A 288,358-nucleotide genomic window follows, 5' to 3' on the forward strand; every position below is an offset into this window, starting at 1 on the left:
ATTTTACATAATTTAAATGACCTAACATGTAAAAGAGCTAATGCACTCTCATTATAAACCCCACTAACATTTTATCCATTTAAATTAATTTGCCAGTCATTCCTCTTGTTTTTTAGTCGTCTCACTCCTAATTTCTCACATTCAACTGCCAAGACTTTATTTCTAATAAAATGAAATGTACTTGGTTACTTTGATCACTGTCATGATTAGTGTCAGCCTGTATTATTTATCTTATAGAGTCTGCTAAGAATTGCAATTATCAGGTCATTTAAATATAAGAAAGTGCTGGATATGGTTAGCAATCTATCAACCAACTTTTGCGTTTCTATCTTAACCGCTATGTTCAATAAATATATTTTGTTCTCACATTACGATTGTCCTATGAACTCAATTTATTCTACCCTATGTAGCTTCTTAGAGGACATGAGAACATATGTACTTTTGCTCTGTAATTCAGAACTAACATAGGCATTCATTAAATTACCTTTTAAGGCTCAATTAAATAATAACTTTTCTTGAAACTTCCATGGTCTTCACAAGGGGGGAAAAAAGCACACCATAAATTAACTAATAAGACCTGAAAAATATGTAATACCTTTTCTCTTATTGAGGAAATAGTTTTTGAGAAGTACAGTTACTTGTCCAAGGAAAAATAGCCACTCCATGCCAAAGCTAGGACTGGAGTCCAAGTTCGTTATTCCCAGCATGGTCTAGCAGTCTTCAGTCACTTCACTGCAAATAATATAGCTATTTTATTTCTATATATTTTGCTATGTAACATGTACATTTACTTTATTTAGAATATAGAATTTGATGTTGTAAACAAGAAATACTCCAAATAATGATTTAAATAACACAGTAATTTCTTTTGCTATAATTTCACAAATCAGAGATGAGTTATCTGGGGCTTAAAGGAGATGGTTTTAATCTTCTTCATATATGGTTTTTATTATGAGGTCCAAGATACCTGTTCTGCCATTGCCATCTCCCAGAGTTTGAAAGGGGACTTTGGTGAATTGGAAGGCAAGTAATTTCCTCCAAGGTAATCAAGCAGAAGTTATAAAACCCACTTGATCTCACATTCTATAGGCTGCACAGTTGCAGTTAGGTGCATCGCCAGCTGGATGGTTGATCTTGATAACATCAGAAGTTATATTAGGGCGAAAAAAAAAGAAAGAAAGAAAAAAGAAGTGAAGAATGTAAAATGGCAGACAGTTAGTACTGTCTGTTACAGAAAGTTTTATATTAGGGATCCTAAATAATTTCGTGTCAAATCTCAAAATGAGAACGGGCAACAAAAATGTACCTTATTCACATTTCTACATTTACATGGAAAATTACACCATAAATTTGCTGAAGAGAGACTGCTCAGTAAACTGTAGAGGATAAGAAAGTTAATGTCTTCAAGATCCTCTGTTTTTTCGGGATATCACATTCAATTTCCACAATTTATTTTTTCTGTTGTGACTCAGTGTTAAAAAGAACACCACTAAAACTACATTTGACTTGTTTCCTGCGATTCAAGTCGAAAAGAGACTTGATAGTGTTTATCAGTCACCATTTCTTCTGTTTTGTCTGAAAAAAAAATTAAGGAATCATTTTGAGTGGTATATTTCAAACTCCTCAAGAACTAAAAATATATATATGTATGAATCTATTGATGTTTGGGGGTCAGTGTTACTCTCTCCCTTTCTCTCAAATTATATAGATCTAATTTGAGAATATATATCTATATTCTGTCTCACACAGACACACACACACACACTAAAAATTTCACTAGCAAATAACCAGCGTCTGAGTTGCCCCATGGCCACACTTCAAGGCTAGACACCAAACCCTTGATACATGAGATAAGAGTGTATTGCTCAGGAGACCCTAGTAATCTATCAAGCCCCCAGTACCTTATCTTTGCTTTATCCATTAGTTATCTTGTAACATATGTTCTTTTAATGAAAAGTAAATATCACTTGTTTAACTGACAAATATGCCGGCCTATAGGAGATAGAAGGTAAGGGAGTGAGTAAACCATAAAAGTGTAACTCTAGAAAGCAGTAACAATATCTGTATGTCAAATAATCCCCCGAGATGTGGCAATCTCACCCCCTCCATGCTGCATCCCCATCACCAGCCCTCGCTGGGCAGCTACCTGAGCCTCCAGAGAGCCCGGCCAGTCGTACCAGACACCACTGCCGCTGTCGTGCTAGAAGCAGGCATGCCGCCAGTAGTGATGGAGAACATATTTCTCAAACTATAAATACCAGAAAGGTATGTAACATCCAAAGAATTCAAATCAATAAGAAAAAAATGTAACCTCATTAAAAAGTGCACAAAAGATATAAACAGTGGTGGTTTTATAAAAAGATATGCAAGCAGCCAACAGATGTGGCAAAATACTCAACATCACTCATCATCAGGAAAATTAAAATTCCAATGAGATACCTCCCGACCCCTATCAGCATAACCACCATTAAAAAATTATAATACAATAATATTGGTGTGGACGCAATGGAGAAAAGAACATTTACGCACTGTTGGTAGGACTGTAAATGTGTAAAACCTCTGTGAAAAAATGTATGGCGATTCCTCAAAGAACACAGAGTAGACCTATCATTCAATTCAGCAATCCCACTACCAAGTATCTATCCAAAGGGAAAGAAGTCATTTTATTAAAAAAACCCAAAAACCCTGTTCCTGAATGCTTATTACATTTAAAAATTGTAAATGTGTGTAATTAACCTAAGTGCCCATTAATTTAGCTATAGAAAGAAAATATGGCATATGTGCATGTATACCACACACTATGGAATATTACTCACCCCTGAAAAGGAATGAAATGATGTCATTCGTAGCAACTTGGTTGGAATGGAAGAACATTATGCATTAAAGTATCTCAGGAATGGTAATACTAACATGAAATGTTCTCACTAATAATTGGAGTCTAAATGATTGTTCCACTTGGCCATAAAGTGGATATAGTTACTGGAAAGTAAGAAGGAGGTGTGGAAGTGATGTGAGGGTTGAAACTAAACTTCAGGGTACAATGTGAACTATTCTGTTGATGGCACACTGAAAGCTCTGACTCCAGCATTATACAACTCATGGATGCAACCACATTTGTACCCCATCACATTTTGAGATATTTAAAAAATAAATGATGTCACTATGTTCTTTGGACATCTTCTGAATTACATACCAAAAAAAAAAAAAATTGAATCATGACACATTCAGGAAATTATTTTGAATAATCTTTCAACTAAAAAATGTATCAGGTGCTCTTTCAATTATTATGAAATCAAAGAATCTGGCAAATACATGACACATAAAAGTACTCATTACCATTCATTAATGTCATTCATTTTTGGAGACCAAAGCAAAATTTTGAAGCATTTCTTTTTATTAGTACCCTGGGTGACAATATAGCAATGCATAATTTGATACTGAGAATGGAGGAAAGGTTAATCTTTCTTTTGAAAAGTGGCTGACGGAGAAGGGAATGGAGAAAGACTGCTTTGTTCTTACAAAGATTAATTTTCGGAAAGCATACTTATGGAAATTGATGGTCTAGCTAGCAGTAATCATTTTAAATACCATCTATTCCTATGTTCCCTCAGAAAGTCTTCATGTAACCGGGTTGCACATACCCAATTTTGAAGGTTATTGCTTTATAGCAAGCATATTATAGGTGTATTTTATTATTTCAAACCCTCTGTTTCAATAGTTTTCACACACATACACTCACAAATTCCAAATTTGCTAGTATAATTCCATACACTCGCAAATTACCATTTGCCATCTCATATCCTTGGTAGAATGTGTCCAAGTAGGATTTCAACTAACAAGTGACTCCTACCTAAGGCAAGAAAAAAGGCTCTTCAGGTCATCCTAAAGATGCTGAAGAGAGACTGCTCAGTAAACTGTAGAGGATAAGAAAGTTAATGTCTTCAAGATCCTCTGTTTTTTCGGGATATCACATTCAATTTCCACAATTTATTTTTTCTGTTGTGACTCAGTGTTAAAAAGAACACCACTAAAACTACATTTGACTTGTTTCCTGCGATTCAAGTCGAAAAGAGACTTGATAGTGTTTATCAGTCACCATTTCTTCTGTTTTGTCTGAAAAAAAAATTAAGGAATCATTTTGAGTGGTATATTTCAAACTCCTCAAGAACTAAAAAATATATATATGTATGAATCTATTGATGTTTGGGGGTCAGTGTTACTCTCTCTCTTTCTCTCAAATTATATAGATCTAATTTGAGAATATATATCTATATTCTGTCTCACACAGACACACACACACACACTAAAAATTTCACTAGCAAATAACCAGCGTCTGAGTTGCCCCATGGCCACACTTCAAGGCTAGACACCAAACCCTTGATACATGAGATAAGAGTGTATTGCTCAGGAGACCCTAGTAATCTATCAAGCCCCCAGTACCTTATCTTTGCTTTATCCATTAGTTATCTTGTAACATATGTTCTTTTAATGAAAAGTAAATATCACTTGTTTAACTGACAAATATGCCGGCCTATAGGAGATAGAAGGTAAGGGAGTGAGTAAACCATAAAAGTGTAACTCTAGAAAGCAGTAACAATATCTGTATGTCAAATAATCCCCCGAGATGTGGCAATCTCACCCCCTCCATGCTGCATCCCCATCACCAGCCCTCGCTGGGCAGCTACCTGAGCCTCCAGAGAGCCCGGCCAGTCGTACCAGACACCACTGCCGCTGTCGTGCTAGAAGCAGGCATGCCGCCAGTAGTGATGGTTCAAGTTGGAAGCTGGGTGGAAGGAGAGGGGAAGGGGCAGGCAGTGGTACCTCCTTCTCTCCCAAGAGTCATGAGGCTTCTCCTTGTGGAGAAGTAGGAAGGAATAGGTGGCAGGTGAGAAGGACTCAGATGACCTGGGTGCCCAGCTTCCACAACTGTCCTCTCCTGGTGTCCCTTGCTTCCATGTCCTCTTATTTCCTATTCTCACCCATGTCCTTCACTGGGAACAGGCCAGGTCCACTTCACTGAGAACCCCAGTTGGCTTATTTTCTGGGAAGCTGATATGAGGGACCAGGATTGAATCTGCCTGCCCTAGGCTCCTGACCGTAGATCCCTGGCCCTTCTGGGCCACCCAGTTCTTGCACAGCAGGCCCCTTTCTGAGGCCCCAGGACCACCATACTGGGAAGAACGATTCCTGTGCTGGGGTCTGGGTAACCTGCATTCTGAGACCCGGTTCTACTGGTAGCTTGCTGCTGTGACCTTGGACCTCAGTACCCAGGAAATTTCTGTCCTTGAGGGTACCTGGCCATGAAGCATGAAAGTCCAGTAGTACCTGAGCTCACAGATTATAATTTTGAGCTTATGACTTGTCTGAACCCTCACAGTGTTCAGTTGGTATAAGGTCCCAAACTTGCCATCTAGGAGACTTGTTAATAGAATACATATTTTGGTCTCTTCCTGGAAGGTTGACCAAGTGTATCTGGGTACAGTTCAGGAGTCTCCTTTTAGTCACATGGGTGATTTGTAGTATTTACAAGTTTGGGAAAGGCTGATGTTGTTCATTCTGACATTATGGAGTGCCCAAGGTCTGGATGGCTCAAAGAAGTCAAGCTCTAGATAATAAACAAATATAAATGCAGAATACTCACTGGAGTGTCATCAGGGAAGGCTTCCTTCTCACTGCAGTGCCCTGGGGGACCTCAGAATGGTGCCAGCTGCACCAGGGAGGAGGCAACCCAGAAAGGGCAGGGATCCACCATCAGCGGCCCAAACCAGGAGGGCCAGTCCTGGCCCCACACACCAGGTTCCTGGAAGATAAGCCCACCAGGGTTCTCAGTGGAGTGACTGTAACCACATCCTCATCAACGGACACGGGTGGGAATAGGAAATGAGAGAATGTGGGATGGGGAGGGTCTGGAGAGGACAGTTTGGGGCAGTTTCCCCTAACTGCATGGTTCCCTCCCAGCTTCTCCGCAGAGGCTGACTTTGTGCCTGGTGCCTCTCCTGAGACAAAGAATTACCACTTACTGGTCAGTTACGTGCTCCTTCAAAAAATTAAAATGAAAGATTTTTTTTTTCCTGAAAGTTTGAACCCAGCATGGGTATACACTCTATATGGGAGGATAATGTACATGGAAAAGCATGTCTTTTTCATTGGCCAACTAATCATTCTATCAATAGAACAAAATAGATGAATGGCCAACTAGTGTAAAAAGTGTATACACACATTATATAACCTCAGGTAATATTGCTTGTGGATATTTTATTTTATTTTATTTTATTTTTATTAAATCATAACTGTATACATTGATATGATCCTGGGGCATCATACACTCGCTTCATAGACCATTTGAAACATTTTCATCACAATGGTTAACATAGCCTTTCCGGTGTTATCTCAGTTACTGTACCAAAACATTTACATTCTACATTTACCAAGTTTCGCAAATACCCCTGTAAGATGCACCACAGGTGTGATCCCACCGATCTCCCTACCTCTACCCACCCCACCTCCCCTTTCCCACTTCCCCCTACGTTAGGTTGTAACTGGGTTATAGCTTTCATGTGAGAGCCCCAAATTAGTTTCATAGTAGGGCTGAGTACATTGGGTACTTTTTCTTCCATTCTTGAGATACTTTACTAAGAAGAATAGGTTCCAGCTCCATCCATGTAAACATGAAAGAGGTAAAGTCTCCATCTTTCTTTAAGGCTGCATAGTATTCCATGGTGTACAAATACCACAATTTATTAATCCATTCATTGATCGAGGGCACTTGGGCTTTTTCCATGACTTAGCAATTATGAATTGGGCTGCAATAAACATTCTGGTACAAATATCTTTGTTATGTTGTGATTTTTGGTCTTCTGGGTATATGCCCAGCAGAGGGATTACAGGATTGAATGGCAGATCTATTTTTAGATCTCTGAGTGTTCTCCATATATCTTTCCAAAAGGAATGTATTAATTTGCATTCCCAACAGCAGTGCAGAAGTGTTCCCTTTTCTCCGCATCCACGCCAACATCTCTGGTCTTGAGATTTTGTGATATAGGCTAGTCTCAGTGGAGTTAGATGATATCTCAAAGTAGTTTTGATTTGCATTTCTTTGATGATTAAAGATGATGAGCATTTTTTCATATGTCTGAAGGCCGTGCGCCTGTCTTCTTCAGAGAAGTTTCTCTTCAAATCCCTTGCCCAGCCTGCGATGGGATCCCTTGTTTTTTTCTTGCTGATGCGTTTGAGTTCTTTGTGGATTCTGGTTACTAAACCTTTGTCAGAGATATATCCTGCAAATATCTTCTCCCATTCTGAGGGCTGTTTGCTTGCTTTACTTACAGTGTTCTTAGCTGTGCAGAAGCTTTTTAGTTTGATCAAGTCCCAGTAGTGTATTTTTGAAGCTGCTTCAATTGCCCGGGGGGTTCTCCTCATGAAATACTCACCCAGACCAATTTCTTCAAGGGTTTTCCCTGCATTCTCCTCTAGTATTTTTATAGTTTCATGTCTTAAGTTTAAATCTTTAATCCAATGAGAGTCTATCTTAGTTAATGGTGAAAGGTGCGGGTCCAATTTCAGTCTTCTGCAGGTTGCCAGCCAGTTCACCCAGCACCATTTGTTAAATAGGGAATCTTTTCCCCACTGAATGTTTTTAATTGGCTTGTCAAAAATCAAATAGTGGTAAGTAGCTAGATTCATCTCTTGGTTCTCTATCCTGTTCCAGATATCTACTTCTCTGTTTTTGTGCCAATACCATGCTGTTTTGATCACTATCGATTTGTAGTAAAGTCTGAGGTCTGGTAGTGTGATTCCTCCTGTTTTGTTTTTATTTCTGAGTAATGTCTTGGCTATTCGAGGTTTTTTCTGATTCCATATAAAACGAAGTATTGTTTTTTCAAGATCTTTAAAATATGACAGTGGAGCGCGTTGAAATTATATATTGCTTTGGGTAGTATGGACATTTTGACAATGTTGATTCTTCCCAGCCATGAGCATGGTATGTTTTTCCATTTGTTAACATTTTCAGCTATTTCTTTTCTTAGAGTTTCATAGTTCTCTTTATAGAGATCTTTCACGTCTTTTGTTAGGTAAATTCCCAAATATTTCATCTTCTTTGGCATTACTGTGAATGGGATAGAGTCCTTAACTGCTTTTTCAACTTGACTGTTGTTGGTGTATATAAAGGCTACCGATTTATGAATGTTGATTTTGTAACCTGAGATGCTGCTGTATTCCTTGATCACTTCTAGGAGTTTTGTAGTAGAGTCCCTAGTGTTTTCCAGATACACAATCATATCATCTGCGAAGAGCGAAAGTTTGATCTCTTCTGACCCTATATGGATACCCTTGATTGCCTTTTCTTCCCTAATTGTGGTGGCTAAAACTTCCATTACAATGTTGAAAAGCAATGGAGACAATGGGCAGCCTTGTCTGGTTCCTGATCTGAGTGGAAATGATTCCAATTTAACTCCATTCAATATGATATTGGCTGTGGGTTTGCTGTAGATGGCCTCTATCAGTTTAAGAAAAGTCCCTTCTAGACCAATTTTCTTGAGTATTCTGATCATGAAGGGATGCTGGATATTATCAAAAGCTTTTTCTGCATCAATTGAGAGAATCATATGGTCTTTGTATTTTAATTTGTTTATGTGCTTAATTACATTTATAGATTTACGTATATTGAGCCAGCCTTGACACCCTGGGATAAAACCAACTTGGTCATGATGTATAATTTGTTTGATGTGTTGCTGGATTCTGTTTGTTAGGATCTTGTTGAATATTTTTGCATCTATATTCATTAGTGATATCGGTCTATAATTTTCTTTTCTTGTTGGGTCTTTTCCTGGTTTGAGGATCAGTGTGATGTTTGCTTCATAGAACGTGTTGGGTAGTCTTCCTTCTTTTTGTACATTTTGGAACAGGTTGAGTAATATAGGTACTAATTCCTCTTTAAAGGTTTGGTAGAATTCTGATGTGAAACCATCTGGTCCCAGGCTTTTCTTTTTAGGGAGGTTTTGTATAGTTGATGCTATTTCTGAACTTGATATGGGTCTGTTCAACATTTCCACTTGATTCTGGTTAAGTCTTGGAAGGTGGCGTGCTTCCAAGTATCGGTCAATTTCATTCAGATTTTCATATTTCTGAGAATAATGTTTCTTGTAATATTCATTAAGGATTTTTTGGATTTCTTATGAGTCTGTTGTTATTTCATCTTTGTTATTTCTGATTGATGATATTAGAGATTTTACTCTTTTTTTCCTGATTAGGTTGGCCAGAGGATTATCTATTTTATTGACCTTTTCAAAAAATCAGCTTTTTGATTTATTGATCTGCTGTATTATTCTTTTGTTTTCAATTTCATTTAATTCTGCTCTAATTTTGGTTATTTCTTTTCTTCTACTGGGTTTGGGGTTGGAATGTTCTTCCTTTTCCAGTTGCGTGAGATGTCCCATTAAGTTGTTAACTTCCTCTCTTTCCGTTCTCTTGAGGAAGGCTTGCAGTGCTATAAATTTCCCTCTTAGAACTGCCTTTGCGGTGTCCCAGAGGTTCTGATAGTTTGTGTCTTCATTGTCATTTTGTTCCAAAAAATTGGTGATTTCTTTCTTAATCTCATCTCTGACCCAGCTATCATTCAGCATAAGGTTATTTAACTTCCATGTTTTTGTATGAGTATGCAGATTCCTGTTGTTACTCAATTCAAGTTTTATTCCATGATAGTCCGAGAAGATGCATGGAATAATTTCTATTCCTTTAAATTTACTGAGGTTAGACTTGTGACCTAAAAATGTGGTCAATTTTGGAGTAAGTTCCGTAGGCTGATGAGAAGCATGTGTATTCAGTTTTGTTGGGATGAAATGTTCTGTAGATGTCTGCTAAATCTAAATATTGGATGGTTAGGTTAACATCTAAGATTTCTTTGCTCAGCTTCTTGCTGGAGGATCGATCCAACACTGCCAAAGGAGTGTTGAAATCTCCGACAATTATGGAGCTGGAGGAAATCAAGTTAGTCATGTCTGTTAGAGTTTCTCTTCTAAATTGAGGTGCATTCTGGTTGGGTGCATAGATATTAATAATTGAGATCTCATCATGTTGAGTATTACCCTTAACAAATATGAAGTGACCATTCTTGTCCTTCCTTACTTTTGATGGTTTAAAGCCTACTGTATCTGCAAATAAAATTGCTACACCTGCTTTTTTCTGATTACAATTTGCCTGAAATATGGATGACCATCCTTTCACCCTGAGTCTGATTTTGTCTTTTAAGTTAAGATGTGACTCTTGTATGCAACAAATATCTGGCTTGAGTTTTTGTATCCAGTCAGCTAACCTATGCCTCTTTAGAGGACAGTTTAAGCCATTCACATTGATGGAGAGTATTGATAAGTCTGGTGGAATTTTGGATATCGAGTTTTTCAAAGGTCCAGTGGACATTTTTAATCCTTTCACCAGTGTGGATGTTGGAGTTTGATCCGAAGTTTCTGAGTGAGTTTACTTTCGTGGTATAGGATTGGATTGGTCATTGTGGAGGATAGGTCTGAGAATATCCTGAAGAGCTGGTTTACTTATGCCAATTTTTTTCAACATATGAATGTCATTAAATTATTTAATTTCTCCATCATAGATGAAACTCAGTTTAGCTGGATACAAGATCCTGGGTTGAAAGTTATTTTGCTTTAGGAGATTAGAAGTTGATGACCACTCTCTTCTGGCTTGAAAAGTTTCAGCAGAGAGATCTGCAGTTATTCCAATATTCTTACCTTTGTACGTAATAGTTTTCTTTCGCCGGGCTGCTTTGAGAATCTTCTCTTTCATGTTAACTTTAGTGAAGCTAATTATGATATGTCTGGGGGATGACTTATTGGGGTTGAATTGTGCTGGGGTCCTGAAGCTGTCTGCTATCTGAATTTCAGATTCTCTAGGCATGTCTGGAAAATTTTCTTTCATAATTTCATGCAGAAGGGCCTCTGTGCCCTTCGAGGCCACTTCATCATTCTCAGAAATCCCAATAATTCGTAAATTGCTTTTTTTCAAATTATCTGAGAGCTCTCTGAGTGAGTGATCCATTTTTGCTATCCATTTCTCTTCCTCTTTGAGAGATTGGGAGCGTTCAAAGACTTTATCTTCAATGTCAGAAATCCTTTCTTCTGCTTGCTCCATTCTGTTGCTGAGGGATTCTACTGTATTTTTCATATCTTTGAGGGCTGTAAATTCTTGCTTCAGTGTGTCTAAGTCTTTGGTGGTTTTGTCTTTAAATTCGTTAAATTCTTGAGACAACTTTTGAATTTCTCCTTGAATTCCTAATTCCATTTTATTAATCTTGTCTGCAATCCAAATTCTGAATTCGATTGCTGACATCTCAGCCAGTTATTTATGAATGGGATCTTCAATCACATCTGCCGTATCTTTTCTTGGGGGGGTTGATCTATTCTTGTTATTCATGTTACCAGAGTTTTTCTGCTGATTCCGCCCCATGGTTATTTTACTCCCTTTTATTTTTCCCCTGGGGCTTTATCAAGGGCCCGTACATGTTGTGGCCTGAGAAACTGGGGCCCTGTCTTGTGTGGAGTTAAGTGGTTCTGTCTTGTTTTCAGCTGGTTTCTGTTCGATCCTATTGCAACTTCTACTCTGGCTTTAAGTCTCAGCTGTGTGGAAAAATCAGCAATTAAGTCACCCCGCCTGCCCACCTCAGGCCCCAGTTAGAAAAGGAGAATCAAACCTTCCTACAACCGCACACCCAGGGCACTGCCTGAAAAGTCCTCAGTCTATTAGCCCAGTTCAAAAGGTCCAAATCAACTGTCTCAATCGGCACCTGTCTCAGGTGGGAGAGTTCAAGAGGTCTCTGGGAACTGGATTACAGGGGCCTGGTGACTCCTCTGACATGGCTCATCCCAGTGCAGCGTGGAGTCAGGAGGAGCCACCCAGCAAGCAGAGCAGTCTGGGAAGGTTGACGTCTCCTTCCCCACTTTGCCCCTCCATCAGACCCAGTCACTGGTATCTCTGCAGATGGCTAACCCAGTTGCCTGCAGTGAACAGACACTCCAGGGGTTTGCACCTGCCTGAATCGCAAGGAAGTTTGCCAGGCCCCCACAGACTGCCGCTATTTAGCAGGAGGAGATAGGGCCTGACATCTTTGAGTGCTTGATGCAGGTGATGGGAAGGAGGTGTTCACTCAGGCTTAGCCCCATCCCTGATGGGTGCTGTTAACAGAACAGAACAGACAACTTTGCGGGGTTCTGTCTCTGTTCCTGCCAAAATCGCCTACAGAAGACGGGCTGTTCTGAGTTCAAACGTCTTTGCTGCTGGAGGTTTGTGTCCTCTTTGCTGCTGAAGGCTTGCGTCCGATCACCTCTCTGGGTCGGCCCTGCCCTGGAAGCTTCCCGGGTTTGTGAGCAGTGTCAGGAAATCCCCCGCTCACCGGTGGCCTCCTCTGGTTGCCCAGGGAGACAGGGGGTGTGGCCTCAGAATATCCAGGAGTGAGCCATTCTGCCGTTAAAGAAAAAATGGCTGTTGCTCTGCCTCCAGGGAACTGTGGCTCTGGTGTGGGCACTCAGCCGAGTCAGCACTGAGCAGCCGCAGTTTATGCTGAGTCCACACCCCTCGAGAGATCCCCCAAGAATCCGAACTCTTGGGGGACAGGCCCCCAGACCCCGGGTGGGAGTGGGGGGGAAGCTAGAGTTTCATTCAGTTTTATGCCTGGCTGTACTGTTGCCCGCCCGGGGAGGGCTGCTGCACCGCACTTCAGGGAAGTGCCACCAAGGCTTGATTTCCCCTCAGCAGAGTGCCCTCTCCTCGCTCACGTGTCTCAGAGTCAGCGCTGACCTGACGCAGCTCAGGCACTGTGCATTTCCCTCAAGAAATCACCCAAGGATCCAAACTCCTGGGGGATAGGCCTCCAGACCCCGAGTGAGAGTAGGGGCGCTCAGCGGGGAAGCTAGAGTTTTATTCAGTTTTGTGTAGTAATGTTGTCCGGGGAGGGCTGCTGCACCACACCGCAGGGAAGTGCCGCCGAGGCGTGACTCCCCCTCAGCCTGGTGCCCTCTCCTCTCTCGCGTGTCTCAGAGTCTGCGCTGACCAGTCGCAGCTCGGGCACTGTGTGCTCCCCTCGAGAAATCACCCAAGGATCCAAACTCCTGGGGGTCAGGCCCCCAGACCCCAAGTGAGAGTGGGGGGGAAGCTAGAGTTTCATTCAGTTTTATGCCTGGCCGTATTGATGCACCGCACCACAGGGAAGTGCCCCCGAGGCGTGACTCCCCCTCAGCCCGGTGCCCTCTCCTCACTCGGGTGCCTCAGAGTCAATGCTGACCAGTCGCAACTCGGGGACTGTCCACTCCCCTTGAGAAATCACTCAAGAATCTGAACTCCTGGGGGACAGGCCTCCAGACCTCAGTGGGTGGGAGGGGAGTGTTGGGGATTCAGGGTTGCCGGCAAAGGATTTTTAAAGTTTTATTCAGTTTTATGCCCAGCAGGAGAACGCCACGGCACCCCAGTAGGGGAGGTAGGTCCCGTTTTTAGAAGGTCTCTCCCGTGGAGTGTAGTGGGAGGGCCTTTAATTTCTGCCCATTTGTTTAATTGTGGGGCTCTTGAGCTGGTCTCATGGGGGAGGGGGACTCCCGTCCGCTTGGTGGTGGATTTTGTACCTTTTGTTTGGGTCCTTGTGATCACAGCTTGCCTCAGCGGTGTTGATGTGCGTTCTTCAACCTTCTCTCTTGGTGTGGCTCAAGTCCACCAGGATACTTACTAAATTCCTGTCCCTTAACTCTCCTTCTGGACGGGAGCCTCTGTTGAAAGCTGGCTTCAGTCCGCCATCTTGTATCCCTCTGCTTGTGGATATTTTAAATCATTATCTTTCAATCTTTCAGATTTTCTACATATTTTCTAAATCATTCTTACTATCATAATGATTTCAGTAAAAAAATAAAAGTTGTTTCAAACAGATCTGTGCATGTGTCTATATTTTGTACTTAAAGCCTTGAGTAGACCTAGTCATTTGACTTGATGCGCTATTGGGAACAAGAAAATATGATTTTTGATCATAAAAGTCTTCTTAAAAATTCTTATAACAGTGAAAAGTAAAGCTAAATTCTGTTTGGGATAGACCAAGGCTATATGTGAGACTATAGTTGAATCGATTGCTCAGTGTTATAACAAGAAACTGTAGCAATAATCTCTCATTCAAATTAAACTAATATTTGCTGAGTATCTGTTATGCATTCAGCCTTAAGATGTATGTAAACAATAAAACCCATAGATTATGTCCTCAAGGATCATACATGGTATTTGGAAAGATAATTTGAACCAATAAAGAACAACCATTCTATATATAAAGAATGTATATGTATATAGATGTACAGTAGTTCCCTTTTATTAATACATTGTCGACCAGTGATTATACAAAGAAGCTCTCCCATGGCATTGGCATTAATTCTGAGACAGGATCAAGTAAGCTTTTATAAGGTCCTACATTATCTTGTGTTTTAAATATTGCAAGAGCTAATGCAGGTGCAAACACGAGTTACTTGTGAATGGTCAATAACATTTGGGCATGAAAACACAAATTCCCTGGTGGCCAATCAACAAAGTGTTAAGAGTTTCACTTTCGGTGGTTTCAGTTAATCTGTGGTCAATCATTACAAAAAATAAAATAAAAGGTGTATTCCAGAGAAAAATATTCCCTAAGTTTTAAATTGTCCCCTGCTCTGAGTGGCATGCTGAAATCCCCTTCTAACTTGCCACTGACCCAACAGTCACTTAGTAGTTGTTTCAGGTATTACATCGTCTTGATTATCTCAAGAGGAGCCTAAGTCAGTGCAATAAGATATTTGAAAGAGAGAGACTCACATTAACATAAGTTTTATTACAGTATATTGTTATCATTGTTTTATGTATAACTAGTTATTGTTGTTAATCTCTTATTGTGCCTAATTGATACATTAAACTTTATTACATATAGTATGTATAGGTAAAGCATAATATATACAGGATTTGACAATGTTCTTGGGTTCAGGCATCTATGGGCGTCTTGGAACATACACGTATCTTCTTGTGTTGAGGGGATAGCATATATATGCATATATACACACACATATATTCATTATTATACACATTACATAGATTGCAGGAGATAATGCAATACGTGCTATGTAATACAACCATTACCTTAACACATTCCGTATATAAACATTTCATATCATGACATATGAACACATATGTGTGCTTTCAACTCTGCAGCAATCTTGCTCCATATTAATAAATTATGGAGTGGATTGCTATGTAAAAGAAACAAAGGAAATGAAAGATAGAACAAAGCAAAACAAAAAAACTTGTAATATAGTTTAATGAATACTCATATACTTGGAAATGAAATTAAGACGCAAATTATATAATTAAGTTGGTACATGAGATGTGTCATCACTTTTATGTCGATCACTAAATAAAAAAAAATAAATGAGCTCAAGTGCTATCTGGAATAATAAAAGGGCATTGTGTCATTTGTGTAGTCATATTTTCCGAGGAAGAAAGGCCAAGAAGATTGTAGAAAAAAATCACTAAGCTGTGGGTAAATGAAGGCCTCCCTCTGACTCCATCTATGCTGCTTTACATTCATTATATAGTGTTTATAATTATTAGTGTATATACATATATGTATTTATTATTCCCAGCCAGGTGTTGTCCAGTAGTAAAGACTACATTTCATAGATATTTGCAATAGCACACTGCATAATACCTTTTTTAGAAATAATATATTTTCATCATTTATTTTTAGCAATGAAGTAAATAAACTGGCTACATTTTAGGATTTAAAACTGCACAATATTTTAGCTATTGAAATTCAGGAAGTTCAATTTTTAACTATAAAATATTAATTTAATGGTAATGATTATTTGACTATATAATAAATTGAATATAAATGGGTACCCTAAAAACCAAGCATTTTATAGCATGTCATCATGCTTTTCTTTTATGAATGGCTTGCTATCATAGAAGATTTTTCTTTGTATTTCGAATTTTGGGGTCAAAGGAATGAATATGTGAATATCAACAATCTCTTGGACGATATTAAAATTACATATTAGCTTTATAGAAAAAGGTTTAAAATCATTCTTAAATAGCATTGTGTGGTCTTTGAAATTATCTAGTCTTCAGAAAGAACTCCTCAAGACCTGAGGTTTTTTTCTAAAGTAATTCAGTGAAGTGACCAAATACCTCTCATTTTAATGGACTGTATCAGCCTCCCAGGAATTTTCATTGGAACATTAACTCGTCCCTTTATAGCTCTATTCTCAAATAACAGTGCTTGTCCTCTTTCAAAAAGTCAGCAATTGTGAAGGCATTTCTTATTAAAAGTTTTTGTGGTTTAGTGGAGACATTTTTTAAAGCCATATTCATTCTTTTTGAATATTTAGTTTGTTAAAATAGAACAGAAATAGTTCTTAGAATAATTGCACGTAAGACTCAAATTTGTAGATATTTTACAATTTTCTGAGTGTTTGCTTCCCTTATAATTAATAATCACCCAATATTGACTGAATGTCTACTACATCTCAGAGTGCTGGCCTTGCAGACATATATTAAAATAAATGTCCTTAAAATACATGAAATAAAAATAGGACATCCTGACCATAAATAAAGTAACATAAAACGTTTGCTGCTGAGTTGCAATAAAAGGAGTGGGTAAAACTACACAGGGGTATAAAGAGAGATATCTGGAATGCATCTTACAAAACTAGCAGGAGTCATGAAGTATATGAAGAGAAAAATAACCAGGGCTGGGGTTAATATGCGATTCATCAAAGACGACTAAAGCAAAGACCATCGAGAAACCCTGCTGTTCAAGAAGATAGCCGGTGGGAAAAGGGAAACCAGGACATCCAGTTGAATCAGATTTTGTTTACTGAGAGAATGTACTGAAATACACTTGGCTTTATAAAATAGAAACCCCCAATTCAAAGTTGAGTTCAAAATAGTAAATTTATGTGTTACACAGAAGGATTTCAGTTTCAGTAGTGAGAGTTGTACATGCCTTCAGCCTCAGGGTCATTCTCAGGCAGTTTTGGGTATCACTTCCAGACACAGCATATGGATTTTTATGTTAAGTATTTAAATGTCAAAAAATACACCTAGAATTATAAGAAAATTAAAAATTATTGCATATATATACATATGTACTCGTATATAGGTATTTTGAACACACATGTACAAAATCCCTTTATGTAATACTATATGTAAAGAAGTAGAAATGAAAACACAATCATTATATCCAGAAATAGAAGAGATTTTTCTCTGCCTTAGTATCTTTCTTAGCATTAGAGAATCTTGATAAAGGATTTCCTAAAAGCCTTCCCAATCCTTTGGTCAGAATTGAGTCACAGGGCTTTGGTAAACTCAGTACTGCGGGGAAAAATGGAACCTCACTGACTAAGACCCATCAGAGGAGACACGTGGAATCTTGGTGACAGTCACCTTCCCCAGAGGGCCAGGAAGGAATAGCTGAACAAAATCATTGGGGTTTTTGGTTTGTTTGTTTTTGATTTTAGGGGGAAAAAAGTAAGCAGAGGATTGGATAGGAAAAGGACTAATTTCTTTACCAAGAACGAAGGAAAACATCTACCCACGTGTTAAATTAGTGAGACTGTCTTAGATTTACAGCATCAAATAGCATAAAAAGCACCAGAAATAGGTTCCAGAGTAACGTCTTAGGTCAAGGTGTTATGGTTTACAAAAGACTAGATGAGACCCTTCATGCTTTTTTGTTCTTTGACAAACTATGGGTTTGAATTTGACAAATGAGAAGCCAGGAGAGGCTTAATGCAAATAGTATTGTAATGGATTTAAAAAAAAAAAAAACTCTAACTGATACATATAAAACAGCCTAGGCTAACATTAAGAACACCATGTTTAAAAAAAAACCAGCTAATGATGTGGTACCAGTATTGCAGAAGAGCAGAGGTTTTTAGGGAATCCTAATGGTAGGACTTACGGAAAATGAAACATTGAAATGGAAAAGTGTTAAGAATGATATAATGATACCCAGATTACACTAGGACAGCATTAGTTAATACCAATAAGAGTGAATTAAGTAAGATATTCAGAGGAAGAATGTTTCTGATGTACATGTTTGAGGGTATTAATGAGATATCCTCAAGGTCACCTTTAATAAACAGAAATATTCATCTGAAGCACAGGAAATGTGAGATCAAGAGCTGTTGCCAAAACAGTCATGACCGAAGATGTGGAAGAACATCTGGAGAAAATATATGGCATGGATGGAAAAAACCCATTGGGCAGATTATTACAGCCATATCTTTTTTTTTTTTTTCAATCTTCCCTCCTGTCACTAGACACGGAAGACTAACCATAGTCAGTGTGCTGGATTCTAAAAATTGTGTCTTTTCCAGGCCTCTTGATTTTTGTAGACAAAAACAAAGTATATGGCAACGTTACTAAAACTAATCCATGCCATCTTTAAAAGAAGAGATAGTATGTCTACGAGTTCAAGTACCATGTGACATCTATTTTATGTGCTTGAATGTTGCTTATCCCTTGTTCTCCTGTTATAAAGAGTTGTTCAGTAAATGGCTTTTCTTCAAGTGATATGAGTTTAATCCTTATGCGATAATTATTCCATTGCATGATAATGTTCCATAAATATTTTTAAAACACACTTTTTCTCAAATACTGTTTTAGTCATCACAGGATATTCTGTGGTTAAAAAAAAAGTTAAAATGCCAAATATTTAACTCACTATGTTTTCTGGACCATTTTCAAATATATCGGCTACAAAATGTTATAGTTTTCCTCTAAGACAGATGACATGTAGGGAACAAAATTTCATAGTAGTTGATTTATAAGATAAAAGTTATAGCTAGAAATACATGAAACGAAAATACACCCCAGGAGTTCGCCTTAAGAGTGAATAAATGTATAAAAGTGACATCAATGAAATCTTGTATGTGTAAATGTTTATATAATTTGTAAATCAGATGGAGTGAAAGTGCAATCTATCCTCATAATTGGTAATTTGTAAACAAAAATGTTTAATACAAGCTTAATTTAATTATTAGTATCTGAAATTTATTCAAATGACTGGAAGCAGAAGGAATCATCACTTCATAAACACTACTTGTCAAGTCACATGTTATTATTTTCAGATTGAATGGAGACCTAAAGGGAACAGGAGATCAGCTAAGAAGTGGGGGTGTTCATATGCTCCAGAGATGACTCCAAAAAAAGACCTTATGAATGGCATGGAATGGTGAGTTTATGAGGCTAAAGAAAGTATGGTTGAAATTAAGAGAATGGAAAAACAGAGAATAAGAAGGGAAGAAAAGTAGGGACCAGACCATGTAAGCCTTTGTCATGTTAATTGACTTTAGTCTTTATTTGAAGTGTTAAGATGCTATTAAAATACTTTATGTCAGAGAATAGTATGGTGAGACTTGCACTCAGAAGACATCATTTATTACTTCTAGAGAAGTAATCCACCAGGGATTTTATAAGGGAAGCAGACAGAATGACTTTGCTGTCACTACATGAGTGATAGACATGGAGAGAGAGTATTGGTTTGAGAATTATTTCGATCAAACAACCCATATGTTAGCAATGAATCTTCTATGAGAAGTGTTAGACAGCCAGGTGATGTGATGACAACTAAGTCTCTGGTTTCTGGAAAAGAGCAAATAGTGCCTTTTCTATTTTTAAAAAATAAAACTAGTCAAGTACTGTGTTTGCAAGGAAAGATTACAAATTTGCACTGCCCAGGTTCTAAAATTGAGCAGCTGGGTTCAAGACAAAGAGGCCACTGAAGAAAATTACAGGTTTCTTTTCCTCCTCTCAGCCACTCAATTTTGGAGTTCTTCATTTCTTAGTTCTTAGGATTCTTTCCATCTCATCCTGTAATTTCTGTGCAATTTCATATACACATAGCTGCAATTACCACAAACATGCAGATGACTCACAAATTTATAGTTCAAGTTAATAGTTTTCTCATTTTACTCTGCATTACCTCCTTAGGCAATCTTACACAGACATGGCCTCAGTTACCACAGACATGCAAATGACTCACAGGGTATAGTTAATTTTGAGATTGCTATCTCTATAAGACCCAGATATGTCCAATTGTCTCTTTACAATTCTGTCTCAAAGTCACTTATAACTTTAGAAACAAAAGACAAGATGTTTTCAGAAAAGAACAAGCAACTATTGACAGGAAATTAAGAGAACTAAAAATTACCCTCAACACTGATGCAAGCCTTATTAGTGAGGTTTAGGAACAATTTTAGAGCCTGATGAGAATGGAGACAGACTTTATTTTGGTGAATAATTAATAGGTGATGAAAAACCGGAGACGTAAGTATTAAAGTCTGCTTGTTACAGAGAGTACTTGTACTTTCTTAATAAAAGAAAAGAGAAAATGTCCAAAAGCCAATAGCAAATATGCAATTGCAGTGGAAAGACTGACTAATAGAGAAAAATATATTTAAGAGTATTCTTCAGAGAAGACAAGGATGAACATGAAAGCAAACAAGAAAGGATTAAAATACAGTTTGTTGGGCTCAAGACCCAGAATTTGTGATTTAGTATGTCTGGGTGAGGCCAGTCATGTGAATTTAACACGTTCCACGTTTCAAGTTGGTGAAATCATTGCTGGTCCATGCAACACTCACTTTGTAAAGCAGTGCTATGCAGACTAGGAGACTAAACTGAGTAAATAATGTAGCAGTATCACTGGTCACTGTTGAGTAATAATTTGAAAATGTGATCATAAATTTACCAACTATTCTAATATTTAAATATGTCTCTATTTGTCCCTGACTGCTAAGGGATTACACGTCTAAAGCATATATGAGGGCTTTCCAGAAATTGTCCAGCCATCATTAATATTATCTTTCATATTACATGGCTGGAAGCTTTCTGAAAGGCCCCCTACATCTTGGGGTTAGTCAAGGTTAGGGTGTCATTGAAATGGAAAAGCAAATATGTTCATGCATGTGTGAAAATATTATTAAAATAATAGACTTAAAATCTTAACTGAAACATTTTGAACAATCTTTTGATAATATGATGGTCAATTTATTTCTCGTAACATTTTTACATTATCTAATCTATTTTGGATGTAATGTCTTAAATTAAAGACACCGGGTATCAGGCCACAAGGAGAATGAATTTTGGAAAAAGCAGATATTGTATTATGTTATTTAAACATGGGTTTACAATCTTTTTTTAGCTATGTTCTTAAGACATTTTTGTCCATCCTCTCTTCAGAAGATTCTGTTTGTATCTTTTGCCTACTTTTCAAAAGGACTGTTTATTTTTTTTTCTTGCTAATTTGCTTGAGTTCCTTGTAAATTCTGTTTATTAGCCTTTTGTCAAATGTGTAGACTTGTGTGTGTGAATATTGTGTGTGAATATTCTCTCCCATTCTATAGGTTGTCCACTTGCTCTTTTGACTGTTTCCTGAGCTGCATGGAATCTCTTTGGTTTAATCTAATCCCATTTATTAATTTTGTTTGTTGCCATAATTGCAGCTGTTGTCATTTTCATAAATTCTTTGCCTACGCCAATATCTATGTTTTCATCTAGAATTCTTATGGCTTCATTTTTTAGATGTAAGTTTTTTATTGATCTTGAATTAAATTTTTGAGTGGTGAGATATAAAGTTCCTGCTTCATTCTTATGCTTGTGACTGTCCAGTTTCCCCAGCACCATTTTTTGACTAGGGCTTCTTTTCCATTACTGTCTGCATCCTCTTTTCAGTTCCATGAATGTATATTTCTATCTTTGTACCAATAAGCTGTTTGGGTTATGACAGCCTTGTAGTATAGTTTGAAGGCTGGCAATGTGATGCCTCCAGATTTGCTCTTTTTATTTAAGATTGCTTTAACTATTTGGGCTATTTTCTGGTTCCTAACAAAGTGTAGAATTATTATTTCTAGAAGTTTAAATCATGATGTTGGTAATTTGGTAGGATTTGCATGGATTTGTAAATCACATGGGGTGACATGGACATTTTAACAATGTTCTTTTTTACCTATCCTTGAGAATACTATATTTTTCTATTTGTTTATGTTCTCTATAATTTCTTCCCTCAAAGTTTTACAGTTTTCCTTGCAGAAATCTTTTACCTGTCTGGTTAAGTATATTCTTAGATATTTTATTTTATTTTAAGCTACTATGAATGGTAGTGAGTCTTTGATTTGGCTTGACTGTTACTGTTATACAGAAATGCTACTGATTTATGTACCTTTATTCTTAGCGCAATCTTTGGTGTTTTCTAGGTACAAGATCATATCATCATCAAAGAGCTAAACTTTGACCTCCTCTTTCCCAATTTAGATACCTTTTATTTCTTTCCCTTGCCTATTTTGTCTAGGACTTTCAGAACTATGTTGAACAAAAGTGGTGACAATAGGCATCTGTATCTTCTTCCAGTTCATAGGAGGAGTGCTTTCAATTATCCCCCATTCAGGATCATGTTGACTGTGAGTTTCTCATGTATGGCTTTTATTATTTGAGATATGTTACTTCTATGCCTAGTTTTTTGAGGGCTTTTATTATGAAAGGTATTTAGATTTTGTGTCATGCTTTTCCTGCAACTGTTGAGAGGATCATATGGTTGTTGCTGTTGCTTTTGTTTATGTGGTGAATCATACTTACTGATTTACATATATTGAAACATTCTTGCAGGAAAAGAGCCCACTTGGTCTTGGTGGATTATATGTTTAATGTGTTGTTGAATTCAGTTTTCTGGTATTTGTTGAGGATTTGTGCATCTGTATTTGTAAGGAATAGTGGTATGTAGTTGTCCCCCTTTCCTCCCCTCCCCTCCCCTCCCCTCCCCTTCCCTTCCTTTCCCTTCTTCCCTTCCCCTTTCCTTCTTTCTGTTTTGTTCTTTCTGGCTTTGGTGTCAAGGTGATATTTGCTTTGTAGAATGACTTGGGAAGGATTCCCTATTTATCAGTATTAAAGAATAATTTCTATATTATGAGTACCAGGTCTTCTTTGTAGGTCTGATAAGATTCATCAGTGAAACTTTCTGTTATACGGTATTTTCTCATTGGAGATTCTTTTATTACTATTTCAATTTCACTGTTTATTATTGGTCTGTTCAGTAGTTGTATTCTTCTTTCTTCTGTTGAGTCTTGAGAAGTTGTGTATATCCAGGAACTTGTACATTTCCTCTAAGTTTATACACATAAATATTTACATAGTATTTTTGAATCATGGTTTGTCTTTCTGCTGCATTAGTTGTAATGTCACCATTTTCTTTCTGATTGAACTTACTTTGGTCTTGTCTGTTCTTGGTTAGTCTACCAAAAGATATGTCAATTTTGTTTATCTTCAAAGAACAGACTTTTAATTTTTATTTTTATTAATCTTTTGTATAATTTCTTATTTGTTTGCTTGTTTAATTTTACAGTTCATTTGTTTCTTCTTTGACATTTATTGTTTCTTTTCTTCTGCTCTCTTTGGGTTTGGTCCATTCTTCTTTCTTACTTCTTAAGGTATGACAGTAAGTTGTTAATTTCTGATAATTTGTTTTTCTTATGTAGGTGTTTAAGACAATACATTTTTCCCTCAAAATCGTTTTGCCATGTCCCCCAAATTTTGATAACTTGTGTCCCTTTCACCATTTAGTTCAAATATTTTTTTTTATTTCATCTAAATTCTATTTTTGACTTAGTAATCATTCAACAGCAGACTTCTCCCCCATGATCTTGTGTAGAGTTGGGTGTGTCTCTTATAATTGATTCCGAGTTTATTCCACTATAATTTGAGAAGGTAAATGGTATGATTTAATTTTTATTAATTTGTTGAAATTTTGAGGCCACCTGTTTTGTGGCCTCATAAAATGTCCCATGTTCTGCTAAGAAGTGTATATATACTGTAGTTTTTTGCATGGAAGGTTGTGCAAATTTCTATTGGGTCCATTTGATATAGTGGTTGGTTTATGTACATTATTTCTTTATTATATTTTGATTTGAAGATTTGTTAATCTCTGATAGTGTGGTGTTGAGGTCCCAGAAATTATGATGGTACCATTTATTTCTTTGCTTAGTTCTAGTGAAAATGTTTTAATGTCACTGGGAGCTCCTGTTTAGGGCACATATATCTTCTTGTTTTATCTTCTTGTTGGATACCTCCTTTACCATTGTATACTGACCCTCTTTGTCTTTCTTTACCTTTACTGGCTTAAAGTCAATTCTAGCTGATATAAGAGTAGCTCTTCCAGCTCTCTTTTGATTTCCATTTGTGTGAAATATTTTTTTCTATCCTTTCACGTCAAGACTGTTTGCATTCTTGTGAGTTAGATGTGCTTCCTGAAGACCACAGATATTTGGGTTGTGTTTTTCATCCATTCAGCCAACCCATGTTTTTTGAGAGGTGCACTGATTATATTAACATTGATAGCACTAATGTATGGTATGTTGGTCTGTTCATCCTATGTGTGGTACCCTATTGCTTTCTCTCCTTCTTCTTCATCTTGTTCTTGTTCTATTGTTTTATAGGAGTTGTCAGTTTGGTTTTCTTTATTTTTTTAAGTGAATGTATACTGGTGGGCATCTGTTTTGCTGATTGATATACCATGCTTTTCTGAATAATTTTTACAAGGCAAGTCTGGTCATGGCAAATTTCCTCAGTGTTTCCTTGTCTGAAAAAGACTTAATTATCCTTTGATTGTGAAACTTAGTTTTGCAAGGACACAGAATTCTAGGTTTGCAATTGTTCTGTGTAAGTCAATTGAAGATGAGGCCCCAATGGCTTGTCGCTTATAACATTTCCAAAGAGAAATCTGCAGTTACTCTAATGAGTTTTCCTTTGTAGATTATTTTATCCTTTTATCTTGTCACTAACTGAATTTTCTCCTTCATTTTAACTTTGGACAATTTGATCACCATGTGTCTTGGAGAAGAGTTATTTTCTGTGAATATTCCTGGTTGGTATTTGATATACATCTTCTATCTGTATGTCTGAAAATTTCTGGTGATACCAGGGAAGTTTTCCTCAATAATTTCCTTCAATAGGTTTTCTGTGCTTTTAGCTCTTTTTCTCCCTCAGTGATACATATAGTTCTAATGTTAGTTCACTTCACATAGTCCCACAGGTCTATTACTGATTGCTCTCATTTTTTACACATTTATCTGCCTCCTTGAATGACTATGTTATCTTCTTAGCCTTGTCTTCAAGGCTTGTATTCTTTTTTTTTCTTTGGTTCAAACTATAGTTAAAGCTTTCTGCTGTGTTTTGAAATTCTATAAATGACGCCTTAATTTCTTTAAGTTCTATTGTATTGTTATGTTGTCTAGCTTTCGGAAGACTTTTCCGTTTTTCATCATTGCATTTCATTGATTTCCTGAAATATTTGTTGGCATCTTTTTGCTGATTTTTGTCTTTCTCCTCCATTCCATTTATCTTATTTTCCAGCCTTATTCTGTAATTTCAGCCATTTCTTTGTGGGTGGAGCAAACTAGTGTAACTCTATTTTTTTTCTCTTGGGGTTGTCAAACTATTTTGTTTCTTCATGTTGCCAAGTTTATTTTCCCAGTATATTCTCATCTGGCTCTCTTCTCTAAGCTCTGGGTACCTGTTCAGAATTTCAGGGTACCTGTTCTCTTTTGTCAGAGACTCTGTTAAAATAAAGGAGTTATAACTTCCCAAGAATGGGGAGTCCTGAGTGAAGTGCTGAACCACTAGATGTTTCTGCTGGCCCAGTGATAGTTGTTGGTATTCAGTAGTGGAGTCTTGGAAGATAGGTACTATTCTGGAGTCTCAAGGGTGGAGTTGCAAGCCCAGTGAGGGCCCTAAAGCTACTGAGTTATAGAGCTTTGGACTCAGACATAGTGAAATGTGGCAGAGACATTAGTGAAATTCCCACATCTGGTTCTGGGAATTTCAGGGACATATATAGCCATCCTTATTTGGGGCTGTTCCACCAACATGGGTGTCATCTGATGCCCTGTCAAAAAATCTCAATGGCCTTGGGTCCACCTAGGTAAGCCTGTACTATCTCAGTCTTGCATTAATAGAATTGCCAAGGCCCAATGCCTGGAGCCCATTCATGCAGTCTCCCAAGACTTCCTAAGTGGTGCCTGTGAAGTATGAGATTCCTATTGTGTTTGGCTCCTGTGCTGGGGAAGAGAAATGCTTGCTCTTCCATCACAGGGCACAGCCCAGGGTATGTATCTTCCCCACCTGGCTGGGGTGGGGGGGTGATGCACAGGCTACTGCTGGAAAGCTGGGTTCCAAGCACACCTGGCTTCATGCACCAGAATAATCAAGACGGTGTCAATTGCCAAAACTTAGGATTGTCAGGCTTTCAGCTGCACCTTCTCTCTAGTAGAATGCTTCTGCACAAATATGGGGCAGCTCCTTCATCATTCCAGAGGTGTGTAGTGGAGGACTGAGATCCCTCATAGATTGAGCTGCTTATGACTTCTTCTTCTGTGTTGAAAAGCAGTGTCCCATCAGGTGGCATTCATAATAGTGTTTTCCCTCTTTAAAGCAGCGTGAATTGTATCAGTATCCTCAGGTTAATCTCTGAGATGGTGGATGATGCTTATAAGTAAGAATCAGTAAAAATCAACCCTATTTGATTAAGTTAGCAGATGCAGTAATGAGCTACAGAGGGTTCTCCCTATCAGTGGTTAATGCTTACAGAAGAGAGCCAACTGCAGAGTTATGGGAGAGCCTAGACTAGACACTGTTAGGTTGTGTGAGTCTGAAAGGATTCACAAAGCTTCTGCATGGCTCAGAGGTCACCTTCCCAGTCCCTAGAAGGAATCCTTGAAAAGAGAGTCGAGTCTGGCTTTCCAAGTTGAAAAGAGACTGTCTCAGACAGGCTATAAGAGTGAGTTCTGCTCCTCTTGCATTGCCCCTAACCATGGACCCTGAACATGCTGCGTTTGGTTGCCATAATGCCACAGGCTGGGATCTTCCCCCAACATGGGACCTGCCCTAACCCAACAGGTGGCTTTCCTGTGGGGCAGATGGGTGCTTCCTCAGTTTGCCAGAGATAGTACCCTCCAATTTTCTCCAGTGAATTGTACCTACTTGAGGTCCCTTACCTCCTAAGTCAAGCTTCTAAAACACCTCCCCAACAACAACCACCTTAGTCTCTGCTAAGCTTTCACTCATTCCCAATAACTTCAATTCCAGGGCAACCTGTGCCTAGGAGCAGGGAAATTGCCAGAGTCCACATGACCTGAGAAGTTTTGTTTATATATTTTAACAAAAGAACACATTTTAAAGGAATTTTTGAGCTGGTAAAGCTATTTTGTAATATTTTTATTTTACATTAGTCAAAATAAAAACAGCAAAGGGAATGTATTTAAAATAAATCATTTCTGTTATATTTATTACTTTCAAAACTAAATCCCAACAAAATGGTAAGAATATCAGGTTACACTCATTGTCAAAGCATTAATCACACTAATATGTATATATGTATAATATACATGTATTTCACATGTTTTCTGTTGACTTTATATTCATTCTTGGAGAGTCACATACCTCTATATTGAACATAGAAAGACGGCCAGAAGTCAGTCTGGGGATTTTCACTAGGATGTTGTAATAAAAATACACTTCTATGGCCATATAATTAAAATTACTTTTCAATACTTATATCCCTAATATATAATATGTAAAATCATTTATTCATTTATTTGTAAAGATAATCAAGTTTGAGATGCTTTACTAAGAATAACGTCTTCCACAGAAAGAGGGAAGGAGGAAGGTGGGTGGGCCTTGGTGTGTGTCACACTTTATGGGGGCAAGACATGATTGCAAGAGGGACTTTACCTAACAATTGCAATCAGTGTAACCTGGCTTATTGTACCCTCAATGAATCCCCAACAATAAAAAAAAAAAAAAAGAAATAGATACTATCCTACATTTTTGGATGGTCTATAAAAAAAAAAAAAAAAAAAGATAATCAAGTTTGAGTCTCAATTGGTTGTATCCTGATAAACAATGCCAACTTTTAGGTGGAATAATGTCTTCAAGATTAGATGATTGAAATTGCGTTCAAAGATAAATTTTATAAATATATGAATAATTTATCAACATTGTGAAGATTATGCAACATCCATCTAAGTATAGCACGTTCTACTATTATTGAATCTATAGGGAAATATGAAAGATAATTTTAAAGATATTTGAGTTAACAATTTAGAAAACTCATATTGTAGGGCAGTTTTACTAAACCCTAGGCTGTAGTTCTTAAATCTGAAGATCTTTTGTTTATTTAACCCAAAATGTATGCAGAAATAATCATTAACAAAAGATAATTTGGAGTAACCAAACTCACAAGAGATAGACTTATATGCCAAAAGCCTTATTATTATTTTTTTGATAACTAAAAGTAGAACTGACAGTTAGCAAGCATACTTACGCATGACCTGCCTAGTAGAAAAGATAAATGAAAAGCCAAATGTGAATAGAGGGCCTCAAGTGTATGTGGGGTTTTCTGTTTTTGTTTTGTTTTTAAAGCTAGATTTAATAATAATAAGAATATAATAAATAACATTGGTGACAGAAAATGATAGTGACCATCATTTATCTATGGGTTTATTAACAGCAGCTACCTTTGTAATTAGTTTGGCTCCATGTTACTTATTCATTTCAACAAAATGTGAGCCAAAGTGTCATATATACAATTAAGTCAGGAAGATCTAAATATGTATTCTCTATATTTCTCTTTATTCTTGGAAGCAAGGTGAAGCCTGCAAGGTGAAATGGTATAGTCACATGTGAGAATAGCCTGGATCCTTGATTATTATGCTGGAGAGTTAGAGGTTTTGTGAATGGGAACACCAAAAGCTCTGAGTTAAGCATTATGCAAGGTATCCATGTAACAAAACATTTTTACCCTGTTAATATTCCGAAATAATAAATAAATACAGAAACTCTGGAACTAAAGAATTCATTGAAGAAAATGTAAAATGTTGCACATTCAAATCCTTCAATGATAGACATGACTTAGCACAAAACAAAAGGAGTTGTAGAACTTGAAGATAAGTCTTTTGAAATTTTCCAGTTAGACAAAATACAGAAAAAATAATTTAAAAGAAGAGCAAAACCTTTGAGACATTTAGGACTACATAAACTAACTAAATTTATGAATTATTGGTATTCCCAAGAGTGAACCAAGGACAAAAGGTTTAGGTAAGCTATTTAACAAAATAATAGATGAAAACTTCTCTAATATGTAAATATCCAGATACAGAAGACTCAGCAAGTCACAAGCAAATACAACCCAAAATTATTTTGCCAGGACACATTAAAATCAGACTGTCTAAAGCCAAAGTAAAAACTTGGATTTTAATGATATCTAGAGAAATGAATCTAGACAAATATAAAGGAAATCTTATCATACTAACAGGGATTTCTCACCAGAAACCTTACAGGCTACATAACAATGTAATAATATATTTAAAGAACAGCAAGAAATTAAATAATCTGTCAGGATATAATCTGTCTATATCCAGCGATATTAACCTTCATAAATACAGGAGAAATAAAGACATTCACATTCAAGAAAATATTTAAGGTATTTTTCACTACCTGCCTATCTTTATAAGAAATGTTCAATAAAATCTTAAACTTGGAAGCAGAAGATTAAATTTACTTTCATAAAAATCACAGGATACATAAAAATCATGGTATATCAGTCACACAGAGATGGAAGAGAGAGGAATAAAATGGCATCATTACAGAATTCCTCCAAATCATAATGACAAAATGATTTTTAAAGAAAAGAGTAAAGAAAAATGAAAATAGAAAACAGCAATATGTCAGGAACAAAACTTCCTCTATTTATAATAACCTTGAAATAAATGGATTAAATTTTTCATTTAAAAGATATAAATTTGATGAATGAATAAATAAAACACGATCCAACTTACGTTGCACAAAAACCTCTCCTTTATCCATAAAGATACATATAGACTGAAATAAAAGGGTTAAAAAATTATATATGGAAGACAAGTTTAAGAACAAGTGGCAAGACTTAGATAAAACAAACTTTTAGTCAAAAACAGAAAAAAATTAAGAAAAGATAAAGGAAGTGATTACATAACAATAAAGGGATAATTTCAGCAAAGGGATATCACACTTCTATTATATGCACCAAAGACTGGAGCACCAAGGTTCATAAAACAAATATTAGACTCATAAAACAAATATTAGAGAAAGACAGCAATGAAAAAAGGGTGGGGATTTCAGCATTCTACTCACGGCATTAGATAAAGTATCTGGGCAGGAAATCAACAAATAAATATTGGACTTAGTCTGGACTTTAGACCAAATGGACCTACAATTGTCACAATTGTAGATTTTTCTACCAAACGACTTCAAAATGTACTTTTTTAAAAATCAGCACATAAAATTTTGGATAAACCATATAATAGATCACAAAATAAGTCTCAAGAATTCTTTTCTAATTGAAATCACATAAAGCATCTTTTGACACCAACAGCAGAATAAAACTAGAAATCAACACCAAGAAGAACTTTTGAAAACTAAACAAAACATGAAACTAAAGCAACATGCTTCTAAGTGAACACTGGTTCAATGAAGAGATTCAGATGAAACAAACAAACTTTGGGATATGACAAACTCTGTGCCAAGAAGAAATTTTACAGAATTAAATGCCTATATCCCAAAGTAGAAAAATTATAAATTAACAGTCCAATGACACACATCAAGAAGTTAGAAAATAAAAAACAAACTAAACTCAAAATTAGCATAAGAATAGAAATAACTAAGATCAGAGGAGAATTAAATTTTAAAAGACCAAAAATGTGTGAAAGGTCAATACATCAAAAAGTTGGTTCTTCAAAATGACAAGCAACATAGACTAACCATGAAAAGAAAACCCAAATAAATAAAATCAGAAATGCAAAAGGAGATATGGTAACCGATTTCACAGAAATATAAATAATTATCAGAGATTATTATAAATAATATGCTAAGATACTAAAAGAGGTAAAGGAAATTGATAAATTGGGGGGGAAAAAGAATGTCCTGAGGTAAATCTGGGAGGAAAGAGAACACATAAATAAGGGAATAATGAATAGCTCGATTACACAATAAAGAATAAATATTTATCGAGAAAGAAGGGCCTAGGAGCATATAGTTTGACCACCAAAATCTACCAAACATATGAAGAAATAATACCAATCTTCCTAAAACTATTCCAGAAAAAATCAATGAGGCAATCCTTCCCAAGTCATTCCACAAGGCCAGTATCACCCTCATCCACAAAGACAGAACAAGAAAAAGAAAACTACAGATCAATCACCCTGATGCACATAGACAGAAAATACTCAAAAAAGTATGAGCAAACTGAAATCAACAGCACATCCAAAAGACAATACGCAACAATTAGTGGGTTTTATTGTAGAATACAAGGGTGATTCAACATATGCAAATCAATAAGTGTGATACCTCATGGGAACAGCATCAATTTAAAAAAACCCTATGTGGTTACAGCAACATACATAGAAAAGACATTTGATAAAAATCAACATCCATTCATGGTAAAAGTCCTCAAAAAATTAGTCATAGAAGAGCAACCTCAAAATTATGAAGGCTATATTGGAAAAACCCACAGCTAACATTACATTGCATGGGGAAAAGTAGAAAACATTTCCTTTAATGACTGGAACAAGACCAGGATGCTCATTTTCACCATTCCTATGCATTGTAATGTGGTAAGTCTTGACCAGAGCAATTAGGCAAGGGAAGGAAATAAGAGATTCAAACTTGGAAAATCAGAAGTTAAATTATTCCCATTTGCTCATAACACAATCTTACCAAAAACCTTAGATTTGAAAACTGACTTCAGTAAAGTTTTAGCATACAAAATCAAGGTATAAAATTCAATAGTATTTCTACATACCGATAACAGCCATGCTGAGTGCCAAATTAAGAAAGAAATCTCATTTACAACAGCTATAATACAAATAAATGGAAAAACATTGCATGCTTATGGAGCCTAAATAGCCAAAACAATCTTGATAAAAAAGAGCAAAGCTGGAGGCATCACATTATCTAGCTTTATAGCATATTAGAAGAACATACGTAGTAACCATATTGGTAAAAATAGAGTCATAGATCAATGGAACAGAATAAAGATCCTAGGAATAAAGCCAAATATTTACAATAACCTTAACTTTGATAAAACTAACAAGACAAGAATATATATATCAAATTAATATATATAGGAAAGGACATTCTCTTCAATGAATGGTGATAGAAAACTTGATATTCACCTAAAGAAGAATGAAATTTGAACCCTAGCTCTAAATTAATTAAAGATTGATTAATGGCATAAAAGTAAGATCTCAAACAAAGAAACATCTCTTCTGAATATTAGTCTAGGCAAATAATTTATGGCTATAACTCAAAAATATATATATATATATGAGGATCTCTTGTATTTCCCTTTGTTAGTAACACCCATCTCTCTTCTCCCTACACTCATCCATAACTCCTAGGAACCATTAATCTATCTTCCCCTTCTATCTATAATTTTTTCCTTCCAAGAATAACATTATACAGTATGCAATATTTTGAGATCAGCTTATCTTCATTTCTGAAGGCCTAGATATGAAATTCTAGGATGATAGCTACTTGTATATGAGTGCACACATATGTACGTGAACATGCATGCTCTCCTGTGTTCTTTGAGTACTTTAAAGAAATATTTCCATATAATTGTGATGGATGTGTTACTTCGTTCAATGTAAACATTTCACATTGTATATCGAAGCAGTACCCTGAACCTCATAAATGTATCAATGTACAAAGTATATATATAGGCAAATAGGACTTAATCTTCCGCACCACAAAAGAAATTACTAGCAAATTAAAAAGACAACTTTTGGAATAGCAGAACATTTTTGCAATCCACTCATCTGACAGGGGATTAACAGCCAGAATATACAAATAAGTCAAAAAATTCAACAACAGCATATTCCCATTAAAAAGTGGGCAATGGACCAGAATACACATTTCTCAAAAGAAGGCATTCAAATGGTCAGCAAGTATATGAAAAAAGGTCAGCATCATTAATTATTAGAGAAAAATAAAAACCACAATGCGGTATCATCTCACCCAAGTCAGAATGTCTACTATTTTTTTTTTTTTTTTATTGTTGGGGATTCATTGAGGGTACAATAAGCCAGTTACACTGATTACAATTGTTAGGTAAAGTCCCTCTTGCAATCATGTCTTGACTATTAAATAGAAAAAAAAATCAATAAGTTTTGGCAAGGGTGTGGATAAAGGGTAACCTTTACACACTTTGCATGGGAATGTAAATTAGCTTCCACTTTTTATTTATTTATTTATTTATTGGAGACAAACTCTCACTTTGTTGCCCTCTGTAGAATGTTGTGGCATCACAGCTCACAGCAACCTCCAATGCCTGGGCTTAGGCGATTCTCTTGCCTCATCCTCCTGAGTAGCTGGGACCACAGGCATCTACCACGATGCCCAGCTATTTTTTGTTGCAGTTTGGCCGGGGCCAAGTTGGAACCCAACACCCTCGGTATATGGGGCTGGCGCCCTACTCATGGAGTCACAGGCACTGCCCCATGGACATTGATTTTATACCTTGAGACATTAATGTATTTTTTGATCACTTCCAGGAGTTTTATGGTTGAGTCTCTGGGGGGTTAAGTATAAGATAGCATCAGCAAAGAGGAAGAGTTTGACCACATCTGCCCTGATTTTGATGCCCTTTATATCATTGTCTTGCCTGATTGCATTGGCTAGAACTTGCAGCACTATGTTGAATAGTAGTGGGGATAGATAAAGAACATCCTTGTCTGGTTCCAATTCTAAGTGGAAAAGCTTTCAGCTTTACCCCATTTTTTATGCTTTAGCTGTGGGTTTGTCATAGATGCCTTTGATCAGTTTAAGAAACATGACACTTATGCCTATAGTCTTAAGTGTTCTTGTTAGAAAAAGATGTTGAATTTTATCCAGTGCTTTTTCTGCATCTATTGAGAATATCATATGGTCTTTCTTTTTGCTTCTAATGATATGGTGAATTACATTTATGGATCATCATATATTAAACTAGCCTTGCATTTCTGGGATGATCATAATGTATAATTTTTTTAATATGCAGCTGTAATCTATTGGCTAAGATTTTATTGAGTATTTTACATCAATATTCACTAGAGAAACTGTTCTGTAGTTCTTTTTTTTTAGTTGAGTACTTTCCTAGTTTTGGTATCAGGGTGATGTTTGCTTCATAGAACGTGTTGGAGAAGGTTCCTTCCTTCTCAGTGTTTTGGAATAGGTTCTGCAGTATAGGTACATGCTCATCTTTGAAGGTTTGATAGAATTCTAGTATGAACTCATCAGGTCCAAGGCTTTTTTTGTTATTGGTGGAAGAATTTTTATTACAAGTCCACAGTGATCACAACAGCATGGCACTGGCACAAAAATAGACGTATAGAAATATGGAACCAAATAGAAAACTAAGAAATGAAACTAGTCTATAGCCATCCGATTGTTGCTATAACAAAAAAAAAAAAAAAAGAAGAAGCATACAATGGGGAAAAAAGAATCCCTATTCAACAAATGGTCCTGGGAGAACTGGATAAGGACATGTAAAAGACTGAAACTGAATCCGCCTTTTACCACTTACAAAAATTGACTCAAGAGGGATAAAAGATTTAAATCTAAGACATGAAACAAGAAAAATCCTAGAAGAAAGAGTTGGAAAAACTCTTGAGGATGTCAGCCTGGGGAAAGATTTTATAGAGAAGTCTTCAGTGGCAATTGCAACAAGAAAAATTATATATGGAACGTAAATTAAGCTGAAAAGCTCTACACAGCTAAGGACACAACCATTAAAGCAAACAGACAACCTTCAGAATGGGAAAAGATATTTTCATGTTACAAATCTGACAAAGGCTTAACAACTAGGATCTATAGAGAACTCAAATTAATCAACAACAACAAAACAAAACAAAACAAAAAAAAAAAACGAGTAAACAATCCCATCTATTAATGAGCAAGAGACATGAACAGAACCTCCTTTGAGGAAGACAAAGGAATGGCTATCAAACATTTGAAAAAATGCTCATCATCCCTAATCATCAGAGAAATGCAAATAAATACCACCCTGAGACATCACCTAACTTCAGTGAGAAGAGCACACATCGCAAAGACCCAAAGTTACAGATGCTGGCCTAGATGAGGAGGGAGGTGATCGCTTTTACACTGTTGGTGAGACTTCAAACTACTACAACCTTTTTGGAAAGAAGTATGGAGAATCCTCAAAAAATTCAAGTCAGACCTCCCATTTAATCCTGCAATCCCAATCCCGCATCTAGCCAGTTAAGGACATTTGCACTAGATTTTTTTATCACAGCTCAAATTTACAATCACCAAGATGTGGAAACAACCTAAATGCCCATCAACCCAGGAATGGATTAACAAACTGTGGTATGTTTGTGCCATAGAATACTATTTAGCCATAAAAAGGAGATTTTACATCTTTTGTTTTAACCTGGATGTAGTTAAAACACATTCTTCTTAGTAAAGTATCACATGAATGGAAAATCAAATACTCAATATATTTAATACAAATATGAAGCCAGTACATGATATAATACATGCCTACATAAGAGAAAAACTCAGTTCTATTCTAGTTGGTGAGAGGAGGAACAAGGGACAGGGAAGGGAGGAAGGTGGGAAGAGGATCAGTGTGCTCCCACTTCAGGGACACAGAATAAATGTATATGTCACACCTTTGGGGGGACAGGATACAACTGCAAGAGGGACTCTACCTAACAAATGCAAATATTGTACCTAATTGTTTATACCCTCACATTAACCTGAAAAAAAAAAATACCATGCTAAATAAAATAAGTGCCATGATTAAATAAATAAATGAATAAAATCCCAGCATAAATCTCTCTTCTTTCAATGAAAAAAAAAAAAACTCCAAAATTAAGATTGTAATGTGGAAACAACCTAAATGCCTTTCAACCCAGGGAAAGATCAACAAGCTGTGGTATATGTACACCATGGAATGCTATTCAGCCATAAAAAGATGGGGACTTTACATCTTCTGTATTAACCTGGATGGAGTTGGAATGCATTCTTCTTAGAAAAGTAACACAAGAATGGAGAAGCAAGAATGCAATTCACTCAATTCTAGTATGAAGTCAGTAGACGATGTAATATATGCCCACATAACAGGAAAACTCAAATCAATTCAAGGTGGGGGTAGGGGAACAAGGGAACGGGGAGAGGACAGGAGGGAGGGGGATAGGGAGCCCCCACTTCATGGGCACAATGTTAGGGTGTATAGCCCACCTCTTGGGAATGGGACACAATTATAAGAGGGACTCTACCTAATAAATGCAAACAGTGTAATTTAATTTTATATCCTCAATTAACCTGAAACAATAAAAAATATATAAATAAAAAACCAAAATTAAGATTGTAAAGTGTGTGTCAGGATTAAGCTTTGAAATTAAAGATTTAAATAAACATAACAGAAAGCTGCATACTTCAATAAATTTTATACATAATAAAGATAATTTGCTTGTCTTTATTTTTTACTTTATTTTTAATATGCAAGAGTAAGTCAGTTCAATATCTGAACTTTTCATAACTTTTATTTTTATAGGAAAGTAAGTAATTGTTTATGAAACTATTTAAGTAGACAATTTCCCGATTCCATGAACTGTGTAATCATTGGAAGGCGTGGGCTGACTGATCTGGCGACTTACTGCCTAGCCACATTAGCCAGGAATAGATGTCTTATTTTGAACCAGAAGACAATATCTGTCAGGAAACATAGGAGAATACCTATGGAGCTGCAAAGCAAAGGTAAATCCATGTAGAAAAAATGCATCAAGTCCAAAAATACAGATCTATGTTCCAGGAACATAGAACAATTCAAAGTCGAAGGTTACATAAATAGCAATAGGAACCAAGTGATTTAAATACAAAATGCAGTTTAAAATAAAAAGTATATTGCTGTGGTGACTCAACAATTTCAAATATTCAAAATAGTTTTGCTATGAGAGTTTACAATTCTATGTAGCAGTAGGAAGTTGAATAAAATGATCTCTTGTGGATATTTCCATTAGTATAACTCAGCCTGAGTATTCCCACAAACAAGAAGCAATCTATTCAGTCTCAATGATCTGTGAAAAGGACATGTAAAGCTGGAAAAAAGGACTTGAACCAGATGGACTAGTTAACAATACAACACTTTTACAAATTGCCCAGAAAATAAAACTGAGAAGTAGCAAACCACAACCTTGACATGAATATTTTGTTTGATAAGTAATCATGTTGACAAAAGGAACCAATTGTTCTTATCCATGTAGAACCAAAATTAATTTTTAAATTATGAACCAACAGATTGCAATAAGCCTCCCTAACAATTAGGAATAGAAAGAGACTAGGTAATTGAGTTTATTGTTACAGAGTCAAGGGGAATTGTTTAAAGAATAAAAATGCTATATATTTATAATTGGAGATAAGATTCATTCGTGATTTTTCAAGATTAAAGAAAAACACAAAAAGAACTTAAAACAGAAAATTTTATTAAATTTAACCAATATTCTAGGCAAAAATTGGGAAAAAACATAAATTATTTGTATTTGCTTTTATCTTCTCCACATCTCCAATTACCATTGGCTTCAACTATGAATTATAAAAAAGTGTAGCTGAGGGAATTTATCTATCTTTTCAATACATTATTAAATCTTTTTTTTTTTTTGCAGTTTTTGGCTAGGGCTGGGCTTGAACCCACCACCTCCAGCACATGGGGCCGGCGTCCCACCCCTTTGAGCCACAGGCACCACCCACATTATTAAATCTTAATGGCAAAAGTTGATAAAGGAATTATTGTACACTGTATATATTATAAAGTTTTATAATATGTGGTTATCATTAACAGAGACTTATTCATTTCAGCAGACTAGAATTAGAAAACCCTGCCAACATTGAGAGATAAGTTTAAGATTAAAAAATAAAGAGTGTTGATGAAACAACTCATGCTTCCATGCAAGATAGCATCCCAAGTGAAAATCTGGTATAGAAATATTTCCCTGCCTGTGAAGTGAATGTCAGTAAATATGGGTATTTGAGAAATTTTTCTCTCTCTTAAAAGAGTTATCAAAAAGAAAAACTATATATAATAACGACACACTGATTTGCAGAAAATGTCAATCTCCTAAATTGGTGGGCTAGGGCATTTTCGTAAAGTCACGTTTATTTTGTTCATATCCAGGGCAAGATTGCTGCAAATTTCTTATATTGTCACATGCACACATCATGACATAATTCGGAACATATTTATACATAATCTTAGGACTAAAATCAAAAGAACTTTCAAAACTAAGCTAGTTAGCCATTGAAATGATAACCCTGCTGAGTATCAGCCCACCCCAGGTAAAAGAAACACAGGAGATGAATTGGATTATACAAATCTCCAGTCCAGAGGAGAGGTCTTGCTGGAGATAGATAAGAGAGGAGAATTGTGGGCCATACCTTGAGCTTGTAAATGGTCACAGATTTGGAAGGTGATTTTAATATAGAAGAGCACATGAGCTAGAAAGATAAATAAGATGGAAAAAATTAGTAAAACTCTCCTGGGACAAAAGTGAAGAAAATATTTCAAAGAAATGAAAAGTTACACAGCTGGGGCTGGGTGTGATGGCTCATGCCTATAATCCTAGCACTCTGAGAGCCTGAGGCAGGTGGATTCCTTGAGCTTTGGGGGTCAAATCCAGCCTGAGCAAGAATAAGACCCTGTCTCTACTAAAAACAGAAAAGCTAGCCAGATGTATGGTCCGTGCATATAGTCGCAGGTACTCAGGAGGCTGAGGCAAGAAGATTGCTCACTCCTAACAGTTTGAGGTTGCTGTGACTATGCATAATGCCACTGCACTCTACTTAAGGCGACAGGGTGAGACTGTTTAAAAACAAAAAAATTTACTAAGCTGGTATTAAGAAAAATATGAGGAAATCTAAGCATTGACTATTAGATTTAGCAACAAGGATATTTAAAAATATGTGTTTTAAATGGTTAAAGCATGTTCATCTTTAATTAATAGCATTTCTCTTTAACTGTGGTGATATTTAGTGTAAACAGATTCACCTGAAAATTACAGATCAGAGGACTTCTATATGTATGTCTATGAGGAAGAGCATTACATTACAATAAAGAGAACAAATGGAAAGTCCATATAAATGAAATTTTTTACATAAAGAAAATAACCAAGACGAAGAGGACTCAAGTGGCCAAGGTAGATCTTTGAGAGGAAGGAAACTGCCGAGAGGTGAACAACATTCTGCAAGTCAAGAGAGACAAATAATTAGAATGAAGTTTATTTTGACTTCCTAAAGCGTGGCTGGAAATTTGTGAGAAAGGTGGTATCTCAGTCCATTTGAGTTGCATCCCAAAAGCTACAGATTGAATGGCTTATAAACAATAGGAATTTATTTCTCTGAAGGGTCTGGGAGGTCCAAGATCAAGGCACGTACAAATTTGGTGTTAGGTGAAGACCCCTTTCCTGGCTCACTGATGGTAACTTCTAGCTGTGCACTCACATAGTGGAGAGGGACATGGGCAGCTGTGGGTGACCTCGTTAGTACGGGCAATAGTCCATTCATGGGCAGAGCCAAAACGCTGTCTCCTAATATTGTCACCTTACTGATATATATGTGTATATATATACACACATATATATACACTTTTTTTTTTTTTGGCTGGGTTTGAACCCGCCACCTCCGGCATATGGGGCCCAGCGCACTACTCCTTTGAGCCACAGGCGCCACCCTTCAGTTGGTTTAAAATATTAATTTGGGGGAGACTCTGAAAGTCAGATTATAGAGGAGGTTAAAAATTCAGTTGCAAAATTCTGCTAGTTTTCTACTTGAAACTTTGGTAAATTTGTGAACCATATTTAAAAATAGAACAAAAAACAGAAAGATACCAAACAACGAATAGCAAGAAATACTCTGAGGTAAGGCATGCAATTTCTTCATTACCAGAGTGCGGAGAAGAAAAATGTACCTACACCTTAAGACCCAGAACAAATTAAAACTAGATTGAATTTTGCAAACACTGCTGCAGAGAATACTTAAATTAACAGTTTCCTTTATATTAACGTGAATTTGTACTAGTCTCTCTTTATAAGAGGTAAAATGCAGGGACAATGGACACTGTCCTGGTGACAGGCACACCGAAAGCCCTTACTACAGCATTATCCAATGTATTCATGTAAGAAAAACATTTGCACCTCACATCATTAACATTTTTAAATTAAAAGGTGAATAAGAAAGATCAAATATTTTAAAAGTCTTTCTCCAAAAACAACAGTGTTTTGGGGGGGGACTGATTGCAGTGTTGCAGATTTCTGTGGTATAAATATTCCCATAATGGCTGATTTCAAGCTACCAACATGATGTAATTGAAAAGCTTTAGGAAGAAATTGAAACAATTAGTTTCAATGAACTGATTCCAGCAAAGTGGATAAAATCTAACTTCTCCGTCAGAAAACAAAAGTTAAAAATCCATAATATATCTAAATTCTAATACAAATTATTAAAAATGCATAAAAAACTGTACTAAGATAAAAGTTAAAAAAAAATAGAAACATGCAAACAGATGACCTGACTACTAGAATAATAGGAGATAAAAATTAAAATAGGTTAATTTCATCTGTTCAATAAAGTTAATTTCATGTTGAATATTTGCTACTTGAAATTAAGATTTAAAAAAAGTATTTTAAATAATAATTTAGAATTCAAAAATGTAATTAGTCACCATATACAAAAATTAACTCAAAACAGATACATTTGTAACATGCTTTGACCTACACAATGTTTTTATTAAAAGTCCCCAAAGATAAAAAGCTGTGTATTGTCTATATCCAGTTTGAAATCCTCATAAATATATAAACATATAAACAAATGATCATGATTACTATTTTTATATACTTTGCTGGTCAGTATTCTTTTGTCCATTACTAGTTATTATTATTTTTTATTTTTGCAGTTTGGGCCAGGGCTGGGTTTGAACCCACCACCTCCAGCATATGGGGCCAGTGCCCTACTCCTCTTTGAGCCACAGGTGCTGCCCTACTATTTATTATTTTTAACTTAAAATTAACGAACAAGAATATATTTTTAAATAGTAGCAACAATTTTCCACCTCAATTTCTGCATATAAATTCACATAAATTACATAAAAAGCACATGCTCACGATTATTAGTCATTATTGTGTTTTGTATTCATAATTTATTAATTATTCTCTTTATGTGTACTCAAATCACTTGCATGAAATGTGAAGAGTCATTTATACATATTCTATTTCATTGCTGTTACTTTCAGAATACAACTTTTTGGGGGTAAAATAATTCCTTTCATTTGTAGCTTTAACTTTTTTAATAAAATCATTCTATGATGTGGTCATATTAATGATAAAGCTAAATAAATATAATATTCATTTTGAAGTTATCAAGGAATAAGAAGTTGTCTACAAGTTCATCATTTATAGTTTGCCTCATTTTGGCCCCACAATGTACGTTATTTATTAATTTAAAAACCTTTATTATATTCATTTCCTGAATTATATAATAGATAATCACATATAAGAAGCTATTGCCAATTTTCAGCATCCTCAGGCATTTTTCGTCCCCATAAATAACCAGAAGGTAAATGTCTTTAATTGAGTATTAGTGTTTAATATGGATTCTTTTTCTGTGTGGAATTACTTTCGATTCTATTTTCCCTGCCCCTGATGAAAACAAGAACTCCGAAAGGAAGAGTCAACTAAACCTAGAGGAAGAAAATAGGTCTTTTTTAAAATTTTTTAATTCAGCTTCATTGAGGGTACAAAGAATTGGGTTACACTGTTTGCATTTGTTAGGTAAAGTCCCTTTAATAATTGTGTTCTGCTCCCAAGAGGTGTGCCGTACACCATAATCCCCCATCGCTTTCCTTCCTCCCCTCTCCCTGGCTCCCTCATTCCCCCACCCCCACCTTGAATGCTTTGACTTTTTCTCTTATGTGGGTATGTATTAGATGGTCTACTGGCCTCATATTAGAATTGAGCACTTTTTATAAACTTTTTTCCTAGAAGGAATTGCACCTAACAAAAGAGTTCACTTGGGAAATTTGGCCTATAATTTTGGATGCAAAAATAAAAAATAAAACTTAGGAAGTAAATAAGAATCTGCCCTTCAAAATGTCAGAAATATAATTTTGTTCCCTAAATCCACTGAAATAAAATAATAATAATAAATCTTACAAAGAAAAAAACCATTTAAATAAAAGCAGCTAAATTTTGCAAAACACTGTGGTAAAACCTTCATAGATGTAATGTTATTTCATTTTTAAAACACACTATACTATGGATATTTGTTAATAGGCCGATAAAAGATATTTAGGTAGAGAAATTCCAAGAAATTCAATTGAGAACACGGATACCAGCATTGCATACCTTAACTTTTATCATGGTAATGATTAGTGTTAATGATAAGAAAGATATTGTTTAAATTTGTTAAAATAAATATTTTAAAAGTAATGTAAATATGTTATTTGAGAATTTGATTCCAATATTTTATGGATCACAGATCATAATATGTGTTTTACTTAAAAATGAAAATTCAAAGATTATGTTTGCAATAACTGATGTATACTTATTCAGAAAGATATTTCCCAAGATCTTCATAGTCTTATTTCTAAATTAAATGTTTTTTAAGACTTACTAAGATATTTTGGTTTCAGATATTAGGGGATCATTTTTATGCTTGTTTAGAAAAACCTGTCTTGCAAATACATGTAAATGGACCTGGGGAATTGTATCAGGAAGATCAGTGGAAACTATATAGAGAGATTCAAGTCATCACATATGACAGAATTATTTATAAGAATCTCATTGTCCTAAGAAAATGGGCTTAACATGAAAGGACTGCAGGGTTTTTTTCAAATTTATAGGACTGTAGAATTAGACACAAAAGTTCAAAACTATAAATAAATTCAAAATCATATTAAGTATTAAAGAAAGTATTAAAGAAAACATAACTATTATTGCAGATTTCACTCGGTTAATGAAGAATTGGGTAAGTTATAACTTAAGACTTAGAGCTGCAGGGCAGCACCTGTGGCTCAAGGAGTAGGGCGCCGGTCCCATATGCCGGAGGTGGTGGGTTCAAACCCACCCCTGGCCAAAACACACACACACACACACAAAAAAAAAAAAAGACTTAGAGCTGCAGAACCATCTCCTTTGGGTTATGAAATCATTGATAATGAATAAAATATCAAAACACCCAGGATCCAGGTAGAGGCATAGAGTTTTAGATACTTTTTTTTTTATTATTAAATCATAGCTGTGTACATCAATATGATCATGGGGCACCATACACTTGGTTCATAGACCATTTGACACATTTTCATCGCATTAGTTGACATAGCCCTCCTGGCATTTTCTTACTTACTTTGCTAAGACATTTACATTCCACATTTACCAAGCCTCACATATACCCTTGTAAGATGCACCACAGGTGTGATCCTTTCAATGCCCCTCCCTCTACCCACATCCCCCCTCCCTCCCCACCCTTTCCCCCTTCCCCCTATTCTTAGGTTGTAACTGGGTTATAGCTTTCATGTGAAGGCCCTAAATTAGTTTCATAGTAGGGGTGAGTACATTGGATACTTTTTCTTCCATTCTCGAGACACTTTACTGAGAAGAATATGTTCCAGCTCCATCCATGTAAACATGAAAGAGGTAAGGTCTCCATCTTTCTTCATGGCTCCATAGTATTCCATGGTGTACATATACCACAATTTATTAATCCATTCGTGGATTGATGGGCACTTGGGTTTTTTCCATGACTTAGCAATTATGAATAGGGCTGCAATAAACATTCTGGTACAAATATCTTTGTTATGATGTGATTTTTGGTCTTCTGGGTATACGCCCAATGGAGGGATTACAGGATTGAATGGCAGATCTATTTTTAGATCTCTAAGTGTTATCCATATATCTTTCCAAAAGGAATGTATTTATTTGCATTCCCACCAGCAGTGCAAAAGTGTTCCCTTTTCTCCACATCCACGCCAACATCTCTGGTCTTGAGATTTTGTGATATAGGCTAGTCTCACTGGAGTTAGGTGATATCTCAAAGTAGTTTTGACAATGCAATTAAAAACATGATGATTCTCTGATGATTAAAGATGATGAGCATTTTTTCATATGTCTGTAGGCTGTGCGCCTGTCTTCTTCAGAGAAGTTTCTCTTCAAATCCTTTGCCCAGCCTGTGATGGTATCCCTTGTTTTTTTCTTGCTAATGCGTTTGAGTTCTCTGTGGATTCTGGTTATTAAACCTTTGTTGGAGACATAACCTGCAAATATCTTCTCCCATTCTGTGGGCTATTTGCCTGCTTTACTTACTGTGTTCTTGGCTGTGCAGAAGCTGTTTAGTTTGATCAAGTCCCAGTAGTGCATTTTTGAAGCTACTTCAATTGCCCGGGGGGGTCTTTCTCGTAAAAAACTCACCCAACCCAATTTCTTCAAGGGTTTTCCCTGCACTCTCTTCTAGTATTTTTATAGTTTCATGTCTTAAATTTAAATCTTTAATCCAGTAAGAGTCTATCTTGGTTAATGGTGAAAGGTGTAGGTCCAGTTTCAGTCTTCTACAGGTTGCCAGACAGTTCACCCAGCAGCATTTGTTAAATAGGGAATCTTTTCCCCACTGAATGTTTTTAATTGCATTGTCAAAGATTAAATAATGGTAAGTAGCTGGATTCATCTCTTGGTTCTCTATTCTGTTCCAAACATCTACTTCTCTGTTTTTGTGCCAATACCATGCTGTTTTATCACTATCAATTTGTAGTATAGTCTGAGGTCTGGTAGAGTAATTCCTCCTGCTTTTTTTTTTATTTTTGAGTAATGTCTTGGCTATTTGAGGTTTTTTCTGATTCCATATAAAACAAAGTATTTTTTTTTTCAAGATCTTTAAAGTATGACAGTGGAACTTTAATAGGGATTGCGTTGAAGTTATATATTGCTTTGGGTAGTATGGACATTTTAACAACGTTGATTCTTCCCAGCCATGAGCATGGTATGTTTTTCCATTTATTAACATTCTCGGCTATCTCTTTTCTGAGAGTTTCATAATTCTTTTTATAGAGAACTTTCACGTCCTTTGTTAGATAAACTCCCAAATGTTTCATCTTCTTTGGCATTACTGTGAATGGGATAGAGTCCTTAATTGTTTCTTCATCTTGACTATTGTTGGTATATATAAAGGCTACTGATTTATGAATGTTGATTTTGTAATCTGAGACGTTGCCGTATTCCTTGATCACTTCTAAGAGTTTTGTAGTAGAGTCCCTAGTGTTTTCTAGATATACAATCATATCATCTGCGAAGAGCGAAAGTTTGATCTCTTCTGACCCTATATGGATACCCTTGATCGCCTTTTCTTCCCTAATTGCGGTGGCTAAAACTTCCATTACAATGTTAAAAAGCAATGGAGACAATGGGCAGCCTTGTCTGGTTCCTGATCTAAGTGGAAATGATTCCAATTTAACTCCATTCAATATGATATTGGCTGTGGGTTTGCTGTAGATGGTCTCTATCAGTTTAAGAAATGTCCCTTCTATACCAATTTTCTTAAGTGTTCTGATCATGAGGGGATGTTGGATGTTATCAAAAGCTTTTTCTGCATCGATTGAGAGAATCATATGGTCTTTGTTTTTTACTTTCTTTATGTGCTGAATTACATTTATAGATTTACGTATATTGAACCAGCCTTGAGACCCTGGGATAAAACCGACTTGGTTATGATGTATAATTTGTTTGATGTGTTGCTGGATTCTGTTTGTTAGGATCTTGTTGAATATTTTTGCATATATATTCATTAGTGATATTGGTCTATAATTTTCTTTTCTTGTTGGGTCTTTTCCTGGTTTGGGGATCAGGGTGCTGTTTGCTTCATAGAATGTGTTGGGTAGTCTTCCTTCTTTTTCTACCTTTTGGAACTGGTTGAGTAGTATAGGTACTAATTCCTCTTTAAAGGTTTGGTAGAATTCAGATGTGAAACCATCTGGTCCGGGCTTTTCTTTTTGGGGAGGTTTTGTATGGTTGATGTTATTTCTGAACTTGATATGGGCCAGTTCAACATTTCCACTTGATTCTGGTTAAGTCTTGGAAGGTGATGAGCTTCCAAATATTGGTCCATTTCCTTCAGATTTTCATATTTCTGAGAATAAAGTTTCTTGTAATTTCATTAAGGATTTCTTGGATTTCTGAGGAGTCTGTTGTTATTTTGTCTTTGTCATTTCTGATTTATGAGATTAGACGTTTTACCTTTTTTTCCTGATTAGGTTGGCCAATGGTTTATCTATTTTGTTGACTTTTTCAAAAAACCAGCTTTTTGATTTATTGATCTGTTGTATTATTCTTTTGTTTTCAATTTCACTTAGTTCTGCTCGGATTTTGGTTATTTCTTTTCTTCTGGGTTTGGGGTTGGAGTGTTCTTCCTTTTCCAGTTGCTTGAGATGTCCCATTAAGTTGCTAACTTCCTCTCTTTCTGTTCTCCTGAGTAAGGCTTGCAGTGCTATAAATTTCCCTCTTAGAACTGCCTTTGCGGTGTCCCAGAGGTTCAGCTAATTTGTGTCTTCATTGTCATTTTGTTCCAAAAATTTGGCAATTTCCTTCTTCATCTCATCTCTGACCCAGCTATCATTCAGCATGAGGTTATTTAACTTCCATGTTTTTGTATGAGTATGCAGATTCCTGTTGTTACTCAGCTCAAGTTTTATTCCATGATGGTCCCAGAAGATGCATGGAATAACTTCTATTCCTTTAAATTTACTGAGGTTAGACTTGTGACCTAAGATGTGATCGATTTTGGAGTAAGTTCCATGGGCTGATGAGAAGTATGTGTATTCAGTTTTGTTAGGATGAAATGTTCTGTAGATGTCTGCTAAATCTAAATGCTGGATGGTTAGATTTAAATCTAAAATTTCTTTACTCAGCTTTTTGTTGGAGGATCGATCCATCACTGCCAAAGGAGTGTTAAAATCTCCGACTATTATGGAGCTGGAGGAAATCAAGTTGCTCATGTCTGTTAGAGTTTCTCTTATAAATTGAGGTGCATTCTGGTTGGGTGCGTAGGTATTAATAATTGAAATCTCATCATATTGAGTATTACCCTTAGCAAATATGAAGTGACCATTCCTGTCCTTTCTTACTTTTGTTGGTTTAAAGCCTATTGTGTCTACAAATAAAATTGCAACACCTGCTTTTTTCTGGTTACCATTTGCCTGAAATATGGATGACCATCCTTTCACCCTGAGTCTGTATTTGTCTTTTAAGTTAAGATATGACTCTTATATGCAACAAATATCTGGTCTGAGTTTTTGTATCCAGTCAGCTAACCTATGTCTCTTTAGAGGGCTGTTTAAGCCATTCACATTAATGGAGACTATTGATAAATTTGGTGAAATTTGGCGTATCGAGTTTTTCAAAAGTCCAGTGGACATTTTTAATCTTTTCACCATTGTAGAAGTTGGAGTTTGATCAGAAGTTTCTGAGTGAGTTTACATTTGTAGTAGAGGATTGAGTTGGTCATTACAGAGAATAGGTCTGAGAATATCCTGAAGAGCTGGTTTGGTTGTGGCAAATTTCTTCAACATATGAATGTCATTAAAGTATTTAATTTCTCCATCATAGATGAAACTCAGTTTAGCTGGGTACAAGTTCCGGGGTTGAAATTTATTTTGCTTTAGGAGATTAAAAGTCGATGACCACCCTCTTCTGGCTTGAAAAGTTTCAGCAGAGAGATCTGCAGTCATTCTAATGTTCTTACCTTTGTAGGTAATGGCTTTCTTTCACCTGATAACCTTGAGAATTTTCTCCTTCATGTTAACTTTAGTGAAGCTAATTATATGTCTGGGGGATGACTTATTGGGGTTGAATCATGCTGGAGTTCTGAAACTGTCTGCTATCTGAATTTCAGAATCTTTAGGCATGTCTGGAAAATTCTCTTTCATAATTTCATGCAGAAGGGCCTCTGTGCCCATCAATGCCACGTCATTATTTTCCGGAACTCCAATTATTCGTATATTGACCTTCTTCGAATTATCCCAGAACTCTCTAAAAGAATGATCCGTTTTTGTTCTCCATTTCTCTTCCTCTTTGAGAGTTTGGGAGCATTCAAAGGCTTTATCTTCCATGTCAGAAATCCTTTCTTCTGCTTGCTCCATTCTGTTGCTGAGGGATTCTACTGTATTTTTCATATCTTTAAGGGCTGCAAATTCTTGCTTCAGTGTGTCTAAGTCTTTGGTGGTTTTGTCTTCAAATTCGTTAAATTCTTGAGACAACTTTTGAATTTCTCCTTGGATTCCTAATTCCATTTTATCAATCTTGTCTGCAATCCAAATTCTGAATTCGATTTCTGACATGTCTGCCAGTTGTTTATGAATGGGATCTTCAATTACATCTGCCATATCTTTCCTGGGGGGGGGGTTGATCTATTCTGGTTATTCATGTTACCAGAGTTCTTCCGCTGATTAAGCCCCATGGTTGTTTTACTCCCTTTGATTTTTCCCCTGGGGTTTAGTTGAGGGCCTATTTAGTGTTGTGGCCTGAGAGACTAGGGCCCTGTCTGGTGTGGTGGGGCTAAGTGGTTCTGACTTATTTTCAGCTGGCTTCTGTTTGACCCCAGTGAAGCACTTGCTCTGAGTTGGAGTCTCAGTTCTCAGAGTCGGCCCTGCCCTGTAAGTTTCCCTGGTCTGTGAGTCACCTCAGGCAAATCCTATACTCAGGGATGGCCTTCTCTGGTTGCCCAGGGAGGCAGGGGGTGTGGCTTGAGCAAACTCAGGGAACTGCTGCTCTGATGTGGGTCTCCCCCAGCCTCACTCCTGTGTCCCAGAGTCAGGACCAACCAGCCGCAGATCGGGCACTGTCCATGCCCTGACAAACCCCCCAAGAATCTGGACTCCCAGGGGACAGATCCCAGAGTGAGGGTGGGGTGGGGTGCCAGGAGCCCAGAGCCACCGGCAGCGAGCACATTCAGTTCCTCCCAATCTTTAGCTCAGCCGCACCGTGGCTGTCAAGCCTCCAGGTTTCAGAGTGAGGGCAGGGTTGGGGGAGTGGTGGGAGCCCAGTGCCGTCAGCAGCGAACACACTCAGTTCCACTTAGTTCCTTGCCTGGCCACCCAGCAGGTGCTCAGGTCTCCAGATCACAGAGTGAGGGTGGAGGTGTGCTGGGAGCCAAGAGCCACCGGGAGCCCAGAGCTGCAGGGACCCCAGAGCCACTGGCAGCAAGCACACTCAGTTCCTCCCAGTCTCTCACCTGGCTGCGCGGCTGCAGCTCAGCCTTCAGGCTTCAGAGTGAGGGCGGGGTAGGGGGAGCAGCTGGAGCCCAGAGCCGCCAGCAGTGAACAGACTCAGTTCCACCCAGATCCTTGCCCAGCCACATGGCAGGCACTGAGGTCTCCAGAGTGAGGATGGGTGGGGGGGAGCGCCGGGAGCCCAGAGCTGCAGGGAGCCCAGCATCGCCGGTAGCGAGGTCACACAGTTCCACTCAGTTTTATGCCTGGTTGTATTGTTGCCCAAGGAGGGCTGCTGCACCACGCCTCAGGGAAGCGCAGCCCTGTGAGGGTTGCCCTGTGCTGACTGTCCTCACCTCTCTCCCGTGCCCCAGAATCAGCGCTGACCAGCCGCAGTTCGGGGACTGTCCTCTCCCCTCTAGAAGTCACCCAAGAATCTGAACTCCTGGGGGACAGGCTTTCAGACTTCAGAGAGAGTGGAGGGAAGTGCTGGGAGCTCAGAGTTGCCGGCAAAGGATATTTACAGTTTTATACAGTTTTATGCCTAGCAGGAGAATGCCTAGGCACCCTGGTAAGGGAGGTAGGTCCAGATTTTAGTAGGTCTCTCCCGTGAAGTGTAGTGGGAGGGCCTTTGATTTCTGCCCATTTGTTTGTGGGGTTCTTAAGATGATCAGGTGGGGGAGGGGGGACTCCCATCCGCTTGGTGGTGGGTTTTGTAACTTTTGTTTGTGTCCTTGTGGTCACAGTTCTCCTCAGCGGGGTTGATGTGTGTTCTTCAACTTTCTCGCTTGGTGCTACTTGAATCCATAAGGTTACTTGCTAAATTTTCGTCCCTTAACTCTCCATCAGGATAGGAGCCTCTGTGGAAAGCTGGCTTCAGTCCACCATCTTGTCTCCACCCCCCGAGTTTTAGATACTTTGATCCATATCAACTAATCTCAAATTATTTGGAAAGATGTAATTAGTACCTTAGTTTGTTAACATCTTGTCCTTGCAGCCTGGGAAGGTATAGTACAGATGCGTTTAAGAGAGTGAGAACTCCTTGGTAATATTATTGGATAAAGAAACCCTTATGATTTTAATAATTTTAATTTTAAAATTTAACAGAATACACTCTGTTGTGACTATTTAAAACTTGGTACAGCATACAAGATACTCAGAGAAGTAGGAAGGAAAATGAACAGTCAACATCTTGGAGCAGTGGTTCTCAGCCTTTAATACAGTTCCTCATGTGGTGGTGATCCCGGCCATAAAATTATTTTTGTTGCTACTTCATAACTGTAATTTCTTTACTGTTATGAATAGTAATGTAAATATCTGATATGCAGGATGTATTTAAGCGACCCCTGTGAAAAGATTGTTCAACCCTCAAAGGGGTCATGACCCACAGGTTGAAAACTTCTGTCTTAGAGTAATATAAGTTTGTTCTTTTTATAGAAACTTGATAATTTTACATCCTATACTGACATGGTTAAGAGACCTTAAGATTCATAATATCTACACATTTAACTTACTGGATTAAGTATTTGTGAAGATAAGAGCTGACATACAGAGGGTGCCGAAAATACACATTTTAAGAAAGGAAAAACTGTATTAAATTGGTAATATTCAAGTCACGTTTTATATACACCCTTTGCATATTAAAAGGAATTAAATTTTTAAGATACATATTTAAGACCGTTAAAAATATTTGAAAGTATGTGAATTTTATAATGACCTTGAGCATCTATTAAAGGTTACTAACTAAAAAAATAATTGCTAAATTTACTAGTCCTAATAACATAGAATAAGTTTTGTACATCTAAGCTTTATAGTTTGTAACTTCAGTAAATTGAAAATTCATTAAACAAAAGTGAACTCTTTATTTCTCCTATCTGTGAGCAAATCTGCCCTTCAGGTGTCAAAGCAAGCAAACAAAAAGGAAAACAAAAACAAAATCCTTTTACACTGACCAATATGCAGAAACACAAATTCAGATTTAAGAAGATAGAGATCACCTCCTAATGGACCTTTGTGTTTTAAAAGGATTTTATAGAAGATCACATGGATCTGAAATATTGTTTAGTGGTCAGTGGGTCTTCAGAGTTCTCTTTCTTCTAACATTTTGTGGCTTGGTAAATTTTGTACAAATAATAATACTTTATTGGCATGAGTTCTCTTTAGTTGAACAACTTTTTTAATGAAAAGAGCATATAGCTTGTAATTTGCACCACCTGACAGTTATACTTTTAAAATTTTCTTCCAGTTCCTTTCCCCCCTTTTCTATGCTTTTGTGTACATTAAATAAGTGCATATCCAAAAGGATAATGTATTTTTCTTAATTACTGCTACTTTAAAAAAAATGGCAAAGGCAAATGTCATACCATAATAATGGTAATAATAAAGTGAATTTAATTCTAACCTTGCAGGATCATGAAAAGTTACAAAGGGAAGGAGAGAGAATGAAAGATAAACTAATGAAATCACTACCAGTATGTTTCTGTATATTTTTACATATCTTCCTGTACAAGCTTTGTAATTTCATAATACTCTATGATGAGAATGAGTTTCTATATTCTCTAGACAAAAAGTTGTTTCTCTTAGCAATTACAATAAAATTTTAAAAAGACGATGCCTTAAAACTGAATTACTTTAACATTCCTAAGGCTCCCTGGACTCTTGTTAGCATATCTTATTCTTAGCGTCTACAGTAAAAGTACATTTCTCTCTTTTTTTATACATTTCTAAATTTTTATTACTATCTTAGAAGCAATTAGATCACAAAGTAAGCAAAGCCAATTGAATGGTGGCTGAACAGCCATCTCTACTACACAGTATTAAAAATTGAAAATGAGCACGGTTTAGCTTTACCAGCTAATTTAGTTAGGTATCACCCCAAGGCATCAACATCATTTATCACTATCACTGCAGCCTGGCATGTAGGCGCTATCACTAGCAGCTTTTACAAAGCAAATTAAGAACTTTTAAAGTTGTCTGTGTTCAGGAAAGGAAAATAAACATTTAGCATTCTTTATGTAGAAGTTCTTTGTGGTCAACTCCAGTGCTACATCAACTTTAACATTTGGAAGTAGAGGGTTACAATGCAAAGATTTGCTGCAATGTATAATTACTTATGGTTTTCTGTTTTATAAAATCATAAAAATTACAGCCTTCATAAAACTATATATTTGTTGAAAATAATTAAACCACATTCGAGGTAGACAGTAAGGAAACTATTGCTGTCCTTACTTTAAGTGTAAATCTCCTTTATTCATTCATTACTTTTTCCAATATATTCAATTCTTACAACATTTTGTATTTAATATAGACAAATTCCTTCATTTTGTATATAGTGTAACCATGTGCCTTTGAGTTAGCAATCTCAAACTTACTCCAGTCTCATAGCTAGGATTTCATAGCAGATTTGGAGATTGCAGAAGCAATTCTTGATTTTCACAAACCTTTTATGGTAGTCATAGATTTGAATGATTAAAGCCAATTTTGTAAAAACGAAATTTCTAGTATGTACCTTTACTTTTCAATGAAGAAATTGAAGGACAGAAGAAGTAAGGACCTGACTAAATTCTGTGACAGAGTTTAAATTGCATGGGCTGAATTGGAACTCCCAATTTGATAGTCATTCTATGACAAAATACGTACTTAGTAAAGTTTGTAAAATAACATCTCGACTACCTCTCTAACCTTTTGACGTGTCAGAGTCAGGAGTTGTTCTACGTTAAAAGTATAGAAATATAAAACTTCAAAAGCAAATATTAGCCTCCAAGCAGGCATTATCTGGAAAAATTCCTTTTATCCAGGCAGCTTTAACTCTTCTACTGGGACCCTTAATGTTGAGATGGGTGTTAATAGGTCAATAGGTCAATAGGTCTGTAGACTGCCAATACCACTTATAAGGAGGTGGCTAACGAAAATTAGGTGCACCTGACTGTTTGCTTCCGTTTAATACACTAATCTACCTCCATTGCACCGATTATTCTTGGTCATTCAATATACTTAGGCTTGCCCTGCGCCTATTTGCAGAAAGGGAATAGGAAGATTTTTAGGCATCCAATCCTCTGGCAACTGTTTTTAACTGCAAATATATAGATTGGATTCTGCCATTTAAAAGATTCTTTTAGACATTAATTTTTGGAATATACCCTGAGTTTATAAACTTTAGTTCATTCTTCCATAAGCACTATCATAACACACTGCAATATCTCCTGTCAAAGCAGGTCTGACACTGTGGTTTTTCCTTGTTTACATGTCTCTCATCTCTGTCTATTAAACTGTATGTTCCTTAAGAACAAGAAATATATTTGTTGCTCTATTACGAGTGCATACAACATGATAAAAGTTCCAGTTCATAGCCTGGCATGTAAAAGTTTCTCAATAAATATATATACATATATATATATATATTTTTTTTTTTGTAGAGACACAGTTTCACTTTATGGCCCTCGGTAGAGTGCCGTGGCCTCACACAGCTCACAGCAACCTCCAACTCCTGGGCTTAAGCGATTCTCTTGCCTTAGCCTCCCAAGCAGCTGGGACTACAGGCACCCACCACAACACCCGGCTATTTTTTGGTTGCAGTTTGGCCGGGGCTGGGTTTGAACCTGCCACCCTCGGTATATGGGGCCGGCGCCCTACCGACTGAGCCAAAAGACTGAATAGCTTATTAATCCCATTCTAGATTCCAGAAGGATGATGTTTTCAGAACGCTAATATCTAATAGTCAAATCCTAGGTTAAATGCATTGCAATTTTTACATATTACGAACTAGATATAACCGATTCATAAAACAACACATACATTTTAAAGTGCTCGAAGAAAAGTTATTATTACACTTGAATAGGTAAAAGTAATATTGGTTAATGTAGTGTCTAATTTCAAATAGTATTCATTATATTTTAAATGCTTTTGATGTGATTGATTTTAATGGGCTATGTGCTTCATTAATGGAAAGCTAATTTAGCACCAGACAAATAGGAACTGGGCACAAACATTTTTTTTGTCATATCTTTGATTATATCTGATGAGTAGATTTATACCCACTAATTTTTTACCATAAATATTGTAATTTTATATATCAAGCCACATAAATCCCTGATGTTTGCATATTTTGGGGAAAAATGCATTTTTCTACAGAAAACAGCAACCTACTTCTGAAAATCCACCACTACCATCTATACATTCTTTTTTTTTAAGAGACAGAGTCTTGCTCTATCACCCCCAGTAGAGTGTTGTAGTCTCACAGCTCACAGCAACCTCCAACTCTTGGGCTTAGGCGATTCTCTTGCCTCAGCCTCCTGAGTAACTGGGACTACAGGTGCCCACCACAATGCCAGACTATTTTTTGTTGCAGTTTGCCAGGCCGTGTTCGAATCTGCTACCCTCAGTATATGGGGCTGGCACCCTACCCACTGAGCCACAGGCACCACCCTATATATTCTATATATTTTCACTTTTAACATTATTTATTTACTTTACTAACTGCCCTGTGCGGTAAAAAACAGGCATCACAAAATGTAAAAAAAAAAAAGGAACAGAAATGCCAACTCTCACATGCATGTGTAACGAACCCCGTGTGTCTCAATTCTCCAAGTTACATTGTTTTACACTTATAGAATTTAATATATTTCCGAAAGGCACCTTTTTCTCTTTTATTATCTTGTATTTTTTCTCTTATCAAATAATTTTGAATTCCATTATTATAGACATTCGTGAACTTATGACCACACAACCATTACTGCCTAGTGAAAACTATTCAGGATAATACATAAATTAGGTTTACTAATAGTGGAAAATAAAAAATAAAGAATGTTTTATTAGTACTTTGTTAATATTTATTCAATGTCAATAACTAAATGCCCAATGTCTGATTGGAAAATGAATCAGATCACTTGGTATAGTTGACAATGTCATTATATCATTAAATAATTAGATTTTTTCAAGGTAACAGAGAAATTTTATGTAGGAAGAACAAAGAGAAAGTTTAGAGCACTTTCAGAGAAAGTGGGTTCCTCTCATGAAGGAGCACAATTGAAAGACTCTGATTCAAAAGATTTTTATAGTTCTAGACCAGTCTCTTAATATTACATTGATCCATAAAGGCTTATTCAGTAAGAAAGTGCTTCATTATATTAATGTTTGCCCCAGTGGCCTGAATTCTGGGAAGAATCTTTATAATAAATGCAGGTTAATTGGTTTGAGTTTATTCTTTTCTTCTGAAGATTTATTGAGCTCAGATATAAAACATGATTTTATGGGCTCTTTGAGATTCATTTGTTCATGATTGCAATGCCATCTACTTCCTTCCTAACATGATCACCTAACTCTGCAGTAAGCAAGAGATTTGCTAAGGATCCCATCACCTCACAAAGACTTAGAACACATACTTTACTAATCACAATGACGACTCCCGTAAATAAAATAGCAGAAACTTCTGATTGTATTATTAGCTTCAAAAATGGAATAATCTTGGCCATATGAAACTTTCCTAAACTTCCAATACACAAAGATGAGGCTGTCTGGCAATTCTGTGATGGTTTCAGCTCATCATTGCTTTAGTTTCTTATTTCCTTAAGAAAGCACGCAGCATTTGTGTGATGAACAGTCTGGGAAAATGTAGAGCTGTTACATTATTATTTGACTATAATATTCGCAATAAGTTCTCAAATCATTTTCTATATGCCATACTGCTTTCTACTTAGAGGTACATAAAAATTCAATTGTGTCTATTGATCCAGGGATTTAATGAAAAATACTTATGATTTCATAAATTTGGAATTTTGATGACTGCCAGATTTTCAGGTACATTTGTGAGGAGGCAAATATATCAAACAAGTTACTTTAAATGTATTTTGCCGCACCCCCGGCATCAAGCCGTGGCGGGATGGCTCTGTCCGCGTTGTAAAAACTGTGGTAAGGCGGTGAGTGCTCCCCGGAGCGTTGCCCCCGGTCCCCCTGGCCTGCAACAGCAGCGCATAAGTTGCCTAGCATGCCTTTTAGTGAACGTAAGAATTCATGAGGTGCGGCATAAAGGCCTGAATAACCTTTACCCTGAAACCTGTTTGAAACTTGTTTGTTGAGTTGAATGGTTAATTGTTGCTTGAATGTCCTCAGAAACTAAGAATAAACATAATGACTTACTAATCCATGACTTCATCTATACAATGGAGACTAAATGTCTCCAAGGGAACACGTTCCCACCATAAAGGTCAGTTAATTGAAACAATGTATCAAGAGAATGCAGGGATGATAAGTTAAGATGTTCCTACCAGATACCCGCTCCCTCCGGTCTCTTATCTCTACCTTATGTCCCTTTGAAACTGTTTCTTTGAAATAAGTTTTCTATGAAATTGCTTTCTCTATAATTTTGTCACTATACACTTAAAACATATACATAATTCACTATCAATTCACTAACAACATAAAAATCATAATCAAATATAAAAATATAAAAATACAAAATGTGAACAAAGCAGTTTTACAAAGAAAGAAGGTTTAAACATAGATAAAGAGAAGTAAAAGAGTAACTGCTGATAAGCAGCAGTCCTTTGTTCCCCCTTACGGGCAGAAACATTGTCTAAGAAAAGACAGTTGACTACTCCCATCTACAAAACTCGATAAGAACTTTGTAAGCATCAGCAAGTCATAAAAATATCTTTTGTAGTTTGTAAGACATTGTCAAAAATGTATAAATACCATGCCTAAAAATCAGTAAAGTACAACTGCTTTCTTCATCATCCTTGGTGTGTGGCAGTTTGTCATTTTCCTGCGTCGCCCTTTCAATCAACCTGAGCCGTTCTCGCCCTGAAAGCCCTCGGACTGAGACTCATTCGACTGGCGGTCCGCGGCAGCTGGCGCCTCGAACAGGGACCTGAAGGACAGGTGATCTTTCTTTTTCTTTCTTTCCTCTCTTTTTCAGATTGAAGGCGACTCTCACCAGGGAGCTGCAGTCCCGCCGGTAAAGGCTGACCGGTTAAGTGTGAGTAATCCGCAGGACAACATGGGGCATACATTGGGTAAGGAAGAACACATGCTCAGTGTCATGATACAGCGTTTATTAGAGAAAAATGGTTTTCATGTGTCTCTCAAACGGTTGGAGGAGCTTATACATTTCATAAAGTTGGTTAGTCCTTGGTTTCTGGAGGAAGGCTCTCTCTCTCTCTCCGACTGGAAGAGAGTGGGACGCGAAATGCGGAAATACATGCAAGAACATGGAGAGAAGGTCTTGCCCCCTCAGGCTTTTCCTTTATGGTTACAAGTTAGAGAACTTTTAGCTGACAATACCTTTTTAGAAGCATTTATAAGAGAAACTGATTCGGAGGTTGGTGATCCTGAATCTAAAGGGGCACCGATTCCTGATGAGGTTCCCCCCGAGGTTCTTAAAGATCCTGAACCGGTACCAAACACTGAGAGCGTTGTCCCTTCGGCTCCAACGCTCAAAGACATTCTACCACCACTCCCACCGGTCGATAATTCCTCAGACAGTGACGAGTGGGATGTGGTCGATGAATTTACTAAACCAGATGAGAGGGACAGAATGAATGATTTTATTCACCCCCGCCGAACTTACCCGGCTGTTCGTGTCCCAAAAGTCACATCTAAGACAACCTCACAAGCTCCGCTTCCCCGCGTACCTCCTTGTCTCCCTCCGCCGCCCGCGGGCTTTCAAGCGGCGGTGCGAGAAGCCCGTCAGCAGGGAGATTTTACATTTGCTTTCCCGGTACGCTTTCCCACTGAGGATAGGGCACCACCCACCTGGGAACCTCTGTCGTTAAAGACGCTTAAAGAACTGCAACAGGCTGTCCGTACATCGGGAGCTTCTGCCCCTTATACCTTACAAATTGTGGAATCAATTAGCAGTCAATGGCTTACCCCGTATGATTGGCAGCAAACGGCCAAAGCCACGCTTTCCCCAGGTGATTATATTTTATGGAGAACAGAGTATGAAGATAGATGTAGAGAAAGTATTAATCAACATGTAGGAAGAAAAGCACAGCCCACGCTGTCCATGCTTCTAGGGACAGATGAATTTGCTTCTTTTGAAAATCAAATTAAACTACCCCGACAATTTTTAGAGATAGTCAGCCATAATGCAGTCTCCGCTTGGCGAAAAATACCTCCTCCGGGAACCAAGGGCACAACTTTAGCAGGCATAAAACAGGGTATGGAAGAGTCCTATCCTGACTTTATTTCTCGCCTGGAAGAAGCTATTAATAGAATGCTTCCACCATCAGAAGGCACAGAATTATTACTCAAGCAATTAGCTTGGGAAAATGCAAATACGCTGTGTCAGGACTTAATACGTCCACTCAGGAAAACAGGTACCTTACAAAATTATATTAAAGCATGCATGGATGCCTCACCAGCAATTGTCCAGGGAATGGCGTTTGCTGCAGCTATGCGGGGTCAAAAATTTAGTTCATATGTTAAAGGTGCTTTTGATAGAGACCCCAGTAATACATGTTTTGGGTGTAATCCCCCACATGACTTGCCCACTTGTTATAACTGTGGGAAGCCAGGTCATATACAGAAGGATTGTAAGAAATCCACCGGTGCTAATAATAATAATAATAAGTCCCGTGGATTACCCCCGGGACCATGCCCTCGTTGTAAGAAGGGCAGGCACTGGAAAAATGAATGTAAATCTAAATTTCATAAAGATGGAACCCCCTTGTCAGACAAGGGTGCTAACTTTATTGATACCAACCAGACAAAAAACTAGATAAGGGGCGTTCTCCTAGCCCCGACTCCAAGGGAGAGTCTCCTGCTCCTACCGCAGTACGACCTAAGTTAGAGCCCACATCTACTATTAATTGTATACCACCTGAATGGACAATTCATGATCTCCCACGTGGGACTCCTGGCAGTGCAGGCTTAGACCTTGCCAGTTCTAAAGATATAATCATATCCAAACATGATGGTGTTGTGTTAGTTCCCACAGGAATAAAAGGAAAGTTATTACCAGGTACTGTTGGTGTTATATTGGGACGAAGTTCCAATTACACCAAACATTTTGAAGTTGTTCCAGGAGTAATCGATTCTGATACTGAAAATACAATTAAAGTCATGGTAAAGTCTCTAGTAGAAACTACACAAATTCATAAGGGACAAAGAATTGCTCAGTTACTATTGTTGCCATATATACCACTCCCCACTTATCACTTACATGATGCCAGGGGAGAGGGACAGTTTGGATTTACTGATAAAGATTGTGTGGCTCTTATACATGATTTATATGATAGACCGATGTTAAAAATGAAAATAGAAGGCAGGCCCATTAAGGGCCTGATGGACACAGGCGCTGATGTAACCTGCATTGCTGCCTCCGACTGGCCGAGATCCTGGCCGGTTCATCGAACTGGGTCTTCTTTAGTTGGTCTCAGTTCTGTTTCTGGTGTCATGCGTAGTACATCTCATTTGTTATGTGAATATAAGGACAAGAAAATTTACTTTCAACCTTATGTGTTACCCTCTCTACCCTATACTTTATGGGGACGAAATCTTTTACATGTCCTAGACATGAAACTAGTCACAGGGGATCAACTGAACGATCAGTGTTTTTCATAGGGGCCACTGCAGAAAACTATGCCTGTAAGATAAAATGGTTAACAGATGTTCCTGTGTGGGTTAGTCAGTGGCCCCTAACAACAGAAAAGTTACAGGCATTACAAATTTTAGTACAAGAACAATTAGATAAAGGTCATTTAGAGGAATCCACTAGTCCATGGAACACTCCTGTGTTTGTCATTAAGAAAAAATCTGGCAAATGGAGACTTTTACAAGATTTAAGAGCAGTAAATGCCATTATGGAAGACATGGGCTCCCTTCAACCTGGGCTTCCGTCTCCTGTAGCAGTACCAGAACAATGGTCACTTATAATTATAGATCTGCAAGACTGCTTTTTTACTATTAATTTACATCCTGAGGACTGTCCTCGTTTTGCTTTCAGTGTTCCTTCTCTAAACTTACAGGAACCGTTTAAAAGATATCAGTGGAAAACTTTACCACAGGGCATGAAAAACAGCCCTACCTTATGCCAAAAATTTGTGGCGGCTGCATTAGCAGCACTGAGAAAACAATTTCCTAGTGCTTACATAATTCATTATATGGATGATATCTTGCTAGCTCATCCTGAGCTGCCAAAAGTACAGCTAATGCTAGAAAAGGCTATAGAACAATTAACTAAATTTGGCTTAGTCATTGCCCCAGAGAAAATTCAGAGAGATAAACCATTAAGTTATCTGGGACAATGGATTCACTCTGACTATATTGCACCTCAAAAGGTGCAAATAAGGAGAGATAAATTACAAACTCTTAATGATTATCAAAAATTACTGGGAGAAATAAATTGGATTCGGCCCTTTTTAAAAATTACTACAGGAACTCTTAGTCCTTTGTTTACTATCTTACAGGGAGACTCTAATCCCCGTTCCCCTAGACATTTAACTCCAGAAGCCTTGCAGGCTTTAGAAGTTGTTGAACAGGCTTTAACCCAAGCTAGGGTTAAACAAATTAATTATCAAAATCCATGGTCTCTACTTATTTTTTCTACTGAGTATACTCCTACAGCTTGCCTATGGCAGGAAGGTATTTTAGAATGGATTCATTTACCACATGTTCAGACAAAGATTGTTGCTGATTATCCATACCTGGTGTCTTTATTAATTGATAAAGGAAGAAAAAGATCACGGAAATTATTTGGTAAAGATCCTCATGTAATTGTAACTGCTTATAATAAAACTCAAGTGGAACAACTATTTCAAAATAATGATGATTGGGTATTGGCCTTACAAGGCTATGCAGGTCAAATCTTATACCATTATCCTAAACATCCTTTAATTGAATTTACAAAAACAATTTCTCTTATATTTCCTCTTATGTGTTCCAAACAGCCTCTGTCTGACGCAATAACCTTGTTCACAGATGGCTCCTCTACAGGTCGAGCCGTAGTTTTTAGCCCAGGCCTGTCTCCTCTTATTAAAGAGGTCACACAAGCCTCTGCCCAACAAACAGAATTATGGGCTCTAATCTCGGCCTTTAATAATTTCAAACAAAAATTTAACTTGTATACAGATTCAAAGTATATTGCTTCTCTTTTTCCGGCTCTTGAAACTGCTCTTTTAACAGGAACCTCAACTATTTTACCTTTATTAAAAAAACTACAAACTTTAATTCAGCAAAGGAATAATCAATTTTATATTGGTCACATAAGAGGACATACTAACTTACCTGGCCCTTTGGCCCAAGGAAATGCCACTGCAGATTTATTAACACGTACTATAGTGGCATCAGTGGCCGACGCTGAAGAAAGCCACGCCTTACATCACCAAAATGCTAACGCATTAAGAAAAATGTTTCAAATTACTAGAGAACAGGCAAGACAAATAGTCTTAAAGTGTAAATCCTGTCCTGTTACTCATCATCCTTTAAAATTTGGTGTTAATCCTCGGGGTTTACGCCCCAATGTATTATGGCAAATAGATGTAACACATGTGTCTAGTTTTGGAAAATTACAATATGTACATGTTACTGTTGATACTTTTTCTCATTTTATCTGTGCCTCTGCAAGACCTGGCGAGGCCTACAAAGATGTTGTACAACACCTATTTTACTGCTTTCAGCAGCTAGGTGTTCCTCATCAATTAAAAACAGACAATGCTCCAGCTTATACCTCTCGAGCATTTGAACAATTTTGTATACAGTGGAAAATTGCTCATTCTACGGGGATCCCTTATAATCCTCAGGGTCAAGCGATTGTTGAAAGAACTAATCAAATATTAAAATTACAAATTGAACGCCTACAAAAAGCTCATAAATATTTTTCTCCTCATCATATTTTAACCCATGCTTTATTCGTCCTAAATCACCTTAATGTAAACTCCAATAATTTAACCCCTGCTCTCTCCCATTGGCAGCCACAATCGGCTGCCACCCTTCCTAAAGTTCTTTGGAAAGATTTATTATCGGGCCAATGGAAAGGCCCTGATGTATTGTTAACCTCCGGACGAGGCTATGCTTGCATATTTCCACAGGATGCCGACTCTCCCGTCTGGATTCCAGACCGGCTCATCAAACCGGCTCCTCCGGAGACCCCGGCGCAGAAGACAACGCCTGCGGCGGATGAAGATCCTATCTGCACAAATGAGGACGACTGTGGAAATTTCACCGAAACCCTCCAAGACCACGTGGACACAGATCCGTGCCCTGGTGAAACAAGCTAAACAACTTCTCATATCTCAAGGAAACCCTCTAACTCCTACAATGTACTTTCTTGCGTTTCTATCACTAATCTCTACTCCTAAGGTAGAAACTGCAGCTTATTGGTCTTATGTGCCTAATCCTCCTCTGCTACACCCTGTGGGCTGGCTAGATCCAGACCCCATAAAAATTCTTTCTAATGATTCTATCCGCTTAGGAGGTTTAACTGACTCAGAATCCAGACATCATGCTGCGGCTTTAATTAATTTCACTGGCAAAGCCGACTCCTTGCCTATTTGCTTTACTTTAAGAGGCAACACACCTCCTTTTTGTTTACCTACTAGCTACAGGGTATTTTTAACTGATGCTCCAGATCCTCATGATGCAAATAGACGTTATGTTTGGGAATATGAGTTACAAACTATTGGAAGTCCTAATTATAATGAAACCTGTTTATCTGTTAACTCATTACCTCTCCCTAACTGTAAAGAAAAATATAGAAATAAAAATCAATTCTGGGAATCATCATTAACTAAAACACCTACTTGGCTTTCCTGTGGATTCCCAAATGCTGCCAACAAGCATTCTCCTATAAATTCAAACACAGTCATCTGGAATTATTCTCCTACTTCTTGTTTTGATCATAATAAATATTTCTCGAACCAATTAGATAAATTTCATCAGTATCAGTGGTCTGGTACTCCCCAACCAATACGACGATGGTTCACACCTGGTCTAATTGAGCCCATATGAGTAGCTCAAGACAAAAATAAAACTCAAATACACTATGATTTATTTAGACTTGTTGCTGCATCCAACTTAATTTTAGAAAAGAAACCTAATATGCCAAAACCAAATGCAATGTCAGTAAGAACTTGTGTTGGATATCCATATGCTCTACTTTTAGCTCCAAATAAGTATTTAACTATTACACAATCTAAAAACTCTTATCATATTTCTTGTACCGCTTGTAAAGTTACAAATTGTCTTACTTCTACTGATTTATTCAATGAACGCTTGTTTAATTCTGTTTTAATTGTTAAAAGACCCTCTTATGTACTATTACCTGTTGATTTACAAGATGATCCTTGGTATGATAATTCTGCTTTACAAGTTTTACATACTGTTAATCAGTTAATTCGACCTAAGAGGTTTGTAGCTGCTTTAATTCTCGGTATTTTAGCTTTAATTTCTATAGTCACAACATTTGCGGTAGCCACTACTGCTTTGGTTCAAGAAGTTCACACAGCTCACTTTGTTAATTCTCTCAGCAGCAACATAACTCTAGCTTTAATGACTCAAGCCAGCATAGATAATAAACTTGAAGCAAAACTTAACATCCTAGAAGAAGTAGTTTTAGCCTTAGGACAAAATATAAAGTTTATACAACATAAACTTCAAACCAGATGTCATTCTGCCTTTCCTGCTATTTGTGTAACTCCTTTACCTTATAATATGTCCACTTCCTGGGACAAAACTAAAGCTCATCTACAGGGTGTCTGGAAGGACAATGATATTACACATGATTTACATACTCTTCAAAAAGATATCACTGCCATCAGTGAAGCTCATTTACCTAGCACTTCTCTTGATTCACTGGCTCAATCCCTCTCTGACAATCTTAAATCTTTAAATCCTGTATCCTGGATTCAGTACATTGTGTTTATTGTCATTATTGGATGCTTGATATTCTGTGTTGTTTTACTGTTACCTTGTCTCCTTCGTTGTGTCTTTTCCTCCTTAAAGGCTGTTCGCCAAGACCTCTTTGAGCTACGTTTCATTAACAAAAAAGGGGGAAATGCCGCACCCCCGGCATCAAGCCGTGGCGGGATGGCTCTGTCCGCGTTGTAAAAACTGTGGTAAGGCGGTGAGTGCTCCCCGGAGCGTTGCCCCCGGTCCCCCTGGCCTGCAACAGCAGCGCATAAGTTGCCTAGCATGCCTTTTAGTGAACGTAAGAATTCATGAGGTGCGGCATAAAGGCCTGAATAACCTTTACCCTGAAACCTGTTTGAAACTTGTTTGTTGAGTTGAATGGTTAATTGTTGCTTGAATGTCCTCAGAAACTAAGAATAAACATAATGACTTACTAATCCATGACTTCATCTATACAATGGAGACTAAATGTCTCCAAGGGAACACGTTCCCACCATAAAGGTCAGTTAATTGAAACAATGTATCAAGAGAATGCAGGGATGATAAGTTAAGATGTTCCTACCAGATACCCGCTCCCTCCGGTCTCTTATCTCTACCTTATGTCCCTTTGAAACTGTTTCTTTGAAATAAGTTTTCTATGAAATTGCTTTCTCTATAATTTTGTCACTATACACTTAAAACATATACATAATTCACTATCAATTCACTAACAACATAAAAATCATAATCAAATATAAAAATATAAAAATACAAAATGTGAACAAAGCAGTTTTACAAAGAAAGAAGGTTTAAACATAGATAAAGAGAAGTAAAAGAGTAACTGCTGATAAGCAGCAGTCCTTTGTTCCCCCTTACGGGCAGAAACATTGTCTAAGAAAAGACAGTTGACTACTCCCATCTACAAAACTCGATAAGAACTTTGTAAGCATCAGCAAGTCATAAAAATATCTTTTGTAGTTTGTAAGACATTGTCAAAAATGTATAAATACCATGCCTAAAAATCAGTAAAGTACAACTGCTTTCTTCATCATCCTTGGTGTGTGGCAGTTTGTCATTTTCCTGCGTCGCCCTTTCAATCAACCTGAGCCGTTCTCGCCCTGAAAGCCCTCGGACTGAGACTCATTCGACTGGCGGTCCGCGGCAGTATTTGATTAAATGAGTTTAAGTAAAATGAGAATTCACTGTTTACACACAAACTCCAAGATCCTTGGAAAACTAGTCTACCATTTCTTAATAAAAGTACTATATTTTGAGAGAACCTTATTTAAAATGTCTACCAATTTAAAAATAGCTATTATTTATATTTATTATAGAATATCATTTGCCATATCAGCTGTAAGTACCTTATACATTCATATAGCGAGTCTCATTTTTTAGAATAGTTTTATAGTATAAACTTGATGTAAATACTGAATGAGTGAAGGCAAAACCAACGCTTTAGGGGAAGAAAAGGGTTAGGTTCCTGAGAGGATCTGGCCACTACATTTTCATCAACCAATATATAACTTTGCTTTTTTTGATATATATTTCATACAATTATTAATTCTTTGGACTTCAAATTATTTAAAGTGTGAGGCTGTGGATGTTATTTGTATTGAGTTCATTTGAAATGTCTTTTTAAAATAAGCTAGTCTCATCAACACTGAAAAACTCCACTTCCCAATAATCCTCTTCCCGTAAAACAATTAGCAAATATTTTTAAAATTCTTCTATAGCCTCCTGATCTGCATGACCTGCTTCTCCTGCAAATTTATGATTTTTCATATGGCACTGCATTTTGAAATTCAAGAGCTAGCTAGCTCTAGCTGAGAAAAATTTAACATTTTCATGACCCTGGTAATATAACTATAAATTTCTTTGGCTTTTAACCTCATAACAATGCTGCTTATTTCAATGAGTTATCATCTTATAAATTTACAAACTTAGCCACCTTTCCATATTTCCTATAGTTTCATCAGGCACTACAGATATTATTTTATCTTATTCTAGAGAAGCCTCTCATGAAAACCAGCAAATTTTCTCTTTTTTTTCCTTGATATGTAGATTATTGGTTTATTAACGTTGAACTCCTGGCCAACAGTACCATATGTAACTCATGACTGAATAAAGCTTATCTAAATTTTATTTTCAGTAGGATCATGATGGCTGATTAGACTTAAGTGGTTTGGGTCTCTCCAGGAGGAGAAATCCAAAGAATAAACAGATTCTCACATTTTGAATACATCACCTGGGAGGGAGAATGTTGGATTCAACAGCGAAATGACGGAAAGCACCAACATGGACTGGAAGAGTGTTCAGGTCAATCGACTGTGGCTGGGGACTGGCTAACACCTAAAAGAACATGTGGTGCATCTTACAAGGTTACATGTGAAACTTAGTAAATGTGGAATATAGATGTCTTAATGAAATAACTAAGAAGATGCCAGGAAGGCTATGTTAATGAGTGTGATGAAAATGTGTCAAACTGTTTATAAAACCAGTGTATGGTGCCCCGTGATCACATTAATGTACACAGCTATGATTTAATAATAAAAAAAAGAAGATGTACAGATGGCCAAGAAACATATGAAAAAAATGTTGAACATGATTAATCATCAGAAAAATGCAAACTACAGCCACACACAATGAGAAAGCATCTTACTCCAATTAGAATGGCCACTTTTAAAAAGTCAGAAAAACAATAGATATTGGCCTTGATGTGATAAAAAGGGAACACTTATACGTTGTTGGTAGGAATGTAAATTAGTACAACTTCTATGGAGATCAGTATAGAGATATCTCAAAGAAATGAAAGTCTATCTACTATTCAATTCCACAATCCCACTACTGGGTATCTACCCAGAGGAAAATGAATTGTTATATCAAAAATACACCTGCACTCATATGTTAATCATAACACATATCACAATCACAAAGATATATGCAATCACCCTAAGTGCCCATCAACCAAATGAGTGGATTAAGAAAATATGGTATATATAAACCATGGAGTACTTACTACTCAGTGATAAGAACAAATGAAATAACATCTTTTGCAGCAACTTGAATATAACTAGAGGGCATTATACGAGTGAAGTAAATCGAGAAAATAAATATTTCATGTTGTCACTTAAAAAAAAAAAAAAAAGAAGAGCCTGGGTTTGGGGAAACAGTGAGAGAGACTCCCTGAGGTCTCCATTTGCCAAGACAAGCATTTGTAATCTTCAGTATGAGACAACCTTCTGATGCACACAGGTCTCAGGCCTAACATAGGGAGCTGCTGGAGATTGCACAGAGAAATTGTCCCAGAAAAAGAACTTTCAGACATCCAGACCTAGAGCAGCTTCAAAGCCCCAGGTACCTTTCTGTGAGTCTGGATACTGGAGAACCACAGGAGTGCTGTGGCCACTGTGCAGCTCTAAGGAGGAACAGGGAGTCCAGGTGTTCCACACACACAGCCCTAGGAGCAATGGGCTGTGTTGAGACTGAGATGGGAGTAGACAGCATTTTACACAGTTTCTTGTCCACTCTACCTGCCTGGGTGGAGTCCCAGACTTTCAGGTCTCAAGCCCAACGTGTCATTTAGAAAGCGTCACGCTAGATTGTGCCCTGCCTCAGGTTGTGTTTGAGTTGGTTAGGCTGCAGCCCCTGCATGCCTAGGGGAAAAGTAGGGAAGACAAACTTCTCAGCATGTATCTGAAATGGTGCCCACCATTCTGCAGCCCTCTGCTATGGACTAAGTCTTGAGCAAATAGACTTCCTACAGTTTCTGGGAAAGCAGACTGAGAAGGACCCCACCTTCTTTGTCCATGGGCCTAGGGTACCATTTTGGGAGTTTAAAGTCAAGCAGCAATGTACCCTCAAGCTGAATTAGGGCTGACTGTAACTATAGCCCAATCTAGCTGAGAAGGGATAAGGGAGCCCATGCTGTCCTATGTGTAACTGGGGCAATTCCCACTCCCCTGCTATGAACTGCTGTGACTCCAAGACACAAGTGGGTAGATCCTCCCCAGCATCTTGCCCATACTGTATTCCTAGAAGGGGTCTTGCCTCTTAGTTCATAGACTTTTGGTTCCACTTTAGGAGTTTATAGCTGGTCAGTGGGCCAACCTTGGGCTGAGTTTGAGCTAAAGTAGCTGGAGTGGCACTCAGCTGAGGAGAGACAAAGAAGCCCAAAATTCCTTACAGATGAAAACCACAATGACACACCATCTTACTCTGAAAGAATAGACATTATCAAAAAGTCACAAAACAACAGATGTTGGTGCCGTTCTGTAGAATGGTGCCGTTCTGTAGAAAACAGGCCAGCTACCTTGCTGGTACTTTGGGAAGAAACTGCATGGGAAGTGATACAAGTGGACACTTTGGTCAGCGTTGCTCAAGCAGTAGTTCATCATAATCAGAAGTGTCTGGACAGTGATGGTAACTGCTTTGAGTACCCCTTGTAATTGCAGAAGTCAAACGTGACGTGTATTCGTCTTTTGTTATCATATATATTGAGTATTACAAATTTAACACAGTTTTTTTCCTTTCTTAAAATGTATACATTTTGGGCACCCTCTGTATACATGTGGTGGAATTCAACTTGTTTCCACTAAATCCATAAAAATTTTAAAAACCACTATTAAGAAAACAAACAAATAAAAAACTCATATATTAAGTGCAGCCAAGCACTGAACAGTAGAGTGCTGTAGTGTCACAGTTCACAGTAACCTTCAACTCCTGGGCTTACGCAATTATCTTGCCTCAGCCTCCAGAGGAGCTGGGACTACAGGCGCCTGCCACACGCCCGGCTATTTTTTTGTCACAGTTTGGCTGGGGACGCATTCGAACCTGCCACTCTCAGTATATGGGGCCAGAGCCTCACCCACTGAGCCAGAGGAACTGCCCAAAGGGAGCTAAATATTAAAACAATTGATCATGGAGACTAAGAGTAGAATGATGGTTACCCTAGATTTGGAAGGATAGGGGTGAAGGAGGGAAGCTATAAACTAGGGATGGTTAATGGGTGTAAAAATATAGTTAGATAGTTAGAATGAACAATATTTGATAGCACAACAAAGTTAGGATATACTTAAAAATAACTAAAATAGTGAAAATGGAATGTTACTAACTAGGAAATCATAAATGCCAGAGGGGAGGTATACTCCAAACACCCTAATTTGATTAATACACATTGTATTCCTGTGTCAAAATATCACATGAACCCTGTAAATATATACAACTGTTATTTACATAGACTATTAAAAATAAAAAAATTTTTTTGAAATCCTTGTACATTTTTAATAAGACTGATCATAGCCTCCTGTGATCAGGAACATTAAATAGAATCACAGCACTGTGCTCAGAGACCACTGTATTCAGTGAAATCACCAACACAGATCACAAAAATGTGTATAAAATGGCCTTAAATTGACCAAGAAAAAAACTCCTTCTCATAGTACGACATCTAAAACAAAAAACAAAGCATCACCTTTCTTAAACTCAGCTAGGAAGGTAAATGTCAAGTGATTTAATTTTTACCATTCTGTTCATATCTGTGAGTGACCCTGAAGGCATTTAGAGTATTGATTTTGGACTTACAAATAAATTTATGTGAGTCAGAAATTTTTCAAATATAGAATTTGTGAATTTTGGATTATCATTTGAATATTCTACTGGGTTTAACTTTAAGACCTGTTTCTTTACTACTGTTGGTCCTAATTCTCAACATAGGAGCATCAAAGAAAAGCCATCATTGCTTAACTTCTTCACTCTTTAGCCAACTATTTTCTCATTTTAAGCCTGATAATTTCCAATAAAACAAAGACATCCTTCCACCTAACAAGATACAAATTTTCCATTGACTAATTGCAGATTTTGAAGTATTAAGAGGATTTTTTTTCAGGGGATCACCTGTGTTCCAGATGTATTATTCTTTTTTTTTTTTTTATTGTTGGGCATTCATTGAGGGTACAATAAGCCAGGTTACACTGATTGCAATTGTTAGGTAAAGTCCCTCTTGCAATCATGTCTTGCCCCCATAAAGTGTGACACACACCAAGGCCCCACCCCCCTCCCTCCGTCCCTCTTTCTGCTTCCCCCCCCATAACCTTTATTCTTAACCCTGTTGTGTAGTTCCCGTGGTTGTCAGGATCAGTTACTCAGCCAGTACTGTAACCATCTTCATTGCCCATTCATATTCACATGAGGAACTAAAAGTCATCAGGTTACAGTCTCTACTTCTAGGTCAATAGAGTTATTATTTTGTCACTTGTGTAAGTATTCCTTCTTTACATTTAAGACTGCTAGATAATTACAACTTTAACTTATGGGGACAGAAAGCTATTTTTTTTTTTCTAATGGATCCCTTGTGATAATGGTGAAAAGAGGTAATTCTCATTTTCACCCTTTGATTCACAGACTCCTCATATAGACTGCTTATTTAGAGCATATATCACAGTTTGGAGAATATTACCTCAGTTGTGCAAGGATTTGCAACCCAGATATAACCATAAGTAAGAATTCACAAGATCATTTGACTGTTTTATCAAGATAGCAACTTCAAGATAATGGTGAATACATATAGCCATTGAATCCCAGGGACCTGGACTCATTGCCAAAATTCATTTGCTAGAAAATTATTTGCTTGTTTGAAATTGATGCTGTGTTTAATGTTAAAATGATGAGTATGTTATTTTAGAAGTTCATAGATATATTGGCAGAAGCAATGCAGAGAGGGAAGGTAGTCCAGAATTCTGCCCATATCCAGGATAAGTGTCGACTCTAGTGAGTCAACATGTTGCTTCTTACATCAGTGGAGCCAGCTACCCATCCCAGGGGACTGTGTCATGTAAGAGGCAAAGTTTGGGTTTCTGCTTTGAGCATGTTGGTGCTCATGAGTGACGATCCCCAGTTCTGCCCTGGTGAGTGGATATGCCATATACACTTGCCATGCCTAATCTATATTGCTGTCATGGTCACCTCATTCTTGAGCCAGTTAGGCAATGATAAGATTAGTTGGAAGCAGGATAACTGACATTTACATTATATTTCTCCATACTACCTATAACTATATGAAAAATAAAATTTCTGGCTATTGGTGTTTATTGCCTGTCTCTCCACAGTAGAATACAAACTCCACTGAGGATGGATTTATTGACTGTATTATCTACTGCTATGTTCTTAGGACATAAAACAAAATCTAAATATGGTGTAACTCAAAATAATTTTTCTTTCTTTTTTTTTTTTTCCTTTTTTTAGACAGAGTCTCACTTTGGGCCCTCAGTAGAGTGCTATGGCATCATAGCTCACAGCAATCTCAAATTCTTGGGCTCAAGCAAATCTCTGGTCTCAGCCCCATGAGTAGCTGGGACACAGATGCTTGCTACAACACCTGGCTATTTTTAGAGGTGGGATCTCCCTTTTGCTCAGGCTAGTCTCAAACTTGTGACCTCAGGCAATTCACCCACCTCCGCCTTCCCGAGTGCTGGGATTGCAGGTGTGAACCACTGCACCTGGCCCTTCAAAATAATATTTCAGTAAAATTTAAATCTCATACATAGTGCGTGATTATTATCTTTATTCATCAATAATAAACAAGAAAACTGTCACAGATAAGTTGTCACTTGCAAATATCACTTATCAATTAAGCACTGGAGCTGGTATTTACACTTTATTTATCTGACTTACAAATGGTACTTTTAACTGGCATGATACATTACCTCTTTTATTTGAAATATTGGATTTGTTGCAAAGTAGCAGAACGTCAGAAAAAGATTTATGTTTTGAAAGTTTAGTGTAATACAGTGGTGAATAGTGCTCTCTAGATCTCTTTCTTTAGGACTAATGATTGTTATCTTGAGATAGAACTGGTTGTACCTACTTGGTTATATAAAAAGGGAGAGTTTTTTTTCCTGTCCTTTAAATCTCTTACTAGATGGACATGCACATCACATTCTGGTTTAAGGCTAATTTAATAATTATATTTCCCCAATGTAGCATGCATATTTGTATTCCTACTCATGATGGTTTGACATAAGATGTTTTGTTGTTTTGATATAATGATGGTGTAATAGTAACATGCATTCAGCAGAGATTGCATTTTGAGTACCTACGTAACTATTTTGCTTCATACATTCAGTACCGTATTTAAAAAAATTACATAAGATATTCAGTACTTTATTATAAAAAGGGTTTTGTGGTAAATGCTTTTGCTCAACTGTAGATGATATAAATGTTCAGAGCGCGTTTAAGGTAGGCTAGGCTAAGCTATGGTGTTGGGTATGTTAGCCGTGTTAAAAGCATTTTTGACTACTGATATTTTCAATTTACCATAGGTTCATTAGGATGTAATCCTATCACAAATCACAGAGCATCTAAAAATATATATATTTGAAATAATGTAAATATCTCTAAAAGGATTCTTTTTTTACCCTTAATAATAAATGCTAAGTAAGACACAAAGTCTCAGTTTCAAACAGAAAAGAAAACATTTAGAATGTGAATATTATGCCTATTCAGGTGTTTTTAAGTTGAGTCCAAATTGACTGCATGGACTGAACTCTGCAGTATTGCTAAGAACAACACTTCTATTTAGTATTTATTTATATCATTACTTTCAAACATGCTGTCTTCGTTCTTGTCCTTACCCTTGTTTGATATCCTGGGTATATAACACAAACCATTATATCACTTTCCTCTATTAGAATGTGGACTTATTTTCAAATATTAAAGTACATCATCCAATCTCATGATCGATTTTAATCTCTCCTCAAATTCAAAGTACTACTCTCCTCCTTCCTCCCACCATCAACCCCAATCAGCCACATCTGATCTGTGGCTCATTGAGAGAGAGCATAATGTCTTCCTCCACTCACCCCTCCCCACCTCCACCACCTACCTTCTATCTGTTGGTTTTAGTTCCTCCAAGATTGATCAGAGTGCAGACATCGCAGGACAAAGAAAAGAGCTATCAATTTAGTTTTTTGTCTTTTTTTTTTTTTTGGTACTTATCTTTTGAATAAATCAAGGACACTTTCACATGCTGGAAATTTTGAAGAGCATACTCATGGTTTCTTTAGAGATTAAATTCATGGAGATTGCACTGGACTTTCTAACCAGCACACCATGTATTCCCCAACTGACTGCTTATGACCATCCACCAGCTTTTGAGATAGCAATGACCTCTCTTTGCCTACTAATATCTCTTTATCCAAAAGATAGTTTTCTCTAGTTTCTCTCACTCTCTCTCTCTCTCTCTATATATATATATATATATATATATCCATACACATAACATTTATATAATATTAATCATTAGATAATACTTAGAATATTAATAGTAATATAGCATCAAAACTCAACTAATATCCATAAGTTGATTTACTCCCCAAAAACATCAATAAAGTCAACAATATTCACTTCTTTTTGAACAATGCTTAATGAAAATATTTGCAATTCTCCCTTCACATTAAGCTGTTGATTTTAATAAGAAAGAAGGATAAGTGTCAAAATATTAATTTTATTTGTCACTTCAAGAAGTAATAACTTGGGCGGCACCTATGGCTCAGTGAGGAGGGCGCTGGCCCCATATACAGAGGGTGGCGGGTTCAAACCCAGCCCCGGCCAAACTGCAACAAAAAAATAGCTGGGTGTTGTGGCGGGCACCTGTAGTCCCAGCTACTTGGGAGGCTGAGGCAGGACAATCGCCTAAGCCCAGGAGTTGGAGGTTGCTGTGAGCTGTGTGACGCCACGGCACTCTACCAAGGGCGATAAAGTAAAACTCTGTCTCTACCAAAAAAAAAAAAAGAAGTAATAACTTGGGATACTGTAACAGTGACATGAACCCTAAAAATGTGACAATGACACAGCTCCTCTGATCTCAGTTTTCTTATCTACCCTAACTTCTTCTTGGTGCTGCTACAACTGAGAATTCAAATTGCATATGTAGCCATGCTTGAGAAATTGAAGAATGCCATGGCTGTGTGCTATATTTGACATTTGAAATTGGGAGACACAACATTTCTTTTAGAATTTCATGTTTTCCCAAGTAGGTTTCATTTTCTTCTGGAGTTATCATATACTCTACATATTTTTGTCACCATAAGGTATTCTTTATTCCTAATGTATCAAGTTTTTCCAAAAAACATTGGAATGAGAAACTAAAAAAGTACCTAAAAATGATCATTTAGCTCAGTTTCTTTAAAAAATATTTTATGGATCTTTTCTGTCTCCCTCAAACATAATCTTAATTTTAAAATTTCAGTTATTCTTTTTGCCACTTCTATACAGATGTTGTAGAAATCGATTTTTCCATTTGCTGAGAAATAAAGATTAGAAGCCAATAGTCAGTAGGTTAGGAAAAGAAAGGGAAAATTGCTTGAACATAATCTAGACTATTACACTTACAATATTTTGTGGTAATAATATCTCATGCAATTACCCAAATGGGTGATATATATATGAAATACTGCAATGGTAAATTGGATATAATATCTCTTTTTTGAGAATTCCTTACTTTTCTCCATTTTCTTTGTTTTAATAGCATGCACTTAAGTGTCTATTACCATCTCCATTCTCTGCATTTGTTTCAGGGAATTCATGGCACATATACTTAGTGGAATTTCATATCACTCTGAGTTTAAAAATTCTATACAGAAATTTTGTTTGCAACTATTATATTTCAACTTTGCTACAGTAAACCTTACATGTCAAAAAGAATAGCTGAGTTTATTTTATGCTTTCATGCTTCCCATTCATGCTCTTAGAACTAAGCTGCTTAGATTTCACAGGTCATCAGCACCATCATGAGCCCCTGGCTTTGGCTATATCAAAGAGACATTTAATACATTTAATTAGTTAAAGATATTGAGGTTTTCAAACTGTCTAGTGCACATGTTTATAATTATCTGGAATGATTTCTTATAAGAGGTATTTCTTCTGTAGATAAATAGAACAAATATGGACACATAATTCACCATTCAAATAGAGAAAATGTCATCAAAAAGAATTGATTTCTACCCACAGAAAAAGAGTATCATAAAGGGTTTTCTCTGACATTGTGATGTTTCTATTGTCTGGAAGATACAAAAATCTTAACAATCCTTGTATTTGGCTATTGAAATAATCTCATCTTTTTCGTTTTTACAAGACTTGTTTTGGAGTGTCTTCTCTGCCCATGTTCTTCAAGCTTTTAATAGAAAGCTTACAAGATTGGCCCCTTCTACAGTCAAATTGGTTATAGCTATATGGTTGAAGTCAGACCAATCCTAAGCTATTTTCCATAAATTGGGAATTAATAAAGAGTAAATTAAGTACATCCCTATAATGCGCTTAAACTGGTAAGTATGACAAAACTGAGCTGAGTTGGCTAATTGGCTGTAAGCATGTTAATTTCCAAAATAATCAATGTATCAAAGGAGAAACATGAGGTACGTGTGTGGAGAAATGCATGGGAAGGAGAAAGTGTGGCCCAGAACTAAGAGAGGGCAGCCTCATTGTCTGATTCCAAAGTTCCTGATCCCTGTTCCTGGTGAGGCTTAGCTCTGATTCCTGCCATCTTGTTTGATAAGGATAAACTAATATGCTAAAAATAAATCTTCTGCCACTCATCCCTTGCTTAGGATAATTAGAGTTCATTCCTAATATTTTCATCAAAAATATCATGGACTACACTCTCAGGGTTGATATCAGAGAAAACAGAGTCTTTGTAATAACAAGGGCAGGGTATATTTAGAATTATAGAACATTAGATTTGAAATGAATCTAGGAGATCATCTAATGAAGCTGTCTCATTTTCTCCACTTTGCACACAAATGAGGAAACTAAATCACAGAAGTAATAACTTCATTTTATTTCCCTTTTTGTACACTTAAAATGGATTTCAATTTTAGCTATAGAGTCGTATATAAAATTGCCTTAAAATAAGACAATATTTGACTTTTTTAAAAACCAATAAAAATAATATTTTTCATTTGGTTACATAGCTAATTTATAATTCGACACCATACATGTTATTTACCTCTTTTGAATAATAATTGTCTTATTTATGAAATGAAAGTATTAAAACTGTCCCACCTACTGGAGGGGGTTGTAATGAAGACTGACTGAGGATTGATTGTCAATAGGAAATGTTTAATCTTATGACATAGGAATGACCATCTGGAGTGACAGAAGGCAAATAGAAATGAGAATTATTGAGTCCTTGCAGCTCTTATGAAAGAAAGAAGAACAGAAGAGCTCCAACTAGCTCAAAATGTATTGATTAATGTGTATAAGCCACATGTGCTAGCAGAACAATAACTAGCTAGCAAGATCTACCAGCAGGGATTTGAATACATGGAAAATATACAAAAATTTTTAAACAGATATGTTATGATCCATTATTTCACTTCCAAGAAATACAGTCGACAGCTCCACCCTTTCTGATCCACCCAGGCAAGTTGAACTCCCTTAGCTTATTGGTGTTGCCGGGAGGTTCATTTGTTTCCATTCCTGCAGCACTAAGCCAGCATGGGTTATGTCCTGGGAAGGTAACACTTTCACACCATGATTTCATGATTTTCTATGATTTTAAAAGTGTGTTAAACAGGTCTCACAGCCTGGATCATTTGCTGTAGGCTTTTGGGAACCTTACTTCTTCCCATGAGACAATTTTTGGGTGATTTCAAGAATTTACAAAAGGCTGAACTTTACTGAAAGACAAGGAGAGAAATGGGCTTCCGGTGACCGCAGTGACTGAGGAAAAGCTCCCTGTTATGGAAAACATGGTTCACTCAAACAATCGAGTGACACTTAGAGACATTGAAGCGGCTCCACAGATTGATTTGCTGGCAGTGTGCGAGTCCCAAATCCTGCATGATTATCTTTGAGTCAATAAAGTTTCATCCCCATGGGTACCTCACACTGTGACAAATAATCAAAAATGTTTCCAAAATCGGTCATATTCATGTAAACATTTCTCTGGGGAAATGAAGGACTGCGACTGCTCAGTGTCACATAAGAGTGTGCCTATCAAAAGTTCTGGGCAGCTTCACCAGTGCTTGCCAGGGACAGAAGAGCATGGGCCCATCTTGCTGCTTGACAATGCATCCATCCACACAGCCAACATCACCATTAAGTTCCTAGTGTCCGTGGAGGATAAACTTAAAGACTCATCCACCCTGTAGTACTGAGTTGGCCCCATGTGATTATTTCCTGTTCCATACAGTAAAAAATTACATGTGCAAAAGGTTTTCCAGGCCTGAAGAAGCTGTTCATGCCTATGAAAGTGAGCTTTCACTGCTTGAAGAAAATGACTGGAAAGAGCGTTTTCAAAAGTGATTTACGAGAATGAAAAAGTGCATAGAATAAGTGCATAGAGAAAGTGCATGGCTATTATTTTGAGAAAATATAGTAATCAAATGCCTTTACATTTCTTAATTTTTGTGTATCTCACAATTTTCATAGTGTCAAACATACACGTATATTATAATATGTATGTATCATTTAAAACTTTTTTGTACATGCCACTTTGAATTGTTGGATTCCATTAAACATTTAATGGAAAATACTGATGTTTTTCTTAAATGACAACTGAAAAAAAGCTAAACAGTGAAAATTATAATCATTTGAACTTAAAAAGGAGGAGGAAAACAAAATTTGAAAGAAGAGTTGTAATTGGTATATCTATTATGGCCTTCATGAGTGAAGAGAAAATAAAGATAACAAGATGACTTTGTCACTTCTCACATACCGCATCAATGTTACCTTATATCTAGGCCTGTTCTACGTTCTATGTTGACTTTGACCCAATTCACATAGTGCAATCTGACGTTCATTGCTCTTGTTGACTGACTTGGAGTCATGGGATGTCTGAGGGAATATTGTTTCTTCAGTCAAGAGCAATCCAGAAGTCAGTGAATTAATGCTGCATTTGGACAGACTAAAGAAATGCAGGTGGGAGAAAATGGATGGACATTTATTTTTGTTTTCCCAGCAGCTAGTTCTTAAAACCACTGCATAAGGCTCTTTGAAAACATCCTAGGTAACTGAGCACCAATAGTGGGCAGCAGCAGACAATTTAGTGAAGTATACTTTCATTGGCTTTCCCTCTTCTGTTTTGCTACCTATGTAGCTCACTTGGGCATATAAGATTACTGCCAAATAAACTATCTTCAATAAGCTGTTGTTTTAGCCTTGAATTCCTGGAAAACCTAGACTAAAAAAAAGTATCTAAGAGAATGGCAGAAATGCAGACACTTGCAATAGGCTTGTAGGACTACAGAACACATCTATTAGATGAAAATGGTTGCTCCTTTGCTAACTATGTTACAGATGGAGATAATCTTACTAATGATATCTTCACAATTACAAAGGATGGAACCTGGTAAGTTAAGATATTATATATAATATCTTATTATGTATGTAATATATAATATCTTATATCTTATTATATATAATACCTTACATCTTATTATATATCTGTATACAGGTAGGTAAAAGTTAGGTTACAAGGTAGTAATGATATGTAAAGAAAGTGAAGAAATACCAATAAAACAATTACAGTATGTCCCAAAAGTCACCATTCATAGAAGAAATGTGAAATTGTAGCCTACTGTTGTTGGAATCTATGACAGCCCAGTAGAAAGTTCTCAGCATGGTTTCCTAAGAATTTAAGTAGGATCATAATGCCACAAACAAAACAAAATAAAACAAGAACACGTCCTTTTGTTTAAAAAAATATTCTTATGATTCTGCAGAGCCTTCATGGTAACTGAATACCCAAACAAAGAGTACAAAACTGTTCTTAATGACATTTATATTATCAGATTCATTGAGTGATAAAGTCAGGAAGGCACTGCAGCTAAACATTCCATATTGGAAACATATATTCAGGTATGGAATGGACCTACAAGGTGCAAATAAATTAATAAAATTGTGGATGTTCACATGGCTCCTTATTCTAGTGGTGCAACAGAAATGTAAAACATTATCTCTGAATACTATAAAAACCTCTATGCACATAAGCTAGAAAATGTTGAAGAAATGGACAAGACTTCCCTAAGCCCAATCAGGAAAAAGCAGAACTCCTAAACAGATCAATATCATGTAACAAAGTTGAGTTAGCAATAAAAACCTTTCAACAAAAACAAGCCCTGGGCCAGATGGTATTACATCCAAAATTTAATAGACCTGGAAAGGGGAACCAGTAAGTATATTGTAGAAATTTTTTATAATATCAGGAAGGAAAGATTCCTCCCCAATTCATTCCATGAAGCCAGTACCACCTTGAAACTAAAGCCAGAAAAGGACACAACCAAAGAAGAAAACTACACAACAATATCCCTTATGAATATAGATGCAAAGATTCTCAATGAAATTCTAGAAAACTGAATTCAACAGCACATTAAAAAGTAATCCACTATAACCAAGTGGGTTTCATCCCTGGAATGCTAGGATGGTTTAACATACACAAATGTATAAATGTGACTCACTGGATAAATAGAAGCAAAAATAAAGATCATAAGACCATCTCAGTAGACAAAGAGAAAGCATTTAACAAAATACAACACCCTTTTATGATAAGAGCTTTTAAAAAATAGTTAAACTTCCACTTCCATCCAGGTTAATACGAAGGATGTAAAGTCTCCATTTTTTTTAATAGCTGAATAGTATTCCATGGTACACATATACCACAGCTTGTTAAAGCATTCCTGGGTTGGTGGGCATTTAAGGTGTTTCCACATTTTGGCGATTGTAAATTGAGCTGCAATAAACAGTCTAGTACAAGTGTCCTTATGATAAAAGGATTTTTTCCCTTCTGGACAAACCCACAGCCAACAGGAAATGGAAGGCACTCCCACTTAGACATGGAACAAGACAGGGTTGCCTACTGTCACCACTTCTATTCAACACAAGTGCTGGAAGTTCTAGCCAGAACAATCACACAAGGGAAGGAAATTAAGGGTATTCAAATTGGGAAAAAAAAGACCAAACTATCCCTTTTTTCTGACTATTTGATCTCAAAAGACCAGACATTTATGTCTGTTACTCATCCTAGAAAAATTGCTTTGAAGGATGAAGTAGACACTGGTGTTGGTGCACAGCTTCCCAAGAAGAATATTTCAAAGGTGACCATCATGACCCAGAAAACCTCAAAGAGTCTGTCAAGAGACTCCTGGAATTGATAAATAAATTCAACAAAGTATCAAATTACAAAATCAATATTCACAAATCCATAACATTCCTATATACCAGCAACAGTCAAGCTGAGAATCAAAGACTCTATACCCTTCACAATAGCAGCAAAGAAAATAAAATGCCTATGAATATATTTAACAAAGGAAGTAAAAGGCCTCTACAAGGAGAACTATGATTATTGAGGAAGATAATTGCAGAGGATATAAACAAATGGAAAAATTTATCATGCTCATGGATTGGCAGAATAAATATTGTTAAAACGTTAATAGTGTTATTTGAAATACAAGAACATTTAAATTCATATACACCTATTCTATAAGGTGACACAGGAATAATTTGCAATTTTATGATTAAAATGTATTTATGAGTGTATGTAATTACAGGATTATAAAAGTTAAGCTGTGTTAAAATATGCCTTGGAAAATTTTAAACTTATATTCTGAAATATTATTTGTGGTTGTGGCTGAGTGATATTTTATTATTTATTTTTAATTATCTAAAATTTGCTTTAATGTATAGGCATCATATTTACAATAAAAATATGTACAAATACATCAGAATGTGGAATGATGGATGATGGAGATTCAGAAGGGTAGGGTGGTGGAAGGGAGCTGGATGGGGGGGTTGCTTGACACGTGCAAAGTGTGTTGCTTCAGTGTCCTTTGCACTGAAGGCCCTGACTTCACCACAATGCAATATATTCATGTAGCGTAACTGCACTTGCACTCCATGAACATTTACAAATAAAAAATAAATGGAAAAATAGGATGTCCCCTCAAAATGAAGACAGTTAATGAATTTGTTACTGGATAAAGGGAAGTAGGAGTAATCTGACCAAATATGTTTATTATCTTTGTATCAGATAATGTAATTTTCTTAAATATTTATAATATCATGATTGTTATATTACAAAGTTTTATGTGGAGAAAATACTTAAGGATACAGAATGGAATAGGCCTATCAAAATGGCATGGCAAAGAGGTTGATAGAATAGAGGTAAATAATATATTCCCTAGACTGAAAATAAAATATTTTCTAGACAAATATTAAAGAAGATCAATAGTTATATAACGTCAGGTTAATGGGAGTCTTGATTTTAAAATTACTTCAGGAAATTATTGATAACTAAGGCTTTTCCAAACCCGGATACACAGAGCGGTGTCTTACCTTATGCGGAAATGTAAAGAAATAGCATGTAGGCTTCTGCCAGGGTCCATGTGGATAAGTTGTTGTAATCTTAAATATGAAGAAAAAGAAGGCTCTGTATTCTAATATTTTACAGGGGCTCTTTAAAGAAATAAAAGAACAGATTAACCAAAAATTATTAGTTGTTTGAGTTCTCTCTTACTACTAGTGAAAATAAATCTGTAATATTTACTAAGCCCTACTTCTTTAAGGATCAGACTTTTATTTTCTGAAATAACAATGAAAACCTTTTCAATGTATTTCTTTAAGAATCTATTTTTACAAAGAATTCTGCTATACTGTCACCAACACTGACTTGTTCTCTGAGTTTGGGTAAGAATCCCTGAACTGCTGAAATCCTAGCTTTCTGGTTAGTTTGCTAATCCTAAAAGGCAAAGAGAGGAGGCATTAGTAACAAAAGTCAGTGAAAGAATTTGCAACGTTCATATGAGCATAAAACAGTGAGACCTTAAGAGATTTGGCTCAAATTCATAAGGAAATATCATCAAAAACTTACCACCAAAGCTATAAAGCAATATTTTGAGATTCTGGGAACCCTCAAAAGATTAAAGAGTTAATACAGTAAATTGATTAAGAGTAGAGGCTCTTGTATGAAATGATTCAAATCTGAGCACTTGCTTACTGTGCATGAAGGGGAAAGCTTCTTAACTGTTTTGAGTCTTGCTCTGCTCATTTAAAAAATTATGGTTAAGAATAGTACTTAGCTCAAGAAACTTTTTAAAAGTTTTTAAGTTTTGTATAGCTATTGGTCAACAAATATAACCAACTTTTAATCGTGTATGGATAGTGTATTCAACTAAGGTACCTCCTCCTATTTGAAGGCCGCTCTTCTGGTCAATCTCAGTATGCATTACTCTTAATGGATAGAGGTATAGTGGTAAAGAATATCACTTCTCTATCTGTTTGGGTTGCATAAATTTTGATTGGGCAATGGCTCTCGAAATATAAATTTTAACAGTATTAAAATGTATTTCATATGTTCTCATCATGAGTAACTTTTTTTCTCTGATAAAATAAACTTTACTTTAGCACATATTTCTAAAAAATGTCAGACCTATTTCAGGAAATTAAAAAATGATGAGAAAGCAAAGGTAATGTTTACCTTATTTTATTAGATTTCAATTTTAACAATCAAGTCTCCTAACAAGGAGAATAAGTAGGTTCTAAATATAAATGTTTGATGAATGAATGGGTAGCGAGTGAATCAATGAATCAAACTGTGTGGACAGCTGGAAATTATGCAGTGTGCATGGATCAGAGCCAATTTGCTTTAGAATGAAGGAGAGGTAATAATGAATCTGTTGTTCCTGTTATATGGTTGATAGATGCTATTATAATCAGACTAAAGAAGAGCTATGGATTAAGATGCATGTATTTTAGAAAATGTACATAAGATGTTAAAAATAATTAACTGACAAGTGCGTAAGGATAAGCAGGGAGAACAATCCAAGATGGCGGCTGAGTAACAGCTTCCCTGCAACAGGGCACGGTGAGTCTGGGGAGATAAGACTCCAGGCATCTCTGGCTGGTGTGATCTGCCTATAACATCCCTTTGAGGACACAAGGAATCAGCAAGGGACTTCTGGATCCAAAGAGGAGGACAAAAACAGTGGAAAACTGGCAAGTGGTTGCATGTGTTCGATCAACCTAATCCCACTGCCAACTGTAAGTACAAGCAGCAGTGAGACAGCAAACCAGAAAGGCCTTACCTGTGAACTATTTTGGTGTTTTTGGACTTGGCACTCAGTTGAATTGCCTTGGGGAGAGCTTGAGCAGGAGTGCGGAGAATTTTGGGCATTGTCTATGGCCCCAGACTGAGCTGCTGAGCCAGAAGGAGCTAATAGTGTTCAGCTGCGGGCCACAGGGAGCTATTGTGAGAAAACTGCCTTGGCAAGATCCACTCTCAGGGTCGCAGAACAAGGATAGGGTGGGAGCTAATAACCTATCAACTGAGCAGCCTAAAGGCAGGGACTGAGCTGCCTTAACCCTCAGGGGCAGAGTGAGACTGGTTTTGAAGCACTGGAGCCTCGGGCTGTTGCCCTGAGTAGAGTGCCGTGGCATCACAGCTCATAGCAACCTCAAACTCGTGGGCTTGGCACCACTTGGACCTCCATAAGAGCCGTGCCACGACCCCCGACCCGCAAACCACACCAGCAGAGCATCCGAATGCCCTGACCAGGAACTGTGGGAGCTGCGCAACACTGTCTCCTCCCTCCTATACCCTCCCAGCCTCCACACTGGCCCACTCATATGGCCAGGGACTCTGGTAGCCGCATGCCCTCCAGAATCCTCCCTGCCTCTGCACAGAGCCCTTGTCCTGCCCAGAGACTGCTCGAGCCTTGGGCTCTCTGTGCCAAAGTGACTGGGCATGAGGCACTCCCAGAACCTTGCTCACCACTTCCTGCCAGGTTGCTGGATCTGGGTGTGTCACACTCTGGAGCTGCTTCCACAACCAGAACTCCCTGGCTGGGGAAGCCCCAGAGGAACTACACAGGGTCACTCCCTACAAGGATCCAGCAACAATAGAGTGATCCTGCTGGGGTCTAATCTTGGAGAGACACCTCCCCAACTCTGAGGACGGCCAGAGGCAATGGTGAAAAACAATCATGAGGCAAAATCAACAGAAAAACTCTGGCAATATGAATAATCAGAGTAGATCAACTCCCCCAAGGATCAATGGGGCAGACACAGCACAAGACCCCATGCAAAAACAAATATCTGAGATGTCAGAAATCGAACTGAGAATCTGGATAGCAAATAAGATCGAATTAGAATTCCAAGCAGTAACCCAAAAGATATATCAAGAATTCAATGAATTCAAAGACCAAATGACCAAAGATTTTGATACATTGACACAAGAAATTGCAGCCCTCAAAGATCTGAGAAACACAGTAGAATCCCTCAATAACAGAATGGACCAAGAAGAAGACAGGATTTCAGACATTGAAGACAAAGCTTTCAAATGCTCCCAAACTCTCAAAGAGGAAGACACATGGAGGCCAAAAACAGATCACTCTCTCAGAGTGCTCTGGGATAATTCGAAGAAAAGCAATATTTGTCTTATAGGGATCCCCAAAAATGACAAAGTAACTTCACACGGCACAGAGTCTCTTCTCCATGAGATTATGAAGGAGAACTTTCCAAACATGCCAAGAGATTCTGAAATTCAGATAGCAGACAGTTTCCCAACTCTAGCACGACTCAACCAAAATAAGACATCCCCCAGACACATCATGATCAATTTCACTAAAGTTAATATGTAGAAGAAAATTCTGAAAGCAGCCAGATGAAAGAAAACCATCACCTACAAAGGTAAGAATATTAGAATAACTGCAGATCTGTCTGATGAAATCTTTCAAGCTAAAAGAGGGTAGTCATCGACTTTTAATCTCCTAAAACAAAATAACCTTCAACCCAGGATCCTGTACCCAGCCAAACTGAGTTTCATTTATGACGGAGAAATTAAATACTTCAATGACATTCACATGTTGAAGAAATTTGCCATAACTAAACCAGCTCTCCAGGATAGTCTCAGACCTATCCTCCATAAATACCAGCATAATCCTCCACCACAAAAGTACCCACCCAGAAAATTTTAATCAAATTCCAACTTCCACAGTCGCAAAAGGATTAAAAATGTCCACCAGACCCCAGAAAGGCTTATCAATATTCTCAATTAATGTGAATGGTTTAAACTGTCCTCTAAAGAGGCACAGGTTGGTTGAGTGGATACAAAAACTCAAGACAGGTACCTGCTGCATACAAGAATTGCATCTTACATTAAAAGACAAGGAGTGGTCATCTATACTCCAGGCAAACGGAAAGCAGAAAAAAGCAGGCATTGCAATCCTATTCACATATGCAATAGGTTTTAAACCAAATGAAATAAGGAAGGATAAGGATGGACACTTCATATTTGTTAAAGGTAATACTCAATATGAGGAGATTTCAATTATTAATATTTATGCACCCAACCAGAATGCACCTCGATTTATAAGAGAAACTCCAACAGACATGAGCAACTTTATTCCCGCTAGTTCCATAGTAGTTGGAGATTTTGACATCCATTTATAGTGCTGGATAGATCCTCCAAAAAGAAGCTAAGCAAAGACATTTTAGATTTAAACTTAACCATTCAACATCTGTACTTAACAGACATCTACAGAACATTTCATCCCAACAAAACTGAATACACATTCTTCTCATCAGCCCACGGAACATACTCCAAAATCGACCACATCCTAGGCCACAAATCTAACCTCAGCAAATTTAAAATAATAGAAATTATTCCTTGCATCTTCTCAGACCATCATGAAATAAAAGTTGAACTCAATAACAACAGGAATCTGCATATCCATAAAAAAATGGAAGCTAAACAACCTTAGGCTGAAGGAAGGATGGGTTATAGACAAGATTAAGAAGGAAATCACAAAATTTTTGGAACAAAACAACGAGGCACACACGAATTACCAGAACCTCTGGGATACTGCAAAGGCAATCCTAAAAGTGAAATTTATAGCACTGCAAGCCTTCCTCAAGAAAACAGAAATAGAGGAAATTAATAACTTAATGGGACATCTCAAGCAACTGGAAAAGGAAGAACACTCCAACCCCAAACCCAGCAGAAGAAAAGAAATAACCAAAATCAGACCAGAATTAAAGGAAATTGAAAACAAAAGAATTATACAACGGGTCAATAAATCCACAAGTTGGTTTTTTGAAAAGATCAATAAAATAGATAAACCTTTGGCCAACCTAACCAGGAAAAAAATAGTAAAATCTCTAATTTCATCAATCAGAAATGGTAATGATGAAATAAGGACAGACCCCTCCGAAATTAAAAAAATCCTTAACAAATACTACAAAAAACTCTACTCTCACAAATATGAAAATCTAAAAGAAATCGACCAATACCTGAAAGTACACCACCTACCAAGACTTAGCCAGAATGAAGTGGGAATGTTGAACAGGCCTATATCAAGTTCTGAAATAGTATCAACTATACAAAATCTCCCTAAAAAGAAAAGCCCAGGACCAGACAACTTTACATCAGAATTCTACCAAACCTTTAAAGAACTAGTACTTATATTACTAAACCCCTTCCAAAATATAGGGGAAAAAAAGGAATATTACCCAACACATTCTACGAAGCAAACATCACCTTGATCCCCAAACCAGGGAAAGACCCAACAAGAAAAGGAAACTATAGACCAATATCACTAATGAATATTGATGCTAAAACACTCAATAAGATCCTAACAAACAGAATCCAACAACACATCAAAAAAATTATACACCATGACCAAGTGGGATTTATCCCAGGGTCTCAAGGTTGGTTCAATATCTGTAAATCTATAAATGTAATTCAGCACATAAACAAACTAAAAAATGAGGACCACATGATTCTTTCAATTAGTCAGAAAAAGCTTTTGATTATATCCAGCATCCTTTCATGATCAGAACACTTAAGAAAATTGGTATAGAAGGGACATTTCTTAAACTAAAAGAGGCCATCTACAGCAAACCCACAGCCAATATCGTATTGAATGGAGTTAAATTGAAATCATTTCCATTTAGATCAGGAACCAGGCAAGGTTGCCCATTGTCTCCACTGCTCTGTAACATTGTAATGGAAGTTCTAGCCACTGCAATTAGGGAAGAAAAGGCAATCAAGGGTATCCACATAGGGTCAGAAGAGATCAAACTTTCACTCTCCGCAGATGATGTGATTGTACATTTGAAAACACTAGGGATTACACTACAAAACTTCTAGAAGTGATCAAGGAATACAGCAATGTCTCAGGCTACAAACAAAAACACCCATAAATCTGTAGCCTTTATATATACCAACACTAACCAAGCCAAAAAAACAGTCAAGGATTCTATTCCTTTCACAGTAGTGACAAAGAAAATGAAATATTTGGGAGTATACCTAACAAAGGACATGAAAGATCTCTACAAAGAGAACTACAAAACTTTAAGAAAAGAAATAGCTAAAGATGTTAACAAATGGAAAAACATACCATGCTCATGGCTGGGAAGAATCAACATTGTTAAAATGTGTACACTACGCAAAGCAATATATAATTTTAATGCAATTTCTATTAAGCTCCATTGCCATATTTTAAAGATCTTGAAAAAATAATACTTTTATATGGAATCAGAAAAAACCTCAAATAGCCAAAACATTACTCAGCAATAAAAACACAGCAGGAGGAATCACGCTACCAGACCTGAGACTGTACTATAAATTGATAGTGATCAAAATAGCATGGTATTGGCACAAAAACAGAGAAGTAGATGTCTGGAACAGAATAGAGAACCAAGTGATGAATCCAGCTACTTACCGTTATTTGATCTTTGACAAGCCAATTAAAAACATTCAGTGGGGAAATGATTCCCTATTTAACAAACGGTGCTAGGTGAACTGGCTGGCAACCTGTAGGAGATTGAAACTGGACCCACACCTTTCACCATTAACTAAGATAGACTCTCACTGGATAAAAGATTTAAACTTAAGACATGAAACTATAAAAATACTTGAAGAAAGTGCAGGGAAAACTCTTGAAGGAATCGGCCTGGGTGAATATTTTATGAGGATGAGTCCCCAGGCAATTGAAGCAGTATCAAAAATAAACCACTTGGACCTGATCAAACTAAAAAGCTTCTGCACAGCCAAGAGCATAGTAAGTAAAGCAAGCAGACAGGCCTCAGAATGGGAGAAAATATTTGCAGGTTATACCTCCGATAAAGGTCTAATAACTAGAATACACAGAGAACTCAAACATATTTGCAGGAAAAGAACACGTGATCCCATCTCAAGGTGGGCAAGGGACTTGAAAATAAACTTCTCTAAAGAAGACAGACTCACGATTTACAAACACATGAAAAAAAGCTCATCATCCTTAATCATCAGAGAAATGCACATCAAAACTACTTTGAGATATCACCTAACCCCAATAAGAGTAGCCCGCATAACAAAATCCCAAAACCAGAGATGTTGGTGTCGATGTGGAAAAAAGGGCACATTTCTACACTGCTAGTGGGAATGCACACTAATACGTTCCTTCTGGAAGGATGTTTGGAGAATACCTAAAAATAGAACTGCCATTTGATCCTATAATTCCTTTACTAGATTTATACCCAGAAGACCAAAAATTACAATATAACAAAGACATCTGTACCAGAATGTTTATTGCAGCCCAATTCATAATTGCTAAGTCATGGAGAAGCACAAGTGCCCATCGACCCACGAATGGACTAGCAAACTGTGGTACATGTATACCATGGAATATTCTGCAGCCTTAAAGAAAGATAGAGACTTTACTTCTTTCATGTTTACATGGATGGAGTTGGAACATATTCTTCTTAGCAAAGTATCTCAGGAATGGAAGAAAAAGTATCCAATGTACTTAGCCCTACTATGAAGCTAAATTTTAGCTTTCACATGAAGGGTATAACCCAACTATATCACAAGACTATGAGGAAAGGGCCAAGGAAGGGGAAGGGAGGGGGGAGGTTTGGGTGGAGGGAGGGTAATGGGTGGGGCCACACCTATGGTGCATCTTAGAATGGGTACAGGCGAAACTTACTAAAGGCAGAATACAAATGTCTACATACAATAACTAAGAAAATGCCATGAAGGGTACATTGAACAGTTTGATGAGAATATTTCAGATTGTATATGAAACCAGCACATTGTACCCCTTGATGGCACTAATGTACACAGCTCTGATTTAACAATAAAATAAATAAATAAATAAATAAATAAATAAGTAAAAAAAGAATAAGCAAAGATGGGTTTTAAAATTAAAATATAAAAACAAGGGGACAATTTCATAAAGTAAAATAAGGGAAAAGTGAGTTTGGTAGCTTTATTTAAGTAAACTATTCTGTAGTATTAGAATTGAACTATCAAATATGTTAGCATAAACATACATGGAAGAAATCATTTGGAGTTTGGCTACTAAATGTGATTTGTTTTTATAACAAATATAACTTGGTTAATGGCCAAATACCATTTACACCCTACAGAGTTAAATTATTGATCAAATATTAGAATTTAGTGATATGCAGCTATTCCCACTGTAAGGAATGCAGTCATGTGTGACGGGGCAAGATGTTTATCTGAGTGGGTTATCTTTTGGGGATTTTTTTACTCTCTTTATGTAGTAAATTGTGTTTTAGTACACATTTCTACCATATTTCTGAACATAAAAGAATTAGAGCAAAGAAAACATAACGTTTAAATTATTTTGTCAAACAATACTTCTCTAGAAACAGCCCAAATGCTGTTTTAAATAGCCTCTTTCCTACCTTTTTCAAAAGTTTAAAAATTCATCTATTCATCTACTTACTTTTACAAAACATAAATAATATTAACCTAGGCATATATTTATCCCACATTTATATTGGCATAACATCAAGATATTTGGTGTGTGAAATTTTTTGGAGGATATAATTTAAAGGTAAAAAAGTCCCCTTCAAGCTAGCAACAGAAAATCATAGAAACCCATAGAGTATTTTATAATTCAATTGAAAATTATCAAAACCTACTTTGGCTTTACATGCCACCAAATTATTATTAAACCACCTGCATATAAAGTATAAAAGAAATATCTGCCATCGACACAACTGTAATACTTGTAGACTAGACTCAGAAAATCTCGTTGTTTTTAGATGAGCAAAGATGTAGCAGGTGGATATAGATCGTTTGCTACCGCAAGGGGTTTTCAGAACCTCAAAGGCTTCATGACCTCTGGCTACTACAAATTCTTTACACAGCCCAAAGGGGCCCAATGTCAACTTTTTTATGAGGCCCTGTGAGTAATCTACTGAGGAACAAAATCTGAAGAAGACATTCTTCAACAATAAAGTTTTCCATGTCTTTTTCTGGAAAAAAGAAAAATGGCCGACACAACATGATATAACGGGAAATGTCACGTTGTTGAGACCATCTATTTACTCTGTTGTCTTTCAAATATTAGTCAATTTGTGATCATACTGGATTAATCCATAAGAGAAAAAAATAATATACCTTTTAGTTTAAAAAATCTTCTGTTCTTTTTTTTCTCTATTGCATACATATTGTCAGTAATAAAACAGGTAACACTGCAGACAGTTTTCAAAGAGAATTTCCTTTACAGAATTTCTTTCAGCCACTTTTCAAGAGCAACTATGCATCTTCTATACACTTTTTACTCTTGGGGAAAGAAAAAGCATGTTTTCCAAATATTATTTTCTGTTACATTTCCATGTTTCCTATGTGATCTGTTTTTAATAATATATCACAGTCAGTGTATGTTTTAAGCATTTTTAGGACAAGATTTATAAGGATAGACACAATCTGTGTTTTATCAGTTTCAAGACTTAGGCAGTGCTTGCTGGGTCTAAATAGTTTCCTTTGCCCATTTGTTACTAATGCAGCCTCCAGGCCCAGATGAGTTCTTCTGAAGTCCTCAACTCCCTGGTAAACTCACACTTTTTCCGTAGCCTCAAATTCATCTTATTCAATATGAAGGTAAACTCAGATTAGAATTTCTGCTTTTGTCAAAGACAGAAAGCAGGAACTAAATATATCTTTCCACCTGAGGCAACAAAAAAATTATCAAAAAAATATGTCAGATGTGGGCCATCCCAATAAATGCAAGTGATGTCTGAGAGATGAGGAAAAGATAAACAAACCCTATGTTTGTCACAGCTCCCTGCAGGAGAAAGTTATGAGGCTGGGGTGCAAAGATGGGGAATCTTGGAAGAGCCTGACAGAGTCCCTGAGGTGAAGATACAGAACTGAGGGTCTGGGGAGAGTAAGGCTAGAATTCTCCAGGCAGGGTATCAGAAAGGAGAGAGCTGCATGAAGTGAGATTCTAGATATTTGCAGAAGAGCCTCCGAGTCTTCATACAGGCAACAATCAGTATATGTACATGAGGGAAACTACTTGAGGCCAAGGAACCCTCTAGAAGATTAGACATAATGGCACAGGTGTTCACTTAAGTCCTATAAGAAGTCATGTTCTCATAAGAGTGGAAATCTCTGTAATTTACTGGACCACCAAAGTAGGTTTTTTTTTCCTTAGTAATGAGGACAAAATTAAAGTTAAATCAAATCTTATTCTGGTCCCATCTAGTTAAACCTGAAAACAAGATAAAAAATAACCAAATTATTTACAAGTAGCTTATTAAAATCCTCTCAAAGAAAATCTCAAAAATATCTATAGTAATAAAAATATCCAACTAACAAAAAATTAAAATGTTTGACATCCAATAAAAAATATTCGGTTTTCATAGAGGCAAAAAAAAATACAACTCATAATGAGGAAAAAATCAAATAACAAAAATTGAGAAATAATACAGATGGTGTAAGTAGTTGACCAGGATAAATAATTATTTTAACTGTACTGCATATGTACAAAAGAAGGAAGAATGATAATTTTACGTATGGACATGGAAGATATTTTAAAAGACATAAAATAAACTTCTAGAGAAGTTTCTAGAGAAGAAAACATAATGTCGGTTTGGTTGTACAGTAGATGATACCAACAGCACAGTAGACATTTCAAAAGAAAAGAGTACCAAAAATGAAGGTCTACAAATAGAAAAACTCAAAGAGAATATTAGAGAAAAATGACTAAATAATAAAGTTGGACATGTTATACTAAAAAAAAAACTATGCAAAAATGTATTTTTAAAAGAGGTTAAAAAATAATAATAAAATAAAAAGAAGGTTAAAAAAATTAAAAGAAGGTTAAATAAAGACTTTTTTCCATGTAAAAGAGAAATTTTACTGAGAAAGAACAAAGAGAAAGTTTAGAGCACTTCCAAAGAGAGTTGTGAGTGATCCCTCTTGTGATATAGAGTAGGTGAGATAGCCCAATAAAGAATTTTTCTGAAAAACAAGGCTGAAAAAAATTATCACCAAATATGAACACAGCGATAAATGTTAGAGTAGTCCATCAGGCATAAGAAAGAAAAATTCTAAACATCTCAATGGAGAGATTGCCACATAAACATGTACTACTCTGATGTACCCATAGTAATTAAAATTTTAAAATGAATAAATAAATCATGAGATTGCCAGATTTGATGAAAAAGTAATTAATACTTTTAATAACTTAAAAGTAAGGTCTGTCTTCAAGATGTTCCTTTTAAATATAAAAAAGTAAAATGGATTAATATGAAAGAACAAAAAAAGCTAAACAATGGTAACTACAAAAATGCTGGAGTGGCGATATGCTAATGTAAGAGATATTAGATTTCTGAGAAAAGAGTATTTCCAAAAAACTAAAGGCTCATTTCACAGTGATGAAGGTATAAATTCAAGGGGTCACAATGGTCTTGTATGTAGAAGATAAGCTGGAGCAGTGGCTCATGCCTGTAATCACAGTACTCTGGGAGGCCCAAGTGGGTGGATTACCTGAGCTCAGGAGTTCTAAACCAACCTGAGGAAGAGTGATACCTGCCTCAAAAAAAAAAAAAAAAAAAATAGCCTGGCCTTGTGGCAGGTGGCTGTAGTCCCTGCTACTCAGGAGGCTCAGGCAAGAGAATTGCTTGAGCCAAAGAGTTTGAGGTTCCTGTGAGCTATGCCATGGCACTCAGCCCCAGGGGGTCTGAGTGAGATGCTACCTCAAAATAAAATTAAAATTAAAAGATAATAGAAGATTAAAAAAATCAAGTCTTTTGATCTATTGATTTTGAGGCAAAACATTTTGAGGCAAAAAATTAATAGAATTTCAAGGAAAAACAGACAAGTACATAATTTTAGTAAAGATTTCAATATTCCTCTTCAAAATAAATAGGTGTGATAGAATATAAGTAACCCTACCGAAGACTTGAAAACATGATAAAGCAACTTGAACTAATTGATATTTATAGATTCTTTACTCAACAATAGCAGAACACATACTCGTATAGAACATATGGAATATTTACCAAAATGAACCATATTTGTAACCACAAAACAAATTTAACAGTGTTCAAATTACACAATGTGTGCTGTCTGACCATTAAATTAGTAAAAAATCACTGAAATATTTCTGGAAAATCTAATATATTTGGAATATTTTGTAAAAATCATTAAACAGTTCAAAGAAGAAATCAAAGAAGTAAAATATATTTTAAACTAAATAAAAGAAAAATGCTGGGCATCAAAACTTATAAGTTACTATAAAATCTGCGTAAACAAATGTATAACTTTTAATTTATACAGAAAGGGAAGATAGTTTTCAAGTCAATGACATTAGCTTTCCATTTAAAACAGTATACGGAGAACAAATGAAACTCAAGGAAAGTAGAACGAAATAAAGATCAGAATAAATATTGATGAAATAGGCTAAAAAAATTAAATAAAAAGCTGCAATTTAAGCATGTAAAAATTGATAAATATCTTGTACATATTACCTATAATCAATTAAATATTGAAATTAGATAACTATGCCATTTAAAATTACATCATATTATAGACTTACTAAAGAGATTTATGATTAGAGCTATTACAAAATATTTGTCTCATGTTAAAAAATATTGAGGAATTTAAAAAGACACAAATAAGTGAAAACAAAATTCTGTTCTTGTGACAGAAAACCCTCAATATTAATTTAATAATCAATTTAAAAAATTTGTTTTAAAGAGTCAGCACATTATCAAAGAACATTAATGAGATCCTTTTTCTTTTTCTGATTCTTCTTTTTTCTTCACCTGGCTCATCTTCCCCCTTCACCTTTCCTCCATGTCTCTCTTTCCCTCTCTTTCTTCTTTTAAGAAAATCATAGAGAAAACAGCTTGGAAAAAGAAGAAAAAAAAGAGAAGGAATGTATTTAGAGGACTTCAAGATTATAAAGCTACAATAATAAAGGTAGTCTTGAATTGTTTATAAAATAGTCAAAATAGGTCAACAAAACTGAATAGAATCCAAAAATAGCTAGACATATAAATCGCCAATTTATTTTGACAAAACTGCAAAAAAATTCAATTGATACAATATAGTCTTTTCAACATAGTGCAAAATCCCTTGATTCATCTTTCACACTAGAGATTTCCTTTTAAGCGAGGTCTTGACTGGCTTTATTTTTCGTGGTCTATGGGAAACCTCCACACATCCTTTGCCTTCATAGACTCTGGAAGGACAGACTGTTCCACTCCATCCGGATCTTCCTCTGCTAACAGAATGCTTTTGTGACTTTATACTCTAAAGGTGAGGGGAAACTTCCCCTTTTTCCTGAAAGTTCTCTGAAAGATCACATCCTCACAATTAAGGCAGATCAATAAAAGAATTATTTCCAAATACCATGCACCTAAGGAGAATCACAGGAGTGATTATCCAGTATCTGAATGGTAGTCACATATTTTTATACACACCTTTTCAAAGTGGAGTATGGGGCAAAGTGGTTGCTAGGAGACTGGATAGATGAAGGTATAGACTTACTTGTAAATTATCCCGAGACAGATGCTATGTTTAAAATGATTTTAGTCAGATCTACTTATGTTATTGATTTTCTTTCCTGTGTTATAATGAGATAACAAGGAGAGCCCTTCTAGTGTTTCCTGATCTCAAATGGTGAATGATATTTAATTGAAAGCATTTTTTATATCAAGGAGTCACATTTTGGGGTGAAATTTCCTTAGCTCCTTCAATACATGTGTTTGGCATTCACTCCTGTGTCTCACAGAATGAAACATAGAATAAGTAATTCTCAGCCATTATTAAAAAACACAAAAACAAAACAAAACAAAACAGGCCAATAGATGGTGGTGTAGATGCAGAGAGAAAGTAACATTTTATGCACTATAGGTGGTGCTACAAATTATAGCCCATGCTCTATGAAAAGCAGTGTGAAGATCCTCAAAGAAATAAATGTAGACTTACCATTCACCCAAGAAATTCCATTACTTAGTATTTTTTCAAAGGAAAATAAGTCATTTTATCAAAAAGAAATCTTCACTCAAATGTTTGTTGCAACACAATTCACACATTTCAAAGATGTGGAATCAACCCCAGTAGCCATCGAGTCATGAGTGGATAAAGAAAATGTGGTATGTGATATGTACTGATATATAAATTGTAGAATCCCACTAAGCCATACAAAACAAATAAAATAATGTCTTTTGCAGCAACTTGGATGGAACTGGAGAGCATCATCCTATATGAAATATCTCAGAAGTGAAGAAACAAACACAGCATTTATTCTCCAATAATTGGGAACTAATTGATGGACATACACAGACACAAAGAGATGTAATGGTCACTGAAAATCAAAAAGGGAGGAGGGAGAGGTGGGGCAAAAACTTACCTGTTGGAGGAAATGGGAAGTGTCATTCAGAGAAAAATTGCTAATTACTCCTCATTTTACATTCTCTCTTCCTTCCTTATAGTAATTCACCACTCCCTTCTCTCCACCTTCCCCACCTCAAAGAATATCTTGTTTGGAAAAAGATTTCTCTTTCTAAAAGAAATTCTGATGACAGTTGATGTGATAATATAAACTGCATTAAAACATTTTTAAATAATAATTGGTATGATAATCCCCTCATAAATGTGAAGAAAATATTTTTTAAATTTTTTGCTAAAAAATTATAAAATAGGGAGGCACCTGCGGCTCAAAGAAGTAGGGTGACAGCCCCATACACTGGAGGTGGTGGGTCCAAACTCAGCCCCGGCCAAAAACTGCAAAATAAATAAATAAATATAATATAATAAATAATAAAATATTTTGCTAAGATAAACATTTTATTTTTTCTGTCTAAAAATATCTTCCAGAATTTGATAATAAAACATTAAGTAGCCAAAAGCCATGGCATTCAACAGACTATATGTAAAAAAAATTTACATTGATTGGAGTTGTATTTTATCTCAAGATTAAATAAACTAATGCTATACAACTAGTACTGCCATTGCTGCAGGAATGGTACCCAATAGCTAAAAAAATAAAATAAATAATAATAATGAAGACTATTTGGAGGAAGAGCAGACTAAAAGCCCCGATTTGAGCCCCTACGTTATAAAAGGTATCCATCCACTCAACAAAAATCTTTGCACCCATTTAATATTTCAAAATGTTTTTAAAAGTTAAAAAAGTCATTCTCATGAGACTAAAAGTAAGAAAGAACTATTTCTTTCTTCCTTTATGGAAGAAAGGTAAAAATTGATACAATTTAAACTATTTTACAAAGAATTTTTTTTCCATTTCCAAATAATGGTTTCTTCAACTTCAACAATGTCTACATACACTCTCAAGACAGGAGTTATTTTGTTTGTTTCAGAAAACTCATCATCATGAGCTGCACAAGTGATGCTAAAAAGCATATTAATATTTTTTATGCCATCCATTGTTTAGTTTTCAGCTTTTTTGTTGTCTCCTTGAAAAATACAAAATGCACCCTAATTTGACACACAGTTTTAATCTAATTTTAATTCACTTATTTGTATAGCAAATCAAAACTGCTATTCTACCACATGTTGGCAGATTTTCTGTGTTAGACCCTTTTGATTGAGATTTGAAGAATGAAACCACAGACCACTCAGATAAGTGAAAGGACAGATTTTATTGATGGAGAATGAAGTAGATAAGAGGAAGAAGGTCAACATAACCTCTGTCAGGAGAGCTGAGATACGGGGAGCCCCTGTGTGCCTTTTGTGTAGGAATTCATATACTGCCTATGAGCGGGGGTTCTTGGGAATGCATGTTTATGTCCAGACCATGTCACAATTGGCCAAGGGCTGACATGCAGGAAAAATATAATGCTAAAATTAGCAAATGAATGAGGTCCTTACAGTCCCTGTCCCAGGTGAGACAGCAGGGTGTTTACTTTCCAGGCCAGGAGGGACTGCCCAGATGAGAAACTTACTAATCAGGCTGCTTGTTTCTGACTCTGCTTGAGTACAAAGAATGGCATTTGGAAAAAGCCTGTTTGCCCAGGCCTAGAAAATCACGTTGGTGGGAGTGTGTACCTGTCCAGCTCTGAACAGGAAGACTGTATATCACTAACAAAGTTCTGGAGTCTTTTTCTGACCAGTCTCTCCTCTTGGTGAGACTACAAGTTTCATCTAAATCTCCAGAAGCGATCTTCACGTTCTAATTTTTTTCATTTGTTCACTTATTATAATGTTCATCATCTTCAATGTAGTTATCAAAGACTTAGGAACTGAGCGCCTCCAGTCACAATTCATTGATCAAGATTTTAGGACTTTCCTTCCAGATACCGGAGAAGTCACAAAACTTACTTTCTTTAGAGTTTAATTATTCCATTTTTTACCCCTCTTGGTCAGCATAAAATATATATACCCTCCCAAACTGCATAAAGGGTGAATCTTTCTTATCCTCCCAGTCTTCTGAATTAGGAAAACTTAAGCTTCACCTAAAAGTCTAATTTCCTATATCTCTAGAGACTTAATGGCAATAGCTAATTACAAATATCATTAAGTCAGTTATATCATTCTTCAATATTAAATCTTCATGGAATATCTACTATGAGACATAAAATTCTAGGGAAATATAAGAGAATAAGGAAAAGCTGAAATCCAATATTATGTAACTTAAATCATAGAACATTGTATGTTAAGATGAGAATAATTATTATGAATTAAATAAGTAGAAAGATGACCAAAACAGTGACTGAAAGGAAGAAATATAGTTTGAACGATCAGAAAAGGACTCTATAAGAAGGTATATTTTGAACCATTTCTTGAGAACAAATGAAATCAAGTCTGGGAAGAGCATTTTAGGCAAGAAAAATAGTAAACACATAGGCTTTGAGTCTAGAAAGCCATTGTGTAATTCATTGAATAATTCATTCTAGAAATCCAATCAGGATCTAGATCTTAGTGTACAGGAGTAACAAAAGAGTTAAGATTACAAGTTTAGGAAAGGATCAAATAAAGAAGAACTTACAAAATCATGGTAAAGGACCTAGATGGTTTTAAGAAATGATATAATAGAACCAAGTGTGTTTTTAAAAATCCTGTATTTTGTGTATAGTATGGACTGATGTGTATCAAAAGTGAAAAACAGGAGTGAGTTACAAAGTGATTGTGATAGATAGTTTCAAAGTAACGGTGAATTTAATAAGGTGCTGGCATCATTTTGGATGACAAGTGAATAAATCTGAGATTTATTCTGAGCAAGAACAGTTAGGATTAGTTGATGAAGTTGAAAATGAGATTGAGGGACAGAGAAATTAAATAGACTCCAAAGTTTTTGCTAAATAAATGGGTTGATAATGAGGACATTTGCTAGCATGGTAAAATGAGTAGAAGATTAGATTAAAGGCAAGGAGCCTCAAGAGCTATGCCTTAAATTCTCGGATGCAGACATTCTTCTTAAACATCTATGTATGTTAAAAAGCTGGTTTGGCATAGGAAGCTAGAGCTGGGTTAACAAGTCAGCACTATAGAAAACCATAGGGCAATCAGAGCCTAGATTAGATGTCTAATTTTATAGGACTTGATGACTTACAAAACTAAAAAGTGAAAAGACAAGATTCTGTATCCTACATTTAGAGAATGAGTACAGCACAGAATTGGTAAAGGAGTCTGAGAACCATCAGACTATAAAGTAGGAAGCTCTAAAGGGAGGGCTGCTTCAAGAACTAAGAGAGGGTTTATTTTAAGGGGGGAGGAAAAAATGGATACTAAACCTTCTACTAAAACGAGGAGAAGGAGGTGCTATTGTCTATGGCTACAAAGAGACTGTCAAGGACCATGAAGTAGCAGTTGCAGTGAAGGGTGTGGATGGAATTGAGATTAAATTAGGTCCACAGTAAACAGGCAGAGAGGAAGTATGAATATCCCTTTTCAAGTCTTGTTCAAAGAAGTTTTGCCATAGATTACAAAAAAAAAAGGATAGAAAGAGAGCAATAGATCCCATAACATGGGATTGTGAAAGGGTTTGATTTCGTTTAGGTTTTAAACCATGAATATCCCTAAAGTCTGGTCCCATTGTGATGAGGATAATCTAGGAGCAAGGGAGCTGTTGTCGACGCAAAGCACACATACAGGATGGGAGAAAATATTAACAAACTAGTCATCCAAGAAAGGGCTGATATCTACTAAAATCTCAAACAAATCATCAAAATAATAAAAAATTTCAAAGTGGACAAAAGACATGATCAGAAGTTTTTTAAACACAGACAAATAGCCAACAAATATATGGAAAAATGTTCAATGTCACTAATCATCATGGGAATGTCAGTTAATACCATAATGAGCTATATCACCTTACCCCTGTTAAGAAGGGCTTTCCAAAAACAGTAGCTACTGGTGTGGATGCAGAGATGAAGAAACACTTAACACTTGTACACTATTGGTGAGACTGTAAATTAGTGCAGCCTCTATGGAAAACCACATAGAGATTTCGCAAAGAACTGAAAGCAGACCTACCATTTCATTTAGCAATTGTACTACTGGGTCTCTACGAAAGGAAAAAAAAAGTCAAGTCATTTTATCAAAAAGACACCCACACTCAAATGTTAATTGAAGCAGAATTCAACCTAAGAGCCCATTGGTTTACAAGTAGGTTAACAAAAAGTGGTATCTGAGTATAAATGGTGTATGAGCGTACAATGGACTCCTCTCAGCCATAAAATGAAATGTGGAGAAAAGGGAACACTTCTACACTGCCGGTGGGAATGCAAATTAATACATTCCTTTTGGAAAGATGTATGGAGAACACTTAGAGATCTAAAAATAGATCTGCCATTCAAACCTACAATTCCTCTACTAGACATATGCCCAGAAGACCAAAAATCACGTCACAACAAAGATATTTGTACCAGAATGTTTATTGCAGCCCTATTCATAATTGCTAAGTCATGGAAAAAGCCCAAGTGCCCATTGATCCACGAATGGATTAATAAATTGTGGTATATGTACACCATGAAATATTATGCAGCCTTAAAGAAAGATGGAGACTTTACCTCTTTCATGTTTACATGGATGGAGCTGGAACATCTTCTTCTTAGTAAAGTATCCCAAGAATGGAAGAAAAAGTATCCAATGTACTCAGCCCTACTATGAAACTAATTTATGGCTTTCACATAAAAGCTATAACCCAGTTACAACCTAAGAATAGGGGGGAGGAGGAAAGAGAGGGGAGGGAGGGGGGAGGGGGGCAAAGGGAGGGAGGATTGGTGGGATTACACCTGCGGTGCATCTTACAAGGGTACATGTGAAACTTAGTAAATGTGGAATGTCTTAGCACAATAACTAAGAAAATGCCAGGAATGCTATGTTAACCAGAGTGATGAAAATGTGTCAAACATTCTATGAAACTAGTGTATGGTGCCCCATGTTCGCATTAATACACACAGCTATGATTTAATAAAAAAAATGAACTAATGTCTTTGGAGCAATTTGGGTGGATCTGGGGACCATTATTCTAATGAAGTATTTCAAAAATGGAAAAACAAAAACCCCAGCAACTCTCTAAGAATTTGGAACTAGTTGATGGACCCACACAGGCACAACAAGAAGTAAAAAAATTATTTGAAATCAAGATGGGGGAGGGTACTCTTCAGATGATGAGCACGCTTATAGCCATGAAAAACAATATAAAAAATCTATCCATATAACAAAAAATGTACTTTTATTCCAGAGTAACTAGGGAATAATAAAAGAATATGGATAATGATGCAGGTGGTTTTGTAAATTGATTATGGGAAAAAGAGGAAGTTTTTATTGTACTTCTTGTATTTCACAAATTAAACATCTGATAAAGTCATCTACTTAAAGGGATGGTAGAAGTTTTGAGGGTAGAAACCAAAATGTGAAGGGAAGAAAATTAATTGACTCAGGAAACAGAAAATTGAATTAAAAGATTACTGAGGTAGTTTTGAGTGCCCATCTGAAGTTCACAGTCATTATTTTCGTAGAGTGAAAACTCTGCGACAGTTGTGTCCCTTCAGGCCCTCTAAAATTTCCCTAATAGATTTGTGGTCAGAAAAGGGAAGCGTAGTATGGTCTAAACACTGATAAATGTTGCCAGATTAACAACACAGCTGAAATCATCTCCACGGAAGCAAGAATATGGAGGATGTACTAGGGGATCACAGTTGGCCATGGACCATGAGGACAGGTACAGGGGCGATGAATTCTGGAGAAAATGGGGACTCAGTGAGGAAGAGAAGTTTTGGATTGCAGAGTGTGGAGTAAAAATTAGCAAGAAATTATTGTTCTTTAGCTTTTAAAATGTCCTTACCATTAGAACAGTTGAACTTCTCTGAAAATGAGTTGAGTTTTGAATCATGAGCCTTCTTCAAATGTATCCCCATGCCGGAATCTTATGACTATAGCGTGAGTAATTTAGCAATATTAGGTGACAGAATAACCAGCAAAAAACTTGCATGTTTTATTATTATAAATGATTCAGACCCTAAGAACACTGAACTTTGAATAATAATCTAGATCTCATTTCAAAACATGAAAGTAGTCTGTTAGTTCCTTGCTCACTTCACATTGATATGTACCACTATCGTAGCTGTAAATAATTAGGGAGATGCAACAATTGGGTTGTTGGATTTCTATTGTGTTTTACGGTGATCATGTAACATCTTCCCAGGGATCTAACTTTGTGCTGCTAGCGAGCTTCCATTTAAAAAATTTACAACATCTGTTTGAAAATATATACAAAGTCCATGTAGCACAGAGGCATGTGTTTTTACTGTTTGCAGAGGAAAACAGCGTCATGTTTGCAATCTGGGGCACAAATTAACAGAAAAAGCATTAAAATGACATAGAGGCTAATAAATACTTTGAGCAAAATTTTGCCTTTATCTTGTGTAAGATCCACAAAATATGCTCTTTAACCTAGTAAATATTTCTTAAAAGATAGAGATGCTTTCTTATGGCAGCTGAAACAATTATCATTAAATTTCTAAAAAGCCAGTTTTTACTATGCTGAGTATGTGTGTATATATATATATATATATATATATATATTTTTTTTTTTTTTTTTTTTTTTTTTGTAGAGACAGAGTCTCACTTTATGACCCTTGGTAGAGTGCCGTGGCGTCACACAGCTCACGCAACCTCTAACTCCTGGGCTTAAGCGATTCTCTTGCCTCAGCCTCCCAAGTAGCTGGGACTACAGGCGCCCGCCACAACGCCCGGCTATTTTTTGGTTGCAGTTTGGCCAGGGCCGGGTTTGAACCCGCCACCCTCGGTATATGGGGCCGGAGCCCTAACGACTGAGCCACAGGCGCCGCCCCCTGAGTATGTATTTTTTACCAAATATTTTTGCGTAGTGTGATTTTTTTATCTTCTCTTCCAAATCTATTCTGTAAAAATAATAAATGCTAATAAGTGTAGCAAAATTTTAATATTATATACGTCTTTTAAACTATGTAACTTACTGTTTAAATACCTGATAATTTTTAAAGCGTATAATTAATGCAATGGTCGTGTTTGTTAATACCTTCAGACATACAATATCTGAGAATATGTGGCTATAGTTCTGTGAAAGGAATTATTTTCCAGCATTTGCCACCTTGTAATAACTTACCTTAAAAATACATAAATAATTAAAAGTGCAAAGAAAAGGAAATAAAAGAGAAAACCACTACTTCAGTCATTAAAATATTGTGTGACAGTAAAATGTGTGAGGTTAATCATAGTGGCTTTCTATGCCAAAGTGTTTGTGGTAAATTATTATGAGAAAAAATAAAAACAAGTTGCAAAAGAGCAGATCATATTTGAGAATTGATAAATAAACTGTGACGTATTCATACCAAGAATATGATACTTTCCCAAGACTAAAATACTGCTAAAAACCAGAACCTTCTACAATGCTCATGAAGTATTCAGCAAACTCATATGGTAAAGAGCACATAGATTATGATTCCATGTTTGTCAAATTAGAAACTAGCAAAACTTTTTAAGCTTGTGGTCCTGGTGATTAGAGATTGGAGAGAATTTATTTGACCCTATTCCGATTACCCATCTACAGGTACACACCTCACTGTCACACACAAACATACACAGGCACACATACACACATGTAAACATGCAACACGTGACTGTGGTTAAGAAATAACTGCTTGGGTGGTGCCTGTGGCTCAAGGAGTAGGGCGCCGGTCCCATATGCTGGAGGTGGCGGGTCCAAACCCAGTCCCGGCCAAAAAAAAAAAAAAAAAAGAAATAACTGCTGTTGGTATTTGGAGGATGTTTGTGTTTGATTTGGTAATGTTACATGATTAAATTATAGTGATGAAAATATAAATCTTTAAAATAATTTTATTCTCAAAGAAATTCAATATTTTCAGATATTAAAATGAAAGATAACTACATTCACCTTGATTTTCCAATTTCTTCAATCTCAGAAATATATTGAAAACACTAAAACCTTATTATAGCCTGCTTTATGCAAGTTTTAATGCTCACTATTTTATAACCAGAGAATAAAGTTATTAAGGATTTATATGCTTTTACTATAAAAGCTGTAAGAATTATCTACTGAGTGATGAGAAATAAATCCACAAGCAATTAAATATGTAGTAACTAATTTGTTGAAAGTATTTGTTTGAACTATTGACATTGTCTGATGTAGAGTGTATTTTTCAAAATTATTTTGTGTAGACGTGGTTACATGGTGTGTGGAAGTGTTATGAATAGAATCTGATATAATAGAAAGTACAGTAACTTCATGATTTGTACAAGGGTTATAAAAAACTAAAGGAATACATAATTTCAAAGAATAACTTGCAAGGGTCCTCAAACTGCGGCCCGCGTGCCCCATGAGGTGGTGTGATTGTATTTGTTCCCATTTTGTTTTTTTACTTCAAAATAAGATATGTGCAGTGTGCACAGGAATTTGTTCATAGTTTTTTTTTTTGTTTTTTTTTAAACTATAGTCCAGCCCTCCAACGGTCTGAGGCACAGTGAACTGGCCCCCTGTTTCAAAAGTTTGAGGACTAAGCATCAATAATGGGTCTAATAAAGAACCACTTTAATTTTGTCTGATAGAACTATATGTGTATATTTAAACCATATTTAAATATAAATAATTTTGACAAGAATTTCATAAATGCAAACAACTCTATTGCTTTTAAAGTGCGTATGTAATGGCATACAACCTACATATAGAAAATCTTACATGTTTTCCATGAATTTTCACAAAATAAAAATTCTTATGTAACCAACACTCAAATTAATAAAGAAAAAAACAAAATATAACCTCAGAATTTTTCTTTTTGTCCTCTGCCAGTCAATATCCACTCAAGCAAGAGAACTTTTCTGGTTTCTGATAAGACAATCTCACCTGTTTAGGGAGCTGATATATATAAAATCCTGTCTTCTGTGAAGTTCTGTTGTATGTGGCCTTGCTTGCCGAATATTTTGTTTGGGAGAATCATCCAAAGTTTTGTGTGTAGAAAAAAATATTTCAATATGTGTGTATGAATACTCCACAACTAGTACAGGACATACTCTGAGTTCTACAACTGACAGAAATGCTGATGCCGTCAGGCACTCTGGCCGTCCTTATTTTTATCTAGTGCAAAGTGCTATGCTTTTGTTGGTGGAAAGGTACAAAATTTTCTTGGTTGTATAAGTAGGAGAATAATGATTAGGTAACTGGCATGTGTCTATTTAGAGTTAATATCTGCTGGAAAGATAGTTCTCTAAAGACGTTATGCCATTTTACATGCGTGTACATATTCTACCTGTTTCCCCGAAAATAAGACATCCTCCGAAAATAAGACCTACTTACAGGAAAGATAAAACGTCCCCTGAATATAAGACCTAGTGCATCTTTGGGAGCACACCTTAAATAAGACACTGTCTTATTTTCAGGGAAACAGGGTAGGTGCTCATATCTTCACCAGAGTTTGCCAGTCATTTTTTCATTTTATCCAATCTGGTGAACATATAGTGCTGTAATCTTTTCATTTAATTGGAGTTTCCCTCCTACTAAAAATCTGAGCATCTTGGCAAGTCCCTCCCAGGCATTTATACATGTTTATCACGTTCGTCAAGTGCTGTGGAAGCTTTGCCTTTATAAAATTCTCTCTGGAAAATTTTGTAGAGAATTTTATTAAAAGCATTACTATGAAATTCAAAATTTTTCCTTGTTTTATGTTTTTCATCTATTAAGTATTTGGAAAACATAATTTTTTGAAGCCACTGGGTCTGCTTTGGGGGGAGTTAGTAACTAATTAAATTTAGTTAGGAGTTATAAATGTATTCAGATTTTCTATTTGTTTTGGGGCCAGTGTTCCCTTATTTTATAATGCTAAACAATAAAACCATTAATTCAATTACCTGAACACTTGCTTTATTGTTGCTATGTGTTTAAATTTTAAAAAAGAGTAAACTATAGCCAAAATGTATTTATATTTTCATATTGCTCTTTATTTCCATATGTATCCTCAGGGTTTATCCAGGAATGTGCTTCTCCTTCCTCAGTTTTGCTTTCATTAATTTTTATTTTAATTGCATACGGATTTTTTTAAATGCCTCTTGTTTTAGAACAATAGCTGGCCACTTGCTTTCTTTCAGAGGTTTAAATCTGTCAGTATGTCACTCTTTTGATGCTTCATTTTCATAATTTCTGCTACAAAGGCAGCTGTCAGTCAAACTATTCTACCTCTGAAGATAATGTACTCTTCTTCTGTTTTTAAAATTTATTTTTATTTGTGGCTCCATATCTATCATAATTTTTGGAAATTTTCTCTGATTTTCTGTTTTTTTTTCTTTTAAGAAATTTCTCTTTCTACACTGTAAAATAATTAACATATAGTGACTTCAATACATTTTATAAGTAGAGTAAGATAAATTTGTACACATTTTTCCACCTGCGAGGATCACTTATTTAGAATATGGAGTATCTCTGTCATCAATGCAAGCAGTTTCATTATGTCCCACTCCAATTCAATTCTCTGTCCAAAGGAACAACCACTCTAATTATTTCCACAACCATAGAGGAGTTGGTCTCTGTGTATGTGCATGTGGATGGTCACTTACTTCCTGGCTTTTTTCATGTAGCATAATGTTACTGAGATACCTGTATTGTGTTATGGATCAGTAGTTCAATCATTTTATAATGGACGCATTCAACTGGGTGAATACACACAATTTGACTTGTGTATTCATTTGTGTTGCTTTCCGTTTTTGACTCATCTGAATAATTTTGGACACTTTTGGAGATAGAATATTTCATTTACCTCAGATTTATTGAAGAGACTCTCCTTTTCCCACTGTCTGTTCTTGGCACCTTTGTCAAAGATAAGTTCACTAAAGATGTGAGAATTCATTTCTGGATTCTCTATTTTGTTCCATTGGTCTCTGCCAATACCATGCTGTTTTAATTACTATAGCTGTATCATATAGTTTGAAGGCAGGTAAAGTTATTCCTTCATTTTTGTCCCCTTTAATCAGGATAGCTTTTACTATTTGGGTTTTTTGGTGGTTCTATATAAATTTTAGAATTATTTTTTTTTCTATTTCTGTGAGAAAGTCATTGGTATTTTTCTCTCTTTTTTTTTTTTTTATTAAATTATAGCTGTGAACATTAATGCGATCATGGGGCACCATACACTGGTTTATAGACCGTTTGACACATTTTCATCACACTGGTTAACATAGCCTTCCTGGCATTTTCTTAGTTATTGTGTTAAGACATTTACATTCTACATTTACTAAGTTTCACATATACCCTTGTAAGATGCACCGCAGGTGTAATCCCACCAATCACCCTCCCTCCACCCACCACCCCCCTCTCTCCCCTTCCTTTCCCCCTTCCCCCTATTCTTGGGTTATAACTGGGTTATAGCTTTCATGTGAAAACCCTAAATTAGTTTCATAGTAGGGCTGAGTACATTGGATACTTTTTCTTCCATTCTTGAGATACTTTACTAAGAAGAATATGTTCCAGCTCCATCCATGTAAACATGAAAGAGGTTTAAGGCTGCATAATATTCCATGATGTACATATACCACAATTTATTAATCCATTCGTGGATCAAAGGGCACTTGGGCACATGGGCTTTTTCCATGACTTAGCAATTATGAATTGGGCTGCAATAAACATTCTGGTGCAAATATCTTTGTTATGATGTGATTTTTGGTCTTTTGGGTATATGCCTAGTAGAGGAATTATAGGATTGAATGGCAGATCTATTTTTAGATCTCTAAGTGTTCTCCAAACATCTTTCCAAAAGGAATGTATTAATTTGCATTCCCACCAGCAGTGTAGAAGTGTTCCCTTTTCTCCACATCCACGCCAACATCTCTGGTCTTGGGATTTTGTGATATAGGCTAATCTTACTGGAGTTAGGTAATATCTCAAAGTAGTTTTGATTTGCATTTCTCTGATGATTAAAGATGATGAGCATTTTTTCATATGTCCGTAGGCCGTGTGCCTGTCTTCTTCAGAGAAGTTTCTCTTCAAGTCCCTTGCCCAGCCTGCAATGGGATCACTTGCTCTTTTCTTGCTTATACATTTGAGTTCTCTGTGGATTCTCGTTATTAACCTTTGTCAGAGACATAACCTGCAAATATCTTCTCCCATTCTGAGAGCTGTTTGCTTGCTTTACTTACTGTATTCTTGGCTGTGCAGAAGCTTTTAAGTTTGATCAGGTCCCAATAGTATATATATATATATATATATATATATATATATATTTTTTTTTTTAAGGTTTTGCAAAAGTTCTTTATTTGACATTTTAATTGTAATGTGACTTGCACACATCCCTTATAGATTACCAGCTTCCTATTTTTATTTATTTATTTATTTATTTTTGCCTTGTAAATGGATATATATATTTCTTTTTATTAAATCATAACTGTATATGTTGATATGATCATGGGGCATCAATGGTCCAGTAGTGTATTTTTGAAGCTGCTTCAATTGCCTGGGGGGTCCTCCTCATAAAATACTCGCCCAGACCGATTTCTTCAAGGGTTTTCCCTGCACTCTCTTCTAGTATTTTTATAGTTTCATGTCTTAAGTTTAAATCTTTGATCCAGTGAGAGTCTATCTTAGTTAATGGTGAAAGGTGTGGACATTACTCAGAAATAAAAACAAAGCAGGAGAAATCATGCTACCAGATCTCAGACTATACTATAAATCGATAGTGATCTAAACAGCATGGTACTGACACAAAAAAAGAGAAGTAGATGTCTGGAACAGAATAGAGAACTAATAGATGAATCCAGCTACTTACCATTATTTGATCTTTGACAAGCCAATTAAAAATGTTCAGTGGGGAAAAAATTCCCTATTTAACAAATGGTGCTCGGTGAACTGGCTGGCAACCTGTAGAAGACTGAAACTGGACCCACACCTTTCACCATTAACTAAGATAGACTCTCACTGGTCATTGGTATTTTTATGGTGATTGTGCTGAATCAGTAGATGCTTTGGGTAGTATGGACTTTTTAACTATATTTATTCTTCTAATTCATGAGCCTGGAAGAGCTTTCCACATTTTTCTGTCCCCTTTCAATTCCTTAATTGTTATTTATGGCTTTCTTTATAGGGGTTAAGTTTATCTCCAGGTACTTTATTGCATTTCTAGCTGTTGTAAATGTATTACTATATTTCAACAATAAATGATCTGAAAAAAAACAATAAAGTAATCGCAAAACTTCTTTATTCATTCATCTGCTGAAGACACATGGGTTGATTCCATATTTTTTTCTATTGTGAATAGTGCTGAAACACACATGGGGATATAGATATCTCTTTGATTTACTGAGTTGCTTTCATTGGGATAAATACCCAGCAGTGAGAGAGCTGGATCTCATTGTAATAAAAATTTTAGTTTTTTATAAATTCTCCATACTGCATGCTATATTGGCTGTACTACTATACATGTCCACCAAAAATGTAAGTGTGAGAGCTCTCTTTTCTTGGCATACCAGCAATATTGTTGGGTTATTGTCTTTTTGATAATAGCCATTTTAAAGAGGGTTTTGATTTGCAGTTCCCAGACGATATACCTGTTGGCCATTTGTATGTCTTCTTTTGAAATTCTTTGCCCACTTTTTCTTTCTTTCTTTCTTTTTTCTTTTCTTTTTTTTTTTTTTTTTTTGCAGTTTTTGGCTGGGGCTGGGTCTGAACCCACCACCTCCAGCATATGGGCCAGCACCCTATTCCTTTGAGCCACAGGCACCACCCTCATTTTTTTTTAGAGACAGAGCCTCAAGCTGTCACCCTGGGTAGAGTGCTGTGGCATCACAGCTCACAGCAACCTCCAACTCCTGGGCTTAGGCAATTCTCTTGCCTCAGCCTCCTGAGTAGCTGAGACTACAGGCACCCATGACAATACCTGGCTATTTTTTTGTTGTTGTTGCAGTTTCACCAGAGCCAGGTTCCAACCCGCCACCCTCAGTATATGATGCCGGGCCCTACCCACTGATCCACAGGTGCTGCCCCACTTTGCCCACTTTTAATTAATTATTTATTTTTGCATTTGAGTTGTTTGAGCTTCTTGTATATTCTAGATATTAGTCCCTTGTCAGATAAATAGTTTCAAATATTTTCTCTCATTTCATAGGTTACTTATTTAATATTTGGATGTTTTCCTTTCTTGTGCAGAAGCTAACTAGTTTAAACATAGTCAAATTTATCTTTTTAAAAAAGTTTTGCCCATGTTGTTGAGGTTTTAGCCACTCCCCCACCCCCGGAAAAAACAATTGCTTACATCACTGTCTTAGAAAACTTCCTATATATTTTCTACTAGTACTTCTATAGTTTGGGGTTTTATGTTTAATCTATTTTGAGTTGACTTTTGCAATACTGAGATATACAGATCTCGTTTCATTCTTCTGCACATAGATATCAACTCTCTGAGAACTATTTATTGAAATATTAAAAGATTGTCTTTTCCCCACTTTTCATAGTGGGCGTCTTTTTCAAAAATCCATAGGACTTTTGGTGTATTATGTTTCCTTGGTCCATGTGTCTCCTCTCCTACCAATATCATGCTGTTTAGGTAAGGATAGCCTTTCAGAAATTTTTTAAGTAGGGTAGTGAGAAGCCTCCAGCTTCATTTATTTTCCTCAAGACTTCTTTGGCTATTCTGGGGTCTTTTTTGTTTTTTGTTTTGTGGTTCCACAAAAATTTTAGTATTGTGTTTTTTTATATTTTTGAAGAATAACATTGGTATTTTGAAAGCGATTGAATTGAATCTGTAGATGCTTTGGGTAGAATGATCATTTTTAACATTATTTTTTTGTTCCATGAGAATGGATATATTTTCATGTTTTTAAAAATTTTTTCCTCTTTAATTTATTTCATCAGTATTTAAAAATTTTCTTTGTAGGGTTATTTCGTCTCCTAATTTTTCCTGAGGCATTTTGAATTTTTTGTAGATATTATAAATGGATATGCCTTCTTAATTTACCTCTGATTTTTTTACTCTAGGTGTACAAAAACACTACTGATTCTTATATGTTGGTTTTATATTCTGCTACTTTACTGAATTTGTTTAATAGTTCTAAGTTGGATTTTTTTTTCAGGGGTTCCTTAGATTTTTCTGAATATAAGATTATATTACCTGCAAAGAGAAAAAAATTAAGAACAATTTGGATGCTGCTATTTCATTATCTGGCCTAATTCCTCTGGCAAGGAATGTGCTGAATAGGAGTTGTGAAAGTGGGCATCTGTATCTTGTTCCTGTTCTTAAATAAAATGTTTTTCAGTATGATGTTAAAAGTGGATACACATCATGTACAAACATTACTATATTGAAGTATGTTCTTTCCATGCCTAGTTTAAGATTGTTTATCATGAAAGGATTTTAAATTCTATGAAATACTTTAACTGCATCTATTAAGATGATCATACGGCTGTTCATGTTCATTCTGTTCATGTGATGAATTTCACTTATGGATTTGCATATGTAGAACCATTTTGGCAACCCTGAAATTAATCCCATTTGACCATTACCTTGCTTTGTTATCCTTTTTTTTTTTTTTTTTTATTGAGACAGAGTTTCACTTTGTCAACCTTGGTAGAGTGCTGTGGCATCACAGTTCACAGCAATCTCCAACTCCTAGGCTTAGGTGATTCTCTTGCCTCAGCCTCCTGAGTAGCTGGGACTACGAGCGCCTGCCATAACAACCAGCTATATTTTTGTTGCAGTTTGGCCAGGGCTGATTTTGAACCTGCTATCCTTTGTATATGGGCTGGCAACCTAACCACTCAGCTACAGACACCACCCTGTTATCTTTTTAAATGTTTGGGGTTTTTTTTATTCAGTTTGTTGTTATTTTATTTAAGAATTTTTGTGTTCATGTTTATAAATTATATTACCTTGTAGTTTTCTTTATTGTGTGTGTCTTTGGTTTTGGTTTGGGGCTACTTTTGGACTTATAGAATGAATGAAGAGAAATTCCATCCTTTTAAATATTTTGGAATAATTTTGGAATAATTGGTATAGATGTTTGATAGAATTTGGCCATAAAGACATCCTGTAGGATTAGGCTTTGTTGTTGTTGTTGGGGTGGCTTTTTATCAGGGACTCAATCCTGTTTCTTTTTATAAATCTGTTCAGGTTTTCTATTTCCTCCTGGTTCGATCTTTGTACATTGCAAATGTCCAGAAATTTATTAATTTATTCTAGGCTTTCCAATTTGATAGGTTATAGTTATTCAAAATAGTCTTTGATGATCTTTTGTATTTCTGTGGTATCAGTTGTAATGTAAACTTTTTTGTTTCTGATTTTGTTTGTTTAGATGCTTAGAGAGGGATATGGAAATGCTCAACTAATCTTTCCTGGTATGTAAGGTTGCTGCATCAAAAATCTGCTATTATTTTCATGGTGGCTCTCTTACATGTAAATGTATGCCTTTTTCTTGCTGATTTTAGAACTACTTCTGCATCTTTGATCTTTGACAGTTTGGCTATGATGTGTGTTTTGCAAGACCTTTATGGATTGTATGTATTTGAGTATCTGAGATTTCAGCAAGTGAATGTGTCAATTTCTTATAAGACTTGGGAATTTTTCAATTACTGTTTCATTGAATAGGTTTTCTATCTTTCCCCATCCATTCTTCTAAAACACCCCAAATTTGAGTATTTGTTTGGTTTAAGATGTGCCATATGTCATAAAGGCTTCCTTCATCCTTTTTTATATATTTATTTTGGTCTCACTGGGTTATTTTAAAAGACATGTGTTTAAATTCTGAAATTCTTTCTTCTATTTCATCTATTTCAGTGGTTCTCAACCTTCCTACTGCCACGGTCCTTGAACACAGTCCCTGTGGGTCATGACCTAACCACTGATCTATTCTATTGTGGCTCTCAATTATATTATTTATTTCATTTGTTGAATTCTTCATTTCCAGGATTTATGTTTATCTTTTTTTAAATATCTGTTTATAAAATTTTGAATTTACATTCTGAATTGTTACTCTTATTTCTTTGTATTTTTTATATGTATTCTTTTATATATCACTGAACTTCTTTATATTATTTGAATCCTTTTTCAGCCATGGTATACCTTGTTTATTCATTGAAATCTGTTGCTGGAGAATTATTGTCCTCTGAAGATGTTAGGTTTTCTTGTTTTATATTTATGGTATCTTTACATTGATATATATGCATCCAGTGTGTAGTCATCTCTTCCATTTGTGAGGATTAGTTTTCATTATGGAAGAGTTTTGCCTGTAGATATATCTATAGTGTTGGTTGTGTAAGGCCCTTCATATTTTATTTGGGGTACATGTCAGAGTGAAGGCTCTCTGTTAGATGTAACCAGCATCAGTGGCATCCTGTGATTTCTCCAGTTTCTTATGCTGTAATTGTTAGTGGAGGTTATGGTGAGGCTGTTGTGAGGTTTGGCTGGGGATAGGAATGAGATGTGGGTTGGTTCTCACTCCACAGTGGTGATGACAATGGGCTGAATGTGCCTCCTTGGAGGTCCTTGAGTTGTGTCTTCTGGAACCAATTCTACCAGATCCAAGCAGGCCAATTCCAGGGTCTCCAGTCAACTTGCTAGCTGCCAACAGTGACAGTGGTGAGTCATGTGGGTGGATGGAGCTGGAACATATTCTTCTTAATAAAGTATCTCAAGAATGGAAGAAAAAGTATCCAATGTACTCAGCCCTACTATGAAACTAATTTATGGCTTTCATTTGAAAGCTATAACCCAGTTATAACCTAAGAATATGGGGAAGAGGGAGAGGGAGGTCAGGGAGGGGGGAGATGAGCGGAGGGAGGGTGATTGTTGGGATTACACCTACAGTGCATCTTACAAGGGTACATGTGAAATTTAGTAAATGTAGAATATAAATGTCTTAACACAGTAACTAAGAAAATGCCAAGAAGGCTATGTTAACCAGTGTGATGAAAATATGTCAAATGGTCTTTAAAACTAGTGTATGGTGCCCCATGATTGCATTAATGTTCACAACTATGATTTAATAATAAAAAAAAAATCAGCTCAGGACAGAGTACATAGTGAATAATAAGGATAAGAATAACAGTAGGTTTCTTTTCAGAAATGGTGGTGAATAGAGAGTAAAACATCTTTACAGTAATAGAAATGTTAAGACTCTATTGACTAATATTCTTAGACCCAGTGATATTATTTTTAAAAATTGAGTAAATTAAAGATACTTCAGACATACAAAAGCTGAAACAGGTGCCGGGCCGCTGCTGAGGACTGGGCTGTGCGGTGGACGATTCGTGCGAGATTTTGGGCCCTGTGGCTCCCGAAAAATGCAAAACGTATTCCGATAAACTCCCGTGTATTGAATAATGTGACCCTCTCCTCTTTAGATGAATCACCTCTCAAAATGCTGGCTACACGTCTTGAAGATGGCAGCCGAGTAACAGCGTTCTTGCATCTGGGCACCGTGAGTCTGGGGAGATACAACTCCGGGCATCTCTGGCTGGTGGGATCTGCCTATCATCACCCCTGCGAAGATACAGGGAGTCAGCAAGAGACTTCTGGAGCCCAAGAGGAGGACTAAAACAGTGGAAAACCGGCAAGTGGTCACGTGTGTTCAATTGGTCTAAACCCGCCCGCAACTTCCACAGGCACGAGAACTTGAAGAGCATGAGGAAGTGAAAGGAAAATTAGGGCAAGGAAACAGATAAAAGAAACGACTCATGAGGAAGAATCAGCAGAAAACTCCAGGCAACATGAAGAACCAGTCCAGAACAACCCCACCAAGGGACCATGAGGTAGCTACTGCAGAGGATTCCACCTATGAAGAAATGTTAGGAATGACAGAAAGGGAATTTAGAATACACATGTTGAAAACAATGAAAGAAATGATGGAAACAATGAAGGAAACTGCTAATAAAGTGGAAAATAACCAAAAGGAAATCCAAAAACAGAATCAAATAAGAGATGAATGATATGAAGAATATAAAAAAGGATATAGCAGAGCTGAAGGAAATTAAACAGTCAATTAGGGAACTTAAAGATGCAATGGAAAGTATCAGCAACAGGTTAGACCATGCAGAAGAAAGAATTTCAGAGGTAGAAGACAAAGTTTTTGAGATAACTCAGATAGTAAAAGAGGCAGAAAAGAAGAGAGAGAAAGCAGAACGTCCACTGTCAGAATTATGGGACTTTATGAAGCGTTCCAAAATACGAGTCATAGGAATTCCAGAAGGGGAAGAAGAATGCCCCAGAGGAATGGAAGCCATACTAGAGAATATTATAAAAGAAAATTTCCCAAATACCACCAAACATTCTGACACACTGCTTTCAGAGGGCTATCGGACACCAGGTCGCCTCAACTCTAACCAAGCTTCTCCAAGACACATTGTGATAAACCTGTCCAAAGTCAAGACAAAAGAAAAGATTCTGCAAGCTGCCAGGAGTAAGCACCAGTTGACCTACAGGGGCATATCCATCAGAGTGACCGCAGACTTCTCTAATGAAACTTTCCAAGCAAGAAGACAATGGTCATCTACCTTTAATCTACTTAAACAGAACAATTTCCAGCCCAGAATTCTGTACCTTGCTAAGCTAAGCTTCAAAATTGATGGAGAAATCAAATCATTTACAGATATACAAACATTAAGGAAATTCACCACAACAAGACCAGCTCTACAGGAAATACTTCAACCTGTCCTGCACACTGACCACCACAATGGATCAGCAGCAAAGTAAGAACTCAGAAATTAAAGGACACAACCAAACTTCCACACTGATGCAAAAGATAAAACTAAGCAATGGACTCTCACCAAATGAGAAGAATAGAATGCTAACACACTTATCAATTATCTCAATAAATGTTAATGGCTTGAATTCCCCACAGAGGAGACATAGATTGGCTGACTGGATTAAAAAACACAAGCCATCCATTTGCTCTCTGCAAGAAACATACCTGGCTTCAAAAGACAAATTAAAGCTCTGAGTCAAGGGTTGGAAGACAATCTTTCAGGCAAATGGAATTCAGAAGAAAAGAGGAGTTGCAATCTTATTTTCAGATACATGTGGATTTAAAGCAACTAAAGTCAAAAAAGACAAAGATGGTCACTTTATATTGGTCAAGGGAAAAATACAACAAGAAGACATTTCAATTCCAAATATCTATGCACTCAATTAAAATGCTCCCAGATTCTTGAAACAGACCTTACTCAGTCTGAGCAATATGATATCTGATAATACCATAATAAAGGGGACTTTAACACTCCTCTTACAGAGCTGGACAGATCCTCTAAACAGAAATTAAACAAAGATAAGAGATTTAAATGAGACCCTAGAACAACTGTGCTTGACAGACGCATATAGAACACTCCACCCCAAAGATAAAGAATATACATTCTTCTCATCACCCCATGGAACATTCTCCAAAATTGATCATATCCTGGGACACAAAACAAATACCAACAGTATCAAAAGAATTGAAATTTTACCTTGTATCTTCTCAGACCATAAGGCACTAAAAATGGAACTCAACTCTAACAAAAATGCTCGACCCCACCCAAAGGCATGGAAATTAAACAATCTTCTGTTGAATAACAGATGCATGCAGGAAGAAATAAAACAAGAAATCATTAACTTCCTTGAGCATAACAACAATGAAGACACAAGCTACCAAAACCTGTGGGATACTGCAAAAGCAGTTTTGAGAGGAAAATTCATCGCTTTAGATGCCTACATTTGAAAAACAGAAAGAGAGCACATCAACAATCTCACAAGAGATCTTATGGAATTGGAAAAAGAAGAACAATCTAAGCCTAAACTCAGTAGAAGAAAAGAAATATCCAAAATCAAATCAGAGATCAGTGAAATTGAAAACAAAAGAATCATTCAGAAAATTAATGAAACAAGGAGTTGGTTTTTTGAAAAAATAAATAAAATAGATAAACCATTGGCCAGACTAACGAGGAATAGAAAAGTAAAATCTCTAGTAACCTCAATCAGAAATGATAAGGGGGAAATAACAACTGATCCCACAGAGATACAAGAGATCATCTCTGAATACTACCAGAAACTCTATGCCCAGAAATTTGACAATGTGAAAGAAATGGATCAATATTTGGAATCACACCCTCTCCCTAGACTTAGCCAGGAAGAAATAGAGCTCCTGAACAGACCAAATTCAAGCACCGAGATCAAAGAAACAATAAAAAATCTTCCAACCAGAAAATGCGCTGGTCCAGATGGCTTCACAACAGAATTCTATCAAACCTTCAAAGAAGAGCTTATTCCTGTACTGCAGAAATTGTTCCCAAAAATTGAGGAAGAAGGAATCTTCCCCAACACATTGTATGAAGCAAACATCACCCTGATACCAAAACCAGGAAAAGACCCAAACAAAACTTAGAATTTCAGACCAATCTCACTCATGAATATAGATGCAAAAATCCTCAAGAAAATCCTAGCCAATAGATTACAGCTCATCATCAAAAAAGTCATTCATCATGATCAAGTAGGCTTCATCACAGGAATGCAAGGCTGGTTTAACATACGCAAGTCCATAAATGTTATCCACCACATTAACAGAGGCAAAAATAAAGATCACATGATCCTCTCAATAGATGCAGAAAAAGCATTTGATAAAATCCAGCATCCTTTTCTAATTAGAACACTAAAGAGTATAAGCATAGGTGGCACATTTCTAAAACTGATTGAAGCTATCTATGACAAACCCACAGCCAATATTTTACTGAACAGAGTAAAACTCAAAGCTTTTCCTCTTAGAACTGGAACCAGACAAGGTTGTCCTCTGGTTGACCTTTACTATTCAACGTAGTGCTGGAAGTTCCTGCCAATACAATTAGGCAAGACAAGGAAATAAAGGGAATCCAAATGGGAGCAGAGGAGGTCAAACTCTCCCTCTTTGCTGACGACATGATCTTATACTTAGAGAACCCCAAAGACTCAACCACAAGACTCCTAGAAGTCATCAAAAAATATGGTAATGTTTCAGGATATAAAATCCATGTCCACAAGTCAGTAGCCTTTGTATACACCAATAACAGTCAAGATGAGAAGCTAATTAAGGACACAACTCCCTTCACCATAGTTTCAAAAAAAATGAAATACCAAGGAATATACCTAAAGAAGGAGGTGAAGGACCTCCATAAAGAAAACTATGAAATCCTCAGAAAGGAAATAGCAGAGGATATTAACAAATGGTAGAACATACCATGTTCATGGACGGGAAGAATCAACGTTGTTAAAATGTCTATACTTCCCAAAGCAATCTACCTATTCAATGCCATTCCTATCAAAATACCAACATCATACTTTCAAGATTTGGAAAAAATGATTCTGCGTTTTGTATGGAACCAGAAAAAAACCCGTATAGCTAAGGCAGTTTCTCTGTAACTAAAATAAAGCTGGGGCATCCGCTTACCAGATTTTAGTCTGTACTACAAAGCCTTAGTGTTCAAGACAGCATGGTACTGGCACAAAAAAAAGAGACATAGACACTTGGAATCAAATTGAAAACCAAGAAATGAAACTAACATCTTACAACCACCTAATCTTTGATAAACCAAACAAGAACATACCTTGGGGGAAAGACTCCCTATTCAATAAATGGTGTTGGGAGAACTGGATGTCTACATGTAAAAGACTGAAACTGGACCCACACCTTTCACCACTCACAAAAATTGATTCATGATGGATAAAGGACTTAAATTTAAGGCAAAAACAATAATAATTCTCCAAGAAAGCATAGGAAAAACACTGGAAGATATTGGCCTGGGGAAAGACTTCATGAAGAAGACTGCCATGGCAATTGCAACAACAACAAAAATAAACAAATGGGACTTCATTAAACTGAAAAGCTTCTGTACAGCTAAGGAGACAATAACCAAAGCAAAGGGACTATCTACACAGTGGGAAAGGATATTTGCATAATTTCAATCAGACAAAACCTTGATAAGTAGGATCTATAGAGAACTCAAATTAATCCACATGAAAAAAGCCAACAATCCCTTATATCAATGGGCAAGAGACATGAATAGAACTTTCTCTAAAGACGACAGACGAATGGCTAACAAACGCATGAAAAAATGTTCATCATCTCTATATATTAGAGAAATGCAAATCAAAACAACCCTGAGATATCATCTAACCTCAGTGAGAATGGCCCACATCACAAAATCTCAAAACTGCAGATGCTGGCGTGGATGTGGAGAGAAGGGAACACTTCTACACTGCTGGTGGGACTGCAAACTAGTACAACCTTTCTGGAAGGAAGTATGGAGAAACCTCAAAGCACTCAAGCTAGACCTCCCATTTGATCCTGCAATCCCATTACTGGGCATCTACCCAGAAGGAAAGAAATCCTTTTATCACAAGAACACTTGTACTAGACTGTTTATTGCAGCTCAATTTACAATCGCCAAAATGTGGAAACAGCCTAAATGCCCACCAACCCAGGAATGGATTAACAAGCTGTGGTATATGTAGTCCATGGAATACTATTCAGCCATTAAAAAAAATGGAGACTTTACATCCTTCGTATTAACCTGGATGGAAGTGGAAGACATTATTGTTAGTAAAGCATCACAAGAATGGAGAAGCATGAATCCTATGTTCTCAATTTTGATATGAGGACATATGACAATTAAGGTTATGGGGGTGAAAGCAGAAAGAAGGATGGAGGAAGGGGGGTGTGGCCTTGGTGTGTGTCACACTTTATGGGGGCAAGACATGATTGCAAAAGGGACTTTACCTAACAATTGCAATCAGTGTAACCTGGCTTATTGTACCCTCAATGAATCCCGAACAATAAAAAAAAAAAGAAAGCTGAAACAATTCATTAACTTTTTATGCATATTTTTTAGAAATTTTAAAGTTAATTTTTTAAGCACCAGAAAAATATGTATAAATCTACAGAAAGAAATAAAGAACCAAACAGTAATCATTGTACATAAATATATTGTATTTTTCTTTCTTAATCCCTTTAAAAGGTAATTGACTATTTAAACAAAATTAAGTGTAGAGTTTACAAAATGTAAATGTAATGGATGAAAAATCAAAAAGTACAAAAGGCCATTGAAATGTTTTTTTAATGCTGTGCATAAAGCGAAATGCTATCGCTTGAAAATAGATTGTAAAAAATAAACTGTATACTTTGAACACGATGCAACTACTAAAATGAGAAAACAGCAATTTAGCTATGAAGCTGACAAATGTGCTAGATCAAATTATTAGAGTATTCAATTTATTGATTTTCAACCGTGTGCTGCAAGTGGATCTTAGGTGTGCCATAAAATTTTTTTAAAATTGATAATGAAATTATTTTCTAAAGAAGTATGAAACATAGTGTATATATATTCTTTTTTTCACTCTTTTTGATTTTTGTGTGTTTTTTTCTTTATCAACGTAAGTTGATCAAAAGAGTGTGCTGTGGAAATTTAACTGTAGGTTCAAGTGTGCCATAAGGTATTAAAAAAGAAGGAAATTCTGCCATTCATGGTAACAGGAAAGAACCTGGAGGACATTATGCTAAGTGAAATACACCAGGTCTAATGGACAAATACTGGATGATCCCACTGTGGAATCTAACGAAGTCTCAGAGAAGTAGAGACTACCATGGTGGCTACCAGAGGGGGAGGGGAAGTATGGGCCAAAGGGTACAACATTTCGGTGAGACAACAGTAGAAGTTTTGGGGACATATTGCACACCTTGATAACTGTAGTTAATAATAATTCATTATATATTTTAGAATTGCTAAGAGTAAATATCTAATGTTTTCTTAATTAGCTTTATTAATCATTCTACAATGTACACAAATATCAAAACATTGTATTTTATTCTATAAATACAATGGTTATTTGTCAATAACTTTTTATGGAAAAGTTAGAGTAGGCTCTTTAATATGGGATATTTTAACTTTGGAGAAAAAGAATATCTCGAATAAAGAGGTTTACTTCACAATGAGAAAGAGATCAAACCATCAGAAAACACAATGATTGTAAAGTTTCACGCACCAAATAAAAGTGCTTCAAACTACTTGAAACAAAAGCTGATGTAATTTCAAGGAAAACAAACAAATCCACAGTTATAGTCAGAGATTTCACTATGCTTCTTTCAATAATTAATAGAACCAGCAGCAAGAACATCAGTGAATATATACAAAATTTAAATAGCGTTTAAACATCATGAAGTAACTGACATTTATAAAACATTCCAAGCAACAGCAGAATGCATATTGATTATAAGTACCTGCACATAGAAAGTATTTACCAAAGTAGACCATATTTTAGGCCAGGGGAGAGAAGTCAAATTCTGTGCATAGCTGTATTTGTCAACTCTCAACCTAAGCATGCTTCTTTGTATTTTAAATAGTTATAAAGAAGAATCTGTAACAGAAACCATATGTAGTTTGCAAAGCATAAAATATTTATTATCTGGAGCTTTACAGAAAATTCTGCTGACCCCTGTTGTAAGCTATAAAACAAGTCTTAACGTATCTAAAGCATTCAGATCACACAAAGTATGTTCTCTGATTGCAATTTAATTACTTTGGAATTGAAGAACAGAAAGATGTCTGAAAAATCTCTAAGTAACACTCTTCTAAATAACTCATAGATCAAGGAACCAGTCAAAAAGGATATTAGAAATATTTTGAACTGAATAAATATTTAAACACAGAATATCAAATTTTGTGGGATGCCACTTAAGCAGTACTTGTGTGAGGAGACATATTGCATAAATGGTTTATATTAGAAAAGAAGAAAAATCTCTATTTAGTTACTTTTGTCTTAATCTTAAAAAAAGTTGAGAAAGAAAAGAAAATTCAATAACAAAAAAAGAAAGTGAATAAAAGAAAATAAATGAGTAGGAAGTGAATAAATAAAGAACATACACATTGCAGAGAAAGTCAATAATGGTAAAAGTATTTCTTGGATGACACACCAAAAAATTGAGACACTTTTAGCCATACTGATGAAGAATAAAAAAAATCCTAGTATCAGAGATAGAGAAGTAAAACTGCCAGAGAATTTACTGACTTTAAAAAGATTATAAGAGAATATTATGAACTACTTTATGCCAATAAATTCAATAACTTAGATGAAATGCACAAATTCCTTTAAAACACAACTTATCAATACTCATTCAAAAAAACAGATAAACGAAATCTATTTAAATCATTGAATTTAGAATTAAAATCCTTTCCACAAAGAAAAGCTTTACTAGTCAACTTTGCAGGATATTTAAAAAGAAATAACACCAACTCTAAACAAACTCTGCCAGGAAATTAAAAAGGAAAGATTGCTTTTACACTCATTCTGTGAGCCTAATTTTTATACCAGAACTGTAAGAAAAGATAATGTCAATGTCAATATCTGTCACAAATATAGATGCAAAATTTCTTAATCAAAATTCCAGTAAATTAATTCATAGTATATCAATTGGATAACACATCATGATCAATGGAACTTATTATTGAAATATAGGTCACTTGTAAAATAGGAAACTAAAAAGAAAGAAATAAAAAGCAAACACATAATATCATTTCAAATGATCCAGAAAAAGCATTAGACAAAATAAGCACTCCTCATAAAAACTTCCAGTAAAGCAGTAACAGAAATAAACTCCCTCACAATTATATAAAAAGCATCCAAGAAAAATAGGCATCTAATATTCTACATGGGTAGTGAAAGATTTTATCCTATCTTTTTAAGATCAAGACAAGAATGTCTCCTTTCACCACTCCTGTTAAACGTGTCATGAGAGTTTCTAACTAGTAAAATAAAGCAAGAAAAATAAATAACAGATGCTATTGTCTGGGAAAAGTAAAACTATAAAAAGTAACACTTTAGTTCAGTAAAGTTGCAGGCTACAAGATCCTTATATAATATCAATTGCATTTCTATTTCTACTAGCAAAAAAGTACAAATTGAAATTAATATTTGAAATAACACCTAAATTTAAAAACCAACAAAAGATGCAAAAGAACTGCACACTGAAATGGCAAAAACCTTTTGAAACAAACAAGAATAAAAATGAAGACGTGTACACTATTTACAGGTTACAAAACTTCTCCCCATATGCTAATGGTGAGTATTAATTAAATGTAGTTTCTTTATCCATTGATTTATGCATTCAACTTAATATATACTAAAATTCTAGTAGGTACATTTTTGATAGAATTAGTCCAGATGACTTTAAGAAACAATAAATGTTACGTTTTAACACCGTCTGTTGTAAATACCTATTTAAAGTTACAGTAATCAGAAAACATGGTTTTGTCAAAATATAGACAGGCAAAAAAGGGAAAGATCCAGAAATAGACCTCCACGTATTTAAAAAATTGATTTTTGTCAAAGGGTAAACACAATTCAGTAAGGAAAGGATATTTGCAACAATTGGAGTTGGAGCTATTTAATATGCATATGTAAAAAAAAAAAAAACTTCCTTTCATACCTTGAAACATAATGCATGATTTAAAATAACAAAACTCATGGATATTCAGTTCTCCCAACACCATTTATTGAATAGGGAGTCTTTCTTCCAAGGTATGTTCTTATTTGGTTTATCAAAGATTAGGTGGTTGTAAGATGTTAGTTTCATTTCCTGGTTTTCTATTTGATTCCAAGTGTCTATGTCTCTATTTTTGTGCCAATCCCATGCTGTCTTGACCACTATGGCTTTGTAGTACAGCCTAAAATCTGGTATGGTGATGCCCCCAGCTTTATTTTTGTTACTAAGAACTGCCTTAGCTAGATGTGTTTTTTTCTGGTTCCATACAAAATGCAGAATCATTTTTTCCAAATCTTGAATGTCCGATGTTGGTATTTTAATAGGAATGGCATTGAATAGGGAGATTGCTTTGGAAAGTATAGACATACTGGACCCACACCTTTCCCCACTCACAAAAATTGATTCAAGCTGGATAAAGGACTTAAATTTAAGGCATGAAACAATAAAAATCCTCAAAGAATGCATAGGAACAACACTGGAAGATATTGGCCTGGGGAAAGACTTCATGAAGAAGACTGCCATGGCAATTGCAACAACAACTGCTTTTCAGTTTACTGAAATGGGACTTCAGTAAACTGAAAAGCTTCTGTACGCCTAAGAAGACAACACCAAAGCAAATAGACAACCTACACAATGGGAAAGGATATTTGCATATTTTCAATCAGACAAAATCTTGATGACTAGGACCTATAGAGAACTCAAATTAATCCACATGAAAAAAGCCAACAATCCCATATATCAATGGGTAAGAGACATGAATAGAACCTTCTCTAAGAAGACAGATGAATGGCTAACAAACATATGAAAAAATGTTCATCATCCCTATCTATTAGAGAAATGCAAATCAAAACAACCCTGAGATACCATCTAACCCCAACGAGAATGGCCCACATCACAAAATCTCAAAACTGCAGATGCTGGCGTGGATGTGGAGAGAAGGGAACACTTTTACACTGCTGGTGGGACTGCAAACTAGTACAACCTCTCTGGAAAGAAGTGTGGAGAAATCTCAAAGCACTCAAGCTAGATCTCCCATTTGATCCTGCAATCCCATTACTGGGCATCTACCCAGAAGGGAAAAAATCCTTTTATCATAAGGACACTTGTACTAGACTGTTTCTTGCACCTCAATTTACAATCGCCAAAATGTGGAAACAGCCTAAATGCCCACCAACCCAGGAATGGATTAACAAGCTGTGGTATATTTATACCATGGAATACTATTCAGACATTAAGAAAAATGGAGACTTTACATCCTTCGTATTAACCTGGATGGAAGTGGAAGACATTATTGTTAGTAAAGCATCACAAGAATGGAGAAGCATGAATCCTATGTACTCAATTTTGAAATGAGGACCATTAACAATTAAGGTCAAGGTGGGGGTGGGGGAAGGGGAGAGAAGAGAGAGAAAGAAGGAGAGAGGGGTGGGGAAAGGAAGAGCAGAGAGAGGGAGGGAGGGATGGGGTAGGGCCTTGCTGTATACCACACCTTTTGGGGCAAGACACGATTGTAAGAGGGACTTTACCTAACAAATGCAATCAGTGTAACCTGGCTTATTGTACCCTCAATGAATCCCCAGCAACAACAAAAAATAATAATATTGACCTTTTCAAAAAAACCAACTTTTTAATTTATTGATCTGTTATATTATTTTTTTGTTTTCAATTTCATTTAATTTTGCTCTAATTTTGGTTATTTCTTTTCTTCTACTGGGTTTGGGGTTGGAATGTTCTTCCTTTTCCAGTTGCTTGAGATGTCCCATTAAGTTGTTAACTTCCTCTCTTTCCATTCTCTTGAGGAAGGCTTGAGTGCTATAAATTTCCCTCTTAGGACTGCCTTTGTGGTATCCCATAGGTTCTGATAATTTGTGTCTTCATTGTCATTTTGTTCCAAGAATTTGGCAATTTCCTTCTTAATCTCACCTCTGACCCAGCTGTCATTCAGCATAAGGTTGTTTAACTTCCATGTTTTTGTATGAGTATGCAGATTCCTGTTGTTACTGAGCTCAACTTTTATTCCATGGTGGTCTGAGAAGATGCAATGAATAATTTCTATTCCTTTAGATATACTGAGGTTAGACTTGTGACTTAAGATGTGGTTGATTTTGGAGTATGCTCCGTGGGCTGATGAGAAGTATGTATATTCAGTTTTGTTGAAAAGAGTAAAATTTCTAATCTCATCAATCAGAAACGACAAAGACAAAATAACAACAGACTCCTCAGAAATTCAAAAAATCCTTAATGAATATTACAAGAAACTTTACTCTCAGAAATATGAAAATCTGAAGGAAATTGACCAATATTTGGAAGCACGCCACCTTCCAAGACTTAGCCAGAAACAAGTGGAATTGTTGAACAGGCCCATATCAAGTTCTGAAATAGCATCAACCATAAAAAACCTCCATAAAAAGAAAAGCCCGGGACTAGATGGTTTCACATCAGAATTCTACCAAACCTTTAAAGAGGAATTAGTACCTATATTACTCAACCTGTTCCAAAAGGTAGAAAAAGAAGGAAGACTACCCAACACATTCTATGAAGCAAATATCACCCTGATCCCCAAACCAGGAAAAGACCCTATAGGAAAAGAAAATTATAGACCACTGTCACTAATGAATATAGATGCAAAAATATTCAACAAGATCCTAACAAACAGATCCAGCAACACATCAAACAAATTATACATCATGACCAAGTCAGTTTTATCCCAGGGTCCCAAGGCTGGTTCAATATCCATAAATCTACAAATATAATTCAGCACATAAACAAGTTAAAAAACAAAGACCATATGATTCTCTCAATCGATGCAGAAAAAGCTTTTGATATTATACAGCATCCCTTCATGATCAGAACACTTAAGAAAATTGGTATAGAAGGGACATTTCTTAAACTGATAGAGGCTATCTACAGCAAACCCACAGCCAATATCGTATTGAATGGAGTTAAATTGAAATCATTTCCACTCACATCAGGAACCAGACAAGGCTGTCCATTGTCTCCACTGCTCTTTAATATTGTAATGGTAGTTTTAGCTATTGCAATTAGGGAAGAAAAGGTGATCAAGGGTATCCATATAGGATAAGAAGAGATCAAACTTTCGCTCTTCACAGATGATATGATTGTATATCTGGAAAACAGGGATTTGACAACAAAACTCTTAGAAGTGATCAAGGAATACAGCAGCGTCTCAGGTTACAAAATCAACATTCATAAATCGGTAGCCTTTATATATACCAACAATAGTCAAGTTGAAAAAACAGTTAAGGACTCTATCCCATTCACAGTAGTTCCAAAGAAGATGAAATATTTGGGATTTTATCTAACAAAGGCCTTGAAAGATTTCTATAAAGAGAACTATGAAACTCCAAGAAAAGACATAGCTGAAAATGTCAACAAATGGAAAAACATACCATGTTCATGGCTGCGAAGAATCAACTCTGTTAATATGTCCATACTTCCCAAAGCAATATATAATCTTAATGCTATCCCTATTAAAGGTCCACTGTCATACTTTAAAGATCTTGAAAAAACCATACTTCATTTTATATAGAATTAGAAAAAAACCTCGAATAGCCAAGACATTACTCAGAAATAAAAACAAAACAGGAGGAATCACGCTACTAGACCTCAGACTTTACTACAAATCAATAGTGATCAAAAAAGCATGGTAGTGGCACAAAAAAACAGATAAGTAGATGTCGGGAACAGAATAGAGAACCAAGAGATGAATCCAGTTACTTACCGTTATTTAATCTTTGACAAGCCAATTAAAAACATTCTGTGGGGAAAAGATTCCCTATTTAACAAGTGCTGCTGGGTGAACTGGCTGGCAACCTGTAGAAGACTGAAACTGGACCCACACCTTTCACCATTTACTAAGATAGACTCTCACTGGATCAAAGATTTAAACTTAAGACATGAAACTATAAAAATACTAGAAGAGAGTGCAGGGAAAACCCTTGAAGAAATCGGTCTGAGCGAGTATAGTATTTATTGAGGAGGACCCCCAGGGCAATTGAAGCAGCTTCAAAAGTACACTACTGGGACCTTATCAAACTTAAAAGCTTCTGCACAGCCAAGAACACAGTAAGAAAAGCAAGCAAACAGCCCTCAGAATAGGAGAAGATATTCTCATGTTATGTCTCCGACAAAGGTTTAATAACCAGAATCCACAGGGAACTCAAACGTATAAGCAAGAAAAGAACAAGTGATCCCATCGCAGGCTGGGCAAGGGACTTGAAGAGAAACTTCTCTGTAGAAGACAGGCGTACGGCCTACAGACATATTAAGAAATGCTCATCATCTTTAATCATCAGAGAAATGCAAATCAAAACTACTTTGAGATATCATCTAACTCCAGTAAGATTAGCCTATATCACAAAATCCCAAGACCAGAGATGTTGGCATGGATGTGGAGAAAAGGGAACACTTCTACACTGCTGGGGGAACGTAAATTAATACATTCCTTTTGGAAAGATGTATGGAGAACACTTAGAGATCTAAAAATAGATCTGCCATTTAATCCTATAATTCCTCTACTAGGCATATACCCAGAAGACCAAAAATCACATCATAACAAAGATATTTGTACCAGAATGTTTATTGCAGCCCTATTCATAATTGCTAAGTCATGGAAAAAGCCCAAGTGTCCATCAATACACGAATGAATTAATAAATTGTGGTATATGTACACCATGGACTATTATGCAGCCTTAAAGAAAGATGGAGACTTTACCTCTTTCATGTTTACATGGATGGAGCTGGAACATATTCTTCTTAGTAAAGTATCTCAAGAATGGAAGAAAAAGTATCCAATGTACTCAGCCCTACTATGAAACTAATTTATGGCTTTCACATGAAAGCTATAACCCAGTTACAACCTAAGAGTAGGGGGAAGGGGGAAGGGAGGGGAGGAAGGGGACAGGTAGGCAGAGGGAGGGGGATTGGTAGGATAACATCTGCAGTGCATCTTGCAAGGGTATATGTGAAACTTAGTAAATGTGGAATGTAAATGTCTTAGCACAATAACTAAGAAAATGCCAGGAAGGCTATGTTAACCAGAGTGATGAAAATGTGTCGAACGGTCTATGAAACCAGTGTATGGTGCCCCATGATCACATTAATGTACACAGCTATGATTTAATAATGAAATAATAAATAAAATAAGATAACAAAACATAAAACATAGGGGCAAATTTTTGAGAGCTTGAGTAATTTTTTTTTTTTTAGATAGAACATCAAAGGCATAATCTATAAAAGAACAAATTAATATATTGATTTTTTTATAAAAACTAAAAACTCCTTGCTCTTCAAATGGCACTCTTACAGAATGAAAAGACAAACATTACTGAAAGAAAATGTTTGCCAACTAGAAGCAAGATAAAGAATTTTTATCCAAAACACACAGAAGTCTTTCTAAATTCATTCATAGTAAAACAAAAGAAAATAAAAATGTGCAAAATATTTGAAGAGACATTTCAAGAAGATATAGAAATTAAAAATTAACACAAGAAATTATGCTTATTATAATTAGTCATTAATTTAATACATCCTAATCCATTGAGAAATATGAATATATACATATTAAAAATGACTAAAATTAACACCACTAGCCATATCTACTCTTTATGCGACTGTGAAAAGACAGAAATTCTCCTCCAATATTGTTGAGAATGTAAATTGGTACATCCACTTTGGAGAACAATTTGACAAGTTCTTAAAAAGTTAAATATACTCCTACTATGTGATTTTGCCATTTTGCTCTGAAGCATTTACCCAAGAGAAAAGACACTGCTTTACCATGACCTGTACTCACATGCTCATAGTAGCCTTATTTGCAAAAGACAAAAACTAGAAGTAGCTCAAACATCAACAAGCATATGAACAAGTAAGTTCTGCAAAGATCTTGAAAAAAAAAATACTTCGTTTTATATGGAATCAGGAAAAACCTCGAATAGCCAAGACATTACTCAGAAATAAAAACAAAGCAGGAGGAATTACACTACCAGTCCTCAGACTATACTACAAATCAATAGTGATCAAAACAACATGGTATTGGCACAAAAACAGAGAAGTAGATGTCTGGAATAGAATAGAGAACCAAGAGACGGATCCAGCTACTTACCGTTATTTAATCTTTGACAAGGCAATTAAAAACATTCAGTGGGGAAAAGATTCCCTATTTAACAAATGGTGCTGGGTGAACTGGCTGGCAACCTGTAGAAGACTGAAACTGGACCCACACCTTTCACCATTAACTAAGATAGACTCTCACTGGATCAAAGATTTAAACTTAAGACATGAAACTATAAAAATGCTGGAGGAGAGTGCAGGGAAAACCCTTGAAGAAATCGGTCTGGGTGAGTATTTTATGAGGACCCCCCGGGCAATTGAGGCAGCTTCAAAAATACTACTGGGACTTGATCAAACTTAAAAGCTTCTGCACAGCCAAGAACACAGTAAGTAAAGCAAGCAAACAGCCCTCAGAATGGGAGAAGATATTTGCAGGTTATGTCTCCGACAAAGGTTTAATAACCAGAATCCACAGAGAACTCAAACGCATTAGCAAGAATAGAACAAGGGATCCCATTGCAGGCTGGGCAAGGGATTTGAAGAGAAACTTCTCTGAAGAAGACAGGCCCACAGCCTTCAGACATATGAAAAAATGCTCATCATCTTTAATCATCAGAGAAATGCAAATCAAAACTACTTTGAGATACCATCTAACTCCAGTGAGACTAGCCTATATCACAAAATCCCAAGACCAGAGATGGAGAAAAGGGAACACTTTTGCACTGCTGGTGGGAATGCAAATTAATACATTCCTTTTGGAAGGAGATATGGAGAACACTTAGAGATCTAAAAATAGATGTGCCATTCAATCCTGTAATCCCTCTATTGGGCATATACCCAGAAAACCAAAAATCACATCATAACGAAGATATTTGTACCAGAATGTTTATTGCAGCCCAATTCGTAATTGCTAAGTCATGGAAGAAGCCCAAGTGCCCATCGATCCACAAATGGATTAATGAACTGTGGTACATGTACACCATGGAATATTATGCAGCCTTAAAGAAAGATGGAGACTTTACCTCTTTCATGTTTACATGGATGGAGCTGGAACATATTCTTCTTAGTAAAGTATCTCAAGAATGGAAGAAAAAGTACCCAATGTACTCAGCCCTACTAGGAAACTAATTTGGGGCTTTCACATGAAAGCTATAACCCAGTTACAACCTAAGAATAGGGGGAAGGGAGAAAGGGAGGGGAGGGAGGGGGGAAGTGGGTAGAGGGAAGGAGATCGGTGGGATTACACCAGCGGTGCATCTTACAAGGGTATATGTGAAACTTGGTAAACGGTCTGTGAAGCTAGTGAATGATGCCCATGATCATATCAATATACACAGCTATGATTTATAAACAAAAAAAAATAAAAAATATCAACACAGTAGAATATAACTTCTCAGTAAGGAATAAACTATTAATACGCAACAATTTAGCTAAATCTCAAAGGAGTGAAAGTGGTCATTCCACTCACAAAAACGTCCGAGCTGTCTTCAGGGGAAACAGTTCCGTGGTGACCCTGGTTACAAATGGAGGGAGGATGTGGCTCCTCTTACAAAGTGAATGGCATAGGGAGATTCGGGAGTGGTGCCATCTTTCTGAGTTAACTGAGGAAGTGGTTATGTGAATCTACTCAATTAACATTTATAAAGCAGTACACAAAAATATCATATTTGAGTATTTTTGCTAAAATATTCAAAAAGTGAAAGCTACTTGGATCTTAACATGAGGTGTGTTGGTGTGTATTTGCTTAAGTAAACTTGACTCTGGGAAGCTAAAATATGTACCTTTAAGGATATAAATGGAAAAGAAGAGAAAGATTAGATGGGAAAGAGAGAAACTATACTTCTCTGTGAATATCTCATAAATTTTATATTATAACCATGCAGCTATATATAAAATTAAATTAAATCAAAACAAAAAAATATCACAAATTTAAATTAGGAAGAATAAGATCAACCATATTAGCTTCCTATTACTTCCCTAACAAATCACCACAAACTTAGTTACTTAAAACAAAACAAATTTGTTGAAATATATTATAGCTCTGTAAATCAGAGTCCAGGACAGATCTCATTGGACAAAAACCCAGGATCATTCTCATATTCTAGGGCAGCTGCACGCTATGACTATGCCCATCTTCCTTTATTTTTTTTATTAATTAATTTATTTTTATTGTTAAATCATAGCTGTGTACATTAGTGCAATCAAGGGGTACAATGTGCTGGTTTCCTATACAATCTGAAATATTCTCATCAAACTATTCAACGTAGCCTTGATGGCATTTTCTTAGTTACTGTAGGTAGGCATTTGTATTCTGCTTTTAGTAAGTTTTGCCTCTATTTTTAAAGGTAACAAGGATGTGTCCTATCCTTGTCAAACTACATCTCTTTAATGATCTGCCTCATCACTCCCACCCATATGTAAAGATGTAAAGATATTGCACTTTGAAGAATACATGAGATTAGCCAGATTCATCTGGGCGATCCAGAATACTCTCACAATCTCAACGGCTATACCCTTCATCACATCTGCAGAGTGTTTTTTGCCATTAAAGGTAACAGGTTCACAGGTTTCAGGGAATGAGACACGGACATTTTGGAGAAGGGGGTCCATTTTTTCTCTGCCTCCTTGACTTTTACCATAACGCTATGCATACACACACACACACACACACACACACACACACACACACACACACACACAAATATTTTAAGTGATTTTCATTTAGAATAATGCAGAGAAAAATTATATTTACCTTGACAATATAAAAAGTTATCAGCATGACAAAATGGACAAATTTTAAGTAAAATAACTCAAATACCAGTACGAAATTTGTTTCAAAAATATAAGCATGAGACTAAGACATATTTTCTCTCAAATAGCACCCAATAGGCTCGGTGCCTGTAGCTCAAGCGGCTAAGGCGCCAGCCACGTATACCAGAGCTGGTGGGTTCTAATCCAGCCTGGGCCTGCCAAACAACGATGACAACTGCAACAAAAAAAATAGCCTGGTATTGTGACAGGCACCTGTAGTCCCAGCTACCAGAGAGGCTGAGGCAAGAGAATCGCTTAAGCCAGGAGTTTGAGGTTGCTATGAGCTGTGATGCCACAGCACTCTACCCAGGGCACAGCTTGAGGCTGTCTCAAAAAAAAAAAAGTGCACAATAAATGAGCAATTCCCAGCACTGCTCAGTGAAAAGCATAAAATCAATGACTAAACCCTTCATAATGAGCACTTGTAATATCAGATTGTGGTTTGTAAATAAAAGGAAAGGTTTTGGGGATAGGGGCTGATGATTGATTCCGAATTTGTAATGGAGTTTTATGCAGTGAGGAATAGCTTGTCACGTAGAAAGCCATCCAGATAACACAGACTGGTAGACACATGGAAGAGTAACCTAAATTCCAAGTTTAAAAGTTTCTTATAAGTCATCTATAGGATACTTGCACATTCCTAAAAATAATGACTTCAGTGACCAGATGTCAAATATATCAATATTCATTAGTTGCCTACCTTTGTAATATACTATATTTAGTCTTATGGAGATAAAGACAAAAAAACATAGAAGTCGAGATCCAAGGCAGCTTCTTATTTGAAGGCTTAGTATCTTACTGCTCTGAGAAGTAGTAAACAAAAGGCATATTTTTTAATCTCCAATTTTTTTCTTTTCTTTTTTTTTTTTTTGTAGAGACAGAGTCTCACTTTATCACCCTCAGTAGAATGTTGTGGCGTCATAGCTCACAGCAACCTCCAGCTCTTGGGCTTAGGCGATTCTCTTACCTCAGCCTCCCAAGTAGCTGGGACTACAGGCATCAGCCACAACACCCGGCTATTTTTTTGCTGCAGTTTTGGCCGGGGCTGGGTTTGAACCCAGCACCCTAGATATATGGGGCAGCACCCTACCCACTGGGCCACAGGCACCGCCCTCAATCTCCAATTTCTAAGTGAGACCAAATAATTATGAAGGAAATTGTAAGTTTCTCTAACCAAATACTTTGATTAGAAGACAAGTATAAGTGATTCTGAATATTACCACTTTGACAGTAATTAATAAAGTAACGAATCCAGGCATTGAGTACAAAAGTTCATCAACACCACAAAACGAAGTATATAGATGTTATGCGCCACCTTGTGGAAATACATGGCTCTACCAATGAAATATTTCTGCCTAAAATGGAACCTGAACAATGTCAAGATGCTAGTGGTTTCCCACAGGGAAACATACGTTAAAAATAATGCTATAACTTTAATACTCATAGAAAAATTCAAAATAAGCCAAAATGGGATAACATTACAGACACTTAAACTTGGGTAAAAGAAGGCTGATAATACCCTGTTTTGGCAAGAATGTGCATTTTTTGGATTCTCAATATACTACTGCTACCTGTTTCCCCAAAAATAAGACATCCTCCGAAAATAAGACCTACTTACAGGAAAGATAAGACGTCCCCTGAAAATAAGACCTAGCGCATCTTTGGGAGCACACCTTAAAATAAGACACTGTCTTATTTTCAGGGAAACAGGGTAGTAGTAACAAAAATCCATTTGATTACTGGAAAATGTTTGAGCATGTTAACTAAAGTTGAAAATGCAAGGACTGTATGGCCTAGTATTGTTACTTCTAGGAATATAGCCATCGTAATTATGAAAATATTTCAACATAAGATATTATCAAAATTTTTTCTTACTGAGCATGTTTATAGTAGCCAAATCTCAGAGATGACTTAAAGGTCCATTCACATTAAAATTATAAATAAATAGACAAATTGTTATACTTGTTTGGTGAAATACTATTTAGAAGGGGTAGTGAGCAACTACTGTGCTCATCAACATGAACTAATCTCATGAGCCTAGTTCTGAGTAAAATAACCTAGTCCCAAAATAATTATTACTGTCTGATGCTATGAACATAAATTTAAAAATAAAATATGGGGATACACAACTATGGCATTAGAAATACGCAGAGAGATGAAAAAGAGCTGTTTTCATGAGAGATAAGAGCAGGCCTATGGGGATGGGGTAACTCTGTAATTCTTGATCAGAACAGTGGTTTTATAGATGCATTCAATTTATAAAAAGTAATCAATCCATGTTCTTCTATTTAATAATTTTTGAATTTGTTTTATGTTGCAATAATTCAATTTATCCTTTTTATTCCTTTTATTAAGTCATATACACATAGATCATGAATACATTTATGCCTTTGTGGGGTACAATGTGTTGCTTTTTTATACATTTTAGAATGGTTACATCAAACTAATTAATATAGCTTTCACTTCTTTGCTACCACACTGTTAAGCCATTTATGTTCTGTACTTGGTAGATTTAACATGTACCCTTACAATAGGCTTCATAGGTGTGAGCCCACCATTTACCCTCCCCCTGTCAAACCGCCCCCCTCCCCTCCCATCCCACTCTACTTCTTTCCTTCATCCTGGGCTATAGTTGTGATCTATCTTTCATAAGACAGTGTGAGTAATTATAAATTGGTTTCATAAAAGTATTGAGTACATTGGATACTTTTTCTTCCATTCTTGAGACTCTTTACTAAGAAGAATATTTTCCAGCTCCTCCATGTAAACATAAAAGAGGTAAAAATCTCCATCTTTTTTAGGGCTGCATAGTATTCCAGGGTGTACATATAACACAATTTATTGATCTATTCATGGGTCGATGGGCTCTTGGGCTTCTTCCATGACTTGGCTATTATGAATTGAGCTGCAAAGAACAGTCTGGTACAAATGTCTTTGTTGCAAAGTGACTTTTAGTCTTTTGGACACATGCCTAGTAGAGGAATTGCAGGATCAAACAGCAGGTCTACTTTTAGATCCCTGAGTTTTCTCCAAAGACATTTGAAGGCTTAGTAAAATTGACACATTTCCACTCAGATTAGGAACCAGGCAAGGATGCACACTGTCTGCACTACTTTTAAACATTGTAATGCTAGTCTTAGCCATTGCGATCAGGCAAGAGAAGGCGATCAAGGGTATCTATATGAGGTCAGAGGAGATCAAACTTTCACTTTTTGCAGATGATATGATTGAATACCTGGAAAACCCCAGGGACTCAACTACAAAACTCTTAGAATTGATCAAGGAATACAGCAGCATCTCAGGATACAAAATCAATACTCACAAATCAGTAGCATTTATATATACCAACAATAGTCAAGCTGAAAAAAATCAAGGACTCTATTCCCTTTACAGTGGTGCCGAAGAAGATGAAATATCTAGGAGTGTACCTAACAAAGGACTTGAAAATTCTCTGATATGCTGAGAAAAGAAATAGCTGAAGATGTCAACAAATGGAAAAACATACCATGCTCATGGCTGGGAAGATTCAATTTATCTTAAAATTTGCTACTTCAGTCTTAATTCTGTCTATTGCTTGGAAGTTTTCGAAACAGCTTCTGTGATTGGGTAAGGAACAAAATATAAGATAAAAAGAAATTTATGTTGATTAAATTCAATTTTTTAATTTGGATTTTGATTGAAATTAAAAAAACATTTAATTAAAACTTTTATCATATCTTGTATTTAAACAATTAATGAATATCTAATATTGTAAGAAATCATTTATATTATACACGTGATAATCAGTGTACTATTAAAACACTCTGAAATAATAAATGTGTACTACTAACACTGATAAATGTGTTTTTATATTTTAAATATTCATGTTGACATATGAATAGCTTTTCTTTTATGGAGAAAGTTCTATGATGTATGGAATTTGCTTCAAAATAATACAGCGTGTGCGAGGAAGTGAGGTTAGGGGAAAGCTGTGTGATTATAGAAGAAATAAGATTGGCCATGAGTTTTTAATTATTGAACCAGTAGGTTCATTACATTAAAATTATACTTTAAAAATATAATTAATACAATTAAAATTTTCAATTAAACTTTTTTAAGCTTGAAAATGTTAAAATATGTAAAATATCATATTAACTGCATATAATAATTATAGCCTTACATATGTGAATATGGTATAATAAGTAGTGTATATAATTTCTTTATTTAAAAAGACATCACTTTAAGGGATTAATAATGTATTTGTATTTTTTCCAAAATACCTGTAGTTTTCAGGAAAATAACATCCACAATTGACTTATTTTTCAGGTGCCTACAATATAACTAACTTCAGATGTTCAGAAAGATTCAACACTTTGGACACTAAGAATGTACTATAGCTTTAAGACAAATTAGTTACTTGACATATACTCTTTAATTTATATTAATTACTTTTACACAGATATCCTTCTACATATCCCTATAAATTTCTGAGAAATATCATTATTTGAAGGAGTAAAACGTTCATCAGAAATTAAATGTGACTGAATGCACAGTTGTATCACTGGCCATGTACTGAAATAAAATAGAAAGATACCAGTAACCTTTCAATGACAGCTTCATGGCAGAACATGAAGACAGCTGTGGGTTATTTTCTTGCATAAAAAAATTCATTTAATTTGAATTCATAAAGAATTAGCAGCAAAATTTCAATGAAACATGTAATGTCAAGCTATTTGGAGCAACATATTTTAGCAATCTTTTATAACTTTTTATTGTATTTTTGCCACCAAAGTTCTTGAGGATTTCTTCAACTTTTTGTAAAGTAACCTAAAATTCTTTATGTAAAGATTGGCACATTTATAATTATTCTATTAAATTGTTTTACAAGTGAAGCAGGGCTATAAAACTTCCTCCAGAAGATAGAAGAGCATAGGAAGACAGTAATACGACATTTAACAACCACATTTTCTAGTCATCAACTTCTTATTTGATAGAGTCTTTTGCATAGTTTTAAATTTCGGATCAGTTCAAATACCACTTAAAATTTGAAGGGGGAAAAAGCCACTGTTGCAAATAAATGCAGTTTCTTCTCCATTTTGGATAATTCTATAAAAGATAATGTGTATCAGACAACAATTTAAAGTTTAACATCTTATACACATAATTACTCATGCATTTGTTTTCTCGTCAATTGAATCTGGATCCAATATACTTTATTTTGCTATTTTTTTCTTACAAGTATCTTGGTTTTCTTTGTTGTTTGAGATTAAATAGACACGAATGCTCACGGCAGAGATGGACCATCCTGTTAGAATGTTAAAACTCTAAACTTTATTATAAGTAATCACCACTTAATGCTATATTGCTATGAGATGAGACTCCAAAGTGTGATTCACTAAAATTTATAAATCGAATTATCTCTTATTAATATTCAAAAAAAGTACCAACAAAGTCAGTGATAAAGACCTGTTTGATGGTCTACTGTAAATCAGATTATTCTGCCTTCTCCAAAAGGAAGTGAGGGGTTCTTCCTTCTGAGATAGGCAGAAGAACTTCAAATGTATTAAGCACTGGACCTTAAAAGTGTAGACATTACATCTGCTCACATTCTATTCATAAAAATGTAGTCATATTTGACTGCAAGGGAAGCTGAGAAGTGTAGTAAAAATGGATAGCCTCATAGCCTAGTATATGCCTATTACTATGACATAGAGAATAACAGATGTCACTGAAGAGCTCTCCTGCAGATAACAACTAAAGCAAAGGGTGAGTATGTTGGATTATGAGAAATGGAGAAGTAGGGGTGAATAGAGAGCCAAAGGAACATCCACCCTATGAGAACATGTTTTCGCAAAGGAGTTTTAGGTCATGAATGGCCATAATTAAATCACTTTGGGTACTGTTTTATGTATCCATAAATCAGCTGTTTGAGTTACCTCCGTATCTCTCAAACGTTAGTGAGAAAACTGTGTGTGTGCATGCGTGTGCAAACATGTGTGCATACACACGCGCTCACGGGCATCTGTAAGCATCTGGAAACCTGGAGTTTCTAATAAATTTAGTTAGGTGGAGTAAAGGAATCTGGGAATGCATACAGTGTTTTTGTTGTTGTTGTTGTTTGTTTTGCATACAGTGTTTTTGACAGTATAAATGTCAAATGTTTTTAATGTGTAAAAACCATTAATGACACTTGGGGAAGCTATTTAACAATCACTCCCAATTTCTGCATCCATATATGTATGAAAGTGAGGAAGAGGATATGTTAAACACACAAAACATATATTTTGAAAGCCATGAAGAATGGAAATAGTAAACTTATTAAATTGGCAAAAAATTGTTCAGATCTCTGAAATTAGAGGAAGATGTTTTTTAAAAATGATTACTAATCATAAAAGATAAATTTTTTCAATTTGCCTATAATAAAACTCTAAACATATCCTTACCAAAAAACACAAGAAAAGTAAAAAGACATACGTAGGAGGCTGAGCACCAGGCTTATAGAAGTGGTCACCGGTTCTTGAGGGAGGTGCTGGGAGTGGAACAATCTCCTGGCTGGCATGGAGATGTTTTGCAGCCCAGAGACAAGCCCTCAAGCAACTGCATGCTTTAAAGAGGTAAGATTGGTTGCTCCTTAGCAAGCAGGTGTTATACTTTGAACATTCATGGTGCATCAGGGTGGGAGTCGAGCTGGTGGGGAAAGAGCATGTAGCAATCATTAAGCACTTAGCCCTTGTACATCATCACGGGGCACCACCCACACCTGTTGTATGCTGTTTCAATAAAAGGCCATGACAGAGGTTGCTCAGGGCTTCCTTGCACCTATGGGAAGTCTATCTCTTGCAAGCATTCGTACTTCTATCCACGTCCCAGCTGTTTTATTTGCCCAGTGATGGGGTGCCACAGAGGCACCGACAGACATCTACAATAAAAGCTCTGTAAGTTGACCATCCCTGGGTCTGTAACAAACTGTTCAACACACACAGGTGGTCAACATCAGGAACTGGGCCTACTGCACTGATACGTACATGTACTTTACTCTCTTGTATAAGCTGTTAATAGAAAATAATGTGAAATCGTATATAATCAAAACACAGTAAAATAATATATATAGCATCATACAAAAATCAATATATTTATAGCAAAAAATCAATATATTTATGGCTTTCTTATGGTTTAATCATTCTTTTTGAAAAGTAGAGTTAGTTGGTCTGTTTCTTACTCTTATTTTAAACTCAAGTGGAGACAGCATTCTCAGTGCTGGATACACCACTCAGCACATGGCAGCAAATGACTTCAACTGCATTATCAGATGCCTGGCATCCTCTTCCTGCATTACCAGACGCCTGGCATCCTCTTCCTGCATTATCAGATGCCTGGCATCCTCTTCCTGCATTACCAGACGCCTGGCATCCTCTTCCTGCATTATCAGATGCCTGACTTCCTCTTCCTGCATTATCAGATGCCTGGCATCCTCTTCCTGCATTACCAGACGCCTGGCATCCTCTTCCTGCATTACCAGACGCCTGGCATCCTCTTCCTGCATTATCAGATGCGTGGCATCCTCTTCCTGCATTATCAGACGCATGGCATCCTCTTCCTGCATTATCAGACACCTGGCACCCTCTTCCTGCATTATCAGATGCCTGGCATCCTCTTCCTGCATTACCAGACGCCTGGCATCCTCTTTTGGATTCTCCGCAGTTTCTGTGTCATTCTCACTTGCTTCTTCCACTTCCTCAGCTGTTCCATGCACTTTTATGCAGGTCTGTTTTTCTTTTCTTTTCTTTATTTTCCTTTTATTTTATTTAGTATTAATTAATTAATTAATTTATTTTGGATGGCCTCTTGCTAAGTAGCTTCAGCTGCAGGGTAGTGGCACTATCATAGCTCACTGCACCCTCCAACCCTGAGGCACTAGTGATCCTCCCTGCCTCAGGATCCTCCCTCCTGCAGTCGGGATTACAGGTGCCCACTGTCTAGCCCTAGAAAAATACTTGCACATTTACACTAAAGGACAAAGAAAAAATATTCATGACAATGTTATTCTAACGAATCAAACATTGGAAACATCCCCCAAATCTTTCAAAACATCATACTCTTGCCAAAGACATTAAGAAAAACCCTATAAAGGTCATCCTTATCAATATTTTTTTGGCTAACACAGTACTAAAAGGAAAAGGATAACTGAGAGTTGAGGAAATTATTTTTCTATGTGATATACATAATTTAAAATCACAAAAACATTATTGAATATATATAAAAGAAATCATATTTCACAGATTAGATGCAAATTCACTTATATTAATATGGTCTTGAATTTTAGATACTGACTTTGAAGAAGACCTGCAAGTTTTGGTGTAATACAAGCCAACAATGTACTATGTTGTCAAAGAAAACCCAACTAAGGAGTTTTCAAACTTCCTTACTATAAGCAAAATAAAAAATCTCAGATCCAGAAAGATAGCAATCTCATTTTTCCCTCCTATTCCAAACATTGACAGGCATCTGCATCTAAAATAGGAGATTCAATTAAAAAAACTCATTTATCAGCAGATTTACCTGGAGGTTGAGGACTCTCCAAGTCATGGCAAATAGGAAATGTCAAAAGGAAAAGAAGATATTTCAGCCAAGGTTAGACACTCAAATGCATTCAGAGTAAAATAATTCTGCTTTCTTGAGATAGGCCTGATAAGTATGATAAATACGAGAAATAGAAGAAATGACTAAATTTAGAACTTATGCACTCTATCTTATAAAAGATAGAATAGAATCAATTAGAATAGTCTACCTTGAAAAACGAGTTTAGTTTACCACTGGAAATATTCAAGTGCAGATGAACTGATCAGTTTTCAGCACTGAAGAAAAGGTTTGATTAATTTTTTTATGCATTATCTTTGTCTTATAAAATCTATTATTTTATTATTATTTGACTTTCAAGACAAAACTGTTATTATTTTAGAGAAAGAAGGACAGATAGAATCAGACTCTGTGTCCCAGGCTGCCTCATTAGCAACATTATAGCTCACCACAGACTCCAACTCCAGGGCTCCAGTGATCCCTCTGTTTCTCCCAAATACCTGAGACCATATGTACGTGCCATCACCCTTAGCTAATATTTTTATCATTTTTTTCTAAAGAAACATGTTCTGCTATGTTCTCTGGCTGTTCTTGAGAACAGCTCTGGCTTCAAAGGATCTTCCTTCAGCCTCCTCAGTGGCTGGGATTACAGGATGAACCATTGCACCTGACTCTCAAATATACTTAAAAACATACCATTATACTTAAAAAGAGTTTTATGAATTGATCTTGGTGGCTCATATCTATAATCCCAGGTCTTTGGGAAGCTTAGGTAGGGGTATAACTTGAGGCCAGGCATTCAAAACCACCCTGAGCAATGCAGTAGGCACCCATAATCCCGACTACTCCACAGGCTGAGGCAGGAAGCATCACTGGAGCTCAGGGGTTGGGGTGCAGTGCGTTGTGATAGTGCCACTGCACTATAGCTGGAGCTACATAGCAAGAGGCCATCTCAAAAAATAATAATCATCACACGATTAAGAGTGTATTCAAAAAGAATATTTTAGAAAAGAGAAGGAATTTTAACAGCAAGTATTAATTTACTTTGTATTGTCTATATCAGATCAATTAAATAAATAGACGTTGTTAAACTCATATTTGTTCCAAACTTCTAGACGAAATCTCCACGTATATCTACATTCATGTCCTCTCTACATTAGGCACTACGGAAAGATAATGTATTCTATTCTGACTGTGTTTAAGTGGAAAGTACAAAATTGCTCTTCAAAAGTTTGATTTTTAGGTTTCATTTTCTATTTTGCCTGTGGTTAAGACAATTGCCAAGGCTTTATTTCAAGTGATTCAAATTGTACTTTAGTGATAATTGTGCCTAAGTGCTCTTAATGTGACTTAAGTGAAATCTTTAAATCTATTCCTTCTAAACAAAACATAATTGCGATTCAGTGTTATTCAACTGAAATTTTAGGTGCACATCCTTTAAGGTGTTATGATTATATTCATTCCTACATTGTGAAGTACTGGTTTTAATTTATGTGTAAAGGTTATTTTTTTAATGACGATAATGATTTTCTTGTGTTTGCCAATGGAAACAATCATATGAGATAAAAATAGCACAATATATAATTTGATGGAATTTTCAGTCCTCAAACCCTATTTCCAATTTATTCTTAATTTTTTTAGTACTTTTAACACAAAATAACAATGAAAATTAACTATACATAGTAAGGCATCATATAAGAAATTTATGTGTAGTATCTCAGTTAAACTTTCAAAAAACTCATGAATAAATATTTGTCCTTCTATTTTAGAACTTAATTAAGCTTTCTTTCTTAAACTTTTGGTATACTTCCAAAGACCAAGATAATGTGAGGTTTAGGTTTCTGGTGGAGTTTTATGGCCAATATAACTAATATATAACTAATATATATTTGCCATAAAAGCATCTCAACTTACTGCTCATGGTGGGGGTAGATGTAAAGGATAGAAGGAGCACATTTACTAGGTTAAACTGTTGCTAATTCTGCCTGATGTGTTCTGTGGTGCGCTGTACATACTCACTTGCAGGGTCAGATGGCCAAGGAAGAAACATGTGGCTTTTTTATAAAGTGGGGAGATCTCTTGTTAAGAAACAGTTAGCTTTTTTATAAAGTGGGGACATCTCTTGTTCCTACCGCACTCCCTGGCTAGTCCAGGCCCACATACGTAAAAATGCTGTAACGAGTTTATCTTTCAGCACTGGGCAGTTTTATGCCTTAAGATGTAAATGGTGAATATATTCTTGAATGCAGTGGTGATCAGAGGACAGGGAAGGGTGAAGATGCAGAGATTAATGGGCCTAATTTCCATATTTGTCAAAAAACTAGAGTGAAAAGTCAGCCTAAAATCTCAACTTTTTTGGTAAAATAAAAAGTTGGATGAATCCTAAGAAAGGAGGATGGTTTTTAGTAAATCTTGTTGCCTATTAAGCAGAGATTTACAGGTGATCTGTGAAGGGGAATTTGTACTGCTACACATTAACAGAAGGTAGAGAGTAAAACAGTCTTAACTGCTTGCCTTTATGGTATTGAAGCTCTTTTAATGCCATTTTAAATTTGCTTAATTTAATCCTTCTATTAATTTAAAAGAACATAAAAGCCACTCGTTTTATAGTCCTACTTTATTTTGCCTTCTGTGGACTTCTGTTTTAATTCATTTCATGGTGGCTGTAGGCAGGCAAACTAGGCCCGTCACACTGCCCCTCAGCACTGCCACCAAGCCCCACATCACTCACTCAAACATGGATACCTTGTATTTTCTTATTTTACTTATGTTCTCTTCTTTTTTACATGCAGAGGAATACAAATAATGTTCTTTTAAAGGCAAAGAATACAAAGCGGTTTTCTAGTATTCTGCTTTGAGGCATGCTGTGAATGATCTGTAGCCTCTGTCTCATGATAAGGGTGGGGTTTGGGAGGGGTCTGGTAAAGGGCAAGTCGTGTGGTCTGAATAGCTTCTTCTCATTGTAAGTGGGACAGGAGTTGCTTGTGATGTATAGTTAAGGACATATTCCTCTCTGTTAAATTTGTGGCTGTGGAATTCTGGCCACTTAAGAGCCCTAAGTATGGCTAGTCTTGCTCTGAGGACATAGACATCTCTGGAGTTCACTCCTTCTTGTAGTGCCCTTTAGGGTCACATCGACCTGAGAGTTATTGAGTACGCTTATTTCCAGTGTCCCTTGACAGGTAACTTGCAAAAATGACAATACTGCTCTACAATCCAAGGGATATCTAGTCCTCCAATAATCGATATGTATCCATTAGGATTGTAATAATACAGATACTCTACTATGTACTGAGACTTAGAAGAGAAATACAGATGTATTCTATTATTTATTCCTCACAGTAAAGGTGTTATTTTTATTTTATAGAATAGGAAAGTAGCAGAACTTTTTGAGTCACAGCTTATTTCCTATGTAGTTTCTAGCAGAGAATCTATCCCTCTAATAAACCCCTGACTGCCCTAATACCTGCTTCAGCCGTGACCTTACAAGGGGAGAACTATCCTGAAGTTAAACTACTTTATTTCTTGTAGGGCATAATTTCTAATTTTTTGGACTTCTTTTTGCAATATTTTTCACAGACAATATTTAAATTTATTGATAAAGTATAGTGAAAATATGTCATATAGGTCACAAATAAAGCCTCAATTATGCTGATACACCTATGCACTTGGACCATCCATGTAATATATGTATAGATAAACAGACTCTTCTGTAGAAGTAATCAGAGCAAATTATTTAAGAGAAAACCAATTAATTCAAAATAAATCACAGTATCTGATAACCCTACATTTTTTTCTTTTACACTGCTTGTCCATTGAACATTCTGGGACATTTTATCCTTGCTAATATATTTAGAATTGTTCACTTCTAGGTAACATGGCCAGCTTTTTTTAATGTGCTAGAAATTTGTAATCTTGGGGTCTATTGTGGAAAATAATCAGTGTTCAAACTGAATTTAATGCAGAGTAATAGGTTATGATGTGGCTGAATGTGAGCTGTACAATACTAAGTAACACTTAAATAAGAAATATTACATGTGATATTTTATCAACTAAAAAATAATTTTAATACATAAACTATTTAGGATATAAAAGAATATAAAGAGAAGGCAGGGAGATCATGAAGCCCGAGTTCAGGATGTTGCTTATTGTAAGAGGAAAAAAGGCAAGAAATTGAGATGGAGACTGACCACACAGAGAGATTTTTAAAGTCTTAACGTCTGTTTTTCTTGGTGGGTTCCTACACTCTTGTTATATTATAGTGCACATAAATATGATCATATGTGTGTTCTTATTTATATAAAGAGAAAGCTTTATATAGACCCAGGATTGGAGTGTGTCATGAGGCAAAAATTTTGCTTAACCTAATTGTTTGTACTGAAATATTAACAGAAAAATAAATACATAAACGTAGGGCATGAGATGAATTTCTAGCTCAGCTAGAATTTGCTAGCTTCCACTTCTTGAGTGAGTTGCTTAGTATTTCTGACCTTAATTTACTGAAATATGAGCCTGGAGAAATGATACTTATCTCCCCAGGCCGTGGAGAGGATTAAATGATGCAATTATCCTGCTTCCTGGTTAGACTAAAAAGGTTATTTACTTTTTCCTCTTAAAAAATTAAAGTTACTCAATTCTGAAATAAAATTAACAGATATATGTGGCTAAAATTTGAAAGCGCTAACAACGTGTATATCATTTTATTTACTGTATTTCTATGACTTGTAGGTTTTCTGTACAAATATGTATCATAAGAGAAAGTATAAAAATAATTCATTATATTAAATAAATAAGTGAAAAATCATAATTAGAGAATTCAACACCAGGTGCTAAGAAGTTAAAAGAAGTCACTTGTCATTCTTTTGTGAATCTTAGTTACTTTCTATAATCAAGGGAAAGTGTGTGTGTGTTTATTTATTTTCTGCAGATTTGGTTGACCGTCACCTAACATTTTCTTCAGTAATATGTTGGGAAATAATCTCACTGAAAATTAGCCATTATTTATAAGGCTAGTTAATTAAAAAAAAAAAGATTCAATATAAAAGTGTCCTGAATTTTACAGTCAGATTGGTACCTTGGTCTAACGAAAGATCAGGAGCAAAAAACAAAAAAAGAAATGGATACGTACTTTGAAAAGCCTGTAAAAATATATCTGCACATTGATTAGAATAAATAGGCCAATTTTGTGGGTTCAATGCTTGCAACAGAAAATGTCTCTGCAGCAGTGGTGAGGAATCACTCACAAACTGTTTCTAAGTCGATCTGACACAGAGAAGCTCAGTGTGGATCACAAATTTTATGATCCTTCTATTTTGTCACATTTGAATACCTAAGTATATAGTTTTTAATTTGTCAGTAATAGTAATTTTTAAAAACCTATTTGCGGCTTTCTAAGGAAAGCCATTGACCTTGGTACTAAGGATTTATTTGTATAATAAAGATTCAGTGGTTTCTGATCTTAAAGGTGTAGGATAGCTCTGGAGACTAAAACTATATGTTGAATATATAATACACATTTTCTAAGGCTAAGGCTAACAGAATGTATTGCCAACATGGCTCAGGCTGTTTTTTAACTGTTCTACTATTAGTATCACATCAATTTTTTTAAAAGTCTATGGAATTGTCACTATTATTTTCAGTTCATGTCACAAATGATATCATACGGCACTCTAAATACAATGTACTCAGCCCTACTATGAAGCTAATTTATAGCTTTCCTATGAAGGCTATAACCCAACTATAGCACAAGAATATGGGGAAAGGGTCAAGGGAGGGGAGGGGAGTGGGGAGGTTGGAGTGGAGGTAATGGGTGGGGCCACACCTACGGTGCATCTTAGAATGGGTACAGGCGAAACTTACTAAATGCAGAATACCAATTCCTTCATACAATAACTAAGAAAATGCCATGAAGGCTATATTAAACAGTTTGATGAACATATTTCAGATTGTATATGAAACCAGCACATTGTACCCCTTGAGTGCACTAACGTAAACAGTTATGATTTAATTAAAAAAATATTTCAGAAGGCACTCTAAATCGGGAGTTTTGATTGGCCCCTAGCTGCTAACTCCAATTATTTGATTTCAACCATTATGCTAACTTAACTTTTATTTCTCCAGTGATGCACACAATAATCTGATAGGTGAAGAATGATGAATGAGTACATCTGACAATCAGAGATCTAAATTTCAGTGGATGGAGATAACATACCTGTTGGTCTTAAGAAATAGTTTTATTGAGAAGTCTTAATATGATGCACAGATAGGACAGAGATAAATTGCTAGCATAATGACAATATGACGAAATTGCGACCAAAAGAGTTGGTTTTACTGAATGGCCAGCTACCATTCACGCATTTATTTATTCATTCAATAGAGCTTTACTGAACATATACTATGTGCCAGCACTTATTTTTTAATTACGGTATGGTACTAGAGATTCAAAATTTTTACTGTAAGGCCACTGTAAGCTATCATGTAGTGAGGAGAAAATGGCATGAATCGTAAATCACACAAGATTACACATAACAAATGGCAGAGGCTATCCAATTCTAAATAGATACCATGGCTCATCGATGTAACAATAAGGAATGTGATTAGGTGATAATTAAGAGGCATTATTAATAAGGCATTACCATTATTCACCATCATCTACTTTTCTTCTCCTTCCTGGGCAGAGAAATAACTATGTTCTCAGCACCCCTGTAGTTAGTTGTGGTGATTAGATGAATTCTGTCTTGTGGACTGTAATCAGAAATGATCTATGTAACTGGTGACCCAAAGCATAAAACAGGTATGACCCCTCCCTGGTTCTTCTTTCCTGGCCGTTGAGACAAAGCCTCAGTATGAGATGGCAGAGCCTGCAAGACAAAGGAAGCTTGATGGCCATGGGAGGCAGTCGCCCCATAGAGTTTCGCAAACTTATCAAGACAATGACACGACAGTAAATTTAATACATTAACTCACTAAGATTTGGAGGTTGAATTTTACTGCAGCATAGTTCAACTTAATCAGGCTAAAGCAAATGATTACCCTTGTCTTTTGAAAAATTATGCCTGAAAAGAAGAGGATGTGAAACTAACTGCAGGGTCATGTATAAGAAGTTAAGGATCCCTTTCTTCATTTTCTAATGATGATTTTCATGTATTTTTGTAGCTGAAGTGGTCATTTCTAAAATTATAAAATTTTATAATATAGCTATGATCTTTTGTAACTGTAATAGTTCATGAGTCTATAATGTATCATCTTGGAAAATTTTAAAATGGTGGGTGTGTGAAAAAATGTTATTGAGAGAATGGACATGGCTTTGTCCCTTCAAGATAGTGAAGAATATAAAAAAGAATTATCTAACTTTGATAGCTAACATGCCTGGACAAAAGGAGGTGGACGAAAGTGTTTCTCCTTTGTGATGTGTGCCTACCCTTTGGTTCTAATGAGAGATTAATATTTGGTTTGAAGTAGAGACATTTTTTGCTAAACGTATGGAGAATATTTTCCTTAAGATAAATTAAATATACTAAATTACTTAGTATTCAAAGTGTTTGGTAATAACTTACATTCACTTATTAAAATTATGCGTAATAGCTTATCATGATCTTCCAGTCAAGCCTTCTTACAACATGCTATATAATTTACATTACAATTCATTAGGATGAGTAGCAGAATTTATTAAATTTAGATATATTATGAATAGAATTTTATCGGTGATATTACATTATGAGTCACCAAAACATTTTACATACTGCATATTTTAATTCTACAAAGTCCTGTTTAGTAGTTCCCATTATCTATTTCCTAGGTATAATGAATACAGTAAATGTCAAGGAAAACATTTTTTTAATAAATGAATTAGCCAAACTCTCTGTACTTCCTGGGTAAAGAAGAGACTCACGTTTTTATAATTAAGGGAAAAGATACTGTCTTCTCTCATCTCTTCTTCAGAAATACATGAGTGTAATGGCCATGGGGGTTCAGAATTGCAGGGCGACAGCACTGGCAGGGCCCAAGAAGTGGGGACAGAACCATAAACTGTCCAAAACTGTGATCGCTTTCCAGCTGATGGTAGCAATAACCAGAAAAGCCTCCCCCGTGGTTATTCATCCTCTCCATCCAAACTGTTCAGATCACCCTACAAAGAAATAAAAACAATGCGTTTATTACTTACTTTCTTTAATGTAAGATAGAATAGAAAATTGTTCTTAGGCATTTCCATAATAGCCTTGAAGCAATTCAGCTACTTTTTAACAAAACTAAGCTTAGCCAGAAATTTTCTCAAGTCTGAGTCCAGTTATTTGAGCCTTTTTTTACCCAAATCTCAAAAACAAAAAGGAAATATTTTGTTCATTACTTAGAGCTGTCAGTAAATATTGTTTCTAAGTCACATTTATTTTTATTTTACATTTGTTCACAAATGACAAATAGTAAGAACTGCATCCCTGTGTTCTCACTAAGTAAACGCTAGAGTTCAAATTTAAAGATTTATCCTCTGGTTCTTCAAGTTGAAAAAGGGTCACAAATGATGAAACATGATCCATCTGTCTCTCTTCACTGAAACAGATAACTGTCTTTACTCATGTGAAGCTAATTATTGCATATGGTGGAGATGGTTTGGGGAATGCATGTGTGCGTGCAACAGGTGAACAGTGGAAGCAAGGCTGCACCAACCCAGCTAAATCACTTTCTTTCGCATCTCTGTTCACACAACATCCTCAGATATGCACCTCAAGCTGTAGAGAATACAGCAGCCGTATGTGCCACCTGTTACTCTGCTCATTCCAGAGAGCTAAAGCACAATTCTTTTATAAAACTGGCTCAATGTCCAGATCAGTCCAGCCAATAAGTGATGTCCAGTCTTCAAACCAATCTACAACCACAAAGTATCTTTTCTCCTTCCTTGATTAAGAAAACTTTATGAGAAACCCTAATAATGAGATTGAAAAACTTGATGCCATTCCTCTTAATAATATGGATTTGTCAATATATTATCTAGAAGGTCATGCCTAAAGCATTGTTTAAGTAATGGTCTGGAGTGAAAGTCAAAGGCTTGAATGTATTCAGCAGCTCTAAAGATAACTTTTAAGCATCTATATTGATAGTTAATTTGTAGATTTCACCATGATTTCTAGGGAAATTTTAAGAGAAATTAATGAATCATGTGCAGGAACAGACGCTTTATGAGCTGTTAGCTATTTTATTTTATTAGCGTTTTTCATAGTGGTATTATGTTCAGTTTCTCCATTTGAGGGATATAAAAATGATGAAAAGTATTAAACACCATGGATGGATTTCCAAATGTTAAAATATCATTCTTAATTTACCTCATGAAAGTTTAATTTAGTTGAAGAAATTTTAAATCAAAACAACATAGTTACTGCTTTTCCTTTTTCATTATGTTGGCAACATTTTCAACAAAATGGAATTTTGAATTGCTATAAATGGTCAAGAAAATTTAGCAAAAGTGCCAACTTCTACCTATTTTTAAAATTTATTTATTCACATTGTAATTCTATGACCTATGAATTAGTGGGCATTACTAGGTTGAATGCGATTGCCATCTTTTGCAAGCAGAGAATTAATGAGGGTTGGAAAAGAGGAATGTGGAGGTTAAGTTGACCTAGTACCTTTGTGACCTGGAAAAATCCTAAAAATTCTAAATACAAAATTTTGTATAGAATTTCAAATTTCTATTAAGGCAGCTAAAGCTGAACTTGGTGGGGTAGGCTGGCTCAAACCTGTAGTCCCACCTACTTGTGAGGCTGAGGTGGGACCATCCCTTGAGCCCCTGAGTTGGGGCTACTGATTTTAGTATGATAGTATCTCTGCGCTCTAGCCTAGGTGACAGAGAAAGACCCTTTCTTTAAAAAAAAAAAAGCAGACAAAAGCAACAACAAAAGAATTGAACTGGGTAGTATGTCATAAAATAGGGAGAGCTCAAAGTCTTCAAATTAGGACAGTCTCCTAGCCAGATAAATTATGTATTTTCTTTAATAGTTAACACAATTTAGCACATGTTCTAAGATGGTAACATGCTGCTTCTTTAGTCTCTTTTCCTTCCTTTGTTTGTAAGTGTAGTAAATTTTCATTGTCCCCACAGCTTAGTGGTAGATATGATATACAAGGTTTCTCTAGCCAATGAGCACCTCACATTAGGTCTGACACTGAGGAAGATGCTACAGAAGGTTCACAGGGGCCAAGAGGAAGGTGCCACAAAGTATTTTCTTTTCCTTCCTTCCTTCCTTTGTTACTTCCTTCCTTCCTTCCTCCCTCCCTCCCTCCCTTCCTTCTTTTTGAAAGGCAAATAGACGGATTTAATGAAGGATTATCTCACAAAATACTTTCAATGTCTGTTCAGAGAGGATTGCCAAAAGGTGTGGAAAGGTAGGAAAGCAGGAGATTTGAAATTTTCTGCTTGAAAATATTAAGATTTGTAGAGTCAAAAACTTTATTTAACCCTCTGTATTCTAATTCTATTCTTTTGTGCACTTAGGACAATACCTGAGAATGAGAGAATATTAATGAGATCTCCTGAGAATGAGAGAATATTAATTGACAAAATTTAGTATAGAATTTCAAATTTCTATTAAGGTAGAACATAGATAACGTAGAATAAGTTTCACATTTAAAGGATCTGTTCAAACACTATACTACTATATACATTGACTTTCTACTCATGTTTTAAGGAAAGAACTATACAGGCAACGTTATGGATTTTTTCTTTTTCTTTTTTTTAGCTACTTAAGCAAATGTAATTTTCTGGTTTATACAAAGAGCTAATCTTGCTTCTCCATCCCCAAAAGACATATATTTGGTGATGGTTAAGAACTTCTCAGGTGGGGGGAGATTAAAGATGATGGCCAAGTAACAGCTTCCCTGCAACTGGGAACAGCGAGTCTGGGGAGACAAGACTCCAGGCATCTCTGGCTGGTGGGATCTGCCTATAATCATCCCTTTGAGGATACAGGGAGCCAGCAAGGGACTTCTGGACCCCAAGAGGAGGACAAAAACAGTGGAAAACTGGCAAGTGGTTGCGTGTGTTCGAATAACCTAATCACGCCAGCAACTGTAAGTACAAGCAGCAGTGAGACTGCAAACCGGAAAGGCCTTATCTGTGAACTGTTTCGGTGTTCTTGGACTTGGCACTCAGTTGAACTGCCTTGGGGAGAGCTTGAGCAGGAGTGTGGAGAACTTTGGGCATTGTCTGGGGCCCCAGACTGAGCCACTGAGCTGGGCGCAGGAAGCCATTGTGAAAGAACTGCCCCGGCAAGCTCCGCCCTCAGGGTCTCAGAGCAAGGATTGGGAGGGTCAAAGTAACCTACTGACTGAGCAGCTTAAAGGCGGGACTGAGCTGCCTTACAGCCTTAATCCTTAGGGGCAGAGTGAGATGGTTTTGGCACACTGGTGTCTTGGGCTGTTGCCCTGAGTAGAGTGCCATGACATCACAGCTCATAGCAACCTCAAACTCCTGGGCTTGGCACCACCCAGACCTCCAGAAGAGCTGTGCAGCGACGCCTGACCAGTGACCTGCACCTACCCGGCCTCCACATTCCCTGACCAGGAACTGCGGGAGCCACACAACCCTGCGTCCTCCCTCCTGTGTCCTCCAAGCTTCCACACTAGCCCGTTCATCTGGACAGGGACTCTGGTAGCTGCATGCCCTTTGGAGCCCTCCCTGCCTCTGCACAGAGCTCTTCTCCTGGCCAGAGACTGTTGGAGCCTTGGGCTCTCTGTGCCAAAGTCACTGGGTGCCTGGCACTCCCAGAACTGTGTGCACCACCCCCAGCCCTGTTGCTGGATCTGGGTGTGTCACTAACCGGAGCTGCTTCCACTCCCAAAACTCCTTAGCTAGAGCAGCCCCAGAGGCTCTACTCAGGGTCACTTCCTACAAAGATCCAGCAACAATAGAGTGATCCCGCTGGGGTCAAATCTTGGAGAGACACCTCCCCAACTCTGAGGACAGCCAGAGGCAACGGTAAAAAGCAATCACAAGGTGAAATCAACAGAAAAACTCTGGCAATAAGAATAATCAGAGTAGATCAACTCCCCCAAGGATCAATGGGGCAGAAACAGCACAAGACCCCATGCACAAACAAATAGCTGAGATGTCAGAAATTGAATTCAGGATCTGGATAGCAAATAAGATTGAATTAGAATTCCAAAAGTTATCTCAAGAATTCAATGGATTCAAAGACCAAATCACCAAAGATTTTGACACATTGAGACAAGAAGTTACATCCCTCAAAAGATTTGAGAAACACAGTAGAATCCCTCAGTAAAAGAATGGAGCAAGCAGAAGAAAGGATTTCTGACATTGAAGACAAAACTTTCAAATGCTCCCAAACCCTCAAAGAAGAAGAGAAATGGAAAGTAAAAAGAGACCACTCTCTCAGAGAGCTCTCGGATAATTTGAAGAAAACCAATATTCGTCTTATAGGGATCCCCGAAAGTGACGAAGTGGCTTCACAAGACACAGAGTCTCTTTTCCATGAGATTATGAAGGAGAACTTTCCAGACATGACAAGAGATTCCGAAATTCAGATAGCAGACAGTTTCAGAACCCCAGCATGACTCAACCAAAATAAGACATCCCCCAGACACATCATAATCAATTTCACTAAAGTTAATATGAAGGAGAAAATTCTGAAAGCTGCCAGATGAAAGAAAACCATTACCTACAAGGGGAAGAATATCAGAATAACTGCAGATCTCTCTGCTGAAACCTTTCAAGCTAGAAGAGGATGGTCATCGACTTTTAATCTCCTAAAACAAAATAACTTTCAACCCAGGATCCTGTACCCAGCTAAACTGAACTTCATTTATGACAGAGAAATTAAATACTTCAATGACATTCACATGTTGAAGAAATTTGCCACAACTAAACCAGCTCTCCAGGACATTCTTAGACCTATCCTCCATAAATAACAGCGTAATTCTCCACCACAAAAGTAAACCCACACAAAAAATTTTTGATCAAATTCCAACTTCCACAGTCGCAAAAGGATTAAAAATGTCCACCGGTCTCTCGAAAGGCTTATCAATACTCTCAATTAATATGAATGGTTTAAATTGTCCTTTAAAGAGGCATAGGTTGGCAGACTGGATACAAAAACTCAAGCCAGATATCTGCTGCATCCAAGAATCCCATCTTACATCCCTTTAGCAGTCCTGGATAGATCCTCCAAAAAGAAGCTAAGCAAAGAAATTTTAGATTTAAACTCAACCATTCAACATCTGGACTTAACAGACATCTACAGAACATTTCATACGAAAAAAACCTGAATACACATTCTTCTCATCAGCCCATGGAACATACCCCAAAATCAACCACATCCTAGGCCACAAATCTAACCTCAGCAAATTTAAAAAAATTGAAATTATTCCTTGCATCTTCTCAGACCATCATAGAATAAAAGCTCAACTCAATAACAACAGGAACCTGCATACCCATACAAAAACATGGAAGTTAAACAACCTTATGCTGAAGGATACATGGGTTATAGACGAGATTAAGAAGGAAATCACCATATTTTTTGAACAAAACAACAATTAAGACACGAATTACCAGAACCTCTGGGATACTGCAAAGGCAGTCCTAAGAGGGAAATTTATAGCACTGCAAGCCTTCCTCAAGAAAAGGGAAAGAGAGGAAGTCAATAACTTAAAGGAACATCTCTAGCAACTGGAGAAAGAAGAACACTTCAACCCCAAATGCAGCAGAAGAAAAGAAATAACTAAAATCAGAGCAGAATTAAATGAAATTGAAAACAAAAGAATTATACAACAGATCAATAAATCCAAAAGCTGTTTTTTTGAAAAGATCAATAAAATAGATAAACCTTTGGCCAACCTAACCAGGAAAAACAGAGTAAAATCTCTAATTTCATCAATCAGAAATGGTAATGATGAAATAACAACAGACCCCTCTGAAATTCAAAAAATCCTTAACGAATACTACAAGAAACTCTACTCTCACAAATATGAAAATCTGAAAGAAATCGACCAATACCTGGAAGCATGCCACCTACCAAGATTAGCCAGAATGAAGTGGAAATGTTGAACAGGCCTATATCAAGTTCTGAAATAGCATCAACTATACAAAATCTCCCTAAAAAGAAAAGCCCAGGACCAGATGGCTTTATGTCAGAATTCTACCAAACATTTAAAGAAGAACTAGTACCTCTACTACTAAACTTCTTCCAAAATATAGAAAAAGAAGGAATATTACCCAGCACATTCTACGAAGCAAACATCACCTTGATCCCCAAACCAGGGAAAGACCCAACAAGAAAAGAAAATTATAGACCAACATCACTAATGAATATAGATGCTAAAATACTCAATAAGATCCTAACAAAAAGAATCCAACAACACATCAAAAAAATTATACACCATGACCAAGTTGGATTTATCCCAGGGTCTCAAGGCTGGTTCAATATACGTAAATCTATAAATGTAATTCAACACATAAACAAACTTAAAAATAAAGACCATATAATTCTTTCAATTGATGCAGAAAAAGCTTTTGATAATATCCAGCATCCTTCATGATCAGAGCACTTAAGAAAATTGGTATAGAAGGGACATTTCTTAAACTAATAGAGGCCATCTACAGCAAACCCACAGCCAAAATCGTATTGAATGGAGTTAAATTGAAATCATTTCCACTTAGATCAGGAACCAGGCAAGGTTGCCCATTGTCTCCATTGCTCTTTAACATTGTAATGGAAGTTCTAACCATTGCAATTAGGGAAGAAAAGGTGATCAAGGGTATCCACATAGGGTCAGAAGAGATCAAACTTTCACTCTTTGCAGATGATATGATCGTATACCTGGAAAACACTAAACTTTTAGAAGTGATCAAGGAATACAGCAATGTCTCAGGCTACAAAATCAACACCCATAAATCTGTAGCCTTTATATATACCAACAATAACCAAGCCGAACAAACAGTCAAGGACTCTATTCCTTTCACAGTAGTGCCAAAGAAGATGAAATATTTGGGAGTATACCTAACAAAGGACGTGAAAGATCTCTACAAAGAGAACTATGAAACTCTAAGAAAAGAAATAGCTGAAGATGTTAACAGATGGAAAAACATACCATGCTCATGGCTGGGAAGAATCAACATTGTTAAAATGTCCATACTGCCCAAAGCAATATATAATTTTAATGCAATTCCTATTAAATTTCCATTGTCATACTTTAAAGATCTTGAAAAAATAATACTTCATTTTATATGGAATCAGAAAAACCTCAAATAGCCAAAACATTACTGAGCAATAAAAAACAAAGCAGGAGGAATCATGCTACCAGACCTGAGACTGTACTATAAATCCATAGTGATCAAAACAGCATGGTACTGGCACAAAAGCAGAGAAGTAGCTGTCTTGAACAGAAAGAGAACCAAGAGATGGATCCAGCTACTTACCGTTATTTGATCTTTGACAAGCCAATTAAAAACATTCAGTGGGGAAAAGATTCCCTATTTAACAAATGGTGCTGGGTAAACTGGCTGGCAAACTGTAGAAGATTGAAACTGGACCTACACCTTTCACTATTAAATAAGATAGACTCTCACTGGATAAAAGATTTAAACTTAAGACATGAAACTACAAAAATACTTGAAGAAAGTGCAGGGAAAACTCTTGAAGGAATCAGCCTGAATGAATATTTTATGAGGACTCCCCAGGCAATTGAAGCAGTATCAAAAATACACTACTGGGACCTGATCAAACTAAAAAGCTTCTGCACAGCCAAGAACACAGTAAGTAAAGCAAGCAGACAGCCCTCAGAATGGGAGAAAATATTTGCAGGTTATACCTCCGATAAAGGTCTAATAACCAGAATCCACAGAGAACTCAAACATATTAACAAGAAAAGAACATGTGACCCCAACTCAGGGTGGGCAAGGGACTTGAAGAGAAACTTCTCTAAAAAAAACCAACGCACAATCTACAAACACATGAAAAAAGCTCATCATCCTTAATCACCAGAGAAATGCAAATCAAAACTACTCTGAGATATCACCTAACCCCAGTAAGAGTAGCCCACATAACAAAATCCCAAAACTAGAAATTTTGGCATGGATGTGGAGGAAAGGGAACACTTCTACACTGCTGGTGGGAATGCCCACTAATATGTTCCTTCTGGAAGGATGTTTGGAGAATACTTAGAGACCTAAAAGTAGACCTGCCATTCGATCCTATAATTCCTTTACTATGTTTATACCCAGAAGACCAAAAGTCACAATATAACAAAGACATCTGTACCAGAATGTTTATTGCAGCCCAATTCATAATTGCTAAGTCATGGAAGAAGCCCAAGTGCCCCTCGACCCACGAATGGACTAGCAAATTGTGGTACATGTATACCATGGAATACTATGCAGCCTTAAAGAAAGATGGAGACTTTATCTCTTTCATGTTTACATGGATGGAGCTGGAACATATTCTTCTTAGCAAAGTATCCCAGCAATGGAAGAAAAAGTATCCAATGTACTCAGCCCTACTATGAAGCTAAATTATAGCTTTCACATGAAGACTATAACCCAACTATAGCCCAAGACTATGGGGAAAGGGCCAAGGAAGGGGAAGGGAGGGGGGAGGTTTTGGTGGAGGGAGGGTAATGGGTGGAGCCACATCTATGGTGCATCTTAGAATGGGTACAGGCGATTGCACTAATGTACACAGCTATGATTTAACAATTAAAAAAAAAAAAGAACTTCTCGGGTGATGTAAAGAACTCTCATCATTCTGATTTTTAATACTTAATCCATATTGCCAGTATATTTATTTTTAAATAATTTCATAATTTTCTTGATATTTTCATGTAAAAGGCATCTACTGATCTTTCATTCAATAGGCATGCATTTTTTTTTATTTGATAGCCAGGGACCCCTCTCAACTTGCATAACTGAATCCCATTGCCAAAGTTAATGATGTGGCATGGAAGGTGGTTTGGCTTCCTTAACTGGTGTATAGACAGTGAGTTTAAAAAGAGCATACTTATTTAACCATTATGCATAAATCACAAAGTAAGCTTATAAAATAGGATAGCCTTTTGAAGGAGCTTGCTAACTGAATGGAAAAAAGAATTACATGTATACATTTATATACATATGCATGCATTTTTAGTCATCTCAAGTTTGTTAAAATATTCAGATCATTTTAAGATTATTTTAGCCAAAAAAGAAAGTACAAAAATTATTTGTTTTGTCAGATGATTTCAATTTAAATTTAAGTTTAGTGCTTTGTAACTTCTTCTCTGACCCAAGACCTCTGAGGAATGCTATACTGTCCATTCCGCTGTAAGGGCGGGTCACTGAGGTGCACTTTTCATGTTGAGCAATGATATTATTTCAAATGTAATTGGGAATGAAAGATTTAAAATACCAAAAGAAGTACTAAAGAAGATCATAGGTAATTTTATTATTTAGATCTCACTTTAAAAATAAACAACTAAATCTTTACTTAAAGGTATTTAAATTTTTTATGATTCTTTGATAAAAGACAACACCATAATGAAGGCTTTTGAAGTAAAACTAATAGTACAACTGGATTAGTTATTTGCAGAAGGAAATCCAAGGTCTTTAAAATTTACATTACTCCATCAATTTAAATTGTATGAGCGTGAATGTGCCCAGCACCTTATCACCTAGAATGTTCTTTTGCTAACAAATTGTCACAGATTTAGCAGTTTAAACAAAACACAGTTCTGTAGGTCAGGAATTTGAGTAGAGATTAGGCCCTTGTCTTGGAGTCTAATTAAACTGATGGAGATGTGGCTGAGGCTAAGATGCTCCTCTGTGCCTCAAGGTCCTTTCTCGTGATCATTGGCTATTGGCAAAATGTATCTGCTTTGCCCAGTCTTTGACTTAAAGCTTATACTCTTCACTGATGCTCAAGCTTGCTTTTATTTAGCAATGGACATCTGTCAATCCGGGTTCCTTAATGCTCTATCCTCTAAGTAGAACAGATTTTAATCACTCTGATTTCCCACATACTTCCTTCAAAAACATTTCCCTCATATCTTCTCACTTGCCCTGTAGGTGAGGAGAGGATAACAAAAATGTCTAGGTATTTATGTTCTTATCTTTTTCATTTAAATTTTACTTTCTTTGATCCATCACATTGCAATTTTTCTTTCCCATGTAACACTTTTTCCCATTTTTTGTGTTTGTTTCACAATTATTTCCGTATCAAGGTTGTCATAAGTAACCTGTAACATAACAGTGCCTTAAACAACATGCAAGTTGGTTTACTTTTATACAGAAAAAAAAAAAAAAGGCCTAGAGTTTAGTTTTTCACCACTAAGATTGTGGTTCTTCAGTCTTTATGGACCCAGATTCCTTTAATCGTTTTGCTGTGTTATTCTTTTGATTCCCTGGCTTATTATATTAGACTTATGGAAATAAACAGATTGCACATGGGTTTGCCCCATGGCTCAATGGTTAGGGCGCTAGCCACATGCACTGGAGCTGGTGGGTCTGAACCTGGCCAGGGCCTGCTAAACAAACAAATAAAATAGCTGGGCATTGTGGCAGGCACCTGTAGTCCCAGCTACTAGGGAGAATGGGGCAAGAGAATCACTTGAGCCCAAAAGTTTGAGGTTTCTGTGAGCTGTGACGTCATGGCACTCTACCAAGGGCAACATAGTGAGACTCTGTCTCCAAAAAATAAATAAATAAATAGAAAGAAAGAGTAAAACAAAACAAAACTGCCTAGAAAGTTCTCAATAAATAGCTGCTGAATAAAGAACTGAATCCATGAATGAGCACAAAAATCAAAAAAATTAATCATTGTCTGAAGTATTTAACCAACTGTTAACACCAGGTGGCATTGGCACTGGCAGATACTTGATTTAAAAATATATTACATTTAACATATTAATAAATATATTTCAAATGTAAAACTGCCACACTTTGCAGACTGAAAAAGAAAATAATAGTCTTTTCATTCAATTAATAGTCATAGTTTCATGGTAATGATTATTCCCTCAATTTGCATTTTCTTTCAAGTTTCTGATGAATAGTCCACTAGCAGATAAAGGTTTCTTCATTAAAACTAGAGGGGTGAATATAAATTATACATCCTTTATTTTTAGCTATTGTCTTTCATAGTCTTAATTTATAATTATCGCCATTATTCATGATACCAATACTATATATGTGAGTAAAATAGTCAGACATAGTAGACATTGATTTTTAAACTTTTCTTTTAGTTTCTAGTTTAAGTTTTACATTACTATCTTACATTCTATAGCCTAAAAATGAATAATGTGACTGTTGAAAAGTTTATGGATTGATAGAGTCATGTTACAATATTTTTAAAAATCATCTTCAAATCAGATCCATTATATCAACTTAAACTCATGTATTCTTGTACAGTCTGTATGTGACCTTTTGGTTTTTCAGGATAATACGTGAAGCTCCTCATATTTCATCTGGAATTGCACAATACTAAAAGAATGAAAGTTTCAAGTTTGAATTTTATGCATTTCCTATTATAACATCACTTAAAAGATATCCATAGGAAAGGATTTTAAAATACTCTGTCTTTTCTAGAAATACTGAAAGTTCTTTAGAGTACCAGAAATCTAACAGTGAGACTTGTTATTGCAATTATTTCAGACAGTTCACTTAGTATGCTACTGTACCAAGGACATGTTAAGAATTTGTACTTAAAATGCCTATATTTAAGCTTATATCTCTTTCTTTCTAAAATGAAAAGCAGAAACAAAATATTCAGGGAAAAACAAAGATAAAGAAAAGACAGCAAAGGACATAGTGTTTGGCAAAATGATTTCTTCCTCTAAAGAACAAATGAATAAATAAATAAACAAACAAACAAACTAACTGAAAGCCTAAAGGATATATAATATTATCTGCTGTCTACTTTCTACATCCTTTATATGTCAGCTCTCTTAGCTCCTTAAAAGATTTGCATGATTGGAAACATTTCTTTTTTTCTGACAATAGAAGAGCTCAGTTCGTTAGAAAGCAGACATTTCTTTCCTGAAAAATTAAGATTTCTTTTACTGCTTGGTGATTACAGTTTAATGCTTAGCTTGTATATAGGTGCAATTTGAGACAAATTCTGATAGATTGACATTTGAGGAAAACATTTTTGTCGTTATGTAAACTCTGCATTATTTTGAACACATTTTTTAAAAAGAAATTATTTAAAATTTTTTAAATTATATAATACACATTAAATGACAGAAGTTTTATTTTAGAATATACCTTGGGGGCATATAACATAAAATACAAAAATTTTCCAAGTTTATAGAAAACTAAAGTAGAATATAAGAAATTAAATCTCGAGAAAATACCAGTTTTTAAATTAGAAATTCTTAGGAGAAGTCAAACACTTTAATGTGTTAAAAAGTAATTGAAATCACCATGGCTACACACTAAGAATGACATGATAAACTTGTGTTTATGTCACATAAAGACTTCATGGGGATTATTTTCTCCAATCTGTTTTGTATTCTCTAGCTGCCAAAATTTTATTTCAACAGCCAATTGGTTCTAATTGAAAGATGTCCTTAGCTTTTCATTCTAGCCCATGGGTTAATTTGGTTTGTTATGAATCTATACAGAGCTGTGCTATCACAACCCTTTATATTCAGAACTTTGATTTATGATTTGAATTAGAATCTGAAATGGGAAAGGCTTCCACACAAATTCAGAGCCTAAATGCTATAAGAACAGCTCAGTCAAGCACTAGAACTTGTACTTTCAAAATAGTCATCAAAATGCCGATTATTTCCTGCAATAAACAACAAGCCGAGACAGGAAAATTATTCATATGAGAAGCAAGTCTGATGAAAGTCAATTTATGGAATAGAATAATAAAAAGTCTGCAATAGATCTTTGTACAAAATACTCAGTAGATTAATATATTCTGTAGTTCACATAAATATGAATTTTTCAGCATTCAAAACCACTTTGACAACAAAACCAATCAAGTCTTTTGAAGGTTTTTTTATTCTCCAATTTAGGTTCAAGACTCTTCCCCATCCACCCAGCTCTTTTCATTTTCCATTGCATACTCTTTTATATGATTCTCTTTCTTAATATACCTAGAACATTCATTTCTTCTTTTTCCCTGCCATCTAGTGACAACCCATTTGCCACATTTAGGCATGCTATTTTTCATTTATTTGCTTATGTGTACCATTGTACATAATATAGAACATAAAAAGTTTCTTGATAAATAACCTTGAAAGAAGTGAATGTACTTTTAGCAGTATATTTCAGTCGCAATCCAGTTTTTTGTTGGAAGACATTCGTCTTGTCTTTAATAATTTTTATATTCCTACCAACTGCATCCATCTTTCTATGCATGTATTAATGTAGTTGTTTTTAATGAGTAGTAAAATTCAGATAATTTTAATAATAAGGAGCATTAGTTTAGCTCCAATCCTGATGAGAAAATTCACTGGAACTCTCTCTCTCTGAAGCTCCATTTTTCTCATTCCAAAATATTTCAGGGATTTTCAGGTTCTGTGTAATCATCACCCATAAGCAAGTTCTTTTAAGTACTGTTGGTTTCTGACAATTTCCTCTACTTGCTTTAGCTTGGGGTTTTATGCAGTTACTAAAAGTTACCTTCCGTGCTGCTTGTGCCTGTTGTAACCACGGTACCATGCCCTTTTGCCTTCGCAGCCACTGATAACCGCTTTTTATTGTCCATTCCAATTCATGCTAGTTCACCCAAGCCGCTAGGAGCAAAAGGCATTCACTGAAACTGCCACTACTACCAAAATGTGCTAGCTGAAATGACAAGCCTTGCTTTGGCAAATTGTCATAGACTGTAGCCACCAGTTTTAGAACCAATGTGGGCATTAATACTACTAGCTCTGTCTCTAGCTCTTATTGATTCCAAGTAAATTGTAGTGTGCTAATACTTGGCACCACTTAATCCGGTCTGATGAATCATGAGCAATCCTTAAATCTCACCTTTGTTCTACAGTCTTGTAGCAATTAGGATTCATATTTGCAAGCAATAAAAGCTGACTGGGTGATTAAGCAGAAAAGAACTTAAAAGGATACAAGAGCAATGCACAGATTTGTTGAGAGGTTTGGAGAACAAGACTCAAGACTACATTTCCAGAAACATTCCAGAGTCATACTAAAAATTTATCTTTGAGAAAAATGTCGCTACTGCTGCTGAGTAGAACTAGGTGTCAGAGGTTTTTCATTCCTTCCATTTATGCCAAGGCAACCAGAGTTTGCAGCTATTAATTCTGGCAGAGAAGGAGAGAGACAGAGAGACAGAAACCCCATCCTTCACCTCGTGTCAGTCTGATGTGGACACGTCTGATTAGCAAAGCCTCCGGGAGTGCAGTGCAAGCTGAGAGAGGGAGTCCACAGACTCTATCCAGCTGAGCTTTTACAGGTGGAAGTTGTTATCACTTCCTCACCAAACCTCATCAACTTGGACACTCTCAAACATAAAAATGGCATTCAAATGTTAAATGGCAAAAGAAATGACAAACAACACAAACAACGCATAAAACACCTTTATTTGACTTGCTTTGCTTGGAAGCATCACAGAGATAGTGTGTGAAAACAGTTATTTCCACCCAGACTTGCAAAAAGCTACCTGTTTACAGTAGAAGAGAAAATAATCTGAGTTACAAGCTCCAAAGTTTGCTCGAAATCCCTCACGTAAATCACTGTTTTAAACTCAGCACAGGCTTCTCACTCTGTTTATCTGCACTGAGTCCTTTCTCTAGAGAGTCCAGATTTCTTATGCTAATAGCATTCTGCCGTGGTCCTCACTCGGTATTGCTTCGTGTGTATAACAACGGTGAATGAGCTGAAGTTGCACTGTGCCTTGCTGCATATGATAATGTGGCCAATGGTTATTTGGGCATTTCCTATCACTGAAATATGCATTACACTGGTCATTTAATGACATATAATTTTGTATTTTTTCTATACTTACATTTCCTTGTCCCCTCTGGGAAGAAATTTAGAAGAAACAAAATGCGTGTGCACTGGGCGTGTATATGCAGAAAATTGTTAGAGGCAATTCAATATTAGCGTATTCTGAGCAGTGGCTCATATGGACGCAGTCTCAACTGTTTTGACCTCATCAGAGTGGTACTGTATATCATAGATAATAAGCATAAATAAAGATAAATGAAAAAAGTACTCACAAAGCTATTAATAACCAACTCAACTTACCAACTTTTAATATATTCTGGGAAAATTATGACTTACTGAAGTAAAACAATTTGACATTTCAGAGTGTGAATATTTTCTTTTTATTGATGATAGATTGAAAATCTGCAATTCAAGCCAAAGTATAGAGCCGTGGTTCTCAACCTTCCTAATGCCGCAACCCTTTAATACAGTTCCTGTGTGTTGCGACCCACAGGTTGAGAACAGCTGGTGTAGAGCATAGTCTTTAGATTTACTTTTACTCAGAACCTTCACTTCAGCCAATCTGGTCAATTAACAGTTCTTTATCTTGCTTACTTGGTTGTAAATATTCCTTCATCCCTCACTCTTATGCCACGAAGAACAGCAGTTTGAACACATTATAACTACACATTAAAGAGAGTCATGATATCATTTTCTCTTTTCTGAAATTCCTTGCTTATCCCAGATGTTAATCAAGGTGCTTCCTTTCTCAAAATGAGACCTATGTTACACAGCTGCTAGGCATCTCCTCCTCACACAGGATAGGGATGGAAGGAGCGAGAACAATTACACAGCAGGAGTAAAAATAGTTGAAAGACTAAAACCAAAAGTAGTCTCTCATATGTGAGAGGACACTGGTTGAAGAACAAAGTGTAAGCTCAAAGTGGTATGGCAGAAAACACAGGACCTGGGAGCTGCTTCCAGGATAGCTCTAGAGTGCAGGTCAGCACGAGTTCTCTCGTCTCTCTCTTCTGTGTTCCTTGTTGGAAGGTTGGGCATTTCATGGGAGTGGGAACCCATGGGAAGAAGCTTTAGCTCCTGCTAACTCTCTGAAGCCAAGAGGGCTGCAGAGCTGAAGAGCAGAAGAGTCCAAACACCCACAGCGAGGGTTCCTGGCAGAGGGACAGGCTGGACACTCAGTGGAAATCCTTCCTCAGTTATAACTCCTAACATGAATAAACATGAACAAAGGATTTTCCATCAAACTTGGGAAATCAAAGATTTGAGGGGGAAGTTTGAGAATTTGATCCATCCTGGTAGTGTGTGATCAACTCCATTTTTTGTCCTCTCTTCTCACAAGAATTTCAGAATCAAGCAATTTCTGGCCAAGAAACAAACAAACAAACAAAAAATCTTTCTGTTCCCCAGTGGTTTCAGATGAAACTGGGAATAAAATCAGGTATAGCTCTAAAGAACTGCACATGAGAATGGCACACATATTTATGCTGATCAAGGTCATTGTCATTTTACCATATCAAGTTGAAAATGTCTCTAATATCTGAACAGTCACACATTTCATCAGAAAAATGATTTTTCTCTTGGTTTATATACTGTGCACTAATGAGCTGGTTCATTAATAAAGATGTGAGAACTTTCGTTTGGGAAAAAGACAGAATTTTATGCTAAAATTTTTAGACTGTTGACAGTCTAAGTAACATCCTTTCATCTTCCTTTTTATTTATTTTTTGTTTGTTTATTTTTTGAGACAGAGTCTCACTCTTGCCCTGGGTAGAGTGCTGTAGCATTATAGCTCACAGCAACCTCAAACTCTGAGAGTAGCTAAATCCTCCCTTCATGGAGTCTATATGTAGAGATAAATCTCAAACATTGTGACTACCTGAGGGAAAACATGGCCACCTATCCTTACATAACTGGTCCTGTGAAATTATGTATTTCTTCCTAATTTAATGAAGCAGAGTTGGGACTTTGTATTATTTGAACCTACTACACCTTAACTGATTGAAGCATTCAGTCAATAACATAACCAATTCGAAAACTTGTGTTGCTTCCTTATGCTCAAGAAAAATATTCCCCTCTGTTACATGTGGCAATAGAGGGTCAGCCAAACCCAGAGAACATGGCACCTCACATTGATTTACTTAAGTGTAATAGAATTAGGAGTAGAAAGAAGCACATTTCTCCAAAAGTAAAATACCACTTCTGGGAGTGTAAGTAGATTTACCTACCCATCCTTTAGGAAGCATATGACAGGGCCACTGCACTGTGAGGTGTGCCTTATGGAACCTGCCGTCCTATGAATTCCAGCCACTATACACCTTCTCCAAGGAACACCCAAAGAATAGTCATTGTGTGTTTGCATTTGTGTATGTGTATAGGTGTGTTCATGTAGATACTTGGGTTTTCTGAGACACTGACACGTCTGAATTTTGTGGTCGTCTCTAATTTTTTGCAGGGTCTAAAACAAGAGAACAAATAGAGGTCCAAATACCACAAATCTAAATAGATAAATGCCATAAAGTAGTTAATAAAATGCTGCTATATTGTTAATATATTTATTATTTTTCCTTGAAAAATATGATTCCATAAAGACCTATAAAATAATATTCCAACTTGAAATTCTCACATTGCTTGGGGCTCCACAACAGACCATTGAGAGTAACCACACTTCTGTCTCCACCCGTGACCCTGTCCTACTCCTGTTACAAGCATGTCAGTGCATGAGAGCTAATTCCAGTGTGAGCGGGAATGCTGAGTTTCCAGATATCTGGAGCATGTTGTAGAAGAGGGATAATGCAATTTTTTTTTATTTCATGCATATAAATATGTTTTGTGGAAGGTCAAAGTGGGGCCTTCGAAATTGCAGATTTCCTCTTCCTGATTATAAATGCTGTGTTATTGAACATGAAATCCTATCTGCTAAGGATAATGTAGGTGTGACTTAAGGGAAGTAAGATTACAATTTGTTTTACACTCTGAAAAAGGTCAAGAGAACAGAATAGCTATGAAGCTAGAATAAAAAAGAAAGCCAGAAGGTAATGTAAGATGAGACTATGTCACACTGAAATAAGATAATTAACTATTAAATTAAAGGTAGTAACAGAAGCATCTCATTGCATACTGGTATGGGAGAAAACAATTTGTTCAGCAGAGGACACTTGGGAAGTTATCCTAGAATTTTGGAGAAATAAGAAAACATGCAAAAAGTGGATGAAAACATAAGAGACATATGGAACTAAGAAAAGCTTGAGAATATTAAATATTTAGGAAATATGTACATTTATCCAAATAATCGATAGTTTACCTATTGAACAACACTGGGTAAGTAAAGGGTACTAAAATCACAATTTCTTTAGCAAGGTTTTAACTAAGTATAAATTTATGTACTTTATAAATCTTCAGACATGATACAAGCCATGATGTTAGAAATTTCACAGAACATATCTTCAAAAAGAGTAATATGATGAAGTAATAAATATTTTTGTAGGATATAGAGTGTTTAGAGGGGTGTTTTAAAGTGCTATCTCCACTGTGCCATAGTGCCATTTTCTTGAGATGACCTAGGCATTGAACGTAGAATTTTTTAAAATATAATAGTTATCTAGGAATAAAAACAGTACCTAGCACATAAAATTAGTTTTAGAGAGACTATTCTCCCTTATAAATACCCTTCTTTTTTACTTAAGAGATAACATATCCTGTGCCATTTTAGTATGTATATGAAATTCCTTCAATATTTTCTAGACCAAATATAGTTCAGTAGGCAAATTTGTAACAGAAAATTTTGTCATGTCAAAACAAATATATATATATATATATAATTGCATTTCTTTTCTGTGCTATTTTGCAGGCTCTAAAATATTGTTTGTACTTTACAGGCATTTATTTTTGAGAGTTATAAGTCCTACAGACACATCAACAAACCAACAAGCAAAATTCATCAGTTGGGACACAAAGAATAAATAGTTTGTACAGCCGTCAGAATCAGAAAATAGCACCAAAGGAGGACGGATAATTTCTAAAGGCAGACAAACGGATGTCTAATTGGAGAACTTCACATGAAAGTCAGAGAGAGACGAAACATGTATTTAGATATAATAATTATAGAGCTTGCTTATATTGATGAACATTAGATCAACTCAATATTACAAATGATAAAATAAAATTTTACTTTAATATAAAATAAATCCTAAAACATTATTCTATAATACCAATGACCTGCTTTGAATCTAGGAATTTTCACATTTCATTCTATCTTTCCAACAAATTAGGAAAACAAAACATTCATGTGATCACTCTCTTTTGAATTCTGAAGCTGTTTCAGTATTTTCGAAATGGAATTTTCCATAACACAGAAGCAAGTTTCCATGTTAGTGACTTGAAAATCTTTCTATACTAGAAAAAAAAATAAATATGTAATCTGAAAGAATCTTTTCTGAAAAGAAATTAAATATAATACTAGAGATGTTGCTGTGGTATTTGTATACACAAACAGAATATATTTTTTGAATACTATTCCTAGTCAGGAGAACTCTTCATGATAAACAAGTAAGAGAAAAATCAAATATTAAAATTTAAATTTAAATTAAAATTTAAAATTTCTTTCTAAAATACAGTATGTAAATACAATTCTCTTACCTAATTGAAGAAAAAAATGTTTATTTTATTGCCACATGCCCCCAAATAGCTTTCTAAATATATGCCCCCTTAATCCCCCTTTCATTATGAATTATATGTATGAATCATACTGTCACTTTATAATCATTTTCCTTTTGTAAGATACTAGTTTGTTTATCATCACTCTGCCACAGCTGCAATTCCTGGAAGCTTCATAGAGCTATTAGGATAGTATTCCAAGGATCTTGAGTTATATAATTGAGATGAGTGACTCTAACAGGATATGAGATTGACAGTATTTGGAATATATGACCTAATGCAGTCAGTGTTGAGTTATAATAGCCAATTTCAGTAAGATATACATATTTTTACTTTTTACTATTATCAACATGTTTAAAAAGACATAACAGTAAATTCTTATTACAGATTTGCGTGTAATTGTGTACACACTCATTACGCTTGAAAAAGCATCAAGCAAAATAGCAAAGCAATATGTCTTTCTTGTGTCCTCAATTCTAGAATCTTGCAAAGAATTTGATGTATTTGGGGGTTTTCTCTGCAACATCTCTTCAGTTTGCATAATAAAATGCAAATAGCATCCCTTGTGTCATGTCAATAACTATGAGTGTTAATTAACTTTAGTCAGCTGAATTATGGAAAATGAGAAATGGCAACCTGGTCTAATAGTTAAGCCATTACAGAATTCTAATGCAGGATTTCCAGCTGCTGCCTTGGAATATGACGATACGGAAGGAGCATCAGCCCCGCCCTTACAAGAAAAATGTTTTCTTTAAACTCATTGGACTGTGGACATTTTAGAGCAATCAACTCACCAAAAAGGTAAGGAGAGAGTAGCCGCAAGCAGAGAGGGAATGTAAAAAGTCGTTTCCTGTGGGCAGATGCAAATAAACTGCCATTAAGAACAGTTCCAGCAATAACTGATAAATTGTCCAGGACGAATTGTGAGAGAGTGAGGCATTCTGCAACTTCAGGAAGTGTCACAAACCACGGGAGTCTGTATCATTCTGCAGTTTCTTTCTCTACGCTACAGAAAAGGTAGGGCCGTAAGCAGCGAGCATAGCGATGCCGGTGTAGGGGAGAGAAACCGAAGCCCATCAGACAACTGCTGGAGTAACAAACTCTGCCTGATTGCTCTCGCCTGCATTTACCACGAAACAAAAGCCTAAACTATGGTGAAACTCATTGCAGCTGAGGAAAGGGAACAGGGAAAAGAAAGCAAGCTTATTCCTGAGGAAGGGTGAGTTTGGGTTGGGCCCAGAAATATAGTTAGAGGAGGAGGAGGAGGAACAAAGGTGTCATACTCCTGAGATGTGGAGACACAAAGAGGTGCAAAATTCAGGCTTAATAATGACCACAGGGAAAGCATCTTTCCCCCACCTCCACTGCCCGGATAACATGATTTCAGTCATTCGTAAAAGTAGGAAACTGCTAGTTTGAGACAGGAGCAGAACAAGAGCAAGTAAAGACACCCTTTTCCCAGGCCGAGCCAGAGCGATACCCTTCTCTAAGCCGGGCGTTGTGTCGGGCGCCTGTAGTCCCAGCTACTAGGGAGGCTAAGGCAAGAGAATCACTTGAACCCAAGAGTTTTGAGTTTGCTGTGAGCTGTGACCCTGTGGCATTTTACCAAGGGCAAAAGAGTGAGACTCAGTCTAAAGAAAAAAAGACCCTTTTTGAGGCACAGTGCAAAAAGTAGATGTAAAAATTGCTGGTAAGCTATGCTGCACCCTAAACAAAAGGAATTTGAAGGCTGGGGTCCAGTTGGAGTAATTATGCCAACAACACATCTAAAACCCAAATTTATTTCTATGTAGATTAGCTCAAACATCTCCTATGCTAAATGCCTAGTAAAGGCCTGCCTAATTTCTAGGTATAAAAAATATTTACCCAAGTTTTCACTGGTTTATACAAAATAACTGACTTTCAACACACAAAAATATAAGGCACAAAAATATAAGGCAGGCAAACAGGCTGGCGAAAAACACACCCATAAGAGACAGAGCAATCAACAAGACCCAGATAGGACCCAGAGAGAGCTGTCAAACTGGGAATTTAGAGTAAGCATTATTCATATGCTAAATGTGCTGAAGGAGGCTAGTATGCTGGCTCATACTGATGGAATTCCTCTCTCCCTGTGGTTGCAGGGCTGGAGCTCCTCCTGGAATGGGAGGGACAGACCCCTCCCCAGTGCTCTTTTCCCCCACCCCTGTTTTTATGAATTTACAGGAGATTGTTACTTTATGAGGAGGATGAGGATTTGACTACTTAAAAACTGAAAATGGCAAGGATTTTTCTAGAACATGTAAATACTAAATGAATGAGAAAATTAGTAACCAAAATGTCTTCAGTGAATCCTCAAGAACTTTGGGGCAAATTTCAGAAAAGTAAGACAAAAATTATCAATAAATGCTTGTGGTGGGATTTACTAAATATATTCTATTTGTAAAGAGTAAAAAATTAATATTACTTGGACAACTGTAAGAAATAGTCTCATAGAAATCCTGGAAATTTGTAAAAAAAAAGGCAACAGAAATGAAGATGCATTTGATGGGTTCATCTGCTGTAGAACCCAGTCAACACAGTCAACACAGTTAAAGGAAAGAAAATATGAACTTGAACATAGGTCTCTAAAAATCACCTTAACATAAAAATATAAAGAGATAAATAGGTAATAAATATTTTAAAAGGTCTGTAGTACAATATCAAATGTAGAAGCATAAGTACAATTATATAACCAGAAGGAAAAAAGAAAGAGAACAGAGACATAAAATATTTGAAGTAATAATGGCTGAGATTTTTCTAAAGTTAATAATAGGCACAAGTTTGTAGTTGTAAGAACCAGGTATGATAAAAAAATTATTATATGTATACACACACATATATACATAATAAAACAAAATAATGAGAACAAAAAACTACTCACATTATATTTAAACTGCTGAAAACACAAGGTAAGAAAATCAGGAAGGCACTTAGAGAGTAAGAGAAACATAAAATTTTAATGAAGAAAGATAAGAATTAGAGCAGACTTCTTGTTTAGGCCACAAAAAGAGGAAGATAATGCAGTGATATCATTAATGTCCTGAAATAATAAAAATATCTGAATTCCATTTAGAGTGAAAATAACTTTCCAAAGTGAAGGCAAGATACAGAGTTTCTCAGACAAACAATAATTTAAGGACTCTATTACCGGCAGAGAAAGACTACAAGTAATTTTAAAGAGGACACAGTTCAATAGAGTATTGAAACTTGGCTCCCTGCAAACAAATGGTAAACAGTGGAAGCAGAATAAATAAAATTGGCAAATGTTAATGCTTTCTATTGCAAAAATAATTGACTAAAACAAACTAGAAGTAAAAAGATGGACACACTAAGCAAAGGATCAGAAAGGAAATTGAGATTACATGGTGATATAGTATTTGAAGCACCTATATAGCACTATAAAATTAATTAAATGTGGACGCAGATGTATTACAAATATACATTAGATCACTAAAGGCTAACACTTAACAATTAAAAAATATAAATGATAAATGAAACATAAACAATAACAAATCATAAGGGACTGCTCAATTAATAAGAGAGAGCAGATATAAAGGGAGAAGATTCGATGAAACAAACAAAACAGCTACCGGTATGGCAGGCTTTAATTCAATCTGTCAATAATCAATTTCAATATAAATCAACAAACACTTCTTCCAAGACAGAGATCATCAGAATAATCATAAAAGAGCAGCATCTACCCATAGGATATTTACAAGAAAGCCACTTTAAATATGAAGACCTGAATAGGAGTAAAAGGAGAAGTTTAGAGAAAGATGTTAATACCACAATTTTAATGTCAGATGATAATACTTTATAATAAGAAATATTATCAGGAATAAAGAGGGATAATTCATAATAACAGTGTCAATTCATCCAGAATACCTAATATCTAAGTATGAGTTCACCTAATTAGTTTCAAAAATGAATCTGGCAAAATGATGATATTTGGAAGGAGAAATTAATAAATCCATATTCTTAGAGAAACAATTCAAGAATTATTTCTATATAATTGATAAAACAAGTAGACAGCATATCAGAGAGCATGTGTGAGATCTGAACAACATTACAAAATAAATAGGCTTCATGGAGTATTGAGAGCACTGAGCATGTCTAGGAAAGACAACTTTCTTCTCAAGTGTACATGAAACGTTCACCAGATAGATCCAATTCTGGACCCTAAACGCAGACACACACATATAATTCAAAATAATTGAAACTATACAAGGTAATTGAACTAGAAACCAATAACAGGCTATACTGAGACAGCTACAAATATCTAGAAATCTCCATATAACTTATGAGGCAAAAGAAGTGTTAAATATGATCTATTAAGAAATTATGTTAAAACAACAAAGTAACACATCAAATGTGTAGGATGAAGATTTGACAGTGCTTAGAAAGACCCTTGTAGCATTAAACAATTCTCAAATTAATGATCTAAGCTTCTACCTTTAAGATACTAGAAAAAAATAGTGAACTAAACTGAAAGAAAGCAGAAAAAGGTCATAATAAATGTAAAGCAGAATGTAATTGAAGCCACAAAAATCAACATAAAAGTCAATAAAGGTAAAAACTGCTTTTTTAAATAGATCAGCAAAATTGATGACCACTAATTACACTAACTAAAAAATAAATGGAGAAGACACAAATTATCAATATTAGGCATGAGATAGATGATATCTGTATAACGACTACAGACATTGGCAAGAGAATAAGGAAATATTAGGTCTATTAGTTCAGCAGTGTAGATGAAAGAGATAAATTTCTTGGAATACACGTATTCTCCAAACTCATTTTAGAGAAAATAATAACCTGAGAAGTCCTATAATATTAAAGAAACTAAATTTGCAGTTAACATTCTTTGCCTCAAAATCTCCTGGCCCAAATGTATGAAACAGTGATTTCCACCAAACGTTAAAGAATAAATTAGTAATATTATGCATAATTTCATCAGAAAATTGAGAAGGAGGGATTGCTTCTTAGCATATTGTATGTGTCTAATGTTACCTACCACCAAAATTAGATAAAGACATTACAAGAGAAAAAGTCATGGCAATTTCAAATATTCCTTATAAACACAGATGTAAACATCTTCAAGAAAATTTCAGCAAACTTAATCCAGCAATAGACATACACAAAATTATTCAAGCATGTGATGATTGTCCCAGGAAAACAGGCTGTTAAACACCCCAAAATAAGTCAATGTTATTAAACATATTTAGAGATTTGTGGAAGAAAAATTACAATTATCTCAAAAGATGCTGAAAAGGCATTTGGCAAAATCCTGACAATTCATGATAAAAATTTTCAGCTATTTACAAAAAGGAACTTCATGAATGTTATAAGTATGTCTACAAAATCTTGTAGCTAGTACCATGTTTAATGATGGAAGCCTGAACAATTTCCCCTAATATTGGAAACAGGCAAAGATATGCACTCTTACCTCCCCTTAATCACATTGTATTGGAAATCCCAACCAGATCAATAATGCAAAAATAATAAAAGAGAATAAGTATGGATTGGGAAAAAGAAATAAACCTATCCCTCTTCATTAATGACATAATTTTCTATGTAAAATATCCGAGAGAATTTATTGAGACCGTTCTCTAAACTGATAAGTAATTTGATCAAGTTCCAACATAAACAGAAAAATCAATCCTATTTCTATATACCAGCAATGATCAGGTGGAATTCAAAATTAAAAACAAAAAACAAGCATTTATATTAGCAACAGGAAAAAAAAAGAGAAAATGTTATTAGCAAAATTGATGCAGGATTTGTATATCGAAAACTGTAAAATAATTGAAATAAAATAAAAATTGCATAGATAAACCACATTCACATTCTGGAAGTGATAAAAATATTATTCATGCAACAGCATTCATTAAAATTAAATGTTTTCTTATAAATGAAAGAAGCCTGATGCAAAAAGCTAAACACTATATAACTCAATTTATTAACACTCTAGTGATTGGTCCAACTAGACATGAATGGTAGGGTATTGTTTATAAAGTGGCAGCTGGGGCTGGTGTGGTGAGAACCATCTGGGATGGTGAAACAGGATTCTATGTACTTGTCACAAGCCATAGAACTGTACAGTAAAAAGAGGTCAGTTTTTTGCATGAAATTTTGTTTTAAAAACTCAACCAGGATGTCAGGGGATCTTAGGATGGAAGGCAGACTATAATGAATGAGTATTTGTTGTATTACAAATGAACAAAATAACCAAACTGAAGCAGAGGAAGAAGAGAGCTGACCCAAGTAAGGCCGGCAGACAGTGTTTTGACTGGACGCCATATGACAAAAAGGTAAAAGGAAATTTGTATAAACAGATTGCGCTAATTGAAATGCCCCCTCCCCCATAGACAGGGATATGGCTTTGCAATTTTTTAGATTCTTTATTTGTGCATTATAATTAGACAAATAGTAAGCATATTATAAATGTGTGTGTATATTGCATGGTGTCTGCTTGTGTGTATTTCATAAATAAATAAACTACATCCTTCACTGTTTGAAAATAAAATTAACAATTAATAATGTGAGAAAGGCTAGAAATAAACCTCTGGTCCTGAATTAAATTATTTATATGTAGTTATTTAGAAATATGTTTAGATGTATAGAGAGATAGAAATAATTATAGATATAGATATATATAGATATATAAATAAATGTAGATGTACATATTGCATGGTGTGTGTGTATACTACATGGTGTGTGAGTGTGTATTGCATGATGTGTGTGTGTGTATTGCATGGTGTGTGTGTGTATATTGCATGGTGTGTGTGTGTGTGTGTGTATTGCATGGTGTGTGTGTATTGCATGGTGTGTATGTGGGTATTGCACAGTGTGTGTATATTGCAAAGTGTGTGTGTCTATATTATGTGGTGTATGTGTGTGTGTTTGTGTTGCACAGTGTGTGTGTATATTGCCTGGTGTGACTGTGTGTTGCCTGGTGTGTGTGTGTTTATTGCATGGTGTGTGTGTGTATATTGCAAGGTGTATGTGTATATTACATGGTGTGTGTGTATTGCACGGTGTGTGTGTGTGTATATTACATGGCACATGTGTGTGTATTGCATGGTGTGTGTGGGTATTGCATGATGTGTGTGTGTATTGCATGGTGTGTATATTGCAAGGTGTGTGTATTGCATGGCGCATGTGTGTCTATTGCATGGTGTGTGTGTGTGGGTATTGCATGATGTGTGGGTATTGCACGGTGTGTGTGTATTTTGCAAGGTGTGTTGCATGTGTATATTGCATGATGTGTGTGTATTGCACGGTGTGTGTGTGTATATTGCATGGTGTGTGTGTGTGTATATTGCATGGTGTGTGTGTGTTGCATGGTGTATGTGTGTGGGTATTGCATGATGTGTGTGTGTGTTTTGCATGGTGTGTGTAGGTATTGCATGATGTGTGAGTATTGCATGGTGTGTGTGTATATTGCAATGTGTGTGTGTGTATATTACCTGGTATGTGTGTATTGCACTGTGTGTGTGTGTATTGCATGGTGTGTGTGCATATTGCATGGTTTATTTATGCATATTGCATGGTTTATTTATGTGTATATTGCATGGTGTATGTGTGTGTATTGCATGGTGTGTGTGTGGGTATTGCGTGGTTTGTGTGTGTGTGTTGCCTGGTGTGTGTGTATTGCATGGTGTATGTGTGTGTGTTGCATGGTGTGTGTGTGTATTGTATTGTGTATGTGTGTGTATTGCATGGTGTGTGTACATATTGCACAGTGTATTTATGTGTATATTGCATGGTGTATGTGTGTATTGCCTGGTGTGTGTGTGTGTTGCATGGTGTGTGTGTATTGCATGGTGTGTGTGTGTATTGCATGGTGTATGTGTGTGTGTTGCATGGTGTGTGTGCATATTGCACAGTGTATTTATGTGTATATTGCATGGTGTGTGTGTGTGTGTTGCCTGGTGTGTGTGTATTGCATGGTGTTTGTGGGTGTATTGCCTGGTGTGTGTGTGTGTGTGTGTATTCTAGCTTTGTCTACTGAGGGGAGGTAGAAGCCGTGATACTCAGGAACAATTACAATACCTAACCCCCAGATAATGGTTTCTATCCAACATTCTCCCAAAAAAAGGGACCAGAGATCCTTGGAGAATTGATCATTCAAAGCCTGGTGCTGGAAAAGTACAAGACAAGCCTGGAGCACCTTGTGGATTCCATACAATAACACAATGCTATATAAGAAAGAGGACACAGGAAGGGAGGAAGATAGAAAGAAGGGGAAATAGAAGGATGAAATAGGAAAAAGAGAGAGAGAGAGAGAAAGCAAGCAGAGAGAGGAAGTTGGGGTTTTACTAAACAAGCATAATAGACAACCTGCGAAATGAACCAATCGCTGCACAATTAATAGAAAATTATTTCTAGCTCTTGGCTTTAACCTCTCAAACCCCCAAATTATAATAAACATCTATGTGCTCCTACTGCTATAAATAAACTATAAATAGATGGGGCAGAAGAACACCCTTCTTTAGAGAAGAATTTCAAGTAGGTAATGAGAAAGCAATGAAGAAATTAGACAGTAACCATTAAACCACAAGAGATAATTACCAAGGGGAAAAATACAACCGATGGATGCTTTAACTAGAATTTGCATAGTTTCAATGTATATCTCCAAATTTTTTAGTAATTGTCAAAGGTAAAAAAAATACAAACTTTCTAGTGAAGAATCTGGATAGACATGATTTAAGCAAATGACCAAGATAAATATCACCAATAATAAACCCCGTACCTTTGATTAAATGCAATGAGAACATATGACCTCTCTGTTGTTCTTCCCCCAAATCTCATCTTATATGTAAAACACCAAAAATAAAAACAGAAAAGTTCTATAAAAGAGCTGTTCATTACTTTTCTAAAGTATCCATGTTTTGAAGGACAAGGAATGACTTAGGAACTGTCACAGATTGGAAGAGGCTAGACAGACATCTAAATGCTGCGTGGAAGCCTGGATTAGACCCCGGAACGTGAAAAGGGATGTTGGTGGAAAAACTGATGAAATCACAATTAGTTCTGTAATTCATTTAATAATACTGTATAAGTATTACTTTGTAAGAGTTGAATTTCCTAGTTTTGAGACATGCTTTAAATGATGTGAGATGTCAACATAGGGCAAGCCAGCTCAGGAGTATATGGGAGATCACTCGATTCCACAGATCTTCTCCTGTACTCCTTTCACAAATCTTCTGCGATTCTATAAATGCATCAAATGGTTTGAAAAAAAACATCCAGAGCAGTACCTGAAATCCTTGCAATATTCACTAAATGACTACATGAAGGGAACTAAATTGGACAAACTAAAAATTGCCTAACATTTTTTTCTGTAAATATTCATGTATATTTAAACCATAACAATGAAAACAATTAATTCACTTCTACTTCTCCACTGGTATTTAGCAGATTTGTAAAATACATATGTGTGTATGTGTTTATGTGTGTGTGTATGTGTGTATATATACATAACTAAAGTATGCATGAAAGTTCTTGGTCAAATAGGAAGAGGAGCATTTTAAAGAGAAAATAGATATTTTAATGTCCTGACTGCCCTTATTTATTTATGTCATATTTTTCTCTGAATCTACCACATCTGAAAGACTTCTTAATTCTTTAATGGGTTTTCAAAACCTTTATCTCAGCACTCTGTGTCTCCTGGAAAGTCATGCCTTTCATAAGTCAGTTAAAATCTCACCTCGGAACAGCTGGCATCAAGGCTAGCCAGCAAGTACAAACTTTTTTCTGACAACTTCCAATGTAATATGTGCTGTTGTTAGCATTTTATCGATATGCCCTCTTGCTGTCCTCATTTGACAAATGAAGAAACTAAGGCTAATGTAGATTAATTCATTCATATTTAAATAACTATTAAGTTATAGATTTATGTGACTTACATTGCAATATATCCAAGTTAATCATTTCTTGTTTTGGTTTTTCTGTGACAACACAGAGTTGACAATTTGCTTGAATTTAGTTACAAAAGATAGAGATAGCTGTCATGTCAATCTAATATGCATAAAGACTTACTCATGGGTTTATATTTTAATATACTTCATATATGATTTATATTACACTTATTTCTAAGCTGTAATGTTCACTTTGAAATGATCGCACTAATGAAAGCTCTGAGATTTGAAGTTAAACATCCATTTATACATCTGAACGTTTTATTAAGAATTTATGTATAATTACATGTTTCAAATTTAAAATGAATTTCTACTTTGTAAATTTAATGATTATATTTGTTAGTGAAAGTTTACTATATTTTACATAGGAGGAATCGGGGTAGTCAATTAATTTATATAAAGATGGTACGTTTGTAAGTGCCACTCTGAATCTAGTAATTTTTCTTCTAAAAATGAATTCTTTCTGCCATAGTAGGGGAACATCAACTCCAGAGCTAAGGTAAACTGATTTTAAGTCTCCTTATAAAGATAATAGATGAAAGCTTGATCCCTGAGTTCTTTTTAAATATTTTTAAAAAATGAATTTAAGTTTTAATGTGAGTATCTCAAAACACAAGAGAATTATTTTCTTGCCATAAAATTCAACAGATGTCATATGTCTAAATATAAGATTAGATAATGTTCAGTGGGGGTGACTAACCCTCTGGCATACCCCAAACTAGTGCAGGCAAGTAGACAATGTCTAAAAATGTGCACCAAGGGACAAATTGTGAAAGAAGAGCACTAACAAGGATTATCATACGTTTTTGTCATTTGAAATGAGCCAAATGGTTTTGAGTAAAAGATGTATGCAATGGCTCACACCTGTAATCCTAAGAATCTGGGTGGCCAAGGCAGGTGGATTGCTTTAGTTCACGAGTTCAAGAGCAACCTGAGCAATATCAAGACCTCATCTCTACTAAAAAATAGAAAAATCGAGGCAAGAGTATCACTTGAGCCTGAGAACTTGAGGTGGCTATTGAGTTATGATGCCACAAATGTCACTCTCTCTCTCTCTCTCAGTTTCTCTCCCTCTCTCTCTATGTGTGTGTGTGTCTGGTTACATTTACACATTGAACAGACCTATATACACAAATTTATAGAAATATAAATATATACCATACAAATTAGATTTTAATCTACATGTGTTATTTTATACATACTCTGTGTTTCTACATCTAGTGCCAAACATTCCAGTACCAAAGTCATCACTTCTGACATCAATACCAAAATAATAATCTATAACTTAAACACACTTTCTCCATCAGGATTACTTAATATAAATTAGTGTCTAAAATAATCCCCCTTTCTCCATGGCTTCCCTTCCCACACTTTCAGTTACACATAGTTAACTACTGCCTGAAAATATGAAATTGCCATTTTGAATAATGTGATTAAATCTTGCATTCACACTTGTTGTTCCTCTTGGTTGGTGAATCACCCCTTTATCCGAGAATTCATTCATTAGTCATAGATATGATTTGCTCATGACATCTGGCCGTTGCCATCGCCAGGGCTCAATGATCCAGGATCACCTGGAGCAGATGATCATTTTTTCTGACATATTGTCAGGGGGTGATGGTACCCTAATGTCACATTGCAATGCCTATGTCATTCACTTCACTCATATCATCATGTAGGCATTTTATCATCTAATCACAAGAAGAAGGTGAATATAGTACTGTACGATATTTTGAGAGAACACATTCAATGACTTTTATTACAATATGCTGTTGTAATTGTTTATTTTTATTATTAGTTAGATTTATTTTTTGAAAAACAGTAAGTTGTTATCCTATTTTTTCTGGAAATAAAAACATAGTATATATATTGGTTTGGGACTATTCATGGTTTTAGGCATTCACTGGGGATCCAGTGCTCTGATATCTTTTATACTTTGATCAAGTACATCTCTTCAGTAATGAAACAGAATCAAATAATCTCTGTGAAAGGATATTTAACCTAATATATGCAAAAGTAGTTTTGTAGAAATAAATGAGCACGTGTGTGTGCATGTGTGTGTGTCTGTATGTGTGTGTGTGAGAGAGAATGAGCTGTCAGAGATGTCAGGGGCACTTGCACAAGGAGGATGACCCTGAGAGTGCAAAGTGACTGTGTGCAAGCCAAGGAAGAGAGAAAACACCTCTGTGAGAAAAACACTTTCTGTTGTTTAGCCATTGAGTTTGTGGTATTTTTAATGGAATCCTTAAAAGACTAAAATACTTCCCTAAAATCAGTTTATCAATACCAGTTGGTAGAAAGACTATCACTAAGTAAACACTTTACCAAATCAACAGCACATCAAAAAAATTACAAAAAACGTTTTGCCAAATGTGTATTCTCCATTTTTATTTAACCAATGAACAAATTTATCAATAGTTTCTTAAGCCAGGTTTAACAGGTTTTTAAGTCAGTTTTAGAAACTGTCTTAAAAGTTGGTAAGTATTTGATTAATAGCAAAGAGCTGATAATTCAAAACCAGCTTTTTAATTATGAATCCCAAGCACTGTGTTGCCACACTATACCATCTGTATGGCAAAGTCCATAAATGATCCAGCGCTTTCTGCAATTTCAGAGAGTTAATAAGGTGGACTCAATAAACTGACTAAGCTATATCTTAAAGGCAGAGATGAATTTGACGACATTCTTAAAAAGAGAGGATTGGTATTTTGTTAATGCAAAGTTTGAGGAATTGTAGCCCATTCATTTTCTTTAAAAGACATCATATTAATAAAGAATTTCTGAGACATCACATAGTAGGACAGATTAGAACCTGATTATAATTAGCGTTGAATACAAACATAAAATTTGGAACTAATCAGAAGCTAATGAATTTTGTATCAGTTAAGATTCTATTAGTTGTAAGAAGATACTCACATTGATAATCCCTACTCTTAAAGTCTTAAATTTGAGTGTCAACATGATGTCACAAATAGACAATCCCATGTTTAAGTACTTACCACAAGCTTTCCTTCCTGCCTGAAAATATGATGTAAAATTACCTTCAGTATATTTACATACCGAAGGTGCATTTGAAATGTAAATGAATTTTATGCGTAGATGTGGGTCCCATCCCAAAGATATCTCATTATGTATATAAAAATAATCCAAAAATTGAAATAATTTGAATCTTAAACACTTCTCAACCCAATTATTTCAGGTAGGGAATACTGGTTCAGTAGCTATTCTACTTGTGGCAGAGAGACTGAGGAAAAACCCAATTACAAGACTTAACACTTAGTTTATTATGGTGTTATTAACCAAAATATATAGCTAACAGAAACTGATATGCTAGAAAAACATGCCTCTATATGTCCAAAATCTCTTCCATATTAAATCAGTAACCTGGGATAACATTATTAATGGGATACTAAGGGACTAAATGAGAAATCAAAGTACATTATTTTGGTTGCATTAAAAAGTTTGCTTTCCAAAAGTTAAAATGAGTTTTTTTAATTATAAAAGAAAACAGATGTATTGAAAGTTGAGGAGGGACTTTTAAGCAGCATTAGAGATTCCATATTATTTCCCACAAATTATTTTGCTTTTTTACTACACTATCTTACTAAAATGGATTGCTTACGTTACTATGAAAGATTATAAGAAGATTATAGAATATTATCAATGAATACACTTGATTAATTTTTTGAGGAAAGTGCACCCAATAATAATCTAACCATTGGATTATAAGGATAGTACAAGAAGTAAAAAGTTCTTTTCCGGCACATAAATGCTTCAGAATAAAATTTCCTAGATTACTGACCATTCGGGCTTTTATTTCTAGTGTCAACAGCGGATAAGTCATATCAAATTCCCAAATACTTTTGGAAGTACTAAAAAAATTCCAATAAGCAAAGAGTTGGTATGGCAATATTTGTAGAGTTTTCTATGCTATTTTGTCTTAAAAATAGCTCAAGATGGGAGAAAAACATGTTGTTTTAACAGGAGGAAAAACATGTTGACTCAGCAGGAGGAAAGCAGTTGGAAGACGTTCCCTGAGCGTCTCCCAGTCCCTGCGGGCCCTGCTGCCTCTTGGCCACCAGCTCTCCACAGCCAAGTTATGAATGCAAAGTGAAGTAGCACTTCACCAAGGAAGGAAAACTGAAAGTGCTACTCCAGTGAACACACAAATGGATCAAGGTCTGCTATGTTGCCCAGGTTGGATTTAGACAACTGAGTTCAAAAAATCTTCTTACATCAGCCTTCTGAATAGGTGGGACTAGAGCTGTGGTTTTCAACCTTCCTAATGCCGCAACCCTTTAATACAGTTCCTCATGTGGTGGTGACCCCCAACCATAAAATTATTTTTGTTGCTACTTCATAACTGTAATTTTGCTACAGTTATGAATCGTAATGTAAATATCTGATATGCAGGATGTATTTTCACTGTTACAAAGGGTTCACAACTCGCAGGTTGAGAACTGCTGGACTGGAGGCATTTGCCACTGTGCCTGGCTTAAAGTGGTATTTTAATGCACCAGTTCTGAATTCTGGCCACTGGAGATTTAAATCATCACTCTACTATTTCCTTCCTCAGATAATTGCTCTTGGACTGAGCCACTGTGTGGCCAGGAAGCCCAGGCCACCTCAATAGACCATCCTTAGAGGTTCCAGCCTGAGGTCCCAGCTGACAGCCAAACCTCAACTGCCAGACATGTGGGTAGAGATAATTTCAGATAATCCAAGCCCTGGTCATTGAATCTTTCCCATAAGCCCCAGGTATTGTGGAACAGAGATGAAGATTCGGAAAATATCAAAGAATAGAAAAATATTATGGCAGTATAGACAGTCAGCTCCTTTTTTCAGAGGTGCTGCCTCTATGGAACTCAGAATGGATGGGCACCTTCATCCTCCACCCGCAGATCACATAGGCAGAACATACAAATCATATTCTTGAACAGTGAATTTTCTAGAACTGGTGTGCTATGAGAGGATCTTTGGCATGCCTGGAATATTTTAAAAGATCGTTAATTAAATTATTTCAAAAGAAAAAATAGCTTGACACTTTTATTTTGGTATGTAAAAATTAATATTAATTATTTTATTATAAAATAAGGTGTTCTTTTATTTTCTTTTTTTATCACACAAATATTATTTTGTATTTATATTGTGTGTTTTCTTGACAGCATACATTATTCGTCCTCTTAATGCTCATTATGTTATCTCTATTTTTTTTATTTCAAATTAATATGAGGGTATAAATTTTTAGATTATATTATTATTACTTCCAAGGTAAAGTTCCAATTGTAAAAGAACCCCTTACTCAAGGGTGTGCTGTACACGCTCACATTGTGCTAATTAGGTCAGATCCTAGGAAATGCCCTCCCTCCTTCTGCCAATTATCCTTCCTACTCTCCTTCCCCTCTCCCCTCTTCCCCTGTCCCCATACTAGACTATATTTGGTCTGCAAGTGTGTAATTGTTTATAGATTGGTTTCATATTAGTATTTATAACATTGAATGCTTATTTTTCTATTCTTGAGATATTTTACTAATAAGTATATGTTTCAACTCCATCCAGGTAATCATAAAAGATGTAAAGTTTCCATCTTTTTATGGCTGAATAGCATTCCATGGTATATATGGACCACAATGTGTTGATCCATTCATGGTTTGATGGGAATTTGGGTTGCTTCCATGAGTTGACAATTATGAATTGAGCTGCAATAAACATTCTTCTGCAAATGTCTATGGAGTAAAATGATTTTTGTTCTTCCGAGTAGACACCTAATAATGGGATTGTGGGATCAAATAGAAGGTAAACTTTTAATTCTTTTAAGGATTCCCCCTACTTTTTTCCATAAAAGTTGTATTAGTTTGCAATTCCACCAGCAGTTTAGAAATGTAAAATTAAAAATTCTAGAGGAGAATGTGAGGAAAATGCTTGAAGATATTGGCCTGGGAAAAAATTATGAGGAAGTCCCTCCTGAATTGCAGCAATACCAAAATAAATAACTGAGATTTGATCAAGCTAAAAGTTTTTGCACAGGTAAGGGTGCCACAAACAAAGCAAACATATAGTCTTTACAATGGGAGAAGACTTTTTTTCATGTTATGAATCTGAGAAAATCCTGACAACTATTATCTACAGAGAACACAAATTAAATAAGAAAAGAGCAAACAACTCCCTCTACAAAAGGGCAAGAGACTTGAACAAAAACTTCTCTGAAGATGATAGACAAATGGCCAATAAACACATGAAAAAGTGCTCATCATCTTTAATCATCAGAGAAATGCAAACCAAAACCACTTTGAGATATCACCTATGTCCACTAAGATTAGCCCACATCACAAAGCCTCTTAGTGTTTCTTTAGCTCATCAGATTCATTCTGGCCCCAATGTCACCTTATTTGCTTTTCTTTCTTCCTGGACTGTCTAGCTCCAGATATTCACGTTACTATTGCTCTGCACACTTCTAATCTCTGTTAGACTAGCATTGCATCAGAAAGCTCTTCCCCAACCAGTTTATCTAATATAGTAACCCCTCCATTCATCTTTTTTTTATTCTCATTTTTCTTCTCAGCTCTTGTCTTTATATGGCACTATATTAATTATTTCTTTACTTCTGTAGTTGCTTGGTGTTTCTTTTCCTCACTCACTGGTAAGTTCCATGAGAACAGATTTTTTTTCTTCAGAAACCTGTAAATAGGGCAACGGTGCACTTCCTCTTTGTTGTGCCTAATCTCCCCATTTCCCCATGGCCCTTCTGGCACTGCTTGGCACAAAGAGAATCACCAGCTACTTATTTTCTAAATGAATCAATGAAAGAATTGGGCAGGTTTTGCCAAACAATTCTGAATATTAGAATGCTAAAAAATTCTGAACACCCCAAAAATGATTTTAGTGTAATCCTTCTTATAATTATATTCCAATACTTGTAAGTCCTACCACATTTCTTTAGTTATCAGTTCTCACAATTTCATTTTCAGTCTTCTTCTTCAGCTTGTGTGTATTTCCAGTCATCAAATTCCCGCACACTCTTCTTTTGCATTAGTAATACATTGCTACTCTACTGTCTGTCCAATCTTACATTTGCCAGACTTATTAAGATCCTGCTTACTTCATATGTATATCGTAGCATTAACCTTGTAGGAGATACCGCACATTAATATATGCACCATGCCCCTAAATTCTATTGCTTACATAATAAAATGACAAACTTCCTATTCTGACACATTAATTTGGTACTGAACCATGCTATTTTCCATCTTTTCTTATGCTTATTGTTCCTTATTAATTATCAGCTTTGCAATATTTCATCTTGAAGTGTTTTGTTTCTTTTTCACTGAACATAATCCATTTTTTCTCTTTCATTTTATCTATTATCCTCCAATTCATGTTGCACAACTTTTCTGTTTTCTCCATACACTTAATTTTTCAAAGTTCCTTCTTGAAACACAAAATTTTACAAGAGCTAATATCTTACAAATGTAGGTGATGGCAAAATAGTTTTATGGATTATTTAGCATTCTTCTAACTCTACTTTCTTACCCTGATCACTTAGAAATGCACATGAACGAACAAAAACTTACTGTAAAACATGGTCTTTTAAACTTAAAAAATTGATTATACATATGTTGGAGAGGCATAAGAGATAACACTTGAATTTTTAAAAAACACATAATTCCATAAGGGTTGACACTAAAATATTTAATTTTAAATACAACTTTCTAACATTGTGAAAAACGTAGTAATGGAATTATTATACCAAGATCCCATTATTGGGTAATAAGTAATAATTTTCCAAGTGTGGCCAGTAAAATTAACCAATTAGAGAGATAAATAAGTCCATATACAGAGGGTGAAAAAATGTACCTGAATTTTAAGAATGGAAAAATTATAGTAAAATTATAATATTCAACATATACCAATAATATTTGTTACCTTGTATATTGCAGCTCTATATCTTATAATTGTAGAAGTAAAATGTGACTTGAGTACTAGAATTTTTTTTTTCTTAAAGCAGGATTTGAGTATTATAATTTTAATAATTTTTTTCCTTTCTTAAAATATGCATACATTTTTGGCACCCTCTGTATATTATAAATATCTCAGTTCTAGGTAATTGAAAATATAAGTATAAAAAGGGGAAAAATAAACTAAGAGTTTGTGAGATTATGGTTTCTCCAAAAATGCTTATTTGTATAGAACAAATATTAAGTTTCCATGGGTAAGACCATTGCTGTCAAATTCTGGTCTAAATTGTTTAAAATGTGATGGCAGCTGTAGTATTTTTTGTATCTTCCTTAATAGAGATTATAAAATCATAATGGTCAATTTCAGTGAAATACAGCAATAAATAAAAAGTTACATAATATCAAAAAAAATTTAAGGGTACCAGAAACAATGGTTTCTTGGCTTTCATTCATCTATATAGACACAGATATTTTAATAGATTCCATACAGATTGATTCAATGGTTGGAACTACATACAAGTTGAGCATCCTTAATCTTAAAATCCAAAGCCCACAGTATTCTAAAATCTGATGCTTTTTGCGTGCCAACATGATTCTATAGGTGGAAAATTCCACACCTGACACTATTGCTTTGTGATGTTTTAGTGTACATGAACTTTATTTCATGAACAAAATTCTTAAAAATATTACATAAAATTGCTTCTAGGTTCTGTGCATAAGGTATACATAAACCGTAAGTCTATTTTATGTTAAAATTTGGGTCCCAACCCAAAGATATCTAATTGTATACATGCAATTCTTCCAAAAGTTGACAAAATTTTGAAATACTAAACATTTCTGACCCCATGAATTTCAGATAAAGGATATTAAACTGATAATTTTCATTTATTTTTGAAAAGAGATTTTAATATAATTTCAAAAATGGCTAAGACATTCAGGAAAACATTGATTTTGCAATTTGTCAGCTAAACGATTAAGTGGTTATCCTTTGCTCTTTTTTTCCCTCCTGTAACCATACTTCTCCTTGTCCTGGTAGAACAACTACATCTGGTTAGTATCTGATTCATTCTGAGTAGAGATAGCATATTGTACTGTTTTGACCTTTTCAATATTCTGTACTTTAATTGGCTGTCAATTCTATATCTTCCCTTCAGTTTAGTGGGGCAGAAAGCAAAAGAAAAAATTCAATGAGTAGCCAATCAAATTCTAGAACATTGAAAAGGGCAAAGCTGTATAGTAGAAGCCTATAATTGACAGAATGTATGGGACATTAAAATTCTACCACTTCATTCTTAAGGCAAAGACTATAATGAAATAGAAAATGGCACCACATAAATCAATCATTGTTCTGAGAATTGAGAACATAATTTAACACATTACAAGTATGATTTTAAAAATTGCATTATTTCAGTATCCTACAAATGTTGTTGTGTAAATTATACATAGTCAGCAAAACTAGTCATCTAACAGTGGATATTCAGTCCAATACAGAAAGATATTTTAATACTAAATAGGCATATATGTGTGCGTGTGTGTGTGTGTGTGTGTCCAGAGAGATAAGGAATTAAATTAACGTAAGGAATTAAAGAATACTTTTTAATGCAGAACTCACTAAACTTATATGAAGAAGTTACAGAAATCTTTTTGCTTGAAAAGGAGAAGCAACCAACTAAGAGAATGTTCCCTATTTTACACAGAAGCTGTCTTGATTGATGATTTAAAAAAAGAAAAAAGAAAAAAAGGAAAAAAAACCTAACAACTCAGAGTCAAATGCCCTTAAAATAAAGCTGTAGTGCCTGAAGCTTGGAATATGTTTGATCCCTGGTTCTTAGATTATAATTAAGGAAGACAGAGTAAGTTAGAGAATAGCCATAATTTAAATGTCATTTCTTAATAGTCCTTACTCCCTATACTACTCTCATATAAAGAGATGAACATGAAAAAAGGAAAACTGAAGGAAAAAAAAAAAAAAAACTTCCAGAATTTCAACAAATGATTGGGGAAAGAATGCTAGCATAGCTCAGAGAACATAAATGCAAAGTTTACAATGAGTTGTTACTCACTGTGAGATTTTGGATTTAATATCCTTATCTGCAGTCACAATTTTGAAATGGTCATGCTTATCACACATTATCATTAAAATAACTGATACATGGATATGTATGGAAAGAAAAAAGTGTGCTTATCATTTCTTTTCAGATTTTATTTTATTTATGTTTTAGGAAGATTGATTGAGAAGGGTATGGAAAAAAATAAAACTACATATGGACATTTTTAATTTCCTAATAATGCCTTCTATGTTAACTCTATAGATTTGTGAGAAAGTCCAGAAATAGTATTCCTTTTTCTTTAAAAGACGGTATAGTTGTTTACAAGCTTTTAGTTCCTCAACCGGGATAATACCAGGCATTGTGGAAAAGGCATGTGAATTTAGAAGATTTTGGCACTAGTTCTGCCTCAATAGGCAATGAGGTAGGATTTAACATCAGATTTTGTAAACATTGCATATGCTTATTTTCAAACATATGAAATAAGACATGTTTTCTAATAATATTAATCATATATACATCATTTTGGCAATCACAAATTTGGATCCTCAGTAACTTAAATCATTTCATTTCTCTAAAACTTCATTTCACTTAGCTTTTGAGATACTATGATTCTGGAAAACTCAATTTTCATTTATCTTAAGATTGTCAATTATTGTTTTAGGATTGTACTCAGTTCCAATTCCTTTTGCATACTTCTGAGTATCAGTAGAGTAGTGTCAGTTATACATTGTCCTGACTTTAGTGAAGAAGAATCTTACCCAATGTTGTCCTCTGTCCTCCTAAATATTCCTGAAAAACACCTTGTTAGAGAGATAGTTTGAGTCAAGTGTTGAAGGATTTGTGAGAGATTATCAGGGAACATGTTCCATGACCATTTTTCATAAAATTGAAATATTTTTTTTTTCTTATTCCGTGCTCCTTAAATCTAACACCATGATTTTAATCACTTTAACTAAATAGATGTTGAGGGGATCAAAGGATATTTTTGGAACATTTCCTCTAATCTGAGGTAAAGGACTCCATAAGGAAGTTCTTGCACTCATCAACCCAAATGCTTTCTCTAAAATTATTTCCTGAACTATTTCCTAGGCACCACATTTTTGTGAAACACCTAATAGACTTATGGCTTCATGAGTTAAATCCTGAGTATTGATACACAGAGGTGTTTTTAGAATCCCTTGAAATCTAAAGCTTATGTTAGAGTTTCCTTTTCCTGTTTGCTAAGACATTCCTTTAAATTGAGATTTTTGTATCACCACTTCTTTACTTCAAGGTTCAGCATAAAGTCTACAGGGTCTTTATTTTTCAGGCCTCACTCTTGATATAAAACTTCAGATTTCAAAATTTTAAATTATTTCTCTTTCTTATCGAGAGCACTTTAACATTCATATTTCTGTCTGAGAAGGAGTCTCACTATTTTTCCCAGGCTGGTCCTTAACTCCTGGGGTCAAGAAATTCTTCTAGTTTGGCTTCCCAAATTAATGGATAAGAGATGAGAGCCACTGTGCCTGTGTCTGTGAAATGTAATAGTTTGATAGTTATCTTTCCAAAACAAAAGCTAAGACACAATTTACCTGGTTTATTCAAGAGAACCATCAAATGTGTGTGAAAGGGGAAAGACTGAAAATAGATTAAAAATGACTTAAGGTTTTGATTTTACTCTTAGCTTGCCTGTTGTTGGCATGTATGAAAGATACTAATTTATGGGTATTAATTTTATACCCCATGATGCTACTATATTCTTTGATCACTTCTGAGTTGAATTCTTGGGGTTTCCCAAGTATACGATATGTCATCCACAAAGAGCAAGAGTTTCACCTCCTCTGTTCCTATTTGAATACACTTGTCTTTCTCTTGCCTGATTCGGATGGCTAGGACTTCCAGTACTATGTTGAATAGCAGTGGTGACTAGGCATCTACCCAAAAGAACAAAAATCATTTTGCCACCCAGACCTTTGCACCAGAATATTTACCGCAACTCTAATCATAGTTGCCAACTTGTGAAGCAATCCAAATGCCCATCAACCCATGAATGGATTAACAACTGTGGCACATGAATATCATGGAATACTATTCAGTTATAAGAAAATATAGAGACTTTACATCTTTTATGTTTACCTGGATGGAGTTGAAGCACATTCTTAGTAAAGTATCCTTGAACAGAAGAAAAATATAAAAAGTACTCAATGCTAATATGAAACCAATATATAAACAACTACATACCCATTAAAATGATAAAACACAAATATTGTCTAGCAAGAGGCAGGAATGAGGAGGAATATGAGAGGAGGAGAGGAAGAGCAACAGACAGGAAGAGGGAGGGCAATTAGCAGGATTTCACCTAATGTGCACAATGCAAGGGTGCTCGGCACACCCCCTGGGCAAAGGGCTCTTCTACAACTTGATCTTTGACCTTGATAGAGAGAACAACATAACCTAAAAGTTTGTGCCTTGATATTAATTTGAAAAATAAGTAAGTAAATAAAAATAACAATAAAATACCACCTAAAATAAACAAAAATGACTTAAGTATAATCAAATGAATACAAAGTTTGATATTATTCAGTTGTGAGTCAAATAACCCAAATACAAAAAATTTTAGACATTTTATTGAGTATGAATATTAACTGAATATTAGATAGTATCAATATAACTTTTAGATCTGATAGGATATAGTTAGCTTAAGAAAATGGTGTCTCTATTGTTCAGAATTATGTGTTAAATATTTTCAAGTTAAAAGAAATAATTTATGAGGTTTTCTTTGAGAAAATCTAGAAACAATTAAATGTATAAATGCATGTATGGTAGATGGAGAGTTAAAAATTTAACAGAACATAAATAAGTATTGAAACTTGGTTATCAGTACATGGGAATCTATTATTATTTTGATATTAATAATTATATGGAATTATAAAAATTCTAACAATAATAATTGTAGTTTAGTTTATATCAGAGTAGCTTATATAAAAAGAATAAACATTCTTGTGAAATAATAATAAACCACCTTCTTTCAAGAACATATCACTTGAAGGCACTGCAAGTTGGCAAAAAGCAGAAAGAAATGGCAGGAGATAAAACCTTTGGAAGAAGGGAAGTATATCAGATGAGATCTATGTATCTGACCTTTCCATCGAAGACACACTTCAGTCAATGAAGCTCATGGGGATCATAGCTTAGTCAGTAAAGGAGAATCTTATGGGCTTGGGGTTCAGGGATACCAGATGCAGCTAATAGTTGAAAGGACAATGCCAAAAAAGTAGGGAGCTCAGGGCAAAAACAAGATATCTAAATATGTGTTCTCATCTGATTCTTGATTTACTACTAAATTTTACATATTCAGGTGCTAATACAGAAAGCCTAACAAAAAACAGTTATGAGGCAAAAAGACAAATGTCACTGTCTATTTTACAGAATTTGGTATTCATGCCTTGCCAACTTAGATATATTAAAAACAGCAACACAAAGATCTAAATGTTCAAAATTAATAGTTAACATTTTATGCAATAGATTAAGCCATGTGATCATAAGGCAGTGTTTACAGCACAAAATAAAAATGCAAACATATAAGGTCCAATAAGCTTCTGAACTTAGCATTGTGCACAAACGCTGGAAGCCCTATATAAACAATTTGATGAGGTTTCATAACCTTGGCATATCAGTGTTTCACAGCTGTGTTCATGTTGACGTGTGGTGGTGTCTTGCTGAGTGGTGGTCATTATTGTTGCTGCATGTTTATATGTGATATCCTGAGAACGTCAGAACTTGAATTAAAACAACAAACAAACATTAAATTGATTTTTAAATTTGACAAGAGTAAAATCAGGGACATGTTAATCCAGGTTTATAGGGACAATGCCAAGAAGAAAACAGCAGTGTAAAAATGAATAAACATTTTCCTCTTAAAGTGAGGTCAGGGCAGCCAGTAAAAAGCAGAATTGACAAAACCATTGCAAAAATTCATCAAATTGTGGGTCAAGATCATCCACATCCACTGACTGTGAGAAATCAACTGTATAAGACCAAGTATACATGACAGAGAAAAAGGAAAACCTTCACTTAAAATCTTGGCATGAGAAAGGTATGTCTCTTGCATCAAGACAATTTACAAGCTTACATTGAGGGAGTTTTTAGCCAGCAAACAAGTAGCTGAATTGGAGCACCCTCCCTACTCACTTGATCTGGCCCCCAATAACTTTTATTTATTTATTTATTTATTTATTTATTTATTTATTTATTTTTTGCAGTTTCTGGCTGGGGCTGCGTTTGAACCCACCACCTCTGGCATATGGGGCTGGTACCCTACTCCTTTGAGCCACAGGTGTCGCCCCCCAATAACTTTTTTTGTTACCAGAAGATAAGGATATATTGAAAGAATACATTTTGATGACATTCAGGATGTCAAGGTTAATAGATGACAGCTCTGATGACCATTCCAGAAAAAGAATTCCAAAATTGCTTTGAAGTGTGACCTAGGCACTGGCATTGTTGGATAGCTTCCAAAGGGGAGTACTCTGACAGTGACTACAGTGATATTTAACAATGAACTATGCAACACTTTCTCTAGCATGAGTTAATGAACTTAATTAACAGACCTTGTACATGGAATTTATTAAAAAGACATTTTTTCTTATAAAGACTTGAATTTAAAATAAAAAGATACAAACATGAAGCCTAAGAAATTTGGTGTGATGGTATTTATACCAGATAAACAAGACTTAAATACAAGGTATATTGCCAAAAATTTTTAAAAGGGGTAGGGAGTTTTATAATGATCAAAATGACTTCAGAAATTAAACTCAAAACCAAGTATGTTGTTGGTAAAAGCAACTAAGATTCTAGACATCCTTCCATTAACCAGAGTCCAAACACAACTATCATTATGCCGAATAGGTTCTTTTGTGTCAAGAGTCATTTAAGAACAAAAACAAAGAAACAAGAGAAAAGGAAACTTGAGTTCACTCAATTTAAATGAAAAATTAAATTTAAATCAGAGATTCATATTTCGAAAGACCAGTGCTTTCTCTTGATATAAGTGCAAATGAGATCTTATAAGTAAATTAAATTGACTAACAGAAGAATAAAGTTTCATTTTTTTTCTTCTGAGTTCTAAAATGTATTTTTATATAGACCACATATCTCATGAATGCACTTTAGTTTTAGAAAATTTATAAAGAAAATTGCAAAAAATAGTACAGGGAGTTCTCAAATAATCTGCACCCAGTTTTTCTTATTACTAACATCTGACACAAATACAAGGATGAAAGAAGAAATTACTTCTCAGCTGCAATTAAAAAACAAAATAAAGCAAAAGCAAAATCTCAGGAGAGTTTTGAGCCATAATAACTGATTAAGACTGAAGTTTGTAGGATTACATGAAGGATGAAGCCTTCACATCAATTTTTAAAAACTCTTAATATTCTAATATATTTCTGAGGAAAGCTCCAACTCACTTTACAGAATCCAGTAAATCCTTTCAGTTAGTTACGCAAAAGTGTTGAAGGAAAAGAGAGAATGTGTGTGTCTTTGTGAGCGTGTGTGGGTATACATCTTTATCATTAAAATCTGATAAGTTCAAAGAAAATGGCAAGAAGAAACAGGGCAGAGTGAGTAAATAAAATGTGGCAAATATAAAAGATTTTAAGGAAGTAATTGTGGATTATGTATTGGCATAATCACAGCTAATCAGAATTAAATATATAAGACATTTTAAAAATTTAATTTAAATCTTTGTGCCAAAAGAAACATTAGTCTGTATTAAAAGAAACTTGGAGCAGTCTGTATCTTTTGGGGAGGTGTAGTTTGGAAATTGATACTCCACTACCAAAGAGGATAAATTCACCAATATACATTTTAAATGTGGTCACAATAAAATCTTAAAGAAAAACAGTAAACAATGGACACCAATCCCAGGCAGCAGGTCAGAGGCTAATCAAGAAACATTTTTTACTCTTGAAGCAATATACTCTCTTAAGATTTCATAATTTCTGTGTGTCTTTTATCTTTCTTCTTTCCATTGGTTGCCTATAACTTTCCACTTTCACAATGAAACTAGTTTTTGTAGTTGTATTGAGGGGACCAGCAGGGAGAAAGGGAAGTTAGTGGGAGAAAGAAGTCAAGAGAGCAGGGGGACATTGAAGGGGACCCAAAACCCTCTTAAAACCAAATGGGATTTTATGACCCAGCCAAGAACACTATGGTTGGCAGTGAGCTGTATAAATAAAGGAAGTAGATAAGGAAAGACATGCCCAGCCCCTGACTGGAGGAGACTAATGTTACTATGTAAAAGGGACAAAAAAACTTCAGCAAGAGAGAGAGAGAGAGGACTGTGTGAGGAGTCAAGGTGGTTAACTAGAAGCAGCTTTCACCAGAGGCTTCTGATTGGAGAGAGAGATGTTAGACTGAAGTGGATTGGAAAAAGCCAAAGGTGGGAAGTTGTGCATAAGGAGAAAAAAGTGAGGTGCACATCATCCGTGCTGAAACAAGCTCTGAGACCAAGAAAGAGTAAGATAACAAAATCAGGTAGGGAGTGACTAGTAGGAAGAAGCCCATTGCCAAGAGGACTAGAGACAACTCCCCCATCTGGGAGAACCATGGTGGCTTTCTGCAAGCAAGCAAAGAACAAAAGACCTCCCACATCACCCCTTGGTCCTCCTACACGAGGGAGGTCTGACCTCTGAGTTCAGACCCCATCCTCCTATTCTCTCCATAATCCTAACCTTACAACTCACCCTTCCCCCCACATCCTAGTTGCCTCAATGATTGCCCCCTAAAAAAGCTGGAGTCTTTGGTAATTTAGCTGAGAGGCCAGGGCATTGTGTGGGCTGCTGAGCTATAGCACAGAAACAGTGATGCTGTAGCTCTAACTTTGGCAGAGAGAGGAGGGGTGAGCTATCCTGACTCCCTTTTTCACTAGAAAAGACCCTGCTTCAGCCTCCCAGAAACTCTCAAATAGGTCTGACCATGGATTTTTATTTTCTGGCTGCCACAAGAACCTATGAATTCATTTGTGTGAATGTCACTTGGCACTGCCTAAAGGAGTTAGACCAGAAGTCTCAGCTAGAATCCTCCATGGATTCTTGTTCTGCCACCACTGTCTGGAGCTGAGGGTTCATCACTTGTTTGACTTTGTTTGAGTAGCAGTAGGGGAGAGAATGGAACAATGAGAGGTAGATTCAGCAGGTTTGTCTATGGATTTCCCTCTCCAGTTATTATGGGGGGGTGGAGGGGGCAGGCAGCGCTGCAGTTATTTGTATCATTGTCCAGCAAAGATTCCAGTATTCCAGTGAAATACTACTACTCCTTACTTGTGATTAGGAAAAGATCAGGATGACATCAAAACAGACCCAGCTTGCCCTGTCTCACCAGGCCGGCCCTCAGAGTCTCTGGCTGCAGCCCTGAAAAGGACTTTTGCAAGGCTGTAGCAGAATAGCCATAATCACAAGCCCCAGCTCATTGGAAAAGGGGTGTTTTTATTTTTTTCCCTGGGGCCTCCAGAGGCTGTCTCACCCAGACATTTTTAGTTGCCAAATAGTTTAGTGCAGTGTTTTATAAAGATACTCAATTAGATTATCTCTCAATAATTACTCAGGGACAATCTATCCCTTCAACTAAAAAAGTATATTTAATATATTTCTTAAAAAGCTGAAAATATTCATGGGGGGAACCAGCAAAGGAAGTCTTGCAACATGAAAAATCAAAACAGATGCACTCCCCCAAGAGATTACAAGGGAGATACAACAGAAAATACCATCCATAGAGAAACTGCAGAAGTGTCAGAAATAGGATTCAGGGAATATGGACAGCAAATAAGATGATTGGAATGGAGGAAAAGATGGAAATAGAAATCCAACAAATAGTTCAAAAGTTGTCTCAAGGTATTAATGAATTCAAAGGCAAAGTCACCAAGGACATGGACATAATCAGGAAAAATATAGCAGAGCGTAAGAAATTGAAAAGGGCATTCAAGGAGCTTCAAAATACAGTAGAGACCTTCAATAATAAAGAAGAATTTCAGGAATTGAAGACAAGATTTTTTAACTATGCCAAGCATTCCGAGAGCCAGGAAAAAAGAGAACAAAAACAAAATATTCTTTGAGAGAGTTATTGGATCATCCAAAAGATCATATGTCCAAAGCATAGAGATTCCTGAAGAAGAGGATGACCTAAAGGCACAGATGTTCTACTCCAAGACATTGTTGTGGACAATTTCCCAAGCACTGAAAGACACAGAAATTCAGATAGTAGTTTCAGAACTCCAGCATGCCTCAGTCCAAACAAAGCTTCTCCTAGACACATTGTAATTAACTTTGCCAAAGTCAATATGAAAGATAAAATCTTGCAAGCAGCCAGGCAGAAGAAAAGTCTTACCTACAAAGATGAAAAAACAGGGTGACTACAGATCTTTTAGCTGAAACTTTTTAAGCCAGAGAGGCCATTGGCCTTTAACCCTCTTAAACAAAACAATTTTCAGCCTTGGATTCTGTATCCTATTGAAATGAGTTTCATTTGTGATGGAGAAATCAAATATTTTACTGACATCCAAAAGTTGAGGAAATTTGCATAACTAGACCAGCTCTACAGGAAGTATCCAGAGCCAATCTTTATAATGACCATCATGATTCACCACCAAAGTAAACACACCCAAAATTAGAGAGAAAAGTCTAGCTTCCACAATTGTGAAAGGGATAAAAATAAGCTCTGGAACTTTGAAAAAGGATATGGCCAAAACTCCATCTTATCTATCAGTTCTCTTAATAAATATGAGTGGCTTTAATTCTCCTCTTCAGAGGTACAGGCTGCTGACTTGTTATAAAAACTCAAGCCAGATATCTATTGTCTGAACTCAAAGGATAAAACAAGACTTGGAATGAAGGGATGGAGAACAGTAATCCAGGCAATGGATATCGGAAGAAAAGCAGGGGTTGCAATGTTATTTGCAGATTCAGTTGGATTTAAACCAACAAAAATAAGGAAAGACAAGAGTGGACACTACCTATTTCTCAAGGGAAGCACAGAACATGCAGATATTTCAATAATTAACATTTATTCACCCTACTTGAATACTCCTTGATTTATCAAGCAAACCCTAACTGATCTGAACAACATGATATCATCTTGCACTATAATAGTTGGAGATTTTAACACCCTTTTTGGCAGTACTGGAAAGATCCTTTAGGCAGAAACTAAAGAACAAAATAATGAATTTAAACATAACCTTAGAACAAATGGACTTAACAGACATACATAGAGAACATTTCAGCCTAACAAAACTGAATACACATTTTTCTCATAAACCTATGAATCATCTCCAAAATTAGTCATAACTTAGGACGTAAGTCTAAATTCAACAAATTCAAAATAATAGAAATTATTCCTTGTATCTTCTTGGACCATCATAAAATAAAAGCTGAACTCAATAGCAACAGAAATCTTCATACTCAAATAAAGTCATGAAACAAAATAACCATATGCTGAATGACTTCTAGGTTAAAGGCAAGATTAAGAAAGAAATCATTAGATTTCTGGAACAAAATGGTAATGAAGCCACAAACTATTAAAACCTGTGGAATACTGCAAAGGAAGTCTTGAGAGGCAAATTCATAGCATTAGAAGCTTTCATCAAGAAAACAGAAAGAGAGTGAATCAACAATCTAATGGGCCATCTCAAGCAGATGGAAAATGAAGAACAATCCAATCCTAAATCCAGAAGAAGAAAAGAAATAACCAAAATTAGGGTGTAATTAAATGACATTGAAAAAAGGAGAATCATTCAAAAGATCAATAAAACACGAAGTTGGTTCTTTGAAAAGATTAACTACATTCACAAACTCTTGGCCAGACTAACCAGAAACAGAATAAGATCTCTAATAACTTCAATCAGAAACAATAAAGGGTAAACAACAACAGATTCCACAGAAATTCAAAAGATTCTCAACAATTACTAAAAAAAACTCTATGCCAGAAATATGAAAATGTAGAGGAAATGGACCAATACCTGGAAGCATGCCATCTTCCTAAACTCAATTCAACAGAAACTACCTGATTTCTGTCAGATTGGTCACTGGGTCTTATAATTTTGTGTAAACTGGGTTTCCCTTTATATCCTGTCAGTACAAAGAAAGACTGTATTTACTAGAATGTATGAGGATTTTGCCTTATGATTTATAGGACAGCCAAGTTAGAGCAATGAGTGATTCTACTAAAACAATAAGCTCTATGGAGGAAAAGACATTTGGTACTCAGTAAATATTTTTTGGGGATAAACAAGAATAAAGTAAGGAAGAAAGGAAGAGTAAATTCAATTCCATTTTCAATAGTAGATGATATTTTTAGCTATTAATTTGGTTTTACTTTAATCTGATATTTTTCTTATTATTTTAGCCTTCTATATAATCAGAAAGCAGCCACTTCTAGGATAATGTGAATGGTGATTAAAAAATATGTAAGTGATGGGCTCAGGAATATCCAGGGAAGGAGGACCAGAGTATCTGATAAAGGAAATTATAGGTTATTTTTCCCAAAGATAAGATTAAAAAAGGAGACCATCTAAAGGTAAGATTATAAGAGGAGAATCAGAGATAAGGATCAGAAAGCAATCTTGGATAAAATCCTTCTATTTCAACAAAATTCAGGGGATAACATAACCTCTTAAAATTTCACTTTTAAATTTGTGAGGTGAGCTAGCAGAAAGACCTATTCTAAATACCAACAGCACTGAGCTATAGCCTAAAGGTTTGCAAAAATACTTTCAGGAATATTTTGCATATCATCTGATACAACCCTGGAGAGGGGAAATCTAGTATTTTAGTGTGAGAGCTTTGGTTAAATCAAACTTATAATGGTAGATATCAGAATAGAGGCTAACTCTGGGAAAGTAGTGCAGAGACTGGGGAGGTGTTTGAAGGTACTTTCCAGGGAAACAGGAATGTTCTATATCTTTATTCCATGGTGTTTGCATGGAACCTATACCTAGAAAATTTCACAAAGCTGTGTCTTTAATATTGCATATTTTGCTATGTGTAAAGTACACATCAGTAAAAAAATTAAAAATTTTAACATTAGGAAAAAATTGAGGTTTTGAAAAAAATGTTTGGATTCAAATTTAAAAAGAAATAAAAATAAATGGGTCCCTAGTTCAAAAGAGCCCATCCGGTTCTGATACAGAGATAGTCCATGATGAAGAGAAGGTAGCACATCACCTGGAAATGGTAGGAATGGAGCCTGATACCATGATCAAATACAAAGAAGTGTGTGGTAATGATTGGTGCTGATTAGAAATGATTGACATGAGAAAAGATTATACACTCTTCACCCTTTGGAAAGAATGTGTGGCCATCCGACTAGAGCTGATCAACATGATGTGAGTAGAAGTGATATACACATTTCTAAGTGGTAGCTTCAAGAGCCAGTATACAATTCACTATTTTCCCTTTGTCTCCTTTGGTGACTATAAGTCATGTATTGATATTGAACATCTGTCATCATGGATCCCTGAACAACTCTGATTCCCCGAGGTTTACATAAATTTTATGTAAAATATCAAAGTCCACAGATTCTGTTACAATACAAATACAGTAACTGAACACTTAACTCTCATTATAGTAAAAGTACACTCAAAACCACATTATTACAATAAAATAGAAAAAAAAAAGAAAGGCAATTCATGAAAAAATAAATTCAAATGATCCAAATCTACAGAAATGTTTACTTCAGTAAAAAAAAAAAAAATGAATGCTTATGAAAAGCAATAACATGATTACATTGCCTTTTTTATTGATAAAGATGTATATATGCACAAGTGTGATCTTGGAAATGATGAAGTGAAATAGGTAGTATCTTGCACCTCAAGTTATGTTATGTTATGTAGCCCTTTCGGAGAGTGACTTAATGATATTTATTTGAGTCTATAATGATGTGATTCCCTTAGATCCAGCAATGGCAGTTCAAGGAAGTTATAATAAACAGATAATTTCACAAGCACACAAAACTTAATGTACACATGGATATACAAAGTGCTTTGTCACTTCCAAATATACTTTATAGTCCAATGAAAGTTATATATGGTCATGCCAAAATTTATATAGACATAGACTGTAGTGCCATCAAACACTTGGTAAAAGATGATTAGAATATGTCCAAATGTCTACCACAGGCTGACCATCAATCACCAATGATTCAGTAAACATTTCTCCTTTGTGAAAAATATACTCTCTATTTTCCAAAAGATGTCAAGTTAAAATGTTTTTTAGTCCTGACTTAAGGAAAAAATGGCTAGTTTATGTTGTAGTTTTAAAAATTAACCTTTAAATTTCTTTTGAAATATTTAGAGGATGCAAACATTTTTTGTTACATGAAATTGTATAGTGGTAAAACCAGGGATTTTGCTATACTCATTGCTCAAATAATATACATTATACATGATAGTTTTTCATACCACCTTTCTCCAAACCACACAGTTTTTATGGTTTAATGTAATATGTTTATTTTTCTAATAAGCTACCTATACATTACAGGTTGGCAGAGGAATCCTGACCATATTAGAGACCAGCAGAAACTAAATTGTGTCCCCCTCCAAATCTATACATTGAAATATCAACACCTAGAACACCTTAGAAAGTGACTGTATATAGGGAGGGACTTTAGAGAAGTAAGTAAGGCACCATGTGGCCATCTGTGGTGCAAAGAGAGAAGCCTCAGGAAAAACCAAACTCACCAGCACCTTGATCTTAGCCTTCCAGCTTCCATAACTATGAGAAAAATATTTTGTTTATTTGTTTAAAGCACCCAATTTGTGGTATTTTATTATGGTAGCCCTTGAAAACTAATACAGAGATTCTTGGAACCAAATATTAACTATTTCATCTGAACATGGCTGTGATGACTTCAGTGTTTGTGTCCCCTGCAAAATTCACATTGAAACTTAATCCCCAATACAACAAAATTAACAGACAGAGACTTTAGTAAATAGCTAGGCTGTGAAGGCTCTGCCCACATGGATGGGATCAGTGCCTTATAAAGTGCTTGCATGACATAGGGCTTGATATACATCCTCATAAAAGAGATCCAGGGGATGACATTGCTCTTCCACCTCTCTGCCATGTAATGACACAGCATTCATCTCTGAAGCATGCAGTAGCAACACACCATATTGGAAGGAGAGACCAAGCCCTCTCCAGATGCTGAACCTACCAGTGCCTTGATTTTAGACTTCCAGCCTCCATAACTGTAAGAAACAAAATTTCTGTTCTTTATAAACCATTCATTCTTAGGTATTTTGTTATAGAAGCAGATTATGACAGTGGACTTTCATGATTACCTAGACAAGAGGACTGAAGCATGATGAGTCACATGCTAGATGAAAAAAGTTTCTATTAGGAAATTACCTGTGCCCTGGTGTTTACATTTCATTGGCAAAGTGAATCACATGACCATATTATGACTTCACGAAATTAGAGAAATGCAATCCTGTCACATGTACGTGACCCAGAAAAAGAACTGTAATATCAATGAGTAGTTCAAATGAAACCTTCAAAATCGATTGCACTTTCACTTGAAACTGATAAGCCTAAAAATTTTCATCCTGTGTACTTTCTGCAAACCACTAGATCTTTTACTATTTTGAATATTATAATTAGTATTCTCAACACAGTTATAAATTAACTCGGGCATCATTTGTAATTTTTTATTTTTATCTGATAGCCAGAAGAATGTAAGTCATTATGCTAAGTGTATACCCACAAAATAATGTTTAAATTGTTGTCTGACTACTATAAATATTTTTTCAATCATTGTGAATGACATAGCAAAGCTATGGTCATCCTAATTATATGCCTTCCAAAATATCAATGTTAAATATTTTATTAAATATTTTACATTAGATGCATAATCTTTCTAGATTTCAATAATAGTTCTCACACTGCTTGTAACTTAACTGCTAAGCCAATATGACTCATCTATAAAACTATTGAAAAATGTCAAGGAAATATTTATAACATGTTTAAATACATGTACTATTACGATGAATAATAATCAATTTACCTATTTTCATAGCCTCTTTTCTTCTCCAAGTAACTTGGTTCAGATAGGAAATTCAAGAGGGTATAAGTTTATAGGTGTCTTCTTTGTTTTGATTTATCTGAAATATTTTCAGGAAGGCAATAGAGTTTAGGGAGATTTATTGGCATAAGAAACTTATTTTTGTTCCACATTTAATCAATCTGGAAAGGAAGAAAATAGAAACAAATAATAATATATAAAAATGACCAAAAAGGAGCACATTCAAGGAACTGGAATCAGAAATGACTAGTAATCAGCTCCTCCATCCCACTCCTGACTAAATTGCAGTTGTGTTAGAATGATAGAATTTAACAAAAGAGAAAAAGAAACTAATGGTTATTATTTCTTTCTTGCAAAAATTGAATTCTAGTAGAATTATTTGAAGGTACCAATTATATTTATCATCTCTCTCCTACAAAAACTAGAATTCTATTATGTAAGTTATTGGAAGGCAGGAGTAAAGAACACATGTATCATAGTGCTACAATAACTTCAAATATTATACCTTTGAAATTTTTCATTTTGAATAGCACCCCTGACAAGACTGAAGGACAAACAGGTAAATCTGAGAATTTTTTATTCTATTGGGGACCGCAAGTCATGCTTTCTTATAGTACCATAAATTCATCCCCAATGTCAAGTCACTTCAAATGTGATAAATCTATTTGCATTGCATTTTTATATTGTTTCATAACGTTTTTTAAAATTGAGTTTCTTTAGGCCACAGAGAGATGATCTCATCAAAATTTAAAGAAAATTTGATACTTAAATGAGTTTTGAGGACCTATGTCAATTTCTGCAAGCTTGTCAAAGATATATCCTCTTTCTATGTACCAAACAATAGTTCTTTCATGTAGGTCCTGCTTCAGGGGAGAGTAAGCCTGATTAGCTTAAATCTTAAGTTTTATTAAAGTTTCATTCCTAAGTTCCAAGCTCTTCTCCATGGTTGCTTGTATCAGTGAGCTGCTCCTAAGAGTAATTCACTTGTTATTATTGCTACTAATATGCTATTGCTTTGTTATTTTAGTCAATACACTGGTTGTCATTGTAGCTCATTTCATACTTTGCTAAATTTTGAGAGGGTAGGAAATCTTAATATTATTATTATCCTGTTTTCAATATATGGTGTTCTATCTTAATAAATAATTATAAAACTATCATTGCAATTAGATACCTATTAACCATTATATGTATGATATGATTTTGTATTTTTTTAAGATGTTAACTCTTCTAGTTATTCTCCTGAATTTATGGAATCTGACACCTGACTGTGTAATTGCTTTGACATGAGCTAGAACAAGACAATCTCATTTCCCTGTGCTGGTGACCAGACCCTTCAAAGGGGTCTATGTAGAATGGAGCAGCTCTGATTGGTAACATTTCCTGTTTTTCATGTTGTACATATGCATACCATGGCAATTTCAAGTTTCCAAAGTGAAGACACAAAATGAGTAGTTTTCTTCTACAGTCATTTGGCTCTGCCAGACAGTACCATCTGTCTCCAGCAAGCCACCTTTCCATCCATCATTTTTATCTTTTTTTTTTTTAGTCTATTTCAGTATATTATGGGAAAAATGTTTTGATTATGTAGATAGTGTTTGTAAATTGTAAGTCAAATTTATAGATGTGCCTCTAACCCAGAAAGTGTGCAATGAACCCATTCATGGTACCTGTTGAGTGAGAATTTACCTTCTCCTTTTTCTTCCTCCACCTGGATTTTGTTGAGTTTTTCTTCTCTATTTGCATATAGCTATGGATCAACTAGTCCCAATTAGGCATTGCATACATGTGGTATTTATTTCTCCATTCTTGGCAATCTTCACTTAGGAGAATGTCCCCAATCTCATCCAGGTTGTTACAAAAGATACTAGGCCATCATCTTGTTTTATGGCCAAATAGTATTCCCTGGTATTCAGATACCACATTTGATTAATCTATTCATATATTGATGGACACATGTACTTATGTTGTTTCAACATCCTTAAAATTGTAAATTGTACTGCTGTGAATGTTGGAGTAAAAGTGTCTTTTTCATAAAATGTCCTTTTTGCACACTGCCTTAGATTTCCATTGCTAGAATTAATTACCTCTAGATATGACACAATGGCATAAGAATTTCTTAACTTAAATCGAATTAATTATTTCAATAAATATGCATCAGCTATCTACCGTGTTAGTTGCTAATACAATATCTTTGTCACTAAGGACCTCCCAGAAATATAATTAAGTAGACACCAATTATATATAAAAGGAAAACAAGTATCACTAAATATACCAGTAAGGTAGAAAAATTCTCCCACATTAAGTTTTACATAATTTACAAAGATTAAAATGCAAAGATCTTACATATACAATCTAAAAAGTCTTGACAAATACATACATATACACAGATGTAATCTATGTGATTATTTTACAAATGTATTATAGAAAATTATTCATAAAAATGTATTTATGGAATCCTTAATATGCTCATTTGAATCTGGATTCTAGCAAAACATTTTGAAGGTTAAATACATTATTGGTGGTGTTTATAGCTCATTCTTTCCTATTGGAATTTCACAATACTTATTTTGCTTCTCATAAAAATCAGTTCTTGTCAGGGGATATTTGCTCAAGGAAGTAAATGGTTTCGTTTTTTATCTTTTCCTGGATACAACTGTCATTCAGCATAAGGTTGTTTAATTTGCATGCCTTTGGGTGGGGATGACAATTTTGTTGGAATTGAGTTCCACCTTTATTGTCTTGTGGTCTGAGAAGATACAAAGTAAAATTTCATTTTGTTTTTTTATTTCATTGAGGTTTGATTTGTGTCCTGGGATATAATCTATTTTGGAGAATGCTCCATGTGATGATGAGAAGAACATATATCCTTTAGCTGTGGGATGGAATGTTCTGTATAGTCTACCAAGCACAGCTGTTCTAAGTCATATTTAAGTCCCTTATGTCTTTGTTTAGTTCCTGTTTAGGGGATCTGTCCAGTTCTGTAAAAGGAGTGTTAAAATCTCCTGCTATTATCATGTTATGGGAAATCAGATTGCTCAGACTAATAAAGATCTGTTTCAAAAATCTGGGAGCATTTAAGTTAGGTGCATAAATATTTATTTTATTTATTTTTTTTTTATTAAATCAAAGCTGTGTACATAGATATGATCATGGGGCATCATTCACTAGCTTCACAGACCATTTACCAAGTTTCGCATATACCCTTGTAAGATGCACCGCTGGAGTAATCCCACCAATCCACTTCCCTCTAACCACCTCCCTACTCCCTCCACCCACCTCCCCACTCCCTCCCCTCCCTTTCCCCCTTCCCCCTATTCTTAGGTTGTAACTGGGTTATAGCTTTCATGTGAAAACCCTAAATTAGTTTCATAGTAGGGCTGAGTACATTGGGTACTTTTTCTTCCACTCTTAAGACACTTTACTAAGAAGAATATGTTCCAGCTCCATCCACATAAACATGAAAGAGATAAAGTCTCCATATTTCTTTAAGGCTGCATAATATTCCATGGTGTACATATACCACAATTTATTAATCCATTCGTGGATCGATGGGCACTTGGGCTTTTTCCATGACTTAGCAATTATGAATAGGGCTGCAATTAACATTCTGGTACAAATATCTTTGTTATGATGTGATTTTTGGTCTTCTGGGTATGTGCCCAGTAGAGGGATTACAGGATTGAATGGCAGATCTATTTTTAGATCTCTAAGTGTTCTCTATATCTCTTTCCAAAAGGAATGTATTAATTTACATTCCCACCAGCAGTGCAAAAGTCTTCCCTTTTCTCCACATCCGGCCAACATCTCTGGTCTTGGGATTTTGTGATATAGGCTAGTCTCACTGGAGTTAGATGATATCTCAAAGTACTTTTGATTTGCATTTCTCTGATGATTAAAGATGACCAGCATTTTTTCATATGTCTGAAGGCCATGCGCCTGTCTTCTTCAGAGAAGTTTCTCTTCAAATCCCTTGGCTAGCCTGTGATGGGATCCCTTGTTCTATTCTTGCTAATGCGTTTGCGTTCTCTGTGGATTCTGGTAATTAAAACTTTGTCGGAGACACAACTTGCAAATATCTTCTCCCATTCTGAGGGCTGTTTGCTTGCTTTACTTACTGTGTTCTTGGCTGTGCAGAAGCTTATTAGTTTGATCAAGTCCCAGTAGTGTATTTTTGAAGCTGCTTCAATTGCCCGGGGGTCCTCGTCATAAAATACTCACCCAGACCGATTTCTTCAAGGGTTTTCCCCTAGTATTTTTATAGTTTCATGTCTTAAGTTTAAATCATTAATCCAGTGGGAGTCTATCTTAGTTAATGGTGAAAGGTGTGGGTCCAGTTTCAGTCCTCTGCAGGTTGCCAGCCAGTTCACCCAGCACCATTTGTTAAATAGGGAATCTTTTCCCCACTGAATGTTTTTAATTGGCTTGTCAAAGATTAAATAACGGTAAGTACTGGATTCATCTCTTGGTTCTCTATTCTGTGCCAGATATCTACTTCTCTGGTTTTGTGCCATGGTGTTTTGATTACTATCGATTTGTAGTATAGTTTGAGGTCTGGTAGCGTAATTCCTCCTGCTTTGTTTTTATTTCTGAGTAAAATCTTGGCTATTCAAGTTTTTTTTTCTGATTCCATATAAAACGAAGTATTGCTTGTTTAAGATCTTTAAAGTATGACAGTGGAACTTTAATAGGGAGTGCCCTGAAGTTATATATTTCTTTGGGGTAGTATGGACATTTTAACAATGTTGATTCTTCCCAGCCATGAGCATGGTATGTTTTTCCATTTTTTAGTATTTTCAGCTATTTTTTTTCTTTGAGTTTCATAGTTCTCTTTATAGTGATCTTTAATGTCCTTTGTTAGATAAATTCCCAAATATTTCATCTTCTTTGGCACTACTGTGAATGGGATAGAGTCCTTAACTGTTTTTTCGACTTGACTATTGTTGGTATATATAACGGCTACGGATTTATGAATGTTGATTTTGTAACCTGAGATGCTGCTGTATTCCTTGATCACTTCTAAGAGTTTTGTAGTAGAGTCCCTAGTGTTTTCCAGGTATACTATCATATCATCTGCAAAGAGTGAAAGTTTGATCTCTTCTGACCCTATATGGATACGCATGGTCACCTTTTCTACCCTAATTGTGGTGGCTAAAAACTTCTATTACAATGTTAAAAAGCAATGGAGACAATGGGCAGCCTTGTCTGGTTCCTGATCTGAGTGGAAATGATTCCAATTTAACTCCATTCAATATGACATTGGCTGTGGGTTTGCTGTAGATGGCCTCTATCAGTTTAACAGGTTGAGTAATATAGGTACTAATTCCTCTTTAAAGGTTTGGTAGAATTCTGACGTGAAACCATCCAGTCCCAGGCTTTTCTTTTTAGGGAGGTTTTGTATGGTTGATGCTATTTCAGAACTTGATATGGGCCTGTTCAACATTTCCACCTGATTCTGGCTAAGTCTTGGAAGGTGAGGGGCTTCCAAGTATTGGTCAATTTCCTTCTGATTTTAATATTTCTGAGAATACAGTTTCTTGTAATATTCATTAAGGATTTTTTGGATTTCTGAGGAGTCTGTTGTTATTTCGTCTTTGTTGTTTCTGTTTGATGAGATTAGAGGTTTTACTCTTTTTTTCCTGATTAGGTTGGCCAAAGGTTTATCTATTTTTTTGACCTTTTCGAAAAACCAGCTTTTTGATTTATTGAACTGTTCTATTATTCTTTTTTTTTCAATTTCATTTAATTCTGCTCTAATTTTGGTTATTTCTTTTTTTTTTTTTTCTATTTTTGGCCAGGGCTGGGTTTGAACCGCCACCTCCAGCATATGGGACCGGCGCCCTACTCCTTGAGCCCAGGCGCCGCCCGGTTATTTCTGTTTTTCTACTGGGTTTGGGGTTGGAATGTTCTTCCTTTTCCAGTGGCTTGAGATGTCCCATTAAGTTGTTAACTTCCTCTCTTTCCGTTCTCTTGAGGAAGGCTTGCAGTGCTATAAATTTCCCTCTTAGAATTGCCTTTGCAGTGTCCCAGAGGTTCTGATTTTTCGTGTCTTCACTGTCGTTTTGTTCCAAAAAATTGGCGATTTCTTTCTTAATCGCATCTCTGACCCAGCTATCATTCAGCATGAGGTTATTTAACTTCCATGTTTTTGTATGAGTATGCAGATTCCTGTTGTTACTCAGCTCAAGTTTTATTCCATGATGGTCCGAGAAGATGCATGGAATAATTTCTATTCCTTTAAATTTACTGAGGTTAGACTTGTGGCCTAAGATGTGATCAATTTTGGAGTAAGTTCCATGGGCTGATGAGAAGTATGTGTATTCAGTTTTTTTGGGATGAAATGTTCTGTAGATGTCTGGTAAATCCAAATGTTGGATGGTTAGGTTTAAATCTAACCACCTGATTTCTTTGCTCAGCTTCTTGTTGGAGGATTGATCCAACACTGCCAAAGGCGTGTTGAAATCTCTGACTATATGGAGCTGGGGGAAATCAAGTTGCTCATGTCTGTTAGAGTTTCTCTTATAAATTGAGGTGCATTCTGGTTGGGTGCATAGATATTAATAATTGAGATCTCATCATATTGAGTATTACCCTTAACAAATATGAAGTGACCATTCTTGTCCTTCCTTACTTTTGTTGGTTTAAAGCCTACTGTATCTGCAAATAAAATTGCAACACCTGCTTTTTTCTGATTACCATTTGCCTGAAATACGGATGACCATCCTTTCACCCTGAGTCTGTATTTGTCTTTTAAGTTAAGATGTGACTCTTGTATGCAACAAATATCTGGCCTGAGTTTTTGTATCCAGTCAGCTAACCTATGCCTCTTTAGAGGACAGTTTAAGCCGTTCACATTAATGGAGAATATTGATAAGTTTGGTGAAGTTTTGGGTATCGAGTTTTTCAAAAGTCCAGTGGGCATTTTTAATCCTTTTACCAGTGTGGAAATTGGAGTTTGATCAGAAGTTTCTGAGTGAGTTTACTTTTGTGGTATAGGATTGGGTTGGTCATTATGGAGGATAGGCCTGAGAATATCCTGAAGAGCTGGTTTGGTTATGGCAAATTTCTTCAACATATGAATATCACTAAAGTATTTAATTTCTCCATCATAAATGAAACTCAGTTTAGCTGGATACAAGATCCGGGGTTGAAAGTTATTTTGCTTTAGGAGATTAAAAGTCGGTGACCACCCTCTTCTGGCTTGAAAAGTTTCAGCAGAGAGATCTGCAGTCATTCTAATATTCTTCCCTTTGAAGGTAATGGTTTTCTTTCTCCTGGCAGCTTTGAGGATTTTCTCCTTCATATTAACTTTAGTGAAGTTAATTGTGATATGCTTTGGGGATGTCTTATTGGGATTGAGTCGTGCTGGGGTTCTGAAGCTGTCTGCTATCTGAATTTCAGAATCTCTAGGCATGTCTGGAAAATTCTCTTTCATAATTTCATGCAGAAGGGCCTCTGTGCCCAGTGTGGCCACTTCATCTGTTTCTGGAACTCCAATGATTCGGATATTCACCTTCTTTTAATTATCCCAGAACTCTTGGAGAGAATGATCCATTTTTGCTCTCCATTTCTCTTCCTCTTTGAGAGTTTGGGAGCGTTCAAAGGCTTTATCTTCAATGTCAGAAATCCTTTCTTCTGCTTGCTCCATTCTGTTGCTGAGGGATTCTACTGTATTTTTCATATCTTTGAGGGCTGCAAATTCTTGCTTCAGTGCGTCTAAGTCTTTGGTGGTTTTGTCTTTAAATTTGTTAAATTCTTGAGACAACTTTTCTATTTCTCCTCGAATTCATAATTCCACTTTGTTAATCTTGTCTGCAATCCAAATTCTGAATTCGATATCTGACATCTCAGCCAGTTGTTTATGAATGGGATCTTCAATTGCATCTGCCATTTCTTTCCCTGGGGGGGGTTGATCTATTCTTGTTATTCATGTTACCAGAGTTTTTCCACTGATTCCGCCCCATGGTTATTTTACTCCCTTTGATTTCCCCCCCTGGGGCTTTGTCGAGGGCCTGTACAGTTTTGTGGCCTGAGAAACTGGGACCCTGTCTAGTGTGGTGTGGCTGAGTGGTCCTGTCTTGTTTTCAGCTGGTTTCTGTTCCACCCTAGTGAAACAGATACTCTGGATTGAAGTCTCAACTGTGGAGAAATATCAGCAACTAAGTCACCCCACCCCCCACCGGCAAACAATTGGAAAAGAAAAATCAAACCTTCCTACCCCCATGCACCCAGGGCACCACCTGATTTGTCCTCAGGCGATTGGTTCAGTTCAAAAGATCCAAATCAATTGTCTCAGTCTGCACCTGTCTTGGGTGAGAGAGTTTAAGAGGTCTCTGGGAACTGGATCACAGGGGTCTCGTGACTACTCTGGTGTGGCTGCTCCAGGGCTGCGTGGAGTCAGGAGGAGCCACCTGGCCATTAGATCAGTCTGGGAAGGTAGCTGCCTCCTTCCCCACCTTGCACCGCTGTCACACCCAGTCACTGATAGCCCTGCAGTTAGCTGACCCAGTTGCCTGTATTGAACCGGTACTCCAGGAGTTTGCACCTGCCTGAATCACAAGGAAGACTGCCAGGCCACTGGGCTCTGCCTCTCTCCAGCAGGAGGAGGTGAGGCCTGACAACCTCAGGCGCTTGATGAAGGTTAGGGGGTTTTCACTCAGGTACATCTTGCCCCTGATTAATGTTACTGACAGAACAGAACAGAACAACTTTGCGGTTCTCTGGGGAAGAGAAGGTGAATTGAGTTCCAAATCAGCTTGTCTTTGCTCTTGTATTGTCTATAGGCTGACGATCCCCTGAGGGCCAGGTGCGTCTTAGGTTCAGTAAAGCGGACCTCTGGGTCAGCCCCGCCCTGGGAGTTTCCCCGGTTTGCAAGTTGGAGTTGCCTCAGGCAAATCCTGCACTCAGAGTCTCTGGTTGCCCAGGGAGACAGGGGGTGTGGTTTCAGAATATTCATAGTGAGCCGTATTGCTAGCAAAAGAGGGCTGCTGTTTTGTGCCTCAGGCAACCGCTGCTCCGGTGCAGTTCCCTTCTGGCCAACCGTCCTCTCTCCATTCCCGTGCCCCAGAGGCTGCACGGACTGGCTGCAGCCCGGCACTGTCTACACCCCTTGAGCAATCGCCCAAGAGTCTGGACTCCTGGGGGACAGGCCTCCAGACCTTGTAGCAAGAGCAGAGGGGAGCGGAGGGAGCACTGGGAGCCTGGGGTTGCGGGCAGAGAACACACACAGTTTTACACAGTTTTATTCCTGGCCGCATTGTCACCAAAAGACGGCTATCGCACTGTGCCTCAGGGAATTGCCGCTTCAATGCAGTCCCCTCTCTGCTGACTGTCCTGTCTCATTCCTGTGCCCCGGAGCCAGCGCCGACCAGCTGCAGTCAAGGCCCCATCCACACCCCTCGAGAAATCACCCAAGACTCTGAACTCCTGGAGACTGGCCTCCAGACCTCAGTGTGAGTGGAGGGGAGTGCTGGGAGCTCAGAATTCCAGGTAGAGACTATATACAGTTTATACAGTTTTATGTCTGGCAGGAGGACACTGTGGCACCCTAGTAGGGGAGGTAGGTCCAGTTTTTTTTTTTTTATTTATTTTTTAATTTTTGGGGTTTTTTTTTTGTAGAGACAGAGTCTCACTGTACCGCCCTCGGGTAGAGTGCCGTGGCGTCACACGGCTCACAGCAACCTCTAACTCTTAGGCTTACGCGATTCTCTTGCCTCAGCCTCCCAAGCAGCTGGGACTACAGGCGCCCGCCACAACGCCCGGCTATTTTTCTGTTGCGGTTTGGCCGGGGCTGGGTCTGAACTCGCCACCCTCGGCATATGGGGCTGGCGCCCTACTCACTGAGCCACAGGTGCCGCCCTAGGTCCAGTTTTTAAAGGGTCTCTGCCATGGAGTGTAGTGGGAGGATGTTTGAACTCTGCCCGATTGTTTGTGGGGCACTCTGAGCTGCTCTCATGGGGGAGGGGACTCCCATCCACTTGGTGATGGATTTCATACCTTTTGTTTGTATCCTTGTGGTCACAGCTCACCTCAGCAGGGTTGACATGTGTTCTTCAACCTTCTCTCTTGGTGCAGCTCAAATCCACCAGGTTACTTGCTGAATTTTTGTCCTTTAACTCTCCTGCTGGACAGGAGCCTCTGTGGAAAGCTGGCTTCAGTCAGCCATCTTGTCTCTGCCCTCCTGCATAAATATTTAGAATTGAAATATCTTCTTGTTGAATTATTTCCTTGATCAAAATGAAGTGTCCATGTTTGTCTTTTTTGACTTTAGTTGCTTTAAAGTCAACTGTATCTTTAACCAAGATTGCCACCCTCTTTTCTTCTGATTTCCATTTGCCTGAAAAATTGTCCTCCATCTCTTAACCCTGAGTTTTACTTTGTCCTTTGAGGCTAGGTGTCTTTCCTTCAGATGCCATATGGATGGCTTGTGCTTCTTTATCCAATCAGCCACCAAGCCATTAACATTTATCAAGATAATTGTTAAGTGTGGAGTAGTTCTATTCATCTTATTTTGTGAAAGATTATTGCTTAGTTTTACCCTTTGCATCTTTGTAGAAACTAGGTTTGCCCTTTAGTTTCTGGGTGTTTACTTTGCTGGTGATCCACTGTGATGGTGAGTATGTAGAATAGGTCTAAGTATTTCCTGGTCTTGTTGCAAACTTCCTTAATATTTGCATATCAGTAAAAATTTGATTTTTATATCAATTTTAAAGCTTATCAAAATTGTAGAATTTAGGGCTGAAAATTGTTTTAAGATTAAAGGTAGATAACCATTGTTTTCTGGCTTGAAATTTTCATCTAGGATGTCTGTGGTCACTCTGATGGATTTGCTCATGTAGGTCAATTGGCACTTACACCTGGAAGCTTGCAGAAGCTTCTTTTATGTTTTGATTTTGGACAGTTTCATGACAATGTCTCTAGAGAAGCTCTATTTGAGTTGAAATGACCTGGGGTCTGACATCCCTCTAAAACAACAGTTCTGAACCTGTGGGTTGTGACCCATAGGAACTGTATTAAAGGGTTGTGGCATTATGAAGGTTGAGAACCTCTGCTCTATAAGGAGTGTGTCAGAATCTGTGGTGGTACTTGGGAAATTTTCTTCTGTTCCTCTGGGGCATTCTTCTTCCCCTTCTGGGATATCTATAAGTCATATGTTTGAATGCGTCATGAATTCCCATAACTCTGTCAGTGAATGCTCTGCTTTCTCTCTCTCTTTTTTCTATTTCTTTAACTGTTTGAGTTAGCTCAAGAGCTTTGTCTTCTACCTCTGAGTTTCTCTCTTCTGCATAGTCTAGTCTATTATTGATAGTTTCTACTGTATCTTTCTGTTCCCCAATTAACTATTTCAATTCCTTAAGCTTTGCTATAATTTTTCTATAATCTTCTTATGGTTCATCACTTATTTGATTTTGTTCTTGGATTTCCTTTTGGTTATTTTCCACTTTCTCAGCAATTTCCTTCATTGTTCTTACCATCCATATTTCAAATTCCCTTTCTGTCATTTCTAACATTTCTTTATAGGTTGAATTTTCTATAGTAGCTACTTCATGATCCCCTGGGGGGATTCCTCCGTTTTTGTTTTTCATGTTGGCAGGATTTTTCTCACGTTTCTTCCTCATGAGTGTTTTATTTTTATCTGTTTCCTTGCCCTACTTTTTCCTTTTACTTCCTCCTGTTCTTTATTTCACCATGCCTCTGACCTAAAGTGTTGAAGTGTCCTTTTGGTAAATAACTAAAAGGATGAGAGAGTGACGAACAAGAAGGGATTAAAAGATTTAAAAAGAGAGAGAGAGAGAAAATAAAGGAGGGAGATTGACAAAAAGAAGAGAGGAATAGAAAAAGAGAGACAGGAGTAATAATGGTGTACAGTAGTGGACTTTGAACCACACCCATAAATCCCAACCTCTGGGGGGCTGGGTTGGTTGTGTCCCTTAATGTCTGTAGCTCTTTGCCAACCTGAGCAGACACAAGACTCCACCTCCATCCAATTGAAATGAAAAACAAAAATACTATAAATCAAACCAAAACATATGAAAAAAACACCTTAGGGGATGCAATTGGGGGGAAACTGAATAACAGGGACAGAAAAACTAGCAAAAATGAAGCCACTATTACTAAAGAAGGCAACATGAAAAATTATATTTACATGAGAAAAACAAAGAAAAAATAAAAAGAAAAATCTAGGGGGAAAAGGTTTAAAAATTAAAAAAAATATATGTATATATCTTACTGAATATCACCTGTGCACTAGTTGATCTGGGGGTATGAGATGCTAATCACAATGCTAATACAGCTATATAAGACTGGAAACTTCTGCTGACTTCTTTTGCCCTCAAATTCCATAGGGTCGGGATCCTGAATCTCTCCTCCACCCACTTAATAGACATGACTTGACCTTTCCAAATCCTGTCCCTCGGCTTCACAGTGGCCTTCCCAGGAAAGTGTGTGTTGCTCATATCTCTCCAGCAGTGGCTGCCCGCTTATCAGGCATGCCAGAATTGGCCTTGCTCTAGAAAACCTGCAAGGCAGCTTTCCCTAAATGGCTTCACCCAGCTTGCAGCCAAACAATGAAAGCTCCACTCCATCTTGGCATCTCAGTCCCAGCCTCTGGGCTCTGTTCAAAGTCACTTGCTCACTCACCCAAGCTCGTTCAAGGTAACTCAACCAAGTGCCCAAGTTCAAAACAAACAAACAAACAAACAAACAAACAGGCTTTCCCTATCTGCAAATAGTTGGTGCTGGGTTGCCACAGTCACTACAGCCAGCCAGCTTCTGCCCAAACACAAACACTTACCACTTCTCCAGTGCTTTCTTCCTCCACTTAAGGTTCTGAGGTCTCCTTCTACCTCCTGTGACCCTGAAGGAATATTTCTGGGCAGAGCCCACAAGCCAGAGGTATCTGGAGTCTTCTCTCCCTAATCTCACCATACCTGGCTGCAACCTTTGCCTACATTAATCAGACAAAATATACTTCAAGGAAAATAATATTACAAATACAAAAATATATTCTATGTTGATAAAAGGGCTTTTTACTAGATTTTTATGTTAATGAGGCAATGTTTTCAAAATAGCAAGGAAGTGGGAGAACATAAAATGCCTATGTAAAAAAAGCTAGGAGTTTCCAAGAGCTTCTCTCTTCTAAGAGATTTTCTGTAATAACCACCCTATTTAGACAAGTTCTTCATGCCATCAAGTAATTTGCTATCTCAGTCTTTTATTTTCATTTCATTATTATAAATATTATACTTGCAAATATTTCATTTTATTTTTTAATAATTGAACCAGAGACAATACAGAGTATAGGCAATTATACTTGGCTTACATAAAATTCTGATATCACCAAATTTCAAGTAAATAGTGGGATTTTAAATATTTGTTGACTCCTGAGCAAAATGATAAGTTAGTAAATCCATTGATTTATTCCTATTCAATTCTGAAATAAATGAAACTTTGTTAAGAAAGAATCCTTTAAGCTTATTTAGTAAAATATCTTACTTCACTGTAACTCCCACTGATGTGTATATAGATTTTACTTGAATACTTCACCCTGAATTTAACTGTGACATCCTTATACATAGATGCATACTACAGACAAGCAGAAACAGTATTTTTCTCCCTGAAAATAAATAGGATTTTTTCAAAGCCAAATGATAAGGTTCAAGAAAAAAATTCCAGAATTGTCTACAGAGTTCGGGAGATTTCCTATTTCTTCTGCATGTCCAGGGCCTTTAAAATGTCTTGGGGCTCTGGAAAACATATAGGATATTTGAAATGCCAGAGAGCAAAGCAATTTCTATAATGCCTACTAGAGCTATTGATATTTAACTCCATCTCATTTTTCTAGTGATACCAAGTGAATGTCTTTATATACATTTTTATTACTGCTAGGATGGGACACTGTTTCAGTCTATTCCAAGGTAGAGAAAAATCTCAGTTCTCCTAGATTTGGTCCATGCTGCCAAGAATCATAACTTGACACACTTTTCTAAAGTTTGTACACTTTTCATTGCTTTAGAAATTTTCCTTTGGTATGATATACAAAAGTTGTTAGCTACTTTATGTAGTATGTTTATTGTTGAATTTGCCTTTATGATAACAGTGTGGTTTTCTAAAGTTTACAGTTTCATACACTTTGAACAATTAAATATGTCAATAACAATTCTCTAAATCCAGCAAAACTGACATTTTAATAAGTATAGGATAGATTTTCCTGATACATTTCCTAAAACATGTAGTTAATGTAGAATCTGCTGTTGTAATATGCAAACTAGAGATGAATATCCCTAGGCTTTATGCTATTAATTGTGTCAGAATTAGATGCTTATCTTTTCAGACCCTAGGAAAGTCTTTGTCCTTGAGTTAATAATTATTCTAGACATTCATATCTCTAAATATTGGTAAGTGATTAATTTTGATGTTTCTTTTCTTTAAATAAAAGCATCTATTGACTAATATTAAAAATATCCTAAAATGTTTATTCTCTTACCTAATTGAAATTGATTGAAATATGGTACTATTTCTTCTTATTATTTTAGTTTTGAATGACCTTACATACAATCTTCCCTCTTTCTTGAATAGAAAATAGAGAAATTCTCCCTTCAATTCTTATAAAATTTGGTAATTAGTAGGCATTTGGACCAGATCCAATAAATGAAAATGGTAATCTTACTGGCATATATACAGACCAGACATGTAAACTGGGGACACAAACTAGAGATTCCAAAAATAAATCCACATATTTATAGTCAATTGATTTTTAACCAAGGCCAAGAATATACAATGGAGAAAGAACAATCTCTTCAATAAATGGTGGGGGCAAAACTGGATATCCACATGCAAAAGAATGGCACTGGACCTTCATTTCACACTATTTACAAAAATCAATTTAAAATTCATTAAAGATTTGAGTATAAGCACTGAAACTCTAAAAATATTAGCAGAAAGCATTGATAGATACACTAAAACCCAGACATCACCTCTATACAATTCATCTATGTAACCAAAAACTATTTGTACCCTTAAATCTATCAAAATAAAAAAAAAAGTATAACAAAAAATATTATGAGAAAACAAAAGTAATATGTTCTATGACATTGATCTGAGCAATGATGATTTGGATTATAACCCCAAAGTAAAGCAAGAAAAGCAAAGTTAAATAGGATTGCATCAAACTGAAAGCCCTCTGCACAGCAAAAGAAACAACAGAATGAAAAGACAACTTATGGAATGGGACAAAATATAGGTTTTGTTGAGGATATAGAGAAAAGAACCTTGTATACTGTTGGCAATGTAAATTAGTTAAGTTATTATGGAAAACAGTATGAAGTATCTTCAAAAATTAAAAATAGAATGCCATATGATATTCAGCAACCACACCATTGAGTTTATATCCAGAGAAAATGAAATCATTAGATCAAAGGAATATCTGCACTCCTATTTTCATTATGACATTATTCATAATAGCCAAGACAGGAAATTAACCTGCATCCGTCAGTCCACAGATGAATAAACAAAGAAAAGGTGGTCAGTCTTAAAAAAGAAAGAACTTCTGTAATATGCAACAACTTGGATGACCCTGGAAGACATTGTTATGTGAAATAAGCCAGTCACAATCAAAGAAATACCACATGATCTCACTTACATATGGAATCTAAAAAAGTTGAATTCATAGAAACACAGAGTAAAAGTGGTTACCAGGGGCTGAGGTTGGGGGAGTAGAAATTTGGGGAAATATTGGTCAGAGAATTTAAAATTTTAGTTAGGAGAGAAGAAATCTATTACATAGCATGGTGACTACAGTTAATAACAACATATTGCATTATCGGATTTGCTAACAGAGTAAAGTGTTTTCACTGCAAAAAGATGATAAGTATGTGGGATAATGAATATGTTAATTAGCTTATTTTAACCCTTCCACAATGTATTTATATAACAAAACACCCTGTTATACACCTAAGAATATATATATATTATTTGTTAATTAAAAATAAATTAATTAAAAAGAAGATACAAGATGAAAAATAATTTAAAAATGGAAATAATGAGAGTCAACATTGCATTGTTTCAAGGCCCTTAAAAAATGCAAATCAGCAGTGTTTGGTTCCTTCAGTCCTGACTGATTATCTGATGTCAAAACAATTCAGTAACTATTATAAGTCACATTTAAAATTGTATCAACTGAAGAAAATAAAAATGCCTGATGACTGATTGAACTATAAGGATTTTGGAAAATTTAAAATTTGAATTAGGTGAATGAGTGTCTGTCTGTGTCTTGCATGTATTTGTCACAAAGGGAAAGAATCAGTCAGAAGAAAACGTCTCATCATGCAATTGAAATTTTGTCATGTTCTGTTTTATTCTCTGTATGTTTTTCTTTCAAAATGGAGCAAAAATATTATGCCTCTGATAAGATAGAAAGTTTATTTTTTTAATTTGGGCATATGGATTTAGGGTTGTATATATTATACCGTAAAGCTATACTTCTTCACATTTTACTAAACAGAAATATTGCTGTCTTACCAGTTTGAATGCATCTGGGATAGATACATTACAATATACTTTAAATATTTATAACATAAATGTGTTTAATTATAAAATGATATATGTTGGCTTTTAAAGTAAGAGTAAGATATGATATTTGCATCCCTTACAGTGATTGGTGAAGTGATTTGTAAAGACTTCCCCATGAGACATATAATTCATATGCAAATTATTTCCTTAATATTTACTTGAAGCCTATTAAAAAATAAGAAGAAAGTAAAAAGTATATATCCAAACTTTAAGAGCATATGAAAATCCAGAAAATTGAGCTAGGCACTGGGGATGATTTTTCCCAGGGGTACATGATGCAAAGAAAAATATTAGATATTTGAAGTATATAAAAAGTAGTACGCATACAATTTGAAACTATAAGGAACATAATCACCAAAGAAAGTTAATTTAGCTATAATGTCTTTTACTAGACAAAGAATACTTTAAGGCAGGAAATTTAACAATAAATGAAGAGGGATATTTAATAATAATAAATAATGGGGCCAAACAACCAGGAATAAATTCTATATATAAATATGAAGTCTATATATATATACACCCAATAAAATCTTCAAAATACAGAAAGCAAAAATTCAAAATTAGGAAAGGATAAACAGAGAAATCACAGTGATATTGGAAAACTTTAACATACCTGTCTTTTTAGCTGTTAAAGAAACAAAGAGGAAAAATACTGAACAATAGGAACAAACTTGAATAGTAGATATATATATATATAAAGAATATTAATACCCAAAGTTAAGAGAATTTTATTTATTTCAAATAAACCTAGAATATTCACAAAAATAAAATAAAATAACATATGCTGAGCAAGCTAACTTTACAAGTACTTAAATTTTTAATAATTCAGCATATGTTCTTTGACTGTGACATAGAACAGTTATTGTTATTGTTATTAATCATTAAATGGAACTAGAGGATTCAAATAAGTACAATTAAACACTATAATATTAGGTATCATAAAAATGATTTCCAAAACTCCATTATGAGCTGGTACAATGAAGTATGATGTACAAAATGTGCAGGACTATACCCAATTATGGGTTGGAGCATAAGATAGCTTTAAAATGGATTTACTAGAAAAGACACAAAACTTAAAATCAGTCAAGTAAACTTTCAGGAAACCAATAAAATAACAACAGGGCGGTGCCTGTGGCTGAAAGGAGTAGGGCACCGGCCCTATATGCTGGAGGTGGTGGGTTCAACCCCAGCCCTGGCCAAAAACTGCTAAAAAATAAATAAATAAAACAACAACAAATCAACATCAAAGGAAGTAGAAATCATATCTTCCTAGTGACAAAAGAGAATTCTCACCACCCCTCCACTCAGAGCTTAGTCTAATGTTAATTGACCCATGAAAATGCCTTGGAGTTTCTAATAAACCATTTGCCTCAAAAGAACCTTGCAATACTTCCTTAGTTGAGGAACTAGGGCCAAAGATCTTAACTAATATAATAACAGAGATTAGAACAGAAAATGTAGAAATGATGCTAAACTCCTTGATATTCAATAAGTACATTTCATAAGACATGAACACCAGTCCTTTGATTTACAATGTAGCTATTTCTTATTCTCTGTTCATAATTATAACTACTATGTGAAGTTTTTTTGTGGTTAAATTAAGTTTGTATTAAAACCTATAATAAAAAAGAGAGAATAAGGGCTCACATCAACAACCTAATGAACAGCCTCAAGAAAATGGAAAAGGAAGAGTAATCCAATCCCAAACCTAGTAGAAGAAAAGAAATAACCAAAACATAATCAGAAGTAAACAAAATTGAAAACAAAAAAGTAATTAAAAAATTAATGAAACAAAAAGTTTGTTCTTTGAAAAGATAAAAAATATCAATCAACCTTTGGCCAGATTACATGCAGAAAGTAAGATCTCTAATAAGCTCAATCAGAAGTGAAAAGGGAGAAATAACAAGAGATACCACAGAGATACAATAGATTATATCTAATAACTACAAGAAACTCTGTCTGGAATAACACAACCACCCTAGACTTAACCTGAAAGAAATCAATCTCTTGAATAGACCAGTATCAAGCACAGAAATTGAAGAAAAAAATTTCTAACAAAAAAGCCGTGGACTAGCTGTGGTGAAATTCTGGTGGCTTCACACCAGAATTTCACCAAACCTTCAAAAAACTTTTTACCTGTACTGCAGAACCTATTCCAAAACATTGAGAAGTAAGGATCCTTCCCTAACACATTCTATGAAACAAACCTTACTCTGATACCAAAAGCAGGAAAGGGCCCAATTAAAAAGGAGAACCACAGGACAATTACACGAATGAATATTGAAACAAAAATACTCAGTAAAAAATCCTAGCAAATAGATTACGGCTACACATTAAAAAAGTTTATCCCAGGGATGCAATGTTGCATTAACATATGCAAATCCAAAAATGTAATTCACCATCTAAATAGATGCAAAAATAAAGACTATATTGATCCTCTGAATAGATGCAGAAAAAGCATTTGACAAAAATTCATCATCTTTTTCTAACAAAAGCATTACAGAAAATAGGTATAGGTGACACATTTCTTAAACTAATTGAAGCCATCTGACTAACTAATGACTAACCCTCAGCTCATATCAAACTGAATAGAGTAAAATTGAAAGTTTTTTCACTATTGCCACTATTGTCCAACATAGTTCTGGAAGTTCTAACCAATGCGATCAGGAAAGAGAAGGATATTATGGCATCCACATGGAGGCAGAGAAGGTCAAACCCTCACTTTTTACCAGTGATGTAATCTTATACTTAGAAGATGCAAGAAAATCAATCAGAAGACTCCTGGAAATGATCAAGAAATACAGTAACATCTCAGGGTATAAAATTAATGTCCATGAATCAGTAGTTCTTTCCATAACCAATAACAGTTAAGTTGAGAAACAAAACAAAACACAATATCCTTCACAGTAGCTTCAAAGAAAAATGAAATGCTTGGGAATATACCTAACAAAGGACATGAAGGATTTTTACAAAAAGAATTATGAAACCCTAAGAAAAGAAATAGCAGAAGATATTAACAAATGGAATTGTTCTACTCTGAGAAGAATCAACATTGTTAAGATGTCTATATTACCCAAAGCAATCTTCAGATTCAATGCAATCCCCATGAAAATGCTAACATCATACTTTGAAGAACTGGAAACAATAGTTCGTTTTGTATTGAACCGGGAAAAAAATGATATAGCCAAAGCAATTTTAAGCGACAAAAATAAAGCCAAAGGCATCACTCTACCAGATTTCGGGTAATATTACAAGTCCACAGTTATTAAAACAGCAAGGGATTAGCACAAGAATTGAGACGTACACATATGGAATAGAATAGAAAAATTAGAGATGAAATTAGTCTCTTATTGCCATCTGATCTTTGACAAACCAAACAAAAGCATACATTAGGGAAAAGATTCCATATGCAATAATTGGAGTTGGGAGAACTGGATAACCACATATAAAAGCCTAAAACTGGACCTGTACATTGTACACCTAACAAAATTGATTTATCAAGATGGATAAAAGATTTAAATATAAGACATGAAATAATAAAAATGCTAGAAGAAAGTGTGGGGAAGATTCTGGATGATGTTGGCCTAGGGAAAGATTTTATGAAGAAGATTTCAGCAGCAATTGCAACTAAAAAAATAAACCAATGGGACTTAATTAAGCTGAAAAGCCTCTGCATAGCTAAGGACTCAAAAATCAAAGCAAATAGACAACCTTCAGAATGGAAAAAATATATTTGGAAGTTAGGCATCTGACAAAGGGTTGATAACAGGAATTTACAGAGAACTCAAATTAATCAACAACAGAAAAGAGCAAACAATCCCATCTATGATTGGGCAAGAGACATGAACAGAATCTTCTCTGAAGTGGACAGAAGAATGGCCAACGAACATGCAAAAAAAGGTTAGCATCCTTAATCATAGGAGAAATGCAAATCAAAACCACCCTGTGATATTATCTAACCCCAATGAGAATAGCCCACATCACAAAGTCCCAAAGCTGCAAATGCTGGCATGGATGGAGAGAAGGGAACACTTTTACACTGCTGAAAATGAATACACTCTCTTTGGAAAAAAGTATGGCGAATTCTCAAGGACTCAAAATAAACCTTCTGGGCAGCACCTGTGGCTCAGGAAGTAGGGTGCCAGCCCCATATACCAAAGGTGGTGGTGGTTTTGAGCCTGGCTCCGGCCAAAAACTGAAAAAAAAAAAAATAGACCTCCCATCCTCCTTTTTGATCTTGCAATCCCATTACTAGGCATCTACTCAGAAGAAAAAAACTTATTTTATCATAAGTAGATTTCACTAGATTGTTTATCACAGCTCAACTTATAATCACCAACATGTGGAAACAACCTAAGGGCCCGTCAACTCACGAATGAATTAATAAACCGTGATACATATATATCATGGAATACTATTCAGCCATTAAAAAGACAGAGATTTTACATCTTTTGCATTAACCTGGATGGAGTGGAAACACATTCTTAGTAAGAATCACAAGAATGGAAAAGCATGTATCCATTAATACTCAGTACTAATATGAAGTCAGTAGATGAGCTAATGTATGTCCACACATGAGAAAAACTCAGTTCAATTCAAGTTGGGGATAGAAGTAAGGAGAGGGGGATCCGTGTGCTTCTAGGTAATGGGCACAACATAAGGGTATATGGCACACCTCCGGGGTACAGGACACAGCTACAACGAGGACTTTACCTAAAAAATGCAAACTTGTAACCTGTTTATGCTCTCATAATATTCTGAAATAAAAAAGAGAATATTTTGTAAGTCATGATTTTTCTAGTTTCTGTTTGAAAATATAGTCTATTTCTACCTTTAATAAGGTATATGTTTTGTGTTGTTTTAAGTGTCAAAATTCCATACATTTTCTAGGAATGTATTTCTCAGCATTATTGTAGGCATAAGCTGTTAGCATGTCAGACATAGAAAATAGTAAAGGAATATAGTATACATGTGTACATTAATTTTGTATAAATTAATGGTGGTGAAGCTCTTCTTGAAATAAAACGCAATTAATATATTACCTAAAATGTTATCTGGCATTCTTGGTTAAACCTCAGCATGAATTTAAAAGAGTTTAATGAGAAAAGTAGAAATTGGAAAAAAAAAGATACACCCCAATTCAATGAATATATAATAGTTTAGAAACAAAAAAGAAAACATCAATAAAAAAAAAGTTGTCATTTTGAAAAGACTAATAAACTAATAAATTGTTACTAGAGGTTATGGAGAAGAAAAGAGCATAAGCAAAAACCAACATCAGAAATAAAAAGTAGGATAATAATACACTTCTCCCAGACATCAAAATAAGAAAAAAAAATTGATACATTAGTTTCATAATACATGTATTCAATGGACATTATTTTCAAATATGCATATTAACTAAAACTGACAGAAGAATGAATAGTCCAATATTTATCATTCAGATTGTATCTTTTATTTAAAACATTCACACAAAGAAAACACAGGCTCACACAGATTCACTGGTAAACTTTTCTGAATATTTAAGAAAGAAAAAAAATCACCAATATTGCTTGAATAATCCCAATGAATAGAAAAGATAGAACACATTCTAGCTCTTTTTACAAATCCAGCATAACTTCAATTTTGATATCTTAAATTCACATTGTGAGAATGGATAATCTCAGAGCAGTCTCCATAAGTGTTAAGGAAGATAAGATAATCTTATATATTGATGACCCCCAAAGAACTACATCACTCAGTACCCATTCCCTTGTGGAGTCCCATTTCCTTGAATCTAGCCTGGATCTAGGTAATGGCCTTCCACTTCTGCTTCTGTTTACTCTGAGCTTTGGGAAATGTGTCAGAAATGTATTAGGCTTGCTCGAAAGAATATAAGAAGAGCTACATGGATAGGGAGTTCTATGACCACACAGAGATAATAGGCATGCTGACCCATTATTCTGGAAAGTCCCATCCCATCCCAACCAACCCATTTGATGCACCTAAATGAAGAAACAACACCAGCAGAAAAACTGCCCAACTATGTCCAGTTTATACTGCAGAACCATGAAAAAATAATATCAATGTTCTTTAAAAAAATCCTTGAACTTTGCAATGACTTGCCATGCAACAATGGATAAGTAGCACAATAGAATTTATTATAAATAATTTCACTGGCAAATAAACAAAACTGTCTGTGCATGTACATATATATGTATGTAAGGACTGACAATTAAGTTCACAAACCAAACTCATTCTAGAAAAAGCACTACATACGTCATCACTGGTTATCACTATGGCCACCTTTGAAGTACTCCCCTTGGCCAAATGGGGACCATAGAGATATTCGGTCAATGAGGTAGGTAGAACTTTTTCTAGGATGAGTTTACAAACTTTATTGTCTGACATCATAGGCCACTAAAATATATGTGCTGGAATATTTCTAGCACCATTATTATATAAAACCCAGAAAACACTCAAATATCCATCAGCAATAAAGGGGTGATACATTTTCATATACCTGGAACACTATACTGCAACGCAAATAAATAGCTACATCCAGCTATGGATACTTGAGTAAGTTTCACAAACACAATGCTCTATAATCAAAGCCAAACGCAAAAGAGTAACAAAAGTAACAAAAGACTACATTTTTACAAAGTAAAAAGACAAATCTACACTGTACTATTAGAAGTCACAATAGTCTTTATCCTGGAAGGAGAATATAATGAATGGTGGGGGGCCAGGCAGACAGTTCTGAGGTGCTGGTACTACACTTGTTCTGGTTCTCCTACTGAGTGTTGATAAGAAGGATGAGTTGCACTTAGAATTTCTATTTATGGCTGTACATTTGTGTGCACTTTACTTCAAAAAATTTAAAAACATACAAGATATAAAGCCACAAGAACAGATAAGATATTCTTAAAGGAAAAAATGTGAAAAATTGATTCTCGTAAATTTGAAGGCTTATAATAGAATTCCAACAATGAATAAAGTGTGCTATTAGTGAAATACCAAACAAAAAAAAAACCCCAAGAGTTTTAATAAAGAGATGCACATTTATATGGACATTTGATAATGACCCAAAATAATCACATTCTTTTTTTTTTTTTTTTTTTCAATTGATCAAAGTATGCTCTTCTCAATCCATGGTGCTGACGCCAGTGGCTAGTCATTGGAAAAATAACAATTGTTTTCAACAATGAAAATGAATAACTATAACTTGGAGCCATAGTATAAATAGGTACAATATATGTAATATTAAAAGTCAGAGGACATTAAAAATTAGAAGGCATATAAATTTCAATTTATTTGAATTTTAAAACCAGGCATGGTTTATACACATGGGGTTAAATGTTAAGTATGCATTTCCCTCTGGAGAGAATGGTAGATGGACTAAAAAGAAAAAGGAGCACTAGAGAGTTGTTAATTCCAAAACATAGGTTTTTGTTGTTGTTGTTGTTGTTTGTTTGTTTGTTTTTGCAGTTTTTGGACCAGGCCAGGTTTGAACCTGCCACCTCCCAAATATGGGGCCAGTGCCCTACTCTTTTGAGCCACAGGCAGCACCCAACATAGATGTTTTACTTGTGCTAAGCCAGTGAGCAGAATTTGTACTTAGTGCCTATCTGTTTACCTATGTACTCACCCACCCATTTATCTATTGTCTATGTATGTGTCTGTTAATTTATTTAGAAAGTGTTGCATGACAGGAGACGTGAAAGAACAGCAGCTTTGCCGTGGGTATAAGATCGCTCCTGCAGGGCGGCGCCTGTGGCTCAAGGAGTAGGGCGCCCGTCCCATATGCCGGAGGTGGTGGGTTCAAACCCAGCCCCGGCCAAAAAAAATCACAAAAAAAAAATAAAAAAAATAAAAAAAAAAAAGATCGCTCCTGCAATTATTAAGGGTAAACAAGAAACAGACTACCCAGCATGGGATGGCATGTAGCAAAGTTCTTTATTTCGGGGATCTGATTTTATATACTTCTAGTCACGTACACACCTAATCTATCATCTGTTAGTTTCACCATTACCTCATTTTACCTATCTGAAATTAACTTGTAGGCAAATAACCTGTTACCACATCAACACAATCATTTCTGCAGTAAACATCCTCTTCTAGACACTGACTAATCTCTTGGGCAGGTATCTAAGATCACAAAGAAGAAAGCAGCCACAGGGGAACAGAGTTAATGGAAGAGTACCTTCAAGAGTTCACTCACTTTACTCAGCATGAAGTAATGACTGTGACTCTCTTCAGGACAGAGCACCTATAGACCTCTGACAATATGTTTTAACAAATGTCAACCCTCTGGCCCCTATCTCTAGGAAGGGCGTCATGCCCTTTGGCCTCAGGCTTTATGGGGTGCATAACTTTAGAGAATTGGCTTGTGGAATTTTACCTCCAGGCAAGCTAACTCTGCACGTGCCTCTCGGGGGTCCAGGTCCCTTAAGCCTCTGTAAGCATAGCAAGCAGTTTTAAACTCACACTGAGTTCACATTGTGTGCTTGATGTAGGATATGTTATTTCTAAATATTATCCTACAGAAAGTTAAAAATGTAACTTACAATCAAGGTTATGCATTCTATTGCCAAACTGCTCTTTTTTCAGAACATGATTTAATAATAAATAAGATGATATGCAGCAAGTAAGTCCCTCTAGATACAATTAAAATAAACTTGTTTCACAATAAATAAAAATTTAACCAATATCTGCATGATACAAAACAGTTTGAAAGGAATTAACTTTATTTTAAATTAGTGAGCTAAATTAAGAGCAGAGAAAAAAGAGAGGCATGCAAAAAAAAATTTAATGCTGTGTACTTCTACGTATGTGGCAGCTTTCATACATTGTTAATTTTAAAATAAACTTCCTATGAAAAATTTAATAACTACAGCTGTTATTCATTATGTATCCCAAGCATAAGAATTACCATTTTCTTAGGAAAAATAGTTTTAAAGGCATAGCATTGGGAATTGTCGGATCTTTATTTCTCTGTTACAGCATATTAGTTGTGCGGTTAACACAGATAGGTGTATGATGCCTTAGAATAAATAAAACTGCAAACACTTAAACATTAAGAGGTGCCACATTTGAATGAAAGGTCTATGGAGACATTTACTGCAAGTTAGAAAGTCATTGGTATATGAAACATTGAATCAGATTCAGCCTATGTGCAAACCCCATTCTGATGATTAGGGCGCATTTGAAAGCTATTAACCTGACATCCCCCCCTCTCCCAATGCGCTTGCTCACGCACACACACAAACATCCCCACTCCCTCCACACACACACACAACTGGAGCAGTGACATGGTTATATGGAGTCTTGGTGGAATGTGGTAATGATTGTGAAGGTTCCAATTGGCTAATCCAGCTGAGATATAAAAACTAGGTCAAAGAGGATAGAAATGATAATAGTAAAGATGATTGGTTTATAAACTAATTATCTGCAAGTAAAATGCATTTTTCACAATACTTCCTTATCAGCAACTGCTGAAGTTTTTTTGTTTGTATATTTCCTTACTTTTTTTTTTTTTAAATCAATCCTTTTTTCCACTGATATATTTAAGTCCCCAGCATCTGCACTGAACCTATCACGTTACAGGAAAGTATTCCACTGATTAGATGAGTGATTCTGGTGGTTAAAGAGGAGGGACGTCAAGGACTGGGGCAGCACTTTGCGGCACCTTCCTCATCCCTGAGCTGCAGTACTCTAGACTGGTCCATAAGCAGAGCAAATCTTGTCCTGTAAGATTCTACTTTCAAAAATAAAAATAAAAATGAACAAATCAGTGTGAGAAAAAAAGAAATTAATATGGGTTATTTGTAACATACAGAACTTAAAATGACCACAGTCCGGCCCTGTGTTCTGTGTGGTTTACAAGTTCTCTCTCTCTTAAACTAACTTAAACTAAGTCTTTTTTGTTCTCTCCCTCTTTCATGAACTAAAGCCATTTTTTGGCTTTAATTACATATTTTCATACAAATATATATTGAATACACACATACACAGGTGGCATTATCAACACTGCTTTATAATTTTCTTTTTCTTAAGTTATCAAAAATTTCCTAGAGAGATATGTACAAATATTTAAAATGTAACTAATTAAAAATTAAAACCACATTAATCTGAAATGGAATCACAAAAGTTTTTTTAAATGAGCCCTGAATAACATGGAGCATTGAGAAAACTCATATGATTTTATACAAAGAAAGCTAAGCACATGCTTCATGTAAATTTTAAAGAGCCAAAATTCTTAAGAATTCTGGATGTTTATTAAAGTTTTAGGATCTTGGGATCATCTATAAATGAATTATAGAGGCCTCCTTCATTTTGCAGTCAGTCAGAGAGCCATTTCGCTTTATAGTTTTCTCCCTCAAGGTCGTAAAGCTCGCAGGGCACCTTATAATTCAATTATATTATAAGTACCCTTAAGAATTTTAATTACATAAAATGCCTAAGTTTAATTCTTGAATTTCTATGAGATATACTCAAGGAAACATGAATTTTTCAGTCTGGCTTTCCCTCCAAACAAAACAAAATGTCTTAACAATACTGTAGTAAGTGTCAGGGAAAGTAAATTATTTTACTCTTTTCACTCCGGATTGTCTAAGGGATCATCATTCAATCAAGCCACAAAAATATTTTGGTAACTCTGTGAGACATCGTTTTATCTATGATGTGCTAAGGAAGGAGATAGAGACGTCCTCACAACATTTCCCATTATTTCTTTAACTTTTCATTTTCTAATATTTTACTAAATCAAGATTATGCTGCTGTCTGGGTTTCCAAAGTTAAAAAAACGGTATCAGCAGGATAAACAAAGTACACACGGTCCAATATTATTAGGAAGATTACATTCCTCTGGATTTTGTTCCTTTACGTAAAGAATCAAAACCACTGTGTACATTGAATTGAAATCAATAAATGAATAAATCATAAATGGAGTCTACATTTATTTTTCTAGTTTGCTTGCCAAAGCACTTGTATAGAGGATTAAACATCATACTTACTACAACAGCCACCAATATCATAACTCATCTGAGGAATTACTGAGAACAAGTCATTCTCCTGGCAAGCCTGGAAATCTCTTGTGACTTGGAAGGCAAGCCACCAAGTAACTCAGTAATCCTGGAGGAGCAAAGTGGTCACGACACACTTGTCCTAAGTGATCCTCTCAGAATAATGCCTAAATATATTTAAAATAAAATTTTATTTCATACATATGGCTGTGTAGATATTCATAATGCAAAATACCATATTAGAAGTCTGAGAATTATTGAAATTTCTCTACATCTTTAACACCTTTCAGAACAATTGACCAGACAGCTCTGTTTTCAAAGTACTTGCTATCCAGTCTCATCAATGTTTTTCAGAATCTATCTTCTTCTTTTTTTTTTTGAAACGTAGAATGCCTCTGTTACCCTGATAAGAGTGCTCTGGCATCATATCTCCCAGCAACCTCAAACTCTTAGACTGAAGCCATCCTCTTGCTTCACTTTCTAGGGTATCTGGAACTACAGGCACCTGCCACAATGCCTAGTTTTCATTTTATTTTTTTGGTAGACATGGGATCTCGCTCTTGCTCAGCCTGGTCTCCAACTCCTCAGTTCAGGCAATCCACCCACCTTAGCCTCCCAAAGTGCGGGGATTACAGGTCTGAACCACCCTACTCAGCCCAGAATATACCTTGAAAAGTCTTTTGATATAAACAATAAATATATGTAAAGAAATTGTATGTTACATTAAATTGTAATGATTATAGTTTAAATAACCAATAAATATATGTTTAAAAAGTTTGGCATATGACAAAATAACCTTATGTCAAAGACATCTATACTATAAAATATTATCAATAATTGATAATTTAATAATTTTACACCTGAAAGTAAAACATTTTTTTTTTCCCCTTTACAAACACAGATTTTTTCCATAATGTGTCAGGACATTTTAGGAACATGGTAAATTCATTCTTACCTGCCTGCATTAATTGATTTAGTCCTTAAGTACCTGTAGTTCAAACACCACGGCAGGTACAGTGATAAAACAATAATAATAAATGTATAATAATAATTTCCATTAATACTTACTGAATATTTTCTATTTACTTTATACGTATTATCTCAATTCATTCTGAATACTGTCCTATAAGGTAGACTATTCATGTCCTTGTTTTCCAGCTTAGGAAATAATTACAAAGGTAAAGCAATTTGCCCAATGTCTCATCACTATTAAAATGCGTAACTGAGATTTGAACCTTGGCAATCTGGCTCCAGAATCTATGCTTTTAAATATACTGTGCCATAAAACTAGTAATAAGATAGCTTTCCTTTATATCTTTAAAGGCCCCTAAAAAACCCATATATATAAACAGATGTGGAAAATTAAGTGGATGATGACAATTAAACCTAAATAAAAAATAAGAATTAAGCATATGTGAGTTGATAGAAAAAGTGAAAAGTTCATTGTTAGATACATCTGGCTGGAGTGACAAGAGTCATCTAGGTAGAAAGACTGAAGAAAGAACAGGTTATACTCATGTGAGCTCCAGAGAGAATTTAGAGTGAGATAGTGGGTGTTCTTCTAAGGTCCCCAATGAATAGCAAACATTAAGCAACCCACTTATACTGTTCCTTTGACAATGGGACTAGGTATATGAGGAGCAATATAGTGGTAAAATAAATACATTTAAAAATTTTGTAATGTATCCGATTTTTATTCAACACAATTTACCTTGACAAAAACAAAAACAAACAAACAAAAAAAAAACCTGTAACTTATAAAAGAATGGCGGCAAATTTCTGATGAATTTGGTCCTCTTTGTTAAGAATCACACCCGGCACAGTGATCTGCTAGTGGCCACATGGCAGACAAGTAGCTGCCCCATGCAGAGCCCAGCAGTTCTCCAGGCTCAGTGTACTATTCAGCTCCTGCATAAAAGACTTTTATTGAAGTGGAAAGTAGCTTTGAGAGAATTGTTAATGAAAATCACCTTTTACCTCAAAAAAGGCAATATAAATTCAAATCTTTTCTAATTTATCTCATTAACTTCATAAAAATAGACAAAGTGTTAAAAATTAGCAAGCGGATGAAGTTATAAATGTGCTTTAGAACTTAACTTGGTTATAATTTAAGCTCTGAGTTAAGCTTGTCCTCTAACTCTTATGTGTTTGAAGCTGGAGGAAGTCTGCACAGAGGTAACACCAAACTGCTATGGCAATTTTCTGACTACTTAGCCTGCCGGATCTAACCATCGACATAGCTTCATGTTTGAATAAGTGACCTTTCCGTTTCCTAAAATATAGTATTAGTCATCAATCCTCATGCTTCAGACAGTTTTTCTCTGCAGTACATACTTCCTACACTGAAAAATGTTAGAGTGTACATTTATGGAAAGGCATGCCTGTTATTAACTGGACAAAACCGACCTTCCACTCATTTATTTTTCATTGTTTTGGAAATAACTCCATCCTCTCCTCTCTACCAGTTCAACTCCTCCTTTTAAATCGTGCAGGCTCAACTGTTTGATATCCAGTATTTACGGAGCATGACTCAAATCTTAAATATTAACCTTTATGGATTTTTTCTATATTGTTCATTCTGAATAGCTAGTTTGCGTTGTCTCAATGTTGTTACCCATTTATAAAATACCATGCAATGTCTTTTTATAGTCTGTTTTGAACTCTTCCCAACTTGGACAAATAATAATAAATACTGATTCAGTGATTTTTACTAACAATTATGCTCAGAAAAACAATGTTCCAAAGCATGATTATATTAATAGCAGTAGTTTTTTGCACAGCTATCTGAAAAAGGTTAAGTGTGGGATATGTGAATTTAAACCGGTGACCTCCAACCAGGGTGCAGTGACACGTTGGTGTGCCATAAAAGAATTTTAGTTATGCTAAGGAAATATTTAAAGACCAGTAATTAAATTATTGTCAAAAGAATGTCAAAGCCCAGGAAGTATATTCTTTTTTATTTACTTTTTTTCGTACATCAACATAATTTAAGCACACGGTGGAAATTTAATTATAGGTTCAAGTGTGCTTTGAGATAAAAAAACTGATTTTTTATCTCACACTGATTTCACTTACATTCTGAATGAGGTTGTGCTGTTTTCTTAAGCAGTGTTTGGGATCACCGTGAGTTTATATATACTGGGAAAAAAAAAAAATCTTTGATGGGAATAAAGAGGAAAGAACGACCGTATCAATAATGCAGGATTAGTCTATTTCACCATTTCATGTAATATATTGAAAATCAGTATTTAGGAAAGAAAACTAAAAGTAGCTGCATAATAAAAAGTATTATTACTTTGCTATTAGGAGGCATTTTTTTGCAAAAAAGATATTTTCTTAAATAATACTTCCAATGTGGTGAATATCAAATTATATTAACTTCACAGGACAATAGAATTTTAATACATATATTTATTGGTTTGTGATTATTAAATTGCTAAGGTCCATAAATTATATGTTTTCACAATAAAATTGTCTTTGTCAGGTATAGCAATACTTTGATAAGAATCAAGAGAGAAAACTTGGGATAATCCAGGTTAAAAACTGTTCTATTTCATAATCAGATTATCTATTAGCAAGCTGGCAAATTATCTTCTTCAAATATGCAGCTAGATAAGTGAAAAACCAAAGCTCAGAGAGAGAAATGGATCACTGAGTGCTGTGTAGCAATAGCAGGCTTTTAAGTCCTGGATCATGGAACGTTTTAAGTCCATCATGCTTGTTTTTCTGAGGTCCTGACCTAAGTAATACAACAAATATGTTTTTAAAACAAACTGAAGACTCTCCTTGATTGGGGAATTCATTATTCTACTAGATGATAAAAAAGACTCTTTCCCCAGAGAGTGGGAGATAGGTTAAAGAGGATGGTGGGGAGAGGACGGGCTGCTTGAGCAGCAGATTGGATTCATTCTTCCCTGAAGAGGTAAAACATGCTGGAAATTTTGTTGCACTGGATTCAGCACAAACTTTGGTCAGAGCAGAACTCTGTTGGATCCCAATTTTTTTAAAAACATTTCAGAAACCAGCATGACTTCTGCTTCATAGAATCTGTAGATATTGAACAGTTTTCTGAAAGGTTAAAAAAAATCATGGTGTTAGAAGCCTATGCAGGGCTATAGTTCACAAAAGGTGGGTCTCCTACTGTGCTAGGAAAAACATCTTGCTGTGTAAGCCTTCCTTATAGCAGCATTGCAATTTGAAAGTCCTCTGTGAGCTGTGTTATTGTAAGATTTTCTTATTTCTCACAAATTACTTAACTTAAACCCCTCACTAGTGTGGAAAAATTCACCTGGCATACAGAAATAAAATATAAACATATATGTACATAGAGTTTATGCAGGGTATAAAGTACTCAAGTTTGTTTCTTGAATGAAATTACAGATAGTATCTGTGTGAAAGATTGTTAGAGCCTGAGAGAAACCTACAATGACAGGCCTTTATTTATTTTTAGAATGAAATATGTCAGGCTTTAACAGTCTTCTATGAGCTGAATTAATTTTTTATGCTCTAGTACCATTTTTTTGCCAAAGCAATTGCTTGATATTGCAAGAGATTTGTTTAATTAAAGAATTTTTTCTTATATGGGGAGGAAAGGGGATTTATCCTATCATTTCTGAGAATATTTAAGGTTTCTGCATTTCTTAAAAAACAATCACCTACCACAGTTGGATAATTTAATATGATTATAATTCTTCAATAATCAACAAATACTCTTTAGCAATAAAAATAGGTACTCGTTTTATCGAACAGGTTTGAATAAAAACATAATATGCCACTTGGAATTTGAAGATAAAAGTAGTAAGAATTGCTTTGGGCAAGTAACATTGACTACTGAAGGAACTCTGATGTACTATAATTAACCATCAGCTTTGTAATATTAGTCAAAATAAAAATTCACTACTGACATCCAGTCTTACAACAAAGTAAAATTTTGAAACAGAATGAAAATTTTAATAAACTAAAAATGGCAATTGAAAAATAACATGAAATGTATTTTTAACTTCAAGCACAAACATACCAAAATAGAAAACCTTAGAGCCAGTTTATTATCTCTGCCTCTTGCATTTTCTCTGCCTCACACCAACTCTTGATAAGGTAAAGTAAAGGTTCCTTAAGGACAGCTTTCTATTTTAATAAAAATTCTCCAAACTTCCTGCATAGTATACCATTTTGTTTATTATGATGAAAGGGGAAAATGGAAAAATTAAGAATAAATGATAATATGCAATCACAAAATAAAATAATGTTGAATGAAAGTGATCAATTATCACTAATTCAAATAATATCATGAACTTGCTATAATTACATTTTTATAGATTTTGGGGTTTTAGAACATGTAACCAAATTTTTGGTGTTATTTTAAAAGTTCCAATTATATTGTGAATATCTTTAAGGTTTTAGTCTCTGTTATTCAATTACAGTGATTCACATAATTGCTTTTATGTTCCTTAGAATGACTGAAGGGATGATTAATTTAGGCAATCATTCAATTCACATTCACTTCAATGTATTGTATTTGATTTTCTTCATGTAATATGTACTTTGACTCAAAATATTTATTCCTTTGTACTTCCTGGTATGAACACCACATTCTACACATATAGGTTTCTTTCTGTATCTCAGGACACCGTAAGTTCCATCACATCACTAGCTATCATGGATTATAAACCAGACAACATATAGTTAAATACTTAATGAATACAAAAAAGCTCATTATGTTGAAATAATTACACTTAATTTAGGGAATAATTTCTTATAGATCTTATAAAATTAGTAAAGGGCTACAAGGTGGGAACTATGTTAGGGGAAATACATAATATAACCAGCCATCACTCCCTAGCTTGCTTTTCTATAATTGCTTACTACTCAGAAGTCATACCGGTGATGGTCATTCAGATCACTTTCTTTTGCGAAGACTAAGGTAGTTTAGTCTTCCAGTCCCTGCTTCCAGCCTACCAGCTGACCCATCCAGACCAGTGGTCCATACCAAGGAACTGACCCAAATGGTATGGCAACCCCATCCAACATTTGACTCAGCAAAGAAGACAATCTCTACACTTCTTATGAATTTAGCCTGAACGCAGCCAGTCTGCATACCCTTTTGTCCACCAAACCATCTTCTAAAATCCTTTCTCCCTGATTTTTTGGAGGTGGATTTGAGAACCTCCTCTGATATCCTGTATGGCCCAGTGACATGAGACTCTTCTTCTATGGTAGCACACACAGCCTCCTCTGGAGCAGTGAGCAATGAACCAGGTTGGCCTGTAACATAACACGGAATGATATGGTTGGTGAACCTTCAAATTTAAAATTCCTTTGCTGTGCTAGTGTAGCATTTAGAGAACTAAAAAATCAATTTTAATCCATTTCCTGTACCAGAAGTCTGTTTCTTTTTCAGCCTCACCCTCAAGATTCCCACAGAGAACAAGGTGTCCGGCAATTAAGTTCACGAATTTTCCACAGTACACATACATGGTCATCCATGTACAAACACCTAGATAAGGTTTCATAACATTGGTGTATCTGTTTCACAGCTGTATTCGTGTTGACATCTGGCAAGGTCTTGGTGAGTGGCATTCGTTATTGTTACTGTGTGTTTTTGTGAGTCATAAGATGACAGCTCTGATGGCCATTCCAGAAAAAGAGTTCCAAAATTGCTTCCAAGGGAGGATTAGGAGCTGGCGTCAGTGCTTAGCTTCTCCATGGGAGTACTTCAAAGGTGACCACAGTGATGCTCAGTAATGAGGTGGGTAGCACTTTCTCTAGGATGAGGTTGTGTATTTAATTGTCAGAACTCGGATAATGAGGGTTGTCCACAAAAAGGGACTACTCATCTCTGGGCTCTTCTCCTTAACAGTCTATGGCCTACTCTGCAGTAAAATAGAGGAAAGCCCCACACCTTGGAGAACACCAAGTGGTGTCAGCATTGACACTGCAAGTGTGACATGTGACACACTAGCCCATTTCCTTATTTTTTAAAATGCAAACTCTAAATTATATCAGTGATTTAAAAAAAGAAGCAGTTTCTTCTCTAGCACAATAAAAAAATTCTGCTTATAGAAAAAATTAAAAATGCATAGGTCATAATAGTACAAAGAACATTGATATTTGTGAAAAATTTACCCTAATTAACTCTGTTCCCTCTTTACCAGCTTTTAACAAAAAAAGTCTGTTCTACTTGAATAGGTTCTAATTGTATGCAAACTTTATTTGCTTAGTTAATTACTTTTGTTTCTGAAGTTATTTCTCTAAAGAAATTACTAGCAGTTTGGAAAGCATGCTGTTCAGAATTGTTTTGACATATGTGGGTAGAAAAATGATGCTGAAAATATCAAACAAATGCCATTAGTTTGGAACATTCATCCTTAAACATCTGTTAATACAATTGGCATTACATGAAAATGCAAACAAATTTCTCAGTTCTGAACCCCCCCCAGGTTTGAAATATATAAAGTTTATAACAAGTCAGATATGCCATAGTCTCAATTCTTAAGAATACCTTGCCCAATTTACCAGTAGCCCACTTGGAACATATAAACATCACTATTCAAAATTGTGTCCAGGATCTATGATCTGTGTCTTATTCTTTAATTTAGTATTCTAGTCTTGTTTTCTGCTATCTCAAATGACAGCTTTTAAAAATCATAAGTGCTATTATTTCTTACACATTATTAAAGAACTACACAGTGCTGCCTCACTTGAGCTCTTTGTACAGGAACTACAATGAATTTACTGACTTCTGACTCTCACATTGTAAGTTGCTTTTTGTTCCACTTTAGCTGCAGACTTTATGTTGCCTTTTGCATTTTTTTTTCCTGCTTCTACAGGGTTTTAGAAGAATCACTCTCCTTTGTTCAGAAAACATACAGAGTGAATGTCCACCCACATTCTTTCAGCTCCTCTAAAACTATCCCCAAACCAGCAGCATGAACCTTTGGCTGTCTATGACCCCAGACTTTGCAGCAAGCAGGTTCAGAGCAGGTGGTGCTGTGAAGCCGGTCAGCAGCTCTGGAATGAAACGTCTGCACTTTGTGCTCTCCATGCAGCTTCCAGGAACGAACCATTTAATGTGTTCAGTATGCCTGTGACGAACCAGAAAGTGCTATCATTTCTTACACCTTCCCAAGGCATTCCATTTTACAACATCATTGTGTTGCTAACAACGGAAAGCACATATCATGATTTGCCTGTAGCACAGTGGTTACGGCGTCAGCCACATACGCCAACGGTGGCAGGTTCAAAACTGGCCCATTCCACCTAAACAATGGCAACAAAAAAATAGCCAGGCATTGTGGCAGGTGCCTGTAGTCCCAGCTACTTGGGAGGCTGAGTCAAGAGAATCGCTTAAGCCCAAGAGTTGGAGGTTGCTGTGAGCTGTGATGCTATGACACTCAACCGAGGGCAACATAGTAAGACTCTTATCTCAAAAAACAAACAAATAAATAAATAAATAAACAAATAAATAAATGTTGTCTTTGAGTTTTAATTAATGGACTATCATAACATTCTAACAGAGCAGTGTAGCCATAAGAATAGCTCCTCTAATTGTCAATTAATATATTCAGCTATATAATGAAAAGAAATATTGTTTTATTAGTGATAACACAATACCCACATAATACATAAGATGTTTAGTAATTTATTATATGTTTAAAATGTCAACATTGATATCTACTTCTGAGTATTTTTAATTTTCCATTGTGAATTTGAGCGATCCATTAAAGGTAAAATAATAAACACTAAAACATACAAATCACTCAAATTCAATATAAGTAATTGTATAATTACTTATAATTCCTTATATTACAATATAATGTAATGGTATATATTATAATCTCTGAGACATTCTAGATTGTTTCACTTTTTAACTTAATATTGGTGAAGGAACACTTAGTGTTTCATTGGACACATGCTTCATATTTGACACATTACTTTTAACTGTGTGATATTATGTGTTTATTTGAGCTCATTAGAGCACCTATTTAGTTATTTATTATTGTATACAGTGTCATTCCCAGGCTTGACACAGTACCTGAAATATGAGTAATCAATAAGCATTTGTTCAATAAAAAAAATAAATATAATATTCATTGTACCACTATGCCATGGGAGCATAGGTAATTTATAAATATGAATTCGGTTAATTTTAAGTTATTTTTTTAACTGAAAGATTGTGTTTATTGTTTTTGAAATTTTTGTCATTCTGATTGAAGTGTGATGATTAGACAAATAGTAAATGACTGTACACAAGTGCAATTCTAAGTTTTTATTTTGAAAATTATATTTGTATAGTATCATTGAAATAAACAGAATAAAAGTATATAAATTATTTAATATTTTTCAAGTATTGACTTGTTTAGTAAAGTAAAACACATTCTTATTCTGACTAACAAAGTCCACCTTTGTATCCAGAAATCTCTAACCTTGAGCTTAACTACATCAATCTAATTTTTCTAGTTTCACTAAGTTTTGCAGCATTTTCTTTCATTAGTCATATTTGAGATTTAGTAAATTCTTGAATACCCACACACATTTTGTTTCATTTTATGCAATTAATGCTATTAAAAGAAAGTATTCACAAAAATATATAGCAATAGCAATATATGTGGAAAGCACATGGTCTCCTAAAAGTTAATTATGGGAAATTAATAGTACATTGGGATTTATATTTCTGGTTAGTCTTTAAAATTGTTTTTTAAAACACAGCTTTATGATAAGTTTATGGGTGATTATTGAAGAGAAATATAATTAATCATTTCCCCCAAATTTTAAAAATATATCCACTATTTGAAAGAAAAGTGAGCATAAAGGATCATGAAACTGAACACCCATCTTTAGGTGGTGCACACTCATATGTTCTAATTTAGTTTGCAGAATTTGGATATACTTTTTCTTGTTAGAAACTGTAAAAATTTAATTTCAATAACTGGCTTGCTAATAAGCCTATTTATGCATTTACAATTTCAAAGGATCTTCTAAGTTGGCTATTTATGGTATGCTTCTTCAACCTCTTACTTATTAAATGCCTGATGTCTGAATATGTTTTTTAGGTCAATGTTTCTTGTCTTGATGTGGTGACCATTGAAATTATATAAATGATTTGTCACCAAATGATTAAATCAGACTGCATAAATAAAATACATGTTGTAAGACTCTTACTTCCACTTTTGGTCTCTTTTTTTCATTTTAGTAAAGTAAGAAAACAACATCAAAACAAAGTCATATATTTATTCAAAAATGTTTGAGGCCCTTATTTTATTTCTTCCAAATGAGTGTGTTATCAGTTGTATATTATTGTAAAGGAATAATTCTTTGAACCATTGATATCAGCAATCAAAGCTTACCCTTCAGTTTACATTAGACCACATGACAAAGAGCTGCCTTAGTCATCAGCAAACTTTAATGTTTTATTTAGACTTTATAGTTATCAAAAGTTTTAGTTTATTGAACTATTTATTAACTTACTTGATTTTTTACTTTATTTTTGAGATAGAGTCTTGCTCTGTTGCTAAGGATAGAGTGCAATGAAGTCATCATAGCTTACTGCAACCTCATAGTCCAGGGATTGAATGATCCTCTTGTCTCTGAGTCCCAAGTCACTGGGACAGCAGGCACATGCCACTGGGCCCCGCTAATTTTTTTAATGTTTTTGTAGAGACATAGTCTTGCTCTTACTCAGGCTGATTCTTGAAATCCCAACCTCAAATGATTCTCCCACTTCAGAGGCAACTGGCCTTAATTTATCCAACTTTGTCTTTAGAAAATGGGACAATAAAGTTTCACCTACTTAACTTGCTTTTTTTTTTTTTTTTTTTTTTTGTGGTTTTTGGCCGGGGCTGGGTTTGAACCCGCCACCTCCGGCATATGGGACCAGTGCCCTACTCCTTGAGCCACAGGCGCCACCCCTAACTTGCTTTTTTAAATGCCACTTTTAGTTACAGTTTCTGTGATATGCAATTGAAACTGGTGAACTTTAAAATTCATTCTAAAATAAGTGCTGTGGAATTGTACTTAATTACATATAAAAAAGGAGTTAAGGGTGGTAAATTTTAAATATGAAGGAGTAAACTTGAAGATACCTGTTATTCTGACTCCATGGATCTTAAATTCCACAATTGTTGAACAGAAGAAATACATCCATTTTTAAAGGAATCAATTGAAATTTGGAGGAGAATGTCAAAATTACCAACTCTTTCAAATATGTGATACTATGGCTTAATTATTCTTAAAAGGAGATCTTTTATTTTACAGAAAAAATATTTCTATATACTTATAAGAATGCAAAAATATCTTCTGCCCCCCCAAAATAAAGATTGTAATTTTGGTCATCCAACTAAAAAATTATCAGGCATACAAGAAAAGCAGTAAAATGTGATTTATGATAATAACATTAATAAAGTTTGACGTATTATAATTATATCCCATGTGCTCAAGAAAATACACAGAAAAATGAAAAAAAAAAAAAACCCAAGCTGAACATTTAAAGACGGAAACTACAATGACTGAGATAAAAAATTCACTGAGTGAAATTAACAGTAGATTAGACACTGCAGGAGAAAAGATAAGTGAACTTAAAACAATAGCATTATCCAACATAAAACACAGGGAAAAAGCATGTTAAGAAACGAATAAAGTAATAGTGAGTTGGAAAATAGCCAGTTGCCATTGAAAACCTGGAAGGAGAAGACAAGACAAGAGGAAGATAGATTTTTAAAAATTGAAGAAATACAGCTAAAATTTCATTTCTCAAATTGGATTTAAACTACAGAAATGCATATCCAAGAAGCTCAACAAACCCAAAGAACAAGGAAAACTATGCCAAAGGATAACAATAAAATTAGTCCAAAAAATTGTCCAGTAAAAATTAGAAAAGTATAAATGCAACCGGCGGGGGTGGGGGAACACAGAAAAAGAGATAATAGAGAAAGATGACAGCAGATCACTGATTAGAAACAATACAAGCAGAAACAAGTAATCCCATTTCATTGCGGGCAAGGGACTTGAACAGAAGCTTCTCTGAAGAAGATCACGGCCTACAGACACATGAAAAAATGCTTGTCATCTTTAATCATCAGAGAAATACAAATCAAAACCACTTTGAGACATCGTCTAACTCCTGTAAGAGTGGCTCACACAACAAAATCCCAAAACTATAGATGTTGGCCTGGATGCAGAAAAAAGGGAACATTTCTGCACTGCTGGTGGGAATGCAAGCTAATATGTCCCTTTTGGAAAGAAGTATGGAGAATACTCAGGGATCTACAAGTAGACCTGCTGTTGATCCCACAATTCCTCAACTAGGCATATATCCAAAAGACCAAATCATTTTCTTATAACAAAGATATTTGCACCAGATTGTTCATTGCAGCTCAATTCATAATAACCAAGTCATGGAAGAAGCCCAAGTGCTTGTCAACCTATGAATGGATTAATAAATTGTGGTATATGTAGACCATGGAATATTATGCAGCCTTTAAAAAGATGGAGACTTTACCTCTTTTATGTTTATGTGGATGGAGCTGAAACATATCCTACTTAGTAAAGTATCTCAAGAATGGAGGAAAAAATATCCAATGTACTCAGTACTATTATGAAACCAATTTACAATCACTCACACTTTCATATAAAGAATAGATCACAACTATGGCCCAAGATGAAGGAGGGAGGGGAGGGATGGAAAGGGAAGGGGGAGGTCAGATCGAGGGAGGGTGAATGGTGGGATCACACCTATGGTGCATAATGCAAGGGTACATGTCAGATCTTTTAAGTATAGAGTATAAATATCTTAACACAATAATTAAATAAATGAGATGAGGTATATATTAACCAGTGTGATGTAAGCATTCCTAATTCTATATGAAATCAGCACATTGTACCCCATAAATGTAATAATGTATACATGACCTATATATTTATGATTTAATGAATAAATGCAATAGAGAAGAATCTTCAATGCACAAGAAAAAAAGTCTGCCTAGAATCCTTCACTAGAAAAAAAATAGATTTCAAAAATGGTGGCCAATTATATTTTCAGATATAAGTAAAAGAATGATGACCAGCAGAACTGCACTACAAGGAATTCTAAAGTCTTTCAGGAAGAAGTAACATTGTAATGGATATAAGTCTGGCTCAAAACCAAGAAATGACAAACATCAAAAATAGTAGTTTTCTGGGTAAAGGTTTTTGAGCTATCACTTAAAGATTTGTAAATAGTTATTCATTTTCTACTGGAAAAGTAACAGGATTGTATAGTATGGCATTAGGTAGAATTAGAACCAGTGGCAACAATAACCCAAGATCAAAGGTGAGAAATCTGAGATAAACTATTATAATGCTCATTCACTACATATGAAATTATTTAATATGAGTTGATGATAGATTGTGATGAGCAAAAAATGCATACTATGCACCCTTATGGTAAACCACTAAAGATAAAAGTAGATTAATAATCAGTATAACAGTTTTCCCTTGCTACATAACAATATACCACACACTTACTAGTTTTAAACAACACATATTTATCTCACAGTTTCATTGGGTTAGAAGTCTAGGCAAGGCTTAGCTGGACCCTCTGCATAGCATCTCACAAGGCTGCCACCAACGTGTCGGTCAGGACAGCATTCTCATCTGAAGCCCTATGTCCTCTTGCAAGCTGACGTGGGTATTGGCAGAATTCATTTTTTACAGTGATAAAAGTCATAGCAGCTTCCTTTTTTTAAGCTGGAGAGCATCTTTCTGATCTCTGTCTAGATCCTCTTTCAATGTGATTATGTCATGCCCACCCAGGATTATCTGCCTTTGATTATATCTCGAAGTCAATTGACTAGGGAAACTTTAATTAGACCCACAAAATTCTTTTACATACTCCTTCTAATATATCGTATCATGGGAGTGATATGTTCATAAACCAGAAGACAGTGTTATACAAGGGCATTGTTCATTGAATGTCATCTAAGATGTATACTGACTGCAGATAATAAGCCAACAAAGGAGCTAAAATAGAAATATAAAAAGAAGGTGACACAGAACATATATGACAAATGGAAAACCAATAGCAATATAGTAAATCTAAACCCCAGGTTCATCCATATTGTCACAGGTGACAAGACCTCCTTCTTTTTTTATAATACTAAATAATGTTCTATTTAATACAATGCCTTTATTAATCTGATGGTGGACACCAAGGCTATTTATTCTCTTGGCTATTGTGAATAATGCCACAATAAATACAGGAGAGTAGGCATCTCCATTTGCACCAATAATCACATTTACTGTTAATTACCTAAGCATGTCAATTAAAAGCAGCAGTTATCAGATGTCTATAAAAACAAGACTTTTATTTTCTTCTACAAGAAATACATTCTAAATATAAATATACAAACAAAATAGGACATAATGTATAGAAAAAGATATACCATGTTAATTATAACGAAAAGAAAATAGGAATGGCTATATTAATACAAGACAAAATAATTTTCATAGCAGAGAATATTATCATAGATAAATAAAGGAATTTTGTAATGATGAGTCAATTTTTTAACATAACAGAGAGATACTAAACAATTTTTGAATATTATAACAGAGCTACAGTATACCAATGTACATATGTCAAAATAAAATAGGCTTGTAAAGAGAAACAGAAAAATATGCAAATAGAGTGAGGAACTTCAGCACCTCTCTCTCAGTTAATGATAAGTATAATTGACAGAATATTTACAAAGCTATAAAAGACTGGAATAACACAAATAATTTAATGTAATTGGTATGCATAAGGGTATTCACCCCCAAACATCAGAATATACATTTCTTTGTTACAGTAATGTCGGCTTTTATTTTTAATACCTATTATGCCATGAATTCATAGGGAAAAGGTTCCAGGAAGGTACCTTGTCATTGAATGTGATGAAGCTTTGTATAATTATTATGCCATGAATTCATGGGGAATATGTTCCAGCACCTTATATTACTGTTATATGGCATCTTTTTGTTCTCCTGTGTGCTATGCTGGACACCTATCATGACATGAATTCATGGAGAATAAGTAGGTTCCAGCACTTAATATCATGGTTCCATTGTTTCTCTTGGTGATCCTGTGTGCTATGCTATTGGCCTATTAGGCCATGAATTCACAGGGAATGGGTTCCAGGAGCTGAGGCTCCTTTCCATTGTTTCTCATGAAGTGTGTTAATCTGGGTGGAGCAGGCTCTCACTTTAGTAGAATCCAGGCTTTTCTTTCTTCCTTCTTCTGATCATTTCTCTTCATGTGTTTCAGGAAGCTATCTCGGCTCTCAGAGTGTTAAATATGCTCATTAGGAACATTAACCCTCTTGGAAAGAATCTTGCCTTTAACTTGTTTGTTTACAACAATGCCAACAGCATGCTGGGTGACATTGTAGACTCTTCCAGTTTTGCCACAGTGACATTTGTGTGGCATGCCTTTTTGAACAGAACCCATTCCCTTGATGTCTACAATATCCCTTTCTTGTAGATTCACATATATGTGGCCAAAGGAACAACTCCATGTTTTCTAAAAGGCCTAGAGAACATGTATCGGGTGCCTCTCCTCTTTCCCTTTGTGTTTATCATTTTGGTGAATTACTAGAAGATGGCGTCTCCGGCCTAAAGACAGAATACATATTCTTTTTAAGAGCACACAGAATATTCTAGGGCATAAAATAATTTTTTATTATTTTTTTATTAAGTCTTTTGTATATAGATCATAAATACATTTATACCCATTTCAGAGTGTTGATTATTTGTACAAATTGTAGTGTTTACATCATACTAATCAGCATAGCTTTCATCTCATTTATCCAATTATAGCATTAGGACATTTGTGTTCTACACATAAAATAATTTTAAAGGATTTAAGTCATTCATATACAGGGTGTCCATAAAGTACATATACCTTAACTATAATTGAAATTAATAACAATAATATCCGGGAAAAGCCAAAATATTTGGGAACTGGTGACACTTCCAAATAATCCAAGTGTCAAAGAATAACTTAAAAGAAAAATTATAACAACATGTAAAATTAAAGTAAAATGAAATGGGCTCCAGGTAAAGTGGTACTAAAATTAGAAAATGTGACACTAAGCATGTTTATTAGAAAGAAAGACATATTTTGAATCAATGTTTTGCTTCTTTCTCAAGAGGCAAAAATAAGAGCAAATTAAACTCAAAGTTGAATTTATAGCCTAATAAAGATCAGAACAAAAGTCTATGAAATAGAAAAAAAAGAAAAAATTGAGAACATTAATTGCAACAAAGATGATTCTCGAGAAGAACATTATAAACAGCTAACAGACCAATCAGGAAAAAGAAAAAAAAGAACACAGATTACCAATATGGGGAATAAAACAGATGATAATGATAGATTTATAAATACACATATAGCAAAAATATATAAAAAAAAGAACAGAAAAAAGAAATATCTACATTTATAGTTCCAAATTATAACAGTATTTGTATAGATAAAATATGCATGCATTCTATAGCTATACAGAACAACCAGAATAGTCAGTAGAGATCTAGATGATTTCAACACAAATAAAAATCTAATCAGCCCAACAGCAGAATACATACTCTTTAAGGTGAACATGAATTTTTCAACAAAAAAGATCATTAGGTGGACTAGAAAATAAGCTTTGATAAAATTTTAAAAAACATTGTTAAAGTACAAAATATATGTTTACTAACCAGAAAATGAAAATGTAATCAATAGGAAGAAGTCATCTAGAAAATACCAAAATAATAAGAATACATATTCTTAATAAGAATATATATACATATAGATATAATATATATTAATAAGAATATATATACACACATAAATTTCTAAATTGGAAATAGATACCTCAGGGGAATTTATTTTCAATAAAATAATAATAATAAAATATAGTTTATGAGATGCAATTAAAGGAAAAATTTAAGCTTTAAATGTTTCTATTAGAAAATAATGAAGTTTACATCACATTTTCAAAGTTTCTAAATTAAATTATCAAATATTATAAAACAATTCAAAGCAATTTAAATGGAAGAAAAAGAATTCAAAATCTGTGAAATACACAAAAGCAATAATGAATTTCAATAACTTCATGTTGAACAAGAGAAATTGAATGTATGAGTTAATTTACATTGTTTAAAAAAACTCGAAACTAATTTCTAGCAATAGAAGTCATAACATTAATTTCCAATGGATTGAGAACTAAGTTGAGTGAGCATAGGGAACTTTCTAGAAGTAATGGAAATGTATAGCTTAATAAGGTTGTTGGTGACATGTAGATACATTCATCAAACTTCACTGGATTGTGGAATTAGAATGCCTGTATTTTACTGTTTTAAATTTGACCTCAGTAAAAATAGGTATACAGGTGAATTTCATCAATAAAGTCAAATGAGTGTTCAGATGTTTCCCCTATATAACTATTCATTTATAATTATATATTTGACATAACAATATGGGTACTATATTTATACTGCTCTATGAAATATGATGGCAACAAAATATTAACAGATCTTTACTCAGGAAGCAACTGCTTATCAGGCACACAGCTGTTATAAGAAAATGCCTGAGACTCATGGACTAGAGAAATCAATATTGTTAAAATGATCATACTTCCCAAAGCAATCTACAGATTCAAGGCAATTCCTACCAAAATACCAACATCTTTTTTCCACAGCATTGGAAAAAACAACACTAAATTCATGTGGAACAACAACAACAAAAAAGCCAAATAGCCAAAACAAGGAAAAACAAGGAGAAAAAAAAAAAAAAAAAAGATTAAAACTGGAGCCATCACATTACCTGACTTCAAATTATATTACAAAGCTAAAGTAACTAAAATAGCTCAATGCTGGTATAAAAGTAGGCACACCGCTCAAGGGAAAACAATAAAGAACCCAGAAATAAAGTCATACAAATATAACCAATCAATCTTTGACAAAGCAGACAAAACCAGCACTGGGAAAATGGCTTCCTATTCACTAAGTGCTGGGAAAACTGGATAGCCACAAGCCAAGAATCCAACTTTATCACTGCCTTTCACCATATACAAAACTAACTCAAGATGGATTAAAGACTTAAAACCATGAAAATTCTAGTGGAATAAACTTGGAGAAAACTCAGATCTTCTTCAAACACTGACCAACCTTTCCTCACCCACTTTTTTCTTCTCCCTGCCCAAGTCTCTAACCTGTTTCCCCAAAAATAAGACATCCTCTGAAAATAAGACCTACTTACAGGAAAGATAAGACATCCCCTGAAAATAAGACCTAGCACATCTTTGGGAGCACACCTTAAAATAAGACACTGTCTTATTTTCGGGGAAACAGGGTAGTAATCACTGCTGTACTCTCTATTTCTATGATATCAACTTTATTTAACATTTTACATATGAGTAAGCTTAGGAGATATTTCTTTTTCTGTCTGTCTTATTTCACCAACTCTGATGTTCTGCAGTGTACTCCATGTTGTCACAAATGACAGAATTTCATCATTTCTAACGGTTAAATAATTTTCTATTGTGTATATACACTACATTTTTAATCTGTTCATTTGTTGTTGAACACATAGATTGATTCCATACCTTGGCTGTTACAAATAGTGCTGCAAGAAATAGATTTTTCATGTAAAAAGAAAAACAACCCTATAATTCCTATGGGTCCACAGAGAACTCAATAACAAAATTAATCCTCAGAAAAAAAGAATTAAGCTGGAGGAATCATATTATCTGCCTTAAAAACATACTACAAAGCTACAGTAACCAAAACAGCATATCACTGGCATAAAGACACAGACCAATGGGAAAGAATAGATGACCTAGAAATAAATTCATGTACTTACATCCAACTGATTTTTGACAAAGGTGCCAAGAATATACACCAAAGAAAACAGTCTCTTCAATAAATGGTGGAGAGAGAATTGGATATCCACCTGCAAAAAAATGACGCTAGACTCCTCCTTCTCACTGTATAAAATAAAAACTTTAAATGGCCTTAAGACTTAAATGCATAGCTTGAAATTGTGAACTTGCTAAGAAAAACATAGGGAAAATGCTTCATAGTGTTGATCTGAGTGAGGATTTTTTTTAAATAAGTGTTATTGTTAAATTTAGCATATATACACATACATAGTTAATCAGGGTAAGTATCAAAAAATAAATCCTCCTCGATAATGCATTTAAAGCATATAATCTTGAATTTAGAATCAAGAGGGGGCCAAGATGGCAGACTAAAAACAACCCCACAAACTGCTCTCTGGGAGAGGATAGAAAATTTCAACTACAATGGAGGTTCACATACAGAGGGACCCTCTTGGAGAGAGCATTGTAGATCATCACAAACTGACAGAAGATGAGCACTTAGAGTGAAGGATGGGCAATGGGGAATTCCACTCACCAAGACTGGAAGGCAACAGGCAAACACCCTACATGTGGGGAAGTGATAAAGAAGAGAGCCCCAAGGCCCCTGTTCTTGGCACAGATGTTACAACTAGAGCTGTATGAGGCCCACCACTACCACCATGAGCCTCCACACTGACCAGGGAACTGCTCAGAGACTGCATAGGGAAGTTGCATAAGAGAGTAGACTCCATAGGGTCCCACTGGGCTCAGTTCCTGGGTTGCCACAGTGTATCACTCTGAACTCTCAGGTCTAGAGCTACCAACTACAGAGGGATCAGCATTACGGCAGCTGCCCCAACACTGCCCCTTGCCAGGCTATGGAGGCAGCAGGGAGAGAGGTGCTCACACAACTGTGAGTAGGAGTTGAGCATGCCTTCCCCCAGGTAATACAAGCAGGAGCCCAAAGACCCCACAGCAGCAGCCTCAATGAGGCCTGTGTAAGGAGAAAGTCTGGCCCACCTAGAGGCCCAGCCTCTGTCCCCTCCCACTTTGACCAGTGAAACAAGGCCCTTGGCCAGTGTGCTGCTGTGCTGAGGCTATGCCCCTGCAGATCTGGGTGCTGAGTGGAGTCCACAGCACCATGTGATGCCATGCCAGCAGTCCATCTCTCCACCATGGACCTGCTAGTCACAGGGTACCCCCACCATGTGCCACTATTACATCTAGACCTAGATGACACAAATACTAGCATCCCTGACACCTGTGGCTATCACCTAGATAGCTTCATCATACACTTTCCCATAGCCACTATGGGAAGTCCTGGGCGGAGTCTCCTGCAACGCCCAATCAGTGAAGATAGAGTCACCCGGTCCCCTGCCTGTACTTTCCGTAGTGGTTTAGAGATCAACAACTACTCCACACAAAAATCCCCCAGCACTGACCCAGGTCCTGTGACATAACCAGGAACCCACCAAAGTCCCACAACCTATCCAGGCACTGGCCAAATTCATGATTCATGCCATCATCTGTGGGGAGGGACTTGCACGGCTCTCTGCGCAAGATTCCAACAGGGACCTGGGGACAAATACAACAATCTGAACAAATACTCCACAGCATTGGTTTGGACTATGATTACCAGGGAGGATTGAGATGCTTCATGAGAACAGCTGTGTTACAGGTTCACAGTGAAATTTGCTCCCCTCTGCTTACTCAACCATCTGGAGTAGGATATAAAAGCATTATACAGAGACTGCTCCTAATTCTTCACAAAGTAGAAAAGTTCTTAGCAAAGGAGAACATATGTATTGCAAACTATCAGCTCTGAGATGAGAGAAGAATATCCATGTGAAAATAAATAAATAAAAAAATTCTGACAACATGAAAAATCAAGCTAATTCAATACTCCCAGTGGTTCACAATAGACCCACAGCAATGGACTAAAAAAAAAAAAAAACTGTTAAAATGTCTGAAATGGAATTCAGAATATGGATGGCAAATAAGATGTATGCAATTGAAGAGAAAATTTAAAACTAATACCCACAAAAAATGGTTTGAAATGTGAATAAAAAAATAAAGGGTGCTAAAGAGCCAGAAAGAGCTAAGAAATAAAATAAAAATTAGCATCTTAATTTACAGGCACTTCAACAATCCACTGACAGAACTGAACAGGTCATTGAAGCAGAAAATGAATAAAGAAACACTGAACTTAAACAAGATTCAGAATAAATGGACCCAATACACATTTACATTATGTTCTGCCTAAAAATTACTGACTATCCATTTTTCTCATCTGCACATGGAACACTTTGCAAGATTAATCATATAGGAGGCTACAAAACAAGTATCATCAACATCATCCAATGTATGTTCTCAGACCACGACAGGATAAAACTTAAAATCAGCTCAAAGAGAAACACTCAATTCTATGCAAAGTCATGGAAATTAATTCATTCAAATTAATTATTCATCTCCTGATGAATAATCCTGAGATCCATGACAGATTTTAGTGGAAATGACCAGATTCTTTGAACTGAATGAAAAAGAGACAGAGCTTTCAAAACCTGCGGGATACAGTAAAAGCATCCCTAAGGGGAAAATTCATAGCCTTCAATGTCTGTTTCAAAAAATAAGAAAGATCATGAATTAATAATAAATTTAGCAAATTCTCAGACTACAAAACTGATATGCATAAATCAGTAGGATTTCTATACACTAATAACAGTTGAGGTGTGAGAATCCAATAAAGGAATCAATACCATTCACAACAGCTACAAATAAAATACAATATCTAGGATTATATAAACAAGTTGGTCAAAGACCTTTACAAGAACTATGAAACAAGGATGCAAGAAATTGCAGATGATCTAAAATTATATCTCATTTGATGTCTCTTGTTCATGGATTGATAGAATCAACTGGTTAAATACATTTTTTATTGGTGATGATGTCAGGATATACAGATAAACTTCACCATATGCTTACCATCTTTTCAATTCACTCTATATATTGCTAAAATGTACTGCTAAGTGTCTAGCCATAGTCTCCTTTTTTGTAATTAAACATGACTAGAACATGGGTTATTAAAAATAAGACTAAACAATGCTATTTCCCTAGAAAATTTGTTTTATTATCTGTATTTTTTCAACACCCTATATTTTTCCATATCACTTACTATAATTTCCCTTTGAATATTTTTGTAATTACTTATATAATGCCTAGCCATCTTTTAAAACATTAATCTCCCTAAATTTAAGGGTTCTGAATATGTTTTATTTTCAATATCTTAAAAGATGCCCAGCACTGAATAAGCAATCAATGTAGATGTATTGAATGGATTATTAACAAGATTATTTTTGGAGGCGTTCTGCTAGGCTTAGGAAAGATGGGATACATTAGATACCTGACTTTCTACATTGCAGCTGTCACACACAAAGGACATACTGGCTGGCAGGAAGAAATCAAAAGGCTGAGTTCTTGTCACTGCTCTCTATTCCAGTGATTCTCAGCCAGTGTGCCATGTGTCATGAGAGGATCTTAAGTGTCCCATGAAAATTTTTAAAGATCATTAATTCCAGTGACACATCTTGTACCCTCCATGAATCCCCAACAATAAAGTTTTCAGAAAAAAAGAAACTTCAATTAGAAACACTTCACAATTCACATTATTTTGTAAAAATCTAACTAATATGTACTTTAAAAAATAATAATTTGATCTCATGGAGTTAGAGAGTAGAGGGGTGGTTACCAGAAGCTCAGATAGAGCACTGAGGAATAGAGAGGAGTTGGCTAATATGTACAAAAACACAGAAGGACTAAGATCTAGAGTTTGGTAGCACAACAGGGCAACTACAGTTAATAATTTATTGTATATTTCAAAATAACTAGACGAGTGGATTTGGAATGTTCTTGATACAAAGAAATGGTAATTGTTTGAAGTAACAGATATTTCAGTTACCCTGGTTTGATTTTTACACATTGTATGCTTGTTCTCTATCTATCTAAGAATAAGTACTCAGAGCCATTCACTGAAGTCCCACAAGCTAGCAGTGGGCCCACAGTACCCACCTTTAAAAACTCTATTCTATGTCTTGTCTGTTTATCTTTCTCCATTTTTTACTTTATTTTTCCCCATTCAATCGCCACCAGTTCCACATGTCTTAAAGGACCCCGTCCTCGGGGCAGGAGCCCAACAGTGAGCACACAGGAGTAATGAGTGCCTGGGTGTTGAGGTAGTGACCACAGCAAGAATGTTTGATAAGACAGAGGCAGAAGCTTGGAGTGTGGCAGATGGAGCAGGCTCTCTTGGAAGAGTTATTGGGTCAACCCACTTCTTTGATTAGATAGATCACTCTTTAGTGCTCTGTGAAGAAGGAATCATGCAGGGAACATATTGGAGATTATTTGGTGAAAGATGAGGGGAGCTCATACTTGGGAGGAGATGAAGTGAAGAGTGTGACAACTTCAATAGTATTTTAAAATGTGCTGAATACAAGAGTTGGAAGAATGACCGATAATACAAACTATATCTGTGTCTAGGACAAATTTAAAGAGACAAGCATTGAAGCAACACATCTCACGGGACCTATAACTAAGAAAAGTTATTAAAAACAGAGCATTGGGTAACAAATCCATTTTAATTATATGTGGTCTAATGATGGAAGATGCATTTATTTATTTGAAAATAAAAAGATTGTTTCTGCATTTGTAGAGTATTAATAGAAATTCAAGGACTCAGACATGGCGCTTTGGATCCTTCCCCGCTTTCTGGTTGTGTATTTCTCAAAGAAGACTAGAATAAACTTTTCATTTGTTTTATCCAAAAAAAATACATATTTTCAAAATAAGTTCAAAGCACAATAAGTATATTCTTTTTTTTTTAACTCTCTTTTTTTTGCAGTTTTTGGCTGGAACTGGGTTTGAACCCACCACCTCTGGCATTTGGGGCCGGAGCCCTACTCCTTTGAGCCATAGGCACTGCCCTTTTTTAACTCTTTTTTTAGGTCAATGTAATTTAAATGTGGTAACATTTAACTAAAAGTTCAAGTGTGCTGAGAGATTAAAAAATGGTTGAAAAATGCTGATCTATTCTCTCTTTTGTTTCACTACACACAATCTTCTCTGGGTACTGATGCTTTTCCTGAAAAGTTGTAGTCCCCTATACCACTTTACCTTTTTTCTGGATCTAACTACCTTTCTTCTCAAGTAATTATCCAAAGATTGTTCGAACACCTAAATTTCTCACTGTATTGACCAAATTTCTTACACTACTGTATAGTCAGTTCCCTCCCTGATAGTTGTGGTGACTAGGTTTTCAAAATTATATCTCATTTGATAATTCTGGAAAAGTTTAAATTTCTGCCTTTCTAATCAATTATCTCTTACACTTTGTCGCTGTTTTGTTTTTATTTTTTGATCCATGATTGACACAAAGTAATTGCACATATTTGTGAGATCTAACAACAATATTTCTATACATGCATAAATTATGTATGATCAAATCGGCATATGTAGTGTATCCATCACCTTAAACGTTTATCATGTCTTTGTGATGAGAACATTCAAAACCCTTTTTTCTACCTGTATTGAAACATGTAATACATTATTATTAACACTAGTCATCCTACTGTGTAATATAACATCAGCATTTATTCTTTCTAACTGTAAATTGGCCAACACATCTTTTTGTATTCCACTTCTATTTAGATGAATATATTTTATATATTAAGAAAGAACCATTTTTGAGTCTTTTTACAAGTATTTGTGTCCATACATCATGTGACACATCCATGTGGCTATCAGTTTCATTATAGAAATTGAGTTTCTTTTTGTTTTTTCAGCTGATTTCGAAAACATTTGTTGGGGCTATATAGCACATCATTTAATTATTCCTCCCAGTTGTTAGCTCTGGAGAACTATAGCAAATATTGGGTTAATATTCCAAAGGTAAGCAAACTAGACTGAGTTTACTTATAACAATAGTAACTTATACATGAATAATTTGGCTCATTATTATTAAGAAGTTTTCAATGCTATATGCTTTTTTCATTTTCTCTTTAATGTTCTATTATCTAGAAGAAATCTACTATTAGTGTAGATCTACATCTCCAATGATTATCTTATTCCCCTTGCTAAAAGATTCAGAAACTGTGGCTTTAAATATGCAGCCATATTAATGAAATATTATTTATAATTGTCTGAATTAACTTCAACTCATGTTAATAAAATATGTAAGAATGATTACTATTTGTATAATAGGATTAATTATAGATAAGAGAGCTTTGCATGCTACAGTTTTTCTGCCATAACTATATTTTCAATAATCTATTGATATTTATTAGCCATTAATAATTTGCTACTAAATCTCTATTAAAATCTGAATGAATTATTTCGTAAAAGTCAGCAGAACTAGCAGCTATTTTTCCCTATAGTCAAGGTTTCTTAAAAATCATTCTTCTTGCACCAAACATGTGCACAGCCCCTATTAGGCTGTGTATGAGAACGTTGGCACCTGGGTTTGGGTTGACTAGGAGAGAAGTCGAGGCTACACAGGACCATCAACCAGGCAGTATCCAAATAGTTTAGAGTGTCAGGACTAAAGTGGAGAGACAGAGTTGAGCATTTTAGGGGTAGGTCTTTCTATGCAAAGTATCCCTGTGAGGTTGTTAGGCTACACTGGTAGAAATCTAGCAAACAGCCCCCAGGCAAAGCGGCTCACCTCTAAATCAGGCAGAAATAACAGCATTTATCTGGTAATCAGACCATTCATGATAAATGTGTACATTATGAAAATTAAAACCACAATGAGATACTATATCACATTCACAGGAATTACCATAATCAAAAAAAAAAAGTGGTGTGGAGGTTGGGAAGAAACCAAAATACCATGGATCATTGGGGGAGTTACCAAATGTTGCAACCATTTTGAAACAGTTAATCAAACACTGTATTAACAGCATCTTGCTCCTAAGAGTATAATTGGGAACTTTGAGCCTACCAAGAGGAAGCACCTTTATGTGATGAGATTAGAGTAATATTCCCACACATGTGGAAAGTGAGGTAAGAGGGAAGGATATGTAAACAGAATCCCAATCAATGGAATGACTAAAAAGTAGATAAGAAGACAGATAAGTCTGTGTGTTCCCATGGTGATTAAGGGTCAATCTGTCTGAGCAAGTACTTAAGATATTACTCTAAGGCAAATGACACCTGCAAAGATCTAGTGGACTGAATCTGACTGTATTGCTTGCCTTACTTTGCAATAAGTTAAACATCATGAAAGGTTGAACATACTTCTGAATAGTAAGATGATTTCAAATGAGAAAGACTAATATTTTGTTCATGAAAAAAGATAATAGAATTTAAAATAACTAAAATTTTTGTAAGCAACATGACCATGGTGGTGCAAATAAACTTTTGTGTACTAACCTGTATCTGCTAAACAATAGAACATCTGAATGGATTTAGAAAAGGTTGATTTACATAGATGCATACATCAAATTATGAAGGTCCAAAAACTCTAAGCTCATTACATTCAGGTGTCATGTATTCTTCAATCATTCAATTTTCATGTCCTTTCAGTTTGGGGAGAAGATGCTCAATTATTTTAATTATATATTATTTGCAAAAATGTTGAGTTAATCATTCTCCAAGATGATTATATTATTGGTCAATGTAAAGCCTCTCATTATCTTTTAATGCTATTTCCCGTTTATTTTTAATCTCCGTTACCTTCTTTCTCCTGCCAATTATTAGTCACTCTTTCCCTGTGTTTTGCTTGTATCCCCAAATAAAAGTGAACAAATTTTGTAAGTTGGGAAAAATTTGGAAGTTACAACCTAAGGAAAACCTATGCAATAATGTCAAAGAGACCTGGTTTCACTGTGTGTTGTGTAGGATAAAGAAAAAGCAACTTTAAAATAGTCCTGTAACCACTGAAAACTTTTCATATTTAAGAATAGGCAGTATGAAAATTAATCTAGAATTTCAGAAAATAAATACAATAACTGATTTAAATTCGAAGAGTAAGTTCCCAACAAATTAGACACATGCAAAGAGAATTTGTGAATTGCAACATAGTTCGGGAAGAAAACACAGAACTCACAGGATGTGGCAAGGAAGAATGGATGGAGAGAAAAAAGATTAAAGAGTGAGTATTAAATATAGATGAGAGAATAAAAAGTTCTAATGATATCCAGGAAGAGTTAGTTGTTAAGGAGAAGATCAGCAATATGCCAAACGAATACGGATAAATATTCTACAGAATTAATGAACAATGTGTCTCTAGTGGGTTGTTTTTTGCAATTTTGTTGAGGTATAATTTATACATAATAGATGCATCTATTCTAAATGTACTGATTGATGAATGTGTGTGTGTGTGATTCAATGTAAATATGAAGACCATTTCCATTGACCCCAAATGTTCTCCTGTTGCCTTCCCAGTTATTACATTATCATTCTACCCACTCTTTAGCAGCAGGCAAACACCTATCTGCTTTCTCGTACTGCAAATTTTTGTTACCTTTTCCAGCATTTTCTTAAAAAATAAAACAGATAGCTGGGCACGGTGGCTCATGCCTGTAATCTTAGCACTCTGGGAGGCCAAGGCATGTGGTTTGCTTGAGCTCAGGAGTTCCCCACCAGCCTGAGCAAAAGCGAGACCCTGTCTCTAAAAAATAGACAAGCGTTGTGGCAGGAACCTCTAATCCTAGCTACCTTGGAGACTGAGGGAAAGACAACTGCTTTGAGTCCAAGAGTTTGAGGTTGCTGTGAGCTATAACACCATGGCACTCTACCAAGGGCAACAAAGTGAGACTCTGTCTCAAAAGCAAACAAACAAAAATACAGATATTATATACCCTTTGGTGTGGGACTTCTTTTCCCCAGCATAGTATTTTAGGGATTCATGCGTACTGGGTAGATGAATAGTTTACCTTCTTTTTTGTTGCTGAGTAGCACTGCAATGTGAGATTGCACATAGAATGGTACATACATGCAAACACATACATGTTTGTTTATATTTCCATCTGTTATTGGACATTTAGATTGTTTTTAGTTTCTGATTTGGGGAATAAATAACATCTTATGTTTCCATTTCTTGTAAGTACATAATTCTTTAAATTATATATGATTTTTTTTTTAACTGCCAAATTGTTTTTCCGAAAGTTTGTAATGTACTTTCTCTCCAGGAATGTGTGAAAGGTCCGGTTCCTCCCCATCTTTTCCAGCATTTGATGCTGTCAGTAGTTTTAGTTCTGTGTGTCTGCAACAGTATCTCACTGTGCTTTTCATTTGCATTTCCATGATGATTAATGACGCTGAGAATTGTTCCTGGGCTTGTTAGCTTCTGTTAAGTCTTCTTTTATAAAGTGCCTGTTAAATCATTTGGTCATTTTAAATCAATTTGAAAATGATTACTTTAAATTTATCTTCGTGTTTTATTATTAAGTTTAAGGGTTCTTTGTATTTTCTGAGGGAAGGTCCTTTGTCATATATACAGAAACTGATACTATTTTCTACCAGTCTATAGATGGCTTTTGCCTTTTCTGTATTATTCCTATTTCTTTAAAGCTTTTATTTTAATAAGTCTAATTTATAAAATTTATAATATTTTTGTCCAAATTCCAAAATCGCAAAATGTTTCTATGAAAAACTTTTATTTTCTCATAGAAGTGCCATATATTTAAATCTTATGGTTAGGCTTATATCAATGTAAATTTAATTTTTAGACATGATGTGAGAAGAAATTTGATTTTTTTGCATCTTGGTGCAACTCACAACTTGGCCATCTATGTGTAATTCTATCTCTAGGCTCATTAATTCAGGCCATTATTTTACATGTATATTCTTATATGAACTACTAGTATTACCATGCTTTGGTAATAAGTCTTGAAATCTGTTACTATAAGTCTTCCAACTTTGTTTTTCACCCTGCTAAAGAGTAAATTGGGTGGTTTTCTGAGTGCTTTGCATACTGCTATAAAATATTTAATCTGCTTTTCAATTTTTCCAAAATTCCTCTAAAAAATGGTTTGAGGAGAATTTTCATCTCAACAATATTATATGTCTTTCAATCTAAAGGTATGGTAGATCTTGCCACATATGAAGATTTCCTTTCTCTCAGCAATTTTTTTGTAACAATACATATAAAAATATTCATACATTTTGCTAAATTTAATACTGAGTATTTATGTTTTCAACTCTATTTTAAATGGTATCATTTAAAAAATGTAAATTCTGGGTGTTGATTGTTAATATAGAGAAATACAATAAATTTTTATATGACTTTTGACACTAAACTCACTTGTGAGATCTGATATTATTCTGTGATTGTTCTTATAATCATATCATTTGTGAAGAAAGACAAGATTTTTTAATTTATTTTCAAAATACCTGACTTTATTTCACTTCCTTGCCTTCTTACACTTGTTAGAATCTCAAGAACAGTGTTAAACAGAAGTAGTGTTAGTTGATATCATTTTCTTTTTCCCAATTTTAGAGAAAAGGTATGCAATCTTTCATCACTAAGAATAATATCAGCTGGGATGGTGCCTGTGGCTCAAAGGAGTAGGGCATCGGCCCCATATACCGGAGGTGGCAGGTTCAAACCTGGCCACAGCCAAAAACTTCAAAAAAAAAAGAAGAAGAACATTAGCTGTAGTTTGGGGATATGTTTTGTATAATACTCATTATCCAATTGAGGATATTCTCTTTTTAATTTTATAATTTTTAAAAATTATAGTCTAAAATATTGAACTTTTTTCTGAATAATGTGTTCCTATGGCATATCTATAAATCCTCTGATTTTGATGTCTCTATTAGTCCTATGAATAAATAAAATTATTTTCATACCAAGCTAGACACAGAGCAGACAATCTAGAGTATCAAAAAACAATACTGTTAAAAAATTAGATTTTAAAACAAAGCAAAAGAAGAGATTGTATATGATAACAGGAAATGGAAACACAGGGCACATCTTACCAATTAATATTGTAAAAAGAGAGAAATGTAAATATAGCTTTAAAGTGGTTAAAGAAAATAACTGCCAACTTACTCTATACAAAGTGGACAAGGATAAATTAAGACTGTTAGGTTTGGTGAAGAGCACACAGTTGTGAGGAAGAGGCTAAGGCGAGAGAGCAAGAATCAAGTTGTAGCTAGGAACTAAATTGTAGCTAGGACTGTTCCCTAATGGGAACATATACATAAGGGGCTCCTAGTGACCTTTAACCTACCTATGGCTCATTACCATTTAATTAGCCTAGCATGGGTGGAGCTTTCCTGAAGGATTCCCGGAAGGTGCATGCGCTGCCAGACCAAGAAGACCATCCACCTGTCCCCCAAGCCAATCCACAGAGAAGGAAATGAAAGATCAACAGTTTCACTTTTATTTATAGAAAAGCCAGCAATTCTGGAGAACCGGGAAGTATATCTCCTCAAAGAGCTGTTCTACCTTCCTCCTCCTTTTGTTATTTTTTATTCCCATAATAAAAGTAAACATCAGCAATGCTATTATTTATCATGGAATATGTCAGATTCCCCCTCACAGGTTACAAAATTACACAATATTTTCCTGTTTTAAAGTGGTTGTATCTTCAAAGAATTTTTACCATGGACTAAATTTATTGTTAGTCAACACTTCACTGGGTGCACAGAATCCTTAACCAGTACCATGGAGTCCAGTTCCCCAACTAAACAGTAGGCTTGGAGGTGAAAAATCTCCAGATGTCAGCACTTAGGTTCATTGGGCCTTGTTAGGGCCTCACCAGCAGCTCCTTGAATGAAATGGCCACTCCGGTTAACAGTGGCTGATAATACTTGGGTAGTAGAGAAACCTGTTACCTGTTACGTAGTCTTACATAACCCCACCCTATCAATCACCCCAAAGTCAGGAAACGGCAACCAATCCTCCAGGAGAAAGGCAGGACCGACTAGTGAGCTTGTAAAGACAGTGCGTGCTCAGCCTTCAGGGTCTTCGCTCACAGAGAATGACCCTTCTCCCTCCCTTGAGACTTACTTTCGCTTTGTAATAAATGTTGCGTGTGTGTATGTATGTATCAAATATTGTATCTGTGATGACTGTTATGAGCTAGACTCAGTACCAGTACTCATTCTTGACCCTGGGTCCTGGGGAAGACCTAACAAGAAAGTAAAATATATCCTCAGGAAGGAGGAAATGGAAAGTGATACTTAAAATGATTCTTAAATGCAGCATAATTAGAAAAAAGAAGAATCATAGCAAGGATTAAATATCAACAGCAGTAAAACACTATCATATTTATATCTAATTGTTAAAATAAAAGCAAATAGATATCTATATTACAAATAAGATAAGAATAAGCATAGTTCACAAAAAAACTTAAGACTACATTTTTCAGAAGGAAGGAAGTCAGTGATTATTCTTGATGAATCTTAAAACTAACAACACACTTAATAAAAATAGGTTATATAATTTTCAAATGAGGAGGGGAAAAGATGAAATAAGAAATCAATTATTTAAAAAATGCAGAAGAGAAGAGAAATAAAGGAACATCAAAGGTTTAGGGAAAAAGTATTTTAAAAAGCAGTTAAAGTAGAAAGTACAAATTAAAATGCATTACTAAATCTAAATTGTAATGGTTAACTTCATGTCAACTGAGAAGCTTAAGGTATGTCCAAATGGCTGGTAAAATATTATCTCTTGATGTGTCCGTGACATGTATCCAGAAGGGTAAACATGTGAATCATTAGAACAATTAAAGTTTTCTCATCATGTGAGCAGGCATTTCACAGTCCATTGAGAACTGCACAGAACAAAAGGCAAAGGGAGGACCAATTAGCACTCTCTCCTCGATCCTCTCTCTCTTCTTGAGCTGGAAAATCCATTTCCTCCTGCCTTAGACACTGGAGCTCCTGGTTTTCTGGCATCTGGATTTGGGGACCTACATCGTCAATATTCCTTGTTCTCATGCTTTCAGACTCTATCTCAAGTTTTCCTGTGTCTCTAGCTTGCAGACAGCAGACCTTGGGACGTCTCCTCTTCTTTAATCACATGATCTAATTTCTATAACAGCCCTCATATTCTATATTCATATAATTTTCCTAGTTAATTTTCTCTGGAGATCTCTAACAATGTACCAGTAATCAAATTAAATTGTTCAAAATAGGAGACATGGATTAAAATGAGCTGCATTTTATTTTAAAAGGAACTATTTAAATGAAATCACAAACTTAAAGATTATTAAAAAAAAAAAGGCTATGAAGAGATATGTCAGTCAAATACTAACAACGAAGCAATTTATTGTTTTAGGGAAAAGATGAATAAAACAAACAAAAGTAAGGTAAAATGAATAAACAAATCAAAACAAGGTTTCTGCTATAAAGATTAAAGAGAAGATTCAACTTCCTATGTGTAAGATTAGTTATAGTTGCTCTATGCTACTTTTAACTCCTACCATGGCATAAATACACAAAAATCTGGGTGGCACCTATAGCTTGGTGGGTAGGGCACCAGCCCCATATACCAAGGGTGGTGGGTTCAAACCAGGCCCTGGCCAAACTGCAACAAAAAATAGCCAGGCGTTGTGGCAGGCACCTGTAGTCCTAGCTACTCAAGAGGCTGAGACAAGAGTATTGCCTAAGCCCAGGAGTTGGAGGTTGCTGTGACCTATGATGCCATGGCGCTCTACCAAGGGCAACAAAGTGAGATTCTGTCTCAAAAAAAAAAAAAAAAGAAAGAAAGAAAAAAATCTACTTATTGTTTCCTCTGATGATAGATGTTAAGATAGTCCCATTTTTCTACCACCATGAAAATTAGCATTTTCACATTACCACATAAACCAGGAAGAGAGATTCTCTGGAAATAAATACCCAGAAATGAATTTCTGGGACACTAACACATGGTACCTACTTTTACAAAATTTTACTAATTTCTGTAACTTTCCTTCTTTCTTCTTTAACTTTTTTTAATAGACAGTCTCTCACTCTATGACTCAGGCTGGAGTACAGTGGTGCTATCATAGCTTACAGTAACTGCAAACTACTGGGATAAAGCCTCTTAAGTAGCTAGGACTCCAGGTGCACCCTGCTATGCCCACTAATTTATTTTTTACTTTTTTATAGAGATAGGTTATTGCTATATTTGTTGCCCAGACTGATTTCAAATTCCTATCCTCAAGTGATCCTCTAGTTTCAGCCTCCCAAATTGCAAAAAGGATTACAGGTATGAACCACCAAGGCCTGGCTAGTCCTACCATATTCATATTAAAGAATATAGTCGATATAATATCCTATCATGAAAAAATGACACTTCCTAGATCCCCCAAATGTGTTATTACCTTTTAATTTTTGCCAAGCAGATCTTAAAATATCTTCTATCTCATTTTGGTATTAATACTAATTTCTATTAGTAGAAATTAATCCTAATTAGATCTAAATTTTCTAGTTTGATTTAACTTCTCGTTATATTCATATTATTAATATTTGCTTCTTTTCCTTTTGTTTTCCCTGTCTCATTAGTTGATGGGCAGAAGTTTCTTCTAAATTCCTGATGCTAATCCCTTGTCAGTTGTAAGGTTGTAAATATCACAGCTCAGGCTGTCACCCCATCTGTTAACTGTGTGTATGTGCTTCATTGAAGAGAAATCCATGAATCTTAAGATTTGTGCTGTGTATATCTTTGGTTAGAAAAATGTAGTATTTATCTTCTCCAACTCCACAAGAGCACTTCAGTTACAGCCAAGAGACTGGTAGATTTCCCTTCATTTCATCCCTCTGTCAGCACCCATGGCTTTGATAAAGGCAGCTTTTTCCATCTCAATTGCCCTAGGTATTATTTTCACACAAAAACTTCCTAAATATTTCATTCCAAGCTCAAGATGCCCTACCTCATACATAATTTTAATTCTTAGTCCCAGGAAACTTTTAATCTTGGAAATAATGGGCTGCTTCTAATGAACTATCTCATTGAGGTGCTATTTTTGTGAAAAAGTAGAGTTTATCTGCAAAATTAGTGTGTATAAATCAGTACCATTTATATCAAAAAGAAAATAACAAAAACTTGTTGCCTTCACTTGTGACCTATGCATAGATAACAACAAAATTTATATTTCCAGGATTTACCTGATTTCCATATTCTGTTCCATGTCATCAAATGACTATTTCCATTTGGATTTGCAGAACAATATGTTTAGTGAAAGAAATATTAACTTGATAGTTAGAAAGATTTATGTCTAAACATTGACTCTACCACCTACTGAGTAACCTTTTGTGTTCTGGTAAGTTACCTAAGCTCTTTGATGTTGAGCTTTCCTACATTATAAAGAAGACATGATTTGTATGAAAAATTAAATGATTAGCATTTACCGTGAGCCAGGTGTTTTGTCAAGCCTTTAACATGCAATGGTGTAATCAGTCATTACAATAATATGATGGGGGAAATTGTGAGACCTTTATGGACAGACATTCTACCCAACATTTGCAATAGCAATAAGAAAGCAATTATGGAAAGATTGGCATCTTATTTGGATTAACTCCAAAGTTCATGGTTTAAAGACTGCTCTACTAGTATTCATTTTTAATAGTAGATGCTTCATTAAAACCTAAAGTTTATAGACTATTCTAAATATCTCAGTACCTCAATTCCTTTCAATTACAGTTAAAATGGTGTCATGTTCACACCACCTAACAAACTTTCAGCATGGAGTCTTGTTTCATTTCAAATTCTTCTTTGGACTCATAGACTAAGGAGTAATCATCAATTGGATTTTTTGCATGTAAAAATAGATTTATATTCCATTATTTTTTATATTAAGATACAATGCATAAAATAACCTTCAAATATTTATCTATGAGTTTGATTTATTTTATATTCAATCCACTCCTAATTCTTGTATTTTACAAGAATTCTTAAAATCCATTTATTATGTTTCTCTGTCTGCAAACCATTAACTTTCTTTTCCATGAAATTTAGGTACTCTTAGCTTCTGATATAGGACATCAAGGCTCTTAATTATATGTACATAGAATTTATGACAGCTGTATTAAGATATGATTCACAGAACACTTAAGACAATAGGCACAGAAGGGACATTTCTTAAACTGATAGAGGCCATCTACAGCAAACCCACAACCAATACCATATTGAATGCAGTTAAATGGAAAACATTTCCACACAGATCAGGAATGAGGCAAAGATGCCCACTGTCTCCACTGCTACTCAACACAGTAATGGAAGTCTTAGCCATCACAATCAGGAAAGAGAAGGCAATCAAGAGTATCCAAATAGGGTTAGAGGAGATCAAACTCTCACTCTTCATTAATGATATGATCCTATACCAGGAAAATCCCAGGAACCCAACTTCAAAACTCTTAGAAGTGATCAAGGAATACAGCAGCATCTCAGGATACAAAATCAATACTTATAAATCAGCAGCTTTTGTATATGCCAACAATAGCTGAAAATATAGTCAGGACTCTATTCCCTTTATAGTAGTGCCAAAGCAGATGAAATATCTGGGAATTTACCTAACAAAGGACGTGAAAGATGTCTATAAAGAGAATCATGAAACTCTGAGAAAAGAAATAGCTGAAGATGTTAACAAATGGAAAAACATACCATGCTCATAGCTGGGAAGAATCAACATTGTTAAAATGTCCATACTACCCAAAGCAATCTACAGATTTAATGCAATCCCTATTAAAGCACCATTGTCATACTTTAAAGAACTTAAAAAAAAATAGTACTTCTTTTTATATGGAAGAAAAAAAACTCGAATAGCAAATAGATTACTCAGAAATAAGAACAAATCAGGAGGTATCACATTACCAGACTTCAGGCTATACCATAAATCAATAGTGGTCAAAACAGCATGGTAGTGGCACAAAAACAGGAAGTTCGATTTATTGAATAGAACAGAGAACCAAGAGATGAACCCAGCTACTTATTGTCATTTGATCTTCCACAAGTCTATCAAAAATACTCAATGTGGGGAAAAACTCCCTATTTAACAAATGGTGCTGGGTGAAGTGACTGGCAACCTGTAGAAGACTGAAACTGGACCCCCACCTTTCACTATTAACAAAAATTTATTCTCACTGGATAAATGATTTAAGCTTAAGTCATGAAACTATGAAAATACTAGAAGAGAGTGCAGGGAAAACACTTGAAGAAATTGGCCTGGCAGAATATTTTATGAGGAGGACCTCCCAGGCAATTGAAGCAACACCAAAAATACATTACTGGGATCTGATCAAACTAAGAAGCTTTTGCACAGCCAAGAGCACAGTAAGTAAAGCAAACAGACAATCTTCAGAATGGGAGAAGATTTTTGCAGGTTATGCTTCCAACAAAGGTCTGATAAGTAGAATCTACAGAGAACTCAAACTAATCAATAAGAAAAGAACAAATAACCCCATTTCTATGTGGGCAAGAGACTTGAACAGTATCTTCTCTGATGAAGACAGGCATGTGGCCTACAAACACATGAAAAAATGCTCATCGTCCTTAATCATGGGAGAAATGCAAATCAAAACCACTTTGAGGTATCATCTAACTCCAGTAAGATTAGCCCACATTGCAAAATCCCAAAACTATAGATGTTGGCATGGATGCAGAGAGAAGGGAACACTTCACACTGCTGGTAGGAATGCAAGCTAATATGACCTTTTTGGAGAGAAGTTTAGAGAACACTCAAGGAGCTACAAGTGGACCTACTGCTAGATCCTGTAATTCCTCTAGTAGGTATACTCAGATGATCAAAAATGATTATACAACAAAGACATTTGCACCAGAATGCTTATTGCAGCCCAATTTATAATACCCATGTCATGGAAACAGCCCAAGTGCCCATCAACCTATGGATGGATTAACAAATTGTGGAATATGTATACCATGGAATACTATGCAGCCATTAAAAAGGATGGAGCTTTCACATCTTTTATGTTTACCTGGATGGAGCTGGAACATATTCTTCTTAGTAAAGTATGTCAAGAATGGGGGGGAAGTATCCAATTACTCAATACCACTATGAAATCAATGTATAATCACCTACACATTCATATGATTGGCAAAACATAACTATAGTCCAGAAAGTAGAAGGAAAGAAGAGAGAGAGGGGAGGGGAAGGGGAATATGGGAGGGGGGAGGATATTTTGGGGGACCTCACCTAATGTGCATGATGAAATTGTACATTTCAAAACTATTCAGAAACGAGTATAATTGTAATGGATGCGTTACTTCGTTCAATGTAAGCATTTCACATTGTATATCAAAGCAGTACACTGAACCCCATAAATGCATCAATGTACAAAGTTATGATTTAACAAAAAAAATTTAAAAAGATTTCACAAACCTTCAAAGGCATCCTTTTAAAGTATAGGATGCCCATGTGTTTATCAGACTCACAGAATTATACAAATGTCATCAATCTCTAATTTCAGAATTTCCTCATCACTCCAAAAAGGACCTCCATACACATTAACTCCCCTATAAATAGTGCTGTGAGAGTTTGTGTATTGTCTTGAACCCAAGATTTTCCTAACTGTTTCTCTATGTGTGTATTGGGTCTGCTTTGCTTCTCACAATCAGCTAACAATTTTGATGCACACTTCAATGGATCTTTGCAATGTTTTCATCAGTTCTGTTCATTGCTGGCTGCCCTGACCTCTCTTCATCAGTGAAGAAAAATGTTTAATCCATTTCTACACTGCTGTTTTCTTCATGGCATTATCCCTATAAACTTGCACTGACACATCCTTAATTGCACTCTGCTCTTGCTAGGTTTAACAAGAAATTTATGGATGTTTGTTGATTGTTCTAATTCAACCTCCGACATTCTCAAGATGGCACACAAAAACAAGCAACAGCAATAATGAACTCCACTCAGCAAAACTACCACATGTCTCAACATGAACACAGTGGTGAGACACTGATATACCAAGGTTATAAAACCTTATAGCGTTGTCTTTACAGTTCTACCAATGGAAGCACATGGTGGAAATTTCATAAACTCAATTGTCATACCTTGTACAGTTGGGAGTTATTTGGTCATTTTCAGTATGTATTATATGCACATTCATGCAAGCAAAAGTTTTTCAAGTTAACTGACTACCATCAATAAATATTTAACCTGAAAGGAAGCAGTTAAGAAAGTAGTGTCAAAATTGTAATAACAGTGTAGATAATAAAGGTAGGGATCTATGCAATAATGAGCTCTTTAAAGTATATTTTATAATTTTAAAATCTTTTAAAAGTATAAAATTAATCAAGTATTATGGCATCTAGGAGTCCCTGAAGAGAGTCCAATGGAATGACCACTGTTTTAGGTAATAATTCACGTTAAGCATCTTTTAAGATAGGGGACAACTACAGAAATGGACCTGCTTTCAATAAAGATTCACCCTATGTAATGTGTCAGGAATGCCAAATATGGTTAAGTCTCAGTGATTCATTACAATTTAGTGTTCCATATTCATACTCACACAGTTTCTGTTTTTTAATAGATTTACTACCTATTTGGGTATAAAAAATATTTTAAAATTATTGTCCTAATTTTTTTTCCTTAGTAAAAAGAAGCTTAAGCATTCTTCTTCTGATTTCCATGTATAAAGAAAAATGTTAATAAACTATAAAAAGTACCCAGCATATTTTTTTAGCTGCTGTCTAATGCTTAATACACATCAAGTTTTATGACCCACATTTCCTTCCCTAGAGAACAGAGGGTTAAATACTTGCAGAGAGGATTATTTATGGCAAGGACTATAAAACAGTCTTTTCATTTCTTCTCACACTCAATGTGACCTGCAACTCCCCATTATAGTGGACAATTCTGATGCTACAGATTACAAAACTCAAATAATCAGCTTCAGAGGAAAGTCCATTCACCCACATACCGCTCTATTCCCCATCAGCCACGTAACTAATGATGAGTTTGACAATAGTATATGCCCAGGGCAAAAATGTAGCTAGAGGTGACAGTATTATAGATTTATGGTAAAAATGTCAAGAAAACCCTTCTTCCAATAAATTACTAAATAAGAAAAATAATAGGACTTGAAAAGGGGGTAACTTTTTCACATAAATAAGTTTAGCAGTACTGGTGGCTTTCTTTAAATAAATGAGAAAATCTATGGGGAAAAAAGAATCTTTTGAACCTTAAATTCCCTACCTAGTCTAAATAATTAGGTAATTATTGTTGTAAAGGGTGCTAATTTTTTCTAATGTGTGCATATGTTTGTGTGTGTGTGCATGCATGTATAATGAATGTTGCACATTTTATAAATTTAGAAAATGATATGGTGTGACGATATTACAGTGCAGAGGTATCTGTAAAAAGTAACTGGCATAAATGGTGTTGTATATAGGAAAGTATCATATCTCTTTTTCTTCCGTGTCTGCTTCAATCCAGAACACTTTTGTGACCATATGTGTGAGTTTTTCATAACAAGCACTATAAATTTTCAATTCTTTATGTACACCAACTTGGCATCTGACTTAATTCTAATATTAAACTCGTGAAGAAACAACACAAACCTCACAGGTTAAGAGTTCAGTCCACCAGACTGACTCCCCCTCCAGAAGCCAATGGCAAATCCCAAGTTGTGACCTAAAATTCTGACCAAACAACCATACATCACAAGGAACCATGAAACCCTCCTCAAGTTTGATAAATTGCTACAATTGGTCACGGAATTCAAAGAAACACTAGCATATGTTTACCAGATCATTGCTGAGGATATTACAAAGACTACATGAACAGGCAAATGAAAAGGTACAAAGGTATATGGGTAGGGTGAGGAGCTTCCTCGCCCTCTCTGGAGGTTCTGAGCTCCCAGCACCAGCGCTACATGTTCAGCTACCTAACAGCTCTCCCAAACCCATACATTTGGCATGTTTAGGAACCTTCATACACAGGAATAATCAATTATTAATGTTTTAACTTAAATAATAAGTGACTAAAAACAACAATCACACTCAACTGAGGTTTATCAGACCAAGATTTTAAGGATGAACTATGGAAAGCACAACCCACAAAGTATCTGTTGTGACTAAGCTCTCCATAAAAGAGGTTGAGAACTTCACATCTAAAGGAAAAGGGAGCACAGGGAAGAGAGAGAGGGGAAGGATGTGAGCAGTGAGGCATTGATGGTATTTTTGTAAAGCTCCACCTCGTGCTCAGTAAATCTACATAAGACAAGTTGAACCGTCAAGAAAGGAGGATAGAGGAAATAGTCAATGTGGGGATCCTCTCCCAGTGGGTAAAAGAATGATCATGTCTCTTCCTAAGTTGGCATCTGTGGAGATAAACTTGTAACCAACATTTACAAGTTCATTTAGGCTACAAGTCCTAAGGTTATGTAATTAACATATGCTCACTGTACAGGGGATATATATTTTGTTTCTTTTTAGGGTTAAAGGAAATTAGAAATATTTTAATCCCAAATCCATTTCTTTTTTTTTCTTTTTTTATTAAATCATAGCTATGTACATTGATATAATCATGGGGCATCATTCACTAGCTTCACAGACCGTTTACCAAGTTTCACATATCCCAAATCCATTTCTTTGACGTATTTTAAGATGGCTGTGAACAAACAGGAATAATGTTATAAGGCTGTCTAGGTGAGCAGGCTGGAGGAGAGCTTTGCATCTGTAGAGAATCTCTGTTAAGTGCAGCCAGATCCTACCCATTTGATCTAGGATGGGCTTGCTTAGAGTCTGACACCTTTGAAGGTCTGGATAAAAACATTCTCTGAGGACTGTTTTCATAAGGTTTATCTTAATAGCAAGACCACTATGCTGGCCAGGCTTCCTCTCTCCCTCCCAAACCCCTGTCCACCAAACAAACAAACCATGGTTAGTCACTTCTTAAAAGAGACCCCTGTATTTCACTGAGGAGAGGATGGCAGTGTTTCTGTGACTTGGTTCTCAAGTTTACTTCTCCCCTTGGCATGAAGAATGTGGGGAGTCCTGAGACTTTTATTTTTCCTTTGCAAATTCATCTCCAGCCCATCTCTTTTTCCTGGGAGATGATGGAGTGGGGTTAAAAACTGAAAGTTCTTAGCTTCTATTTTTGCTTATGTATTTCTGGTGATCAACCCTGTCCGCAAGTTCACTAACAGACTTCTTTGGAAAAAAAGAAGTTTCTATCATTCGATAAGGGTTTTAGGAGCTCTGTGACAGAAGTCACAGACCAGATATGCATTTCTTTTTTTTTTTTTTTTTACCTTTTTCTTTTTTTTAATTCTAGAAGGAAAAAGATACCATAAATAATGTCAAAAGACAACTGACAAGCTGGGAGAAAATATTTCACAATATGTACCACAGACAAAGGGTTAATATCCTCAACATAGAAAGGACTCTCAAAAATGGGAGAAACAGAAGACCAAAACTTGATAGAAAAATGAGGATGTAATATACCTACTTTTCCTCTGAAATTTTTACTATTTTTTTAATCTCTCATCTCAATTTTCAGCAGCCTAACAATTACATTAGTAATTTTCTAAAAGTTATTTTCTTTGCCTTTTATCTTGCTTGATGAGATTCATGTGTCTGTGGGGTACTTTTTTCATTCAAACACGGAAAAATTCAAGTCAATATTTTTCAGATAACTCTTTTTCCAAGACTTCATTTACATTAATTTTAGACTGCTTTATACTTTTCCACAGGTTATTAAGATTATTTTTCAAGTCTTTTGTTAACATTTGTTCTTGGGTTTGGATGATTTCCACTTGCCTGATTTCAACATCATTGAATCGTCTTCTCTGTAGCGTTTCATCTGCTGTTCATCTCATCTGAGGAATTCTGGTCTTCATATTATATTTTTAATGCTAAAGTGTGCTGGGCGGTCCTTTTTGGAGATTCTCAATCTCTTTTGAAAATCACTATCTGCCCATCTATTGTTTTCTGTCTATTATAAAAATATTTGGTGCAATATTTTTAACATTCTTATCTGCGGATTCCTACATGTGGATCCTCTGCGGCTTATTTTTATTGCTATTTTCTTTTCTCTCTCTCTCTCGTATGCTTTGTAATTTTTTATTGTGTACAGGACATTACGAAAGATTCACTACAAAAATCCTGGATGAGGGGTGGTGCCTGATGGCTCAAAGGGGTAGGGTGCTGGCCCCATAATCTGGAGGTGGTGGGTTCAAACCCAGCGCCAGCCAAAAACTGTGAAAATAATAATAATAATAATAAATAAATAAATAAATAAATCCTGGATGATGTCATATTTCTCTGAAAAACTAGGGCATTTTTTCTAGCAGGGAAGTTAATTCTTGGCTAATTACTTCAATCTTGTGGGAACTGGGCGTTAGGCTTTGTTTCAGCAGGTCTCTTTTATTTTTATTTATTTATTGTTTTGGGGGGGGGTTTGTGGTTTTTGGCCGGGGCTGGGTTTGAACCCGCCACCTCCGGCATATGGGACCAGCGCCCTACTCCTTGAGCCACAGGCGCTGCCAGCAGTTCTCTTTTAGTTGTATCCATAGCTCTTAGTATCCGATGCGATCCTTAGACCGTAATGATAGCCCTTTTGAGGTTTCACTGAAAAATCCAAATTGCATTATCAAGCACCTCTAACCTAGAAGGATTTTAATTCCAAATTCTATCTTCCCAGCTATGGATAGCAATTGAATGTTTCTACTCATTCCTTCCAACTGTTGTTGATTCTTTAGCTATTTTGAATCTTACCTTATGCGTGTGCAGTATAAGAAGTCAGCCAAGAAATTGAAGTTCCTCACAGATTGGGGGGCCTCCCAACTGTGGCTCACTCCTTTCTGGGATTTATTTATTTATTTATTTATTTATTTTATTTATTTATTTTTTTATTGTTGGGGATTCATTGAGGGTACAATAAGCCAGGTTACACTGATTGCAATTGTTAGGTAAAGTCCCTCTTACAATCATGTCTTGCCCCCATAAAGTGTGACACACACCAAGGCCCCACCCCCTCCCTCCGTTCCTCTTTCTGCTTCCCCCCCCATAACCTTAATTGTCATTAATTGTCCTCATATCAAAATTGAATACATAGGATTCATGCTTCTCCATTCTTGTGATGCTTTACTAAGAATAATGTCTTCCACTTCCATCCAGGTTAATACGAAGGATATAAAGTCTCCATTTTTTTAATGGCTGAATAGTATTCCATGGTATACATATACCACAGCTTGTTAATCCATTCCTGGGTTGGTGGGCATTTACGCTGTTTCCACATTTTGGCAATTGTAAATTGAGCTGTAATAAACAGTCTAGTGCACACGTGTCCTTATGATGAAAGGATTTTTATCCTTCTGGGTAGATGCCCAGTAATGGGATTGCAGGATCAAATGGGAGGTCTAGGTTGAGTGCTTTGAGGTTTCTCCATACTTCCTTCCAGAAAGGTTGTACTAGTTTGCAGTCCCACCAGCAGTGTAAAAGTGTTCCCTTCTCTCCACATCCACGCCAGCATCTGCAGTTTTGAGATTTTGTGATGTGGGCCATTCTCACTGGGGTTAGATGATATCTCAGAGTTGTTTTGATTTGCATTTCTCTAATATATAGAGATGATGAACATTTTTTCATGTGTTTGTTAGCCATTCATCTGTCATCTTTAGAGAAAGTTCTATTCATGTCTCTTGCCCATTGATATATGGGATTGTTGGCTTTTTTCATGTGGATTAATTTGAGTTCTCTATAGATCCTAGTTATCAAGCTTTTGTCTGATTGAAAATATGTAAATATCCTTTCCCATTGTGTAGGTTGTCTCTTTGCTTTGGTTATTGTCTCCTTAGCTGTACAGAAGCTTTTCAGTTTAATGAAGTCCCATTTGTTTATTTTTGTTGTTGTTGCAAATTGCCATGGCAGTCTTCTTCATGAAGTCTTTCCCCAGGCCAATATCTTCCAGTGTTTTTCCTATGCTTTCTTGGAGGATTTTTATTCTTTCATGCCTTAAATTTAAGTCCTTTATCCATGGACTTAAATGCATTTCTTAACACATCACAATACCATAAATACCTATTTTCATCAACAATGAGGATATACTTCTATATTACAGTTGTTATATTTATAAAACATTTTAAATACATATTGGCTGATTCAAGTTTCTTTGGGTGAGTTCATTTATTGAAATCTGTATGCTATACAAACCCAAGGCCACATTGCCATCTTTTAAAAGGACACTCCCTTTATTACAGGCCTTTATGTCCACAGGTTTTAGTAAATAATTTTCTTAAAGTAAAAATTAAGCCTTAACTCTAAGGTCATGCCAATAACCTTGAAGTAGAAATTTGCAAAATACATGAATTTCTTTTCTTTCGAGCTAAGTCTAACAAAATGAATCACAAGTTGGCTGTATTACAAATCATCAAAGGATGAATTATATTCCTTTTGAATAAAAGAAAATATTTTTTAAACTATCTTCAATATTGCTTTATGACTTTAACTACCTTATTTCTCTTATCTGCTACATTGCATGGCAGCTGATTAGTGAAGCTGCCCTTTACAACTCCATAAAGGGGTGAAAGTGAGAACTAGGGTTAGGGACCTAAAACTCTGTGAAAATACAGAGCTGGCTAAAAATAATGATAATAACCGGCCACTGTCCGCTTGTTTACTTGATGATAATTAATCACTGTCCTTTTGTTTGCTTCTCTGTAACTGTTATTTTGTAGCCATATAACTGGTATTCATAAAAGTTCTTAAATCTCTGCATGCATAATCTCACCCCTGTGGAACCGAGGCTAGTTTTGAGATCTCGTCAGGTCCTCTGTTTTGGTGGAGCAGATCACCTACACAGACCACTGACCCCTACCAAGGAACTGACTCTACTGCTACTATGACCTCACCCCAAGAACCAAACTAGCAAAAAGACAATTTTTACACACTTATGGTTTCACCCCCAAACCAGCCAATTAGCAGACCCAATTTTCTAGACATTTGTTCATCAAACTACTTTTAAAGTCTCTTTCTTACAAATTTTTGGAGCGATGGATTTGAGAAATTTCATGCATCTCTTCCCATGGTGCCTGCAATATTAAACCTCTGCTGTCAAACTACTGTGTTAATACGCTGGCTTCCTCCTGAGCAGTGCAGCTGGGTGGGTTGTGATCCTCACATTTCTATGGAGACCCTTTTGGGGAACAAAATGCTGGTTCATGATTTTCTAACTTAACACGTGCAGTGGTTTCAAGAAAATAAATCTTGACTTTCATTTTGAGGGATAATCAGATATGCTGGCCCCAACCCCACTCAAGGACAACAAAAGAATTAATCCCAAAAAAGCCACAGGGGGCTGGGCACAGTCCTAGCCCATAATCCTAGCAGTCTGGGTGGCCAAGGTAGGAGGATAACTTCAGATCAGGAGTTGGGGACTGCCATGAGTGAGAACTAGATCCCATTTCTACCAAAATAGAAAAATCAGCCAGCATTGTGGCTGGTGCCTGTAAGTCCCAGCTACTCAGGAGGCTGAGGCAGGAGGATCACTTGAACTGGGAGTTTGAGATTGCTTTTAGCTAGGATGAGGTCATGGCACTCTAGCCTGGGCAACAGAGTGAGACTCTGCCTTAAAAAAAAAAAAAAACAGCCACAGGGACTGGCCACTTCTCATATACCTGGTGACCCATACCATATTCCCAAGTTATCACTTTTTTGTCTATTCTTTCCCATATAATCACTTGATATTTCTGGTAAAGCACAGAATATCTCAAAACTACCCTGAATTCCACAGGGGTGAGAACTGTGCTTCACCAGAAACAGTAAAATGTAAAAATTGCCGCTGGCACCCTAGGCCATAATTTCCAAGAATAAACATATGCCTTTTGTCTTTGGTCCCCTGGTTTTGCTCTTTGGTATGAGTTCATATTATGTGGAGGCTTTAAAGGGCCTTAACCAGAAGAACACATCTTTTGATATTGTATTGTTTAGACACAACCCATACAAAGGTGCACACATACACACAACTTCAAGTTAGCCCAAAGAAAGTGAAGTAATAATAAAATGAAACAAAAAATAATATACTAGCTGTTGGTGGAAAAAGAGGGCAAAAAGAAAATGTTTTTGATGAAGTCATAAAGATTTTCTGCCATGGTTTTCAAAAATATAGCAAAAAGAAAAAAAGAGGCAGAAAGTATTACCAAAACATAACTATGAAACCTGGTATAGCTACTTTCTGCATTTGTGAGATAACTACCAAAACAAAACAAACCTGAAAATTCTTAAGAGTTTTAAATTTTTCACCTACTTTGAGATTCAGGGAAAAATGGTGAGAGACAGAGTGAGGAGAGAGGGTTGAATCTCAAATGTGAGCCTCAAGCCTCAGCTTTCCAATTTTATCTTTGTAATCAGTAAGTTGCTGGGCCTGGTGATAACACATGCATACAGAAAAGGACTAATTTATTTTCATGAAGACTATTAAAAGATTTCGAGAGAGAAAAAGTAATTAACAATTACTTCCAGCCTTATAATAACCATAAATTTATTAAAGCTCTCCTCAGTAAATTTAAAGAATACTTATGCAGTATGTCTTTGAAGATCAAATTGTACTGGAATTGCATGCAAATATTTAAGAAGTTAATTAAAATGTGATTTATTTTTGAACTCCGATACTGGTTATATTGTAAGAATAAATTCTAATTATTACTTTATCATTCAATTTCTTTTCTTTTCTTATACCACTACCACCACCACCACCACCACCATCACCCCTAATTATCTTGGTACAGTTCTATCTATTTTGGGCCGACTAAAGTTCAAGGCTACTACCAGAGACATTGGTACGAATTACGAAAGTGGAGAAAAAGTTTATTTTCAGAGAAAACGTGAACCTGAAAGATCTGTTCCTTCAAGATTCAAGATATAATTTGAATAAGTGAGTAGATTTAAAGTAGGGCCAAGTGGCCATTTGCTAACTAGAGTTCACACACTTACCCTGAGCTTCCTGAAACCTCTACCTCTACAACTTTGGAGCTTCTAGAGCTCCTCTGAACCAAGTAATGAAAGCTCACCTGAACTAACCACAGGTCACCAGAATCAACCAATCAGAGCTCACCCGTTTGGACCAATCTGTGCCCAGCTGCATTAACCAATTGAAACTAACAGAGTTTGAACGCTTCATTTACTTAAACAGGCGTATTTGGGAACCAATTGCTATAAAACAAGAAGCTTCCCTGTATTCCTTGGAACTCACCTTCCGTGGACGTGTAAGGTTACATCTCCTTGTTTTCCCATTTTTACCCACTATTAATTGAAATAAGCTATCTTTCCTCCACATTCCTCTATAAATGACTTTTGTTCATACCCCTATTTTCCAATAATAAAACTAACACATTGCCTTTTATTGTGCCCTATTGTATTTTAAACTGTAAGTGGATATTTTTAAGATAAAATAAAGGTGTTTTGAATTATTTTTAACCTAAGTCAGGAGCAGATGGACGCTGAGCTTGCAACCATGTGAGAACAATTAGTGATTTTCGGTCATTTTATTTTATGACCCTATAGCTTATTGAATCAAGTATCTATCTCTAGTATCTCTGTCTACAAAATTAGAATTAAACTAGGCATTATCCACGTTGTTGGGAAATATCAATATAGCTGAATGTTCATATAAATTGAAAATAGTTTGCTAATTTGTCACATAACGTATCACTATATGTATCTCAGCATGTTCATAAAGATTTACATTTTCATTTATTTAGTTATTTTGCTTATTTTATTTTTATTACAGTTAATCTTTAGCAAATTCATTATCAATGAAACTGAATTTGCATGTAAATGTTTGTCAAAATAAAGAAAATTTGGTAATTTCACATAATAGCTAATTCACATCTTTTCTAAATATATTTTATAGTTCTTTTTATTGTACATCGGCTCTCTACAAGACATTTTTAAGAGAAAATGCAAATTAGTGGAGAGAGGTGCATATGAATGGACTTAACCTTAAACTCTCTCTATATATCTCTTTTTCATGCTAGCTTATTGTAAAACTATTAGAAACTCAATGTTTTGAATTAAATTTTAATTTGAATTAACACAATTAAAAAAACATTATTAAAAGATGACACCTAGTATCTATTTTTGTAGGAAATATCTAAAATTTTAAACATGGTGATTGTCTTGTGTAGATTCGTTCAAGCAACATTTGAGAAATTTGCCATGTGTTATCATTATGCTTCGTCCAGAATATGTAAAAATAAATGAGATGTTCACTGTCCGTGAGACATGCTGCTTTGGACACATGTAAAAAAAGGAATGAGAAAGGAAAGAAAGAACATTGCTATTTCTATATGGTCTGTGATGGCAGTGTATTTCTTTTGTTAAAGAATGATATTCATGTTGTCAAACTAATAAGAGAGCCAACCACTAAGTTTTTTTTTTTTTTTTTTCTTCAGTTTCTGGCCAGGGCTGGGTTTGAACCTGCCACCTCCGGCATATGGGGCCGGTGCCCTACTCCTTTGAGCCACAGGTGCTGCCCACCAACCACTCTGTTTTACAGATAAAAAGATCAATGTTCAGAGATGAAGAATAACTTTTTCGAGTTCATACAGCTTGCTATTTGTTGATCCATTATTGAAATCTTACATTTTCCACAAATTTCTAGACATCTGAAGCCTAGAAATTGTATTAGGAAAAAATATCTAGAGATGAAAAAATCCATTCCTTTAATGGCTCCCTTGACTTTGGGGGCTGCAAATAGTGTCTGAGTATGGCCTACCTTCACCCTGTCATCGTTTTGCTAAATATTGTTTAAATTCAGCTATAAATTAAACAATTTTTTTCCTTTTTTCTTCTTCTCTTTTATTAAAATTTTTTTAAAAAATCATTTAAAGCAGAGTTTACCAATTTTTAATATGACTATAAATTACTTGTGCTATTAGTAAAATATATTCTAGTTCATTAAGTCTGGGAAGTGATCTGATATTTTGTGTTTTTGATGAATTCTTAGGTGATACTGACACTGCTGATATAAAGACCAAACATTTTCCAAGAATGATTCTGGTACTGCAGATTGCTTTCCCATTAGTAAACTCTAGGAATTGACTAATAACACAGTAATTACTAGTACTTACTAACCAATTGTTATTTATTAAGCACAACTACATGCAAAGCATTGCCCTTTTGCCGTAGGAGCACAGAGAAACCATCAGTGAGTCATCATCTCTAGCAAGCCACAATATAAAATTTCTCTGTTTTTCTGTTACTTACCTAGGAATTGTTTATCAGCTGCACATTTGATAGTAAAAATTAGATATTTCATGTATTTTAAAATAGTTATATATGATTGAGATAACAGTTAATAGTGGTTATGTGAATAGAAATCTTATAACATGCCTCCAATATACAAACAAATAAGATCAATGAATAAACTATAAAAATGCATGGATTTATCATAAATTGAAAATAGAATGGGCAACTTAATATTCATATCAGTAGAAAAATAACACTTTCTCCCAAAGATTGGCCATGTTCCCATCACACATTTTATGATACTCAAGGATAGTTTGAGAAAAAGAGACCAATATTTTTGAAAAACACATGAAATGTAAGAGTCTCTCTCACACACACACACAAGTCTTCTAATAAGGTTGGTAAAGTTGCAGGATACAAAATCAAAATGAAAACCTGTTGCATTTCTATAAACCTATTCTCAAAAAAAAAAAGGTATTAAGAAATAAATCATGTCATCGAAGCATCAAAAGAAACCTTAGTAAGAAATTGAACCATTGAGTTTTATACACTGAAAATTGTAAAACATTGATGAAATAAATTAAAGAAGATACTCCATGTTTGTGAGTTAGAAAATTTAATATTGATAAAATGTTCATACAACTTAAAATGATTTGCAGATTCAGTGCAATTCCTATCAACTCCAATGACATTTTTTACAGATAGACAAAAACATTTCTAACATTTGTATGGAACCACAAAGGCCCCAGATACCCTAAGTGATCTAGAGAAATAGCAAACCTGGAAGATGTCACACTAACTGATTTCAAAGCATATTATAAAGCTAAATAAGTATATTATAAACCTAAACAGTATGGCATAAAAGCAGACATATAGACATACACCAATAAAACAGAAAAAAAGAGTGCAGAAATAAGTCCGTGCATTTATAGTCAATTAGTCTTCACAAAGGCACCAAGAACAAACAATGAGGAAAGGACAAAGGTGCGGTCCATAAACGATGTGGAAATGAATGGATATACACATGTAAATGAATGTATTTGGACTCTTTTTTCTCATCATACACAAAAATCAACACAAAAAGGATTAAAGGCTTAAATGTAAGGCCAGAAATCATAAAACTACTAAAAGACAACATAAAGGCAAAGCCTTTGACACTGCTCTGGCAATGATTTTATGAATTTGATTCCAAAAGCAATGAGAAGGAAGCAAATTAAACAAGTAAGACTAATTGGAAAGAGGGAGCAGAAAGGTGGTTACCAGGGAAGTGAGTGAGAACAGCAGTGGAAATGTTTTGGTCTAAGGGTAGAAATTTTCAGTTTTACAATTATTAAATTATGAAGATCTCATGTATGTACATAAAAGGAACTATAATGTAATGTATTACATACTTGAAATTTGTCAAGAGTGATTTTAGGTGTTCTCACCACTAAAAAACAAACAATAAAACAAAAAAACCCAGCAACTATGAAGAGATAGACAGATGGATAGTAATATGTTAATTAGCTTTACTGTGGTATCACTTCACAATGCGTACACCTGTCAAGTCATCACATTGTAAACTTCAGATACATGAAATATTTGTCAATTATATCTCAATAAAACTGCAGATAAACACACAAATAAAATAGGATGCACCAAATAATGAAATAGCAATCTTCCCACAGCCAAAAGTACGAGAGACAGGGAAGCATAAGAACATAATAATAACTGGAGAACCAAAAACTAATGGAGAAAATGAGATGACACTAAAATATTAATCAAAAAATGAACATGCAAAAATAGACATAAGAATGATTTTTTAAAAGGAAAATATTTTAAGGAGAATAAGCCTACATGTGACTAATTATAAGTTCTTCATAATAAAAAGAGCATCATTCTGATCCATGAATAAACATGCAAAGGTACAAAATAGAATTAGAACTCCAGAAATGTGCCTAAAACATACAACACTTAGTGTATCATGAGGGTTGCATCAAAAACCTCTTAGGTGTTTCTCCTGCACTCTCTCCAAGAATCTTTATAGTTTCATGTCCTGAGTTTAAATCTTTTATCCAGTGAGAAAGTGCAGGAGAAACACTTGAAGAAATTGGCCTGGGAAAACACTTTATGAGGAGGACCCCCACCCCCGGACAATTGAAGCAACACCAAAATACATTACTGGGATCTGATCAAACTAAAAAGCTTCCGCACAGCCAAGAACACAGTAAGTAAAGCAAATAGACAGTCCTCAGAATGGGAGAGGATATTTGCAGGTTATGTTTATGACAAAGGTTTGATAACTAGAATCCACAGAGAACTCAAACTTATTAATAAGAAAAGAACAAATAATCCCATTTCATTGTGGGCAAGGGACTTGAACAGAAGCTTCTCTGAAGAAGATAGATGCATGGCCTACAGACACATGAAAAAATGCTCATTTTTAATCATCAGAGAAATGCAAATCAAAACCACTTTGAGATATCATCTAACTCCTGTAAGAGTGGCTCACATAACAAAATCCCGAAACTACAGATGTTGGTGTGGATGTGGAGAAAAGGGAACACTTCTTTTTATTATTATGATTAAATCATAATAATAAATATTATTATTAAATCATAAATAATAATTATTACTATTAAATCATACTATTAAATCATAGTGTACATTAATGTGATCATGGGGCACCATACACTGGTTTTATAGACCATTTGACATATTTTCATCACACTGGTTAACATAGCCTTCCTGGCACTTTCTTAGTTATTTTGTTAAGACATTTATGTTCTACATTTACTAAGTTTCACATTTACCCTTGTAAGATGCACCGCAGGTGTAATCCCACCAATTACCCTCCCTCTGCCCATTCAGGACATTGTACCCCATAAATGCATTAATGTTTACAAGATCTATGTGTTTATGATTTAATAAAAAAAGTAGAAAAAATTTTAAAAAATCAGATATTCCATTGAAGATGTTTGGAAGGATGTTCATAAACAAAAAAAGGTAAACAACTAAAATGTTCTACAATAGGTGACAGATTAAAAAAAATCTCTTAGGAAATTATAGACTTTTTAATAAATACTATTGAAATAACTGGTTAACTATTGACAAAAATAATTCAATTCAAATATTACATTACCCACAAAAATAAAGAGCAAAGAGTTGAGGGATTTAGAAGTAAAACTACAAAACAATTACCTGTTTGAGACAAAAATACAAGTAAATTTCTTTTTAGTCTGAATGTGTGAAAGTGCTTTCTAACTGCGAGTCAAAATCAGGATTCATAAAAGATTGATAAATTTTACTTACTAAAAATTTAAAAAACATGCCAAAATGTTGTGAACAAAAATAGTATATTGATACTAAGAGAATGTAAAAAATTACAAATCGACAAGGAGTATTTTCCAATAATATATACCATATATCTAGTACAGATAAAGAGTCTCAAAACATAATAATAGTAAGAAAACAAATAGTCCAATTTTTTCTTTTAAAAGAAGTATCCTTGAAAAGATACTTTATCATATTTCATAAACAGGAAGCAATTAACCATATGAAACATATTCAACATTCCTAATTATTAGGGAAACACAAATTTAAATTATCATGGGATATTAGTACACATTTATTAGAATGTTTAAAATAAAAGATAAGGATAATGCGAAGGGTGAGTGGGGATACAGAGTAAGTGGAAGTTGTATGAACTGGTGTTGGGTTTGCAAGTTAGTGGAGTCACTCAGGAAAACAATATGGCGATTTCTTAGCTGAATTTATAATGATTGTACAGGGTGTCCCAGAAGTTGCCCCTACAGTCACCAGACATAGGGGAAATGGGAAATTATTGCTAAATATTCCATACAACCTTTCACAAAGAGGTGTCCAACACGCAGAGCATGTTTTGTAAACCTTTTGTAAAATATTCTAAGGAATATTTTATAAATAAAGGTACATTTTCACTCACGCCCGTAATCCCAGCACTCTAGGAGGCCGAGGCAGGTGGATTGCCTGAGCTCACAGGTTCCAGACCAGCCGGAGCCAGAGCAAAACCTCATCCCTTGTCTCTAAAAATAGCTGGGCAGGCTACGGAGAGGAAATGAGCGCAAAAAGAAAAAGCTACTCCGTGGAGTACAAGAAAGGAATCGTGGAAGACTCTTGGGGCCAAAATCTTACTGCTTTCTGTAAAGAGAAGATGTTGAGTATCCGATTGGTCCGAAAATGGCGAGCAGAGTATAGTAACCTCATTGAACAAGTGGATAAGGGAAATGCTAAAAAGCGCAAGTGTGGATCAGGTCGGCAACCATTATTTTCCGAGCTGGAAGACCTGGTTTGTGAATGGGTTGTTGACAGGAGAGCAAAGGCTTTGGTTGTGAATAGGGCTCGGATTCAAGAATTTGCCCTTGCAATGGCACCACAGTTTGACATAGCCCCCGAAGACTTCAAAGCATCACAACACTGGCTGGATAATTTCCTTCAGCGAAGTGAACTGTCTTTAAGAAGATCCACAACATTGTTTAGGCTGGAAGATACTCAGGTTACTACCGTACCGTATACAGGTGTATCTTCAAGCTCAGGGGCCTCCTTCCACACCCCATCATGGTGACTCCTCCAGGTGCTGTAATGGTTTAGCCATCACTCTGGCTGCATCCCGCTGGACTCTTCGCTGTCCCCTGCCTTGGAGCAGCAGAGGCCATGACTGTCAGTGCTGGCACCGACGTAGGTGGCCAGGGGGCCAGTTCTGCACATTCTGTATGTTCTCCACGTACACCAAGCTTTGAGGAGAACCCCACACAGCTCATGATAACCTGCATCCTGCAGTCATATGATGGGGAACCATGCCCTGTTCCTAAATTCCAGAGAGCTGGTGCTGCTAATCTGACTTGTGACGCTCTTCAACAATGACCTCCCCAAGGTCCCACGGGGGAGATGGCTGTGCACCACTGCTCAGCTTGCTGCTGGTGACCTGCACTATGCAGAGAGGTGGGTCCTGGAGCTGTGCAAGGAAGAGGGACAAACCCCACCTCAGCTGACCAGGCCTAAGGGAGGAGCTGCTGAACCACAGCCAGGGCTGGGAGGCCAGGTTCCAGTAGAGTTGGGGTCAGGTAAGCCAGTACCTTGCTTATGGGTGAGCCATGGTGTGACAACCATGTTCAAAGGCCCCTACCCCTGTGGATTTCACTAGCCAGAGCCAATGGGAGGAGCAAGCACTGTTGGCCACTTGTCACAAGTCTGGGTGCAGTGACTCCTGTGGAGGAAGCAAGAGCCTGCCAGACACAGTGTTGCACAGCTAACAAGAGTGGGCGCTACAGTGTGCCCACTCCTCTGCCACACAGAGCCCCAAAGCACTGTAGCCCCAGCAGGAGACCCCATGGCCCATGACAATGAGGCTGAAATTTAGCTCAGAACTTTTTTAAAGGTTTTTTTTTGTTTAGTATTTTTGCTCTGCTTTCAGGGTAGGTACCACTTGGGATTCATTCCTCTTTGTGAATGTTGTCCTCAATGGCCAAGTTTTAGGTTTCTTTGTTTTTGCTATACCTTCCCCTTTGGAAATAATTTTTTTGTTTGCTATTTTATCGGCAGCCGGTCCCTCCAGGTGGGTCTAGTTTCTCTAAGAATGACCCCAGGCCATTCTGGGCCTGGGTTCAGGGTGTGTTTAGGCAGAGTCACAGGAAACAAGTCCATGAGGACAGCCCTGGTGGTTGTGGCTCCACAGCCCAGGTGCTGGGTACACAGGATCACTCATTAAATGGCTGATGGCATCACTCTGAAAAAAAAAAAAATAAAAAAATAAAAATAGCTGGGCATTGTGGCGGGCCCCTGGAGTCCCAGCGACTGGGGAGGCTGAGGCAAGAGAATCTCTTGTGCCGGAGAATTTGAGGTTGCTGTGAGCTATGACGTCATAACACACTACCAGGAGTGACTAAATGAGACTCTATCTCAAAAAATAATAATAATGATAAATAAAAAATAAACATACATTTAGCTACAATTTCACATATTCTTTACGTATGGAAACTTTATGGGTGCTTTTGGGACACCCTGTATTTCCTAGGAATCCCACTTCTCTATATCTACCTGAGAAAAAGGAAACTTACTTCCACTCAAACACCTGTAGCACAATGTTTAGAGGAGCTCTCTTCATAATCACCAACCTGAAAATAACACAAAAGCTCTGAATGAATAGAGTGAATAGAGAACTAAAGCACAGTCCACACGTACAACAAAATACTAACCAGTAATGAACATGAAAAGAAGCTTGACATACATATAATGTGGATAAATGTCAAAGACAGTACACTGAGTGACAGATGCCTGTTTCAAATTATTACAAACTGCAAGACTTCCTGCATGTGACGTTTTCCCAGAGGAAACTATACTTAGAAGAGATTAGTGGTCACCAGGGTTTAGAGACAGGCGAGGTTGTGACCACAAAGGCCACAAAGGTATGAGAGATACTTGGAGCTGTGGAATTGCTACATATTTTGATCCTTGTGGTGACTGACAAACTGTACAAAAAGGTAAATTGTATTGTATTGTATGTATACAGAAAAATAATTGGAAAACTGTGAAAAAATATGTATATAAGGGGCTAATATTCCTAATACACAAATAATTTTTAAAATCCTTATAGTTCATTAAAATTATATTTTTAAAAACCCAGAAAAATGATAGAAAAAATATGTAAAATAAAAGGCCACCTACAAAATAAATATAAAAGTGACCAACTCTTCAACATATGAAAAAAATGTTCATTCTCACAATAAAAATGAACAATTTAAACTACACTCAGAAAATGCATAGCAATTATTAGATTGGCAAGCTGTCCTAAGTTCACATTTAACATGAACAAATAAATGTTCCCATGCTTTTTCATTACAGCATTGTTCATAATTCCAAAATGTTACCAAAAAATCTCCTATGTCGTTATGTACAAGGCCTGTAGGATAAATAACGGTACACTACGCAGAAGGCCCAGAACAATCAAGAAACGTATGTATGAAGTAACATGGAGTGATTTGCAATGTATACTGTTCAGAGAAAAAAAATGAAGTGTTAAAGAATGTTTGCAGTATGATACTCTTTATAAGAAAAAGAGAATCGAATATAATATACTCTTGTGGAATTGGACACCGCCAGAAAGAAGGAAAAACACTGTATGATCTCACTGATATATAGAATCCCAAAATAATTCAAATATACAGAGATAGAGAACACAACAGTGGTTACCAGGGGTGGAGCCGGGGGGAGCAAATGGAAAATCCAGGTCAGAGGATAAAAAGCCACAGATGTGTAAGGTGAACAAGTTTGGAGATGTGATGTACAGAAGAGGACTAGAAATGATCAAAATTGCACTAAACTTGGGAGCCGTACTAAATGAGGGGACTTTCTGCTGCTCTTACCACACACAACAAATGTATCTACATGTGAAAAACATGGTATGTTGTATACCTTAAATATACACAATAAGATTTATTTCCAACAAAGAACACAGGAAAGATAAACAAGAGACTGAGGGTTTTTATTTTATTTTATTTGGAGAAAGAATAAGAATGGTGTATGAAAAGAATGCCTCCTCTTTCAACATTTTTCGTACGGTTTGGCCATTTTGTAACCATATTTCATGTACTCAGAAGTACCTAACTGAAATCAATAAGGATTGCAAAATTTTTAAATGGCTTATATCATGTTGTAAGTATATAAAAATACTGAATCTGAGAAGTTTTAAGATTTGCGCTGTCCTCTTCATAGTGAGCTCCTTCTTTCCCATTAACTGTTATAGATGATTGCCTTCCTATTTCTAGGAAGGAAAATCAGTAGTATCCTAAATACTGCCAAGAACAGGTCTAATCTGTATCATTCAATATAGTAATCGTATAACTCTCTACTCACAAGTTAAGACCTGTGGATCAGGCAGCTACTGCTGTGACAATTAGTGGGCTGAGTTGTCGCCTACAAGAGACAAATATCAAATACTATAATTTATCTGATTTAATGCAGATTTTACAGTCACTTTTCCTATAATGTACTAGATATATTTTTACAAAGAAAGATATTACATGACATTTTGCCATAGACTAAAGACTTCTTAAAATGTTCTTAAGAAACAAATTTTAAGCAATATATTTAAACCTGCATGATATGGTGATTAATGGAATACAATACTTTTAACAACACTATTAATACCATTTACTGATTTATGTCATTTTTCTATGTGAAGGTTCTTTTTATTTATCTATAGTCAACGTTGCACAAACATATTCTCCAATGCTTGCTCACCTTTATTTCTGTTAAAAGATATTCAGGTAATAAAGAACAATACATTAATAACCATATCATGCAATTAAAAGAAGTGTTCAATTATGGAGATTTTATTCAAACTTTGGAAGATTAAAGAACTAATGATGTTAAATTTACAATATATGTTTCCTTAAGCCCCTTTCTTAATATGTGCATTTTAATAAATCTTTAGAGGTTTTCTGTGTCTTTAAATATAAAGATTGTTAATGATAAACAAATAAAAAAAAATCTCCATGGTTATTGTTCTATTAAATCTTAGTAAGAAATAAGGTTCCTGGCCTACATTTTTAAGAGATCCTTAGACAGAGAAGGTGATATTACTGACCAAAGCAAATATATTTAGTAGCAAAACTAAGACAAAAATTAAAATATCTGACCTGTAGGATATATTTAAAGACATTTAGTCGTTAATGTAAAAACAACAAATGCTACCAATAAAAGGAAAATCCTCAACCAAAAAAAATGTAATTAGACATTAAGACATCAAAGATTTCAGGGAATGTTTTCATTAATCTTTCAGGCAGAATTTGGAGATACATATCCAACATGAATCTCATTTATCTGAGCGCATCTGTGTGTGAATGTTAATGAGAGTTATTCAAGTTTTAGCTTTTCATGAACTCTAGATCCACTATGTTCTTGGGCAAAGCCTTGCTTCTGGACTAGAATCACTTAGGATGGTTGAGCCTTCATAGACATTTTGATGGCTGGCTGTCATACAGAACTCATATTAATTTTCAACACAAATTTCAAATGTTTACGTCCTGAAATTACATTATCCAAGGAAGTAATAATGCTACGGCCTGAATTGTTGTGTCATACAATTAAAACTAATCTCAGCATGATGGCAGCAGGGCACCGGGGCACAGCCCTCATGAATGAGATGAGTGCCCTGATAAAAGAGCATGAGGAAATTGCCTGCTCCTCCCACCATGTGAAGGCATGGTGAGAAGGCCCCATCAATGAAGGATGGGCCTTTACCAGATATGCCTACAGCTTTATCTTGGATTTCCCAGTTTTCAGAATTATGAGAAATAAATGTCCATTGTTTGTAAATCACTCTCCCTATCATACAGATTTTGTTATCGCAGCCTGAATCAATTATGACATTCCTACCCTTTGACCCAGTGTCTTTCCCAATATGGTAATTTTCCTTTCATTCATTACCAGTGAAGTACATCAGC

At 35.6% G+C, this 288,358-nt stretch overlaps 1 long non-coding RNA gene across 1 annotated transcript; it reads left to right on the forward strand.

Annotated features, from left to right (window-relative positions):
- The first annotated feature begins 22,374 nt into the window (after nt 1-22,374).
- Nucleotides 22,375-167,790, forward strand: LOC128589173 (uncharacterized). Its single transcript, XR_008380862.1, has 3 exons — nt 22,375-22,463; nt 135,636-135,848; nt 167,565-167,790. It is a non-coding gene; the product is annotated as an uncharacterized LOC128589173 (long non-coding RNA).
- The last annotated feature ends 120,568 nt before the right edge of the window (nt 167,791-288,358 follow it).

Source organism: Nycticebus coucang, chromosome 1 (assembly GCF_027406575.1).
Source record: "Nycticebus coucang isolate mNycCou1 chromosome 1, mNycCou1.pri, whole genome shotgun sequence".
In the NCBI taxonomy this organism is placed as follows: domain Eukaryota; kingdom Metazoa; phylum Chordata; class Mammalia; order Primates; family Lorisidae; genus Nycticebus; species Nycticebus coucang.